The sequence below is a fragment of the Miniopterus schreibersii genome, assembly GCF_964146895.1.
Source record: "Miniopterus schreibersii genome assembly, chromosome: 3".
Classification (NCBI taxonomy): domain Eukaryota; kingdom Metazoa; phylum Chordata; class Mammalia; order Chiroptera; family Miniopteridae; genus Miniopterus; species Miniopterus schreibersii.
In genome coordinates this window covers 61,981,170-62,224,962 of record NC_138103.1, presented here as the reverse complement: position 1 = coordinate 62,224,962, position 243,793 = coordinate 61,981,170, and the positions used below count along the sequence as shown (strand labels likewise).

At 38.9% G+C, this 243,793-nt stretch overlaps 3 protein-coding genes across 10 annotated transcripts; 2 read left to right on the top strand and 1 right to left on the bottom strand.

Annotated features, from left to right (window-relative positions):
* The first annotated feature begins 304 nt into the window (after nt 1–304).
* ATG10 (autophagy related 10) lies at nt 305–190,276 on the top strand. 8 transcript variants are annotated; one of them, XM_081132579.1, is made up of 9 exons: nt 12,080–12,138; nt 22,711–22,751; nt 27,792–28,037; nt 48,575–48,682; nt 120,832–120,970; nt 133,743–133,840; nt 184,976–185,073; nt 185,742–185,863; nt 186,184–187,582. In XM_081132579.1, the coding sequence occupies exons 4-8, from the start codon at nt 48,593–48,595 to the stop codon at nt 185,845–185,847; spliced, it is 531 nt and encodes a 176-aa protein (XP_080988705.1). In that variant the 5' UTR covers nt 12,080–12,138; nt 22,711–22,751; nt 27,792–28,037; nt 48,575–48,592; the 3' UTR covers nt 185,848–185,863; nt 186,184–187,582. The 8 variants fall into 8 exon arrangements, with proteins under 8 accessions (XP_080988700.1, XP_080988702.1, XP_080988701.1 ...); XM_081132574.1 differs by lacking the exons at nt 22,711–22,751; nt 27,792–28,037 and adding an exon at nt 305–410 and having other exon boundaries at nt 12,019–12,138; nt 186,184–190,276; XM_081132576.1 differs by lacking the exons at nt 22,711–22,751; nt 27,792–28,037 and adding an exon at nt 10,038–10,086 and having other exon boundaries at nt 12,019–12,138; nt 186,184–187,580.
* A 6,600-nt stretch (nt 190,277–196,876) lies between these two features.
* RPS23 (ribosomal protein S23) lies at nt 196,877–198,838 on the bottom strand. The gene is made up of 4 exons (XM_081132829.1): nt 198,599–198,838; nt 197,999–198,158; nt 197,192–197,312; nt 196,877–197,071 (listed from the first exon to the last, which is right to left on the bottom strand). The coding sequence occupies exons 1-4, from the start codon at nt 198,600–198,602 to the stop codon at nt 196,925–196,927; spliced, it is 432 nt and encodes a 143-aa protein (XP_080988955.1). The 5' UTR covers nt 198,603–198,838; the 3' UTR covers nt 196,877–196,924.
* A 12,751-nt stretch (nt 198,839–211,589) lies between these two features.
* On the top strand, nt 211,590–226,324 carry LOC308554918 (uncharacterized protein; the record flags this gene model as incomplete). Its single annotated transcript, XM_081132598.1, has 10 exons — nt 211,590–211,622; nt 212,339–212,366; nt 212,703–212,761; nt 214,111–214,346; nt 214,554–214,783; nt 215,844–215,919; nt 217,957–218,022; nt 219,475–219,525; nt 222,167–222,407; nt 225,919–226,324. 10 exons carry the CDS (start codon nt 211,590–211,592, stop codon nt 226,219–226,221), a joined length of 1,323 nt encoding a protein of 440 aa, XP_080988724.1. The 3' UTR covers nt 226,222–226,324.
* Nucleotides 226,325–243,793: the final 17,469 nt, after the last annotated feature.

Here is a 243,793-nt window from a genome sequence, read left to right as displayed (position 1 = left end):
CGGCCGCGGGCGGCGGGAGGTCACACCGTAGGCCCCGCCCCGCGCTGGGGCCCCTGGCGTCCCCCCCGAGCGAGGCGGCCCTCGGTGCGCCGGCGGCGCAGCGCGCATGCTCCAGCTCGGTCGCCCGGGGCGGCGGCGGCGGAGGCGGCGGAGGCGGAGGAGGGGAGGAGGGGAGGAGGGGAGGAGGGGAGGGCCGAGCACCTCCCCCGGTCAGCCTCCCTCCGCGTGGGCTCAGCTCCGCCGCCGCCACCCCCGTGGCTCCCGGGGCCCGTCCCTCTCCTCCCCGAGGCCGCCGGCGGCGCGGCAGCTCGCGCGGCCGCGCGGTCTCGCCCGCTCCCCGCCCCTCCCCCAGCCCCGTGGCCCCGCCCTCGCTGGGCTGGGCGGCGGGGTCAGGGGCCGAGCGGAGCGGGGTGAGTAGTCCCATGGCCTTTGCGGGCCGCCTCCTCCCGGCCCTGCTCCCCGCCGGCCCTCGCTCCCCTCCCGCGACGGGGGACCGGGCGGGTGCAGGCGGGCGGCGGGCAGCCGGGTCCCGGGCTAGAGGCCGGGAGGGGGGCGTCCGCGGGTAACGGGCAGGCCTGGCCCCGCAGCCGCGCCGGAGCCGCAGCTCGGGGCGACCAGCCGCGGGGGTGGGGCGGTGGGGGGCACCCCCTCCCCGGGGCAGCGTCGGGCTGGGCCGCGCGCTCCCCTTCGCGCCGGCAGGTTCGGCCCGCGGCTGAAGCCCGCGCGGGCGGCGGGTCCGCGGGTAACCCTGGGCGGTGGGCGCCGGATTCCTGCCTGCTGCGCCGGCGGGTCCCGCTCAAGTGAAGGGGCTTCAGACTGTCAGGAGCAGTGACCGGGTGTTTATGACCAACGTATCTGAAGTCACGACTGGGCGGGCGGGTAACTGATGTACAGAAACATTTATTATGGTAAACATTAAAACGTCTCCGCAAAGGCAAAAGGATAGCTGCCTGTCTCTTCAAAGTCACAACGGAGCCTTGTCTCACAGACCCCTGAGGATCTGAGGACGGAGGAGTTACTTAGGGCGATGTACTTTTGCTTGACATGACTGCTGACTAGACCCCAGGCTGTGCAGTAACTTTTTTTTTTTTCTAATTGAAATGCAGATTATTTATGGGAGGAAAAAAAAAATACTCCTGAAGGTTGTGGTTTCATTGCCCTATTTCCAAGATTTTTAAATAATTTTTATCATTCAGCTTGTTCCTTCATTTTCAGTTCAATAAATCTTTACCACAGGTTCACTTTGTTTTTATGAATCGTGTTTCTAATTTTTTTAAAAAAATACAACTTGACAATGGCTTCCACTCCTTAGTGGCAAAAGCGGGTTTGCACTTCCCAGGACGGGTCGCGCTCTACATCATGGGGCCCTTGTTGCTTCTCCAGGGTCAAATGTGGACAAGAGGAAACATTTACAAGATGAAAACTTGACCCCCCCGCCAAAAGAAGTTGAGTGTTGAGAAGTTCACATTAAAATCTTGCAATTACAAGGTTTAAGAATTGTTATTGATATTTTAATGGAGGGAACTAGCGGAAACAGTTCCCACTAGTTATGAGTGGAATTCATTTGGATATAGAATGTTACAAAATTGTTTCCCCTCCTCCTTTTCTCTCCTTCTTTCTTTCCTTTCCCCTTTATTTAGGATACAGTTAACTGAGATTTTGCTACATGATGAGGCAATCAAGTTGGGCATAATGTTTTGTGACATTATAAATCGATAGCAGTTCCTAATGTTTATGCATTTTGGAGAAAGATAGGCAACCCCTTAGGAAAATCACGTAGGGTCAAGTTTATATAAGTAGATTATTTAAGACTGGGCTTGATTTGATTAGTAATATCTTTGAAGTCTAGAGATCTGTTCTAGGACTCTAGAGGTAGTGTTTGAATCATAAAGGTAGGGAACCATAACAACAAAATGCCAGGGAGATTATTTGGTGATTATCCCTTGAAAACACGCCTTCAGGTGGCAGGCAGACTGAGTATAAAATGATTGGAAAGTAGGGGAATGGAGAATAAACCCTACCTAAAAGCATCCAGATTAGGGAAAGGTTGCTAAACAACTGTGCAGAATCAGAGTCTCCACTAATGTACCTGACGTCCCAGGCCTTGAAGTGCTTGATCTCCTAGGTGTACAGGACCCAGCAAGAGAACTTACTAATGCAGAGTTACCACTGCCATGTAATAGCTTTCAGAGAAAACTATCACTTCCTCTGAGCTCAAGAACCTACAATGGTTTCCTATTGCCCGCTGCTTAAAATCTCTTTAGAGTTTTAAGGTTATTTATACCCCCCCTTTTCTTGTATTCCTCAATCTATACTCCACAGTTACACTCTTTTCCTGTGTACTGTGTTTCATTACAACCTGTTCCTAGGTTCACTGCCCATCCCCACCCCCACTAACCCTCCTCCTCCCTTTATGTGTTGTAGCTCTGCCTTTCAGTATCTTATAATTCAAGGATTATCTGAACTGTAACTCCTCTAGGGCCCAGGCTCTGGTTCCAGGCCGCCTTAGGTCACATTGCCACATTTAACAGCTGTGTTACCTTGGACAAATTACTTAAACTCTCTGTCCCAATTTCCTCATCTGTAAAATTGAGAAAATAATAGTAACTACCTCAGGGTTGCAGTGAGGTTTTAACAAGTTAATACAGTTTTTGATGTATCGTAAGAGCTCAGTACATGCTATTATAATTATTATTTTAATCCATACTAATTATTTAAACTAGTTATACAATTTATCACTAGTTTTTATTGTCTTTTAATCTCTAATGTTCTTTCCAGTTTGAGTGTTTTCTTACAAATTTGATTACAAATTGATGTTGGAGACCATATATTATATTCTTTAAAAAAAGTCTCTTAAAGTTCTCCCAGGATGATTCTGGGGATTCAGTATAATATTTTTTCTATCTTACTATCTAGTTTACTTTTCTTTTGGTTTTCCATTTTACTTCTGTTGCTTGTATTTTAAAATTTGTACCCTATTTGATTCTAAAAGTATTTGAGGTAGCTTATGATCTATCTGTAATACAATAACATACAAAATAAAGATAAATCAGGGTCATGAAAATAAGCTTAAATAGAAAGACTAGAGTGTGTTATACTGAAATACATACTATGAAAAGTTGTGCAATTGTTCAAAATGGACCACAACTAGGTTCTGAGCTTCTTGATGGTCAGAGGAAAGAATCCAAAATACTACTTCCTCGGTTAAAACACAGCTTCCTTGGAAGTAAATATTTAGTGAGTGAAATGTAGGTTGTGATAGCAGATTTCAAAGATAGGCTAAGAAACCCTAGGGTTAAATTTTCTGGACTTTGTTAAGCCCCAATGTTTTACAAAGGGGACTTAATTGGCATTTCTATGGGACCATCTTATACATTGTAAGATGCTTATTGTACCTCATTCCTGAACACCAACAGGCAATGGCAATAAAAACTACAGCCCTTTGTGTTTGAGATAACCCAGTGTGATCTCATTTATTTCCAGACATGCCCTTTGAAACTGGTCCCCCCTGATGCTGGGGACCATTGAACCTTACCTGCTCATGCTTTACCAGCCTATGCTCCATCTACTGCCACTTTTTTTTTGTTTGTTTTTTTCAAACTTAGTACACTCTTTTCAGGCCTTGTCTTCCAGGAGCTCTTCCATCTTTTGAGCATGCCTTTGTTTGTCTCCACTTTGTAGGCCCTTACTCAAATTTCAAAATTCAGTTCTTTAGGAATGGAACTCAAATCTTCCAGACTCCATGTTTTGGAGCCTTCTCTGATTTTACCAGGAAAACTTTCATACTCCTTCCTGTAAGGACACACATGGGGGAGGGGGGACTTTTGTCCCTTGTCCAATCTGACCGGTTTGCCAGGTGGGCTCCTCCCATTTTATGGTCACCGTCTTAGTTACTACTGTGCATGCCTCGTAGTAGAGGCATCTGCCTTTGAGCCATCTTGACTTCTGCTGGGCATGCGCCAAGCAGAGACCTTTCCTTTTTATTGTTTTTATTCCTCTCCCACGAATGACCCATCATGACCCTTTCTGCCCACTTTGAGGATTAGGTCCCGTTGCAGCATTGCCCCCGGGGAGCCTATGAATGCTGCAGCTTCCTGGTGAAGCAGGCTCGGGTCGCATTCATTTCTCCAGCCGATTAGGCTTCCTAATGTCTGATCCCCTTTGCTCCCTTCCTTTATCAATGTCCAGCTCCTGCGCTAGCACTCACCCTCCCGTCTGTTGCCTCTACTGCAGAATTTGTCTCTACTGTTATTACATGCTCGAGTTCCCTTTCAGGTTTTCCTTCTCCAGCTTCCTTTCTAATCTCAGCTCTTGTTCCCCACCCTCACCTCTTGCTTCTGGAATATGGGTTTTTCGTTTTTCTTTTCAATTGGGAACATAAAGTAGGTAATTTCTAAGTTTTTCTCCTGATTCCCAGGGTAAGCCCACTTCAGAAGCAAACTTTCCCTCTTCCTCTTTAGCACAGTGCTCGTCTTTCTTACGGTGCAGGAGCTTCTTGTAGGCCCAGTGCTGTTATTGATGTTTTTGGTTTTCTTATCTTGACAGAAGGGGGAGGTGTATAGGGATGGTGTTGACTTGGTCAGAGTGTGCAAGCTCCCTGTATCCCCCTCACTACACCCAGAGGCCTCGGTGTTGGATTGGAGAGCAGGTTGGGGAACAACCCAATATGTGAAGGATAGATCTTTTCTGTACTCAAGAGAGGTCCTTGCTTTCCTCTTGCTTTATCTTTTGCTCTTGTGTTTATAATGAGGGGAATATTTTGGTGTGATTTGAAATAATTTATAGTTTTTTGAGATTTTGGGGGAAGGGGTAGAGGTGAAACCATTCTGAGGCTCATCCTGTGCCCACAGCTCCGTATAAATGACTTTATATCACAGTATGCAATGCCCCACTTGGCTTCACTTTTCACTTCTGGCCATAAACATTATATTATTTGGAGACAACTGCCTTGAAAGAGAATTATCAATGGGTATTGGAAACCAGTAGGGGGAGGGGGCAGCTCAGGTTCTTTTTTTGAAGGAAATATAGAATGGGGGACAGTGAGATGTCCTCTTACCCTCTTCCTAACTGGAGCTCTGGCTGCAGAGGTCATAGCAAACTCAGTGACCAATAACGATCCTTTAATTCCAGTCTAGATACAATGTTGTATCTCATTTAAACTTTGACTTGGGATATGTGTTTCAGTGGGAAGGCAAGAAGGGAACACTGAGCCTGTTCAGCTGCTGTCATGACTGAACAGACATCCTCTCTTTTGCTGCTATCCTATTTATTAGATTACCTGGGCCATGCTTGCTGTGCCCTACTTAGGCCTTTCACTAGCCCCATCAAAAAGATCTATTTTTTGTCTCAGTTTTCTAGCACTATTCCTCCTCCTAAGTATTTCTGGTGTAATTATAAATGCTTATTTGGGGCCTTCAAAATCAGGTAATCCTTCTGGTCTGGGCCGAGGATTCCACATTTAAATTTGTAACCTGGGTGCTTCTTTGCTCTCTAAAATTTGAGGACCATTGCCCAAGGACCCCACTAGGTAAGTGATTAACTAATTAAATGAATTCAAGCCAAATTCTCATAAAGGTAATGGGTTGAGTTTACCTTCCAGGTAGTAATTGTGTGCTTTATTAGGAAAGAGTCTAAATCTAAACTTATAATAATGTAAAATTGTTGCAGGGAGGGACAAGTATAGATGAAGTGGCTTACTTATATTAGTTAAAAATGATCTTTAATGTTTAAAAGTATGCATAGTATGTTCTGTGATAATCACATTTTTACAAATGATCCTAAATTCTGGGAAAATTTAGTTATATTTCTTGAAGTGTTTTAGTCTCATTATGACTCTGATACACATTGATTTATAGATTCATCAAAAGAAATGTCTCTGACCAAAAAAAAAAAAGTATCAGTTCTCCACACATTAGATTAAAAAATCACATAAAAAATGTGGAGCATGGTAGTGAAAAAAATTGTTTTTAATTAAAAAGGATCATTTGAACAATGATTATACACTGTGTTAGAATTCACTGGGGCTGCTTTTCTGAAAAAGTATATTTAATAGCAGCAGAATAAGCTTCTTCACACTGTCTTGTCTTAGGGCTAACGAGTAGTTTAGAAAGACTGTTTTCAGTTGGTGGGGAAAAAAATTATTCTACCTTTCCAATTTGTAGCCTCTGCTGAAGTAGTTAAAGAAAGGTTTTGATTGAGCTTAAAAAAAAAATCAAGGAGTTGTTCAGCAAGACTGAGACTCAAGCAAAATAGATGTGTTAACAACTCATACTTTATGACAGGAAACAGCTCTGACTCATTTCTAACTTTTACTTATAAGAAGAAATGAGAGGCTCGTTGTTTAGGATGAGATGAGAATTAGAATTTGCCTTTTTACTGAGAGTTCACCCTTGCCCTGTTGTCACCTCTAGTCTAAATTTAAGATAGCTTAAGTGTGAAAACGTGGACAGTTCACATCTAAGGTTTTTCATTTGCAAATTAAGGATGATTTTTGACATCATTGCTTAATAAGCTGAAGTTGTGGTTATTTCCATTTTGACCATAATTTCAGCCATCTCATAATTGGAAGTTTTAAGATTCTAATTTCTGCCTCTACTAGTCTATGAACTTGGTAGGGGACCAGAGAATACTCAACTTGAAAAGTACATATAAAAATGTTGATTGTATTTTATTTTTATTTATATATTATTTATTTATTTTTTATAATGTTTTTTTTTTAATTGATTTTTTGAGGAAGGGAGAGAGAGAGAGACATCGATGTGAAAGAGAAACATCCATCAGTTGCCTCCTGCATGCACTCTGGGGATCGAACCGACAACCCTTTAGTGCATGGGGCAACACTCAACCAACTGAGCCACACTGACCAGGGGGCCAGGGCTTTACTTTTATTTTTAATGAGGTGAAATATTCTTACTTGTACAAAGAGACAATAATTATTCAATAATATTTCATTATGGCACATTACAATGGTTTGAATTGAGATGGATGTCATTTTAATATAGTATAGTTCCTAATTTTGTAATCAAGCCATAAGTGTTTGTATTATTGTATGTAACATCCTTCAGCAAAGTCTAGTCCTTAGATAATTTTAAAAGTATTCAACCAAATATTAATTAGTGCTTTGATGTTTACTCATCTTGCTAGTGGCACAGTGCTGTTAATTAAATAAACTATGGCTATTGAGTGAAATTTTATGTTTCAACTAACATTTTGAATAGTTCAGTAAACCTCAAGTAACTGGAGGGCTTAGGGAATGGACTGTTTTTACTTAGTTCAATTTTGTTATTAAGTGATGGTTTGTTTGAAATTTATAAAATATTCCAAGATATATTAGTATTCTTTATGAATTAAATTCAGTTTTTCTTTGATTGAATATCTTTCAATATATGTCAGGGTCATCATATAGTTGGAAAAGCTATTTCTCTGACTGTACAATTTCATTTTTTCTATTCCAGTTCTGTAACCTTTCACTCAGTGATTGAATGTATTCTGTTATCATCTGTGTAATATTGATTTGCAATCAATATTTTCAGCCCGGATTTTTTTTTCTTTTTTCTGAGTTCCAGATCCATGTCAAAATGCCTGTTAGATATCATCACTTGAGTATTCCACAGACATTTATTTATTTAGGTGAAATCTTTTCTTTAAAATTTTATTTTTCAATTACAGTTGACATTCGATATTATTTTATTTTAGTTTCAGGTGTACCGCATGGTGGTTAGACAATTATATAATTTCCAAAGTGATCCCTCTGATAATTGAAGTACTGACCTGTCACCATACATAGTTTTTACAATATTATTGACTATATTGCTTATGCTGACCTTTACATCCCATGACTATTTCGTAACTACCAATTTGTACTTCTTGATCCCTTCAGCTTTTTTATCTATCCCCCAACACCCCTCCCCTCTGGCAACCATCAGTTTGTTTACTGTATCTAGGAGTTTGTTTCTATTTTGTTTGTTCACTTATTTTGTTCTTTAGATTCCACAAATAAGTGAAATCATATAGTATTTGTCTTTCTCTTCTGCTTATTTCACTTAGCATACCCTCTAGGTCCTTCAATGTTGTTGCAAATGGTAAGATTTTATTCTTTTTTTTTTACAGCCAAGCAATATTCCATTGTATAAACGTACCGATACTTTTTTATCCACTCATCTATTGCTAGCCACTTGGGTTGCTTTCATATCTTGGCTATTGTAAATAATGCTGCAATTAACTTAGGGGTGCATATATTCTTTCAAATTAGTGTTTTGGGTTTCTTTGGGTATATACCCAGAAGTGGAATATCTGGGTCATAAGGTAGTTTCATTTTTTATTTTTGAGGAACTTCCATACTGTTTTCCATAGTGGCTGCACCAATCTGCATTCCCATCAACAGTGCACAAGAGTTCCCTTTTCTCCACACCCTCTACAGCACTTATTGTTTGCTGATTTATTGGTGATAGCCATTCTGACAGGTGTGAGGTAATACCTCATTGTGGTTTTAATTTGCGTTTTTCTGATGATTAGTGATGTTGAGTATCTTTTCATATGTCCATCGGCCATCTGTATGTCCTCTTTGGAAAAGTGTCTTTTCAGGTCCTCTGCCCACTTTTTAGTTTTTTGTTTTTTTTTTTTGGTGTTGAGTAGTATGAGTTCTCTATAAGTTTTGGATATTAACCCCTTATCAGATGTATCATTGGTGAATATTTTCTCCCATTCTGTAGGTTGTCTTCTTGTTTTGTTGATGGTTTCCTTTGCTGTGCAAAACCTTTTTAGCTTGATGTAGTCCATGTGTTTATTTTTTCTCCTGTGACCCCTGCGCAAGGAGATATTCATCCTCAAATGGCTTTCCTTCCATTGCAAGGGGCAAGGTGTCCATTGTATTGTTCAAATCCATCTCCTGTGCTGTTGACCACATCTCCTCCCAAACCCTTTGATATTGCTTCATCAGTCACTTTCTGTCTTCTCTATTTTCACCTTTTTACCCCTCTCTTTACTCAGCTTAAACATATATATATAGATTTTTTTTCCTTGGGAAAAACAAAATTCTCTTTCAAGCCTGTGCACTGCTTCTGTCACCAATTTGTATGTATTTTTCAACCAAGCACTTTGAAAAAGTAGTCTACAAAGCTTTCACTCTGTCCTTTTAGTTTTCTCCTTAGCCCACCACAACCTGTCTTCTCTCTACTGCTGCTGAAACTGCCCATTGCCTGCTTCATTGCCAGGTTCTGTGGATACTTCAGTCCCTTTATTAATGGGCTTCTCTTCTGTTTTGACATTGCTGATTATTTGTTAGCTATTCTCTATTTCCTTGAGACCTTCATCCCTGGGTTCTATGGCACTGCCCTTGCCAGGATCTCCTCCTAATGCCTGACTATTCTCTAGCTCTTTTGTTGGTTCCTTTTCTATAGGTTCCTGAAATGCTGGTGTTCTGAAGGTTTCTTTCTCAACCCACTGCTCTTCTCACTATGCATTAAGGTTCCTAACTTTTTGGACCTTAAACAACCTGTTGAAAATTATAGAATCTTTCTTTGCCAAAATATAGTTAGAGCACATACATACAAAATTTAATGTAAACTTTCATGATCTTCCAAAAGCCATGTTAAGAATCTGCTATATTCATTCAAGCCCGGTGATAGTTATCCTTATGGCTTCATTTGCCTCTTTTGTACAGATGACTTCCAAATCTCTTAAATTGATCTTGGCCTCTCACCATAACTTAAGATGCATATTCTTCCTGCATTCTTTCATTACCTTGGTTCAGATCCTTATAACCTTTCACCGAGACCACTGCAACAGCTTCTAACTCTTCTCCCTGCCTTCAGGCTTGTGTCCCTTAGATCATCCTCCACAAAGTCTCCAATGATTTATTACTCTGACCTTTTCAGCTCTAAGGTCTGATTCTCTATTTCCTATGGAAATAGTCCAGACTCTTGCATGACACACATCCTCCCATACCATCCTTCCTTTGTGAGGGATCCTTGTACCTACTATAATCTGTGCATGTCTTCGTTACTGTATAGACTTTAAATAGAAGTTCTCTTTTTCAGTGCTATCAGAATTGAAAGTTGAGCAGTTAATTGAAGAAATTGATTAAAGGTAAAGTTATCAAAAAATAATACATGCAAAAAATGTTATGGATAAGCAAGAAATTAGATATAAAGGAAAATGCTAAGGAGCATTTAAGTTATCTTCTGCTTAAGGTTTATATTCTACAGAAGAGTAGAATTTACAAACTTCTGTAAAAATTCATTTATGCCAATGTTAGATTTTTCTTTATTCTGATGAATCTTTTACTAAATTAAAAAAAGAATAGTACTTTTATGTTAAAAATACATGCATACTTAAAACATTTTATTTCAACTTAAAGCATATAAAGACATTCATTTGCATTTTTTTTCATATATGTCCAAGGCATTTCTTTCCGTATGGGTACTTGATTGGAATTCATTGTTCATTCTTGATTAAACTGAACCCAGAATGCATCCTCTAGCTTTTTGTTTGAAATGAAAGTTTACATTTAAGTGAAAGAACTTAAGCCACTTGTGCAGCAATCTGAGTGCAGCTTTGTATGAGTGCAGTCATAGCTTTGTATGATCCTTGCCCCACCACCAATTTTCAGTTGCATTGTCCATATCTAGTTCAATAGTAGTTTGCTTTTCTAACGGAGACTTATTTTATAAAGTCTTTCCAAGGCATAAAATCTTAGAAGTAATAGTTGTCTGTGTTTTTAAATTACATTTTATTGGTTTGGTTAGTGTAGCATTTCATTAAAGTATACTTATAATACAAGAATGTGGTTTATGAACACACCCTCACTGAGGGGAGTAGAGGTTGCTTTATGATCAGAATGCTGTAGATATTAGTCATTTTATAGAGGGAATGGATATTTGCTTATTAACATGGCAAAGTTGGTTGAATGGAGGTTAGTTAAGAGAGTTTCTACTGTAATTATTTTTATTGCTTATCTCCCTTTATTACAATATGAGTTCATATAAGGCAAGGACTATATATATTTTTCATTTTTGTATATCTAACTTTTACCTATGCACAGTGAATATTATATTATATTATTATAATATATTATATTTATTATATTATTATATTAGTAAATATTATATTTGTTGGATGAACAAATTCTTATATAGGTCATATAAATGTGAATACTCAGAAAGAACACTGGACTAGGACTCAGCTAGTATAGACAGATCATTGGCCCTGGAGCCCAACTGAGGTTTGAATCCTTTCTCATTTATATTCTTGAGCAGATTACATTGTCTTTTTCATTTGCCGAATGGGGAAACAATAAGTTTTGGACTGCATGGGGATTAAGTGGGAATATGCAGTGTCTAGCATAGTACTTGACAAAGTAAGCAGTCAACAAGTACCAGTTGTCCTGACAATGCCTGTCACTAATGAGAATGAGGGAATTCTCTTGTTCTATCTTTCCTCATCGAGACACTTGAACGACATAATCTGTGAATTTTCCTCCAGTTCTAAAATACTCTTTCTAGAAACAATGTTTTATTTTTTGTACAGGTTTATATAACAAATACATGGGTAGTCCTTGATTTGTCGCATTTATGGAGCACAGTAAAGTAGGTAACTCATTTCTTCATCATAACATTACACCTTGAAAAACAAATATTTTCAGATTTTAGACATTTGTTAGTTGAATTCTCTAATAAAGTGTGAAGAACAGCTTAGCTTTACTAATCACTGTCATACTATCTACATAAAGTTAAAGTAGGAGGTAGAAAAGGAAGTTCGGAGGAGGTTGGAAGCATTAGCTTAGAAAAAGTGAGATAAAATAAACTTTGAAACTAAATTTATGGATATGTGCCTCCTGATTAAAAAATGGAGATAGGATGAGAAAGATGGAAACAAAACGTGTGTTTTTGGAATAGCTCTGAGATTGTTTTCCATTTTATATTCCAAATTTTGCTTTGTTTAAAGAAATAAGTGAATTAGCAGAATTCCTTTCAATATTCATTCTATAGCTGATACTAATGCTTAGTTTTTATATTGCAGTTATTATTTGGTATGGAAGAAGATGAGTTTTTTGAAGAAAAAACATTCCAGCATTATTGTGCAGAATTCATCAAACATTCACAGCAGATAGGTGATGGTTGGGAATGGAGAACTTCAAAGGTAAGAACAGATCATTTTATTTTCTATTTTGATGGAGTTGTCTTTCTTTTATTTTTTCCCCCCAAGTAAACCCTTAGTAATTAAAACTAATGTATGAAAGCTAGCTTGATTTAGTAAAAGGCTTAAATTGAAGAATGTTTTAAAACAGATGTCCCTTTCATTACTTCAACTATAGGTACTCATTATAATTAGGCTAATGAAGTATTATCTAGAAAAGTCTTTAGGTGACTTGCTTTAATTTAATAGATAAGAATGCTTAGCATATTAATTATCTGAATATAAACAGATGCTTCTGTGAAGCTTCTAACCATTTGTTTACACTACTCATTTTCTTAGGAAGCTATCTTTGTCCAGAGAGTGAAAAGATAACCCTGAAACGAAACCACAAACAATCACAAATTCTGAAATATTGGGGACTGTGTTAATTAGGATTTTTTTGTTTTGTTTTGTTAGTTTTTTCCTTTTCCTTTATTGACAAAATTGGGAATTTTTTCATAGTGTAAACACATTTTGAAACATTCTTTCTTTTTGTTCTATTCAATAATAATGAAAAATGGCTCATTTATTCTCACACATGTATTTAGTAAGGTTCTCTGCCAAAAACTTTTAAAGAGTTCCTTGAAGTCCCTTTCATAGAGAGTGAGTTTTCTCTACTTGCCATTGTATTTGATTCCTGAAAAAGTGATGAATCTTGATTCTCTGCTGATTGGCTCTGTTTCCTGTCTGCACTTTGAGACTCATGAACAGCTCTGAGCTGATTCCTGGGATTGAGAACTAGGCCAGGGAAATGCATGTCTTGATCGGGTCTAGAGTGTCGCTGGGGAGAGAAGCTATCATTTCTTCTTGGGTCATATGTCAGCTAGGCTTTGACGGGGTGGCTCATGGATGGTTCAGAGGTGTGGTAGAGTCCAGCTCCACTATCTCAGTTAGGGACGGACTGGACGGTCTATACACCCCTAGGGCATCTCCTGCTCCAGGATAATGACTTTACTGGCAGTTTTTACTGATTTTTTTTCTTATTTTATAATTTTGTTTTCTATTGTGTTTGCATTTTTATTTATATTATTTCTTCTATGATTATTATTAATATATGAAAGAACTGCTAATTTTTGTATATTAATTTGGTAACTATTCAATCACTGATTTTTCCTTGTAGTTTTCATAATATTTCAGTGATTTCCCTATAATCTTCTAGGTAGAGTGAGGTCATCTACAAATACAGAGGTTTCTGTTGCCGTATTTGTAATATTTCTATTATTTTATGAATTGATTAGAAAAAATGTTATGTAATAGCGATAAATGTTCTGTTTGCCTTCATCCTGATCTTAATATTAATACTTCTGATATATAATAATTAAACACAATCATTGGTAGTTTATTCATTGAACGGGTGAAAATTTATGACCCTTTTTGACCTGTAATAAATTTGTGTGGCTACTCCTTGGGAACTTACCCTTTTTGATTTTTAAAAAAAGAAACTTTTCTTTTATCTTAACCTGGAGGCTGAATGATATAGATTCCTGTTACCATTTCTGTGACCTAGCAGAATGAGGGAGAAGGTTAGGGAGGGAGCTGGAACTAGACTGCATTTGTGTTTGTGTATGTGTTGGGGGTGGAGGTGAGGCACTGGGGAAGATCTCCAGGAGGGAAATTTTATCTGCCAGAAGTTTCTTCACTAAATTTGTTGAAACTAGTTCCCCATGAACCAGTTTCCAGGATTTGTTTATATTCTTGTTCTGGCCTCTGCTTCAGGGAAGGGTATGGCTAAGTCTAACTTTTTGTTTGCTGATACTGTCTGCAGAGTTAGGAGTTTCCTACCCTTTGGGGTGAGAATTGCACCTTTAATTAAGGATAGTTCTTTTTAATATGGGGGTAAGCCCATAGATAGTACCAAAACAAAACAAAACAAAACAAAACAGAACACTATTGAGAGAAAAACTATAGCCTTAGGGCAAGGCCTGTAAACTCAAAACTCTGCAGAGACCAGGTGTGGTAATGTAAATGGATAAAGCTGCCAGGGACACGACAGTGTAGACACTGAGTCCTGTGGTCTGTGGCTGACCGGAGTGCTTGGCCTGTTGCAAGGTTGGAAACCTGGGCCCAAGGGTTACCAGATCTTCCAAGAAAAGAAAAAAGGATTTGGGGGGAGAACTCTCTAAAATTTTAAACGTTGGCAAGTAATTAAAAAAGACATTTTTAAAACACAGAGAGGACCAAACCCAGCATGCCAGTAATGCATAATAATGGGGGCTGTGTGTGGTCAGTTGATGATGTCTGGAATTGTGTCTACTTGGTGTGACTGTAGTTTCTCACCCAGCCCTGCCTCAGTACCCACTGTTGATCTGAGTTAGAAAAGGGGGCTTCAGGCAAACAGATTCCTTCCTTCTAAATTTGGGATATTAGTATTTTTGCTAAGTAATTCCAGGAGTCCTGACCACTTTTATGAAGGAAATTGTACACCAGTCACTTGGTTGTTTCCCTCAAACCTTCCATCTCTATTAATATGTCAGTCTTTTTGTGGGACTGTTTGGAGACAAACTTAAACTGCTGTTTTACTTTTTAGGCTCTAGAAACTTATTTTTATTAAAAAAATATTGTATTGAAATACGATTAGAAAACAGTAAACTGCACACATTTAAAGTGTATAATTGGTAAGTTTTGACATATGTATAGACCTGTGAACCTTCAACACAATCAAGAAAGTGAGTATATCCATCACCCCCAAAAGGTTCCTTATACAATTTTGTAATACATCCCTTTGCCCCTTCCTGCCCCTGAAAGTTGTTTTTAAAAAGATTCTTGTTTATCTGAATATGTAGAGGCTCCTTTAAAGAGTACACATATTGTCACTCATACTTTCAGATTTGCTTATAAATCACTTTGGCACCATTCATTTTATTTTTTAATATTGAAAGAATTGCAACAATATTTAGAGAATTGGTATAATTCAACTTTATAGATAAGATGAAACATCATTTTTTTCCTGCAAAATTGATAAGAAACGCAGTGTGAATTAATGAAGCATGTAATAATTTTTTAAAAAAATATATATTTATTGATTTCAGAGAGAAGAAGGGAGAGGGGGAGAGGGAGAGAGATATAGAAACATCAATGATGAGAGAGTCATCATTGATCGGTTGCCTCCTGCACGCCCCCAACTGGGGATGGAGCCCGCAACCCGGGCATGTGCCCTGACCGGGAATCTAACTGCAATCTCCTGGATCCTAGGTCGATGCTCAACCACTGAGCCACACCCAGCCAGACATAATTTAAAAATTTTTAAAAGAAAGCAGTTTCTGAAAGTAGTCAAAACAGTTCTAATTTCTATATATAAAGGTATGCAGAACAGGAAAATTTTTCTAAATCATTATTTTTCACTGGGGCTGGATGCTGTTGGCGTCTGGCAGGATAATTCTTCTTTTTTCTCTACCCCCAACATTTCCAAACCCTTCAGGTAGGTGGTACACTCTCATTGAGAGCTATTGTTTAACATGATGGTCTGTCTGAAATTAATGATTGTGGTTACGAGCATGGACTTCAGAGTGAGGTAGATCTGGATTCAAATCCCTGCTCTACCATTTACTAGCTGAATATTGGACAAATTACTTAATATGTCAAAACTTCATTTTTTTATCTGTAAGATAAGCATAACAGAAATATCCACCTAATAAGGTTATTATGCAGATTAAAGGAGATTTGCATTGAAAGAGTTTAGCACAGTTTATGGCATGCAGAAGCCATATATGGTTGTAACTTTGAGCTGGTCATTTGAAGTACTCAGGGTCTTTTATAGAATAGTGCTGTTGATGAAAAGGTAGTTAGGATTTAGAAATCTCAAGTAAAGTCTGTTCAGTACTACATATACTATACTGGTCTGTATGGTATTATTCTCTAGGGTAAGTAGGGGGAGCAGAAGATGGCGAATAACAGTGAATGCGACTGTTTGAAACACATTAAATATCTTAAAAGTCCATGAGTTTATAATGTTGAGAGAGAGAAAGAGAGAGAGCATAGAAGATGGGAGAGCAGAACAGTCTCCAAACCTCATTGAACATCATTGGGAATATCTAGGACATCAACTCCTTGTTCTGAAAATTGTTGGTGAGAAAGGAAGAAATAAGCATTTTTCCTGTCTTTCCTATATGAACTATATTTCATGGTAACCAAATAGCCTAATTTGAATTAGGATTTTATCAAGTAGAGAGCTAAACAGAGAATTGGGAGTGAATTTCTGTTAGATGATAACATCTTGAATTACACAATCTCATTCTGTTGAGAGATTTCATTTATTTTGGAAGCATCATATTATTAAAGAGCATTAAATAACACACGCACATGCATGCACGCACGCACACAGGTCCTTCAGGAAGGGTGGGCATCTTACTTGCTCAGGATGTTTGAGCATAGTCTCTGACCAATCACTGACCACAAAGCTGTGCATAAATGAAGAATCAGAAGAAAACCAAACCAACCCCAAAGCTATGCATAGATGTAATGCTGAGAGAAAGAAGCCAGACTGAAAAGAGTACAACTTTTTTAGCCTTGAGCTGTGTATGCATAGCTGAGGAGCCTGAACTGTATTCTGAAATAATGGAGAACCACTGAAGGATTTTAACCAGGGTTCAATGGATTGGAATTGCATTTTATAAGATCACTTTGGCAGGGTGAAAGGCAGGTTGGCAGAAGGCAAGATGTGAGACAGAAAGCAGAAATAATGGCCTGAACCAAGACAGTGGCAATGGGAAAAGAGGGCAGAGGACGCAGAGGTAAGCCAATTTGAGGGATTTTTAAAGGTGAAATAAACTGATAGAATGATCCATTAGGTCTAAGTATTGAAGAGACAGGAGTAAAAAGCCTTCAGGTTTATGGCCTGAGCCAGGAGGATGGTGGAGTCATCTACTACAATAAAGAATTCAACTAATAGGTTGAAAGATGATGAGCTCAGTTTTGGTCATGTGGAGTTGGAGGTCAACAGAAATCTAATCTGTGAGATTGCTTATGTAATTAAATGTTGTGTAAAATCTGTTGTTTAGAAAAAGATACGGAGTATATGGAAATATGGGACTGTAGCAGTCCGAAGACCTGGGTTCTTGCTCCAGTCCTAGCTCAAAGTTGGAGAAGTCAATTGTTATCTTGTTGCCTAAGTTTATTCATTTGCTCTAGTTATCTTGAACAGAATGAAGAAAATACAACTGCCCTGTATATACTTATATGAATGTCATGAGCATGAAAAGATGCTGTAAAACAGGAATACATGTGATTGCTGCTAGAGCACACAATTTGTTCTAGAAATTGTAACTACTACAATATGACCAAAACAAAGCCATAAATATTGAAAAAGAAAACATATTTTCATTATGTCAGATGACATGGAAAGCACCAAAGAATTATTTTAAAAAGTACTAGAAGTACTAAGACAACTAATTTAAATAATGAGTTACAAAATATACCAACATGCCCAGCTAGTGTGGCACAGTGGTTGAGCACTGACCCATGAACCAGGAGATCGTGGTTCAGTTCTCAGTCAGGGCACATGCCTGGGTTGTGGGCTCTGTCCCCAGTAGGGAGTGTGCAGGAGGCAGCCAATCAATGACTCTATCACATCATTGATGTTTCTATCTTTCCCTCTCTCTGAAATCAATGCAAATATATTTTTTTAAAAAACCCCAAAACAAAAAACAAAATAAAATTTTTAAGTGAATGTCTGTTGTGTTCCTAAAAGAGAAGACAATGTTGTAGATACGTAATTTCCTCCAAATCTATAAATTTAAAAGAACAACCATTGAAATCCCAATTGGGAAATATAGCAACACTTGTTTATCTAATTAAAAGTACCTAAACATGAAAGCCTGCATATTAGGGAAATTCAGCAAAACAACCACAATTGTATTTGGTTAGTGTGATTTGGGTGATTTTTTTTGTTTTTACTAACATTCACAGTCATAATAATGTCTGTAGTTAGAGGTCTTCTCTTAGGCTTTGGAAATAAGCATTTTCTAAATTCAAGCATGAAATTAACCCATAATAGATCAGAACAGATAGGCACATTACCCTAGAGAGAGAGAATGGCTTCCCAGTCTACAAGATTTGACTGTAATCCCATGGCAACCAAAGAGAGACTGGTCAGTTATTAAAAGTTAAAAAAAAAAAGAGTGAAGGAAACATTGGCAGTGTCCATTACACTATTCAAAGAGTGAGTTTCTTACCCTGCAAATTTTAAACAACTTGGCCTCAATGGTAAGACTACCCCTGCTGCAGAACAAGATGTATGATGCCACTCTTAGATTATGCCATTAAATATTTCATTCATACAACTACTCATGAGAATTTGTACTCATTCTGTGCTCACACTATTGTGATTTGCCCACCTACAAAACAAAAATGAATCATCATGATGACAGGAGCATTCCAGTTCATTTGACAATTCTATTTACAGTTATTATAAATTAATAATTGGATTATGATATATCTCTCTCTATATATAGATATCTGTAGGTATATATCTATATAGATATATCCTTTGACATTGCTTGATGTGGATCTTTCTTTGAGAGACAGCTCAATTCCAATCTCTCTGAACCTGAGGGTCAGATCCTGGGCTTGATAAACTCACCCGTGGAAAGAACTTCCTATATGGCTTTTTGAAATACAGCCTGCCAACCTGTCCAGTGAATCCAAACATTACTGTTAGGCAGGAATGTGCTTTTAATTGGTAAAAGTATAAATTACTATCATTATTTAAATTTTACTATATAAATTTATAAAGTATTATACTTTTCCTTTCTCTGATACTCTTGATAATTTTTGAAAATGGCATTAAAATATTTAATTCACAAGTGAAACAACCTGTTCTTCTTGCAATGATTACTTAAGATTTGCATATGCTTAAGTGACAAATCATATCATAACACAATAAATTATGAATGAAAAATCCAGTGTAACTGACTGATTCAGTGTTTATTATAAAAACACAGCATGCTGCTCTAAGTGCATTTTTCTCCTAATCTCCAAAGATAAACTAAAAAAAAAAAAATCTACTTTAGTCTAATCAAGAAACTATATGAATACAATATATTTAATCTTTATCTGGTGGCATTGGGGCCAGAAATGATATCTCATTAACTCATAGTAGATGGCTTAAACACAGAGAATTACAAAAAAACTAATAGCAGCGACTTGCTCACAACCTCTCTAAAAAGGACTATTAATACAGGGATATGTAAAATTTTTTTTAAAATAAGCTAAAGGAAAAAGAATAAAAGTTAAGAAAAAATTAAATATTTCAAACCAACAAATATATTTGTTACTCACATAAAGCACCATTATACTTAAGAAACCTGTGGGAAATGTCTATTTCTTTTAGTAAACCTTAAAATTGTCACTAATAAGCATATTATGTACATGGAAATAAAAAAATTTAAGTAGAAATTTAATATTTTGCTTTTGAAATAAAAATCATTACTTCCAATAACTCAGTGTATAATCACTGCCAAAGTGAATGGGCAAAGTAATGTAACTGTATTTAACATATTAATTCCATTATTTACTCTCAATTCCATTATGTACATTCTAAGTTCAGACAGGCTTCTAGTCTGCCCTGCCTTCTTCCTGCCATGTCCTCTGTGTGTGTGTTCAGCCCCCCATCAGCCCAGGACATGAAGACAGTATGTTTTCCCCAAAGCATGTGGGTAGAAGGCAGCCAGGGTTATTTGCAGGGTTCTAGCCTCTCTGTGGGCTCTCATTTCCAGGATTTCCCTATTACCTTTCTGGTTTTATTGCTGGTCTGCTGCTCAGCCCAACAGAGATGGCTTCCTCAAACTTGCTACTGGCAGTGCTGCTGGACAGCATTTTTTCACCTTGGGCTCCAGATCAATTGAGCCTCTCTGGTCATGAAGTTGTCCCAGCCTGTAGTCCAGGGAGAGCCCCCACCCTGACCACTGGAGAGGGATGGCAATGGCCCCAGTCAGGAGAGCCACAGACTCCTACTGTTCTTACCCGAATTTCAGCAATGTTTCATGAATAAGTGCTTCTTAATATGCTATTTGACTTTGGTAGATTGCCAGATCCCTGAAGTGGTTGTTTTTTGGAGAGGAAGATTTGAAGTCCTCCATATTGAGGCCACATGGTGATTTTAATTTGCATTTTCCTGAAAACTAGTTCATTTTTATACCTTTTAATATGTTTATTAGTTAGTCGGAAGCTTTATTTGTGATTTGTATGGTTAAGTCTTTTGCCCATAATCACTACATAATTTTAAGATTAAATTTAAGTATCACGCCCTTCAGATAGGCAACACTGACCCCAAATTTGGTTTAGGTGCTCCTCTGTATGTCTGTAAAATTGACTGCACAAGTCTATATAGTGACTGTCGGTATACTTGCCTGATTCTCCACAGCAGTCTGAAAGCTTCTTGGCTGCAGGAATTTTTGTTTCTATATCCTTACTTCTACCTTGGTGCTTAACATAGTAAGCCCTCTATATGCATTTGCTTAATTGAATTAAAAAAATATAAACTTCAAGGAGTTCTGCCAGGTTTTTTATTTGTGTAAATACATTTTATTGTATTTCATTTCATTGTATAATAGATTGTTTGAAATAGGAGGGTCATTGACTAGTGTTTAAAAACCCATTTGTTTTAGAAGAATTTTCATTAAATAGTAAAATTCCTTCTTAGTGGAATGAGCCATTGGGTCCAATATTATTGTGTAATGCCATCAGTAACCTCTATGTTCATTGCTGGTAACTCTTTAATCTTTTAGTAGTAATTGACAGGATTGATCCTTCTTTTCTCCTTGCTATACTTCCTTCATTTGGTCCCCTTATTCTCTTGGTTGATCTCCTGTATTACTCTTCACTCCTTTTCAGTCTCTTTTGCTGTTTTATTTTTTCCTCCACAACCTCATGTATTAGTGCCCAGGCTGTCTTATGTCTTATTCCCTTCTCTAACTGTGCTCAGGACTGTGGTGTCATTTAAATTCCATCAAATGCCTCCCAATTGTATATCCCCTGCCCAGACTTCTCTCTTGAATTCCAGATTCATAAGGTTTTATTTTTTCCTCCACAACCTCATGTATTAGTGCCCAGGCTGTCTTATGTCTTATTCCCTTCTCTAACTGTGCTCAGGACTGTGGTGTCATTTAAATTCCATCAAATTACTCCCAATTGTATATCCCCTGCCCAGACTTCTCTCTTGAATTCCAGATTCATAAGGTCAAGTTCTTGTTTGACATTTCTACTTTGATGTCCCCACTTAGATCCTAAAGTCAACAAATCCAAAGTTAAACTCCTAACCTCCCCTTTCCCAAAGTTGCTCACCCAACTCCATCCAAATTAACCTTCTCCTCTTAATAGATGGCAGTTCCATTTTCCAGTTGTTCTAGTACTGGAGTTATTCCTCCACCTTATAATATCCAGAATCATACCATTTCTCATCACTCCCTTGCTACCACTCTGGTACACACCACCATCAACTCTTACTTCAGCTTCAGTTTCCCTCTCTTTCATTCACAACTGACCAGGCACACTGACTTCTTGCTGTTCTTCAGATATACCAGACAGACACTCTTGCCTGAGGGCTTCTGAAGTGGCTGGCCTCTCTGCGGTCTAGAATACTCTTCTTGATATAACTAACTCCCTTTGTCCTCCACACATCCCTCATGTGTCTGCTCATTTGTCACCTTATTGAGGTCTTCTTGATCACCCTATTCAATAGTTCAAACAACCTGGTCCCTCTGCCTCCTAGACTCATTCCTGACACTTCTGATTCCCCTAATCCAGCTCTACATTTTATGTTTCTCATACTACTATTCACCTCTAAGATGCTCTGCAATTTACTTATTATGTTTATTTCTTAATTTTTTTTTCCTGCTCAATCTATAAGGACAATATATATATATTTTAATCCTCACTCAAGGATGTAGTCTCATTGATTTTTAGAAAGAGAGGAAGGGAGACAGCAGGGGCGGGGGGAGGGAGAGAGAGAGAAAGAGAAACATTGATGGGTCACCTCCCGTACACGCCTTGACCTCAGATTGAACTGGAAACCTAGGTATGTACTCTGACTGGGAATTGAACCAGCAACCTTTTGGTGTATTGGATGATGCTCCAATTAACTGAGCTACCCGGTCAGGGCTTGTTTTGTTTGTTGATATGCCCAAAGCAACTAGAATATCACTGGGTATAAAGTAGGCACACAAATATTTGAATGATTAAATATGAATGATTAAATATATGATTTTTCAGAAAAAAAATTCACAATTTATCTGGAAAATTTTATTAGGCAAAAAGTTTTATTTGAAAAAATATGAGAAAAAAATTTAAAAGTCAGTGTTCCTCTTCTATTCCTTAATTGATGAGCTAGGATTTGTGAAAACACCATAAAATTTACACAAAAAGTTAATAAACATCATTCAAATAACCTCTTCAGGGTAGTCTTTTTAATAAAATGGGTATTTCTGTAAAAATGGAATTTTTCTATAATGATATGCAGTATAGTAGAATTTAATGCATACTTTAGATTTTAAAATAACCATGTAACAGTGTGTTGAGTGGTACCTTTTTATCTTGTTCCAGAATTGCAGCTAAGGCCCCAAACTGGAGACAAAAAACTCTAAGTAATGAACTTTTCTATATTTGGATTGCTGTGAATAATCTAGTAGCCACTGGGGCCAGAGCCTGCCTGTGGAGACTGTTCTGAGGAATCATTCCTGAAGGACTGGGATTCTTCACCCCACCCCAATATGAGAATGAGACTCAGAAGTGCAGAGTTAGTAATGAGAAACGATTCCCTCCCCTCCCAGAGCCCCCCTTTCTTCTCCAAAGAAGGGGTTGTAAAGAGTATGGGGGGAGCGGTGCCTACACGTCAGCAGGGAGGTCATTTTCTTGCCTAGTTGAGCATTTGCTTAGCCATGGACTTGCTGCTCTGCCCTTTTCTGTGGGAGCGGGGATAAACAAAGTTGAGAGTGATAGTGGGGAGCAGAGGACACTGTTTAATTTATTTAATACTCTCTCTTCAGAGATTAGCTAGGCTGGACCTATTTTTCCATTGTCCTGTTCAAGAAGGCTGTCAGCCAGGTGGTAAAGGGACCTCAGGAGGTAAAGGGACCTCAGTAGAGGGTAGGTGGTGACTGTGTAGACCAGGTAAATAATCCAGGGGGTGGTCTAACTGCAGGATCCTCTGAAGAGCCCATAAGATAAGTCCATGAGGGAGCTAGCAGCTGCATGCCTGTCAGATGCAGGGACATTGACACCCAATCAATGTCAGCCAGAGAAGCAACAGCCAACGAGAAGACTGTGGCTGCATCCTGTTAAGCAAGGGGATGACCCTCCTTCCTAAGCCATAGGCTCCTGGAAGAAGTAGTAAGGGACAAGGGAGTTTCCCTGAGCAAGACCATGCTTCATTTCTCCATTCCAAGCTGCAGAGAATATGGGTTGAACTACAGGGAAAAACAAGCTTCAAATTGATTTTGAAACTGAAATCTTAAAACTAACAAAAATTAATAAGATTGAGCCTTACTTATTTGGAGGCTAGAGTTCTAATAACTGGCAGCATCTAAAAAGTTATAGACTGCAATCAACTTGTTTAAGGATCAGTTAGGTATTGCAATATAATAAACCTTTACAAAACTTCGTGGCTTAAAACAACAACCATTTATTAATTCTCAGAAGCCTCCAAATTGGCCAGACTCATTCTCCTGATCTGTGACAGCCTCCGTTGATGTCTCCAGGTTGATGTCTTACTTAAGCATCTACAATCAGCTGAGGGTTGTCTGGGAGCTGGCTGGACGAAGATGGCCTCAGCTGGGATGATTTGGCTTGGTTCCGTGTTCCAGCAGGCTAGCCCGAGCATGTTCTCGAGGTGGTAAGGGTCCAAAGGAAGAGAGTAGAAACACTCAAGCACTTCTTTGGATCTCTACTTGAGTTTTCTTAGTTTTCTTAGCTCAGAGTCAGTTGTGGGAAGGCACTACCGAAGGGCAAGAATATAGGGAAGTGTGAAAAATTGGGGTCATTAATGCAATCAGCATGCCACACTTACCATGTGGGAAAGAAAATTCCACACAGGAGAGTTAAGTGCATTTATTGGAAGAAATGAAAGCATTTCATATTTATACAATGAGGATTAGAGACCCCCTGAACCAGCAGAGTACTATAGATTTGGACTACATAGGCTTTTTTTTTTTTTTAAATATATTTTTATTTATTTCAGAGAGAGGAAGGGAGAGGGGGAGAAAGAGAGAGAAACATTAATGATGAGAGAGAGTCATTGATCAGCTGCCTCCTGCTCGCCCCCTACTGGGGATCGAGCCCTCAACCAGGGCATGTGCTCTGACCAGGAATCGAACCGTGATCTCCTGGATCCTAGGTCGACGCTCAACCGCTGAGCCATGCCGGCCGTGCTACGTAGGCTTTTAAGAGAGAGACTATTTCTTTTACATGTTTTTTCCAATGTATGAATTTAACAGACGTCATTTTTTAATGATCTTATTTTAATTTTGAGGTCACACTGAATTTGAAAATATATCATCTACATAATAAAGTAAATAGGTAATATCTAAATTTGATGTATCAGGAGAAAGCTGTGTACATAAAATATATGGAATTTGGAGATGAATGCCAGGAGATATAATAAGGAAAGTTGCAAGTGGTTGCCTGTGGGTACACTGACCAGAGTCTGGAAAAGGGTAAGAAAAGGGCTACATATATATACATATATATATGTATATATATACACACACACACACACACACACATATATATGTGTATTTTAGTGCCATTTGACTTTTTAAATTACGTTCTATATTACTGTGATTAAAATGAGTAATAATTTTTTAAAAAAGAGAGACTCCAAATCAAAGGACCAGCACTGCTGTTATTTACATATAATATTTAATTTAGCTTATACAGCGTCCCTGTGAATTAGCTATTATTTTTCCTACTTTAGATGAGGCATTTAGGCTTAGAGAAAGTAAGTGACTTGTCCAGGATTAGTCTTTATGTAAGAGGCAGGGTCAAGATTGAAATCAAGGTGCATCTGCTTCCAAAAACTACCATCTTAACTCCTAGCCTGTAGTTTAATATTGAGTTCATCCATTTAGTTAGAAGCTGACATTTAATCTGCTCTACTCCAGAGACCCACACTATTATGTAGCCAACACAATGGAACTGGTACATATGTATTTCCCCCCCAATAACAAACTAGTTGCTTCCTATGAACATCTAGTCTTGAGATGGAAAAATAGCAATTGAGCAGATTCTTCCAGTGGGATTATGATGAATATCCAGCATGTCTAAAATTGCTCTAAGGAAAAAAGTGTTTAATTTAATACTTTGCATAGTATATTAGGTGCTTAGATTTCAGATACTGGATTGTAATAGCACATATATTTAGACTTTTCTAAAAATGTATACTTGTAGTGGAAGGAAAACATTTATAATTAGACATCTAATTAAGAAGAACTGATCTGTTTTCATGAATTTCCCAAGTTATCAATATCCTGCTGTATTATCTTACTATATTAGGTGTTAAATTTGATACAAACTTCATATACTAATTGCCTTTAACAGCTGCTGTAGATATTTATTGCAAAATGCCATTGGAAAGACAGATTTAATATATTAGTTTTGTACACAAGGTGATTTAAAGATTAGAATATGTTAAATAAACTGTGTCAGAAATTATAAATAAACTAAAATGAGTAAAATTATCCTTAAATTGCTAGACAAGTCTTCACATTTAATGTTACATTAATGAGTTTTGTACAGAGACTGTTTAGAATGAAATCCTTTTTCATCAGATGTTGCACATATGCTTTCACTGTTTGTTTTTCTTCAAAGTAAAACTTAATGAAACAGCTAATAAAACCCAATTTTACTCCTGATTCTTGAAAGAAACAAGCCCTTGAAGTGCTCCCACTGTTTATTCTTTTGCACTGGTTTTTGCTACTTTTCAGCATGTAAATTTTCCAGTAATGGAAAACAGTCAAAGCCATAAACCTTTTCTTCCAAGTCCTATAAACCCAGTGTTTATTTCGTATTTGTAAAGCAATTGCACAAGGGAGACTTGCTTTGCACCCTTACAGAGAAGTTTGTTCTCAGATCTTCGTGTTCACCTCCTGCTGGCTTCAGGAGGGTGTAGTTTGTGTGCATTTAAATGGATCTTTATTATGTAAACAGTTAAGAACCAGAATAGGGGTTTTAACTACCCTAAAAAAATGAGAGGTTTCAAAGTGAAGGGCATATATGAGACTCCTGGATCCTGTTACTCTCATAAACCTGAAGGTGTATTAGATTGGTGAATAGCTTATGAAAAAGGATTGGCTTCTATGAATTGGAAATCTGAGGATGGCAGATGTGTATGTACCCCACGTGACTTTTTCGCTAAGCAGAGCATAAGTCATTCTGTATCCTCTTGCTTTTTTATGGACAGGATTGACTCTGACTACAGGGTGGAGGTGAGTGTTTGTGTTGAGATGAGAGAGGCAATATTACTCCAAGTGTGGTCTGGTCCTAGATTGGAACCAGTGCAAGGAAATAAGTACAGAAATTGAAAATGAATGCTAAGAAACTTGTAAGTAATTGGACAGAGCAATTTTATATCTGTCAAATATAATTTAAAAAATTGATACTGATAATTGGGGAGGCTATGCATGTTGGGGGAAGGTAGTATATTGGAAATCTCTGTACTTCCCTTTCAGCTTTACTGTGAACCTAAAACTGCTCTAAAAAAATATGTTTCTTTAATTTTTTTAAGTTGGGGCTTGTATTTTGTATGTTTTGAATTTTTTATTTCATTTTTTTCTAGTAATTCATTTTTAGTTTTTTTTCTCCCCCCCAAAGTATGTGTATAACAGATTGGAAATAAAAATCCTGATCTTTTACCACAGATGGTTTGAAAAGCATTTGGTCTAGGATGAGATTTTCAAATGTTGATTTATGTCCCTTTACCCCAATACATAATATTAGATATTAAAATTTGAACAAAGAGAAAATGTATTTATAATTCCAGTACCTTAACAAAACAGTTCAATGACATTGAATGGTTAATGAACTAAAGATTTGGACAGTAGAACCTGAAGTGGAGATATTCTGTGTTTCCCATCAAAGGCAGGCCCATATGCTCTAGTGACCACTAAATGGGATTTTCTCATAAGAAAATCAGAAAGCCTGACCAAAATTTGTGTCCAAATGGAGGTGGTCTATTGCCAAGTTGAGATTTTAAAAAATTAAGGCAGGGTTTTAGGTAGAGGAAAGGAAGGAAGAGAGAAAGCTGAGCTATGTACTTTGGGGCAATTGGGAAGGGTTAGGAATTTTGGATTACCGTGGGACATTATGTGGGCCTTGACAACAAAGTGGAGGTAGAAATGGGAGCGCATCAATGACAAGTTTCATTTACTTCTCAGTTTTGCCTAGAGTATCTTAGTGCTACTAAAAATTACTACAAGGCTTGCCTCTTTGGTATGCATTTTATTCATTGCTGATACTTGGACCAGCAATCAGAATATAAAGTTGAGATTTATGTGTTATGTAACCTTGAAAAATAAAAATGTTCATGAGTCATGGAAATAGAGGTTTAGAGTTAGAAGGTCATATAATTCACCTTGTTCAGATACTGCTGCTCTCTTAAACCTGCTTATGATGCATTAGTTTTTTTGTAGCTAGGCTATGAGTTCTGCTCATGAGGGTGGAGTGTACTGAAAGGGAGATTCTGTGCATAGCATTCAAGAAGCAGAGGTCCCACGCCCTGGTTGAGCAAGGATGAGACTTACCCAGGGGATTGTCTGAGAACATCCTAAGCCTGGAAGAGAGAAGCTGATCAGGGAGAAAGCTGGAAGTTGAATACTAGATCAGAGCTTCCTAATTGCTATCCCACATCACGTTGCTGTGCCATGAGCAGGCTATAGGTGAGATCAAGATACTAATGGTTATAGTTCATTAACAGTGTTCTAGACAGCCATTCAGGAATATATAGTAGTGGACATGATATTTTAGCACTATTTGAATGGCTCCCTGTATAAACTCCTTAAATTTACTATTTATTTTAGTAGCACCTGTGGCCAGAAAGTTCCCTGTAGTAGCCATATCACTTAGCATCTACCCTGTGTGTCTGATTATACACTTGTGATATCTTGTCATCAGTAAGTTTTTTTTTAATTTTTAAAATTGTGATATATATATATATAACATAAAATGTCCCACTTTAACTATTTAAATTAAATACTTAAAAAAATGGTAAAAAATACATGACGAAAGTTACCATATTTACGCATTTGTAAGTGGTTCAGTTCAGCGGTACAGTTCAGTAGTATTAACGCATTGACATTATTATGCCACCGTCTTTCTCTAGAACGTGTTCATCCTAGTAAGCTGAAACTCTAACCATAAGACAACTTCCTTGCTCACCTCCCTGAAGCCCCGGGCGACCACCCTTCCACTTTCTGTGCTGAGGACTTGGTCTCTCTAGGTGCCTCACCTAGGTAGAGTCGTGCAATGTCTGTCCTTTTCTGACTAGTGTAGTTCGCTTAGCAGAATGTCTTCAAGGTTTATCATCTTGCAGCACATGACAGAATTTCCTACCTTTCTAAGGGTGAATAATATTTCATTGTATATATCTGATATATTTTACTTACCTATTCATTTTTTTGATGGATATTTGGGTTGCTGCGAGCTTTTAAATATTTGTTTTTTAATGCTTGTAAAATATTTGTATTTTAATTTCAATTTTGTTTGCTATTTTCATTATCATCATTTTACCATTTTCCTGACTTAGAACTTATATGTGATTATTTCTATTACTTTTGTTACCATTTTCTGATATTGTGTTGTGAAATAAAACATTGATTTTGTTACTTCTTGATTTATTTACTTTAGTCTTTGCTTTTGTGTTAACAGTTAGCCCAAGTCATATTATTGACAGAACTTTGTAGTGAATTATTGTTTATGAAAGTTAAAAAATATGTATTTTTAGAAATCAAGTCATAATTGAATATAAGTTAATGAAGTTGACTCATTAAAAGGCTTTCTAGCTTCAGAAAATAAATTTGTCAAAGTATTTTTAATCATACTCCAGTGTATATATTATATATATTTTGTGGCTATTTCAAAGTTTTAATTTTTGGAATAAACAAAAAATCAATGATTAATTGTTTGAATTTTCATGAAACTTGTTTTAAAATATTTCAGTGACCACAGAAGATTCCCTACTCCTGTAAATAGATTTTATGTAGTTTTAAAAGTCTATATGCTCCACATTATTTATATTTAAAAATATTTAAATTTTACAGATATTGTGCTTACTTTTTGATCTTATAATGGATAACTTTCCATTAGAGCTGGAAAGCCATCAGTTTTACAGACAAACACAGTATCAAAAAAATTGAAGTTACTAGTGGGGTAATGAAATGAGAACCATCTCAAACTTGGATGTGTGTCCTCAGTAACGTTTTTCTCTCTCAGCCTAAAATAACGTTACTGGCAGGAAAAGTTATCAGATGAAGACAAGGTACCAAGCAAACTGCACTGGCACCTTACCACAAAAACTCATTCTGTGCAGGAACATTTTTAAGTTTTGCAAAAGCAACAGAAAAACCCCCCCAAAGCTCTTTTTGAGATTGGTTCCAACAATAAGCTTTTCAATTTATTTAGATTAAGCTAAATGGACCAGTTACAAGGTCCATTGTAAAAAGTGAAAAAGTGAAGCCAAACTGCCTCATACAATGATGGGAGCCCTTATTTTACCAGCCGCTTTAGGAATTGAGGCCAGTAAAGCAGAAAAGATGGAAAAGGTGGCACTCCCAAATATTCCTTCTCAATGTATTGATGATATGTCAGATGACAGAGAGACAACATTAATCCAGATTATTGTTATATCAAACAGGTTATTTATTTCAGATTGATGAGTCTACTCTGGTTAGAAACTGCCCAATTCCAGCACACAGTTAGTATTCCTAAAGATAAGTTCTGGGAAGAATACCAGTTATCTGTAAAGAAGTACTAAAACAAATTTCTAAGGATGAAATATTGAAGGTGGTACATTCATACTTTGAAAGAAATAGGTGCCATGGAAACATGCTTGAATTTGAATGCTGATGGAGTGACTGCAGTGACAAGGATGTGTGATGGCTGCACATCAAGGGTTGTTGTGAAAACACTGAGATTCAAATAATACACTGTTTTTTTTCACTGAGAAACTCTGCTGTGTAAAACTTTGCCTGTATATGAGTTACACATAGTTTGACGTATCTAGATGGAGAATCTAATATAACCGAAGCTGTTTCACTCACATCTGTTTTTCAGTTTCATGCATAGAAATGGGATTGGAATACAACTTTCCACTGTTTCAGACTGAAGAACCGTAGAAGTCTAAAGAGAGTTTTGTCAAAAGTTTATGATCTAGGAGGAGAATTAGAAATTTTTTGCTAAGCACTTCTTACCTTGAAGATTTGTGAAAAGGTTATTATTGGCTTGAAAACATGGCATAATTAGCTGAATGAATGAACCTAATAGAAAATTACCAGGACCTTGTCATAATGTATTCACATACGCTGATAAAATTTATAGATTCAAGGCAAAAATTGGGCCTTGGAAATGTGGGGTTGACAAAGATTCACTTGAGGTTTTCAGTCTGTGTCACCGTTTGAATAGCAAAGAATGATTATTAAGACAAGTAGAGCAACACCTTTTATATTTAAGGAAAGCTGCATCATTGGTTTGAAATGTATGATTTCAGTTGTGTTCACAATTTATTCATACTCATAAGAAATTTTCACATTGCGTTGGTCGATGAAAGTAAAGGAATATCTATTTGATTTACTGAATGACGGGACTTTTGAAGTATAATTTAGATTTGAATTATCTGTATTCCGATTAGTGATGAGAAAGGAGTTTCTATCATTTGGAGGAAAGTGATAAATACTCTTCTGTATATAGACAGAAAGATTAGCTTGGGGCTTGGGATAGGAATGAGGATTGACTGAAATGATTATATAATACTAAGAAAATGTATTTAAGATTTTTTTTCACAAAGTTTCATATAAACACCACCAAATCCCCTCCACTTTATTATACTCTTCAAATATGGGTTGTTATGTGTGGCATGATGTGAAAAGGGTTAGGAAGCAGAGGACTGACAATTTGGAAGGCTGAGGCAGGAATGTTAACTGTGACAGGTCCCAAATTCAATGACGAAGAGATTTCAGAGAGTGGAATAAATGCAAGGACAGGGAGAGGGTCAAGTTTCAGGAAAGAAGTTTACCAGCTGGGCATGTGCAGTGGGGCAGAGTCTGCTGTGTGCTGTGTCTTACTGATGTGGGGGAAAGGACCGCAGCAGTGGGATGGGTAGGTGGCAGGACCTGGAGTAAGCCAAATAGCTGTTCAGGTGGCCTCTGAATTAGATAGAGGAATAAAGTCCTGGGAGGAAGAATAGGTTATCCTAGCCTTCTCTAACTCACTCATGGGGATTGATCAAAGTAAGTTAACTCTTGAAAAAGAAACCTGTTTTTTGGGAAAAACACTCATTAACAATTAGAGTCAGGGCTCTCTTCTAAGTGTTTCGTACCTATTAACTCAGTTTATCTTCACACTGTTGGTAATTGTTGTCATTATTATTCCCACTTTACAGATGAGGTAACTTAGGCCAGACATTATTATGGCAGAGCTGGGATATGAACTCAGGCAATCTGTGTACTCGACTCCATGCCATACTGCTTTTTAGGTCCCTGGTAACACTGACCACCCATCTCCTTCTAAACTCCCACCCCTGGTAGACTGTTCCTATGGCCTGGGCCTTCTCCTTTGGAGGGTATGGCCTACAGTGGATGCTACATGCAGTAAAATCTCCTTCTGGACTATGACTCAGATGTGACTCGGCCCCACTTCAATTGCTTGCTTGGGGGAAAGCTGAAGAATATAGCCTGATCTTAAAATGTTATAAGAACATTTACTCTGTAGCAGCAAATCATTTATGTAGCTGTGCTTTAGAATATTGTGACCACTAACCTCATGTGGCTTATTCAAATTTAAATGTAAATTAAGTAAAATAAAATAAAATAAAATAAAAATTGTGTTCCCTAGTTGCACTAGCCACATTGCAGGTGGCTGCTGCCTATTGTTTTGGACAGCACAGGGAAAATTTCCATCATCGCAGCTGGTTTTGTTGTCCGGTAGCATTCTCACTGGCCTTCTCCAAGTCCGCGACATCAGAAGTGAGCGCGTATTTCCTATTGACTTCTAGCTCCTCATGTTGCCTTACTTTGGTGGTTGGCCCCATTGATTCTGTCTTTCCTTGTATTGTAAATGACAGCAATACCAGAAAAGAATAGATTTTTGTGGTCATTAGTTGCTTTCTTAAACAGTTCTGCATACTGTTGACCTTGCTCTCCTTACCTTATCTTGCAAGTATAACAATTGCAAACTGAGTTCTAAGAAATTCCTATGTGACAGCCTGTCACACTTTGGTTCCCATTGAACTTGAAGGCATCTCTAGGTCTTGTGGCTTAAGAGTGTGCGTTACTATTAAGCAAGAATGCCAGTATTTGTGTAGTTGGATTTTTAAGCCTAATTTTAGGATTTTATCTTTATTCATGCTGAGTGTCATCTCATTTTTGCCTGTTGTGACTGAGTTGGTTTTTTAAAAATTAAATCTTGATTTGATCACCTGATAAACCACTATTATTATCATACCCAACTTTGATAGGCATACCTTTGTAAGTTGGCTAAAAAGAAGTCCTGTCAAACTGACCTCTTCTTTCCTTTTGAGAAGGCCACCAGATGGGCAGGATGGTATAGAAGCAGTGAATTCGATCTCAACCAAATAATTTAGAGTGTTTTCAGGGGCAGGTGATTAGGTTAGCAAGGACTCCAGAAATCCTATCAAACTTGAAAAACCTGAGAATATTTAATCTGGAGAAAAAAAGACTATTTTAGGTATTCAAAGGACTGTGCTGAGTGAGCAGTGCTGATCAGAAGGAGAATTTACTGTTATCAGAGGAACTTATCAAGGTCACTTATGAGAATATACAGTGTTGTTAGTATCCCAGGGGACATACATATAGGTTCCCAAGACCTTGAAGCAGCACCATGTAAGAAGGGGTAATTGCAGGATATTTCCATTCTTATGACCACATAGTGAAGTGTGCCAAAAAACACAGTGGGAATTAAACGAAGTAGGGTTAAGTTTTCATTAAAGGCTATGCCTTGCATTCACCACTCCTGGTTGCCCTGGCAACCGGGCTCCCTCGAATACTAATGACATTATAATGAGAAAAAAACACATGCAAATACAGTAAATAGTAATTAGAGGCAGAGCCATACATGGAGTGGTGAGCTCTACCTTGGGAAGGTCTGGGGAGGAACTGGTGAAGGATTTGTACTGAAGACAAAGAAAGAAAGAGTTGATGAAAGAAAGACTTGGGGTTATGCATAAAAGGGTTGAGTGTGCCTAGAGTACACTCTAGCATTTCTCTCCTGCAAATACCTGTTGTTTCTTCAAGCAGAATTTAGTCAAAGTCAGAAGTCATGTAGTTGTACAACCACATTGCCTTAAACATTCTACCTGTTGGCATCACTGCATGGAAAAAATCTTCGCTGTATTTGCCTTAGGTTTGGAGCAGTGTAGCAGCCTGCTCCTTGGAATGCCCTCTCTGCCCACACTGGGCAGGGCTGGGCCTGCTCAGACAAGGTGGTAGGGCCAGGATGTGTAGCCAAAAGTCAGTCTTGGTGAAGAGAGAGACTTAATTCTGTGTTGCTTCAGATGAGAAAGGTAGGAACAATGAGGGACTATATTTGGTTAATATAAGGTGTAACTGACTAGTAATACATGCTGTCTATGTTACTGGAAATGGGTAAGGAGACGCTGGGTGACTGCTTCTCTCAGGTGTGATAGATAGGATTTTTGATTTGCCTGAATGGTTAGACTCAAAGTCTGTGAATCTGTGTTCAATTTCATTCTTTTCCCTTTATTTCATTTTATTTAGGCTCTTCTCTTTTCTATTTTTATTGCCACGTGTCTATGAAATTTCTTGGAAATGGCTAGAAAACGTTATATTGCTTGCTTTACATTATCCCAATTCTTGATTTATTTTCTTGGTGTCAGTTAAACCATAGATCATTGATTAGAAATGTCCAGAAATAGCCATTGAAATTCATAAACTTACTATTTTTCCTTCCTCAATTAAAAAGTTTAAAAATTTCACAAGAAATGCACGTATACTTTTATAAAATTTGCATTAGTATATTAGTAAAAATCCAAGTATTATAGATGAGTATATGGTAAAATGTTTAAGTCCCTTTTAGCTGCCTCTCACCCCCTCCGCCAACTCCCAGTCCCAACTTCTCCAAAAAACCAGTGTCAACAGTTTGGGGAGTAAATGTCAAAATTTCTTGTTATGCACTTATATGTGCGATTATTATGTATTATATATAATCTACACTATTAAGACATTATTAATATCTAACACTAAGTGATTGCTGTGTGCTGGAAACTGACCTTTTCTGTATTTTAATTCATTTAATCCATAGAACCACCCTTTGAGGGCTATTATAGAAGGGGAAAGGAAGGCCAAGAGAAGTTAAGAAACCTGTCCAAGGTTACAAGCCAAATTTGTATCCCAGGAAATCTGATTTGGAGCTTATACTTTCATCACGAGATCCTGCCTGCTCTGTGGGTAACACATACATACGTGTTACTTTTTCCATATATTGGAATCAGTCATTCTATATGATTATTCTTCAGGTTTTTAAAAACATAGTCAGAGGTCTTTCCGTATCAACAACTTACCTCTCCCAGGTTTTTTTTGTTGCACTTTATTCCCTTTTCAGATGCACCATAATTTAATCATTCCCTTATTTATGGGCATTTAATTTGCTATTACAAGTGCTTTAATAAGTATCCATGCAATACAATTTTTTTGCGTACTTATACATTTCTGCAGAATAGGTAGTTCAAAATAGAACTGCTGAATGAGCGAGCATGCTCACCTTACATTTTGACAGATAGTGCAAAGTTGGCACGTTATCACTCCCTTCGTGAAATATTCTTTGCTTGGTACTGGGGACACTGACCTCTTGGTTTCCTTCTGCCTTGTGATTGCTCCTTCTTGGCTTCCTCTGCTGGTTCCTCCTCATCTCCCAACAGCTCAACGCTAGAGTGCCCCAGGCCTCAATCTTTGGACTACTTTTTTGCTAATTAGACTCACTCCCTAGGAGATCTTATCCAGCTCCTTGGCTGTAAATACTATATATTCACCAGTGACTCTTGAATTTATATTTTTAGCACCTATCATGTGCCCAACTGCAGGCTTTTATATCCAGGAACCTAATTGGCATTCCATTTGAATGTCTATGAGGCATATTTAACTCATTTTTACTTAATCTTCCCCCGCCTGCCACTTCTACATCTCAGTGAATATCGGCTTTTAGCGTCTCAGGACAAGAACCTGGAGCTCCCCTAGACTCCTCTCTTTCTCTTGCATGCCATGCTTAATCCATTAGTAAATCCCATTAACTCTGTCTTCAAAATATATTCATAACCAACCGCTTCTTACCCCCTCCACTGCACACTCTAGCCCAAGCTGCCATCATTTCTTGGCTGGCTTATTGCTGTAGCTTCCTAATTAATGCTCACTTAGCATCTGGTCTCTCAGCAGCAGCTGGAGTGATCTTTTAAAAATGTGGATCCAGTCATATAACTGTAGCTCACAACCCTCCAATAACTTCAGTTTTAGAGTAAAATCCAAAGCTTTGACCATAACTTCCAGGCCTAAATGGTTCCTGTCCCCTTCTCTAATCTTATCTTAATATCCTTCTTCAGCTCCTTCAACTCAGCTCCAGCCATGCTGACACCCCTGCTGTTTCCACCATGGGCCTTGGCACTTCCCTTGCCACCATCTAGTGTGGTCTTCCCCTAGATGGCTTTTTGCTTTGTTCCCTTACTCCCTGCAGACCTTTACTCACCTTATCAGAGAGGTCCTACCTGCCCATCCTGTGTAAAATGGCATCTTCCTAACCCTATCACTTTCAACCCCTCTTACCTGAATTTATTTTTATCGCACTTAAAACCACCTGCACTACACATTTAGTTATTTGTTGTCTTCTCTGCCCTGCCCCTGGTTCTCCAGAATGTAAACTCCACCAGGGCAGGAACTTTTGTTTTGTTCACTGCTGTATCTCTAGGGCCTAGTATGACACATTGCACGAAGTAGATGCTAATAATATTTATTGAATGAATGAATGAATGAAATCATGGACAAACTTTCTCTCCAGACTGTAGCAATTTATACTCCTATCAAAAAGTATATGAGTATGCCCATTTTCTCATACTCTCTATAAAAGTGGATATTACTGATATTTAACATTTTTTCATTCTACAAGATGAAAAAGGATATATTGTTTTGATTTGCATTTTCCTCATCACACTGATGTTGAGCAGGGTTTCATATGCTTGTTGGTCACAGGTATTTCTTCTAGGAATTTCCTGTTTGTGCCCTTTGTCTGTTTTACTGTAGGGTTGTTTATCTTTGTGGTATTGATCTGTAGGAATATCTTATATATTATGACTATCAATCCTTCATTTCCTATATATATTGCAAATATTTTTTCCCAGACTGTCACTTTTCTTTTAACTTTGTTAATAGTATCATTTGTCATATAGGAGTTTTTAATTTTTAATAAATCTGCCAGTCTTTTGCTTTATGGCTTTTAGATTGGTTTTGCTCAGGAAATCCTTCCTAACTTCAAATTGTGAAAATATTCTTTTATTTTTCTCTAGACCTTTATTATTTTGTTTTTTATATTTTAGGGATTTGATCCACCTGGCATTTATTTTGGAGATTGTATGATGTGGTAATGTAGTTTCTTTTATTTCATCCTGAGCCAGTTGACTCTGTATTTATTATTGACTCATCTAGTCTTCTATTAATGATCCAAAATTCTGATCTATTTTTCTTTTCTGTTACAGTAACATGGATTTTAATTATTACTAGTGTTCTTTAGTAGATTTTGATATCTGATATCTTACCATTCATTAATCTTTTTTTAAAAAACTATCTCTGTGCATTTTCTTTTTAAGATAAATTTGAGAATCACTTTACAAGTTATATAAAAAAACTTGGGATTTTTTTCATGTTCTACAGAAAAGTTGTAGACTTTTTTTGACATAATGATATTTTCCTGAATATTTGACAATTTTTGTTTATACCAGGAATAATGTATTTTACCTTTATGATTTTAATTGATTATTGCTACATTTATAAAGTTATTGATTTTTATCTCTTGATCTTTTTTTCTGGCCACTCTCTGGAGGCTTATTTATTACTTTTCTGTTGATTCTTAGATTAAGCAAACAATGAAATTATCTGCCGTTTTATCTTTTCTTTTATAACAAATTTCTCCAGGCAGAGAGCTGGGACACTTATAGAACTTTCCTTGTCTGTTTCTCTTCTCTTGGAGATCACTGTCCTTCACTGCCTATGTACAATATCTGAAAACCCCAATTTCATATATTTTCGTTTGGTTTTCTAGCTGTTTAACATGGGAGGGTAAATCTAGTCTCTGTTATTTTTTCATGGCTAGAAGACCAAAGAAACACTTAGGAGAATCCAAAAATTCTTGGAGGGTACCAGTGTGTCCCTCCATTATATGAAATGAAATTTAATAAATACAGATTTTAGGCTAAGACATCATTAGATATATGATCATCGATTCAGGCCGTCTGTCTCTAATCCTAAGGTTGGGCACACAGCAGTGGGAGAATCTGATTACCTCACGGAAATGAAGGACGAGGGGTATTAAAGGAAGAGCCCCTAAGATTTGCAGCAGAAGCGTGGGTGAGGCGGTGGGCTTCGGCCTCCTGATGCGGAGGCACCAGGCTTCCTTCTCCTGAGACCTGCTATTGTCAGGCTGTGGGAAGCAGGGGTTCTGGCGGGAGATACAGGAGAGGGCATTCATTAGAAGAGCTTTAAACATGCACAGGCTTGGGACGGAGATGACTGCGAGGGCAGCGATTGTGACTCACGCTGGGAAATGTGTCAGGAAACTTTTGTTACATTAATAACAAAGGCTGAGTGCGTAACACCCTCCCATCTCCTCCCTCCTCTCTGCCGGCAGGGCAAGCTTGCCCGGTGTCTGTTTTGAACCAAGTAGTGGATATTGGATACTTTCTTTGGCAAGCAGAATGACTCCAGTCGAGTCTTCAGTCTCACATCATCTGGACCCCGTGGGTGCAAGCAGGACTGTGCTACCGTGGAGCCTTCTCTAAAAGCTGTAGTGCCTCCAGTCCCATTTTTGGTCAAAGTCCTTGTGGTTTCCAGCAAGGACTTCGAGCATGAGAATACGGCCTAGTGGAATATGGAGCAGCTTCTGGAGCACCGCATGAGCTCTCCTCCCTCAGCTATTCTGGGCAGACTGATTTTGGACTTCTTGGCTCCAGATGCAGAGCTGTGAGAGCAAATGTCCGTCCTTTTGAGCCACCCATTCTGGGGTCCCGTGTGGCCCTCCTTTCTCACTCACCTTCCCTCTTCCTGCCCTCTTAGCAGAGCCCCTCTGAGTAGAGCTGCTGAAGCTCAGGCACCCTTTACTTCCCCCAGAGTGGGAAAGGTAACAAATTACTTGTACTGCTTTGCAGGAATAGTGCTTTGATTTCAAAGTGACAGCTTGCTACCCTGATAATTTTCTACTCTCAGACTATCCAATTTCTTTCAATTTACTTTATTAAGTACAATTTACTTTCATACTCTTAAGTGTCTTGAATAATTCTCTTATAATAGATAATATTATAAAAAGAAATTATTTATGAAAGGAATAAGACTTGGAGTAACTTTCAATCCAGAAGTCAAGATGGGGAAGGTCAGAACTTGAGTCATCTATATGTTTCTTTTCTTATTTTCTCTACGATATTAGAAAAGCAATGGTAAACCTTTGAGGACACTTCAACTAGAGCAAACAAAATATGTTAAAATCTCTACAAACTTAACTTGGAAGTAGAAACAAAATCAGGAAGAAGTTATTTTGCTACAGCCGGCTCCCCATATCCCCGCCAATCAGTAATAGCACCCATTGGCCATTCCTTGGGCACAAATAAGCAGGAATGCTCTGGGAAGCAAAACCAAATTGTTCAATATAATAAAAAGTATGAGGTCACACACAGAGGTCCCACTTCTTTGAACTGAAAATTGGAAACTCAAAACGGGCAAGTTGGAAAACCTGGAAACCAAACATTATTAAAAAGTGAAAGAGGGAAAAGAGAATGAAGTCCCACAAATGCTTAATAAGAAAACATTATAGAGCTATCTGTGCAAAGTGTTAACAAGGAAAATGGAACCAATGTGACCTAAATTACTTTTGATGCTTTGGCTGCGAGAAGGGGAGGGGATTAAGCATCATTTAAACCGCAGCCATTTTTAAAAAACTTTCCTTAAACAAGCAGGCAGGGTAAGTGCATGTTCTACGTACGCATGTGCGCGTCCCCCAGATAAAGTCTCCCCTGACTAGGGGCTGATTCTCTTCTGCTCCTTACTCCTCAGGGCCACTGGCTTGGCTGTGCTCTGACCTGCGTTCAGGGAGGGGAGGGGTGTCCTACTGCTCATCCAGGAAGCAGGGAGGGCTGGAGATGGTCCTGCCAGGGAGAGGGAACAGGCTCATTTGAAGAAAACTGGACTTCTTATACGAAGGAGCGCAGTGCTGGGATTCTCAGCGTTTCTTCATTGAATGGAATTGGAAATTGAGGTGCCCTCCATCGCATAAAACAATGTCCACCTGAAGGACAAAGTGAAGATCTGCTACAATTAGGTAATGACCTAGGAAAGAAGTATTGGCCTTGTTTTGGTTTACCAACTACATGGTTAGTTTATAATTTTTTTTTTAATATATCTTTTTTGATTTCGGAGAGAGGAAGGGAGAGGGAGAGAGAGAGAGAGAGAAACATCAATGATGAGAGTCATTGATCGGCTGCCTCCTGCACGCCCCCAACTGGGATTCGAGCCTGCAACCTGGGCATGTGCCCTGACCGGGAATCGAACCTCGATCTCCTGGATCCTAGGTGGATGCTCAACCGCTGAGCCACGCCCAGCTGGGCTAGATGGTTAGTTTATAAAAGAGAAAATAAAAACAAAAATTCACATTGTATGAAGAATATTTTATGGTTCTTAGAATCATATTGATTGCAGAAAGTGAAGGAAAACTTTAATGAACTTTCCTTAGTCTCCCTAGCACAATATTACTTTTTCTTTCATGGGTTGTACCTTTATTTTATTTAATTTTTACAATAAAAAAATACAGGATCATTGTAAAAATTCTAATAATACATAGATATAAAAATACAGATGAAAATATTTTCTTCCCTCTCCTCTGACTCAATTCTGTAGTTTATTTTTTGGGTGCACATATAAATATATGTATGTACATTTATATATATATATATACATAAATGAAATAATTGTTCTGTAACTTATGGTTTCCACCTAACATTGCATCATGGATATCTTTCTTTGGAAGCATATACAGAACTATATTATTTCTAATAGCTGCATAGTATTCCATTGTATGGATGATTTAAATTTGTTTAATGGAACCCTTATTGATGAAGAATAGCTCCTGAGTTACTCTCATAGTTATTTCTGTAACTTTAAACAGTGTACATCTACTTCCTGACCTTTCATCTTTGAACAATCACTGTTGATTTTTGCTGTGGTAGATGAGGAACTTAGTGTATGTATACTATCTCTCACATTCCTTCCTGTTCCTCCCTCTGATTTTTAAATTAATTATATTATTTATTTTACATTACCAAGATTTATCATATATTTAGATTCTGTTCAGTAACTATAATTAGTCCTCTGTGCTTTGTTTATAGGTTGATTAGAAATCTGAACCTAATAAAAGTATATAATGTGTATGTTAATGTAAACAAGAGTCACTATTGAACTAAGGACTGTGATAGAAGGCAGAATGACCTTCTGATACACTGCTGCTGAGGAGAGGACATTTCAAGTCAAAATCCTACAGATTCTCTTTTATTTCATACCATAGACATGCTAAGAAACCTCTCTTAAACTGGACAGAGTCAGAAAATCTCCAAACAAAGACCAGTGGTCACAATGTTTTTTTGTGTGTGGTTTAATTCCCAGCAAGTGAGCAAATGTGTTCAGTAGACATTCACATGTTAGGTCACAGAGATAAAAGCAATAATCGGTACTACGAAAAAAAAAAAAAAAGATAGAAAGCAATACTACAAAACCAAGGAAAATTAGATGTATTCACTAAAGGTGAAATATGTTATATTCTTACTTTTACTTTTGGGTTTTTGATTTCTTAAGTTTTGGGTCTCTTGAATTTTTGCCTAAGTGAGTTACCCATGAACTACTTTGACTGGATCTGGTGACTCTTGATATTGACTCAGAGGCATCCAAGTCAGCCTTGGCCAGGATCCGCACATCACGGAGGAGGTATAACAGCATCAGAAATTGAAACCAGACTTAGCGAGACTGGGCAGGTGTTGGGGGTGGGCGTGAGGAGGATACATAGCACCATGTCCAGAAGTTCTGTTCTTCAGGATCTCCAAATACCTAACACTTACTTTCCTGCACTATCTGACTTTGGCATTTGACAGCGGTTGCTCTGGCTGGTGTGGCTCAGGGGTTGAGCATCCTCGCATGCACTGAGGGCACATGCCTGGGTTGTGGGTTTGATTGCTGGGCAGGGTGTGTGCTGGGGGCTCTGTTTCTCTCTCCCCCTCTCCCTTCCTCTCTCTCTAAAAATTTTGAAAAAAAAATTACTAAAAACACATTTTTTAAAAAATGGACAGCTATTAGTTTATGTCTGACCTACTCAGTGTAAGCTTTTCTTTTCAGCAGCAGTGTTTACTTTTTTTTTTTTTTTGGTCCCCAAGATTAATCAGCTTTGGGCAGCTACTGGTAGTTTTGGTGTGATTGTTCACCAAGGGAAAGGGACAACTGCTTGAGGTCTTCAGCCCAGGTTTGGCCTGTTCCTCAAGGTTCCATTAACCCTGAAGGTTCTGCTGGTCAGTGCCAGCAGTGACCTAGAAACTTCCACATGTCTTAATTCCTCCCAGTGGCCTTGCCCAGCCCATCCTGCAGCTGGTCATTCTGGGCAGTTAACTTGAGTTTAAGTCCCACATGTAATTCTTTATTCCAAAGTAGAGCTGAGGCTCTTAGATAACCACCCAATTATTTTAGATAATAGTGTTTTTCTAGAGAAGATTGTTGAAAGCTTATTAAAACCCAACAACAGAAGCCCTATAGTTATTTGGGTTGTTGGATTCCAACAGGCATAACATAGCTCCCTGGGTGGCATAGCCCTTGACAGCTTGTAAGAAAGCAGACTCAAACATGTTTTGTTAGGAAATCCTTAGATCTCCATCCAATATGCAGTCAGCACAAACTAGAAAACTTGGTTATCTCTCTAGGGTTCTATAAAGCCTTCAGGACATTTTCTCCCTAGAAGTTTAAGATTGGAATGTAGTGCAGCAATGTGATGGCCTGGAGGCATATGTTCAGAGAGCAATGAATGAAGTATTTGTTTAACATGAAAGTTATTTATTTATAGGCACAAAAGGGTTTGTACAGTAAAAATGTAAGTTTCCTTCCTAACCCTCCCTTCCTCTTCACCCAAACTCCGAGGTCACTGCCAATACCAGTGTCTTGAATGTCCTTTTAGTGCACGTACAAGCAAATACATTTATAGTTAAACAAATGGTAGTATATTGTACATATATATGGACTGCTCTGCACATCTTTAACTTAATGACCTATCTTGATTTTATCCCATATCAATGGCTATAGAACTTGCTCATTTTTATGCCTGTGTAGCATTCCATTATTTAGATATACCATAATTTATTTAACTAATTCTCACTCTTAGGCATTTAGGCTATTTCCAATATTGTGTTATGAAAATAATACTTTAATGCTTATCATTGCATTAATTATTTTTCCTAATGTTCAGCTGTATCTGTAAGATAAATTCCTGTAAGTACTATTTCCGGGTGGAAGATATGTGCATTTTTAATTTGGATAATTATCGCCAACTTGCTCTTCAGGGAGGTTATACTAATTTAGACTACCCTGCCCCTGGCACTGTATGAGAGTACCTGCCTGTTTAATGCACATCTTTGTCTACATAGTGTATTTCATGCTTTTTGATCTTTGCCAATCTGATAGGTAAAAAAACTGGTATCATATAATTTTAATTTGCATTTTTTACGGGTAACATCGAACCTACTTTTATGTGATTAACGTCCATGTGTACTTCCTCTTTAGTGAACTATCTGTTTATATTACTTGCTCATTTTCTTATTGGGCCATTGGCCTTTTCCTTTGATTTGTTGAAACTATTCATATATTGAGGAAATTAAAACTATGTATTGACAAAATTAGTCATTTTCTATAATAAGAGCTGCAAGTAATTTTTTCACACTTTGATGTTTGTGTTTTGACTATATGATCTTAAGAATTTTTTCTTAAAGTAGAATTTATCCATATTTTATTACGACTTTGAGGTTTTTATTTACTTTTAAAATATCTTTTTAATATTATATATATATATATATATATACACACACACATATATATATATTTATATTCTCCAATGTATTCATCCAGCACATTTATGGTATTGTTTTTCTCATTTAAATCTTTATTCCTGAGTGAAGGGCATTCTATGTAGACAACGTGAAGAGTTTTGACTGTGAGAAAGTGTTCCCTTTTTTGTTAGTGGTGTCTGGATTATAGCATTTCCTATTAGTTTCTCTTCTAATAGGAGCTATTAGAAGCAACCTGCTCTGTGGTAGAGGGCAGCAAGGAGTCCTGATGGTTGAAATGTAGTTGAACATGGGACAGTGACAGTTTTAAGTTATAAGATTTTGGCAGTTACAGAGGATTGGGTCAAGGCTGGGCAAGTGCCAGAAAGTAGGGTTTGAGGTGGGGTGAGGACCACTTAAAAAGCAATTCAGTACATCACAGCTCCAAGATGAGCATCCACAGACCCGAATTTAGCTCATGGGAGCTCCTAGTGAACCTCGGTGTTCCGACAGGTTGGAAATTATGGTCTTTTCTCCTAAAGCAGCTGCAGAGTACTGATCAGCCATTCTCAGACTTCAGAAGGGGAACTCTGGTGAATTAGTGCAGTGGTTTTCTACCCTGGCTGCTGCATTAGCGTCTACTCAGAAGATTCTTACTTCACTGGTCTGAGGTGAGGCTTTAGCAACAGCATTTTGAAAACTCCCCAGGTGCTCCTGAAGTGCAGCTAGGGTTGAGAACCACTGTTTAATGCTGTCAGTTTGCAGTCCCTTTGAGTCAGGGATTGCCGTGCAAGCTGCCTTCATGCTTCCAAATGTGCACATGAATCACCTAGGATCCTATTAAATACAGATTCCAATTCAGGAGGTCTGAGGTGGGGCTCCCACCCAGGTGACCCTGAGGCTGCTGCTTGTCACCAGACCACACTTAAGTGGTTTGAGCATGTTACTCAATGTGCAAAGTACTGGCTTACACCAGGCAGAGAGTCTACAGTAAGCATTTTTCTGCTCTCTGGCAGAATTTGCTTAGTGTAGTCAAAAGAACACTGGGGTCAACAGGCCTGCTTTCCCCTTTCAGCTCTGCCCCTAATTAGCTGTAAGACAAGTCTCTTAAAAGTGCTTCAGTCTTTCACCCTCTAATCTCTGAAATAGGAGGGTTGAACTGGATAAACTGTAAGGTTCCTTTTGTTCCTGGCTCCTCCCATGCAAGTCCGGAGTATTTTCAGACTCCGTGGAGACCAGGTTTTTACGTGGAATGAGCCAGAACTCTATACTAAGGACCCTGACTTGGCTTACCGTCCTTTCTTCCCCCAGGCGTGGGGCCTGGGCCCTGAATTTAGGATTGACTGGAGGAAATAAAACTAACCAATGTTGAAAAAAATTAAATAAGATTTTACGTTAAAGTGTAAGCTATAGTAAGTACAAAAAGAATTCAGGGAAGCCAAAGTGGAGCGTTTACTGGAATAGTCAGGGGAGATATGAGTTTAAACTTTGCTTACCATCCTTGATGGACTGTAGTGCTGGTTCAGGGTGGAGGTTCTCATGTTGTCTTTAAAATAGCATTCTTCAACAGCAATGAACAAAACATATTCTTCTGCCTTAAAGAGATGCAGGGGAAAGACTTATTTTTGTGGAAGTAAGTGTTTGAAGAAAAACTAAAATGCTATAAACTTTTTTTTCTATATTTAATTTTTCAAGGCTAATCTTGACTTTTAAGAGATTGATACTGAAAAGAAAAATTGCTACGACCAAATATAGGCTGGATCAAAACCCCTTGCATACCTCCTGGTAGACGCTAATAAACAGTATCAGAATTTACCCAAAGTGAAATTAAAATTCCTTAAATTGTAAGTGATATTAAAATGACATATCTCTCTATCTTAACTCGTGGGAAAGGAGACCAAGTAATTTACTTAGATTTTATAACATAGGTACAAAGGAAGTTTTGACTTACCTCTTTTGATGTCAAAGGAGACATATTTTGCATTGTAATTTGAATTTCATTAAACTGTAGCTTCCCTTCAGAAAAGGTTGTATAGCCAGCACTCAGGTATAGGAAAATATGAAATAAAACAGCTGCCTTCATTTGATGAATTATATTCAGTATACACAATTTAGCTTTAACTGTTCTCTGAATATCTGAACAGGTTTTTTTCTGTATTGCTCAATTATTTTTAAATTGCAGACTGTCAGTACTTTTTCTCACAAACACATAGCGTTATGGTTTTATTGTATTTGGTAAATCTTCATATAATCAACTATTGATTATCTGTCATAACAAGAGTGATAATACAATAGAGTAGCAAATCTTCTAGTTTTAAACTAATAAACACAATAGATGTCATTTTATACAAAGAATATTTTGGTTGCAAGTGACAGAAAACCCAACCCAAATTGGGTGAAGCAAAGAAGGTAGTTTTGGGGGCCATGTAATTGAAAAATTGAAGGGTAGAGCTAGCTTCTGATATGGTTGGTTTAAACAGTATGATCAGGACCTGGTCTCTCTGCATCTCTTGGCCTTGCTTCCCTTTGTATTGGCTTATTCTCGGGCTCCAGTTAATTACATGGTGGCTGCCAACAGTCCCAGGCATTTATTTTTCTGATTCAAATCCAGTAGAAAAGGGAATAGTCTTGTCCTCCTCTCCTGCCCCCCACAGTCCTGAATCACATCTCATTGGTTTTGATTGGATCATTTGCCCTTCTGAGTCTCTGAGGCCAGCAGGACTGGTGTCCTGATTGGCCACCAGTGACCGTTCCTGGATCTGAGGACCATGTCGACACTGACAGAAGAGAAGGGAATGATTCCTTAGAAGAAAAGTGGCTACTGATCCAAAAGAAGGGGGAATGGATACTTGATGTAAAAAGCAACAACAGCAGAAGCTACATGTCTCCTTTGTCATTTAAGTCAATATTCAAAGTCATTTACATTGTGTAAACACAAAGATTTCAGTGGTAGAAGGCCATGTACTTTGTGGTTGGTTCATATAGAACTAGAATTTAAAATAATTTCATCTGTAAAATGCAGAACCTTAATGAAATAATAAAAGCTGATAGTATTGGATACCTGAATGCTTATCTTACAGGCAGGAAGGATATTCAAAATGTTTAAGAACCTTTACAGTTCCATCAACCAGTCAGAATGAGTTGAGTTCAGTAAGTCAGAGCTGGTGCTGATCACCACCAACCAGCAGGACACCTTTGGGGTTGCAGGCAGGATGTCAGCCCAATTAACTGGGAGGCATTGTAAAGGTCCTGCTATATTTCTCAAAAAATGTAGTTTCTTCTTAGTTTTCTTGGGCTGCCATAAAAAGACTATAAACAGGGTGGCTTAAAATACAGAAATTAATTTTTTCATAGTTCTGGAGGTTGGAAGTCAGAAATAAAGGCATCTGCAGGGTCATGCTCCTTCCAAAGGCTCTGGAGAAGAATCCTTTCCTGCCTCTTCTAGCTTCTGTTGGTTGATGGCAACCCTTGTTATTCTTTGGCTTGTAGATACACCATTCCAGTCTCTGCCTCTGTCTTCCTGTGGCCTTCTCCCCGGTGTGTCTGTGTCTCTACAGCACATTTCTCTGTTCTTATAAGGAAAGCAATCATATTGGATTTAGAGTCTAACCTATTCCAATATGACCTTATCTTAACTTGATTACATCTACATAGACCCTATTTCCAAATAAGGGTACATTCACAGGTTCTGGGGAGACATGAATTCTGAGGGGATGGTGTCTAATCCAGTACAATTACCTAAAATCAAATGCTCTTGTATAGTTGGCATGACGTAAATTTGAAAATATATTCAATGTTAAATTGCTCACAAACACTATACTTTTTTCTTATTTTATAGTTAAAAATAGGATTTTTGAATCGTAGTAAAAGTATTTAAATGAGTTATGAATTTTTTAGTTGAAATGCTATTTTATATTTTTTACTGCATCAGATTAAGTATCCAAATCTTTCTTAAATATAATTATTTTAAATCTATTAAAATGTGAATGTTAGTGTGGCAATTTGGTGAAGAATTAATAATTTTTACTGATATGCGAGTATGTTTGTACATGAGAAGGTATTACATTTTTACACATGACTTTACTGAATTCAAACAAGTTTTGCCTAAAAAAAATAGAACTGACAATAAATTAAATGAACAGCAAGTATAAAAAACAGGAGAGAAATGCAACTGGTGAAGGGCTTGGATATCATATCTTTCAAGGCACATTTGAAAATGGTGGTAATGATCTTCAACTCTTTGAAGAATGGCTCTGTGGAAAAGAGTAGATGCTAGTGGGAAGAACTAGGAGCAGTGAGTTAAGGTTAAAGGGAAACAATTCAATGCAATGTAAGACAACACCTTCCCAATGAACAATGTCCCACGTACCGAAATGGAGGTGACGGTGGTGTAAGGGCGTCGAGTTTATGTTCCTGCAAATGCTCAGGCAGGTGCTGCATAATTACCTCCCTGGGACATTTTAATGGAGATCTTGCCTTGATCCAGAAATTTAAATGGAAAGTCCCTAGTTTCAAGATCTGTTGCAAGTTCTCCTAAAATTTCTCTTTCTGTATATGTCATGAAAATCAATATTACTTATGGACAAGATATTTCTATAAGTTTATGTGCTTTTTACCAGCTGCCAATCTAAAGCTTTGCTCTGTGACTTCTGTGCTAAGAAGTGCTTAGGGGAAAAAATGGGGGTGGGGTGGGAATTTAATTTAAGAAAGGAGAGCATCAATATGTGAGAGAAGGGTGGGGAATTAAAACTTCTAATTATTGGAAGAGTTTATCCATATTATCTCATCTCATTTAATGTACTTAGTTTTTTATTTCTTGGTTTGGAACTTATGAGTAGCTGTAGTGCTTAGAATGATGAATTCTTAAAATAATTGTCACTTTCTTCTGCATTTTCTGGTGATGAAACACAGGACTCTTCTGATGGATACATGTGCAAAACGCATTTTCAAATTAAAAATGGGACAGTGGTGTCACATCCAGGAACATCTGCCCATGTACAGACATGTCTTCCCATGGAGGTGAGTGATTTAACACGTCATGCTCTCCTTTTTAGCCTTTGTGAAGTATGAATTTAAATTTTTAAATGTGTTAAATATATATTTTAAAAAACTAACTGCCATTTGATTCCTGGCCTGCTGTCAGGGGAGAAGTGAACATCATTTGTCAGAAGATATTTTCTTCTATAATATTTTTATTTTATTTTTTTAACTGAATTTATTGGGGTGACATTGGTTAATAAAATTATGTAGGTTTTGAGGTATACAGTTCTATAACACATCATCTGTATATTGATTGTGTGTTCACCACCCCAAGTCAAGTCTCCTTCCCTCACCATTTATCCCCCTTTACCCTCTCCTACCTCCCCCACCCCCCTTCCTCCTGGCAGCCATCATACTGTCGTCTGTGTTTATGAGATTTATTTTGTTGTTGCTTGATCCCTTCACATTTTTTCACCAAGCCCCCCAACTCCCCTTCCCTCTAACAGTGTCAGTCTGTTCTCTGTATTTATGTGTTTGTTTCTATTTTATGTTAGTTTATTTTGTTCATTAGATTCCACGTATAAGTCAAGTCATACAGTACTTATCTTTCTCTGACTGTCTTATTTCACTGAGTGTAATAGCCTCCAAGTCCATTCATGCTGTCACGAAAGGTAAGATTTCCTTCTTTTTTCCTTCTATAATATTGAAAGCAGGAATTGTAGTAAAGTTGCGATCCACTCTGAGGCTATACAGATTGTAGCGAGCCTTCACCCTTTTGGTCTCCACAGATGCCTTCCTTCCATTGCCTATTGATTTCTCTCCCATGAAATGCCCCAGGATAATACAAACCTGTCCTGCTGCTGTTTAACACCCGGCTGGAGACCTCTTTGCCGAGCTTACCTCTAACGCTTTTCCCCTATGCTCTTTAAAATATGCTAGATCTGGGTCTCTTTCTGTAGGGGACTTTAACCTTGACTTGAAAATCTTGCTAAATTAAATTTTAATATGGTGATAATGGCTTAGTGGTTTCCTGGGATATTTTCAATTTAATTTTTATAAAAATGTAAGTAGCCTTATTGTATTTGTTGGTATTAATAAAAATACTTTATATATTCATTGTAAAAATAACCAATAGAGAAATCTATAAAAGGGTAAAAAAACTCTCCCATACATCCTTCAACTGGAGGTAACAACTATTAATATTTTAATAAATACCCTTCTACATGTTTCTGTCATGTACACACATACATACTTGCGTTTTGCAATGACCATGTATATTATAGACTTCTTCCATGGCAGTAAATATAGAATTCCATAGTTCTCTTTTAATGGTTCCATTATATTCCATCCTATGGATGTACCATAATTAAGTGGAACCCATATTGAAATAAAATACTTGAATTCTAGAATAGAATTTTGGGGCTCTTACTGCTTCTACACAAAGGATGAAATCACTTAGAATTGCTTAGAATTCTGAGTGTCCTGGTAAAATGGGTGAGGAGGCTTTCTTTTTCATTTTGCAAAGGAAAAGTTTTTCTCAGCATCTATTAAATCAGATCCATTTGGCAATCTGGCACTAGCCCCTTCTGCCTGTGTTTGACACTGGCCTGGAAGTAGCTCTCGCCAGTATAATTTGGTTTGCAAGTAATTCTTGAGGGTATTGTGCATGGTAATAAATTAAGTGCCCCAGGGGGTGTTTGAATCTTGATTTCTGCTTCGTGGTCCGAATAACCAACATCACATCTGAAGCCAAGTATGTTAGGGAGCTTTTCAGTTCATTATATATTAACTTAAAAAATGTGCATGGAAATGATGATTTAAAAGACAAATTACCAGCTTTTGCCCAACAATTTGGCAGAGATTTGAAAAGCACTAAAAAGGGGTGTTGACAGTGTGAGTGAACTGACACGTTCTGGTTGATGTTTTAACTTCACAAAGTTTAAAGATGTGCACATACTATGAACAATCTATTCCAAATCTAGGAATTTAGCTTCATAAAATATAAATTTTCCAACATTTTTTATTTTCAACACTTCCCAACAAATTTCGAACATATGAGAAAATCGAAAGAATTTTGCAGTGAACATTCATGCACTCATCACCTAAACTCCACCGTTCACGTTTTGCTCTGCTTGCTATATTACATATCCATCCCTCTATTCATCTATCAATACACCTTTTTTTTGATGCAAAACTTTTACAACAAAGTAAATTGTAGGCAGATACTTATAAAATAATCAGAAGTGTACACAAAGACTTACCTGCAGGTATATTCATTTCCCCATTATTTATCATGAGGTGAATGGAAATAACTGAAATGTCCAGCAGTGATGGGTGAGATAATTATGGCGCATCTCTGTGATGGGATTCTTTATTCGGTAGGTCTGGAGTGAGAACTTTTAGCTTTAACAAGTTTCCAGGGGATGCTGATGCTGCTGGTCCAGGGACCACACTTTGAGAGGCGCTGCACTGCTCTATAATGGAATCCTCAATGAATTTTAAAAGTGTAAAGGGGTCCTGAGACCAAAATGTTTGAGAACTACTGATCCAGATCAACTAAATATTACATGTGAAGAACATTGATAACTAGAATATATAATAAATGAATACATAAATGATAACTTAAAAATAAATTATAAATAGAATTAATCCATACAGAGAAGCATGCCAAGGGCCATGGTGGGCTTGGAAACGTATTATTATGAGGAATAGCTGAGGGCTCTGGGGATGTTAAACTAGAACTGAAAACCTAGGAAGGTTGGCTGTCTTCAGATATATCTAGAAGGGTTTTCTTTGAAAGAGAGGAGACTTAATTTGTTTCCGAGGATAGAACTAGTTCATGCCTGGAAATGATTCTAGGTAAATCCCTGTAATGTTTAGAGTTGCCTACAGTGAACTAGGTCTACTTATAAAGCTTTGAGCCCCCTCCACTTCCATGGAGATTTTCAGCCACAGAATAGATAACCCTCTCTCCAGAACAGTAGTCACCAACTGAAATGCTCAGACGCTTAAAGCTCAAGGCAGTTGATGAGTGAGAGCAGCGGGTCAGTGGGAAGTGGTGGGAGCTGAGGAGAAGTTAGAGGGCATGACTCACCCAAGGGGGACTAAGCATGCAGCTCCGGTGGATTTTCAAGAAAAGGCAGTGATCTGGACTTTTGTGTGTTGGCTTAATTTAGAAAATAGACCTGTACAGGCCAAATAGACCATATTTATGGGCTTTAAATGGTCCTCGGGCCACCAGTTTATAACCTAGCTTCTAATATTATTGAAAGGGGTCCTGTATTGTATAGAAGACTGAGCTAGGGGATCTCAATTCTCTTAGAATTTAAAGCCTGATAGTGTATTTGTTCCATATCTGTATATCACATTTCCTATTTAAAGATATGCAAAGGAATGCTTCTGCTAATAGTTGTTTCAAAAATTTTTTTTACTTTGATCATGTATGATGTGGGAAATCAACTCACTTTTTTGTTCTAACTAGATCCAGTAGTCTTGATTATAGAAAGATAGTTGGACTCATGATTTTTATATCTGTGAGATTATCTACAATAGTATATGGATAATGATAATCATAGAATTAAAAATATCAGAGTGAAATATAATGGAATATATGAGAAATAACTTTTGAAAATCATAACCTATACCTTCTTTGAATTTTTAAAATATAATTTAAAATGATAGTTGAAAGAATGAATTAATATTTAGAAATCTGCTAATTATATTAGGGTGTCTTTTAGTGCTGGTTTTGGACAACAGGAGTTCTTCTAGGTTAATCATATTAGATAAGGCACTTATTGAGGGCAGTTAATATGATTTGCTTGTGACATTTCTGAGTTTGTGAAGTAAGAAGCAGGACTATGGCAAGTTTTGAGCAAGATCTTTTCTTTACCAGTAATCAAAAGAAATCTATAGCCTCAATTTAAAATCTTCTTAATATTAATGAATATTTTCAGTAGGAGCCAACATAGTTAACATTGGTCCTTGGGCTATCTTATTATATGGAACTCCTATTTCCTTAAATTGATGTTGGTGCTAACGTGTCACTTTATCAACTTATAATTTTTTTAAAATTTTGTTAGCAAAATTAAGATGTGATCATTTAATAGTAGTGAAAAACATGATTTAAAAATTGGTTTGCTTTAACAAATATGAACTTATTATCCTTATTAAAGTCTTATTTATATAAATAAAATAATATCTTGAGAATGGAAGTGGGAACACAACCTCTCTATGCCAATTAGACAATTTTTGATGAAAATTAGTCATTTAAAACTCATATGTGTCTATTATTGCAAAATAGCTGGAAACTTTAAAAATATTTTGTAAGATTCTAAATTAGTTAATTCACTGACTAATGAAGACTACAGTGACTAGAGTGGAGAAACAAGGCGTAAGTTCTTAAATCATGTTTAGCATTAAACTGCTCTTAATAAATGGAAACAGTGAGACGGATATTCAAAGTGGTATTCATTGTTAATAATCAGTAGTAGAAATTATTAATAAATGCTCAGAAGAGGGAAATACCTGGAAGTCTGTGGAACTCGTTTTCTGTCTGATGTTGCTCTGCTTTCTCTTTTCATCTCTAAAGTCTTCATTTATGAAATTCTGAACGACTTTCATAGAATAGTGATGGCTCAGATTTTGTCCTTTTGGCCAGTTCAGTTCTGATACCCATACATACTTATTTTAAGTTGATCGATGATTTCTTTATATTATTGAAATTTAGATTCTCCTGTCTGAAGTTGGATTCCTGAAATTCCAGTTCTTTTTTTGAACAGGTATCAAGGATGGGTCTCGAGTGTACTTTATTTATTTGTCATACTATCTTCAATACTTTAGAGCCTCGGGTTGCACCTTCAGGTTACTTTTTTTTTTTTAAACTATGAAAATGATAGTCATAAAAACAGCAATAGTATTGATACCATTGTAATAATCTACTGGGAAGAAAGGATTTTTGTCCTAGGGCCTTGTAGGCCACTAGCTGGGACTGTCCATGGCCCAGGGCAGGTAGCATATTACAGAGAGCCCTCAACAGAGAACAACCTGTCGTGAATTCCCTGAAGCGTAAAGCTGAGAAACAGTAATGGGAGATGATCTCAGTCGCTGAAAGAACATATTCAGAGAATGATGATCTTCTGAGGTAACCAGGTCTTCAAATACACTCATTTGCCCTAAGGATTTTATTAGTGGCTTCCAGGATGAGTTCTATTTTGTATGTCCAAAATAGACTCATATGTCAGAATAGTATGTTTTTTTAATAATGCACCAAATGACACGCCACAGTTCTCAGTTAGTGTTAATTTTTTTGTAAAGCAACTGCTGTTTTTAGACTGAAATATAGACGTGTTGATAAATGTAAATGATGAGTAATAAGCATGACTGCCTTTAGTATTTGAAAATGTAATTTTTAAAGCAATGTTAAAGTACAGGAAAGTCTGTTATATTTCATGTGTATAGATACAGACAGAAGCATGTGTAGTTGTCACTCAGTATTTATTTATTGATATGATGAATCTCATGCTGATAAATGAGAAAATAATTATTAATATAGCACACCCCAATTCCACTTTTGTGGTTTTCTTGAGGTATTATGGAAAGTTCAAAGACAAAGTAAAATTCAATTTTATTTAATTTAGAGTGTAAATATATACCATAGAGTGGTGTGGTGTTTGAGAGGGGAGAGTATAGGATATTTTAAGAACCATTCAGGTCTGATTAGGGTTTGCATTCCAATGCAGTTGTAAATTACTGCACTAGATACAGTATGATGCACACTGTGCTTCTTTATTGTATGAGAAGTATTTGGTTACTTAGTCTTAGAGCACATCAGAGGCCACATATAGAAATGTGGCACTAAAACTCTGAATTGTCCAGGAAAATCTTATGGGTATTAAAGCAGCTTAGTGTTCTGCTGTGAAGCCAAGAAGTCTTATATAGAGACAGGGGCATAGTCCACGTTCTCCTTAATCTTCTTTCTTCTCTAGGCCATTGGTACCTCAGTAATGCCACTTTGCAGTATTCAGGTAGTGTGTTAAGTTTATTGAGAACCTATAACCTAAATGGCCCCTTAAGCTTACTTCTACCTTTGAAATTGTCTGTGCTCTGTTCTCCTTGACAGAGCAAAGAGAGAATCTTTTTTTTTTTTTTTTTTTTGAGAGACAGAATTCAATCCAGATAGGCAACTGATTCTCTTTCTATTTATCAAGCTGGTAGAAAAGCCTTTGTAAAGGTGCCTGCCATAGCCATTATATTTTAATTCAGTCAGTTATATCAGGTTTCCTTTATGTGTAGTTCTGATATTGAGGTGTTTTTTTGTTTTTGTTTTTTAAATATGTTTTTATTGATTTCAGAGAGGAAGGGAGAGGGAGAGATAAAGAGAAACATCAATGATGAGAGAGTCATTGATCGGCTGCCTCCTGCACGCCCCCTACTGGGGATCGAGCCCACAACTTGGGCATATGCCCTGACCAGGAATCAAACTGTGACCTCCAGGTTCATGTGGCAATGCTCAACCACTGAGCCATGCCGGCTGGGCAAGGTGTTTTTTAGAATCAAAAGTAAGGTCATTTCTAGCAACAAATACCCGACTTGAGAGAACACTGAGCTGAATGCTTATGTCCAGTTGTAAGGTCTAACAGGAGCCAGTTGTTTCTGAGAAAGGACATTTAGTGCGCTCTTGAAATTGTTCTGATTATATATTCTTCCTATTTCTTTTAATGAATTTAAGATGCTTTCCATGATATAGCTTAAAAAAAACAATTAATGATTTATTCGGGATTTCAAACTCTATGCGGGTCTTTTTCTCATGAAGAAATTGCTGAGCCTGCTTGATTTTATAATCACATCAAATAAGTGAAAGTGAAACCACTGTTTAGTACTTCTTTCTCCCTTTGAGGTTTTTTTTTGTGTGTGTGTGTTTTTTTAAGTCAGTGAAAACTCCATGTGCTGGGAGGGATACATTGCTTGGAATATGTTGCAATGAGATTTGATCTAACAAAAGATGAGATAGAATCTAAAATACTTGTTTTCAAAATTATTTTATTGTATCTAAAATTCTTTTTCTTCCTTAGTTAAATTGAAAAGGTTAATTTAAAAAACATTTTCTGGAGTGAAAGAAATGTCCATTAGCATAATTTTCTATGTAGGTCTGAAAAACAATCTTTGTCATATATTCTGAAAAAAATTGAATGTTAAAATGGAAATGCAGAATCGTGGTAGACTACAATCTTCAGATATTCAAAAGATTGTTGATTTTTTGTTGTTACTATTGCTTGAATGAAATTAGCTTCTTGTCAGGGTTTTTTAAGCTGTCAGATAAAAACTATCATATAGAATATTATTTTACTACAAAACCATTGCCCAGAACTAGGGACAGTCATACATATAGATTGCTGTTTATATAATAGGGTCAATATAGCCCCCCATGTTTCCTCCTGTTATACCTGAAATACTCATTAATAAATAGCCTTTATTTAAAATGCAGATGGGCTGTTTTACAGGGAGAGGACAAGACATTTCAAACTGGAATAGTGGTTCAGACCCAACCACTGGACTCCAAGCACTGGCCTAATCACATCACTTCCATCACCACTGTGTTCTTAGCATGTATCTCAGTGCCTGGCATGTAAATGCCAGAAACTGATGTATCCTGTGTCTTGGTTTTCTGATTGGAACTACCTAGAATTTCCCCTTTCCCCAATATAACAACTAAAAGTCAGCAATGTTAGAATGAATATTTTGTCATCAGTTTGTCTGTTTATTAAATGGTGCTCATTAAATGAAGTGGCCAGGACTATTTGTTAAAGTTTATTTCTCATTTATGTGCCTAAGGGTGAATAATAATTTTATCTTCAAGTAAATGGAAATAACCAAGTATTAGACTGTGTTGAAGATTTTCAAAGTGAAAAGCTAAGGAGAAACTCTAAGAGGGAGGCATCGACGTGTTTTTAACAGTGTTGTTTTTGATTGTATAAATCAAAATAATGGGAACTTCAATAGTGTTCTTCCATATGGTGCTTGCAAATTTTCTGTTTTAGAAGTGTTTTTGATCTTAGCAGACTGTCAGTCTTAAGTATTTGTGAGAGAAGATTTAATGTATAGGCACTGAGAGAAGTTACGTCTAGTTCTAGCTGACCTCAAAGGAGCCTTGGGATAGAGATTATATGTTTGTCTCAGCTATAGTTTAGAATGGATTGAAAAGAGAATAAAGGCTGCCAAGCTGGCAGCATTACTAACATAAAGAACATCTGGATGGGTGCCTGAAAACATGCCTTCTTTGCCCAGTCTGTCAGAGGGTACAGCAGCCTGGTCGATTAAACTGGCTCTGCTTGCTCGACCCTACCTTATTTTGAAGGGAAAGAAAAGTAGTTGTAATCTGCAAGTGACAAGACAGTTTGGATGAGATCGTTAAAATGATTACTGACTAAAGTGAAGTGATATTATTACTAAAGTCCCCCTTTCTAATAATTATTTGTGAAATAGTCTAACTTTGGTCTCCTTTTAGGTTTGTTAGATGTGAAACAAAAGGGAAAAAATACGATGACCTCAACTCTAAAATCTTCCCCTCTGACTATAACCTCCTTATTTTCAATTATATTTACACCTCTCTCTGAACGTGCTTTGTACACTCTTTTTGTCTCAAGACCCTCAGTGACACCAGTGCCTTTTGCCTTCTTGCTTAACCTTGACTCCAGCTTACTCAGTGAACGCCTGTAACACGGAGGTTCCATGGCTGGCTCTTGGCCCTATTCGTTCGTGCCAACCTATGTTGACACTTCTCAGTCCTAGTCTACAATTCTCTCTCCTTCCCTTCACTACCTGATTTCTTGAATAAGTAATCTTCACTCTTTTGTCACTCACTGCATCTCTTAACTTTTGCTAAAATGAAGCTATGAAAATTGCTTCCTCCTGAGTTACTAGTTACCTTACAACCACCACACTTAGGGGCTTCTTCCTCCTTGGCCGCATTGCGACATTTGACAATGTTGACTAAGCCCTTCCTTCTTGAAATTTCTTTTTCTTCTCTGTAATACTAGTGATAATGAATTATTTTTATTCTCCCTTTCTAATAGGTTATTTTCACTGCTATTCTGTGAGAGTAGTTCCAATATCTTCCCTGAATCAGAATCCTTGGGGAATGTTGGAGGTCAACCCACGCAAACCAAGGTGAATCCAGAGGCAGGAGTGGGGCTGAAAATGAGAAACCAAGTCAACAATAGTCATGACTATCGAGCTGGTCAGAGGATATTGGGCAAGGACCTCAAATAATGTTGAAGTGCCCCTAGCTTTCCAGTTTGGCAGCTGGTACTCTAAGTCAGATTGACTTAAAAACACATGGTTGGAATCTGGCAACAAGAAACTGGAGGGCTGGGGAAGGATTCCATCTATACTTTTGACTGCCTTATGAACCAATCACTCAATTTCTACAGTTACTTTCAGTACTTAGGAGAGGCTCTAGCACATTCTGGGCATTCTTGAGTTGGGAAACCAACTTCTAAAAATGTTTCTCTACATCATACTCATTTGGTGACACAGGGTACTGGAATTAACCTGCTAGAAGGAGTCTAGTACCTTTCCTACCGTATATTACATTTTGGGTTCTTATGGAGGCTGTAGGGGATATATGATGGTGAGTGCAGAAGGTAGTGGGGAGAAGCCAAAGGACAGCTGCACTAAAGAAAGGAATTTTGAGTGGAATGTGTTGAGTTATGACTTTAGATTGCTCTGAGAAGTAGTTGGAGTTTTTAGAAGGGTTTGTCTAAATCTCTGCTGGGAGTACTAGGCTGGTTGTATTAGGGCGTCAGCCTGGTTGCTGGTATATTGCTAGGTTCCTGAATCTAGGATTTCTATTCAATTTAGTAGGGACTACTGAGAGTCAGAGAGACAGACTAAGTCAGAATCCATTAAGGAAAGCTGAGATTTAAGTACCAGGAATTCAAGTACAAAACACTAACCCAAAATATTAGAGGGAATGATGGTGTCATGGGTTTGAAGTTGGGCAGAGATAAAACTGCAGTGAAGTTAGGTAGAGAAAAAGGGAGGAGGCTCCTGAGTGATTTCTCTAACCAATTTGGAGTGTGCTGGATCTTCTTTGCCATTTATGGATGAATGGTTTTCAACTGTGTCAGACAGGTTGAAGGGATTAGGCAGAGCTGGGAGACAGTGTGAATATGTGGGTAGGAGAACCAGATGGGGTCTATAATTTCATGCTTTTTCCTAGCACTGGTCCTTGTCTGTGTATTACATTCTCTTGCTTGTTAGAGGGTATCTAATAAGTCTTTCTGGATAGTTTACATCTGTTGCAGATATTGGCCTGTAGCTTGGGTTAGGGTTAGTGTAATGACTCCCTTCATAAACTGCTGGTTCCTTGAATGTAGGATCCATAGTTTATGTATCTTTGTAGCACCTTCTCAGGAAATTATTTTGAATGAATGACATATCAAAAGAAGTATTATAAAGAAAAATTTAATTTTATTCTACAGAAAAGCTTTCTGTGAAGATATCCATTGTGTCGTTATTGCTCTATGATAGGCATTTTATGAAATAATGAAGAAAAAGATGAGAACATACTTGTCTGAAATCTGTTGTTTGTAGAAGCTCCAAGGTATATTAATGTGAGATTTCAATTGCCGTTTATCCCAAAGGACCAAAAGTGTCATATTTGACAGATCTTTTTCAAGAAAAGTTTACCAGTTTTCGCACTGGAACTTTTATGTATGAGATGATTGGTAGTTTAGTGTTCTTTTTAAAAATAATAAACAAATGAGTGTTTCAGGAAACCTGTGATAGACTGAATCAGGTGGAACTGATTTAATGTTATGGATAATTACATAATTAGTGCTGTAAAAAATAAACCGCACTCTCTACTTGATGGACTGGAGTGCTGAGAAGGAGGTGTGTAATTATACAATCAGCACCCTCCTCCTGTGCTGAGTCTAGATCATCCTTTTTCTGCCTTGTCTGAGAAGGGGCTTCCTGTCTTGTGCTTCCTGGTGTTAAGAGAACAGAGTTGGGTAGTTTCCAGTCCCTTGATAAATCTCTCCATGATCTAGTTCTGTGTGAGCATCCTCTGAAACCAATGGCTTTTAAATGTTTTTTGATATAAACCAACAATAAGAAATGCATTTTACATCAGGACCCAGTACACTCCGTATGCAATATCTGAAACCAAGGTTCGTGAAACAATTCTTATTCTTTCTGATCTATTCTACTCTACTAATCTAGTCTGCTCTATTTTCTTTTCTTTTAAATGCTGGTTGAGGCCCACCAGTTGATTTCAGAACCTACTAATGGTTCATTACTCAGATTTGGAAAATGTTACGTAGATCTTTGGTGATTGCTAACGTCAGTAGAAGGGATTCAGAGAGTAGCATAATGGGGCTGCTGTGGGCTTTGGGTAGCAGCTGGTGGGCCATGGTTGAAAGACCAAGGGCTTTGGCATTGGGCAAATTTGGTTCTATGTCTCTACTTTTCCTCATTTTAACTCTGTACTTGGAACATGTTACTGAACCTCTTTGAGCCTCAAATCCCTCATCTGTAAATTTGGGTCCCAAATACTTATGGGAGTCAGGAGGTGGGGAATTGGGGGGCTGTCAAGAAGGGGGGCTGATGTGTGATGTGTGAATTAAATGATATCATGGAACAAAACACCTGGTCAGTGCTGTGCAAGTAAACCATGTAATGCAGTAAGCACTTTATAAAGTTTATATTCCTTTCCCAATTCTTTTTTGTTTTTAAATATATCTTTATTGATTTCAGAGAGAGGAAGGGAGAGGGAGAGAGAGATAGAAACATCAATGATGAGAGAGTCATGGATCGGCTGCCTCCTGCACACTCCCGACTGGGGACCGAGTCTGCAACCTGGGCATGTGCCCTGACCGGGAATCAAACCCAGATGGCCTGGATCCTGGGTCAATGCTCAATCGCTGAGCCACACCTGGCTGGGCTTCCCAATTCTTTTTCCACGTTAAACACCTTAACAATAGAAAGGTATAACAACCCCTGCGTCACAGGGTGGTTATAAGGATCACATAGGACAATGGGAGCCAAGGATTTACAAATGTTAATTTTTATTAGTGCCCCCTGAAGGCAGCTTTACTGTTTTAGAATAAATCTTTGTGCAAGTGGGATGGGGTCCTATGACGGTTAAGTGACAACTCTAGAAAGCAAAACTGGTTCTGAAATTTTGTGCTATGACTGTTAGTAGCAAGGATTGTTTTGAGATATAGTGGAACTGCATGTTGATTGGAGAGCTGCTATCAAAACTGCTGAAAGATGATTTATAGTGCCTATTATAAATTACTCTATACAAGTTATTCCATATTGCATTATGTATAGAATTTAAAGAAACTTTAAAATTATTGAACAATGGCTTTTGCTTCATCAAGACCGGGGAAATGAACATCAGAAGACAACTAATTACCTACCGTATAATGTTTCTGCCGTTTTCTTTACCTTAACTGGAAAACAGTGTAATAATTTAATTGTGAGACTTAGAAAAACTTAACCTCCATCTCACAGCTTGAAATCTTGGGCAGAGGTGGGAGTAGAATTTTCATTGTACATTTTTATAAAACCACTTTCTTTTCTTTAAATGTTTTTACTACTTCTGAACTAGTCCATGACTTTGAAATGCTATTTCCTTTCTTGCTTGAAAGGACATTTTTTGGGTTTGATACTGTCTCTGTGCTTCTCTCCTCCATTCATCTTTTCTCTAGGATTCTATTGATACTGTGGTTATTTAGTGGTAACCTGGGCTTTGCTGGTCATGGGGAAGGGACATAAATCAGCAGGGCAAGTATGCAGCATTGACAGCTGGAGAGCATCTTCTTCACATCTCCTATTCTCCACGGTATCCAGTCTCTGTTGCTTTGAAATGTTTCAGTCTCACATTGGGCCTATGTTGGTTGATTGCACTTGATTTCTATGCCATTTCTATATTTCCAGTCCCTCACATACTGCTTAGGAAATCACCCAACACTTTATGCTGAATTCAAATCGCGCTTACATTCAGGGGAAAAGGCCTGGCTCCTTTAAGACAGCAGCACCTTCTTCCCTGCCAGAAATCATTGTAAAACTGAAGGGCTTCACCGAAAAGGGCTTCACTGTAAATTGAATATTGGTAGAGAAGGGAGGTTAATTGGCCTTAGTAACTTGGTTGCTAAGGAAGCATTTTCCTGATTGGGAGGAAACTCTCCTGGGTGCTCTGCAGCTTCTCGTGGACCTGAGATGCTTTGTTTTACCTCTTGCTTTCTGTTTCTGAGTTGGAGGAGAACAGAAAGCTATCATAGGAATGAAAAGCTGTGGGAAGCAGATGGTTGCTCTCTCTTAGCTACAGAAAGAGAGAGCTAAATTCTGACGAGCAACAAGCCAATGCCAGCAAGGATTCTTTGTTTAAGGCAGACAGTTGGAAAATACCATGAGGGCGAGATATAAAGAGCTTGCATAGGCGCACAGAGAGAGGTTATAGACGAGGGTTTTTCAGTGCTGGAAACATGTAGGTGAGAGAAAGTATATTTAGAGCGGACATTCAACGTCCTTGTTAACTGATGGGGTTAAATGTTTTAAAATTGACTGGGTTTGTTAAGAGAAGATATTTGGCTTGTATTTAGTTCTTTGCATTTTGAAGGTTTTGTACTGTATTGTATATTAAATTTAGTAGATTTAGAACTTGTTAATCTATAATTTTAATAAAGAATGTTTAATTATAAATATCTCTTTATGTTATTGTATAGTTCATTGCTTAGCAATAATAAAAGTAACTTTGGTATAAATAAATTACAAATTTTTCATTGAAATATTTTTGAATATTGACTATCCATATATGCTAAGCTCTCTGGTTATACTTTAAGTAATTTGTGAAGTATTATTTCTGCATACTAAATGATACTCCACTGACCTCAGGAGGTTGATGCCCATATTTTGCTTAATTTTTTTAACTCACTGCTTCATTCAGCAAATATTTTTGAGTATCTGTTGAGATCAGGCGCTGTGTGAAAGGTTACGAAAAGGAATAAAGCCCTCCCCGTCACTACAGGAAGTAGTGACATAATTCTCAGAAAGGTTTGGAAAATGAAAATTTTTTGATGGCATTTTATGGTGTGTTTTAAGTTTCCAAGGTTTTCTTCATAATTAGTATTGAATATTATTCTTTGTACTGAGTATTATTATTAAGTTTTTTGGTAACAATTTTAATTGTAAAATTCTTTTTTAAAATAATATTTTAGTTTTCGCTTACAGCTGACATACAATATTATATTAGTTTCAGGTGTACAACATAATGATTAGACATTTATATAACTTACAAAGTGATCACCCTGGCACCATACATAGTTATTACAATATTATTGACTATATTCCCTATGCTGTGCTTTGCATCCCCAAACTGGCAATTTGTATGTCTTAATTCCTTCACCTTTTTCACCCGTCCCCCCAAACCCTTTCCCATTTGGCAGCCGTCAGTTTTTTCTATGTATCTGTAAGTTTGTTTCTGTTTTTTTGTTTGTTCATTTATTTTGTTTTTCAGATTCCACATATAAGTGAAATCATATGGTATTTGTCTTTCTCTTTATGACTGTTTCACTTAGCATAATACCCTCTAGGTCCATCCGTGCTGTCACAAATGGCAAGATTTCACTCTTTTTATGGCTGAGTAACAGTCTATTGTATAAATATACCACAGCTCCTTCACTCGTTTGTCTATTGATGGACACTTAGGTTGCTTCCATATCTTTGCTGTTGTAAATAATGCTGTAGTGAACATAGCGATGCATGTGTCTTCTTGAATTCGTGTTTTGGGTTTCTTTGGATAAAAACCCAGAAGTGGAATCACTGGGTTCTTCTTTGTCTCTCATTATAGCCTGTCTTTTAGAGTCTATTTCATCTGGTACCAGTATTGCTACCCCAGCTTTTTATTTTCATTTTCATTTGCGTGAAATTTTCCCCCCCATCCCTTTCCTTTAGTCTGTGTGTGTGTAAAATTTTTAAAGAGTATTGTTTGGATCATTTTTATGGACAGATACTTAAAGAGACACCTGGAATTCCTTGGCTCCTCCTGTAATGTTGGAGTGTCAGAGGAGGAGGCACAGGTCTTCCTTGGGAACCTCTTTGGAACTTACCTTTGGTTTTCATGGCCATATAGTTCTTGTCTGTGAGTGTGGCTGGGTGATCTTAGAGAAGAAGCAAACTGTGATACTTTTGAGGGCCTCTGATTATAATAATATACTCAGAGAAGCTCGTTTAACATGGAGGCACTTAAGTCTAACCTGAGGGCTTAGTGAATAGTTGTGACCGTCAGGGATGAATCCTACACTGGAAGGCTGGGCAAGATTATCAAGTAAAAACATTGACAGAGTATAGACTAAATTGGACTTCCATAATAGTGTAGTAATAGAACAATATATTAAATATATGAAGAGTACTCAGTGGTCCTCTTCTTTTCAATGTGAAGGTGCAGGTACATTCTCATAGTTTAAAAAAATTGTTTGCTAAGTCTACATTTTTCAGATTTATTTGCTGCTTAATTCTAATCTTGCTACACAATCCATTGGTTAAGGCTTTTAATAGCCTTTGTAACTTGTAATGTCTTTCAAAGCTCTGACATTTAGTAAACGAAAGGTGTCGTCAGGGAGAAAGTAGAGCAACAAATATGAGGTTCATTGTTAAAAGGTAAACACTTACAGCTTTTGAGCAGAATGATGAATAAATGAGAAAAACTGGCATTTGTAATAATAATATTTAGTGACTCCTTAGATGTCACATTTATTTTAACTATTCTAAAGTATTTATTACTTTAGAATATGTGTATTGCCTTTTTATTTTTTTGTAGCTGCGAAAGAGACTGCACTGAGCTGAGATTTAAAAAAATCTTTTTAAAGAACTCAACTGCTTCTATTAAGATGAAGCTCAGCTAGTAAACTCATTAAGTAAGGACCCTAGGCAGTTCTCTAGAGCTGGGACTGAAAGCGCAGTATTGCAGACATCTTTGCATCACCATCATGAATGACCTTGAAGGAAGCCAGCACTTCATAAAGCAAAATCCTCTCTGTGGCACTTTGCTCTGATTTGATTGATGCTTTAGAAGAAGCTGTAAGATTTTCTTTTCTTTATAGTGTGGGGCATATCCTCCTCATACTTCATAGATTTTGCACTTGTCTGGAGCATTTTGTTGGCAGGTTCTTAAAGGTGCTGATCTTTCACTGACTGCAGTACAAGTAAGCAGTGAAATCTCTCTCCTTTGATCAATTATTATTAAGGAGTAAGGTCCTGGTGCATTGGGATCATGGTTTTTAAGAATGGAAAACTACTGACTCCCTAACTTGAGTGTATTACAATAATTTTTCTTCCATCATAATCTTTCCAAGTATCTCAGTGGGTTGAAGGACCTTTAATACTGAGGCTTTATGATTTATATTATTCAAAGGATATACATTCCTGTCTAGCCACTAGCCACTGTGCTTTCTTAGATTGATAGTTCCCTTCCTTTTTAGTTTTTTGCTTTAATGTGCAGTGAAAGTTTTCAGTATACATTTTTATATCCAAAGTAGAAGATACCAGACATCTTAGAATGACTGTTTTACCTCTTTGGAGTTACTTGGTCATTTCCTACATAAGTTGTAAGTAAGGATTATATAAAGAGGCAACCATTATGAAAAATATTTAATAGCTACATATTTTAATGAAGAGTTGAGTGGATTCTACAGAGAAAATGTTTTCTGTTACTATGTTACTCTTATTAGTAACTCAATTGTAATTTATAATATAAAATAATGGAATAAAATAAAGAGTGGCAATAGAATTAACAAAATAAAATCATGAAAAACAACAAAAATAGGCAATAGCATTAAGAATATGACTGCAATTAAAAAATGTATATTATGATCCTGTTCTGCATGTGCCTGAGTGACTATGTTTTAAGTATGCATTTTAGTTATATATCACCTTAAAAACCACTGCAAAATGTAGTGGCTTTAAACAACAATATGGGGTTAGAGTCACATGAAGCCTCAACTGGGCTGGATATCCAAGATGGCTTTTCACCCAAGTATTTGGCACTTTGGTTGGGGTGATTGGAGTAGTTGGGGCTGGCAGGGCATCTGTCTGTTTCTACATGTCTTTTCCACATGGTCATCTTGGGCTTCCACCAGCATGGCTGTTTCGGATAGTTGGACTGCTTAGCTGGTGACCTTCTCTCCTGGAGCACATAGTCCAAGAGACTCAGAAGGCAGCTGTAGTTCTTCTTGTAACACAGCCTTGGAAATCATGCAGCATCACTTCTTCCTATTCTCTTGGTCAAAAGTGAGCCTCAGGACCAGCCGAGATTCAAAGGCAGGAAACCACACAAGGGCATGTATATGCTCAGAGGCATAGTTTATTGTGGGGAGAGGAGAGGTGAAGAGAAGGAGCAGGGGTGTCTTTAAAAATTAGCTACCACAGTGTGTAATATTCATTCATAATGTGTAACCATCATTTCATTGTATATTTGATAAAATTTTTATCAGCATAGTCCCAAAATTAAAATTCACATTGATTTTATAAGTAATAGTATTTTATAGCCAAAATGTACTTTTACATGTAGATTCATAGAGTGTTAGTTGTAATGAGAAAATCAAAAAGTGTCTTAGTGCTTTCATTTCAATTTATGTTGAGTATGTAGTAGGGGTGGGGTCATTAGGGGAATGTCACTAGAGAAAATATATAGGGAACTGTAAGACTCTGCCTTACAAGACTCAGCATTCAAGCAAATGTTAGTCTTTGAGACAAGGTTTACATATCAAGAGTCAAATAGAAATCTACAGCAGTGACACAAAATTTCAAGGAAGAGAGAAATAAACATGGTTTGAAATTATTCAGTAAGTGTTCGTAATAGAACTGAGGCAAAGCTAAAGACTGGAGAGTGAATGAAATTTGGGGTGAGTGGAAGGCCCAAGGATGATGCAGCTTGAATATGTGGAATCTCTCGATATGTTGAAAAGTGCTAAGTGATCATGAAAATAGTTATGAATGGGGTTAGGGGATCTGTCTCCTGATGAATGGGACAGACCTTGTGAGGTGTGAATAGACTGTGGAGAGCTTTGTAGGTAGCGCCTGTTATTTTTCCCTGGTCAGCACTCATTTTCCACTTTTCTGCTCAGGTACTTGTATTATATTTACTGGGCTCGTACTGTGCTTCAGATTGTTCTGTATGCCAGAGATACAGTGGTGAATCTCACTGTTAGAGCCCTGCCCTCAGCAGTCTTCCCCTACGGGGGTTGTTTTGGTGAAACTGTTAATTAAAGTGCTCTGCCCTCCCCTGGCCTAGGGTGAGCCCATGACTAACCTGAGTGGCTCAGGGGTAGAAAATGACTGGAGTTAACTTGTCCCTTGGTGGTGCCCTGCAGAGTCTATCAGTTCCTTTCCTCCACATCCCCAGAGCTAACATGCTCCTGCCTTTCCCCAGGCATAGTTGTTAAGTTTTCCCTTAAGTTCTAGCAGCTATCACCCATCCTTTTAATAAATTCCTTTTTGCTTAACAGCACTAGCATTTTAGAGTTTTATTGCTTGCAGCCAGTGAACCTTAAGATAGTATGACATGCCTATGTCTCTTCCTAAGGGATTTGAACTATATCATGTAATCAGTAAGACATTCTTGGCAGTTTCTGAACACAGAGAGAGTTATTTTTAAGAAGATTTGGAGATATCTCAATAGGTTAGAACAGAGAATGATTGTAACTAGACTGACCAGTGAGAAGGCTGTTGAAATATCCTGGTATATAGGAATGAAGGGGTGAATTAGGGTGATTGGGGGAGTAAAGAGAAGTGATGGGGAATAATAGCAGGGCTGGGATTAGGGTGAGGCAATACAGGTGTACTCACCTAGAGTGAGTACTTTAAATTCTGGGTCTTAGGTACCTTTCTTATGCCATCCTAGTTCTGGTCCTGGGCATGATATTTGAAGACATTAAAAGGCATATGTATTAGAAAGGAAGGAATAAAATGGCCTGTATTTGTAGATGATATGGCATGATTTTTTTATGTAGAAAATTCTAAGAAATCTACTAAAAAATTCTTGAATTAATAAGTGAGTTTAGGTTACAGAATATAAGATAACATACAGAAATCAATTTTATTTCTTTATACTAGCAGTGAACACATGGACAGTGACATTAAAATAATCACAGTTGCTCAAAAGAAACTGAAAATATTTAGGTATCAGTCTAATAAAATGTTCATAGGACTTGTATGCTGAAAATTATAAAATCCTGATAAAAGAAATGAAAGAAAATCTGAATAAATGGAGAGACTTATTCCCTTAATTTGTTCATGGATTGGAAGATTCAACATAGCAATGATATCAGTTCTCTCTAAATTGATATATAGATTTATACAATTCCTGTAAAAATTCCAGCAAGATTTATTATAGATATATGCAATATTGTCCTAAGATTTATATGAAAGGGAAAAGCAACTAGAATAGCTAGAAGATTAAAAAAAAAAGAATAGAGTGGGAGGACTCAGTCTATCTATTTCAAGACTCACTGTGGTTGTAGTAACCAAGCCCATGTGGCATTGGTGGAGGATAGACACGTGGAGCAATTAAATAGAACAGAGAATCCAGAAATGGACCCACATCAATATGTCCAACTTATTTTTTTAATCCTCACCTGAGGATATGTTTATTGATTTGAGAGAGAGAGAGAGAGAGAGAGAAACATTGATCCATTGCCTCCTGTATGTGCCCCGACCAGGGACCAAACCCCAAAGCTAGGTATGTGCCCCAACTTGGAATCAAACCCTCAACCTTTTGGCATATGGGACAACACTCCAACCAGCTGAGCCACCTGGCTGGGGCTGTCCAACTTATTTTTGACAAAAGTGCAAAACAATTCAAATTGAAGAAAGCCATTTCAATAAATGGTGCTGAGCAATTGGACATCCATAGGCAAAAAATGAACCCTAACCTAAGTCTCACACCTCATATAAAAATTAAAGCAAAATGGATCGTGGACTTGAAGGTAAAATATAAAACCATAAGACTTTTACGAAGAAAATAAAAGAGAATCTTTGAGATATAAGACTAGGTAAAGAATGCTTCAACTTGAGACCAAAAGAATGAGGCATAAAAGTAAAAATTGATAGCTTGGGCTTCCTCAAACTTAAAAACTTTTGCTTTGTGGAAGATTTAGTTAAGAGGATGAAAGGAAAGACATTGAGTAGGAGAAAGTATTTACAAACCACGTATCTGACAAAGGACTACTATTGAGAATATATAAAAAAGTCCAGTAAAAATAGGCAAAAGACATGAAGAGTCACCAATGAGGATCTACAGATGGCAATCACATGAAGAGATGTTTAATATTATTAGCCTTTAGAAAAATGCAAATTAAAATCACAGCAAGATACCACTACACACCTGACAAAATGGCTAAAATAATAATAATTAAAAAAAACAATTTTAACACCAAATGCTGGCAAGGAATTATAGAAATGGAGTCACTCACATGTTCCTGATTAGAATGTAAAATGGTATAACCACTCTGGAAAAAAGTTGGCAGTTTTTACAAAAACTAAACATACAATGACCGTATGACTCAGAAATTACACTCAGGCATTTTTCGCAGAGAAATGAAAACTTATGTTCGTACAAAAACCTATATACAAAATTTTACAGAAGTTTTATTTATAATAAACCCAAACTGGAAACAAACCAGATATCCTTCAGTGAATGAATGGCTAAACAAATGGTGATACATCCATGCTATGGAATACTATTCAACAATAAAAAATAAACAAAGCAATGATATATACAACAAGCTGGATGAATCACTAAGAGCTGTGCTGAGGGAATAAAGCCAATCCCAAAAGGTTACATAATGTGTGATTTCATTTGTATAACATTCCTAAAGTGATAAAATTATAGATTGGAAAAGAGATTACTTGTTCTCAGAGTTAAGGAGAGGGAGGAGATGTCTTTGTAAAGGATCTTTGTGATGATGGAAATGCTCTATATCTTGACTGTATCAATGTCAATATCCTTGTTTTAGTTTTACACTATAGTTTTGCAAGATGTAACCATTGGGGAAAATTGGGTAAAGGATATACTTTCTGTAGTTCTTACATTTAATTAAAAAATGATTTTAGATTTCAAAGCCAGTAAGTAGGAGAATGAAAGTATTTTTAAATATAATTAGGAAAATCCCACTTTTTCAATGCAGGTGATTTAAACAATCTATTAGAAAAATCCAATGAAAGAACAAATTAACACAAATGTAATGTTCGATAAGCTCTTAAACATCTAGAGGCAAAACATTGATTGAAATGAATCTCTAATTGATGTGATTTCAGACAACATGACCAACCAAATCAAGTGGAGCAGTTCTGTCAATGTAGGACATTTTTTGGAGAGGGAGTAATGTGTGGGTAGGCTTTTCAAGAGTTTCCATTTAAAAGTCAGTTTTGTTTTGTTTTGTTTTTGTTTTTGCTATTTCTGCCTTTTTAAGCTTTAATTCAATGGCTTCCATGACACTCATAAGAGAAAATTTGACAGTGGAGTAGAGCTAAAAGGAGGCAACTCAAGACTGATCATTTGTGTTTACTTTTACTTGAAGTTAGGAATTGGATTTTTCCTTTAAAATTGTTAGCATGTTTTGTTGGAAGGAACGTATGATTTAATCTTGTTATTATAATAATTTCCATAAATGTCTTCTTACTCCCTGATTTCACTCTATGGGACTGAGAAACTCCCAGAAGACCTGCATGTTGACAGTGTTCTACCTGGAATTTAATGAGATCTATTTTTCCCATATTTTTGTATTGTGGAAAAATGGACTTGAATTTTATCTCATATTTGTTAGTTTGCAGTGAGGACTTCTCAGCTTCTCAATTTTCAGCTGGATTAGTGCTGACTTAAGGTCATTTGGTTAATACATAGTCAGGGAGCTGTAGAAACCACATTATAAGACCAGGGTTAATTAGTACCAGTAAAATCATATTACAGTGAATATAATACTAAAAAGCTTTCTGAATAAGACTGTTTCCATGACAAAATGTTGGAAAACACATGTTTCTAATTTTCTTCTTGAAATGTAAAAAATAATTTATAATAAAATATGCAAATACATACATTAAAATGGTTTAATAGCTTCTGTATTTGAAGGTGGGTTTGAACCCTTTTCTTTTGGATTCGTCCCATTAAAGTGTCCTCCAAATTTTGTATATAGTAAAAGTAGCATTCAGAGCAATGGGGGAAAGGGTGGTTATGTATTAAATATTATTTGGATAACGAGATAACTATTTGGAAAAACAAGATTTGATACCATTTTCATATTATATGCCAAAACAAATGGAACTACTAAATGTACAAACTCAAGTGTAAAAGCACTAGAAGAAAGATTTGTATTTTTAAAATATGAAGTCGCAGGGCTTTGTATACAAGACACTAACAACCAAAAAAAGTATGTTACTGATATGTGTTGGCATGTAAAACACTGTCTCAAAACTTAGTGGCTTCAAACAACAGTGATTTATTATTTCTTAAGAGTTTGCACATTGGTTAAGCAGTTCTTCCTCGGGTCTCATCTGGACTCATTTATGAGACTGCTTTTATCTGGCGAGTTGGCCAGAACTGAAGGGGCTAAGAGCCTGTGACCTTTCCCTCCCGGCTGGGTCTTAGTCAGTTGTTTATTCCCAGTTTCTTTAGTTTACATGGTGGCTGGGTCCCCAGAGAGTGAAGGCAGAACCTAAGAAGCTCTTGGAGGCCTAGGTTCCAGAACTCACACTCACTTCTGCCACATTTTATTGATAAAAATAAGTTGCAAGTTCAACCAGATATAAGGGGTAAATAGAGTCTACTTCTCAAGCAGCAATATCACATTGCAAAGGGATGCAGGCATAGTGAGACATAGTGGGAAGCATTACAATAATGATCTTTCTCAGTATCTCTTGCTCTCTTGCTGTCTAGATACTCTGCCTGAAAACAGGAACCAAGTAGATTTGGATCAAGTTTTAGACAAATCCTTTACTCACTGAACCTTTGCTACGCACTATCTGAAACTTAAGATCTAAATAGACTTGGATTACGTAGTAACCTCCATCGCTGAACTTGCCAACCACATTTGCACTGTTCTAAGTCAGAAATGAAATAGGTTTATCACTGGTTTAAGCAATTTGATTCTGATGTGCCTTCATGTAGTTTTCTACATGTTTCTTGTTCTTGGGGTTTATTGAGCTTCTTGTATATGTGGGTTTATAGATTTCTAAATATTTATTTGTCCCTCCTCCCCCATTTCTCTCTTTTGGCGACTCCAATTATACTTATATTAGGATGCTTGAAGCAGTCCCACAGCTCATCGTTGTCTCTGTTCATTTCTTTAGACTTTCTTCTCTATATCCCATTTTGGATAGTTTGCTTGCTATGTCTTCAAGTTTACCAGTTTTTGTTTCTGCAATGTCTAATCTTTCTCAGACATTGTAATTTTCATCTTTAGAAGTTTGGTTTGGGTCTTTTTTTAAATATTTTCAGTGTCTCTAGTTAACATATTCAACCTTTCCTCTAGCTTAGGGATTGACAAATGATAGCCTGTGAGCCAAATCTGGCCCACCAGATTTGTTTTATAAATAAGTTGTATTGTAACACAGCCAGGCCCATTTGTTACCACATTATTTATGGATGCTTTTTATGTTACAATGGCTGGGCTGAGTTGAGCACAGTAGTTGTTACAGAGATTGTATGACCTGGAAAACCTAAATTATTTACTATCTGGCCCTTTACAGAAAAAAACAAAAAACACTGACCCCAGGATTCTTGAGCATATGGAATATCTTTATAATAACTGTTTTACTATGTTTACCTACTCATTCTATCATTGGTGTCATTTCTGGGTCAGTTTCCATTGATGGATTTTTCACTGCATTGTGACTTGTATTTTTCTGCTTTTTTGTACACCTTAAAAAAAAAGTTTTATTAGCTGCCAGACATTGGTAAATTTTACCTTGTTGGGTGTTGGATATTTTTGTATTCCTCTAAATATTTTGAACTTTTTTGGAGGATTCTGAGCTAGGTTATCTGGAAACATTTTTATTCTTTCCAAGTCTTACTGATAAACTTTGTTAGGTGGAACCAGAGCAGCCTTTTGTGTAGGGCTAATTTTGCCCCATTAATGAGGTAAATATCCTCTGAGAACTTTATCAAATGCCCCATGAATTATGACTGATAGGAATCCAAACTATTATGTAAGCCCTATTCAAGTCACCTACTGTCTCCTCAAATTCTTTTGGATGGTTCTTTTTCTTGACCTGAGTGTTTTTCTCATACATATGAGCTAATCCATACACAGCTGAAAATGTGAGGGGCTTCTTTTTCCGTGCGGCTCTCTCCTTTCTAATTCTTTGCTCTGCAAACTCTTTACTATCTTGCCTCCCTGGATTCCCAGTTCCATCTCCTCAACTCCAGAAGCCTAAGGACTGGGCCTATGTTATGCTTCTCTGCACTGTGGCCTGAAAACCCACTCTAGGCAATAAGCTGAGACAATCTTAGGGCTTACTTTGTTTCTTTCCCATATCTCAGGGATCACTATCTTCTGTTGCCTTGATGTTCAGTGTCTTGAAAAATCATTTTTCACATATTTTGTCCAGTTTTTTAGTTGTTGCCCGTGGTAAGATAAATCTCTTCATGGTTACTTCCTCTTTACTGGACTTAGAGTTCTTCAGAAACCTAATAACTTTAGATGGTAAGTGATATTTGTATTTTACTATATTAAAAGTAAATAAAAATACTGTAAACAAAGTTGGAAGACAAATGACAAACTAGGAAAAGTATTTGTAATTATTTGTGCCCTACTATGGATTAGTAGCTTTAATATACAAGTAGGTCTTGTAAATCAATAAGAAAAAGATAAACAATCCCAAGAGAAAATTGGAAAAAGGTAATTTTGTTTATTTATGTGTGTTTTTCTTTTGTTAGTGGGCAGTGGGCAAAAGAGGAAATGAAAATGACCAACAAATACATGGAAAGATTTTCTGTCTCTGTGCTAATCAGAAAGATATTAATTGAAATGACTAAGAGATACCATTTTTTACCTATCATATTGTCAAGGAAGAAAACAAATGATGATATGCTTGTGGCAGAACTGGTACTAATACATTTAGGTGAGAATGTAAATTCTCACAGTCTTTCTGGGGGTGCAATATGGTAGTATGTCTGAAAATTTTAAAAAGTTACCTGTTTCAGCAATTCCAAATCTAGAAATTTATCCTAGCAAATAATTCCATGAGTTTGTAAAAAAAAAATTTACTGTAGAATTATTAATAAAAACTGGAAATACTTGAATGTCAATTTTTAGTCAAATAGTTAATCTTTGTATATATAATTACTTATTATTTTTAAATTATACAATAATTATCTTTCCAATTTTTTTGCAGTTATTTCCTCAATCATTAAATATGTGTGTGTGTGTATTTAAGATACCACTATTCTGTTGTAAACAATGAGGTGGATATATTTTTATTGACACCAAAAGATGTCTTCAATGCATTAAGTGAAAAGGCAAGTTATAAATGAATAAATATTGATGATACCATGGGAAATATACACATATACAAACACACACTATTTCTCTGGGAGGTAGAATTACGGGTGATTTTTATTTTTCAAAATAATGAGCATGTATAACTTTTTCAATCAGAAACAAAAACTAGAAAGGAAACCCTCACAGGGAAGCCTTAGATGATTCCAAGAAACTAGCTTGTAAGATGGAGATGAAACCTGTGATTTGTCAGCGGAGAGGTCTGGGTGGTAGAAAAAGCAGGACCCCGGTTTGAATCCTGACTCTTTCCATTATGTGCGGGATGATCTTGGGCAGTTTATTGAACATCTTTGCTTTTAATAGTTTTTAAAGTCATTATTTTTAAATTGCATTATATCATACAATTGTTATTTGTCATAGGTAATATAAATACTGAACAAAGAGTAGTTTATTCTTTAAAATTATTTTTCTAAAAAAGTAAAATAAGGGGCAAGAATCATTTTTATCAGACATAAAATCTGCTTGGATGATGGGTTGAGTTTATGACCATCACGGTGCAGTTAGCAAATACGAATTATCTCTGTGTGAGAGCTGCCGGCTTCATTTCAGTTCAGCTCGGTTTTGTGGAAAGTGTGAGGAGAATCACAGAGTGTTCTGCTTCATTTTATCTTAGCCAGGAGCACCGTCTGTCCTCATAGCCAGCATTTCCTCCTGTCCTGCCTTCGCTCCCGGTGTCCCAGCGGCTCCTCTGGCTGGGGAGGGGTGGCCTCAGGCAGGAGGCCAAAGGCTCCGGTCACTCGCTGGTGACTGGGTGCCCTTCCTCCTGAGCCTCTCAGCCTCCTCTCAGTTTCTCGCCTTCATTCCTAGAGGTAGGCTGGCTCTGAAGAACAGGAGAAACCTTGTGTTTCTTAAAACACGATGTATTCCTTTAGTAGGAAAGTTAATAGACATTACTGATCTTGAACTTCTCAAATACAAACATTTCTTTACCCTTGTGCGCCCTTAGGACAGCCCAGCTCTTGAGACTTTTCAGAGGCAAACAGTTTGTCAGGTTCTTCCCTTTGCCCTAAATATAGTTTCTTGCCACTAATATTGTAGAATAGGAACCAGGGTTTATTACCAAAGATATTACTAATCGCAAGTGAAAACAATGGTATATCAGCTATCATGGGGGTATCATTTTATAGTCAAATGAAGACTCATATAGCATCACTTCTACAATCTGTCTGGGTTCAGAATATTTTTATGCACTGCTGTGAGAAAAGCAGGTGCACTCACACATCTATTTCTAAGTTTTTTCTATTTTGTCTCATGATTTGGGTTTAACATTTTTGCAGATGTTAATTTCAGCCATTTATTAATTTTTTTTGCTATTAGTAGAGCAGCTTAGAAGTTAGCTCTTATGTCTGACTTCATATTTATTTTAGAACAACGTAAAGCTTGCAACCTGTTTTATCTTTCAGATATGTTTCCTGTGGAATGACTTAAATCCAAAGTTAGCTCAAAATGGAACCTCCCCTTCTTGGAATATTTCTGTTTCTATACCTCAGTCTTTTCCAGCCTGTCGTATCAACACTGCTTTGCAATTTCATTTGCTGCCCTCTGACTCTTTGGCTTTACCTTCCATTATTGTGTTTCCTTGATGAGTGCCTGGCCCAGGCTCCAAGGCCAAGTTGAGGGGAGGTGTCCACAGGTTGTGGGCTACCTAGACCAGCAGCATTACTGAAGTCTTGAGAGCTTGTAATGGGTCCTTTCTATCTAAAATATTATGAAGTTTGTTTGCTGATGTTAGCATCCTAGTGAAAAGTGTGAGCTGGCCTGGTAACTTAACAGTTCATCCCTAAAGTGAAAGTTTCTATGAACACATATGTAGGCTTATGTCCTTAGAAATTCCATATACTTTCATATTATCCTCTGCCACATCCCACTGGCCCATTCTTTTTTTCTGTAAAATCATCTAATCAAATAATATCTTCTGAAAAGGGACATTTGTAATATTTTAAACAAAAATAAACAAACAAACAAAAATACCTTCTGTCTTTTAATTACTATCTTTCACATTCATATTATTATATATATATTTTTCTTAAACTGCCTACAAAGAAATACTTACAAAGGGATACCTATGAATTACCCACAAAGAAATATCTTCTGAGTTACTTCAAGGTTAAGGTAAATTAGCTCCACTTACTTAGGAGTTGTGTATGCTTTTTGAAGAAATAATACATTCTGTTTTTAAATTTAGCAAAAGTAATTCCCTTGCAAAATTATATCTGCCATATATCCCCTGCTAGTTATACCTCAAATATCTTAAACTTATGTGTCTTGTAAAGCAGAATTTTGATATTTTTTTGTTAAAGAAGGAATTTTCTTTCTTGAGGAAGAATATTATGTAAATACCAAGTGTTATTATTGTTGTTATGGATACTGACCTTCATCCTCACAAATATTAGTATTAAAATTTAGAAACACCTTCTCGTTGCCAACCCCAAGCATTCCTGAATAAAGATCAAAGGTCATAGAACTATGATGATTCAGTAGTAAAATATCAAAGTATCCAGAAAGTCTTTTTTCACAATGGCTTAAATTATGTGAAAAGGTTTATCAGAAGGTCTCGGGCGATCTTAAATTACAGCATAATAATTGCCCAAAGAAGTCTCGAGAGAAATTACAACAGATTCATGCTGCAAACATTTCAACCTCAGCAACAAGATAGCCATGTTTAAAGACTAAACCCAAATGAGAAACATGAATCATTTTCTTCATTTAATTTTAAAATACATATATAGTCATTTCCCACTATTTTAGCTTCATTTTAATAACTGAAGATTATAGAGTGCAAAACAATTGGCAGATTTCCACTCTAAGAAATTATTATTTTTTTACTACTATCCCTATTGCTCACAAAGCCAACACAATCTTGTAAAATTGGGGTGTTGTTTACCATTTCCTGTTCACAGTGGTGTGGACCGAGGGGAGAATTGGTATTTGGAGCTAGAGTTCTGGAAGGGAGAGAATGGGCATCTTAAGAACAATAACAGTGACAAAAAGCTATAAAGACACCATAAGGAAAAGGGTGAGTTGTTGCTCTGAGGAAGTCTCATTTCCCACTGTGACATTTAGTCTGGATTTTGCGATGGTCTGGACTGTCCTATTCAACATGGTCAAGAAAGTTATCTTTCAGCCCAGGCTTTTAAAAGCTAAGTCCAGGTAAAGGTATTGAATACTTTTATTTTAGATTAATTAATTAATTTTGAGACATAGAATGAAACATGCAAGTCTTTCTTTAAGTTTATATTTTAATATCTAATGAAATAGAATATATGGTAATAGTGAACTTATTATTTTTTACTGAGCTCAGCTTGTTCTTTTTAATTATTTGCTAATGTTAGTTTTAACTAACACTGCAAATAAAGGGGGATCGTTGTTTCTAGACTTTCATACTTGATTTGACTCAAAGACAAAGCTGTTAGCTAATAGGACCAACGAAACACTTTCAGGTCATTTAGAATCGAATTAGATTTATTGAAACAGCCCTAGTCAGCTGCGAGAACAATGGGTTCATAAGTACTGAATAGATAGTTCTCATCTCAGTGGTCCCCAGCAAGCCAGCCTGACCAAATTGCATAGACCTTTGTCCAGCTCACCACAACACATAGACTTGTTGACAGCATTGAAGTGAAATAGAAAAATGAACCTTATAAGAGCAATAAAACAGCATTACATCTTGAATTTAATTTAATTTAGATTTAAGTAGGGACTTGAACTGACATGAACCATGAACCAAAAACTAGACAAAGCCTGACTAATTTGCAGATCTTTTTTCCCCTCACCACAGAGGGAAAGAAAAAGCTATCAGAGTGGTTCAAACTGTAACCTTACCTAGATTTTTATTTTCTCAGATTACTTGTTGGGGGGGAAAAAAAGACACCTAGAAAAATCTAAATATTTGTCAGCCAAACCTGAATATGTTATTTAACTGGAAAAAAACCTTTTTAAGTCCCCCAAAGAAAGAATGGATGCAGTTTCTCCTTTATTTCATGGTAGTTTAATAAATTTCAAAACTACATTGATTGATAAAAAAGAGAGAGAAACATTGATGCAAGAGAGACACATCAATTGGTTGCCTCCCACACGGAGATCGAGCCTGCAACCGAGGTACATACCCTTAGGCAGAATCAAACCCAGGACCCTTCAGTCCGCAGGCCAATGCTCTAACCACTGAGAAACTGGCTAGGGCGATACAAATTTAACAATTACTTGTAAAGCAATGATTGTTTATATATTTCAGTTAATATGTAACTTATTTAAGTATTTTAATGTAATTATTAATTGATAAAGTAATTTACTTTATCTTTTAATCATAAATTATAAATATATTTTAAATATTATTTCTGTATATTCTTTTTATCAATGGAATGATATTTATAGATATAAAGAACACTTAGCTTGCAGTGACTGAACCTACATCAAATTAACAGTGACAATGTAGTCAATATTCAAATGTTTTGCATTGTGTATGTTAGACTGTGCCTCTTGTTCAGAAAATAGTGACATAGCTCTTCTAAAGTTAATAACTGTAATCACAAACAAGGTAATCCCATCAACACAAATCAGTCTTACTCTGCATAAATTAATTTAGCACAGTATTGCATTCAATAAATTATCATTAATCATTAATACGTTTTCACATGTGCATATTTAAGTTCTTTAACGCTTGCTATCTTGGTTTTTCTGTAGGGCTAAGGTATAAGACACTCATTTCAAATCTGAAAAGCAGCATCATCAGTCTTTTGAAGCCCAGTGCAATCAATATCTATGCAAATAAGGTGGTTATGGAATTTACACTGCTTTGTCAATCAATCACTAGTTGAGTCCTCACCCTACACTCAATGTATTAATGGACTTTTTTCTTCTTAAAGAGATAAGGACTTCCTTTTATCTAAGTGTTTACTATATTAATGAGTGCTATTGCTTTGCCCCCCCCCCACCTTTTCTCTGCACACTTACCCGCCTGCACGAAGCGTTGGCCATGCTGCCAGGCTCTCTCCAGTGGTAGTATTTAGGGATGGGGGCTTCCTTAGCGCCGCCTGTGGGCCTCCTATGGCCCTGCCCTTGGCCCTGAGTTCAAGAAAGAAGGAGCAGCCCTTTGGGACTCAGAGCTGGTTGGAACAGAAGATAGACACTAAGAAGGATTTTGAATTAGGTTCAATACCAATATTGGGCTTCAATGTTTATTTCCATTGTATGGAGTAATAAACTAAGAAGAACTGTAATGAGAACTATGAAGCTCTATACTTAGATTAAGGAGAAAAAACAAATGACAATGTATATAAGGTAGGGAAAGCCTGGTTTAAGAGCACTTTCAGTGGAAAATGAAACAAAGTAAACTGGATTTTTTTGACTGCCTGTAATCACAGTACGAATCTTAGTCTTGAGGACTGATGAAGAAGCTAATGCATAAAGCTGTTGGGAATGAAAGCAAAAGTAAGTTACTAATACCTCTGTGGTCAGATCACATCTGGTGGGTCACATGAATTCCATTCTGAAACCTTTAAGAGGGACTCTGAAAAGCTTGACTCTGAATAGAAGAGGCCAACTTGGATGATGAAGCTGAAAACATTAAGTTTAGAGTAGAGAGGATGTAGGTAGAATGTGATGTTGCTCTTCAAATATGGAAAATGGACCTGCAGACTCGGTATGTGAGGTAGGAATGAAGTTCCTTGCTAAGCTATGGGTAACAATAGTATGCACATAGGGTTATTCTCTTGTGAAAATTAAGTCTGGGGGTGGGTAGTCCAGGGCTAGAGAAGCAGCTCCTCGAAGTCATTGAGGACTCCAACTCTGATATCTTCAATGAATGATTATTTCCATGTTCCAGATCACCTCCTGCTAAGCTGTTAGAGCTCCTGCAATCACACTCCTATTCCAGACAGCAGGAAGAAGGGTTGGTATGGTGTGAGGGAAGGGCACACCTTTGCCCTTTTAAGAAACCTTCCCAGAATTTCCACAAACATTTCCATTTGCATTTTTTTTTGGCCACAGCTTAGTCCTGGCTTCTGTGGAGGCAGAATAGAACCAGTAAGTAGAAGTTTAAAAAAAGGCAAATTTTACTAAATATAGAGAAGAATTTCCTGATAGCTTTATCTACCCTAAATTAAATTGGCTATTTTAGAGGTACTGATGTCATTGTCATTGAACATTCAGAAACAACTAGGAAATTGCCTAAAGGGAAGTTTTAGGGGGAAACCTGATGTGTACAGTTTCTTTCACTACTATGTGCCGACTTCCAATGTATGTGTGCATAGGCCATGCTAAGTTTTAGTTTGATTAACTTTTCTTATAAGAGACTTTAATAAAATTAGACACCTACTTGCTACCTATCAATAATGACAAATGTTCCTTAAAGTGAATACTTGGTGCACAAGTCTTGTTCTTATGTCATTCAGAAGCCAGCATATTCTTTTGATGGAAGAAGCCTGTGAAATAGGATTCTGTGGAAGCATAATGATTTCACACACTTGGTAATATTTCTGATACATGAAATTCTAGCCTTATGACTTTCATTATTGATTAATTTGCCACAGGAAGTATTGATCAATTGGTTGACCCATATTCTACTCAATGTAATTATAAGATGTATATTTTAATATTTGTGGCACATGAAATGCATAGCTTAAGTCTTATTTCATGGTAGATTTTTAATTTTACTTTGGTATTTGAATTATGTGTTTCTCCAGAAAATATTAAGATGTTGATGTGGTGTGCTGTTTTGGATTTGTATTCACAATTCTATAACTAAGAGATCTAACTATTAAAGTTATGAGTTTTGTAATTTTAGACTGTAGCACCCTGCCTGCACCATTAGTCTGTAGGAAGTAGACTGAAAACACTCCCGTACTTCTGGCCTGTTTCATTCTTGCTAACACAGATAATAAGAAGTTAGACACAATAGTCATTGCATGTCTACTGTATTAGAAACAGGAGAAAACCCATTGCTTGTCAAATTAGAAAAATATCATATAAAAAAAGAAACTTTGTTCTCAAGTTTCCAAATAGGAAAACCAAATATCAGTAAGAATACATACAATGGTAAGTCCTGTTAGATTGCACTCTTTTAAAGACCTAATGAATTTTACAATATGTAAAAATATGTCGCACACAACTTGACCAAAACATTTTCAAGACATAGTTTTGACGATATATCTTTGTTTTAGTTACTCACAGAGAACAATTGTGGGAAGCATGTTTGCTTCAACCTGGAGTTCTTATGATGCAAGTCATAAAAGAACTGTGTTGGTGGGGGTGCGTCTTGGGGAGACCATTCTTTCCCCAGTATATACCAGTGCCCTGACCTGACGCGTCTCAGACCGTGGCAGCCCAGCTCGGCTCGGCTTTGTGGAAGCAACTGTTGGCTCCCAGCTGTTTGTTCTCCTTTTCCTTGGCACGTAGGCCTTATTTCACACCCAATTTGAATACTTTTAGTTTGAGGAATTCTAGCTTGATCCTCATAAAATCCTTAACTAATGTGATATGCACTGTGTTGAACTAAATTGAGCTATGCTTTCTAAAGATTACAGTTTATTTTGCAGGGTCAGGATTAAATAAAAGTGGAGGGATTGATTACCTTGGCCTCTTTTCTTCTTTCTTGCCAACTCCTCCCCAAGAAAGGATGGACCGAACCCCTTTCACCACTTGCTGTATCTTTAACTTTGTGCGAATAACTCATCTAGGCCTCAGGTTCTTTTTCTTCAGACAACAATAATAATACCTATTATGTAAGAATTATGGCAATTAAGTTAAATTCAGTAAATATCTTCTGAGCTTGTTCTGTATTTTTGATCTAGTAAAATGTAAAAAATTATTTTTAAAGCTTTTATCACAGTAGCTGGTATGTAGAGATCAATGGCTGTGATTCCCTTTACATTCTAAAAGGAGCCCCTGATACATCAGGGACCCCATTGAGCCCATCCTCCCAGCCATTATTCGTGGGCCCCTCCGCTTAGCTGCTCCATGTTGTGCTTATGGGGTGGGACTCGCTCTTACATAAACCCGCCTGTCTCTCTCTCTTCTTTTTTACCACATGTCTGTGGGTTAATAGGTCCACTCCTCAGCTTCCCTCCCTTGTCCTGCCCTCTTGTCTCCCTCCTTCTCCAGGTGTGAGTATGCCTGGGGTGAAGGTCAGTGGTTGTCTCATGGCTTCTGCCTACAGTTTTTTTTTAAAATCTCAGTGAGTGTTCACAAATCCATCACACTCATGTACCCAATGCTGAGGCGAAAGAGAGCATCACCAGCACCCCAGGACCTCCCTTGACACTTTCAGCCACCACCTGCTCCTCAGTGGTTAGCACTAATCTGACTTATAACACTTAGATTCATTTTGCCTCTTTTTTCTTGATCTATATAAATATATCACACTCTATATATCTTTTGTGTCTGCTTAAATTTTGTTTGTAAAATTCATCTAAGTTGCATGTAGTTTCTTCATTCTACTTGTTGTATACAGTATGGTCGTGTGAATATGCCACATTTGTTTATGCATTTTTCAATAGATGGGAATTTGGGTTCTTTCCATTTTTGGCTATTACAAAGACTGCTGCTGCTGCCCAGCTGGTGTTGCTCAGTGGTTGAGCGTCGACCCATGAACCAGGAGGTCATGGTTTGATTCCTGGGCAGGGCATGTGCCTGGGTTTCGGACTCGATCCCCAATAGGGGATCGCTGATTCTCTCGCATCATTGATGTTTCTGTCTCCCTCTCCCTCTGTCTTCTTCTCTCTGAAATAAATAAAAACATATTTTAAAAAACAGACTGCTGCTATGAATATTATTATATATCTCTTTTGGTGAGTATCTGGACATGTTTCTGTTGGGTTATACCTGGGAGTGGAATTGATGGGCCATAGGGTATGTATATGTTTATCTGTAGTAGATTTTGCCAATCTTCCTAGCTCATTGTAATAATTATACTCCCACATGCCTAATAGTTTTGAAAAAGCCTGTTCTCTGTCCACACAAGGTGAAGTAGATTATTTCTATATTGAAATTTTCTCATCTCCTCTCTTCAAAATTATGTTTTCTATCAGTTTTGGATCAAACTTTGTGCAATTAATAAAGAATCAAATACAAGTAACCTTTTTTTGTATAATATTTAAGAAACTGAATTAACATGATTTTGTAGCCAAACTGAGGAGTAATGTTAACTAACCAGATTCATTACTAGTTTTGGCTGCCATATTGGAATTAGCTAAAGGCAAGAAATAGAATCCAGTTAACAATTTAAAACTATTAGTTCATTTCTTAAACACTATTATTTTATTAAATTTTTAAGCAAGTGTCTAAGAAAATATACCTTTAGAGATCTGCTGGTCTAAAGGGGAGACAGAACTTAAACTAAGCTTTATTATTGAAGTTTTATGTGAGATTATACTGAATCATCAACATGAAGTCTTTTGTTATTACTATTTTCTAGGAGAAAAACATCTTGAACATAAAGTTATATTTATTTAAATGTATTTTTGTTTCAGAATGTCTAGTGCTTATTGATGTTAGGTGTTTTGAAATAAATGTGATATAAATGAGTGGATTTGTTCAGATTATACTGTGCCATAGTCTACAAAGGACTGAGTGATTATGGTGAATACCTAATGTCAGTGCTCGATGTCACGCACTTGCATAAAATGATGCCAACGCAGCTGGAGTCTGATACACGGCCTTCCTTAATAGTTTGTCTATGGAAAATGTCCAGTAATTTAATTCAACAATGACATTTTCTCCACAGAAATGTTCAGAAGTTGTTCAGTAGTTCACTGCACTGGTTTTGGCTATAATAGGGTAAATGGATTACTATAAGGAATGCAAGAAGCATAAGTTTTATTGACTACTACTGTTTCCATTTTGCAACAAACCCCATCATAAATTTCCTGTGTTCATTTGTCATTGGGTATATATTATGTTAAATGAAAATGAATCACATCTTCTGAATATTCTTCCTCCACACTTTAAAATGTCGGTTTTAGATATTGTCTAACTACCAGCTAATTTACGGCTCTGAAACCTTGTATTATTTCAGAACAGAGCATTCAGTAATTTAAAGTGAAATGAATTGCTATATGATGAAGAATTGCTGTTAAATCTTTTGGGATGTAAGGATTTCTTTGCTATAGTCATATATGTAATTGTACATTTCAATGAGAATGCCCTCTGAACATTAGAGGACATATTCATGAGCTGAAATTCCAAAAACAAATCTAATGATTTGACAGCCCTGCTCAAAAGACAGCAGCTCAGCATTTTAGAGGTTGCCATGTACTGGATTACAGAGTCAGGGTGAGCCTGGGACTAGCTCTCTGTGCTCTGACCTGCCTCCATCCCTGTGCCTGGCTGTCATTGTCCTATGGTCCTAATAGGGAGGCACTGCTCACCAACCAGTCTCTCATCTCAGTCTCTGTGTGTGTGTATGTGGTTGTGGTGGTGGTAATAGTCACCAATCCTAGCACAAGAATGCCAGTAGTGTCTGGCCAGGTGCGGCTCAGGGGTTGAGGATTGACCCAGGATCCAGGAATCATAGGTTCAATTCCCTGTCAGGGCACATGCCCGGGTTTCGGGCTCGGTCCCCGGTCAGGGGCGTGCAGGAGGCAGCCGATCCATGACTCCCTCATCATTGATGTTTCTGTCTCTCTCTCCCTCTCCCTTCCTTTCTCTGGAGTCAATAAAGATATATTAAAAAAAGAAAAAAAAAGAATGCCAGTAGTAAGTAGCACACTGCAGTGGCTAAACCCGTGTTCTTGTTCACATGGAGATTTCATAAAGAAAAATAAATTCCCAGCCCTGCAGAATAGATTAAAAATACTATTTTGACATTCTCATAGCTGATTTTAACCAAATTCTTAGTGCCTAAATGTTAAGAACGGAATAAATATTTTCATAAATTCTATGAAAGTAACTATAAGCAGGTCCAAATATATTGACTGTTTTTCTTATTTGGCTTCTTCCAACTAGACTACTACTTTTAATATTACTGCACTTCATTTTTATGGATAATCACGAATGCGCATGAAACCTTAATTTCCAGCACAGAAGGATAATTGCTCAGTGATCATTTACTTTCTTTAAAACATAACTGAATATAAACTAAGAGAGAAACTGAAAAAATCTATTTTTAAACATGGCATTGAAATGTGTATGAAATCAAGTGGCATGTGGAAAACACCCTCACCTTGATGTGTTTTTCCTTCTGCCTTACACCGGGAATTTAAAGTGGACCTCGGATCCAATTCACCTGTTTAGTCACGGAGTCATAGGTAACACCTTACTGACCACTAGTAGTCCGAACCCTGACTTGAGAGGTTGAGAAACAGAGCCGACCGCGTTAAGTGATTTGCTCAGTAACAGGTACTCCAGCACCCGCTTAATTACATGAATCCACGACTCTTTCCATTTGTCTGTGCTTTACTATTGTTCTTTGTTTCAGCGACAAGGGCGAGAGCTCATTTAACATGTTTTAGATTAAAGAGATTTTATAGTACCGTTAAAAGCATAGAGAACATGAATTTATGAGAAAGGACACATCCTTTAACAGGGATGTCTTTGCTGCTCTTGAGTTCATCTCTTTATGGTATCAGTTCTAAACCATTAAAAAAATTAATTGCCATGAGCCATATCATAGCTCTCGTGCACATATATACAAAAACAACTCAACTGTAGTGTGTGAATAAACATTCCCTGACCCCATCCTGATTTTCTTACCATTTTTTCTGCAAGGAAGCAGAGGACCATTTAAAGTAAGAGAAGTGGAGGAAAACAGAAGTGATAAAGGGCAATTTGAGCAGTAAGTTCACGGCGGTATCCGTGGGACCCTTCTCCAACTTCATGCGATAGCGCTCAGTATAGAAAAGGTCCTTTCAGCAAGTGTGTAGGAAAATATGTTCCAAAGGATCTGCATAACATTAGTGTAACCAAGTGTTCCTCTCCTCGGCTTCCTGTTTTGGAATTAAATGCCTTCAGGGTACTCAGAATAACTCTGTTTAGAAACACAAGAATTTAACCTCTTATGTTCCTAATCGTTTTTTAAAAGTTATAGATTAATTAGAAAGCAGAAAGATCTCCTACTTTGCTTCTCAATATTTAGCTAATATTTAAAATTGTTTATACATAAACAATTATGCAGGTGGTTTAGTTAGAAAACAAAGGTGTAAATAGAAGTTGTGACAGGAATTGTTTATCACCAAATCATAGGATCAGTTTTGTCTCTTTATAAGCAATTTTCATAGACCAACCTTTTTTGCAAATAGGATTATTTCCAAATGAACTCAATGAAAAATTTCTGCTCTGGTTATTTGCAGGGGGTACATACAGGGAGCAGATAAGCTGATTCTGTTTGCTTCTTTGTGGTGGTTTTGTTTAACATTCTTAAGTTGCTGTTACGAAGCCATCAGAGGAAGCACTAAACAATATTTTTGTTTAGCTTAAAGCTTAATATTGTATTTTAGAAATGTCTCCATTTTCATTTTAAAAGATATCTACAACTAATCATTTATTGATTATACATTTTCACTATATGCTTCTAATTCTTCTTTGAAATTAAAAGCCTTAACGGGGCCTTATTTATGCAATTCGGTTTTGCATACGTCCATTAAATGCCTAATGTATTTAAGACCCAGTAAGTGATGGAGAGTTGAAGGTACATACAGCCCCTGTCCTTCAGGAATTTATAATCCAGTAGAAGAGAGAATTTGCTAGGTAGAATATGGACTACTTATCTTGATGAAGAATCAATGGAGCTGTTATTGAGAAGGTGATATTTGAATTGGACTTTGAAGGAGAGGTTTCCTGAAATGGAAATTCTAGACTGGAGGGAACAGCATAAAAGCAAGGTGTGAGAAAAGGAAATTATAGAGTTGTGGCTTGATGGAACATGGGTGAGAGAGGAGAGGTACTGGGAAGTGAGGTTAGAAAGCTAAAGTGGAGTCAGAGCATGGAGCACCTTGAAATCCATGCTAAAGAGCTTGATTTTATTCTTTTGGCAAAGGATAGCAAATTGCAAACCATTAAGATGGTCTCAATGATGTTGTAATAAAAATAATCATTCAGAGAAAAAAGTTGCCTAGAGAACTCAGAGATTAAAATTAGGCATTTTTGTACCAGGTGAGGTGAGATGTAACAGCCTGGATAATGATGATGATGATACCTTTTATTTGTATTTGCATGTATACATATCATACATATTCGTGTGTGTGCATGTGTATATAAAGACATCTGTAATATGTGTCTGTATATGTAACAGGTGCCCCAAAGATGTATACACACACTTTGAATAATTATAAAGGCAGTGTTTATTAAAATACATTTCATTTTCAAAGGTGAGTTATCAGCCGTTAAAGTGTGTACACATTTTTTTGGAACACCCTGTATATATTTTCACACACATAACAGTATATACAATACTATTCTGAAATCATATATATATCCTTAAGAGTTATTTTGTGACCTCAGATTTGTACTAAAAATATAGTAGGTAAAGTGTATAAGGTCTCAAGCAGATTCGGAGCAAAGCTGGTGCTAGGTCTTTGAGCCCAGCCCTTCCCGTTGCACTGTGCTGCTTTTGCCTTAGATGCTGTCAGCGTAGGTGGGAAAGGTGGGACGGACTGGGATATAATGGAGGTTACAGGTGTGGACACGAGGGAGAGGAGGGAGCCAAAGACAGCTCCCTCGAACCAGGAGGCCGGGTGTCCTACCATTGCCCCACCGGAGAGGGGGGGGACATGCAGGTTGGCCAGTGGGACGCCAGACAGGTGGGGGGAGGGGAGGGAGGAGAGAATTCAACTTTGGAATGTCAAATTGAGATGCCGGTTGGCATCCTTGTGCAGCACATGCTTCCAATTTTAGGTTTGGAGCTTAGAAGAGAAGCCGGGCTTAGAGTTTGGGAGTGGATGACATAATTCAGGGAAATTCGACTGAGAGGAGGAGTGAAGTGAGAACCCAGCCTTGGGGGATGCCCGCATGTAGGAGGCCGAGGAAAGGAAGAGGCGCGGGAAGGAGCCTGCGCCGATGCGGGCAGAGACAGATGCGAGCCGCCAGGGAGTGGGGGCCCCTCCATCACTCAGCGGCCTTTGCGTCGCTGCTGTTGCGGGGCACTGAAGCCTCTGTCCAGGGTAAAGCAGGTGCCTTAGCAGCAACTGTTGCAGGGACAGCTTAGGATGGGCCCTGAGGGGAGGCTATTGCGTTTGCTTACTCAGGAGATCAGACTTTCTACATAGGCACAGAACTTAGTTGTGTACTGAGATACAAATTAGACTTCACCTCACAGTTCTGTTTCTGAGAAGTTCAAAGGTCCCAGAGGACCACCCTGTGGCCCACAATCTATGAACTATAACTTTCATATCCAGGTGAGTTGTTTGTGAGTCAGACTCACTTGTACAGTTTCCAAAAGGTGTACAATGCCCTGGCAACCTTGATTATTTATCATTTTATGACTTCTTTTTATTTGATGTTTTATGACAGAAAAAAATCACTGTTGTCTTTGTGTGATGGTACAAGTTCATTATGAAAAGTTCATGTACAAAGAAGAAATGTAACAGTCACCCCTGCAGGAGCCATAGGTAACCGGCAATACGCTTCCTTCCCTTTCCCCTTCCTCCTCCCTCCCTGCTCTCTTCCCTTCCCACTCGTCTGTTGATCACACTCTGCCTGTTACTCTAAACCAAAGGGATTCCATTTAATTTTGCTTGAAGTTATAAAGGGGAAAAGAAACTAAAGGCGCCTAAAAGGACTGTGTAACTTCTAAGTAAGTACTTCTTTCCTAGGAGAGTGGTATATATTTTAGAAGATTCATCGGAAGTTAAGAAGAGATTATGAAAATCATATTGAGGTTAGAGTTATGGTTTTTAGCCACATTTCTCTTTCTACCATCTACACTGATCTGCTCTGAAAAATGTACATGTATACTCTAGCTTCCTGTCCCTCCCTACTTTCATTTGTTACAACATTATTTTTACTTATTTGAGCTTTATAACATTTACATTCTGTTTTTTAATTAAGGTCTATAATGGTTTCATTCTAGTTCTATATTTAACTGGAATGTAATTAACTGGAATTCAGAACTCACCATGATTTTTTTTTTACCTTGACTTTTCCATCCTTGAATTTTAATTTTGACTTATATTTTAGTCGGCTAGTTTGCATTATGAAGTAGGATTCTTCAGGAAGGTCTCACGGGGGGCTGTTTTATGTCGAGAGTGGCTTTTGTGCTGTTTATCCTGTGCAGACATCCTGTGGGCAGGCTGCTCTTGGGACCTGGCCACTTTCCTTCTCAACTCTGCAGAACTGGCCGTTGTCCGCTGGTGTTGAAAGTTGCTGTGCAGGAATCTGAGGCTGGCTTAATTGTTCTGAGCTTTATGCGTATTTTTCTTTTCTTCTGTTCCCTTTTTAAGTTTTGGGGGGTTTGGGTATTCTTTATTCAACTTTAATGTTATAAGCATGTGGAAAATGAATTAAATTGAAACTTTATTTCACAGTATGCCCCAGAATAAAATCCCAGATGGACTGAATAATTAAGTTTTTAAAGTGAACTCATACAACTAGTAGATGAAAACACTGGTAACCCTCTAATCTTTCTAAGAATGGCCTCAGGATAGAAACTGTGAAGAAATGAGCTATGGTTTTTTCTGCATCAAAATTTTTTAAAAACCTGGAAAACTAAAACCAACAACAAAATATGAATAATGTTAAAGGAAAAATTGAAACAGGTAAAATATTCACAACAAATGATAGATGATAGCTTTTTGTTGTGTATGTATTTTACTCATGATAAAACCAACACTACAAAAGGAAAGTGGGCAAAAAGGGCACAAGAGAAGAGAAATTTTTATCATTTAATATAGGCATAAAGGTGAACTGTTGAGAAATCAGAAAGAAATTTTCTTGTTTTGAACATAGGGTTTCTCATGGTTACATATATGGGATTAAATAAACTTGAACATCCTTTCAAGCTGTGAAATTCCATGGCTATGGGATGTGCATGTCTTACCCTGGCTATTGGAATATTTTCTCCTTGATACATCCAAGGAAGGTGTCCTTATGCATCTTTCTGCCTCCCCTAGTGCATAGCTCAAACTTTGTATGTGTTGGTCCTGAAAGAAACATTTATTGAGTAAAAATTGTAATGAACTTTTTAAAAAGTAATGTTTTTTAACTGTTATGAAATATATTTGAAGAGGCTTAGAATATTTTGTGTAGACACTGTAATGAAGACAAATTTATATTAGATTTTAAAATTTATGGTGATTAGTCTTATACTTAGAATTTTTACTTTATTACTTGAATAGAAAGATTTAAAGTTTTTAAGGATAATTATATACCTAAATCTCATTTTTCAAAATTTGCTATTTGTCAGTTTTACTAAATGATTATATACTAAATTGTATTCTTAGACCCAGATTCCTATGAGCTGCAAATAATTTTGTGTACTATGTACATGGTTTATTGGACATCAATACCATAATTATTTAAAAAAAATTTTTTTAAATCATTTTAATGTGAAATGACAAAATTGTAGCATGAAAATTCACATGACATATATGGTTAGAAGTTAGTGACAGTTGACTTTTTGTTAAGTTGATTTAAATAGATAAACTGAAGCTTCTCTTAAATGAAGGGGCATATTCAAAATGAAGGAATGATTTTATAGGCTATTTAACAGCAAACTTTCTTCAGAGAACCATATTGTATAAGTGGTTAGTGATATTAAAGTTAGTATCAGCCTTGGGATACCAAATGTATTTATTTTTAACTTTTATGCAGATATAGTTATTAAAATGTATATTTCAAGTGCATTTGAGTGTCTTTCAAAGTGTTTTTGAATGATTTCCATTTGAGAAGGAGCTAGGTTTGTTAGTTATTAATTCAAATGTAGTAATATAGCTTATTTTATTGATCTTTCTACGATTTTTAAAATTAGGAGTGAGAAAAGTCGCAGACGTCGTTTGTTGACATATTGCAATCCATATGCGTGCTTCTCTGATAGGGAAGGTATAGCATACCCCATCCCTCCAGAACATTTAGCACCAGATTTATGATTTTTCTAATTTGGTTTGTAGCTTGCCAGAGAGCATGTGAGTACATATTTGATCAGAAGCATATTTTGCCTTGAATCAGATGAAGAATACTTAATGAGTCAGTGCCAAGAAGCAGTGTAGAGAAGATGCAGACTAGCAGCCTTAAAAGGCTCTAAAATGCCTTAATGTGAAATATAATAGAGATAAAGTAATGTTACAGAAAAAGTCAAGTTCAGTTTTTCATGCCCATCCCCTTAATAAAATTATCCATTATTACTATTGGAAATAATATTTTATATTTATGTGATGCATTTTGCATTTTCCATGGGGTGAAGCTTATTTTGAGTGCATTGTACTCCTTTCTTGGGGCCTGAGACAGACACGACTTGTACCTTAGAGGTGCCCACAGCTCTGCTCTCTCTAGCAAGCCTTCCTCTAGGAGTGAGTGCTAGAGGTACAAGCTACAGTTCTTTCTTTCTTTTTTGCATGTTTGATAGGGGAAAAAAATGATTTCTTTGTTTAGACTTGTATTTCTTGGTTTATCAGTGAAGGTAGAAAACCGTCCTGTTTAATTAGTCATTTGTATTTCTTCCTTTATAAGTTGCTCATTCCTGCTTTTGGTCCACTTTTTTTTTTATAAAGGTGCTCACTTCTTACTCGTCTGTGAGATTCTTTGTTTGTTAAGGCTGTTAGTGCTTTGTTCTGCATGTTAAAAATATTTTGCCTAATTTTTTGTATTTTAACTTTGCAGTGTTTTCTGGCATACATAATTTAAAAAATAATTATAGTCAAATCTAGTAATCTTTTAGTCTATGGTTTCTTTCTTTGTTAAGATTTGAAAGACCTTCCCCAACCCTACATTATATAAAATTTTCTTTCTTTTGAGACTGTGATGTAGGAGGGAATGATCAGCGAAACCTTTTCTATTGCTTAGCTTAAATAAGTGATAAGGAATTACCTTTGTTGGACTGTGATTTTTATTTATAATGACTCTTTTATAAATATCATATGTATATATGTAATTGGCTGTTTTACCTTAGGTGGGGGAAGGCTCTCCCCAGGTGACCTGCCCTCCAATGTTCTGCCCTCGTTGCTATTGCTTCTCCACTGTGGAAGACGTCGAGAAAAGGGAGTGGGGGGTGAGATGTGTTTCCAATGACACTCTCTTCTGCACCCTGGAGAACACGTTTACACACGGAAATTACACCATGCACAATTATTTGGTTTCTAGGCTAGCCCACAATAGCAATAATCGTTTTTTTCCTTCTGTTCATTGTATAACATTCCAGCCATCTTTTGAGTTAATTGGGGTTTTAAAGGTAGCTAGGAAACCTGAACAAAGTGCCCTTAAGTTCAAAACAGGTTACAAATAAGCTTTGGAAGTGTAGCTCAGTTGTAGATTGTGGCCTTCTGGTCAGTTTTCTTGAGGAACCACATTTAAGGACCCAGGACCAGGAATGGTCTAGTTGGTCTCAGATGACTCTAATGAGCCCTCATTGATTCTGCATGTTAGGCTTATAGCGAGACTTCTCTAAGCTCTATGAAGTGAGAGGCAATCTGGTGCATAGGCGTGTCTTTCTAGGATCTAGAGCAGCATTACCAGTAGGACTTCCTGCAATGATGTAAAATGTGTACCATGTGTAATGGAGAAGTAGGCTATATCTTTGATGTCTACTATGGTAATCACTAGCCACAGGTGGCTATTGAACACTTGAAATGTGGCTCCTATGACTGAAAAACTGAGTTTTTAATATTATTTAGTTTTAATTAATTTAAATTTCAGTTTAAGTAACCACATAAGGCTAGTGGCTATAATATTGAAAGCCATAGGTCTAGAGGTTTGTGATAAGTGGAATAAATTCCTCAATTTCACACCAGACTTGAGAATTAAGAAGTCAAGTTCATGTCCATTAGAGGCTTTCTCCCTTATTATCTGGTTAAAAATGTCATAGAATGTGTAGCTCTTAGTTGGATCCTGTTTAGGAGAAATGAAACTATGAACATTTTAAAAGACAATTTTGAGACAATCTGGGAAATTTGAACATGGATTGTACATTATGCAATTTTATAGAATTAGTGTTATTAGGTATGATAATAAAATGGGTTTGTATTATTAAAATGCAACAGTGAAGTTTTCAGATGAAATAATATGATAGATACCTAGGGTTTGCTTTAGGGGAAAAAATATTGGCAGAGGAGTGGATGAGATAGCATTGGCCAATGCTCACAGTTCTGGAGCTGGCTGAAGGGCATATGGGCTTTACTACTGGTTTTCTACTTTTGTATGTGATGAAAAGTTTTCATAATAAACAGTTTTGAATTGAGAGAGCTCCTTGTACATCAGATAGTTCAGCCTTTAGCCCAAGTTCATTTACTCAGCCATTAAATGGCAGAGTTAGGATTCAAATCTGTCATTCATCTCTAAGCTTTATTAATTTTTTCTGTGGCATCACATTGTATCATATTTTAGATCCATGGTTTTCCATCCTACCTACATGACCCTTGACATGTCACCGTGCACATTTCCCTCTTGTATGGGTAGGGCCAAATTTGGTAGCAGAGCCGGCTCCACAGGTCAGCAGAGGCAAGCTTTCATGGCAAGCTGGATGAGGTTGGGATGTGACAGGATCCAAAGCTTAGGGCTGAATACAAGTGGTAACTTGGGAGGGAAACCAGAGGAGCAGTAGCAGTAGCAGAGTCAAGAGGAGAGGAAGAAACCAGGTAAAATTTCCAAGAGATATAGAATGCATGTAAGATGGGACTGGGTAAAAAGTTGGAGAACATGGTTACTGCAGAAAGTAAGGGTGCTGACTGTTAATTTTTGTTGGGAAGCACTTGCATGTTTCAAGGGCAGCTTAGCTGCCCTGGCGTGTAGCCAGATTGACATTCCTCAGTGTGAAATGCATGTACCACTATACCTGATAGTCTCTATTTATTTAATATAAAATAATTGTTACAATATAGAATTTGTATCTAGACTGGGCTGTTGAGGTCATCTAATTCAACTCATTTATTTCTAAGTGTTATCAAATTCATACTGCATTTCCAAAGAGTAGTTGGTATTGAATTATGTGCCATGAGGGTTACAAAATTTCAGTAAAGTATGCTCTCAAGAAGAAATGAGTATATAATAGTAATGATTATTCAAGTAATGCAGCTATTTGGTTAAATTGATTATTGGTTAAAATAGAAGAATAATTTTATTTACTTATAAAATAAAATTTATTTTCTGAAACACAATTTTTGAGTTATATTTGCACTTACGATTCTGATCTCAGGGCTGTTGTTAAGCAAGGATTTCTCCCATCAATGAATCAACAGCTATGTCGTGTACACTTTATGTGTATATTGCAAGTGTTCATGTTTTGTACTTCATGACAGGAATGGGAGGGGGTTCGTTTCAGCAAATAAACTGTTGATACTGAAAAATAAACTAGTGAGTGGGATGTCTGTTATACCTTTGCATCACTAGGGCATAACTATTTAAAAGTAAAGTAAAACAAAACATTTTTAAACAGCATAATGCTGGCATTGTGGTAATTTTCGAATTTTATTTATTTGCACCCTTCTTGGGCTATTTGAATATTTCTTCTTGAGTCCCACTTCTGAATGTTTTAGTTAAAGCTAAGAAAAAGTATTAAGTTTCTCCTGTACCTAAACTATTCTATAGTTAATAGCAATAAGCTCCCAAAGTCAATTTCTAATAGCAGATACTTGTATTTATTAGGTCTAACCAGTAAGTTAGGACTACTATACTTATTTGTTCATTCACTTGTAGTTTCCTTATATTTATTCATTAATTTAAGGAACTCTCTGTGTGTTACTTTGGAAGACAAAAGGGGTGACTGAGTCACAGCCCCACTTCTCAGGCCACTCATGTTCCAGCTGAGTAAACAGACATGTAAGTAATTGTGACTGAGTGTGCCCACGGTTGTGTGGCAGCAGATGCAAAGGACTGTGGGAACATTATGAAAAACAAGGATTAGCTAGGAGATGGAATGAGGCTGGGGTACAGGTAGTTTTCACGGAGAAGAACCTTGAAGAATAAATTTGGGTTGATTATATTTATAATTATATTAATATTGGCAACTCTGAGAACCAGATTTTAAGAAAATCTATAGATGCTATCTGTCCTTGGCTTTGAAGTTACTTCTGGTTCCATTTTCCTACTGTCTGCTTCATATGTGTATATATATGTATATATGTATATATATGCAACTTCTTTATTCCCTGGGTCCTGGTTGACATCTCATCCGTTTTAGATGATTGACCTGACTTTGAGCTATTTACTCAAGTTCGGCCTGGCACTCTCAAAGTGCACTGCTTCTGGTAACTGCTCTTCACCTTGACCTTTTGCAGCTTTAAGCAGGAGGAGCTTCAGTCCCATGATCTGGCCAGGCCTCCAGAATACAACTTCAGCCAGGACTGCAGTGTCTTCCAGCCAAGTTTATGTTTCCAAGATCGAGTGTTAGAAAAGGAAGGTCTGAGAGAATGCATGTGTGGCATGGCTGGAGCCCAGGGTGCAGGGGCCTGGGAGGGATGTAATAAATTTGGAAAGGCAAGTGACAGCTAGGCTGTGAGAAACGTTAGTACCATGGACTTGAGGCTTTATTCTTCACGCCAAAGGGACCCATAAGTGGTTTTCCGGAGGGTTGTGACACTGTCACATCTGTACCTTAGAAATATAATAGTGTTGTGACCAGACCATAAAGAAGAGAGATTGCAGTCAGAGAGACCAGTGAAAGAAAAGAGATAATGAAGCCATGCATTGAGCAAGACAGTAATGATGGAGAAGAAATAAATCAGAAAGATTTCAGAAATGGAACTAATAAGATTTTGGAGCTAATTGGACATGGAATGGGAGGGAAGGAAAAATATTGAAGGTATTTTTAAGTTTTCTGGTTTCGGTGATTAGATGGGTTATTTTTTCCTTTGTCACTACACTTGTAATTAATGTAAAAAATGAATCACACTTGTACCTATTTATTTAATGCCTGTCTTCTTTGTTGGATTGAACTCCATGAGGGTAGGGACTTTGTCTTTCTTACTTATATCTATATTCCCTAGCATTGGGCACGGCGTCTGACTATACTGATATCCTTGATTAACAATTGTTGACCAACTGACTAGTTTCATTCATTTAGTAAATTTTTGTTGGCTACTTGGCACTGTTCTAGATGACTTTTTAAAAAATATATATATCTTTATTGATTTCAGAAAGAGGAAAGGAGAGAGAGAGAGAGATAGAAACATCAGTGATGAGAGTCATTAATCGGCTGCCTCCTGCACGCCCCCAACTGGGGATTGAGCCTGCAACCCGGGCATGTGTCCTGACCGGGAATCGAACCCTGATCGCCTGGATCCTAGGTCGACGCACAACCACTGAGCCACGCCCAGCTGGGCTAGATGACTTTTAATACCTTTAACTAAAACATGAAATACGTTAGGGTAAGCAGGTTCAGTGAAAAGATAATGGATTATATTTTGGACACATTGAGATGAGATGCCACGGAACATCCAGTTGGAAAAATGAATCTATCTCACCTTTAAAGGAGTGAGCTTGGTAGAAGATTCAGATATGGGATGTAAGTGAAACCCAAAGACATGAAATATTTGAGTTTAATAGAAAGAGGGTAAGTAAAGTGAGACATGGTAATGACTCAAGACAGAATTCTGGGGAATACATGCATTTAAGGAGTAAATAGGGAAAAGAAGAGTTAACTATGGCAACTGAGAAGGATGTCCAGAATTTTAGGAGGAAATTGTGGCATAGTGTTGTCATCAAGAGAAATGAAGAGAGAGTTTCAAGGAGGGTTATGTCTTGGGAGATAGTATTTGTGAAGTTTGAATCCCTGGAAGAGTCCTAAGAAGGTCTGGGATTCCTGAAGTATTCTACCCTTTGTTTGCCTCACAATTTACGTCTGAACTCTTTAATCAATGGTCAAATTACTTAAAACTGTGGAGATTTTCTACTACCTTATGCCTATGCAATCCAAATAAAATTCCTTAAGTGCTAGTATTGTTCACTTAATAAAGCCTTAAGTTTATTGCCTGACTATAAACTTAGGAGGAAGAGACCAAAATTTGGAAAGAAGTGTCTACTTTTGATGAAGTGTGTGTCCTAAACTAATTTTCTCTTCAAATTTTCACAGTCTATTGATTTTTTCCACTTGAATAAATTTACTTTTCAATTGTGATAACACTTTTAAAGCAATTAAAAGACAAATGAATTTGTAGCCATTATAAATGATTGTTAATGCATAAGGGTGTTATTATGGTGTTTGTGCATATTCTAGTATGTGTGGTAGAATGAGGAGGCTGTAACTCTTTGATTTGTAAGTCTTTTTGAGTTACTATGAATTTTTTCAAACCACAATGAAGATCACAATCTTGTTTTTATTCTCCTATATTTCTTTGGAAAAACAAATTATTTTAGTAATGGACTAGGTTCCTTAACATTCAACCAGTCAGAGAGAACTAAAAGGGAAAAAAAGGAAACATCCTTTGGAAAGACAAATACTTGAAGAATTATTTAGCCACAGGAATCCACTACTTATTGTATATATGTGTATGCAACCGTGAAGATCTGCTTTGTAGCTCTGAATTTATAAATTGGATGACTTGCTACTCACTGAGTATGAGAGATTTCCTTGTAAATAGACCTCATCAATATTGTACTGTGCTCCCACTAGATGATCAAAAAATTTGGGTTGAAAGATGGATTGTTGACAAGATTTAGAAATTACCTGTTGTTTCAAAATAACTGATTCCTTGCAATTATATACAAAATCTAGAGCCTAGAAGGGTTTCTTGAACTGATACACTTGATTTGAACACAATCATTACTAATTAAGCTAATTAAGAAAATTGCTTTTGAGGGTTCAACTTGGATGTGTCCTTTACTTAAAATATCTGTGGACTGTGCAAAAAATGTGCTTTCTGCACAACACTCTTTTAGTCTCAGTCATAATTCTAGTTTGGAAGTGGGCATAAAAATGAAGAGGTCATGCTAAATTATTATTTAAAAGTGTCAGTCACAGAATGCCCAGAAAAGGCCGAACAGATGAAAAAAAAAAAAAGCTAAGTGAAGCAAAATGTCCAGAGAGCCTGACAAATGTAGCTAACTTCAGACAAAAAAAGGAAAATAATGATGAATATATAAAATTTATATATGAGTCGAGAATTTCCTTCCTTTCTTTAGAGTAGTCTCTTCTGTCTTAGATCATTCTCATATATATATTTTATAATCCAAAGTTCTAATTAAGGGGTGCAGTTACACACACACATACTTATATGTGGAATCTAAAGAACAAAATAAACTGGTGAACAAAATAGATCCAGTGACACAGAAACATGGAACAGATTGAGGAATCTTAGAGCGAAGCAGGGGTGGGTGAGGAGAGATTAACCAAAGAATTTATATGCATATTTGCATAACCCGTGGACACAGAAGTATGGAGAAGTCCTGGGGTGGGGAGTGGGTGAGGGGTAGAAGGGGTCAATGGGGAAAGAGGGGGACATTTGTAATACTTCAAACAATAAAGATAAGATAAATAAATAGCATGGGAGATCCCAGTTGCACTCAGGATAGGCTCATGTTATATTTTCATATCCTCTCTGCCTTCTTGCCCTGCCACTTTAGCATTTTACCCCTGTATGCTTTTGAAATTTCTCTCTTAAAAGACACCAGTGCTAACTGATACATCAGTTCAAATTGCCTTTTCAGACTATCCTTCACTTTCCTGTAACATCCAAGGCTGTTGACCACGATCTGCTGGAAGCTTTTCCTTCTGTGACTTCCATGTCGTTTTCAGCTCTTTATTTTTCTTCCCTATCTCTGAAGTTCTCATTGCTAGCTCCCCTTCTCCTAGCTCTGAAATACGGTGTTCCTCAGGATTTTCTCTTGGCCTTATCTTTTTTTCTATTAGAGATTTCATCTACTACAGTTGTTCCAGTTAGTTTTTTATGTTGATGGCTCAAATATGAAATATCTCCAAGCTTTAAAGTTATACACATAGATAGAATTCTGGTTCTTTTTACTAATTGTGATCTTAGGCAAGTTTTGTAGCCAAGATCTTTAGGGCCTTGTTTGGATAAAGGGTCAAACTTATCTCATAAGGTTGCTTTTGACATTGACCTGCATAGATTATGGAATACATATAGCACATAGTTAATGCGCAAATAGTGCTATTATTAAAGCCATGTCTATAGCCCCCTTCTCTCTTTAGACTTTTGCCCTACAAATTTAGTACCTGTAAGATCCAGATGTCTTTTTCTAAATTTTTAAAAAAATTTATCTTTATTGTTGAAAGTATTACAAGTGTCCTATTTTTTCCCCTCAACTGACCCCCTCCAACTCGCTCCCCCACCCCCCCAGGCCTTCACCCTGTTATTGTCTGTGTCCATAGGTTATGCATATATGCATATAACTTTTTTGGTTAATCTCTTCCCACCCTCCACCCCCTTCCCTCTGAAATATGATCATCTGTTGCATCCCTCAATGTCTCTGGGTCTATTTCGTTCATCAGATTCTTTTGTTCATTAGCTTCTCCTTAGAGAAGACCCTTCAACATTTCATGTAGTACTGGTCTGATGGTGATAAACTCCTTTAGCTTTTCCTTGTCTGAGAAGCTCTTTATCTGACCTACAGTTCTAAATGATTGCTTTGCTGGGTAGAGCAATCTTCATTGTAGGTTCTTGTTTTTCATCACTTTGAATATTTCTTGCCAGTCCCTTCTGTCCTGCAAGGTTTCTGTTGAGAAATCAGCTGACAATCCTATGGGTGCTCCCTTGTAGGTAACTAGCTGTTTTTAAGATTCTCTCTTTGTCTTTAACCTTTAGCATTTTAATTATGATGTGTCTTGCTGTGGGCCTCTTTGGGTTCCTCTTGTTTGGGATCCTCTGTGCTTCCTGGACTTGTAAGTCTATTTCTTTCCCCAGGTAGGGAAATTTTTCTGTAATTATTTTTTCAAATAGGTTTTCAATTTCTTGGTCTCTTTCTTCCCCGTCTGGCACCCAAATAATACGAATGTTGGGCCTCTTGAAGTTGTCCCAGAGGCTCCTTATACTATCTTCATATTTTTGGATTCTTTTTTCTTTTTGCTCTTCTGGTTGGGTGTTTTTTGTTTCCTCATATTTCAAATTGCTGATTTGATTTTCAGCGTCCTCTACCGTGAACTCCCTGTAAATTATTCTTCATTTTAGTTCGTGTAGCCTTCATTTGTGACTGGTACTTTATTAAGTCATCGATGGTCTCACTTGTTTTCTTAATAGTCTTACTAAGATCCTTGATGATCCTTATAACCATAATTCTGAACTCTGTATCTAGTAGCCTGCTTGGTTCTATTTTGTTTAGTTCCTGTTCTGGAGATTTCTTTTGTTCTTCCCTTTGTGACAAGTTTCTTTGCCTCCACATTTTGGCTGCTTCCAGGTGTTTGTCTCTATGTATTGGGTAGAGCTGCTATGTCTCCTGGAATTTGTAGAGTGGCTTTGTGTAGTAGGTGTCCTGTAGGGTCCAGTGGCTCATCCTCCCCAGTCACCTGAGCTGGGCCTTCTAGGTGCTCCCCTGTGTTGGCTGTGTGCTCTGACCTGTTGTAGTTGAGCCTTGGTTGCTGTTGGTGTCACTGGGAGGAATTGACTCCCAGGCCAATCGACTGTGAGGACCAGCTGCAACTACAGACACAGAGCTGCTGTGCTGGAGACACCCCTATGGAGCAGGATTTACTTCAGTGGAGCTTTGGTGTTCACCAAGTGTGGCCCTTGAGTGTGTCACTCGTGCATGTGGTAGGGTTGTAATCCAGCATGGTCGAGTCTGACCACCAGGGGCACTGTCTCTGGGGCCTCCAGGGAGGTGCAAAGTCAGCCTGTGCCAGTGCCTTGCCCAGGGCCACCCAGCATGAGCTCCACAGCAAACCGTAGTTGGCTGCTACTTGTGCTGGGCTTGGAGGTGTCCAGGAGAGGCCAAGCTATGAGCCAACGCAGGCTGCCGCTAGTGCCAGGCCTGGAGGCCCTTATCAAGCCGTGTGGGGCCCGCTGCTGCTTGTTTGAGAGATTTTAGGAAAGTCCTAAGCATGAGGCTCCAGAGGCCACTTGCACAGAAAAGCCCCTGGCAATGGCCTGGATGAGCTGCAGGTGGGGAGGGGCGGGGCCTCCGGGAATCACGGGGCGGGGCCAAAGGTGTGAGTCTGGTGCTGGAGATTCAAACATGGCGCCTGCCTGCCCCTGTGTGCGGGGAGGACTCGCCACAGGAGCCATGGCCTCCGCCAGCCCTTCTGCCTGGGAGGAAGCCGCCCTCCGCCTCTCGCCCGGATTCCAGGCAGGTCAGTTCCTCCCCGAGTGTCCCGGGTCCTTTCAGGCTGCTCCCGGCGCTGGGCTCAGAGGGAGCGTCCGAGTGAGTCCGTGCCGGGCCCTTTAGAGGAGCTGCTGGGGCTCCCGCAGCCTCCACGACCCTCAGGGACAGTCCCCGCTGGTTTCACAGCCTGAGGTTGTGGGGACGTCTCTTTCTGGCCCTGGAGCCCTGGGCTGGGGGCCTGCTGTGGGGCTGGGACCCCTCACTCCGAGAAACCCCCACCGCCGAGATTCCCTCCTGAGTTTAAACTGCAGCACTGGGTGTGGGCCTGTGGCCGCGTCTCCCCAAATCAGCCCCGACCCACCCCTCCTGCCCGTCTGGATGCTTCTTCAGCTCCCTGGTTGTGGGGCTTCTGTTCAGCCAGATCTCAGGAGGCTCTGAGTGCCGGTGGTTCTGTGTTTTAGTTGTAATTTTGATGCCGTTGCGGGAGGCAGCGGGGACTGCGGTTACATATGCTGTCATCCTGTTCTGCCTCCCCGCTGATCCAGATGTCTTAAATCAGAATCTCTAAAATAGCACCTGCAACTAATGTCCCTTTTACTGTTCATGACACCGTCATCTTCTCAGTTGTCTGACAAATGGGGGCTTGTTCATGGCCCCTTATATTCAACAGTAGTTTGCGTAGACAATATAATACTCTCTAGGAATATGTCTCTCATTTGGTCCTTCTTTCCCTATACTGTTCCAAACCATTTTTAAAAAATCTCTTATGACCTCTCGAGGATCATTCTATTTAAATAGGTTTCTAATTTATCTCACCATGTCTTTTCTAATTTCCTGTTTATCCTTCAGTTCATTTCCAGATTATTATTGAGGCAAAGCTCTAATCATATTGTTCTACAACACTACTACTACTACTAATCATTATAATACTCTAACGTTATTATTTTACATGCTAAGCAATGTCCTAAATGTTTTACATGGATTATTTCACTTAGTCCTACCAACAGCTTCATAAACCATCTCTTGAACAAATGAGGAAACTGAACCTTAGAGAGCTGGGTTAGCTTGTGGATGTCACTCAGCTAATGGTACAATCAAGTTCCACACCCAGCCAGAGTGACTCCAAAGTCTGCCCTTCAATTTGTTAAGACTTCCTGACAGCTGCTTTCTTATGATACCCGGCACCTGTCAAATATAGGTTAATTCTATACTTCAGTCTACAATCTGACATCAGACTAATAGTTCTGTTCCATGTAAAATCTCTTATACAACATTATGTTCCAGGCAAACAGGGTGACTTGCTAAACTGGCCATGCACTTCAGTATCTTGCACCTTAGATCCCACCATCATTTCTGCCCAGAATAGCCTATGCCTCATTTCTAACAGTTGGAATAATTCTTTATTAGGTTAAATTACACTTTTTAAACTGAGACTTTCTGCATCCTTTCAGGGTACAGTTAGGATTGAAATCTTTATAATCCATGAGCATTGTATACTTCTCATACAGCCATTATCACAGTTTGCTGTGGGTTATAGTCACTTGTGGATATGACTTATATGACTTGGCTCTCTTACCTAATTGCATAATTCTTGCATGACCAATCATGGGTTTATTTTTTGTTTTTAAAAATCTAACCAGTACACTGTCTTAGGTATATGAGCTTGAGGGACTGATATGGAGATTATGTGAGTGTTAATTTGATGAAATCACCTTTTTAGAATGAGACCTTTATTGATATTCATACTTTAAAGTCTTTACATTTGAGTTGGGTTTTGATTTTCCTAGTGGAGTTTTTGAAGGTGTAGAGTTCTGATATTTTAAATGGGAATTTTAAGTCTATTCAACATGATGTACCATGGTAAAGAGAGGACACGAAAGATCCTGGTGAATAAAAATACTCATATAGCTTAAAAGCTTTACTAGGAACTATAGCCGCCACTCCATAATAATCCCACTCCACAGAGACTTGAACGTACACATAGAATAATTGCAAAATTTTATTTTTAAGATTTGGTCAAACATTAGACTGATATGGTTGATTAATGAAGCTGTTCTAGGGCAGAGGAACTGAGTAAGGAGGAAGCCTCGTGTTCTAGTGTTGAAGGGAGACTTCTCTTGCACAAGGATGGGTTGGGCAGAGATTCAAAAGTAAGATAGAGCTAATGAATGTGATGGTGGTTACAGAGCAGAGGTAGGTTATTCCTACTGGGCGTGTGTTGTGATCCCCATTTGATTATTGATTACTGTCTATTAGCAGATTCCTCATGCAGTTGTTATATGTTTCATCCATATACATAGTCTCTGTCTTCTCTTTATCTTTTTATATTAAAGTTTGGGGGACTAGATTTGGCAACAGTCTAATTGGAGAATAGCTGTATAAAATCTGCATTGTTATTATGTTCAGTCTTAACCTAGCCCTCACTTTTTGTTGATGCTTTAGCTTTTTATTGTAGTATGCCTCATCTCTCTCTTCTTTTCCTTTATCCCCCTTCCTCTTCTTCCTCTTTTCCCCTTCATTATCTTTCCTCTTTTTCCCAGATTTCTTAATCTGGTAATTGCTTAGGAATTTACTCAGGGCCTTTTTTTTTTTTTCAGGGAGGTCAATATGCTTCTATCTATATTATTTTGTTTATGCTCAGGACAAATCTAACAGAAAGGTAGAAGGCACCAAAAAACTACATTCTCACAATCCTTGAGCCACACACTGTGTTTTGGAATTCAGAATTTGGGGAATTGTAGATGAGTAATGTAATTTTATAAAAGTAAGTTCTGTATTATGTTACATTCCGAGTGGTGTCTGGGCAGCATTCTGTGCTGAAAGATGTAAATATATTTTTAGTGAAACAATACTGATAAAAAGTAGAATAAATAAAGACTAAAAAGTCTCACGTATGAATTGCCACTAAATGGTTTTTTCAAACATGAGAAAATATATTTTCAAAAAATTTCAGAGCTTCCTGGATTTCAGAATTGTGACTAAGGGGTTGGGCACTGTTGTTAGGCTTTGCCCAGATCAGCAGCAGTGGTCTCTAGCCCCGCTCATTCCCCGAGACACTTCTTGTTCCTGTGCGCTCTAGCGTCTAATGCATGTGCCTGTGACTCTCTGAAGGATCCCTTATGGCAAGAGCACGCTCTGCTTCAGCGTGAGGTAGCCCTGGAATTCTAGGAGTTAGCTTCCTGAGGAAGCAGTCCTCAGCCAGTCACAGGTGGGAGTTGGTGAAAACACATTTCCACTTCCTCACTGCTCAGGTGGGATCACTCTGAAGTGTATCCATACAGCGTCTGGGATGTTCTCAGTGGGAAGCAGCCCCGGTTGCCCAAGGTGGTTGCTAATCTGTTCACTAATGCACCCTGTACTGCTTTCTTTCCCACCCTACTTTACTTCCCCTCTTCCTTTTGGGTGCTCCTGAAATCACTTACCACCTAGATTACTTGCATCCAAGTCCTCCTCTGAAGGTCTCTGGGAGTAACCCACCCTAAGACGTGGACCTCCAAATAAAGCCTGGATCTTGGTTTAAAGAACATTATTATTGCAGACTTTCATGTGGTTGTAACCACCGTTTTTTGTGTTTTTAAATTTCTTAGGGGATTTTAGTAGAATAAGAGGAGCATGCTCCCAATTCATAACTTCTACTGTTCTTGTTGATACACATTACTGGCTTTCCTGCTGCTGTTGCCGTTTCCTGTTCCCACTTCCCATACTGTGAGCCCACTGTCAGTGTGAAAATCTTGGCTAAGATTTTTTAAATCTTAGTATTTTAAGTATTTACTCCCAGTCTCAGAGAAAATGCTTATTTTCATGGCTTTAGGCCCAAAGAAGTTGATCTCCAATGGCTAATTCTCTGGCTGAGCCGTGGGGAGGTGGCAGGGTGATTTGGTCTGCAGAGGCCTTTCTTGCACCCTCAGATTTCATCATATTGGGTGTAGGGCTGAGTCTGAGCCTTTGTTTATTGCTGTAAATGATTTTGTGTTCACTTTCTTGCAAGTGAATTGCTTGAGTTAAAATTTGACGTTCTTGACACAACTTTAAATCCATTCTTTAAAAAAAGTGAAATTCATTTATAGAGGAACTGGAATCATTAATTACGTTGCAGCTCCTTATCTTTTTTATGGTACACGCGTTGCTGTGGGTATAGTGCTCTAAAACATCTGCTCAGCAGTCCGTTATGGCAGCACAAGAATGCTTTTACATGAATGCCATAAAGTAGCAGATGCTTCTTAACAACGACTCCCCAATTCATTTAGGAAACAAGTCAGTGCTGGATTTGGTTTTTCCTTCAAGTGTAGCAACTGTGCAGGCAAATAGTTTCAAAGAGGTTAGAACTGACAAATCAAGTCATTCTATATAATTTTTTAGGATGCTGCAAGTTAGTCTAAAAGCCTTATCTAATAGCACTTTAATAAAATTAGCATTTTTCTTCTATGCAAATAATTCTTTACCATTGTAAGTAACCAGGAAAATACATTAATTCTGTATTACCAGCATAAGCTTCTTTTATTTCCTTTGGAAACTTCTGTTGAATGTTGATCTATCATTAGCATTACAAATAGAAAAAGTAGTTGAAAGCCCAGGCTTAGTGGCAGGGAGACATGGTGATCCAGCAATTGGAAGTCAAATGTAGTTCCTTCCAGGAGCAATTTCTGTCACCTCAGCGACAAATTGGGAGGCTCTAGTGATGTCCACATGCCCCTTTGCCCTGGCCTTGGCAAGGTAGGCCTTCTCCTCAGTACACACAGCAGGTAGTCATCCATAGGGTGTATTCTGAAGGTGTGAAGGGTCCCAGAGAAGCCACTGCTGCTGTTCCCTACCCCCCCCCCCCCTTTGTCATGTTATGGCCTCTGTTAGAGAAATTGCATGGTTTGTGATTCATTGAGATTTCCCTGTTCAGGAAAGCTTCCCTTCAACGGCAAAGACTGCTGGCCAGATTTACACGTCCAGTCTGTAACATTACTACTGGTAGGTGTATGAGGGCCGTTTCTTCTGAGGATCAGATCAGAAGGGTTGAATTTGGGAGCTTTGTGTGAAGTAGGAAAGCAAGGCCATGAAAAGCCAGATGTAGGGGATGCCGAAGGTCAGTTTTGCCTTTTTCATAATGTTGTGTAACAATGCTCTGTGCAGCATAGTCTTTAAAGCGGACACATGCATGCACCCAGAGGGGCTTGCGTATCAATCCACCAAGATGTGGGAAATAACATTAGAACAGCTGGACTTATATTTATTTTTCAGTGAAGATTTACTAATACTTAAGCATGGACTCAGTCTGGGTCTTCACGCAGTTCATTTGTCTGTGTGCTCAAAGAGTCCAGAAGCAAAGAGTGGGAGCCAGACAGTAGGGAAGAGCTGACAGTGGTACCTTCACTCCTGCGGTTGCTCATTACACTGCAGTTACTGTGCCCTGCGTTTCCCCGGATGCTATCGTCCAGTTCGAGTTAACACACCTACTTGTCAGACTAGGAGCTTTAAAGATGCCTGCCAAAAAACTCTAATGAACAAAAATGTGGCAGTAGGCAAAAACAACAGTATAAGCAAATCTCTTTCCAAAAAATGGCTCTCCAGATTTGAAATTAAGATTACATGAGATAGAATTTATATTTACTATTTTAATAATGACCTTCAACCTGTGTGTATGTTGTGCCTGACCACAGTGTGAAGCTGTGTTGGTTAACAACTCACTGAAAAGCATCCGGAGCATGAAGACAAATCTCTTACACTTGAAAAAGGGGATTGAAATGTGCATGTCATGGTGTACTGAGCACAGCCAATGGGAAACCTCTTCCCTGGGGATCTGTGGATCTTTCTTAGCTATTGCAACCATTCAAACTACCTATCAAAAAATGGAAAAGGAACTGAAACCAGACCTTTGAAATGCTGTATCATAATTAAGATTTAAAACAAAACAAAAAAGTACAGCATATTTCATCAAATTGCTCTCATCAAAATATCACTGGCAAAAAAGTGTCTTCACCATTAATAAATAAAATAATTACATTTTTCTGTAACATTTTATTTGCTTGTGGATTTACACATTCGGAATTGAGGGCTCTTTGTCCATGTGCAAATTAAAATGGGATTCTTTATCAAGAGAAAGGAAATCACCTCTTGGTTTTGAATTAAGGCTGCTGCCCATAAGAGCTGGAGAGGGTGGCAGGCAGACCAGGCAGGCAGGATCTGGGCATAGGTGTCCTGCTGTCTGGTCATCCAGGACTATGGTCAGGCCTGGATGCTCAGCAGCACTGGTTCTGAGGCCCGGAGCTCAGTGGAAGGCAGGCAACCATGTGCTCATTTGCATGCTATTTACACATGTGACCATTTTTAGGTGTTAACTTTTTCAAGAGATATCTTAAAATCAACACTTTTGCAGCTTTATTCAGCCACAACCATTAGACCAGAAAGCTGAGTGCAAAATGGGAAAGACACCCGAAGAGGGATGAAGCAAGGGGCCAGCTAAGGTCCCTTGGTGGTCAGAGCAAAAAGCAGGCTGGGAAGGCTACTTCTGTCAGTACTCAGGTCGTCAGCTATCTAAAATAAGTACTTGGAAAATATTTTTCCTTCCTCTTTGTTTTAGCCTTTAATGTTTTTAATTTTAATGTGTTTTAAAATAGACATACTATACAAAAATACATGTTCATAATTAATGAAAAGGTAAATATACACATTTTAAGATGAGTGCTTAAATTTTTTGACTCCTGGAGTTATAATCAACAGAGATTAGAGACCTCTGGTTTATAGGGTGGAAACAGGAACAGACCGTTTCTACTCATTCCATTTATTTCATTTAAAAAATGCTGGTTGAATGCCTGCTATATGCCAGATACTGTTTAGGATGCTTGGGAGACCTGAGTGAATATGAGAGGCGTAAGCCCTGCCCTCCAGGCACTCACATGCTAAGGGATGTGTGTGTGCCACATAGCAGAAGAAGCCATTCCCTGGCCCCAGACCAGATAAAGCCCCAAGATGCATCCTTACATTCTCACAGTATTTGCAGTTATCTGATTATAAACTATAATCAGATAATTGTTTATGCAGTGATTTGTTTTCTCCACCCTCCCTCTAGTTATAAGCTGTGTGAGAGCAAAAACTGTCTGCTTTGTTCACCAGCATCTCCGCAGTGACGGCAGTGTGCCCAGTGCATAGTAGACACTCAGTAATCATGAGTGAATGGGTGTGTGTGTGCTCTGTCCATGCACACGGCACACATGTATGCACACATGAGAGTGAGCAAAGCTGAGAAAGAAATTTGAGGGCATTCTCAAACAGAAACTTATCGCTGAGAGCAAGAGGACATGCAGTGGCCAGATCTAAGTGTACAAGGAGACTTTTCAGTGGGCTGCAAGCAGAGTTTGTTAGGAAGAAGTTTGGGGGGTTAGATGTGATAAGGGTGACAGGTTCTAGGTGATAATACAGTCTGGTGAACTTGGACAAAAAAAGAGTTCCTGAAAATATATCTGGGTGGATGGTATGATCGTTGAACTAAAAATAAACCTTGGGAAAGGTGATTAGGACATTAATACCCTTTTAATGTCCAACCAGTACAACTGGTTGATACTTGAAAGAGCTGAAACAAAAAAAGGTTAGAATCTCACCAAATTTATAGATGTGGCAAAATTATATATACCCTGGGGACTATGTGCATTTCTTCTAGGAGTGCTTACTGTGATGATGGTTTTACCGTTATCTGTGTGGTGATTTAACATATCTCCTCCCTTTAGGGCATAATGCCTGTTCTTCCCTCTGTTTCCAGAGCCTATTACAGTGTCTGGAATAAGGGTGGGAAAATAGGCTTGCTGCCTATTTTTATATACAAGCTAAGAATGGTTTTTAAACTTTTATGTGGTTGAAAAAGAATCAAAAGAATAATGTTTCATGACATTAACATTATATGAAATTTAAATTTTGGTGTCCATAAATAACGTTTTACTGGAACAAAGCCACACTCATTAATTTACATATTGTCTAAGCTGCTTTCATGCTACAATGGCAAAGTTAAGTGGTTTTGACAGACATATAACGGTGCACAAAGCTTAAAATATTTATTGTCTGGCCTTTTAAGAAAATGTTTGCCGACCCCTGGCCTAGAACATAGAAGATACCCTGTAACATTTAATGAATTAATGAATAAGTCAATCAATATACCTATTATGTGACAGCTTTACACTTTATCTTGTTTAATACACTTTAAACAAGGGAAGTATGGGAGGAAAGTACCATCATTTAACAAGTAAGGAAACTGAGGCTCAGAGGGATTAAGTGATCTGACCTCAGTGAGTGGCAGAACCAGGAGGTTAACGCAGGTTTATCTAAGCCCAAATTCCATGCCCTTTGCCACGTTTGACTGTACTGTGCATCTCTAATATCCAGATGTTTTTATCTGAGATTTGGAGTGTATACTTACATCCAGTAGAAAGACGAGGACTTTCATCGTGCTCTTATTGCTGCTAAAATAGTATTATTTAAAAACCGCACCCTGTCTTTGTCCTGGCACAGGTGCAGTGCCTGCCTGGCATGCAGTAGGTACTTGTGGAAGTCTTTAAAGGATTCTCCTGGTTAAAAAAAAAAGCCAACAAGCAAAACAATAAAGCCCCATTGACATCCACACAACCCAGAGACAGTTTTGAGGAAGGGGAAGGAGCTGACGGCTTGCTCCATCCTTTGGAACAGCTCTCCCTTCATTTCCTGGGCACATGGCAAGGGAGCTCCTACTGCAGGATCCACCGCCTTCTGCATTACTACGGTGCTTGCCTTTCAGTCTGTTTATCAAGACCTTATCATTTTTACTTTCTGGCAGTGAAATTTACTCGTTTGTGGATGTGAGCGTAGAAGTTTATTCATATGCTAAAGGAATTGGCAGTTTATTCATCAAGACATTTAAAAATCTCGCTTGTTTAAATTAGGGTAGTGCTATCTCTTACTTTAGGAAATGACTGCAGCCGAACTTCAGCCTATTGGATTCAATTACCATCATTCTATTAAGGCTCAGAATTTATCACCCCTTCAGGAAATCTGACGTGACATCCGAAGATGGAAAAAACCAGAAAAGGGGGAAAGTTCACCAAACGGAGATGCAGGTCCTTGAATAAGTTTCTACTTACTACTGATAAAAATACAGTAAAATGATGTTAAAGGAGGCCTGGCGATGGACTTGCAGGGGTGGGCAAACTCAGGTCGAGGGGCCATAGCTTGTTTTTGTAAATGAGGTTTCCCCAGAGTACAGCCACTTCCATTTGTTTATGTGTCGCCAGCAGCTGCTTTCATGCTCCAGTGGCAGAGGCCTTCTGGCCCACGGAGCCTAGTAACACATTTACTGTCTGGTCCTTTAAGAAAGCGCCTGCAGACCTCTGGAACTAGGGATATGAGAAAAACCAGAAGAACTAGGATCGTTTAATGTGGAAAAGAGAAATCTGAAGACAATGAATTGGTTCATACTTTTGAGAGGATATTATAGAAAAGATAACTCATGTGTCTTAATTCTCTGTGAAGATAAACGCAGTAGAAACCAGATTTACCCTGTAGCACAAGGAAGTTTTCTAGGTTTAAAAACTTAAAGTGGCATATAAGGTAACTTACACATTGGCGGTTATTCCCATGGTGCACATTTTACCCCTTTTGGCACCCCAAATTTCACTTTTAAAGATTCCTATGATTAGGGTTATTGCTACGGGTCTGCCGCTGAATGTCATCATTGATAAAGGAGTAACATACTAAAGCATTAATGGCCATTGATACTTGAGCAAGAATTAATTAATTTAAAGGAAAAGGAGAACATGAAGGATTATTTTTGGAGAGGAGAAGGAAGGGAAGGGCCAGCAAGCAGCCTTCTGGCCCTGGGAGAGGGATGATGGGCTGATGTCTTAGGTTAGTGGAGGTGTGTTGGGCTCCCAGCAGGCAGGACAAATGCGACAGCAATGCCCCTGAAGATGTGGATGAGCAGCCAGTGAGGGCAGATGGGGTGGCATAATTTTTACTTGGCGATTGGGCTTTCCTGGTGCTGTAATCCCATAGACTGTGCTATCTTAACTAAAGAATCCCGAAAGCGACCCTCCACATGTGTGAGGCAAGGCTTCCTGGAGTGGCCTGCTGACCACCTGCATTAGCATCACCTGGAGGGATGTCAACAAGGTGGGCTCTTAAGTCCCATCCCACAATTACTGAGTTCAAAAGCAGAAGTTTGAGGATGGAGCCCCCCCCAAATCTGAATGTCTTGGCAGAGTGAAGGAGCCCTGGGCTTGGAGTCTGGGGGCTTAGATTTATGCCCGGACAGTTTCTTACTTGCTGGGTGACCTTGGGCCTTCCTCCTGGAGCAGGGAAGCAAATGATATAATGTACATGCAGGTGCTTAGAAAAACTGTAAATATTTGTAACTGATGCTGGTCTTTCTCATGTAACATGCAAGGGTAGCTCTGAATAGAAATACGTTTGCTGATTCTGAAGCTCAGAATACCAGGTACAAGTCTTCCCTCTTCATTTAGTTAGTCATGATTTCCATAAGGAATTTCTGATTTTCAAATCCCTTATCCTGCTGATTCTGCTTTTAGCTGCTCAGGAATCTTAAAAAGTAGATAAGGAGAACCTAACTTTTCTTTTAAAAAGTCCTTCTGAGCCCTTCTGATTTTTTTCCAGAACATAATGCTTTTTATCTGTTGTTCTGACTTATGGACTAATTGTCATTGGCATGTGATAGGTGCTATTAAGCATTATTACTATTCCCTGCTGCCAGGGAACCCGTCTCTCTGGCATGGAATCTAAGACACAGCCTGTTCCGCAGTCAGCCTTGTACTCAGCCTATTTGCTAGCTGCCCAGCTCTGAGCTTGAGCTGTCCTACTGTCTCCTGCACAGTCCTGAGGAAGCAGGGCCTGAGAAGTACAACAGAGCCAGACACAAACATCCAGAAAACTGCCAGATGTGTTCTGGCAGGGTTTCTGTGTCCCCTCCCTCCTGCCTTGCCCTTGAGCCTGCCAGGCAGCCGAGAAGGATTTAATCCCACGGAGACAGATTCTTTCTCTCAGGGGGAACCACATTGGCCATGCTGATGCTAATTCACTCCCTTCTGATGGATCTGGGAGAGCAAAGAATGGCGCCTCTTTTTTTTTTCCTTTAAAAAAAAAAATCAGGAGTAGTAGTGATAATGTTACTGGGAAAGGGGAGCCTTCCTGAGATGCTATTCTTGGGATCATCTTGTTGACCACCCCTTGTTTCACAGTCACCCCAGATGCTGTCAGACACATGGTGCCTGTGTTGAACCCTCTCTTATGTTCTAGATACTACATTTACGGTTGCTGAAAGAATGCCATCACTTGCAAAGGCTCTTGTGACAGTCACTTACTCAAAAGCCACAGAAATCATGAAAAAGGAGTCCTTCTAGGAGTAAAGAAGGTGAAAAGACGACCTCAATGTGAAATGATGAGCTCATGAAACAAAAAGGGCCTGCTTACTGAAGGTCTCGCATAGGATATTTTTCTAATTCACCTTATATGTTTTAATAATTAAAATTCTTTCTTAAGGGATTGATTTTCCAGTGGTTTATCAAAAGGCTTCGACAGTCTTTATCACTTCTGAATATATGAAGGAAAATGGCTCAGGAAAATCTACGGACGTTTGTTACTCAGCCCATTTGTCCATTGTGATTAGATGGCTTGTGGCCACTCAGAACCAGCACTGCCCCTTTGCCACTTGGGCTTCTTGGCTGTGATTCTGACCCATTAATGTTAGGTTTGAATGAAGACCTGACTGGTAGAAGATAAATAAATAGACTCTCTTTTCCTTGAGTGGTGTTATGAATTAAGCCCCTTACTTATGTTTCCTCAGTAATAGGAATAGAGATTTTTAGTGATAGAAGAAAAGTTTTTCTTCCTTCAATTACTTTTCCCTGCAGGCTAAATGGAGATAGGGATCTCATTTCCTAAGCCCAATATACCATTGGGTTTGCTTTCAATAAAATATCTATGAAATGTCTCCAGCATGATCCCTGTTTAATGGGATTTAGTTGTAAAGCTTAATTCGTATCAGATTTTCTAAATGAGAGATCACTGTCAACTTATTGTTAATTGAATTAAATAAAATCAAGGTTTCTATAATTAATGTGAACCACTTAATCTTTTCGCTCCTCCAATGAGTGTAATTTTCTAAACACAGGTATCTTCTCATTTAACAAAATAGCAACATTTTGAGGAAAATAAATGTATACATGACTTCTTTTTCTAATAACCCTTAATATCAAATTAAATAGACCTAAATCCTTTGAAAACATAATAAAAGAATAAAAAGAATAAAATATTATAAAACTCACCTGAAATGTTAATATTATATTGTCCATAACATAAGTCCAAATTAGTTATAGTAATGGTTAAGAAGTGGCATACTATAGTACACAGGGAAATGGTTCCAGCGTCAATAGACATGGGTTATAGGCCTGCCTGTGCCTCCACCTACCTCGGTGACATTGGAGAAAGCACCAGCCTTCCTGGGCCTCGTGTAGGTCTGCAAGGTGAGTAGTGTTGGAGTGATTCACTGTTAAGAGTTCTGTGATTCTGTATACTGTTACATGGTATCAGAAACTTTTAATTTTTTTGGAGAATTTAAAATATTCACAAAAATAGACAGTGGTATAATAATGGTAACACACCCATGGACTCATCAAGCAACCTCAACAGTCATCACCCCATGGCCAGTCATGCCTCTCCCACATCTCTGTCCTTTGACCCCTCTCCTGTGTTACTGTAAAGCAAATCCTAGACCTTAGACTGTTTATCAATATAATCCCTCTGCCATCTGTTTTGTTAGCAACTGAAGTCTTAGAAATTTTATTTTGTTTCTAAAAACCTCAAATTGCTTCACTATTTCTTTCCTTTTCCTTTTTAATTGGAAATTTTGAGATAACGCTAGATTCATGTGCCATAATAAGAAATAACCTGAAAGAACCCATGTACCCTTTACCCAGTTTCCCCAGTGGCAACACCTACAAAACTATAATATACTATCACAGTCAGGACATTGGCATTCATACAATCCACTGATCTGATTCACGTTTCCCCAGTTTACTCATACTCATTTGTGTGTGTGTGTGTGTGTGTGTGTATAATTTTATCACATGTGTAGGTTCACATGTCACCACCACAGTCAATATAGAGAACTGTTCCATCACCACAGGATTCCTCATGTTGCCCTTGTGTAACCACACCCACTTCCCTCCACACACCTCACACCCCAACATTAATCTTCTCTGTTCTTCATTTGGAAAATTTTATCATATAAAAAATGTGACATAACTGGAACACACAGTCTCTAACCTTTTTGTTTTGTTTTGTTTCAAGGAGATTTCATTTATTCAATTACAGTTGGCATACAGTATTTTATTAGTTTCAGGTGTGCAACATAGTGATTAGATATATATACACCTTACGAAGTGATCACCCCGATCAGTCTAGTACCTATCTGACACCATACATGCCTAACATACCTATCACAATGTTATTGACTGTATTCCCTACACTGCACTTTACATCCCATGACAATTTTAACAACTGGCAATTTGTACTTTTTAATCCCTTTCACATTTTTTTATTCATCCCCAACCCTCCTCCTATTTGGCTACCATCAGTTTGTTCTTTGTATCTATGAGTTTGTTTCAGTTTAATTTGTAGGTTTGTTTCGTTTTTTAGATTCCACACATAAGTGAAATCATATGGTATTTGTCTTTCTCTGTCTGACTTATTTTACTTAGCATAATACCCTCTAGATCTATCCATGTTGTTGCAAATGGCATATTTCATTCTTTTTTTGTGGCTGGATAATATTCCGTTGTATATATGTACCACTTCTCTGTATATCTGTCTGTCAGTGGACCCTTAGGTTGCTTCCATATCTTAGCTATTGCAAATAATACTGCAGTGAACATAGGGGTGCATATATCTTTTCGAATTAGTGTTTTGGATTCCAGAAGTGGAATTGCTGGGTCATATGGTATTTCTATTTTTAGGTTTTTGAGGAACCTCCACATAGTTTTCCATAGTGGCTGCACCAATTTGCAATCCCACCTACATTGCATGAGGGTTCCCTTTTCTCTACATCCTTGCCAACACTTGTTGGGTGTGTATTTATTGATGATAGTTATTCCAACAGATGTGAGGAGATATCTCATTGTGGTTTTAATCTGCATCTCTCTGATGATTAGTGATGTTGAGTATCTTTTCATATGTCTATTGGCCATCTGTATTTCCTTTTTGGAGAAATGTCTGTTCAGGTCCTCTGCCCATTTTTTAATTGGATTGTTTGTGTTTTGGGTGTTAAGTTGTATGAGTTTCTTATATATTTTGGGTATTAACCCCTTACCTGATGAATCATTGGCAAATATCTTTTCCCATTCAGAAGGTTGTCTTTTCATTTTGTTCCTTTGCTGTGCAAAACCTTTTTAGTTTGATGTAGTCCCATTTGTTTATTTTTTCTTTTGTTTCCCTTGCCTGGGGAGACATAACCCCCCAAAATATTTCTAAGAGCAATGTCAAAAATTTTACTGCCTATGTTTTCTTCTAGAAGTTTTATAGTTTCAGGTCTTACAATTAATTTAAGTCTTTAGTCCATTTTGAGTTTATTTTTGTATGTAATATAAAAAATTGTCTAGTTTCATTTTTTACATGCATCTGTTCAGTTTTCTCAATACCATTTATTGAAGAGACTGTATATTCTTTGTAGATTCTTTTCTTCTTTGTCAAAGATTAGTTGACATATAGGCATGGGTTTATTTTTGGTTTCTCTATTCTGTTCTATTGATCTATGTGTCTGTTTTTTGCAAGTACCATGCTGTTTTGATTACCATAGCCTTGTAGTATAGTTTGATATCAGGTAGCATGATACTTTCATGTTCTTTTTTCTCAAGATTTCTTTGGCTATTTGGGGCCTTTGTGATTCCATATAAATTTTAGGATTATTTTGTTCTAGTTCTGTGAAAAATGCCATTGGTATTTTTAAAATATATATATATATCTTTATTGATTTCAGAGAGAGGAAGGGAGAGGAAGAGACAGAGATAGAAACATCAAGATGAGAGAGTTGTCATTGATCAGCTGCCTCCTGCACACCCCCAACTGGGGATAGAGCATGCAGCCTGGGCATGTGCCCTGACTAGGAATCAAACCACGATCTCCTGGATCCTAGGTCGATGCTCAACCGCTGAGCCATGCCCAGCCAGGTTGCCATTGGTGTTTTGATAGGGCTTGCATTGAATTTGTAGATTGCTTTGGGTAGTATGAACATTTCAATGATGTTAATTCTTTCTATCCATGAGGATGGTATAGCCTCCCATTTATTTGTATCTTCTTCAGTTTCTTTCTTTAATGTGTTACAGTTGAGTAAAGGTCTTTTACCTCCTTGGTTAAACTTGCCTCTAGGTATTTTATTGTTTCGGATTGGATTTTATCACTTGCATAATTCCTGGTAGATTCACCTAGGTGGTTGCGGGTGTCAGGTTTGCTCTTTGCATTGCTGAGTGGTGTGGAATGATATACCACAGTTTATTTAACCATGACCTCTTGAAACTGGTTTCAGTTTTCGGCTGTTCTGAATAAAACTGCTGTGAACATACGTATATAGGTTTTTTCATTTTTCTGGGATAAATACCCAAGGGTATAATTGGTGGGTTGTGTGATAAGGACATGTTTAGTTTTATAAGGAACTGGCATGTGTTTTTATATCCCAAGTGGGGAAGTATGATCTAGTTTCTCTGCATCCTCACCAACATTTGAAGGGGCCATTATTTATTTTAGTCATTCTGATAGATATGTAGTGCTAGCTCATTATAGTTTTAATTTCCATTTCCCTGATGTCTCATGATGTTGAACATCTTTTTCCTGTGCTTATTTGTCATTTGTATATCATCTTTGGTGATCTTTTGCATTTTTACTCTATCCTTTGCTTTTTTTCAGACTTAGGCTGGAGGTGGGTTGCTCATAAACTATCTGTGGAATTTGTTATAGTATACTTAGGTGGGAGGAAACAGATCTGCTACTGAAATAGAAAATATTGCTTACTGTGGTTCTCAGCTCTGTGTTAGAGTCACTGGGAATACAAATACGAATAATATAAGAATCTTAGTCTTGAAGTTCTAAAACTACCTGATACTTTTGGAAAGGGAAGTGTGGAAAATACATGGAAGTCTGTGATTTCCAAATTACATGACTTCAAGGGATGATATTTGCATGGGCATCATAAAGGTGAACACAAATGATGGAAAGGGCTTAGCAGACACAGGCCTAGAACTCAATTCACTTAATATAAGTTAAGTGAATGTCTTTGCACATAAATGCAAAAATGTCTTTGCACATAATTGCTTTTCCACAGTAAGGGACACAACGGCGCCCCCAGTAGAGGAGTAGCACTGCAGCTTTCAAATCCCAGGCAAGCACTCAGCCTCCAGTGAGAACCATGACTGGAGCAAGACTGCTAACAGGCTCCCCAAGAAGCGACTTCTGTCACTTCTTTCTCGGTCCTTGGGCCTCCTAACTCTTCCAGAGAATCTAGATCTATGGCTAATTGATCACCGGTTGCAAGCACCTGGTCAACCCCAGCACATGCCTGGGTGCGTAATTTGAGTTTGGGCGAAGGCCGTTCTCTCCAGGGATTTTTTCCTCCCCAGCAGCGCTGAGTCTCAGGCAGTCTGCTTCTGTGGTTTTCTGCAGAAATTAAGGGCCCCATTCATATTTACTTAAGAATTGGTCAGTGGTGGTCCAAAAAGAGAAATGGCTCAAGAGAAAAGAATAGGGAATAAATATACACACAGAGATCCAATTTATGGTAAAGGTGGCGTTAAAAATCAGTGGGAAAGATGGGCTATTGGAAATCATCTGGGAAGAATTCCTACCTCACACCATACACAGAAACAAAACTCAGATGGTTTAACAATCTAAACGTAAATTAAAAACCATGGGCATGTGTGTGAGAATAGAAGAATTTAACATCTCTGTAATTTTTAAGGATGAGGTGGGACATAGCCAGAGGCCTTTTAATGAAGATAGGTACAGATTTAACTACATAAAAGTAAACAACAAAAAAAATCTTTATGGTAAAATGTACAAGAAACGGAGTTAAAAGAAAACTGAGTGGAAATGTTTTAAACATACACACACATATACATGTCACATATTGCACACTTCTGTTTTTCTGTGGTGATAGATATATAGATAGATAGATATCCAATAATAAATTATTATTTCTAATATACAAATAATTTATATAATTCAATACAAAAAATACAAACTAAATATAAAAAAACAAGCAAAGGATAAGAACAGAAGAATACAAATTACCAATAAGTGTACTGATAGTTCTTTATGTTCACTAGTAATCAAGAAACTAGAAATTAAAGCAATGACATTTAAAAACTCATCAGACAGGCGAAAATTTAAAACAAATAACATTCAGTATTTATGGGCTATGGGAAAGAACATTCTCGTACATTTTTGCCGGGGATACATTTTGCTGAGGACAGATTGGCACTATCAGAATTTAAAGTGCACACACCTTTTGCACAGTAATGCCTCCTTCAGGAATCTGCACCATAGAAAACAGAGGTGCAGTAGAGGATACATGTGCTAAGATATTCATCGCAGCATTAGTTGTAGTAGCAGAAAATGATAATCAACCTAAAATATCTAGCAATGTAGAAATGTTAAAAACAAAACTGTGGCATAGTCATGCAGCGGAATACAGTGCTAGAGCACTGATGTGGTGGCACATGGTGGGATGTCCATGAGTGAAAAATTGAATCGAGAACAGCTGTACATGCAGCATGATTTAACTGGCAGTAGGTGGGGGTGGGTGATGTGTGTATGTGTGTGTATGTACTTGTAGACCAAAAAATAAAAGTAAACATTGTCTTGAAAAATACACAGTGACCTGCTTAAAATGGCTACAAGTCTAAGGCATATAAGTGCTGGGTGCTTTCATTTTATGTGCTTATGCAGTGCTTGCAATTAATTTTTTTATCACGAAGATATAATGTTTTATAATGTTGAGAAAGAAAAGAAATTATAAATGCTAACCAACCCAATCATTGACCAAAAGTAAAGAATTTGGTTAAAAGAATTGCTTTAAAAAAAGGTGTAGATACCTTTGCAAATTTAAATAAGCAAACAGAAAAACCTCTTTTTTGCCGCTGTATTAATTTTCTGTATCTGGAATACTTATTTCAGTGATCTCTCTCTGGTTATTTAACTCATTGTGTTTAACTGATGGTGTTTATGGGAGTTTAGTGAAAGACTATTTTGTAACTATCTCCAGCTGTGATTTATCTCCCCCAGTGAACTGATGGCGAGTGGGGAATTAGAAAAACAGATACAGATCTGGAGAGCAGTGTGTGGCTTTACCTATCTCCACAGGAATCCTTATTTCATATTGATAAAGCTTGAAATCTCTCCTGTAGCTCTTTCTGCTCATTGTTGTTGTTACTGTTTCAATGAGAGGTACCAATGAGCCAAACCAACCTGCTGCTTTCCTTCTACTAAATTAATTTCAAAGGAAATTCTTTAATCCAAATAAATAAATGAATGTGGGTGGAATGAGATTCTGACTCAACATGTCCATTTAATTGCTTCTAAACATTAAGATACATTCTTAAGAAACCTTCACACATCGTTAAAAAAATCAACCGGTAAAGAATGATTGGGTGAGACATGAACTGGCTATAACCATCTTTGCTCACAAAACCCTATTTAAGTTGACATTAATATTTGCCTTCTACTCTATTATTATAAATCAAGGTTTATTGTAGAAATATACCAAAGACAGTGCAATAATAAAACAAATTCAGCTCAGGTTTTGAAGCGTACCTAACAAACTCAACCTCTTGCAAAATAACTTTCTTATTCAAAATGGAACTGGGAATTGTTCAGCACACAATGAATCATCTTCTGGCAAGTACAATAGAATCTTTAGGGACATTTCACAGCCTCTTGTTCAATTGTTAGGATGTTTTTAGCTTTCACAGGTAGGGAAGAGGTAGCTTGTATAGCCATCATCTTGTTGCTAAAATTGAACAGTAAAGATTTTTCAGAGTTGCTGTTGTAATAGATCTTTTTGCTTTTTTTCCCCCTTCCTATTTCTTTACCCAGAGCTGCTCTGTCTCTCAAAAGCAATCTGGAATTACTTAATGCTAATGTTTTCTGGTTTTACTATTTACCCAGGACTCAAATTATACACATTAATGTGGGAAACTCCCTTTTCCTTACCTCATGGTTCTATATTGATTGAGCTGTTACTCTGCAGGGAGAAAACCGCATCTCTCTCTCTCCGTGTTAGTGTGCTGCTTTTTTTTTTTATTGACATACATTTTGTTTTTGCTTTTGCTTTTTTTCCAGGAGGCTTTGGAGTTACCCCTGGATGATTCTGCAGTGACTGAGACCGCAGCAGCAACCGGCGTGATTAAATATGAGTATCATGTCTTGTATTCCTGTAGCTACCAAGTGCCTGTGCTTTACTTTAGGGCGAGCTTTTTAGGTAAGACCATGTTGGAAGCTCTGTGTAAATTCATAACATTTACATATTAAGGCAGAAAGCAGATTTGGGAAATTATTCTTGAGAGAAAAAAATAGAGCTAAAAATAAGAAAACTGTGGGTGAGGTAAGGTTCTACCAGTAAACTTGCTCATGCTTTAGGAAGACTATCAGGACTTCAGAGTGAGTGATATCATCCCAGCCATAAGTCTGATCTTCAGATTCTTGGCCTCCTGCCCAACGTTGACTAAGCCCCCTGGCCCTTTTTTCTTTACTTTAAACAATAAGGAGCAACTTAAAGCTACAATGTTTATTTCTGTCTAACTTTACCGTAAAAATTCTTTCAATTTCAAGTGATCTCATTAACATAAAGCCCCCATGCTTTTTTCCCCAAATGCTAATAATTGCTTCAAGAATCATCTATCAATTAGTTTAAGCAATATTTAAATATAGACTAATATTTCTTTTGGCCACCTATACATCTCCAGTGCCTTCGCTTCCTGCAGTGCTGTTTGTACTCAACTCATTCCCTTGCCAAGAAGGTGGAACACCCTGTCTCCTCCGAGGCCTTAGCTAATAAAGCTTATTTGATCAGCAACCACAGAGTCCTCACCCTGCAGAGCAGCCACGACTTTCCTCTTCACGTCCTCCAGCTAAATGGGGTCAACATTTCCAGGCCCAGGCGGCCCTGGGCTCAGGGACAGGAGGAGTCACCCCCCCCTCCACACTCTATTTCTCCTTTTCTCTGGCCTTATCAGCAGCATTTTGCATTTTGAACAGACTTCTAACTTTTTCTGGATAGCTAAGACATCTGAATTTAGCCAGTGATATTTTATTTTTAATTAAAAAGTAGCTTAAGCTGCTTTGAGTGTGTATTTGGTAGATTTAATCACTTGCTGCCTTATATTGTTTAATGGTCTCTAATTTTGCGGTGTTGGCGGTTTAACAAAGCACTCAGGATTTAAAACACAAGAACAAATTCTCATAGGCTCCCTGGTGAGAAGATTTTAATCTGAGGTGCAGTTCCTAAGAACTGACAATTTGGGGTAAATTTTCGACATGGGACATGGGGAATTGAGGACACTGAGAGTTCACTAATTCAGGAACTCTTGCTGCGGATTTATCCATATGATTGTGACAGGCCTTTAAAATGCTCTTTTTTGTAATTCTATTTGGTTTGGAGCCCAGAGGTTAAAGGAGGTTTCTTTTTATACTAAAAAGTAGAAGGACATACGTTTATTTACCTGGGTGGAGGTGGGGGGGTGGGAATGTCCTTCTTGGTTTAGGTTTGCGGTGGTTCTCACCTAGTAGCTTTCAGATGCAAAGACACATCAAGGCTGCAGGTAGAGGAAATAGGACACTACTTTTTCAATACTGTACTTTCATATAATTAGTATTCACCATAAGCAGTTAATCACCAGAGAAGAGCTCCCAGAGACAAAACAAGTTGTTTAGCTTGTCAGCATTAGGGAATTGGAGGTGTTGAAACATGACTGCTTCTCGCTGGAAGTGGGTCTTGCCGAGGCTGCTGGATGAGCTCATACGTGTGCTTTGCTCTTATGTGCCAACAGCTCCCCTTACAGTACAGCTCGGTAATTGTTCCTGCAAGTCCAATTATATTTTAATGAAATTTGTATACTGCCTAAGATCTTTTCTTCATGCTGCTTTTCTATTTCTTAAAAAAAACACACCTAGCATTCTTGGATTCTATTTATATACTTTTAAGATTCCCTTCATTATGCTTAATGAAGGAAAACCAAACAAGTCATTGATTTTGTGTGGAAGCATCCCTTGTTCTCCCCTCCCCACCGTGTGTATAGAATGAGTATTAGAAATGTTTTAATTCCAGAATCCATTTAATGCTTGTTCGGACACATTAAAATATCAAATTTAATCTTTGTAGAGCAAACTGAATGTTTTCTTGTGGAGAAACATGAAAAATGGTTCTTTCCTTTATCATATTCTAATAATTTATTTGCTCTTTTCCACCTAACTTAACTTAATGGGTGTTCTAAAAATACAGCCCTTTACTCTGGAGTCATAATTTTTTATTTATTCCCCTCAATCCATTCCCTCTTCCTGTGCTATCTGATTTCTCTGGCTTTTCATCTGTTTGTTAAACAAATCTCTGTCAGTATGGTGAATAGATCCCTAACATCTCCCCTTATTCCAGGTCCAGATTTTTCTTTGTCTCATTCTAAAAGAGTTCGACCTAGAAAGGAGGATGACTATAAAATTTCTCGCCCAGGGGTCTTTTTTTTGTTGCTTCAAAAATAGTTCAGTTAGCCTTGTTTTTGACAGATATTTAGAATTTCTTTTGCATTTGATTTCTGGTAAAAATTAGTTTCTCTGGCATGCTCTGAATTTTCTTCCAATGCCTCTTTTTTTAAGGAAAAGCAAATAGTAAGTATTCCCATTTAAATTAACAGTACCTTTAAAAAAAAAAATCAACTGGCTTAAATTCTAGAAGAAATCTTTATTCTGTTTCTTGAATTGCAAACCCATTGGACTATAATTATCTCTTATTTCTTTATATTGTTGTGTCCACCAGGCCAACTATTGCCTAAGACTCAGCTAACATGCCACTTGCTCTTGTCACTCCATGTCATATTGTATCATATATCATATCACATGTACCGTATCACGTTGCATCATATCAGATATCATGCCACTCACTGCACCGTAACAGAATTGTTTCCTTGTTCCCTATAAAATGGTAAGCGAGAAGTTAGGGCTTTAAGTTAAAAAGAGAGAAGGAAATTAATATTGAGTACTTACCACCTCCAGAGTGATAAGCTTTGTTTGTGGCTGTATGCATGTATTATTTGTCTTACTCATTTTGATACTCCCAGTATTAACTGTGGCACAGCATCAGCAGGTATTTACTGAAGAAATGAATGAAGAATTTCTAATCATTTCTAAACACAGCCCCCAAATGGAAACATCGGGGTGGTGCCCTTTTTGAACAGCTCTGATGGGTTGGGTTATGTGGAAGGAATTAATGCTGTTGTCGCTGGGACACTCAGGACCCAAACCATCTATATATCTTTATTCTTTGGTCTGATATTTCTCAGAAACTGTAGGATTAGTTGACTAAGGAGAATGGAAAGCCCTGAAGACTCAAAGGTGGACACCCAAACCCACAGAGCAGCTGCCCTACTTATACCGACACATGTTTTTATTTGACCTTTTAAGGAGACAGCCATGTTGAGACAGATTCTGTGTTTGGGTGCCTCTCATTTCTACTACTTGAGCCTCCAGGAGCTCAGTTTCCTAGGGGGCGACATGGATTTACAGAAGATATACGTCCTTTCCTTTGCTCCTTTGTCCCCTAACTACTCTTGCCATCGTGGGTTTGGGAGAGGTGGTGGGACATGGTTAATGGCATTTGCTACCCAGCAGTGGGTGAGAGGCATTTGCAATTCTGTCAAGCAATAATAAATAGCCTGTGTTTGATTAGTGCTTTGTAGTATATCAAGTCCATTCTCACAAAGTGTTGATGTCGGTGCCCAATGGTTTTTTTCTTTCCTAGTTTTGAAGTGCACCGTGTTAAAGAATTATTTGTATCATGCCAAAGGCTTGTGTTTACTCCCCATCATTCTATCATTAAGTCCCATCTCCCCTTTTGGGGTTGTGGCTTTGGTCAAAAGCTGATGGAAACAGAAGCATGGTAAAGACCTTAGGCATATACATGATGGCTTTGGCTTCACCATAGTTCTAAGCTTATATATTTTCCCCTTTCACTCATATCACTAGAGATTTCTATATTTCAGCTTGAATTCTGATTTATTTCTTCTCTGTTCTTCTTCTTTTCCTTTGTTCTCCATCTCTATTGAAAAATAGACCAAGTGGTTCTTCTCATTTTCAAAATATTTAATTCTTTGGCTGACATATGAGTTCTTCTTGGGAACCGTTTTGACATATTTCTTTAATTAGTCAGATGGGCTGCCTTTGAATAGGGAAGGAAACTTTTCTTCCATTCAGCAACTGAATGTCTGTTCTTTCTGTAGATCCATTCTATTATTGGCCCAGGGAGTAAGGGTATAGAATTAAAAATGTAACCCAGATATTTTATGCGGAAGATTTGTCCACTTGTTATGTGCCTGAAGGATGCTCATGGAGAAATAGGGCAAAAGAAATAGCCAAAGAATAATTCCTTCTCAAAGGCAGCATGAACCAAACCAAGATAAAGGCCAGCACAAAGGACCACTAATGGAAAGCTTGGGTTAGAGCAGTGTATGAATGAATCATCGAGGAGGAGGGAGAGGCTGTCCCTGCTCTGGAACAAGAGGAGGCCTTTGGAGTGCAAGGGCGAGAATGACAGGAACACAGGAATGATGGGGGTTGGAGGAAGCTAGAGAATGAAACTAAAGTATCCATAGCTCTGTCCAACAGCCTGCAAGGGGAGGTAGCAGGGTTGGCTTTTCAGAAGAGGCTGGGGGAGAAGCTGGAGAGGGGAGAGGAGCAAGTGCCCAGCTGTAGGCAGAGAGAACACAGCGTATTTGGGGGACCCAGGAAACAGTTTGGACTAGGGTTTCCTTAAGATTAACTGTGGGGAAAAATGGTTGAAAAGATATTTGAGTTCAAATTATGGAAGAGATCATGGATAGGAAGGGATTGGAGGGAAAGAGATTGAGCAGAAGTGAATGGGACCAGAGGAGGGATTTCCTAGAGCAGAAATTATGACTAAGACAAAGGAATAAGTGATGATGAGGAGAAATGATGAAGACTGAAATTTTAGTAAAAGGAATCTGGCTCTTTATTGTTGTTAGCATTATTAACATTTTTTTAATAATAACCTCTTAGAGAAAATGAGCTGGAAAGAACATACTTTCAGGGGGAAATTATTATTGCCAGTGGAGAGAGAGTTAAAGCAGCTTGTTGAACAAGGGGAAAAAGTAGATTAGAGAGGCACTTAAAGACCGAGGCAAAAATGATTCTAGTTAATTATTACAATGAGCAGAAAATAGAGAATGGTTTGACAGATAATTTAATTTAGAGTCTTATTTGATTGTAGAGGTTTTTAAAGAAAGTTCATATATGCCACTTGTATTGATGTAAACAGTCAGTAAATTTAGACGGTCATCATAATGAAATGGAACGTGAATTTTGGGAGATTAAAAAGAGATTCTAGGGATTGAAGTGAAATTTGAAGTTATTATGATAAATAGTGAAAAATTATTTAATCAATACAAATATATTCAAACTGAAAAGTCCAAATAATAGAGGAAATTTAATGAAAATTGTTTGTTGAACCATGTAAATGTTTGAAACATTATGGGGAATTAGGGTAGAAGTAGGATGCTGGATTAGAACACAGGAATGGAAAAAGAATCTCATTGAAAAACCAAGCCCTGATTTAAAAGTGTGTTAAAGAAAAGGCATTAGAGAAATGTGAAACAAAACTGCAGAGACCCATGTTAGCATAAAACACCACATGCACAAAAAGCAACAGATTTTACATGGATCCAGAGGCCAGAAAGAGGACATTAAAGGTACATGGCTTATTCTCTTACTTGCAAGAGACTGTACTTTAGCTTTCCTGGACATACGAATGTCCGTTTCATGGTCCAAAAGGAAGAAACATTTCTTTGCTTACTTTTGGCAAAATCAGCCCTGTTTGAAACATCCGTTAAAACGTACATGAATGCCTACTGTGTGCATAATACAAAAACTCAGCCTATTTTTAAAATATGCTGAAAAAAATCACTGCACAACTTGAAAAACTAGTTTATTGCTTTTCTCCTCCTTTAGAGTCATGGACCTCTTCAAGTCCCTGTGCTAGGCGCTATGCTGAGAAGCTGGAGACTGCATTCCCCATGGGAAGGAGACCACGCTGGGTGGTGGAATAGGGATAGTCAGGGGGCTGCTACAGGCATAACAGGCCCATGTTCTGGGAGGAAGGAGGTTTGAACAGAGCCAGAAATCCAAAGTTCTGAGTGCTGGGGTGTCGGACCAACAGGCTGGATTCCAAACCTCAGAGTACTTTGCATGGGATTGAACGTAGACTGTCTTCTGCTCTAGAACCAGCAGGCCCAATGTGGATATGCATCTGGTGGTGTGGTGCCCAGAGTTCTGAGGAGTCCTGGTATCTCAGAATTGGTGGCTTGGGTATCTTGTGGACCTAATGTTGCTTCCCTTGGGACATTTTCTGATTTCTCAAGAAGGTCTTATATGTAATTCTGCCAGGTTCAGTGTTTGATTTAATTTAAATGAGAGGTTAGAGCTTCATGCATTAGTTTAAGTTTCTTAGCACAGTGTTTGCACAGTTTAAGGTGACTCAAAATTATTCCTCTGTACTGTTTGCTGGGCATAAAAATAGATTGTAACATTCATAAACTTTGTCATGGAATTAAAAGACATTACATTTATTTTCTACTCAAAATTACTAAACAGATATTAACATAGGAAAAATTGGGGCTGATAATTTGGAAAATAGATAATTAATAAGCAAGAGTTTTAAACCATTTATTTGGGCTATATTAGTTAGGTATACTTGGTTGCAAATAATTGAACCTGACCATGATAAACGGAAAAGGGCTTACTGGAAGGGTAGATCATAGAGTCACCCAAAGGCGTTAGGATGACAAGATTAGGGAATACCTATGTTGGGCTTTAGTGGTGCAAAATGGGTCTCTGTCTTCCACTTATTTTGGAATTTCTCTCCTAAATTGAAAGTATATTTGGATACTGAAAAATCAAATATCTATAATATCTTCGTGTACTTAATAATATGGATTGATATATAAGTGTGAGGTTTCTAAAATGTAATCATGAAACGTTTAACCAATGAATTTCTTATCATGATTGTTCAGTCTTTATTCTTGGTAATATTTGTGCTAATTGTTCTAGATTAATATTTAATATTCACCTATCCAACCACTGGAAAATGTTTATGCACAGGGCATGAAGATGTTTCTGGAATGCAGAGAAAGAAAAGGAAATAAGAGATGGATGATGCCCTCAGGAGCTTACAGTTGAATAAGGGAAATAAGCCAGGTCTGAAATTCACTTAACAAGAAAAATATGTTAAGGGCCACAAGAGAGTTAAAAACTGCCACTGGGCAGAGTAGATTAGTGTTTGCCAGGGGCTGGAGATGGGGAAAATGGGGAAACATTGGTCAAAGGGTACAAATTTTCAGCTATAAGATTTGTAAGTTCTGGGGATCTGATGTAGAGCATGGTGACTATTGTTAACAATACTGTATTGCATACTTGATAGTTATTAAGAGAATAGATTTTTTAAAAGTTCTCACCACACACAAACCAAAAAAAGGTTAACTCGGACATAATGGATGTATTAACTACCTTACTGAGGTAATCATTTCCCAGTACATATGTATATCAAATCATCATATTGTATACCTTAAACCTAGGCAATGTTATATGTTCATTATATCTCAGTAAAGCTGGGTAAAAAAATTGGCAGCAGGGCTCTAAGTGCAGAGATGACCTTGAGCTGCAGTAATCAAGAGAGGCCATGGCTGCTGGACTTGGGATTTGTCCATGCAGTGATGAGGGAAAGGACAGGCCAGCCTAGAAAGAAAACCAGGAGAGGCAAAATTCTAGAGTCTCTTGGGTTAGGCAGTGTTGCTGAAGGCTACTAGGGACAAAAACACCAATAACAACAGCAACAATACAACTAAGTGTGTATCCCTTTATAGTTTACAAAGAGCTCCTGGGCACAGAGACATACATTATAGAGGTGCAAGTGCAGGGTCTGGAGCTGGAAGGCATGGTTCTGACTCCTAGCTCTGCTACTTACTAATGTATGACCTTGGGGAAAAGAGATGATAATAATAAGACCAACTGCATAGGGTTTTGAAGCTTGTGCTCTAGTATATGAAATGGGGCTTGACACATAGTCCCTTTCAACAATGCTAGCTGAGTTATCTGTCTTTATCCTCACATAACATTGTAAGGTAGGAGCTGTTACCCCATGCACAGGCTTAAAAACTGAGTGCTCAGAGGAGCTAAATGATTCATTTGAGGTACATGGAAAACTAAGGAGTTGAGGCTCAAATTCTGTGGCCCATTTCGTTTTTACTGCATGAAGCTATCGTTCAAATAACAACTAAAATATAAGCAACATGAGTCAATTGATGTCATGTACAAGTAAAAAGAATCTGTATTTGAGGAATTTTCATTCAGATGTCCTGCGATTAAGAGAGATGCAAAATACTAAAAAATATATGTAGGGATAAATAAAAATGGCAGCATTAGCCAGTACAGTAGCTGATATGAATGCACATGAACAATTAACACTCATTTCATATTACAATGTAATTTTCTCACTGAAGCAAAAATGAATTTTCCCCTTTGGTGGAGCATCATCTCTGCCTTACTGTGGCGTATGACATGAATTTTTATATCCTTCAAGCTCTCCCGAAGACAATATATTGAATACTGGCATATTTCATTGTGAAAAATCCACTCTTTCTGTCTTATTTCTATGACCACATTCAGAACATTATTCTTAAACTTATTCTAAATAATTTATGCTTTCTCTAATCTTCGTTTGAGGAGTTATGAACTTGAGTGAAGCCATGCACAGTAGGATAAAGGTGACTTCCGCGTGCCTGCACTGAAGTTAGGCAGTGCTAGTAAAATATCTCATGCTGTTATTTGGTTCATGAAAACTAATAACCTTGAGAAATTTAATTTAGAAAGCTGCACATTTTGAGTAATATATAGATTACTTGACATGTAGGTTATTATTCAATCGAGAGATTTTGTATGAAAATGTTAAATTAAATGCTAGTGGCAGTTGCTAAAGATTGTACCTTTTAATTATTCTATTTTCATCCAGTGTCTCCTCTTCTTTGTCATTGACATTTTAGGTCGCTGACAGACTATTCCTTTAGCTCAAATGCATATTATCAATCCAGGTGATAGAGACACATAGTAGGCACTCAGTAAGTGCTTGCTGTTAAATAAGTGACCTTAATTTACCGTGCTCACTTTGTGGGTTGTTGCTGAAATGGTTTCGGCTTCTACTTCACTTTTTCAAGAATGCAAGGGATTTTACTGAGCTTCTCAGCCTCAGTGTGATTAATGAGATTTCTAAGCATGTTCAAATTGGTGCTATCGAATATCTAGGGCCTGAAACGAGAGAGTTGTTGATTGAGTATGCTTATGTCTCCTCTGACTGAGGCCAGGCAGAAAAAATAGACCCTCTTAACAGGGCTTAAAGTTTCTGATTGAAGACACTTTGAACTGAACATGAAGGCACATGATGTGTTACATGAGCTTCAGCAAGTGCTTGTTTACCCCCACATTTTAACTTAAGCTAGATGTTTGTATAGAGGATAGAGAGATAGATACAAAATTACAAAGTTCTTCAAGTATCTGCCGTATTTAAGCTCTATTTTGTGATGTGGTTCTTTATATATTTGACTATCTCAGGGCAATGATTTCATTGGGATTTCTGAAGGCCCCATTTAGTTTTTGGAATAATTAGCCACAATCGTATTTGAATATATTTTAGGCGTCAGTAGTATATGGCACGGATGAGGATACTGCTGATTAAGTAAAAAAATATTTGTTTGTGTATAAAAGAACACAAAACTAACTTTTGTATGTCTTTGATCATGAAGGTGTGAGCTATGACTAAGCAAACCAATGATGAAGGCTCAGGAAAGGAGCCCACATCATACTTTATTACATCATTTTTGTCATATCTGTGTGTGAGAGACAAAGCTCTATTACCCAGATCTTCTACAGTGTCCATGGTCAGCAGAAACTGGAGAGACTTACACTTGTGTCAAGGTAGCTTGCACAAGCACTCGTTTAACTGTCATTAATACATGTGTTCTTAAATGGTTTGTAAACGCAGTAGGGAACCAAGTCACATCCATTCACAAAAGGCACTGCTCTCTCTATAGCAGGTGGTAGGTAGCACTCTTATTAACATGCATACAGGAGTGTCATGCATTTTTTATGTTTTGAAATTATTTTTAACTTCTTGTGATTGTCCGTTATTCTAAGTTGACCAGAGCATTTTGTAATTCCTGTATTCGAAGGTGTTAAAAAGTTTTTTCTTCTAAATTTGGTGTTGTTTGAAAATTTATGGCATATAACCTCAATTCTGGCACCAAATCTGATGGAAATATTCTGTAGCATTTGTTCTGGGTCTGTCCACATTGTTGCTGTGCTGCTGATCATTGCATTTTGTATGAATGTTTCTCGCAGAGTATGCAGGTTTTTGACAGTGGTCATATCCAAACCATTTACTCCAGCCTTAGGTTGTTGATTGAAATATTTTCAGGAATAAAATTAAAATTGTTACTGATTAGCAAATATTAAACCAGGATTCTTCTCTACGTCTCCACAGCCTTCCTCTGCCTTAGAGGAAATAAAGTTAAGGAAGGCATTCTTTCATTGATCACTTATTCAGTGAATATTTATGAAGCATTTGCAATGTGTGAGTGAGGCTGGGAACCGCGCAGCAGGACTGCATTAGTGGAAGGTAGATGCAGTCTCCACCCTCAGAGGCAGCTGGGAGTAGCAGGCAGAGCACTGAATTGTGAGTCCTGCCCCTTGAATTCCAGCTCTAGTGCAGCCATGAACGAGCTGCGTAATTTTGGTAGGTGTATATTTCCCAAGACCTTGGTTGCTTCATTTATAAAACTGGTAATTGTTCAGCTCTAACATTTTATTATCTTATAGCCTGAGTTCTTCTAACTTTGACACTTGAAAATTATTTTAAAAGCATGTCATCTTTTTATAATTCGATATCTCATTTGCTATTTGACACTGAAGTACTTAAGACCCTGTTCTCCTCTTCCAACATAAACGCACACGCGCACGCATGCACGCGTGTGCATGTGCGTATTTTGAGGATGTGTAGTGCGTGTCTTAAGGGCAGAGTTTGTCCCTGCTCTGTAAATGTGTTCAGAAAACAATGTGACACAGATACTGAAGGCAGCTTGTTTTTAACTTGTAGCTAAACATGACATTCAAATGTTAATTGGATGAATAAATCTCGTTCATTTTACAGACATGGAAATGTCAATGGAATAAAACTATTTATCACAAGATAATGGTCTCCTGCCGCCAGATAAATGCCAAGATGAAGATACTTATTGAAAATGTATCAAAATATTCTATTGCTATTTATTGAAAATAAAGGTTGAGGGAAAGTTCAGCTTTTCAGGTCAAACATGAGAAATGCTCTGCCTGTGGTATTAGTGTATTACTATATCAAACCCAATGTGCACACTGTAGAGACATGGGGAAATTCTAAGAAATAATGGTCTCTAAAGGACTCTTTCAGCTTCGCAGAGCGAGAGTTACTGTAATAGTGCAGTGGGGGCTGGGAGGAGACACCTAATATTTATTTAGCTCTTATTAAGTGTCTGACATAGTTCTACATGTGTTCGCTGATATAAGCATCATGAGAACAAGATTTGAAAAGAATTACTGTCCTCATCAGCAGTCACACAGAAAAGAAGCGTGACCATCAGGATTCAAACTCAGCCCGGACTCCAAATCTTTCTCCTACCCCCACACCTCTAATTATATACAAGTCTGAATACAATGCCTTTTAGTTTGGGGGGGGGGGGGGTGGAGTAGATTATTTCCCCAAGTTTTGTTGCATTTGCTAACCCAATATTTCTTTGTATCTAATGATTTCTTATACTAATGAGTTTTCTTTAAATGATATTGTCCACTTGCCTAAGGAAAACAGCTCAAGACCTGTAAGTCTTGAGGACTTGATAGCTCTGAATGGGCCACGTAGCACTAAATTCTAGCAGGTAGGCCACCTTCTTTCTAGCAGTGTGTAGTTAGAAGTCCTTGGGTTCGTTCCCTGCTTTCTTTTCCAAACTTAGACATCTGTTTTTCCATTTTACTTATCTTCTGACATAGTGGTCTTTGTAAAATACACTATTTGAGTGGTTAAGAATACAGGTGAATAATTGAAGTTGTTTAAACAAAGAAAAGGGGGATTATTGTTCACTAAAGCTTTTACTAATCTCTTCTTGCCAGTCCCTTCTGGGGTCCCTTCACCCCTAACAGCCCTTTCTTCACCTGCCACAAACACTGGCTGCTTATGGCTCCCTCCTCTGGACTATCGGAGAACTGCAGTTTTCTGCTGGCAGTGACCACTTGCTTTCTACCCAGGATTTTAGTTACTGATATGCTATTGATATACTTGTCATAGTTTCCCTAGTAGTGAGGCAGGCTCCTTACTAGGAGAAACTGCGTGTTTTCCTTCTCTCTGTACCATATGGTATCCAACAGAATGATCTGAACACTACAGACACTTGGTCAATGAGAGACTGAAAGAAGCCTGTGTGTGGTCTCTGATTTTTAAGGACTATAGGAAGTACTAAGACTTCAGAGGTATCGAGGGCATAGAGGGGATAAATGGTAATGGAAAAAAATTAAATTTAATTAAAAAAAAAGACTTTAGAGGTACCCATAGTATACCCTTCTGAATACGGGAATCTGTCTACCTGGTCCTTTGCTTGTATCTATTAGTTCTCTCTGAAACACATTTGGATTTTATGATTTTGTAAAATTCATAGAGGCATTGGATGAGCAGATAATTTAACTGCTAGATGATTACAAAGGAGAAAGACTTGAATGTTTAAATTTCCCTCAGGAAGAAAATCGTAATTCATATAGCACTCTTTTGATATATAGGTAGTATGTGTACGAGTGAGGTTTTTTTAAAAAAGTCATAATATTCTTCTGATAGTTTTAGATGGACACCAAGCACCACTGTGTCACTCGGATTACTAACTGCCAGTCTTTCCCATGCACTTTTGCAGATGGAAGACCTTTATCTCTGAAGGATATATGGGAAGGAGTCCATGAGTGCTACAAGACGCGGCTGCAACAGGGACCCTGGGACACCATCACCCAACAGGTTAGAGGATTTTCATTTTATGATACGTGATCCTTTCCCTCTGCTCATTTTTTCATCTAGTTCTCTCTTCCCTATTATTTTCCCTATTTCACTCTTCTGCATACTTACAAATTTTAATTCAGTTTCCTTAAAAAAAGCAACCTTCCTAGACCCAGGCTTGATTTAGGCTCCCTGTTATCAACTCTCATAACAACCTGTAACTTTTTTTCTTAGTGCTTATCACATTTTAAATGATATATTTGGGTATTTTTTAAAAAATGTTTGTCTTTCACACTATATGGTGCACTGTCATGAGGACAGGCATGTTTATTTTACTCCTCATTGTCCACCCAGCACCAGCAGAGTTCTTAAAATAGAGTAGGTGCTCAATAAAAATGTATTACGTAAATGAGAATAGAAACTAGGTTGGCATATACACTAAAAAATAGATGATTTAGCCGGTGTCACCTCTGTTGTTTCAAAGTTTTATTTGTAGGAGTATTTGCAAAAAAATTAACTTTTGATTAATAATAGCTTCCTGATAGTGATCTAAAAAAGCAGAGAAAATAGATCTGCAAAAGTAAATATATAAAGTAGATTTGCAAAAGTAGAGAAAATAGATCTGTCAATCATATATGTCATTATACCCGCCTTGCTAAAATCAGCAGTTAATTATTTTAGAAATTTAAAAATACTCATCACCTTGCAACCAATCATGATCTACTTAAATATAATTTTTACTTATATCAAAATCTTATTTTTCCAAGGCTCTGTTAGGCTTAATCAAAGCTTCCTTTAAAAATGACTTTATCAACCATTAGCATTTTTATGCCCTCTTATGTGTTTGATCAAAATAATGACAGTTTACCTTCCAATCAACGTAAGAATCCTTAGCATTTTATAAGTAGTTCTTTGACAATGATTACAAATGACCATTTTCTAGGTCTTAATTGAGGGCATAACTAGATTTAAGTATATGTGTCTTTCACACTGCCCCTCAGATTAATTTTTCCCTTTCTCTTCCACTCTGACCCTCCTACATCAAGCCCTGTGCCTCACCTGAAATCATTAGTGAAGCCCCCACCCCGGGTCTGCTGCTGCTTCCCTGCCTGCCCCTGACCACGGCTGCTTTTCATCCTGCTCCTGCGCAGGCCTGCGGCAGCTCCCCAAGGGCCTCCGGCATGTGGGCTGAGGGGCAGCCGCTCCGTGGCACTAACTGCCCTTGTAAGCTCACCTTATTCTCCCCTCCACGCGGGCTCAGCTTCTGCCAAGCATGGCCGTTCATTTCCCTGAATGTGTCTTGTGCAGTGTGTTCTTGGAATTCTGTGCAGGTTCAGTACCGTCCCTGTTGCCTTTGTTCTGTCTTTACAGTCCCTCCTCTTGTTCCCTCCATTGTTCCTTTCCCTGAAACCCCCTCAGCTCCCAAGAAAGGCTCCCTCTGAAATCCTAGTTATGTGGAACAGGCATGGGGCGGTTACTAGGATAAAGGGTAATGAGATATGTAAGCAAATCAACCGTAAAGATTTTTGGCAAGAGCATTTTATTTTATGCAAAATATTTTAGATTGACCTTTAAGTACGTCAAGGTGAGTGCTAAGAGTTTCAACTCCCAGTGTCTGGTCATTGACCACAAGCCTCCCAGACATGTATGCCGTCACACCAGAATCCAGAGGACCCCGAAAATGTTTGTTGTGAGAGTGAAGGAAGATGGCAAAAGCAGAGGACAAGAGCATCCAAAAATATAGGTGTTTAACTTTACTACCCTTTTTTCTCAGCTCTTTCTCAGTTATGTTTTCCATTATGTTCCTGAGCCCAATTCTTATCGTTTTTCTTTTTCGGTCTCTAGCAGCTCTAACCTCCTCACTGCAAGGCCTTATCGCACAATCCCTGGGCGTCTATGTCATTTTGGATTTTAATTCCACACGTCTCTGTTCTGATTCGTGCCATAGGAATAGGACTTTGAACTCAACCCTGTTTTCTTAGTTTCCTAATGTTAGGTTATGAATAGATTTCGTTCCCTTATTTCATTCCATTAATAGAACTTCTAAGCTGTAAACCAACCAAGTGAACCAACCTGTACCTTACTTGCTCTTAATGGGATTGATTAATACCTTTCCATTTTTAGGCGTGTGAGTGCCAAATAGATAATCTCTTAGTGGAACATTTTTTTCTCCCTATCGTAGCATAGTAGTACCGATCGAATCCAGTCGCAATACGCATTACTCTTCCTAACACCAAGTGTGGGCCCACTTAATAGGAGGGATATTTGACATTACCAAACTACAACACAGCTATAACACTTAGATGTTCCTTTGGAGTTTGTCTTATTGGGATTGACTTGCGGACAGCTGTCCCACTTTTGATAACAAACTTTATTTAAGCTTTAGAATTGCTCATCACAGTGCATGTCAGGCACTTAAAGACCTAGCAAGAGAAACTCATCTGTTGCCATTGTACTGCTGGGCATTTGAAAGTCATCACGAATATTTCCTTTGGAGGTCTTGGTTTTCAGCCCCAGATTAGCTAATGGTTTGGTGTTTATGTGCTTAAAGATCTTGAGATCTTTGAGAGGATGGGTCTCCGTTTTTTGTAAGGCCCTGTATGGAGGAAGAATAGTGGGATAAAGGGGAGGGTATGAGACAGCCCTAGGGGAGAACGAGCTGATGGAATACAGGGTGGGGCAGAAGTAGGTTTATAGTTGTGAGTACAAGAAACACAGAGTTTATCCTTGCATTGTTATTTATTAATTACTGTATGACTTTCCACAGGAACAACTGTGAACCTCCTTTTGCCCCACCCTGTGTTGATGGCACCAAACAGTAGATACTGTTTCGCAGAATTATACTAAAGAACCATTAGCTTGCACACTGAACATGGTAATAACATCCTGTCCTCTAGAGTGGCTTAGAAACAAAAGCAGCCTTTGCATAATATAAAATGCATTTCAGTTCATTTTCAGGCTTGATTGTGCTTTTATAGTTTGTTGCTCTTCATCTTTAGTAATCACACTTCTGTTCTCTCAGCATTTGTCTTGATGATAAGGACCTGCTCATGTCAGACACAAACCCTCTCTTTTGAAGACAAGCCACTCGTGAATCTCATACATTTGATTATGGTGATTACTTACCTGCTTTTGTCCAACATTACAGACTACCTATTATCTCAATCCTGCAGCCTAATAAAGACTCCCCCCCCCCCCTTTTTTTTTTAAGAACTTCTGACAGAGAGTTAACAGATGCCCAGGTTGGATCTGCCTAAATTGGTGGACTGAACATAACAGTAATGATCACCGGAAGGTGTGGGCTCTGTGTTTCAGGTAAAGAGCCCCTGTGATCTTGGCACAGTCTAAAGTCATTAGATTAAAAGGCATACTTTCAATTTTACTTGAAGATGTGTCTGTTTATGTAGGTGGGTGTGTAGCGGTCAGAGAAGTAATTTTTTCTTACCGTTCTCTTTTTATAAACACATACAAAGATAGAGATGACAGTATAATGTACTTACAAACCCATGGCTGATTTTTTTTTTTTTTTTTTTTGTATTTCACCCAATGTGGAATTATTTTGGAAGCAAATCCTAGACATCATATTATCTCACCTATAAGTATTTAAGGAGATATATTTTAAAGGTAAGGGCCCTACACAAGTGTTTATAGCAGCTTTATTCATCATAGCCCATGGAAACAGCCCAGATGTCCTTGAGAGGGTGGATGGCCAAACAAACTGTCATATGTCCTTACTACGGAAAATTACTCCGCAGTGCAAAGGAACCAACTACTGATACACTCGGTAACCTAGATGAATCTCCAGATAATTATACTGAGTGTAAAAAGCCAGTCCCGAAGGTTGCATAGCGTGTGATTCCATTTATCTAACATTTTTGAAATGACAGAACTGTATAGATTGGAGAACAGATTTGTGGTTGCCAGGGTGGAAGGGAAGTGGGTATGGCTGGAAAAGGCAACGTGCGGGGAGTGTTCTGTATCTGACCGTATCAGTGTCATTATCATGGCTGTGATATTGGACTATAGTTGTACAAGATGTTACCACTGAACTGGGTGGAGGGTATAAGGGATCTCCTTGTATTATTTCTTACAACTGCATATGAATCTACTGTTACCTGCACACAGAAAGTTTCATTTTAAAAAAGAGCTAAAGACTCTTAAAAATATAACCACAATTCTCTTATCACAACTAAAATTTTAATTTTTAAAATATCTTTAAATAACAATTGATGTTTAAATTTTCCCAATTGTTATATTTCTTTTTACACTTTCTTTGATGAGGATCCAAATGAGCTTTACACAGTAAAATGATTAACATCTCTTAAGACATTTTGAATCTAAGATTCTCATTTTTCTCTCTCTCTTTTTTTTCTTCTTACAGTTTTTTTTTGTTGTTGTTTTTGAGAAACATGGTTGTTTGTCCTAGGGTATTTGTAGTCTGGGTGTTGTTGTTTTTCTAATTGTATCTCTGTGTTGTCGTTTAGCGTTACTCCCTGTATTTTCTATAAACTGTAGTTAGATCTTGAGGCTTCCCCAGATTCAGATTTGGCTTTTTGGGCAAGAAAACTTCCTGGGTTCTGGGTACTTCCTTCAGGAGGCACATAAAGTCCAGTTATTGTTCGCAGCCATTGATGATTGTTACTTAAATTCATTAACTCATTAGGGGTTGCAAGATGGTGATGTCCTAGCTCTAACCACTCATTCTTCATTAGCTGGACTACTTCTGTAATGACAGTGTCTCTCACCAGCTTAGTTACCTGACGCATGTTTCATGCAGAAAAAACAGGACGATGCTTGACCCCCTCTCTTTAGCTTCCCAGGTTATGAGTTGGTTCTCTAGCATTTGTCCAAGGTGACCAAGAACTGTTTTTTATGTATCTTTATGAGCTCATGGATATAGATGTTTTATGCATTTCAGTTCATTATAGTGATTATCTTTATCGATGCTGATTTGCCTTGTCTTTGGCCAGTGAGAGTTTTTTTAACTTGGCTCCTGAGCTTTTTTGATACCACCCAGGTAGCTTTGGGCTTCTTGCTTTTTGATGTGATGGTTTGTTGCACACACTTGCCCAGACTTGGGGGGTCAGCCATTTCCCAAGGAGCCCTGCTCCCTTTCAGCGCCTTTATCTAGGCGCTGGAGCCAGACAGAGCGGGTTAGACTCAGACCCCCCTTACTGGCTGCGTGACCTTGGGCAGATTGTGAAGACTCTTATTTTTTCATTGAAGATAGTGGTAGTGTGTGCAGAGCGTTGGTGGGAAGACTAAGAAAAGAGGATTGTATATAAAACTCAACCTGTGTCCTGTCTCCTTTCAAATGTATTCTTTCTAATGTCTGAACTGTGTACTTTAAATTTGGAAACCAAGACTTTTGAGAAACGTTGTTTTCTCATTCCACATGCCCAGGGAAAGTTGGCCAAATGCAAGTAAACGAATGGCATCCAGTGGATAAAAGTGGAAAGAAACTCACTGATTGTTGTTTCTCATATGATCCTATGTAAGTACTGAAAGAGAACCGGGTGAAATATTTGTGGGGACTAGACTAGTAGGCGCCCATGCAGTACACGTTTTACATATACCAAGTGCTACTGATCTCCTTTTGTAGACTTTAGCATGTCTAAAACATGCAAAGTGTGATAATTAATCACTTTCAGTGAGTCTTCGTTATATTTCCATGATAAATCTCTCAGGGGGGAAAAACTGAAACACCGCAAAAAACAGAACTCTTTAGGTACCTTTCGGCGAGTAGATTGCTTTTGACTCTTAGCGATGCAGGAAGTCACTGGTTAAGGATTCTGAAGAATGAGGCTTGATGTGTTGCCTGGTGATTTATAATGACGGCTGATAACCTGATGATTTAATTGTGCCTCCTCTAGTAATAATCTTCAGTGCTCAAGTGAAGTCCCAGTGATTGGCTTTCTTCTGAACTCAGTGTCCCTGGAGTCTTTCGGCATCTCTTTCACACAGCATCCGATAACTGACTTTTAACTGTTCCTATTTTAAATAATACAAATCAATTAAACACACAGCTGTTTAACAAAACTTTTCGGTGTTGGTGTAGGTCTCGGTGGGTATTTCCTGATGGCTCATAATGACATCAATTTAGTGCACCTGGTAGGATCCGTGTGAACTGGAAGTGGCTTAATTCCTAAATGACAGGAAAATTAAGAAGCCTTTCTGGGCTGTGGCGGCTGCTTCCGAATCAGTGCCCGTTCCATTGCGGGCTCTTTCCGGGGGGAGTTTTATTTAAAGGGGATCGCGGGCCCCATGCTCTTGTCTCTGTGACTTGCTGCGAATTTGTTGATGCTGAGTTTCTGGATATTCGTTCTGAACCTTAATAAGCCTCTTCCTGGGTAGGTTTAGGGATGTAAACGTGTGTCACATGTATAAATACGTACTGTGTATACCCAGTAACTGTGTATCATCTTACATACTTTTGTAGAAACCTTTTCATGTTTTAATAGTACTCGGCGATTCCACCACACTTTCTGTCTTAAGAGAGTGAAATGTGCTTTCATTGCTGTCTCTCACTTTCTTTGGTATCTTAGAGTAATAAGGGGAGTGTTATTTTTCTCTGTTTCTAGTAGTAATTATTTTTAGATTGTCAGTCTGCACATACATTTTGACTTTTAATATTCATTAAACGCTGGTGCTGTGGGGGCCTTACATCATCAAAGCACTTCACGTTCCATTTTCATTTTTACAAAATCCATTCAGAAACATCTACTGTTACTCACACTCATTGTGCTTCTCTTGTTCCACATTTTTATAAATTTTGTTGTTTCTCAGACTTTCCTTGCATTGAGAAATGTATGAAACTTCTTTTTCATTATCTCTAGGTAATTTTTCTCAAAAAAATTTTTTGGCTTTGTACCTTGCAATGTTTTTGGAAAGTCTTAACTTCATACTAAATGCTATCTAGGCTTTGTTATAATATTGCTTTTTTATCCAGCTTTTGCTTTCTAAAGTTTTCTGACCACTAACCACTAATTAAGTGTTCACATTAATCTAAATAAAAGGGAGGTTGATTTATTATTTAAGACCCTTGCCTTATTAAATTAATTTATAAGATGTTTTGTTTTATTCCATTTTAATGAGAATTCAAGATACATAGTTAAACAAGAAATGTATTTCTTATAACTAACCAGATTATGCTGGTGTATTTGGGTTTTACTTCTCTAAATTGAAGTTGATTTCAGGAGTCAATAAAAATGAGATTGGTTAATATTCTGTTATAAGTACATCTGATTGAGCAGAATATTGCTTAGCTTTTTACTATCAAAGTTATACACATGCTTTGAATTTATACAAAGCCTCTTTAAAGATTTTCCCAACATTTCATTGATCCTTGGCATTTCTATTTCTAAAAAAAGGAACAGCTTATAAATTTAAAAATAAAATACCATTTAAAATACTTAATAATTAATTTTTATATTACTCATCTTAGCACATTCCATTTTGATAATTACCTACCATCAATTTTTAATTTTTAATAAACATCTTAGTTCCAAAACTTCAAGTTTGAGGAATATTTATATTCTCACTTCCAGTTTTTGGTGGGTGGGCAGTAAAGCAGCAGCTAAAGGCAGGTAGAACAGCCTAGGGGAGCGGGAAGGTGGTGGAAGGCAGACTTTCAGACTCACCCAGATAGGTTTTGAGTCCCTTGTATGGGTAAAAGCTTCTGAAGGAAGATGGTATTTTATCCTGTTTTGGGACAAAAGTTGCTACATAGACATATTCTACAGTGCACTTATTGCACCATTTTTTTTTAATTACATTTCCTACCCCCTTCAGCTTCTATTTTCACCTATTTTCCTAATTCATTTTTATGTCAGCTGCTAAATTCCCCTTATTACATTTGCAGTCTATATTTTATAGTTTAAAATTTGGCAAATAAATAGAGATAATACCAAAGTATGTAAAATATTTGTGCAAGTAATTAGAATTATTTTACTGTATGCTGATCTTATTTTTTTAGTATATTAACTTATTTCTACTTCCCTCTGTCCAATCAAAATTTCAAAAATATTTCAAGTGGTATACACTATATACATGCACTATAATATGATACGTGTATTATAACCATCAAAGCAAGTAAATAACTAAATGATGGAGGAGGAAAGGAGGTCGTAACAGTAAACCTAGGCCAAGGCCCTGGCCAGTGTGGGCCAGTGGTTAGAGCGCCAGCCCACACACCAAAGGGTGGTGGGTTCGATTTCCCGTCAAGGGATGCATCTGGGTTGCAGGTTCAATCCCGGGCCCTGGTCAGGCGCATGCAGGAGGCAACCAATCAATGTGTCTCTCTTTCTCTCTCCCCCTCCCCCCTCCCTTCCACTCTCTCTAAAAGTCAATAAAACAAACAAAAACCTAGGCCAAGGAGGTTCCTGAGCTTTCTAGAACAAGTAAGAGAAAGGGAAAACTAATTAAATTCATTGCTTTCATTCTGTTATGGAAGGAGGCAAACAAGTTATCAGGAGAGAAAAACATTTTTCTTATATTGCATTTTAGAAAGATAATTTTACAAATATGAAAAAATTACCTCCTTTTAGAGACCACTTAAATTAACTTTAGGAGATGGAGAGGGAGGGATGTTCAATTGTCCTTGTGTGAGAGAGTGATAGTAATGTACTGTGTGTGTAGGTTTATACTGAAAAGGGCTTAATTAGCAAATTACTGATCAAATGGAGCCTGCAGATGTCTTTTGAGTGCTTGGAAATTTTTTTGACTTTGAATGCTTTTACACTAGGTAAGTGCTCTGTAGTTAATCGTGGTCACTTCCCCTCCCTATTGCCTCATACCCTTTCTATTTCATTTAGTTATTTTGCCTGCCTGTCTTCTAAAGGCACTCGAGTTTGCCTATTCCTATATTGATACAAGATGAAAAGAAAGAGCTTAGAGATTCTCTGTGATTCTGAATGTGTGAATCTCAGTACATGTCTTGGACTATCCTCAAATAAAAGTGCTGTCTGGGCTTAAAAAATTTTAATAACTTCTTTTTTGTGATTAAAAAATGTAATACATAATGATAATTTTTAATAAAATACAGAATGGCATTAAAAAAGCTACTCCTAATCTCAAACATTACAAGTTACCACTGTTAACATTTCAGTGCATAGCTTTCTATAATTATTATATGTATTTATATAACTACATCTATATATACAGTACATATATTCACATATATGTATGTTATATGTAAATATACACAAAAATGAGAACCTACTATGCACCTGGTTTTTAAGATTTACATCTCAGACAACTTTTCGTGCCAATATATAAATACATCTAAATTTTCTTTTTAATGACTGCATAGAATTGAGGCCTTGCCATTATTGTTTTAACCAATTTTATATTGTGAACATTGAGTTCTTTTCCAATTGTTTGTATTAGAAACAGTTCCTAGGTGAACAGTCTTGTACATATAATTTATGCAGTTTTCAGATTATTTCTTTGGAATAAATTCTTAGAAGTAGAATTGGTGAGTCAATGAGTATTCACTTTCAAAGGTTTGTTAGATATACCCATGTCAGTCTCAGAGAAGGTGTACGCCTACCAGCAGTATTGGAGAACCCGTTTGAACCCTAAGTGCTCGCTGACACTGGTCATAATTGTTCATCTTAATGTGTTACAATATGATGTCAACCAGGCTTCTAATTGGAGCCATTTATCAAACAATTTAACATGGAAATTACTGATGAATAGCTGAAACGTAAGTTGTCCTTGCTGTTGATTAGCACATACATTTTAGACATTGGGGAAGTTGATGTATAGGCAGAATTAAGGGTCTGATTTCCAGTCTTGCCAATACTGAACATTTCTGCTGTCCAGAGGCGGCTGCTGGAGTACCTGCCAGCAGGGCCGAGGCTTTTGTTTGTAAGCTTCATTACATTTGTGCAAATGATTGAACAGAATCCATGGATGCTCGTAAGTCCTGCTTCTTTAAGCATGGAAGGTAGGATCTTGGGTTGCAAGATTTTTGTGAGCTGGAGTTATCAGTCATCCACCTCACCCAGATAATAAGACTTGTGTGGAATATTTGATTGAGTGAAAGCGTATCAGAGTGGGCCTGCCAAGATGAGGTAACTATAAATACACTCCCCTCCAAATAATTAAAGACTTGGCATTTTGAACACTTTCAAAATATTATCCCTTTCAGCCCTGAAGAATGTATTTGAGAACTGACAAATTGGGTTTGGGCATAGTTGTGCTTGTGCTGTTCCCCCGGCAGTGGCTGGCCGCTAGATTAATGTATACTTTAAGTAGAACCAGGCCATCATCATAAAGATGAGTGCTTGTCTTTCTGTTTGCTGTCACAGGAAATCAAGTTCTTACTTCTAAAAGCTCTATGAAATTGGAAATAAATTGAAAAGTGTGGGGCTTGACTGTAACTCTATTATATAACCTTTTAAGATTAGAACTTATCTTGTCTAAAGATTATTCCAGTAACAAAAGGGAACATTTTCCAAGTACCAGTTATTCTTCTAAGTACTTTATATACATTGTTTCACTTAATCTTCTGAACACCTTTATTAGGTTGATACTACTCTCCACATTTTAGAGATGGGGACACTGAGGAACAAAGAAATTACGTAACAAGCTGAAGGTCAAACATCTACTAAGTTACAGAGCAGAATTGGAACTTCGATAGCTGCACTTGAGAGCTCATATCCTTAAGCACTGTGTTAGCTTCTTCCATAATGTTAATCTTGTTCTCAAGATGGTGTCATATGAATGATACTGTATTAAACTGGGCCTGATCCCTTTGGGGTCGTGGACCCCTTTGAGAACCTGCTGAAAACTTTGGAACCTTTTCCTAGCATCCTCAGCCTAGCCTTCTGTTTTATTTATTTAATGCAAATCTGGTTTCTTCTGTTCACCTATATGCGGTCTAATATTACTTAGTCAGAATGTCTGAGAATGAAATCTAGAATTGGGCAGGTGAATTAAATGAAAACCTCAAGAGAAATGCACTGCATTACTAGCTGAATCCCCGGAATCAAACTTCCCCGGACCCAGTCCTTCCCTGCCTCCCAAATTCCTCACATTTTCTATATGTTTTCTGTAGATTTGGCCTTTATACTCAATCCCCAAAAGCAGAGATTTTACAACCTGAATCCATGGTCTAAGAGGTTATTGCTCTCATTTTGCAACATTCTAAGGACAGGTAGCTATTGTATTTTAACTGAAAAACAAACAAACAAAAACAACCCAAAAAACTTCCTAGAAGGGAATAGTTCTAGAATAGTTTCTAGGGATTTGGAGACTTGCTTGAAACTTTCATTGCAATTGGTGACTTTTCAGATTGACTTTTCTGAAGACCTAACATTCTAATTTTGTCAGTGGAAGTATTACTTAATGGTTAATATAATCATTTACCTTTAACTTCCGTTAAGGAGCAAGATATACCCTAAATATTTGCAGGTACATGTGCACATTCAGCTCTTACAATGATACATATGTAACTAATTTTCCTCCAGTTTTTGTTGAAAATGTTTCAGTTAAGAGCAAGGTGGGCTCCTGTGATCATTTATCTTTGCCACAGGGATTCCTCTATTCTAAATGCTATATTGATTTCTTTTTAGAAAGAGGTCTGGAAAATTTTTTGAAGTTTTGAGTGGGAGTAATGGATGATTTCTATTATTAAAAGAACATGAGGTAAGAAATCTTTAAGTCAAACAAAAAGTTTCACCAGTATTAATTAAATAAACATTTTTCTGGATAAATATTAAAACATGAAGATTGCATTTATTTCATGGTAGAATTTGACTGCTTGTGAGGGATTGTGTCAAACTTTTCTTTTTCATTAATAAATTCTGAAATATGAGCCATTAAGATTTATTAAAAAGAGCACAAACTTTATAGCAAGAAAGGGATAGATTGAATCCTGACCTGTGCTTTATGAGTGATATGTCATAGGGCAAGTTACCTAAAAATCATTTTGCCTGATAATACTATAGCTATGCCAGCTTTCTTTTGGACATATTTATCTGATAAATCCTTCTCTGCCCCTTTATTATTCACCTCTCTCTCTGCTTTTTCCCAATAAATAGAATATTATCTTTAAAAATTTATATAGTAAAATTCACCTTTGTTTTTGGTTCTGTGAGTTCTGTGAGTTTTGACAGATTCATAGAATGGGTAACTCTCCCCACAAGTAAGATACAGACCAGTCCCTCACTCCTGGCCCATTTTTCTTGGTGGGGCCTCCTGTCAACCCTTTTCCCACTTCAAACCTTGTTCTTTGTACCTATGTTTTGCCTTTTCCAGAATGTCATATGTGGGTTTATGCAGTATAGGGTTTTGATTCTGGTTTCTTTCACTTAGCACAGTGCATTTGGGGTTCCTTCTTGTTCCCGTATGTATCCAGTTTGTAACTTTTGTTGCTGAGTAGTATAGTATTCCATCGTGGGATAGTGCAACTGAAGGACCTTTGGGCTGTTTCTACTATTTGTTCATTAAGAATAACACTACCATAAACATTTATTAACATGTTTTTTTGTTGACATAAGTTTCATTTTGCTTGGGTAAATACTTAGGAGCAAGACTACTAGTCCATATGGTAAGTATGTATAAGAAAACACCACCTGTTTTCCAAAGTGTCTGGACCATTTTGCATTCCCACCAGCAACTTCTGAGACTTCCAGTTGCTGAGTATCTTCATCGATACTTGCTGTTGTCAGTTTAAAATTTTTTTTTATCCATTAATCCAGTAATTTTATTTTGCATTTACTTAATGACTAATGGTGTTGACTATCCTTTCATGTGCTTGTTTGCCATTCTATATTTTCTTTGATGAAGTGTCTTTTAAAATGTTTGCCTATTTTTTAATTGGATGCTTTATATTCTTATTGTCGGGACTTGAGAGGGTTTCTTTGTTTGTTTTTACATATTCTACATATAGGTCCTTTACCAGATATGTGATATAGAGATACTTTCTCCTAGTATATGACTTCTCCTTTAATAGTGTTTTTCACAGAGCAAAAGTTTTTAAAATATATGAATTCCAGCTTATAATTTTTTTATACTGTACTTTCGGTATTGCATGTATCTTTGCTTATACCAAGGTTACAAAAATTTTTCATAGACATTTTTTTAATTGAATTTATTAGGGTGACACTGGTTAATAACATTATATAGGTTTCAGGTGTACAACTCCATAATACATCATCTGTATATTGTATTGTGTGTTCACCACCCCAAGTCAAGTGTTTCTCCATTGCTATTTGGCCCCACTATACCTTATTCTCTGTCCTGTCCACCCCCATTTACCACTGGTAATCACCATACTGCTGTGTGTGTGTGAGTTTTTGGGTGCTTTTTTTTGGGGGGGGGGACTTTTTTTGCTTAACATGGTGAGTTACATTGATTAATATTTTGTTATTGAACCAGACTTGCATTCCAGGGATAAATTTTACTTCATCATGATATATTATCTTTTTGAAAATATATTTTGGTTCCAATTTGCTAATGTTTTGCTGAGGATTTTTGCATTAATTTTTTAGAGATATTAATCTAATTTGTGAGGCTTTTTTCCTTGATGTTCTTCTGGAGACATGAATAGTCTTTGACCATTTTATATATTCCCACAAGTTCCATTTATTTCTTTAAATCTTTTTTTTTTCTCTCTCTCTCTAGATCGGCAATTTCTCTTGATTTATATTCAGGTTTTCTAATTTCTTGTCATCTTCATTCTGCTAGAGAGCACATCCAGTGAGTTTTTAATTTCAGATGGTGTATTTTTCAAAGTTTCCATTTGGTTCTTTTTTATATTTTTCTGTGGAGAACCTCTATGGTTTTCATTCATTTCAAGAGAGCTTTGCTTAATCTCATGCAGCATGTTTACCATAGCCTCTCTAGTGTCGAAGAGTTCCAGTGTCTGGGGCATTCTGAGATGATTTTCCTGATTCTTTGTTTATTAAGTAATTTGGAATTATAACCTGGTCATTGGACTATTAGGTTGTGAGATTCCAGATCCTATTAAAATCCTGAAGAGGATGTTGATTTTGTTTGTTTATTTATTTATTTATTTATTTATTTATTATTTTTTTAAATATATCTTTATTGATTTCAGAGAGAGGAAAGGAGAGGGAGAGAGAGAGATAGAAACATCAATGATGAGAGAGTCACTGATCGAGCCCACAACCTGGGCATGTGCCCTGACGGGGAATCGAACCCGGATCGCCTGGGTCCCAGGTCGACGCTCAACCGCTGAGCCACGCCCGGCTGGGCTGTTTATTTATTTTAACAGGCCATCAACCATTTAGGTTCAGACTGCAAGTTCTGGCTCATCTTCTGTGAGTGGTGTTTCCAATGTCATTTTAGTTTTTCAAGCATTTGCTATGCTCCTTTGCATACCCTACTCAGGGGTTACTCTGGGATGTGGGTAATAGTTTAAATTGTAGTTCAGTTCTCAAAGCCTTCACTCGGCTGGTTTGGACCTGTCCTGGACAAGCACAGTTTGGGGATGAGCGGGACTTTTACATGCATTATATACAGAATTAGGGGACCTGTTTCTCCAGCTCTCTACATGCCAGGATTTCTCCCACACTCTCTGAATCCCAGAGGCTCCTCTTCCTGGTCTTCTGACTAGAAAGCCTCGGGTCACCGTTGGGGTAGGACTGTGAGAGAAGAAAGGGGGGGACAAAAAATCAAGGGATCTCCCCCTCTCTCTTCTACTTGCAGGGACCCCTTTCCCTGATTATCTGGCCGGAGAGGGGCTTCTCCAGTGCTTTTTCCGTCTGCACTCCTTGCACAGCTCCTCAGTGGGCTGCCCTTCGGTCAAAGCTCGGAGGTGAAAGAGGAAAATCCAGGGAACTTACTCCCGTAAAAGTTGTTTTTTTAAAGTTTTGGCTACTCTCTCCAATCTGCTACTTTTGTTAACTTTTCAGAGTCCTAGGGTAATTGCTTTTTAAATTCTGCTGCTTTTTAAAATTTTTTATTTTTAGTTTTAATCAATGGGAGAGAAAGGCTGTAGCGAGCCTACCCCATCTTGGCTGGCACAAGAAGTCTAGTGTCCTTATGTTTCAGTGCTATAGATATACATATATATATATATATATTTTTTTTTTTTTCTCATATTGCTGTACTTTTAAAAATCCAGTCTATAATTTTTGTTTTTAAACCAGAGAGTTTAATCTGCTTACTTTTCTTTTGATGACTGATAGATGTCAGTTTCCTCCTACATCTTACTTGCGCTTCTGTTCCTCTTACCCTTTGGTGGCCCCCCCATGTTCCTCTACATCTTAGGGAAGGATCACTCCTTTTTTTTAAATCTGTAAAATGGAGATAGAGGGATCTAACTAGAGTGTTACTTTAAAAATTAAGATAAAGCATTTGACATATCTAGCAAAATTCCCGGTACAGTCGGTTTAATTTAATTACATTCATTGAGCACCTATTATGTATCAATAACAGAACAGATATAAATTATTACTCTTATGGAGCTTACATTTATAGTGGGGGAAACACAAGTAAATTTCAGGGCCTGATAGGTGAGAACCGCCACGGAAAAATAAAGCAGGGAAGGGAGGGGGGAAGGAGGACCGCGGCTGGGTAGAAGTGGCAGTTGTAACCTGACAAGCTGGTTCTCTTCTGTACAAGAAATGGTGCTGCATGTTTCATTTGCATAGACTTTTATATGTTATTTTGTAAGGCATGTTAATAGGTCATATTTTATATTTATTCTCATTCCTTGATATGACAAACGTGGACAGGACCTGTGCTGGACTCTGGGACACAGTGGAGAGCAGAAACGGATGCGGCATCCCCGTGAAGGCTTCAGGGCTGCTTCAGCATTATTTCCATCTTCGATGAAGTCGGCGTTGCCAATTTATTTCTCTCTTCCAAAAATAATTCTTTAATTGTACAGTGTACCAGTGACTATAGTCATTGGCAGGTTAGCAAGATAGACATGATACCCGTTCCCAAGAATCCTATAATTTAACGGGAAGACAAAAATTTAAACAGTCCGATCTTCCTCTGGCGTTAGGACGAGACGACTGGAAGGGAGTAGGGGTGGTGGCAGGGACCAGCCAAGAGCAGGAAGAAGTCATGCAAGCAGCGTATGGTGATGGCCTGGATGGGGGTGGGGGGTGCAGAAATACAGGATGACACTAGAGGTAAAGAGAAACTGTATTTTAGGAGGCAGAATTGACAGTGTTGTGGAAATTGGGTGATGAACGATGCCATCCACAGGGGAGAGGTGGGATGGTTCAGTTTTCAAGATCCTGTTTAGAGAGCATGCAAGACACCCAAGTGTCATGTCTCTGAACTTGGTACATGTCAGGGATAGGAATGTGGACTTGGAAGTTATCAGCAATAAATAGTCATTGAAGCCATGGGAATAGATGAGATTACCCAGCAATATGTAAAATGCAGAGAAAATGACCTAATAGAGAATTCTAGAGTACACATCATTTAAGAGATGAGCAGAAGACTGCCTGTGAAAGGCACTAGGAAAGGGAGGCCAGGAGTGCAGGAGGAAACTCCAGGAGCCCCCTGGGGCCTTGGGAGGAGTGCCCTGTGAGCACGTCCAGTGTGCAGGAAGCTATGTCAGAAGAGCCTGAAAAGCCTTTGGGTTTGGCAACAACAAGTCATTGTGCACTAGTGATGAGTAAATGGATTGTTGTGGTTGATGCTTGAGTGGGGACATGAGGAAGCAGACGGAATTAATATTCCTTAGCTGGGACAGGAAGATAGGCTGATTCTTGGAGAGGAAAGTGGAGGGGAAGGATGGTTTTACTTTTCATTGTAATTGACTTGGTGTGTTTTTTAAGATGGAAATGGCTTGAGTATTTTGAAACTGGTAGGAAAAAGCCAATAGAGAGAAGGTACAGGAGGAGAACTGAGAGAGCGAAGTCCCAGAAAAGGCGGGGCTGATGGAGCGACAAGAGATGGATCTTTCTTTTTAACAACAGAAGTTATAGAGAACAAGATATGGTTATGGATTCAGATGTATTTTTAGTTTGGCAAGAAAAGGATATTTTATGGTTTCTATATTTTCTGTGAAGTTGGAAGCAAATTCATCTGCTGACAGAGAGGGATTTCAGAGCTTTACAAAGAATGGAGAACTGACTTTCTTCCGTGGGGGATGGAAGAGCAGACTAGAGAAAGAGGTCAGGACAGGAGGAGGCGCGCAGGGCCCCGCGAGCTGCCAGCTATATGATCTCCTCAAGCAGCGCTGGGCACCCTGGGTCCGCCGGAATCGGAGTTTTGCCAGGCGTTAACATGGAGAGGCAGCGAGCAAGGAAGTTGAGGATATTGGTAAGAAAGTGATTGAAGTGACAAAGAACAGAAGGTCATTTTAATAACAGGAGAGAGGGGGTGAGCTCATAGAAAATGTGGACTAGAAGGTTCCATGAGATCAGAGAACTGAAATCTTGGGAATCCTCCAGATCTGAAGAGATATTTTGGTCTGAGAATGACTTCAGAAGGAGAGTGACCTTCGGTGTTGATCAGTTCCTCGTAGCGGAAGGTGGAAGTCAAGAGGAGAGGCCAGAGTGACATGGGTCATCCACATGGATATAAAGTCACCTTAGATTATAGTGGGACTTGAGGCAGAAGGAAACACTGTTAATCAAACGCTAGAATCTTAGAGAGGCTCGATCAATATAACAGCATGAAGAGGTGGTAGAAGGTATTAGAACCCCATGGTATGTACATCAAAGGAACTGATTTTTAAAAACATTTTATTATTGAAGTATAACCTACATACAAAAAAGTACACAAATAAGATGTATGCAAATCATTAATTATCAGGTAGTGATTATACCTGTGTAGTCACCATTCAGTCAAGAAATACATTTCTAAAATCTCAGAAGCTCCCATCTCAGACTTGCTCCCAATCACTTTCTCTCCCTTCTCCATAAATGAAACTGCTGTTTGACTTCTCAAACTTCATATTAGTTTTGCCTGTTTTTGAACTTTATGTAAATTCTGGTGCTTACACACAATGTTTGTGAGATTCATCCATGTTGTTGCATATAGCAGGAGTTTAATTTTTATTGCTGTATAGTACAGTATTTCATTGTATGAGTTCACCACGATTTACTTATCTTTCTACTGTTGATGGACATATGGGCCCTCCTCCCACCCCAAGTTTTAACTATGATCATTCTATGCATATATGTATTTCTTTCTCTTGGGTGTGTACCAAATGTGTATTTCTTTCTCGAGTGTATACCAAGAATAGAATTGCTGGGTTGTGTATATGTTCAACTTTTAGTAGGTTAATACCAAACAGTTTTCTGAAACTCTTGTATCAACATACATTCTTATCGGCAGTATAGGAATTTCAATTGCTCTCTATTCTGACTACTGTTTGATATTTTCAGCCTTTTAAAATTTAACCATTCTGGTAGAAGTGTTTTTGGTGTTTCATCATGGTTTAAATTTGATTTCCCTGATGATTAATGGGGTTGTTAGATTCTTTTATGAAGCACCTGTTCAGTTCTAGTATCTCTTACTCTATTGGGTTGCCTATATTTTTCTTATTGACTTGTAGGAATTTAACATATTTGGGTATGCATTCATTGGTGGATAAATGTATAGCAAATAGCTTCTCCTACCTGTAGCCTCACTTTTGATTTTCTAACCGATATCTTTTGATAACTAGACGGTTTTAGTTCTAATGTAAGCTAATTCACGAATCTTCTTCTCTATGGTTTGTGTTTTTTGTAGCCTGTATGAGATAGTTTTCCACCCCAAGGTCATGAAGATTATCTATGTCCAGCGCTGTACAATAGAACTTTTTGCAAAGATGCAAATATACTGTATTATTGAATGTAATAGTCACTGGACACATGTGGCTGTCGAGCCTGGAAATGTGGCTTGTGTGATTGTGGCACTTTATTTTAAATTTTATTTAATTTTAATAAATTTAAATAGCCATATTTGAATGTTAATTGGGCAGCTTTGTTATCTAGGTGCTTTATTATTTTACCTTTCAAGTTATTTCTGTGAGCCACTGGGAACTCGTTTTTGTTTATGGTATGAGGTATGTGTTAAATTTCATTTTTTATCATATTGGGACAGCATCATTTATCAAAAAGATTGCCCTTTCCACACTGCTCTGTCACCTTTGTTACATATGAAGTTTCCACATATGCAGAGGTCTGTGTCTGGATTCTCTGTCCCATTTAGTTTTCTATCTTTATGTCAATACCACAGTATCTTTATTAGGTTATAGTAAGTCTTGATATCCAGTAGAGATAGTTGCCTAATTTCATTCTTTTTTTTCTTAGGTATTCTTGACTCTTTTAATTTTCGTTTTATAAGCAGCTTTTTGATTTCCACAGAATCATGCTGGGACTTTAGTATTAAATTGGGTCTAGAGATCAATTTGGGAGAGAGTGGGAATTTTTGCAATATTGACTCTTTCGATCTATGAATAGGGTATATATCCTTTCATTAGTTTAAATTTTTTTCTTTCATATTGTTTTATAGTGTTCTACTTATAGATCTGGCGTATAATTTGCTGAACGTTTTTAGCTTCTTGCTTTGGTAGGTCATCCAGTACATTGTTGTGTAGAAGTGATGATACTGGCGTCTCATTTCCAGTTTCAGGCGGGAAACTTGGAATATATAAGCATCAGGTTTGTGTTAGGTTTTATCGCAGGCTTTCTTTATCTGACTAAGGGAGTTTTCTCCTATTCCTTCTTTACTCAGTGTTTTTGAGGTGTTGTTTTTTAAATCATGCTTTATCTGCATCTTTGAGATCAAATGATTTTTCTCTTTTACTCTTTTAATATGGTAAATTACGTTGATTGATTTTCAAATGTTAAGTCAGCCTTATATTCCTGGGACAAAGTCCAACTTAGTTCTAATACACTGTTCCTTTAATATATTTCTTGATTGAGTTTGCTAATACTTTGCTCAGGACTTTATCATCTATATTCATAAGAGAAAACTGGCCTGTAATTTTTCTTTCTTACATAATCCTTGTCAGTTTAGATCAAACATATGTTACCTTCATAAAATGGGTTGAGAAAGGATCTTCTGTTCTGTGGAGAAGCTTCTGTTATGATGGTGCTATTCTTTAAATGTTTGGGAGAATTAATTCGTGAGGCTACCTGGGCTCGGAGTTTCCTTCATGGGAAGGTTGTTAATAACAGATTTGGTTTCTCCACGAGATATGTATGGTACTCTCCAGCTGTCTATCTCTCTGACTGTGGCTTCACTGAAGGTAGTTTCTTTTTTCTCTGGCTGCTTTCGGGATTAACGTCTTGTTTTTTCCACCATTACGTGTCTATGTGTTTAAGTCTTCGTATGTGTTCTCCTTGAGATTCATGGTTCCCTTTAAATCTAGGGCTTGATGTTTTTCATTGGTTTTTGAAACTTCTTGGTCATTTTATTTTTAAATATATTGCTTGTGCCCCAGGCCCTCTGTCTTCTCTTGGTGGCTCCAGTTATAGGCATTGGCCGCTCATGGTGCTCTTCTCTCTTTAAGCTCCTCGCCACCCTCCACTTTTGTTTCTCTCTACTTCATTCTGGATTTTTTTTTTCTTGTGACCTTTCTTTCAGTTTCATCTATGCAAATCTGTCCGAAAGTCTTTCATTGAGCTCTAAATTTGAGTTACAGTATTTTTGGGTCTGGCATTTTAATTTAGTTCATTTAAAAATTTCCAGTTTTCTACCAAAATGCTTAAGTTTGTGTTGAAAACATTAACAGAAATCTGAAGCCCCTGTCTGCTAACTCCTTAATCTGAATCACCTGGGTTTTTTCTATTGCGTGGTTTTCTCTCAGGTTTTGGTCAAGTCTTTTCATCTATATATTCATAAATAAAATATTTATATATGTACATATATTCATAAATATATATATATATATTTAGCTTATTTTTTAAGGAACCAGATGTTGTGCATATAAAATTTACAGAGATAATTTAAGACTCTGAAATGTTTCTTTTTTCCAGAAAGGATTTATTTCGGCTTCAGGCAGGCAGCTAGCTTTGGGCACTAACAATTTCCGATCACCTTGATCCAGCTAAGGATTGAGATGTTTCGAAGCTGGCCATCAGTTGCTATTCTGTGAGGGCTGATCTGTTTCTAAGACCCTTACTTTTGAAGTGCAGTCCTTCCAAATCCTGTCCAAACCCTCATATGTTTACCAGGGCCCCTCTTCCTCGGTGGACCCTGAACCTTCCGAGTCAAAGTCACAAAACAAAGGCAGCTCCGGGTCCCAGGCTCACTTTGCCGGGCTTCATTGTTCTGCGTCTTTGTCCTGCAGCACCATGTTTTTGGTATTCTCATGCTTTCAAACAGATTATTAGATCCTTTCCAGCTAGATGTGGAACTCATTTGGGGGGGTGCTTCTGAAGAAGGCTGGGGCGAGGGCCGGGGGTTGCTGTTTATTATTGGTGGTGGGGAGGGATCACACCTGCCTCACCTGTAGGCACTGAGCTTCTGTTTGAGAGGCTGCAAGAAAACCAGGTCCTTAGGGGCTGTCGGGTTTCAGTCAACAAGAGTGAAAGGATCCCTGCTGAGAAGAGGCTGAGAAGGTCAGAGAATTTGGAGGAGGGGAGGCTTCCTATAAAAGGTGGCTGTTTTTTCTTGAGGATGGGTTGGTTGAACTACATGACATCTAAGTTTCCACGTAATTTGAAATTCTAGAATTCTATTAAATGAGCTGGGCTTCCATTTAGGTTAATTTAGAAGTTTAATTAGAACTTAAAATTTCTCCTATAGAGATAAGGAGGCTTATCATCCTACAGAAAACTCCCGGCTTTTCATTTCGGCACAGCAGCTTGCGGTTGGAAAACCCTGAGCAGCCCCTTCCAGAGCGTGCAGTGGGATTCTAAGCCTCGCATCCAGGGCGCCGGTGGCAATATTGTCCGCCAGGAATTTGCTATTCTGGGGATCAGTGTATAGTGTACGTTTATGGAAACTGCCTCGTTACCTTGCATCTTACACTGTATGAGTTTATTGCTTCTCACACGGGAGCCACAGGCTCTGGCTTTGTCCCTGTGCGCGATGGAGGCGCCCCTGCCCCTCAGCCCCTCCTGGGTCGCACGCTCGTCTCCCTTCCTTTGCTCCCGGCCCCGCTTCCCTGTTTCCCGCCGCCCCCTCCGTGCCGCGCGCCTCGCTGCGCTCCCTGGAATTCCTCTTCTCCGGGGCAAAGAGCTTCCAAGGGTTCTCGACCGGTCCACTGAATATTCCTTTCAGCTCTGTCCTCCCAAGAGGACCCCGCTCCTGCAGCCGTTGCCCTCCTGCCGTCTCAGACTGCTACTTTAGGCCACCAGCCCTTCATCTTTGTGACACCTCAGCTCCTCCTAGGCCAGGGCCGACCCACGGCCGCCTCGGATTGCTCTGCGGGCCTACCTGCCAGGACCGGGTGCTCCTGCTCGGCAGGCCCCCACCTTCGCTGAGCCTCCAGTGTCCCCTCCGCTGTTTACTGTACCGCCCCGACGCCTCGCTGTTCTGCCTCTCTCCGAGCCCAGCGCGGGTTCCGCGGCCCAGGGCGGTGATCATTCTCTTCCAAACCCTTTAGTACCTTGTGTCTTTCTCATGTTCTACCCACATCCAAGTGACCGAACAGCTCTGGAGGAAAAAAATCACACAACCACATTGTCAGATTGCTGTCCACAGCTCTCAAAAGGGCATGTCGAACTGTCAGGCCATTCTATGCAACTCTTCCAGTAAATTCCCTTTCCCGCCCTTCAAGGGACTCTTCACACTTGTTCCTCTTATGGCTGCGGCTCCCAGAGCCACCTCATCTTCTCGGCACCAGTGCTCAAGCCTTCTGACATCTCTACGCGCAGGGTAATCATCTCCTGGGCCCAGAGCGCAAGGACCATGTGTATCATTCACACAGCATCCCCAGCACCTAGCCAAGTGCCAGGCACATAGGAAGCTCTTGTTCAATATTTACTAAATAGTATGAATGATGACATTGTATATTTTAGAGCTTGTCTTTGTTATTTATTGCTGTATAACAAATTACCCCAAAATTTAGTGGCTTAAAACTTTTATTGTATTCCATTTTCTGTGTGACCAGGAAAATAGGTGTGACTTACCTGGGTCCTCTGCTCCTGGGCCTCTCACTGGCGGCAGTCACCTCATGGCTTGACTGGAAACGATCCACTTTCTGGCTCACTCACATGGTGGTTGGCGGGAGCCAGTTCCTCACAGGCTTTCGGACTGAGGCCTATAAAACAGAGCATCTCACAGCATGGCAGCTGGCTCTGTCAGTGAGGAAATGAGAAGGCAAGAGCGTGGAGTCATAGCCTTTCATAGCCCAATCGTGGAAGTGCTGTCCCGTCACTGTGGCCACCTTCCATACGTTAGAAGGAAGTCACTAGGTCCATCCAAATGCAGGGAATGAATACCAGGAGGTGAGGATTATTGAGGCATTTTAGAAAGCTGCCCAACAGATCTTGAATTATTTTAAATGATATTCTCAGGAAAAGAATATTAACTTTATATATCTTTTAAAAAGCATTTGAATTAAATGTGCCATATCTGTTAAGAAACATCAGTTCATTTTTTTTCTGAAATAAAAAACAAAGGTTAACACTGATAAATACAGCACCTGCATTGACCATATTTTTAAAATATTTCCAGATTGTTAAATTGTAAGAAATAATGACCTTCTGGGAATTCAAAGACCCAAATACAAGGGAGTCTACTGCAGCAGGCTTAATCAATGTTTAGTGATAATGAAATGTAAAATTGAAAAGCCAAGGATAGAAATCAAATTGCCTTTCTGCAGAAAGATCCTCAACAATTGAAAAACTGCTCTATAAAACTAAAGAACAGCTTGATGATTTAGAAAATAGAAACTGCAGAAATATTCTTTAGATCCAAGATATGTCCCCACTGCTTATTAGCTTGTCTTTTTGAGAGCAAAGAGGAAGGGCAACAAAAAGAGATTCAAATTAGTGAATTTTGCTCTGGCCCTGAGCCACACTGGCTTAGAACTATTAACTCTAAGTATATCCTGAGCTAAAAATAAATCTTTGCCCTTTCATTTTCAAGCAACTTTCTTTCTTCATCTCCAAACCAGAACACAGACACATACCATTAATTTATATCCAGGCTTATTTGATGGACTTGTCAATGAATGGATTTTGATGTTTTCATATGGAAAAATTATTCATTATATCCTGAGTAACAGTATTGTTTTAAAACAACATAATCAAGTTAGTCACCTCAGCAATGGCGTGACTTCAAGAATGCTAATCGGATAGGTATAGAATGGGAGATCAGTGACAGACTGGCAACACTTCAGCAAAAGACACTTCCAGATACTTAACCTATGACCAGGAAATGTCTTAGCTTAGCAATAGATTATTTTAATATGCCTAGCCAATAAAGCTCAGGCGATTAGTAGTTTTAATTAGATTTATTTGCGTTTATAACTACAAGAATGAAGATGGTAGGAGCAACTGTATTCTCTTTCTTAAATTTTATTTTATTGTTGACAGTATTACAGCTGTCCCCCAGTTTTCTTCTCTTCACCTCCCTCCTCCCAGCCCCTGCCGCACCCCAGGCCTTCACCACACTATTCTCTCTGTCCATTGGTTATACATATATGTCTATGAGTTCTTTGGCTAATCTCTTTCCATCTCCCCCCACTCCCCTCTGAGATATGTCAGCCTGTTCCATGCCTCCATGTCTCTGGACCTATTGTGTTTGTCAGTATATTCTCTTTTTACTTAAAGCCCATTTTATAGAAGCAAAATGCGTAACCCTTCTGTAAAAATGCTTAGAACTGTGGTGAAACTGGAAAGGTCATGGGCTTTGCAGCTAGACAGACTTCAGTCTCTGCCTAGTCCCTTAATAGCTGTGTGACCTTGTGCAAGTTACCTAACTTCCCTGGAAACTCAGCGTCCTTCTGTATAAAATGGGAGACGTGATGGTGTTGATGATGGTGACGGTGATAATGAAGATCACAAGTAGCATTCGTTGAGCACTGGCTGTGCACCAGGCAGTAGGTTACATTCTGTGCCTTAGTTCATGTATTCCTCTTTATAACTCCGTGAGCTGTAAACACAACTCTTACCCCATATATGTCCGTGTCCTATCACAGACACAAACACACACACAGGAATTCTTTCAGTCTGTCTACTGCATGGTGATGTCACCGTTTCTGACTTTACCTACCTCTGCCCTAGAACCAAATCACAGATTTTGGCTAGACTCTGCTTCTCTTCTATCGAAAGAGGTACGTTCCTTGTGGAAGCTTATATATCCATAGATTATTAGGGGGTTTTTTTGCTTTCTGTATCATACGGCTCTTTTCTGCTATAGGTTCCAAATGCTTTTTTCTCTATTCTTAATACTTTTCATTATACTGACTCCTTTGGGATGAATAGCCTTGAATTCATGTGCCTTATTTTCATCTTTGAGTTATTGTGTGTGTGTGTGTGTGTGTGTGTGTGTGTGTGTGTGCAGAATGATCCCTGCTATTGTAGCTTGCTTTTATTAAACAAGTTCAGTTGTTTTTAGTACAACAGCCAGGATGGAATGGTAGAGATAGACCCATCCTCACTGGAACATGTCAGCTTCCTTCATCTCCTATTTACTATCCAACTCAGGGGCTATTTTTACATGAATCTAGGGTCTGTGCTTTTTCTAATATGTAGTTAACAATCTGAATGACACGTTCTTTATAGTACCACAATAATTCCGTCCATTACATCACTTAATTTATGGGAGTGCTAACACCAAAATCGATAAACATTATTTCTGAAATGTCAAGAGCGTTAATGGTGTGATTAAAAAAGAAAAAGATTCTAAAATCTCTCTGCACAGAGTCCTTTGATATACTGTTAAGGCGCACCTACCCAAAGCTGTGATATAGAAGGCTTAAATCATTAAGACTCCGTCAACTTAAAAAATGTGTGTCGGGAGCTATTTTTAGCCACATGAATCTTTTGTGCCATATTGTGGAATTCTGTTAGCAGGGAGAGGGAGAGACTACATGTCTCAGAGTAGATTGTCTCAGGTTGTTTTGAGACATATCAACAGTTGCTAAGGAACTGTCTCTAGTGCTTCTGGGAAATTTTATAATATTTCACTTAGAAATTGGGAGAAATTTTTACAGAGCAAAGTTTCTTAGACAAGGGAAGCATATGAAGGGTGATATAGTTTCAAACTGGAAAAGGGATTTTCAAGTGTCCTAGAAGATTGAGTTTCAATGGGGCTTCTTAGGACCATTTTATCGCCTCTTACAGAATCCTGGGAGCTTTCATTTACATCTGATTTTAGAACAAGTAGCATTTTAAAATCTGGTCACATTTCAGTTTATTTTCCATGATTGATGCTTTAAAATGGAGATTAGTACTTCTTTTCACACAGCGAATTAATTAGCATGCTAGGATGTTGGTTTCACTGACTCCCTTCTCATTTAGTGAAAAGGCTGTATTAATAGTAAACATTTAATAGGCACTGGCTGTTTAGTAGGTTCTACAGAGACATCATCTTGGCCTGTAGTGGTTGTGTACTCAGTAGTCCTCTCTAATTAGTGGTGGCCTTATAGATAGTGAAGAGACTTTCACCAGCTAGTTTCGCTGAAGCTTATGTTGCTGGGGGAGTCAGGTTCGCAGCCTAACTGACACCAACTCAGTGCACCATACCAGTGAGGATGGTTGGGCTAATCACTTGCACTTCCACATCCTGTTAACTGAAGTTCTGGCCACAGAGAGAAGGCTTGTCCCACGTAAGAACATAACTTTCAGACAAGCTGATATTAACTCTGCCGACTGATCTGCATGCTTTATTACTTCTGGGCTTTTTATTAGAATCTGGGGAGAGAGTAGCAATTACTCATTTTCTCTCTCTCATTCTCAAGTGTTAAATGAGCACCTATTATGAGCAAGGAGCTTGGTTAGTGATGGGGGTAGGACTCAGTTAACACACAGTCGTTGCCCTCAAAGAATTTATATTCTAGTGAGGAAACTCTACAAACAAGCAAATGCAAAACAGCAAGATAAGAGCCACCTTGAGAGTGGGAAAGGAGCTAGGAAAGTACAGTTTTTCTGCCTGGGCAGATGAGCAAAGAGGCCTCGCAGATGGAGTAATCCTCTAGCTTAATAGGAGTTTGCTGGTAATAACATGGGGGAGGGGCTAAGACAGAGCCAGCAGTGTGTGCAGGGTCCCAAAGGCATGACCAGGTAACAGTCTCCAATCAGACTTTAATGCTGGTGCCCAGAGCACAGGAGAGCCTCAGAGACAGAGCAGGACAGGGGGACAGAGGCCATGTCTGGAAGGCTTATTCTTTCAATTTAAAAATAGTGATTCTCCACTTCTTTTGAAACAGCAGACTTTTTTTTTGGTTGCAAGACTATTGCAATGGAGAAGAAGGAATAATATTAGGAGGGAAATAATACTGGAGAGAAATATTAGGAGGGGAAATACATAAGGCTTGTTGAAGGCACTGGGAGTGGGGTGCAAGTTGAGGAAAAACAATCCAACCCTGTCCCAACACACATAACTTGGTCCTCTCGTCTTCTCCATCTCTCTGTGGCCCCCTCTATGCACCATACTGTTTGATGACTCTAGGCCTTTGCTCCTGTGGTTCTCTTTGGAACACGTTTCCCATCTGGCCTAGTGGTCCTTCCTGAGCTAACATAGCTAGTCCTTGTGATGTCGCTGCATTTCTCTATTTAGGAAACCAGCTGAAAACTGTTCAAGGATATATCTCTCCTGCTTAAGTGCAACCTCCTCCATGATAGGGGCTATATTTGGTTTTGTTTTATGTAACACATATAAGCAGTTTGTAACCTGTACATAAGTAAGGGCTAATAATGTTCTTTGACATGAACGGATTTGATAGTTTTTGAAAAAACTACATAGGTGCATTATTTTTGCCTTCAGGTTGCACATTAGGTACCAAGTGCAGTAATAATTTAGAAAATACCTAGATATCATATAATCGCAAGTACAGGGCAACCCAGGCAACATGTCTTGGTTTTGTCACTTTTCTCGGTGTCTGTTCACGCTGAGACTTTTCCAGCATCTGGAGAAGCCAGTAGCCAGGGTAGCATCAGGCCACTTGACAGGACTCAGAATCCACGGTGTAGAAATGGTTCAAGGACCTGATGCTGGCAATGTAAGATGTGGCATGCAAATAAAAAATAATGACAGCAGCGAAGGAATGCTAAGGACCCAGTGAACGATTCAGCCTATTATGCGCTAGAGGAATATAGAGGAGATACAGAAGGCCAACAGACCCGAGTGCGTAGTTAGCGGGCTCAGCACTTATTCCAGGTCAGAAGCCCTGACTTTGCACTCCAGTCGGAACATTCACCAAAGAAACATTTCGCTTGTCTTTCACTGAGTGTGCTAACAGAGAAGCTTGTGTCAGAGTTGCATTGAAGGTCACGCTTGAAATAGACCAAAATGTGGAATTGACTGGTGTTTCCTATGTTGGGGAAGCAGAAGCTATCGGGGGAAATGTCTGTGGTGGTTTGACTAGTATGCTGTCTCCAGTGTTATTGAAAAAGCAGCAGGATTCTTGGTGATTTTATGCTTGTTTTAGCTGGAACCATCTAGTCAGATAAATTGTTGGTCATCACAAAGTCTATAATACAAACAATGGCGTGGAGCATGTTTCATGGATATGTGAAGGAAACCTCAGAGTGATTAATACTAGACACCCACCCCTAGGTCATCCTATTGAATATCATATATTTGGAGTTGTGGTAAATATCTGACATCATTTTTCCTTGGGTATGGCAAGGCAGGGTAGAGTTATTGATACCTCGACTTCCCAATTTAAGAATGGAACTAAATAGAGTTCTCATCACAAGGAAAAAAACCCACATTTTTTTCTTTTTCTAACTAAATGAGATGGAAACTATGTAAGTCAAATAAATCACTGTGCTATACAATTTAAACTTACACAGTGCTGTATACATCCATAAAACTGAAAAGAAAAATGGAATTAAATAAATGAGAAGTAGTATAGCACAGTGGTTAAGAAAATTTGATTTAGTGTCAAACTGCTTGGATTCAAATGCCGGCTTTTTCAAACTAGTTGTGAAACCTGGAGCAAGGCACTGAGCCTCTCTGTGCCTCAAGTTTCCTTGTGTGTAAAATGGTGATAAGAGTAGTACGTATTTCATGGATTAAATAAAATAATCCATATAAAATATTTAGAATAGGTTCTAGTACAGAGTAATACCACACAATAAGTATTGCTATTACTGTTATTAATGACCTTATCTCAAGTTGATGATAAACATGGTCTTTATTATTTGTTCACCAAATTCAAAATTAATACTACTAGGTGGCTAATGTAGAACATAAGCTCAAATAACAAATAACATTAAACTTTTATAGAGATAAATTCATATTTTTTTCCCATCCAACAGTCATCATTTGGTAGACCATCTGGTAATGACTGTTGCTTTGTGGAGATCTGCCACTGGGGTAAACAGCCACCCACGCGGTGATTGCCCCAGGCTCCGGAAGGTAGAGATGGTCTTCAGGATTGCAGAGGCACGTGGACTGTGCGCTGCAGAGGCATGAGTGGACCTACACTTGCCAGGATAACAATCAGGACACATTGTTCTTTCAGGTTCCAAAAAAACAAGTCTCGTGCTTAAGAAGTTTAGTCACACCATCTCTGATCCAGTCCTAAGAATAACATTGTAATTTGTATGCCATATACTTGGTTTTAACAAGGCATTTTATTGGATTCTGTTAAGCACATTGGTAGGTTAGAAAATCCTGCAAAGATAGGCTGCTGCGTAGGGAAGTTCATAAGCAACATTTGTTTACTCTGCAAGGAAATGCTGGTGAGAGTTATAGATGCAGACAAAGATAGCAAGTGCATTTACAGTGACTAATAGCACCAAACAGGCTGCATTCAGTATACCAGTGTCATCTGCTATCTGGTTGTTTGTTTGTTTATTCGTTTGTTTTAAGATGCCCTTTGCTGTCTTCAAAGATTGCAATTCAGGTACTAACAAGAGGGTTAGGTCAGATAAGAATGCATCCACCGTATGTAGATGGCAAAAGCAAATTATTATTTAGAATATAAACAACCTTATTACATATTGTCCTCATGCCAGTGACTGCACACAGGTGGCTCCCAGTCAGAATGATGAATAGCAGTGGTCGGGCTGGTTTGCTAAGTTGTGCATCACTTTGGTCACATTATCAATCCTCAAGCAGAGAAAGGGTCTTTGAAATTTCTGTGGATCACCCCTGAAAGTTAGAGATAAGTTTCATCATCTCAGTGGCATCATCCGTTACAATAAATCAGCAATAAGCAGCAAATAGAGATTTAGTGGTGGTGTGTGCAAAAGGCACCATGACAGACAGCATTCTTCTGGGAACCAATCTATAGCATGGTCTCCTTTTCCAAAGATGGGGTGATAATGCACAGATTACAAAATAGAATTAATCCATAATAATAAGTTACATAATAAGACAAAGCTAAGGAAGTGCTATAGGCACTTTGTGAGAAAGTGCCAGGTCACTGATAGAGATAAGAAAAGAGTTTGTTTATTGTGAGCTAGAGAGAGAGAGACAGGGAGAGACAGGGAGAGACAGAGAGAGAGAAGGAAAGAAAAGGGCTTGAGATTGTCTTTGAATCCTTGGAAGGTGGGGAGAGATGTGAAGGTTTATTCCAGGTAGGGCCCAGCACAGAGATGAGGAAACAAGGTCTACTAGCAATAGGGCAGACCCGATTAACAAGAGTGTAAAATGCATGAAGAGCCAGGTTTCTAAAACTAGGGATGTGCAGTGGAAGGTTAGGGTGCGACAAGCCAGGGGAAAGTATGGATAAAACAGACACAGGATACCAATCAAATATGAGCAAAGGAGAGCATTTGTTACTTTGTCTGCTGCTTTGTATTTAGGGCTTGGAATAGTCTCTGGCATGTGGTCAGTGAAGCCTCCACTCTTGCTTGTGACTGAGGGTACTCTGATAGAAAACAATGCTAGAGAAATTGTTTGCTGCAAGCTTGCAGAGAAACTGAGTAGAAGGCCATGCAGTTCAAATTTGACTCTCTATATATTTAGAGTTTTTTTACCTAAGGGTCACAAATCGCCAGGTTTCAGCATATATGTGAACTCATCGAATCATAGGCAGAAACTTGTGTGCATTATGCACTATTTGAAGGGCCATAGCTATTATTGGATATTGAAAGGGTGCCGTGCCCCTAAAAGATTAAGCTTCACTTAATAAGCAGTGGGCAATAAGGAATGCTTTTGAGCAAGAGAGTGATATAAAGTTGGTAACTGGGATGACCAATGAGGTATCTGTGCAGGGTGAGGGAGAGAGGGGAGATTCTGGAGCAAAGGAAACCAGGCAGCGGGCTGTGCAGGCTGGAAGGAAAGAGATGGTGCGATAGCCCATGTATGGGACCAGTTGTCTTCAGGGAGACAGAGGAAAAGGGCAGTGTTTAAAGGAAAGCTATACTTTGAGGGATACTGACAAAATGTTTGTGAGGAAGATGGGGAAGTGGGAGGCAGTGAAGTTAGAATCAGTTTCCAAAGAAATCAATCAACATTGGTTTACTCAAGCCTCTCGGGTCTTCACTTTGTTGTAAGGCTCTCATGTAAGGACTCTATTCCTGTCACATTGAGAACTCAGACCTTCCCTGCAAGGCCTGATTGGAAGGATTGGGGTGCCCCCCATGCATTAAAAATAAGGACATCTGAATTATAAGCTACAAACTAACACGAATGCCGAAATTCAAATAGTTTCTTTCACAATTATCTGGATTCAAATCTCTGATTAAATTCATGGAAGCTGAAATATCTTCAAATATTTCAGGTGCCTCCGTTTTCGCAGGTGTTTAGATGACCAGTTGGGTAATTAAGCCCTTTCACTGTCATAATGTCACATACTACCAAGTCAAGAGATTTCAAATCTTGTGGATATTTTAGAAATAGAGTCCCTCATTGTCTCAGTGCAAATTAGTTTGGGTTGATCATATTTAATGAGAGAATATTAGAATCCTAAAAAATAACATTTCATGTGACTGTTCAGTAAAATATATATATATTTACCTTATCTGTAGGTACTACAAACATTTGGGGACCATCACATTACGGGAATGTTTCCATTAGCCCTTGATCACCTGAGTCAGTAGGGAAAATGAACCATCCGGGCTCTAAGCTAACCCCACCCACCTGATGCAGTTTATCACATCTGGAAGGCAGAGGTGAAGAGGTAACTGGAAAGGATACTCTGGCTTTCCAAGCAGATTTCAAGTCATTCCAGCCCCCACAAGTGGTCTCAGAAACAGAATGGCCTTGGCCCCATTGCCTGATGGTGAATGTGCTGTGCCAAAGCCCCCAGTCAGGCTCTGCTGCTGCAGCCAAAGCCGAACCCCTTTCCAGACAGCCTGGTGCCTGCCTTGCCGGTGTTCACACAGCAGGTAAATTAAGAAGCATCTAGAGCCCTAGCAGGTGTTTGGATGGCTCTCTGGCGGTCTCTGGTGGTGAATATTATATATGCTTCTAGAGGGGACAGCCTAATACTAGACTCCATTTGAGCAAATGCAAAAACAAACATTTGAACGTTTATGCTAAAATTCTCTGGTGTGATACTAACTTCTACCTATACCTCAGAAGGGCCACTGTATCATTCTTATATATGATATAGAGGAACATCTTAGAGTGAGTTACTCTTATAGTATTTAAGCATATCCCTCCTTTCTCCTTTCTCTCTCTCTTCACACACACACACACACACACACACACACACACACACACACCCCAAAGATTCACACTGATCAAATGGTTCTTCTAACAGGCAGTTCCTAAGATGTGTCTGTGTGCATGCGTATGGGTGTATATAATTGTGTCATTAACTTTGATTTCCAGATCTAAACATTAAACCTCTTAATTATCACAGTTACAAATGTCCATTTTAGCACTTTGCTGTCTTGTATCAGTAACTGAATTGGACATACTGAGTCGTTATATCAAAGAGAGCTGGGATGTATGCCTCAACACATACATTTCCACACTGCATGCTACTAGGTGCACTAGGGTTCTCTTCACGTCTTTTCTTTTTAATTTTTGGTGGAGCGTGTATAATCAGTGACATAAACATCATCCATTACTCAGTTCAGCCTTCCCTGAAGTATTAGTATTCTAAACAATCCTATTACCAAAGCATTATTTTGACACTTTATTAAAAGTCCTACAGCTCTAGCATTGCTATCCACAAACACAGTTTTATGCAATTAGGATTATAATGGAAGCTTTATTACAATGATATATAACTTGTATCATCCTAATAAAAGTTCCTGTACATAGGGATGCTTTAATAATGTTGTTTCTGTAACAGTGATTCCTTAGTAATGGAACTTCTCTCGTGGCAACTTCATTATTAGGAAATGATTTCAGTAATAGAAATGCAAATAAAGGTTTTGAGAGGAGCATTTTATGCATGGCTCTATTACTGACCTGCAAGCTTCTCATGCACTACGTCTAATCATTATAAACCTACCATGAAGATTACAGTTATGCTTCTTACTATCCTGTTACAGTTTAGCACTGTGTCCTTCTAAATTATTGAAATTAACTGCCTTTTAAAAATAAAATTCAAGGGTTAAAATAATTTAAATTTTAATTAAATTTTATTTCTAAAGCATTAAAAATGTTTCACAAAGCTTTTCTAATTTTTATTGTATCAGAGATTGAGTGGACTGACAGCATTCAAACTGGAATATATGTATGTACTATTGGGTGAATAAGAAGACTGCCCAAAGGAAATGTGGGTATGCAGACTTTTAAAGGAATTAGTTCCCAGATCTTACTTCCATATGTACCCTCTCAGAAAATCTATCTGCCTGAAAAGGGATTTGTGGTTGAGATGTTTCTTTCCTGTCTCCCATTTTTGCCTTTCTCCCACTGTACAAAACAAATTCCCATTCCGTCTCACACCCATTCCTTCCCTTACCATCGTATATTGCTCATCCAGGGCATCAAACAAAGGAGCAATTGGCAGCCCCTTTATTTACCCCACCCCCACCCCAATCCATATTTTTAAGAGTCAGGAAGTATAGGATAGTGGTTGAGGGCCTGGACTCTGGAGCCAGAGCGTCAAGTGTGTGCATCTGCAACCTTGAGGAGTCAGCTCAGCTTTCTCAACCTCAGTTTCTGCAACTGTAAGATGGGGATAATCATAATTGTAGGGTATTGTGAAGATTAAGTGGATTCATACATATATATGAAAAAAGCATGACCTATGGTAATACTAAATGATGCTATTGACTCATGATTTCCAATTTTATAATATATTTATTGTTTTGATCAACCAAGTACTCCTAATAATTATAATGACAACTCAAACATCTTAGTTAACACTTAGAGCAAAAATGTTCACAGGAAATTTGGAAAGTAAATTCCTCTCTCTGTATATTTTTTATTTACAAGAATATGATCAATAAAAAGCTTTTAAGCATAAAATATACATTAGGATGAAGTTCTTTGAGAGAAGTGGAAACATAATAGTATTATTTTAAATTGTAGGTATATGTAAAATAATATGTATATTTAAAATTGTCAATATTTACTATACACTGGAAAATTGCACCCTTTGCAGCTATTTAAGAAAAAATGTTAGAGGTCAACTTATGTACCTAGGGGTACATAGATATACATATTTTTTAAATGTAGGTATGTGCAAGCAAAAATATTCAAAGATATTGGAATAAAATGTTGATTTAAAGGAGTAAAGATGTAAGTGAAATTATAAAATTACCTTTGTAATTTGTTTTCTGAGTACTAAGTATTAAGAATCATATCTTCTTTATCAAGCTATAAAACTATGCAAAATTCTAGAACTGTTAAGCTCTGTTATCAGAAAGTCAGTTTGACTCTATGTGGACTAACTTGGCTCTTGGTTTCACAGAGGAGGCTGGTGTGTAGACAACAATATATCCCCACATTGATTAGCAAAGCCTGGGAGAGAGTCCTTGCCTTTCAGTGGGGAGCTGGATTTGTCCTTTGATCTGTTTGTGGAAGGGGCCCTCTTGGAGTGGATCCTGCCCTGAGCTGGAAACGCGGAGGCTCTACTGCTGGGTGGGTGTCCTGAGGTTTGCTTCATGCTGGAAGGGCAGCTGTTACCTCTACTGGAGGGGCACTGGCTAGGACAAGAGAGAATGAATGGGCCTCTTAGGAGGAACATGCTAGAAATGGACTGTTTTCTACATAAAAAAGTAAGAAGCATTGAAGAAAATGTACATGCCCTTGGGTGTGTTTTACTCCCGATTCTATTTGTATCAGTTTGACATGCACAGTTTTAGTTTTCATTCTTAATTCATGCCATGCCTCAAGATGAAAGTTTGGATGCCATTTCCATACTGGGCAGGTTTCATGTCAGCATATCCATAGTTGTAACCATAATGAATATACAATTTTATGTGCTGGTTTTTACACTTAACATTATTTTCCAGATCTTTGCCAAGGAAATTAGAGCTTTTCAGAGGAGTGATATGATAATACTGTAGCCATATTTATACCAGCTGGCACAGAATCTGAGGAGAGCATGAGCTTTAGTTAATGTGATTTGTTATGGCCCATTTTCATGGCCCTTTGGGACCTAAGTACCAGCTTGTTGGAGACTTGGGTGGGATAACACCGGCCAGCTCTGAGAGATTGGAACCTTGGCACATCATTTCCTAAAAGTTGTTGACCCTGCCCCAGCCAATCTGGAAAAGCAGCATCCAGGGACATAATGTGCTTACAGGCATTCAAGAGAGTCACCCAGCCCCACCCGGAGCCCTAACCCTGCTCCATATGTTCTCCTGCCTCAAGTCAGGAACCCGAAAGGGTTGCATCCTGTGGCCAAGTCAGAAGTGGCATAAAGCCTGAGCTGGTTGTTTAGAGTCTTCATGGAGTCTGTGTGATGTTTTTGTGAAATATTTCATGGAAGGGTCTAAATCTAACATGAAGGCAGTGCTGCTGGAAACAGTGAGGGGCTAGTCAAGCAACTTTTATTGGTGGTGATATAAATTAGTTTCATTGTTTTAGAGGAAAACACGGTAGTATAGATCAATAGCCATATAAATAACCCTAAATAGCCCTACTGTTTTTACTCATTCCCGAAATTTTATTCTAAGGAAATAATCCACAATCCATGTCGTATATGTATATTCACACAAACAATTTACAATATGATCTAAATGTTTAACGGTGGGATAATGGTAAAAACCTATTATATTAACCAGACGGAATATTATGTAGCTAAAAAGAAAGTTATAAGGCTTATGCAAAATATAAGACAGTATATGCGAAATAATGCTAAGACATAGGAGGAAAAATTAAATTATATAGTCACTGTGTACATAACTATGAAAGATTAAAAAGTAGGTAGATATCAAAAAAATTGGGAAGAAATCAGCCTTTAAGGGGAAGGGAAAGCAAGAGCTCAAGGATGACCTAGTCTGAAGCAATCAGGAAATTGATTGTATTTGCCGGCCTGAAGGGCCATGGGGAGCAAGTGATGCTGAGCCCAGAGCCCACCCTTTAAATCAGGGTTCACCCCCCGGGTTCACATGGAGACACTGTACTTCCTGCTACCAGTTTTCTTTTTTGGTTTTAGACTCTTCTGGGGGTCCTAGACCTTACTGTCTAGAAAATACTGGACTGGATCCAAACTGTAAAAATCATTTCTTTAAATTCCTACAGAAGTTTCTATGGGGAAATGAAAAAAAAAAATTTGATTTGTTGAGGAAATGGGATTCGAGTGTACAGTTTTTAACCTGAAATATTAGGTTGCTTACATTTTTAATAAAATATCTTTAAAATAAGAAACTGCTATTTTTGCCCATGTATATCAGTTTGTTCCTCTCTCTAATACTTGTTTGTAAAATACCAGGATACAATTAATGTCAAAAAAACTATGATACATTTTTACATAGAAGAGTACAATTTCTTAATACTACAGTCTGTTAGTAGCATTTTTTTGTTACCTAGTTTCAAATTATTAGTAGTCTAAAGAGTGGGAGAAATATCTCATAGTAGCTAAATGTTTATCAGTCAGATCTTTACCTAACATTTTTATCATTAGACTAATAATAACCGATTTTATAATAGGTTTATCACATCCTTAGGAAGATCATCCAAAGACAAAAACTAAAGAAGTCACTGGGAAATTTGCTTCTGGGAATAAAGGGAATCTTTTTATTATCAAAGTTTGGTAGGAAGCAAGAAGGAAATACATTATTGTTAGCTGTAAACTGGGGTGCTTTTATTAGAAATTTACATTGATTATATATCTAAAGAGGAGCATTATGGTATTTTTAAAAATCATCTTGAAGATTCATCTGTATGTTTTTCAGTTGATTTAAAATTCTAGTTGGCACCGTTCTAAAAAGTAATTATACTAAGAGACTGCTATTTTATTTTGTGTTGCTCATAAAATATCTTCCTGTGTGATAGTTGTCAGGCATTAATATCTGGCTATCAATAAATTAGGCTGTTCTGTGTGTTTGTTCTTGAAAATCCTTGCATTTTCCTGATTGCTGACTCACCACTCTGTCATACCCCCAACACACCTCGCTCTAAAGTGGTGTCACTGTTTTAGTGAGTATCCCAGAAATAGACTACTGAGACAGAATTGTCACCATTACGTAATGCAGTGGTAGGAAAAAAATAATTAATGCTTGGAAAGCACAAGCTCCCAATTGTTTTCCTTTAGGGCCAAAATAGAATAAATGTAATGCCTGCGAGTTGTTTCATGCTGAACGCTGTGTTTGGTCTTAGCGGCTTGGCACCCAGAGGGTTCCTTATTCCTGACTCCGAGGGTCATGACCTTGGCCTAGCTCCCCCTCTGAGCTCCCCTGTGGGAGGGGCGGGATGAAGTTCTCTCCGGCCCTCCTAACACTCGGGTTTGACGGGAGAGAAAGAAGCCCAGAGTGTCCTCTACGGACAGCACCACCCATCGGGTATTTTCTAAAAACGTGTTCCCACCGGAGTGGAACATTTTAATAAAAACACTGACATGGAACATAACAACGCTTTTAAGCAGAGACTTGGAGTCCTTTTTCTTCGTTTAAATCTGTTTTATTTTTCTTTCTGTGACGCTATATAAAATCTCATCAATATACAAAACCATTCTGAGTCTCAGATTTCCTCATTTTCTCTGGATGAGAGCTTTGATTAGCTTTTTACAAGTTCTTCATTAGTAATTGGCTTGCTGTTTGGTTTTGTTTTTGGCTGTTGTCTCTAATAAGTTTATGTTCTATCAAAGAATTCTTTGAGGATGGTCTGAAATGTGCTACTCTGTGCTCTGTTACAGAATTATTACAATTCAATGTTCTTTATAAAATGCAACCAACAAGTGCTATTAAGGATTAAAGGTTTGTTCCTTCTTTTCGATGCTGGTGGCTGGGGCGGTTGCTCAGTCTCACCATGACGCCTGACCTAGTTGTGCAGCCGGTCCCGTTTCATTAATAGACATTTACATAAGCCCCATCCCCCCCAGCAGCTTTGTAATGGTCTTGTTGGTTATCTCCTTTCCCTGGGAAGGATCTGCAGTGCTATTTCCATTTTGCATATCAAAATACAGAAAGATTATATTATATATAACATTGATAACCAGATAAGTTTGGGAACTCAAAGTTCTGGCATATCAATGGTGTTGCTTAAAGCAACAACCCATATAGGCTCTATGAATATACTCAGTCCCTGCTCTCTACTCCTCCAGGGGTTAGAGTTGGGGTTGTCAGCCGCCCAGGGAGGGAGCCCTTTGTAGATTTATGGGGGTATGGGGGAATTTTGTTTCTGGACGCCCTCTGGATCCATGAAAGGAAAGTTTTGTCAGCAGAGGAGATGGTGTCTGAGAACTATGGCTGTGATGTCTGTAATTTTTAATAAAAATTCTAGGAAGCCTGGTGGCTTCTGTGTGGCGTATGAATTTAAAGGACTGTCCTGTGCTGTTGTTTTTTTAAAATTTGAATCCACCTTCCCCCAAACTATTAGAATTTTATTTTTCATTAACTGGCCACAAAGTGTCAACAGGTGCAGCTAGAGCAAAGCATAGCGTCATTTGGCCCCCTGCCCACCCAGAAGAGGAGAACTTGCTGACCTTTCTGGGTACTTGGGCGAGACTTTTACGTCTTTCCCACATTTTTTTTTTTTTCTTAAATATTTTCTCACAGTCTTTGTATCCTCACTCACTTATTAGGAATAGAAATCTGTGCTGGGGTATTTCTTCTTCCCACCTCTTTTCCCTGTCTTTTTTTCAAAGTAAAGAGGGCCTGGCCAGCATGGCTCAGCGGTTGGGCATCAACCTACGGTCCAGGAGATCGCGGTTTGATTCTGGGTCGGGGCACATTCCCGGGTTGTGGGCTCGATCCCCAGCAGGGGGCGTGCAGGAGGCAGCTGATCAATGACTCTCTCATCATTGATGTTTCTCTCTCTCCCTCTCCCTTCCTCTCTCTGAAATAAAGACATATTTTTTAAAAAAAAAAAGAAAACAAAACTAGAGAGGACTGCTTGTACTTCAAACCTTGCTTCTATGTCTTGGATAGGTGTTGATTACGTCCAGGGAATACTTGGATCTTACAGGGATTGCCCTAATCATTTAACACCACCACCTACCACACAAACAAAAATAAACATTGTTTTCTTCTCCAATTTTACCAGACTTCTCAGTCTTACCTTAAAGATGGAATTCTGTGTGTCTCTCACCTATTAAACTTGGAGCAGCATCTTTCTGTCTTAAATTCTGGTGCCACACACTTCTCTTCCCCTGCCCAAGTCCTGCCCATGAGAGCAGTTTTTGCTTCTGTCTTGAGTATGCTTATATCGCCAATGCTTAGAACAGTGCCTGACACCTAGAGCTTGCCCCATAAATATCTGTTGAATAAATGGATGGATGGATGGATGGATGGATGGATGGATGGATGGTTGCATGAGTAAAAAGCACACGAAGTAATAAATGAGTGAGCTATGTAGAAAGGCATGAGTATATTATGTATTTAGTAGCATTGGACTTGCTTCTTAGTGGGACACTGTGGTGTGGCAGAGAGTCCGCTAACTCAGAATTAAAATATGCATCTTGTTGCATCAATTTTTTAATGATAATATAGGATATTCTTTTTATGTGAAAACCAATAGATTTTAGAATTGTTATATAGTTGACATAAATTTTGATGTGGAGAGTTACTCCTAACCATGCTTTCAAGCCCTCTCCTTTGCTCTTAGATACAATTTAGAAGAAATATTTGCAAAAACAGATATTGAAGTTTTTATCTTATCTGAGGACTCCTGTAAATGTACAGGAGGCACTGTCCCTTGTTCTGTGGTAGAGAAAGAATGTTTCTGTCCCTTTCATGTCCCCACAGTAGCACAGGGGGCTACTGGTGATTTCTGCACAAATATCCCCCTTTATGGAACAGGCCGCATGTGCCAATTACAGTTTACTTTGGCACAGTAGGATGTCTTTGTCTATGCAGTAATTCCACAAATATTTATTGAGTGCCTACTAAATGAAAGGCACTGTCCTGGATGCTGAGACTAAAATAGTAATCAAAATACTTCCTCTGCCCTCAAGGGATTACAGTATGGAAGACCCCTGTAAACAGTCAGTTAACCTACACAGGACAGTGTGGAATTAAGCAGTAGGTTTAAGCTTGGGGTGCACTGGGAGCACAGGGGGAGGACACCTGATGCAGGGTTGGGGTAAAAGAAAACTGAGAGCTAGTGTCCACCTCACAACATACATAGTTATTACAATATTATTGACTGTATTCCCTATGCTGTACTTTACATCCCATGACTCTTTTGTAACTGCCAGTTTGATACTAGACTTATCAGGGGGGTCATTTTATAAGTTATGTAAATGTCTAACCACTATTCTGCACACCTGAAATTAATATTGAATGTCAACTGTAATTGAAAAATAAAAATAAAAAAGGAAACTGAGATCTGTAGGAGAGAAATGGGTATTTGTTGGTGAAGGAGGTGGGAGGAGTTTCCAGGCATCGAGAGTTACATGTACAAAGACCTGCAGATAAGAGAAAGCAGTGTGTTTAGAGAACAGCAAATAGCTTAACCATAAACTGTACATAAGTATAGGTAAATATCTAGTATTCTAATTCTGAATAGGATATTTTAAACATCAAAGTGATAAAATAACTTAAAAAAGAGAAAAAGTATAGATTTAATTATCTAATATTATATTCCACATCTAAATCACCATGACCAAATTTAAAGACAGATGAAAATCTGGAAATGAAGAACCTTTTGAATATTTCAGCAACTTTCATGAGAGCAGGGGTTACCTGTTTATGTTCCACTATATTACTAACATTTGACCCAGTGCATGGCTCACAGTGATGGTTGAATGAATGAAAAGAGCCAGTATCTTCAGAGGTACTGAAGAGCTCAGATAAATGAAGAAGAAAACATGAACAGACATTTCACTTTGGAGTCATCCTTGGCTCCCCTTCCCTCCCCTACGCACCATATCAGATCCCTTAGCAGATCTGGTTGGTTCTGCTTCATAAGAAATCCCAAACCTGACCATCTCCCCCTACACACTGCCACCGTCCCAGCTTGTCTGGGCTACCGCAGTGCCTCCTCGCTGCTCCTCCTGCTTCCCCATTTTACAATAGCAAGAGTCATGTTTTCAAATGTAGATCGGAAGACGTCACTTCGTAGTTCAGACTCTTCCTAAGTCTCTCAGTCACACTTTCCCCCTTCATTCCATCAGACCTCACTGGTCCTTTCGCTGTTCTGTAAACACTCCAAGCACGATCCCTCATTAGGGTCATAGGGTCTCAGCACTTGTCATTCCCAGACTGGAAATACTCATTTCCCAGAGAGTTATTACGTGGCTTGCTCTTCAGCTTGGCCAGCTAGCTCTCTGCTCAGATGTTACCTCTGCAAAGAAGCCTTCCCTCACCAACTTACCTAAAATAGAGCTTGCCATCATCCTGCATATATTTAAAATTTGTTCTCTCTTCCCCACTTGACCCTCTCAGCCTTACTCTTGTGTAGAACACACTTTAAAAGAAGGCACAACTTCTAGACTAAACACAAGTCTACTCTCCTGTGAGTATGGAGTGGAATTCCTCTCTCCCCTCCCCTTCCTGGGCACCAGACAGAAGCACATGTAAACTTCCGTGGAGCGATGTGCTTTAAATCCTAGGTCTCAAAGAGTTACTGTATTTATAGTCCTACTAGTAGGACACAGTAAAAAAGTACAGAATTCATAGCAAGTTGTTAAGCGTGAAGGCCAGTAGAAATACCAAACTGAAGTATCAGATCCTTAAATTCATATATTGAAATGTTTTGGTGCAAAACTATAAAATAAGTGTTGAATACATTTTTTAAATGGAAGAAAATACTGAAAGAATGATATAGGAAGAAGAGACTATAAAAAAGATCAGTCAAATTTAAGAAATAATCCAATAGAAGTTTTAGAAAGGGAAATATGTGATTAGAAAGCCTACACTAAAAAGCAGAGAAGTTAAAGAAAGCATTGTTATATTAGAAGTTGAATGTGAAGAATTTATACATATTGTAGCAAAAATTGAGACAAAGATCTCAGTAAAACAGGTTAAAAGATATAAGGGGGAGAAGAGCACACACACCAACAGGAGTGCCAGGAGAAGGGACGGAAGGACACTGATATTTAGACCCAGGAAGCTCAGTGAATCCCAAGTAGGATAAAAGAAGTTCACACCCAGACACATTATAGTGAAACACTGAAGAGAAAGAGATCTTAAAAGAAATGGCAATTAGACTGATAGACACCGAAAAATGGAAGACGGGAGAAAATTGGGTAATACAATCAAAGTGCTGAGAGAACATAATTGTAGCCTACACCACTTGTTTTTCAAAAACGAGGGCACAATAGAGCATTCACACTATGGGACCATTTACTGCCTGTAGATCTTCACCGAAGAGATTTTCTGAAGGACATCTTTCAACAATAAAGAAAATTATCCGAGAGTAAATGTCTAATATATAGGGGAAAATGGTAAGCAGAAAGCATAGTGAAGTGTGAGCAGATCTCAGCAAACGTGGAGTTACAAAACACTGATAGTGTCTAATTTATGGGCTTAAAAAACAAAAGCTACAACTGAAATACTGAACAGCAATAGTACCAAAGTCAGGAAGGGGTGATCAGCGTTACCCTAAGGTACTTGTTTAGAAAAAAGGCAAAGACATGGAATAACTGTGGATTTTATTGAGTAAAACATTTACTTAAAAATTTGGGGATAATTACTAAAAGTTTAGAAATATAACATGTAGTTTTCAAACTAATTAAACGAGAAAAAGTGATCCGAAAAACATTTTTTGAGCCTACAACTCAATCAATCCAAACAAAAGCAACTGAGGAGGGAAAAAGGAAACCAGAAGAAGAAACATTAAGAGTAGACTGAGTAAAACATCTAAAATAAGATGGAAGAGAGGAGGCCAAGTCACAAAGCCTGTACACGAACTAAACACTCCATTTAAGAGACAGATTGGAAAGGTGGATTTCTTCTTAAAAATCCATCTATGTTCTGCTCACACGGAATACCAGACTAAGGGCAAATAATGTTTTTAAACGCATAAGGTAAATAGAAAGCTGGCGTAGCTACATTAATATCAGATAAAAGCCCTTTATTGGCAGAAAGTCTGACCAGAGAGGGGCGATGACTTCGCGTTACAGCTTCGCTCTCCGGGAAGATGATAGTCCTGTGCACTTAGATAGCACAGCTCCCGGGTATAAAGCAAAAATGCACGAACTGCAAGCAGAAAGGGACAAGCCAGCTGTGGGAGGGAGTGTCTGAACTCCTGGACGCTGGTGAATGGGGCAGATAGGACGCAGACCGTGCGGCCCACACGGTTACCTCACGGGACCCGGGCACGGCCGCACTGTCGCCAGCAGCTGGAGAGTGCGCATTTGTACGCGTGTTCTCATGAGCACCCGTGGGATACTTAGAAATTAAGAACGAAATAAATCCAAACAAAATATACGGAGGGGACTAATAAAAATAAGTACAAAGACCAGCAAAACACAAGGCGAAGGCACTTAGGGAAGACAGCAGAGGGCACGTGGCGGGCAGTGGCACCCACGGGCACCTGGTGAGCGCCCTGGAGGGGACAAGAGGCAGCAGGTCTCTGCAGACTCCGCGGGAAGTCAGGGAGGACGTGCCAAGTCGCCACCCTGCCTTTATTCTTCGGTGTGTGTGTTTTTTCCTGTATCTGCTGAACTCTTTGTATGAATTGCTCTTACAATTTATGAAAATACATTACTTTTAAATAAAAATAAATAGATTGTTGAAGAGGTGGACTAGAGAGGCTCAGAGGCAGGGAATATCCTTGACACCAACTCTGCTCGGGGGGTGAGGGGTGCAGGGTCAGAGTGGACTCTGGAGGGGCTTGGCCCTCCCGACATGGATAACTTTAAGCGTAATCCCTTTCAACCTATTCTCCAAAGTGGCAGTAACAAAGCCTGCGTCAAAGAATTTTTCAGATAGGTGACCCCGTACACAGCACTTAGTGCAGTGACTCACTGTAGATGCTCAATGCCATGCTCCTTTCCCTGCTGGGGGGCAGGATGGGGGAGACCCCTCCCCTTTCTCAGGACCGTGCCCAGAGCACAAGGCAAACTCCATCAGTCTGGAATATGAAGCTGGGTGAAAGCTTAGTACATGAAATTATATTTGTGCCCTCCTGGAGAGCCGAGAATATTAAGAAACGAACCAAGTAACTCATATTTAATAGATGTAAGAAAGAAGGTGCAGTATTATCATTTCCTGTGATGGTCGTATCTAATAGTTCTGAAACCAATTCCCAATATTCATGTCAGACTTATTTTACGAGACATTTAACCATTACTAAATTAAATTTCGTAAGAGAATGTGCCTATACGACTTCTCTGGAGTCATGGAGATAGAAATCTGACCCATCATTTCTATTTCCGTGGAAAACCATTTAGCAGAACTTTGTTCCAGTAGGAGTGTTTATTGAGTTGTAAGCCTCACGCAGCTCATTGGCTGCGTGTATTTCCACACTGACATTTTTCTCGGCGCAGATTTGCATCAGTTCATTAGTACTGGCAGCAGATGGTAGCACTTTCACACAAATTTACCTTCTGAATTGATCTAAGAAATGTCACTAAAAAGATCCTGACAGTTTTGATGTTCTTCCATTTCTGAAAATGGTATGTTAAACAAATAAGGTGTGGGGTTTTAGATTTTTTTGAACTCAGCACATAATTCCTAAACCAGCTAAAGACAGCTTTCATCTCTGATTCTGGCTGTCTGAGGGAGAAAGTAGAAAATACAGATAATCTTGCCTGATAGCATAAGCCTTAACAAATCTCCATGGCAGAAGAATGGCTTTTGGAGAATATTATCCAGATTGATTGTCTACACTGATCACATGCTTCAAATTATGTTAAAATTCTCTATCTTACTTTGAATACAAATTGTTTGGCTTGTGGGATCAGCTGATTGAAAGTGACTGAAAAAATAGTATTGGCTCAGGTTGCAAAGCTAATTCTGTCACTGCTGCAGCATTAAGATATCCATATGATTAAGCACATTTTAAAATTACACATCCTTTGCTTTTAGTTAGGGTTAAATCATTATCAAATTACAAGACAAGAAGACTTAATATTTGATAAATGGGTGAATGAGGGAATATATGAATTCTAATCACAGCAAGAAAACTTTATATTTTTCTACATTGTGTAACCATTATGTTCTTAATAACTCAAAGCCGAGATTCAGCATTCTTATACATTAGGAAACAGGATTTATATTGAGTATTTTTAAAATAATTTTCATTCTGTATTTGAAGACTGACTAGTTAGTGATTTGGCTAATTTGCCACAACTAAGGAAAGCTGATACACTTGAGAAAGCATTGAGCGTTGACTGTATGCAGTTTAACCATGTCATTAATTATGGATGCTTTGACACATTGCTAAAAGACAGGTCACGATTAACAACATACTTAAAGGATTTATTTAACGACAAGGAGCAGCTTTGGGGTTCCAATTCTCTTAAAAACGTCACCCCTGTTAACATTCTAACAATAGGAACACAAGTTAATACCGACTTAAATTAGCTAAAGTATAGCAACTTTGTTCAATATATTTCCATTACTCCTTCCTTTGTGCTATTTTTGTCCTGTACAGGCTGTTCCCAAAAAAATGTATACACACTTTAACAGCTGATAGCTCAATTTTGAAAGTGAAATGTATTTTAATAAACACTGCCTTTATAATTATTCAAAGTGTGTGAATACATTTTTTGGGATACCCTGTATATATCATATATGTTATAAACCCAACACTACAGTATTGTAATTTTTGTTTATATAATCTCATGTCTATTAAAATAACTGAGAAGAAAAAATACTTAACTTTTCTGTATTTACCAATTATTATGCTTTTCATTTTTTCTTGTGGATTTGAGTTACCCTCTGGTATTACTGCCTGAAGGACTTCCTTTAGTATATCTTACAAGGGAGCTCCACTAGCAAGGAATTCTCAGTCTGTTTCCCTGGGCATGTGTGTATATTACCTTCGTGTTTTGAGAGAGAGTTTTTCTGGATAAAGAATCGTGGTGGACAGCTCTGGGTTTCGTGGCGTTTTTTACACTAGTACTTCGAATTAGTCCTGCTGTGCCCTCTGAACTGATGAGAAGCCGGCCTTACTGCGTTGTTGTTTCTTTTTGTGGGATGAGTCCTCTCCTTGGTGCTTTTAAGATTTTTCTCCTGTCTTTGGCTTCCAACCTTTGGACTATAATGTAGCTCTGCTTTTACTTAGGGTTTGTTGTGCTGCTTTTATCTGTAGATTAAATTTTTTTTAAATCAAAGTTTAGAAGTTTTCAGCTAGCATTTTTCAAATATTTTGCCTGCCCCTCTCTCTCCTCTTCTCTGACTCCTATCACGTGTATGCTGATATGCTTGGTATTGTCCAGCAGATCTCTGGGACTCTGTTAATTTTTTTTCTTTCCTTCAGATTGAATAATTTATATTAATATATCTTCAAATCCACTAATTCTTTTTACTGCCATCTTATATCTATCTACTATTGAACCCATCCAATGAATTTTTAATTTCTGTGTTGTACTTTTCAACTCTGGAATTTCCATTTGGTTCTTTTTGTAGTTTCTGTTCGTTGATTGAGATTATATTTTTGCAGAGTCATTGTCATCATTTTTATCTTTTAAGTCTTTAAACAGTTTTCTTTAGTTTTTCATACATATTTATAATAGCTGTTTTGAATTCTTTGCAAATCCAGTATCTGGGCCCACTCAGGATTAATTTTTGAAAAATGTATTGGTTTTGGGAGTACAGGTTAGTGGTTAGACAATCATGTACTTTACATAGTGTTCCCCTCAATATTTGTAGCACCCCAATTGGCACTCCACATAGTTTTCACAATATTATTGACTGTATTTCCTACACTTTACTTACACCCTTGTGACTATTTTGTACCTACCAATTGTATTAGTCGCTTGTTTTCCTTAGTATGCTTCACATCTTTCTGTTCCTTTGCATGTCTACAATTTCTTTGAAAGCTAGACATTTTCGATAATATATTGTAGCAGTTCTGGATTCCAATATTTTCCCCTTTTAGTTTGTCTTTTAGTTTTTGTTGCTGTTGTTTTTGTTTGTTTTAGTAACTTACCTAGGTTATATCTGTAGAAGTTGCCTCTCTGTAAGTGTGGCCATTGATGTCTTTGCTATTTTGTTTTCCATTCGTATTTTCATGTTTTATCCTGGCTTCCTTGGGGTCACCCAGCTCTGTCTACATAGCTTGCTGGGTAGCCAGTGATTGGACGGAGACTGTGCTCAGGTACCTGAAGCCAATAAGCCTTCCAACCTTTGCCGATGGATGTGTACAGGAGTTGGGAGCAAGCTCAGAATTCAGTTAATGTCCAAGTTCACATCAGCTTTTACTTTCCACCAGGCCTTCTCGTATCTCCCCTGCACATGCGTGTAGTTCCTGTCAGCCAGGGACGCCTGGAGAGCTTGCCTAGCTCTTCTATAACTGTCTCCTCTCCAGAATCTCCCCATTACATTTCCGGCTGGTCTGCTGCTTGCCTCAACTGGGATTGCAACATCTGGCTAGCAGAGCTGTGGCTTTTTCTCTTCACTTAGTACTGTTTTTGCTATTTATACTGCCAGCGCTCCTCTGCCGTAGTTTCTGCTGGCTGTGGGGAATCAGGCCAGCCCCTCCAGCAGCACAGCCACTGGTTCCCCGGCCACCTCCACTCTGGGAAAACCGACCTGTCGATGGAGCCAGTGAAGGCAGAAGGGGATACGGAGGTATTTCTGGGCCAGAAGGCTGCAGACTCTCTGTGTCTAACTTGAAGTGCTAGCAGCTTTTTATGAATTAATCACTTTTCACATTTTTTATTTGCCTTTGGTTGATTTTCGCAGCCTGGAACATTTTTTTTTGGCAGTTTTTTTTTCAGTTTTATACTTGTCTTTCAGAGGAAGCTTTGCTGACCTCTACATTCTGCTGCAGTTGGAAGTCTACTCCTATTGCTATCTACTTATAAAACTATTCTTAAAAGATTATACAAATAAACCTTTTTATAATTCCTATTTTAAGTGGATAAACATATCATAGCTTGGCTTTTTAAAACCAAAAGCATCCTTCTAAAACAATATAATTTAAAATCCAATTTAAACTTTTGCTTTTTAAAGGCAGTTATTCATGTTAACATATTCTGTCTAATTACACAGATACAAGTTCTCAGGAAAGTAAAGGGTAAAAAAAAAATCTGTTCTTTTTTCCCAGGTGACCAAATATACATTAAAGAAATGTCTAAGCTGTTCTACAAGCCCTTCTAAGGCATGAAAGTCTCTGTTATTTAAAAGGGTGTTTCACATGAGCAGTACTGTCACGGTATCTTGTTAGAACATAATCTTAAATGCAAGTGAGACTGTTCTTATGTTGTTTGAGGAAAAACGAGTATTAAAATGTTCCAGATTGTTGAAGTGTTTTTGAAGTGCCTGAGCTTTTATTTTAATTTAAATTCATTTAAATTATTTTTCATTAATTCCTTCTTGAATATCACTATATTGATAGTTCTAGTTGCTATAAATGTAACCTAGACTTTTTTGTTTTTACTAAGACTTCTCTTGCCTTTGGTTATAACCAGTTGTCAAATGTTCCTGAACATTTAGACATTAGTCAGTAATATTTTTACCGTCCTGCATAACTCTACAGGAGCTTCCTGTTTTGAGCTATTGAAATTGGACTCTATTATAGGGTTTCATAGACCTTATTCTGGATGTCTGGGTGCTGTTATCCTTGTCTGTTTAGATACCAATGAGTGAAATAATGGCCAACTAAGTGCTTATTATAGGTCAGAACACTTTTCTGGCATTTTCTCACTGAAGGGAAATGACCTATGAAGTAGATGCTATTAGTCCCAGTTATCAGACGAGGGACTAGAGACATGAAATGGTTAAGGGGTTTGCCCAAAAGTTCACAGCTACTAAGTAGTGGAGCAGAACTTGACTCCAAACAGTAATAACTGCAGAGCCCATGTCTGCTCTTATCCACTTGCTATATGGACTGAGCAAAAGACGACTTGTAGTCATGAAGTTCAAGTCTTTACTCAGCAGCATCAGCTGGGCAGGGCTGCAGTGTGACACTGGTGACACCTGCTTAGGAATGGTGTCCTGCACGGTACGTGTGCATGGTCTCTCGGATGAATGTCATACGCTGGTCTGGTTCTTCTTTTGAGGCCTTGTAAAAGTCAGGCCATGGGCCTGGAAGGAAGAGGCAAGGTCTTCACTCTGTGACGAAGCCATTCCTCATGACAGTCACCAAGTCCTCAAGAAAATGGAAGCGTGACATGTGAAGGTTCTTGGAGGACACTCTTGGGTGGTGGTTGTGAGGGCTTCCATCTGCCAGCCACAGTCTCCTCCTGGAGTCCCACGTGGACCTGGGATCCCCAATACTGTAACACCTGGATCTTCAAGAGCCCTGTTGCTTTGTGTGTTTATTACCCTTTCAGTATTCCCAGGCATTTAGTAGCCTTGTGAACAGTCCCTCTACCTCAGCCATGGGCTTGGACTTGAGTATTTAAAGCTGGAGGAGCTTCCCCATGAGCAGGAAGTGGCCATGATAATCTTCAGGGGTCGCCAAGGGGACAGTGAGTCTTGAAGAGGAGTGGAGGCTGTGTGGTTGAGCTGCCTCCCTGTTAGAGCCGCTTCCATCCAAGTACTGAATGGAGCCTCTTTCATAAGGTCCTTAATCTCATTCCCGAGTGCTCTACCCTCCTGACCTAATCACTTCCCAGAGGACCCAACTCCTAATGCCATTGCACTGGGCACCAGGATTTCAACATACGAATTTTGGGGGCATAAACATTCATAGCATAGCAGTAATTGAATTTGCAGTCTCTGGCATAATGTTTAATCCACAGTGTAAATGCTTAAAAATGTATTATCAATAACTGTTCTCCTGTTGGTAGAATTTGTGCATAGATCATTCACTACACTGTAACCTTCTAGGGCTCCTCGTTGCTTGCCAAATGATGCCCACATCCCTAGCCTGACAGCAGTCTCACCTATATCTTACATATAGTCATTCTCTTATAAAGGCAGTGGAGTTCCACTGTATGGACTTTTAATTTATAGAAATAGCCCCATAAGCTTGTGAGAGACAAAAGGAAACAGATGAACTCAGAGAGACAGACAGAAGTAGATCAACTTAAATAGTGCCAGCCATTCTCCTCCTCACACCCATTCTACCCACTGAACAGGTGCCCACTGGCACTGAATGCAGTTAAGCCTGAAACAATTAACATGTTTATAAAATTTATGTTAAAAAAAGTGTGAATGATTTAGGTCCTCTTACCACTAACAAAGAGATGAATGGAATAGACTGTTGAGAAGGTCAGGCTAACTGGGCTTCACAGATGTCCTTGAAGGAAAGCTGAAGAAGGGCTGCAGACCAGAGGGACCACTAGCTGGCAGAGCGTTGGGGGAAGTGACCCAGGCGACCCACGTTCGTATTGTGTGAGCGAAGCCCTGCGCCCCCCTGTGACTGACGGTGCTCCCTCGTCAGTGCGCAGCTCCGTCTCACCCCAACTTCTTCTCATGCTTCACGATGAACTGTACTTCAAAACTAAAATCTGCCTGTGTCTTAATTTAATAACTTGGAATTTAAAACAACTCTTTATTCTAAAGGAGAAAACCAGATTACGTATTTTAACTTTTTCGGAGTAACCCACACCGGCCATCGTGGGCCCTCTTATTCTTCCAGGAGCACCCCATACTTGGGCAACCCTTTTTTGTGCTGCATCCCTGCAAGACGAATGAATTCATGACTCCCGTGTTAAAGAATTCTCGAAAAATCAATAGGTAAGAAACACCATCAAGATACATTGGCTTTAACTCTTATTTTAAAAGTGTAAATCTTTTCATGTGACTCTGGAAGCTAAGCTAAAAAAGAAATATTCTTTGTAATAATAATAATGGCCAACATTTATTGATTTTTACTGCGTGCTAGGCGCTGTTCTATTCTAGATATATTAATGCATTGGATTTTTATAACGCCCCTCTGAGCCCAGTTCTATTATTTTACGCAGTTTACAGAGGAGGAAGCTGAAGCACGGAAGGGTTAAATGATTTGGCCAAGGTCACAAAGCTAGTTAAGTGGCAGAACTGGGATTTGAAAATTGAAAAACCAGGCGTCTTGCCTTAGAGCCATGCTCTTCATCACTGCACCCCACTACCTGAGCAGACGCTATAAATTTTCAGTGTAAAATGGGAATCATCAAGGGGAGTGTGGAGTCCCAGTGCCTTCGGCCACCTTGGTGAGGGATCCTCACAGGTTGTTGTTGTTTTTTCTGAGCTCAAGCCCTTGTCAAGCAGTGGGGTTGGCATTTGGAGTTGCTGGAATTTCAAGTGGTGGGTGCACATCTTTGGAGAAAGCCTTGTGTCTTTGATTGCGGGTAACTGATTTTCTATCACTCGCCCAAACGGCAATGGAAACATCAGACTTGCCTGTACTTTCCCTTGTTTCCCAGGAATGTCAACTACATCACGTCTTGGCTGAGCATCGTAGGGCCAGTTGTTGGGCTGAATCTACCTCTGAGTTATGCCAGAGCCACCTCGCCCTCTGGGGATGAATGAAATGTCGATTGACAAGGTAAAAGGAAAGCCTGGACCGAGTGTCTCGCTGTTACAAAGATCCCAGTGCCCCTTTTGCACGTAGACACGTTGTCTCTGCTGGCCCTGCCATGCTTGAAGTTTGCTTTCGTGTTTAATAGGCTGACCACTGACTTGTTACTTAAAAATTTCCAAGCAGCCAGCCCCCAAACATTGAGGAAGCATTTGCTGTCCTATCAGCAACACTCCCATAGCAAAGGACTGGGCGGTTTTATTTTGGAATTGACATTCTTGAAATGAGTCCTTACTGCTCAGTTAACCTTTTATTCTCTTGGTTTCTGTTTTGTTCTTGTTCTGCAGATTTTTCTGTTGAGCTGAAGAGCTTAGAAATCGCAGCATGAGGAACGCTGGAGGTTTATGTGCTGACCCTGGTTTTAGTGGGACCACTGCCCTGAGTTTTCCGCTCACCAAGATTTTGACATGGATTTTTTTTCCTCCTTGGAAGCAAATGCCTGCAGCAACTGTTATACGATATATTTAAAAGAAGCACCTCAAAGACACAAATCAATATAAATAGCAAAAATGAGCCTAACTCGAACATAGAAATGCTGACATCATTACGGCTTTTTCAAGTCATTCTTCCATGTCTCTGAGACTGTTTCCTTCAGTTTTCCTGTGAGAATAACAAGCTGCCTCAGTAGGGTTGCTGTGGGGACCACATGAGGCCATCGATAGATGGGAAATGTTGTAAAGTGTTATACAAATATGCCTTAACGCTCTCCTTTCTGGCGTTTGGTTGTTAGTCACCCAGTCTGTCAATAAATTTACGAGCCAGTAAGGTATTCGGATGAACATCATCTGGAAGGATTTTTGGTTGGGGGTTGCTTGTTGTAAGAGAAAGATGTAATTGGCTCTTTAGAGCACCTAGTTTAGTGTCTGCTGGTGAGGGATGCACTTTAGGATCCCCCAAGCTTGTTTTACAAGTACGAATACTGGCCTCCACCTTCTGAAACAGCCTCTCTGGGCGATTCTGCTGCACAGGGGCTCTGGTCTGGATGTGGGGCGTTTATCTGTGCTGTTTGGGCTTCCCAATAGGCCTTTTCTGACTCTGTGTTTAGCTCCGGCTATTAGGACTGACTTCCTAGCTCGTGTCTGGGTGTTGCCCGGAGACTTCTGGATGGTGGGGGACAGTGAGGAAGGCCAGGAGGCATCTGCTCACAAGGAGGCCCCTGGGGTGAGCAGTCGGAGCCCAGGCTGAATAGAAGAGCACTGTGACAGTCCTTCCAGTCTGTGGGTTAAGGGCTGAACTCTCAGAGGGAGTGGAAATAGAGAAAGGGTTAATTCGAACTGCTAGAAAAGCTAAAAGTAAATTTTAAAATGCTGAGCTGCACATATTCATGCTGGGGTGAGAGCATGCTTGCTGGGCATTTTGGCATTTACCACTTAACATCTTTTCAACTTCTGCAAGGAACACCCCCCGCCCCCCAACCCCAGTGTAAACACAGATTTCTCAGCAGGCTATTTCTCAAGCCAGGTCATTCCTGGGGTAAAAAATATGTATAAAATAATGTGTCATCTGGATTCTGTACTTGTCTGGAAATATTAGTTATCTTTTGCTAAAAGATTCTGAGATGATAGTAGTCTATCAGTTTGGGGTTAGTGTGTAAGTTTTTTCTGTAATTGATGGAGATGTGAAAATTCATGACTGGCAGAAAAACGTTCTGAAGCTCTCCTGTGGGTGGCAGAGACCTCCCTCCCCGGATCCTTCTCAGGCGGCCCTGTTGTTTTTTTTCAGATTGTTTTACACTTAAAAAAACTTTTACTTTTTGTCCTCAGTTTACTCATTTGAGGATGTTTAGCTATGTGACTGTGAGGCCCACTCCAGTTCTTAGGTCTGTGAAACAGCGAAAAAGCTAGAGATCCACACTGTGAGTCTGGTTAGCTGCTAGCTGTATGTCTTAGGCCAATTTTCTTAATCTCCTTTAGTCTTTTACCATTTCTATCAAAAAAGCCTACAGCATCTATCCCACTCACCCAACAAGGGCAGAGATCAAAATGGTAAGCCAATCTAGATGCGCTCTATAATCAACATGATGCCCCGTGGAGTGACGGGCCACTGGCCCCTGCCCCTGTGGGGACATGAGGTGTGCTCCTCATGTCCCCTCCTTCCCGCCTCATTTCATGCCTGACTCCTCCCCAGTGCAAATGGCTCCTGATCAGGCAGGTCCCCTCTGCCTCAGTTATCTGACCCTTGCTCCTGCTGGTTCCCACCTGGAAGTGCTTCTTTCCCTATCCCTCTACCCAATTCCCAACCTAGTCTCTACAGTTCACTCTTTCACAAAACGTCACCGACCCCCACAGCCCCCACTGGGTGAGCTCTCCCTCCTTCACTCACTGTACCTAATTGTATTAGCATTTGTCTCCCTTTCACACTGATTGCCTTCCTTTCTTAATTACTGGTGGTAACTGAAGGTGATGACCTGCTTTTGGAAATGTTCTAGAGTGGCAGATACAGAAGAGCTGCTGTTCGCCCCTCGTAAGTGGTCCAGAGGAGACTGGGTCTGGGGACTCGAGCGGGTGGGCCAGTTAGTTGAGCCACCAGTGGGAGGGCCAGAGTCTGCGTGATCGTCAAGTACGAGCCCACAAGCTGGAGGTTAAAATACAGGCTAACCACCCCTCCAATGAAAACATATTAAAACTGGGTTTTCACATCCATTTCTCCCAAGATCGGTATAGTTTTTATTTTTACTTTCAATATATTAGGAAATGGAGATCTTCAAGGTTAAAACCAGCTCTTTGTGTAATTCAGGGAGCTGATAGTCCCATGAGTTGGGTTTTTTTAGAATTAAAATTTGAGAATAAAATACTCAGGTATTCGCTTCAGCAGATACTTACTGAGTCCCTCTGAAGTACTGAGCCCTAGGCCAGGTGCCAGGGACAGCAAACAGGCAGTACCCTGGCTCATAAGAATGCCCCGTCCGGTGGAGAGACGGACTGAGGAAGATTCGGGGCAGTAACATGTGGGCTGCGGCAGAGCTGCGGCAAGCAGGCGTGAGGGAACGTTCGAGAAGAGGGCTACGAGTGGAGCCACATCAGAAATGGAGGGGAGCCCTTGGAAGTGCGTGTGGGGACGTGGGGAAGAGAGAGGCTGGCGAGCAGGGCCGGGGCCAGGTCTGGAGGAGCCTTTATTGCCACGCTGACCATTTATACCTGACCCGAAAACCACAAAGAGCCGCTGAGGGAATATTCAAGTAAAGGAGTGAAAGCGGTCACATTTGCATTTTGGAAAGAACCTGTATTTTTTAAATGACTACTGCACATAACTAATCACACACACAGAGTCTGTTTTTTCACCAGCAGGTACTCGCCATTGGCTCTAGAAGGTACAGGAGTGCAGCAAGGGCTGGGAGTGTGCCAAGGACGCGCTTCAGCTCTGCCGGAGCCTCCGAAGGCCGGGTCCTAAAGGCCTAAGTCCTGGCTTGCTGTTTTACCTGGAGCGAGTCACTGCACTCCCCGAGTCTCTGGTTCTTAATGGAAGGAAGTGCATTAGGTAGAGTAAAAATCAATGTATTGGTTTATGACAAGTATTTTCTTTTTTTTAAATGAAATAGAGTACATCTGGGAAAAACACTCCCTGTGTTTCTCCGTAACTCTCACACATTACCATACTCACAACACTCCTGACACGAGATGTGGGGGTCTCTCACACATCAAGCAACCTGTAACACCAGCTAGTGTCCTGCAACGCAGTTCAGTCTGTCGGTTCTCATACTCTCTACCTGGAGGTCAGTCCCACAAGACTGCCCCCACTTAAGACTCCAGTCTCAAGTCCCAGGTTGTCACCTGTATTTTTAAACAACCACCTTAAGTTGGGGTTCCCATGACCCCCTCCTTGGGTTCAGTAATTTGCTAGAATGGCTCACAGTACTCGGAAACACTTATGTTTACCAGTTTATTACTGGTAATAGAGACTATGACAAATAGGAAGATGAAGTTATATATAGGGCAGAGTGCAGAGAGTCCCACACGCAGGAGCCTCTGTCCCCATGGAGTTGGGGTGCGGCACTGTCCTGGCAGCTCTCGGAGCCTTGCTCTGGGGACGTTATGGAGGCTTCCTGCATAAGCATCATTGCTCATTTACTCCACTGCTATTCCCTGTCCCCTTCCCGAATGGTAGGGAATGGGGCAGAAAGTTCTGAGCTTCTAATCAGAGCTTGGTCTTCCTGGTGACTAGCCCCCCATCCTGAAACTATTCAGGAGCCCACCTAGAATTGCCTCATTAGAACAAATGACGCTCCTATCACCCAGGAAATTCCAAGGGATTTAGGAGCTAGAAATTCCAAGGGTGTCAGGAACTAGAGTCGAAGACCAAACGGTAGAACAGAAGATGCTCCTAGTGTTCTTATCACCCAGGAAATTACAAAGGTTTTAGGAGCTCTTTGCTAGGAACTGGGGGCAGAGACCAATAAATATATTTTCTATTATTTCATAAATACATAGGAAAAAGTGCATTGCACATTGTATATGAGTATTATTATTTTGTGAAGCTTTGGTTTCAACTACATTTTATATATATATGTGTGTGTGTGTGTATATGTATGTGTATATATATATGTACGTATGTATGTATATGTATATGTGTGTGTGCTAGGTTGTGATGAAATTGTATTTCTAACTCCAGAGAACGGCCAGAGATTTGAACGCTAATAGATATATAAGCTCCCTTCCAATTCTAAGACCCTCTGGTTTCCTCCTTGTATTGTTACCAGTAGGTTGCTGAAGGTCATTCTAGGAGGGCATATGAAGTACTGACCTGTTATTGTGCACATGACATTAGGCTACTTTAACATGTACATAGGTCCCTGCAGCTACCCCGCTGGGTTTTTGTAGGGCTTGCCTATAAAGGTGCTTTCACATTTTTATTCTTGAAATTGGTAGTGTTCTTTCAAGCCTGATGTAAAGCCCTTGCTTTTACTCAACTTTTGTGCTGTCAACAGTGACACCTAGTGGTGTGTAGCCCTGTTACAGGTATCCTGAATTCTAGAGCATTAGAGCTGAAATGTGATTTGAGATCACCAAGTCCCATTTTATATTTTTAAAAAACTGGAATATTATTTTTTCAAAAACCTGAAACTCACATGTATTCATTTATTCCTTCCTTCATTAACTTTACATGAGAATAAATAAAGCCTGTGACTTCTTGGTGATTTCTTGGATTATTTTGAAGCTTTTCAAATGCCCAGAAATCACTGTTAATTATAACCATGAGGGAGAAATTTAACAAAGCATGCCCTGATAGGTTAATGGGAAATCATAGTCCAGTATATCTACAGCCTTTGGTGCATTGATATTTACACACTTATGCCAGATCTTCAGGGTTTAGCATGGTGCCTGGCACTTGGTAGTGCTCAGTAAATCGCTGTGGAGTATTTGTATATGTGGGTGATCACTGAGCCCAGGGGAAGGCTGCCATGGCCTCCTTTCTGCCAGCGCCAGGGACTGCTTTCCTCTTTGGGAGCCACCACCTACTCCTTCCTTTGAGAAGCTTTCTTTCTCCTGGCACCAGCAGCAGAATAGGATGTGGTCTCCTCAGCCCCCTCCTCAATAGGTTCAGAGAGAATGCCCAGGCTTTTCCTGATTATTAACAGAAAACTGGTGAAATAAAATGTGGTTCTGCAGAGCAGTTAAGGGGAATGAATTCAATCCCATGTATCAAAATAGGCAGTTCTCATAAATAGGTTGTTAAAACAGAAAGACGAAAAACCTAGATGCTAACTATACACTCAACACTAAAAATACACCATACCATACATTTTGTATAGTGCATATAAAATATATGTAAAAACAAAAATGGCCTGGAAGGACACTGCCAAACTTGTAAGAGAGGTTAGTTACCCGGAAGTGGGGGGTGCGACTTGGACTGAATGAAAGTGGTGAAAGACGACTTTGGCTCTTTTTGTAATGCCCCCCTATCTGTCCATAGACTCTGCAACTAAAAGTTCATTTTTGAAAATGATTTTAGTCCTCATAGATAATTTGGAAACCACAGAAACACTTGAAGGAGAAATTTGAAAATTGTGTATGTATCACCCAGGGAAAGCAGCAGTTAAAATGTTGATATATTTCCTGGTACTAGTTTAAACATATTTAATTAGGATCATTCTGGTTTTACATCCTGATTTTTCCCACTTAACAGTATATTTGGAATATTTTCCCATGCTATTTAGTATTCTTTGGGGAAAAACAACTTAAAATGACTAATATTTCTTCTATATCAAAATGTACCAAATAACTCTACTGTCATTGGGGTTTCAGGTTATTTCTAATTCTTTCCTGTTCATTTAGCATCCACTCATTGAGCACTTACTTTCTGAGTTGTCAGGACCTGTGCTAGTGACGCAGTCGTCAGTAAGGCAGACACAGCCCCTCCCCAGTCCCTCATAGAGCTTTCAGAATGTAATGCAGTGAGAAATGTGTGCAGAAACAGTTGCTACTTTTGTTTCTTTTAATAAGTTATACTGTTATTAAGGGAGTGAGCAGATCAAAAGATATGGAATGTCTTAAGACTTTTGATGTCCCTAAATTGTGCACCAATAAGGCTGTACCAATTTACATTCCCAGCAGCAGCCTGTTTTACCATTTCCTAAAACTTTTGGAAATAATTTTTTTGCCTTGCTTTTATTACTGAATCAACTCTTTCCTCTTCCTTTCTCGCTAGAATATGCATGCATTCCCAGCTCCGTGCCTTCCTGATGTTATACGTTCTCCAGCTTCTTCACTGTCCACCGGACTGCCCACAGCTCCACTTTGCTCCAGTCGGAGCTGACTGTCCATGTATTGGTTCTGGTACAACAAGAAGCATGGAGTTAATTAGGATGTGTATGTAATTTAAAAGAATTATTATGGAAAATTTCACACATAAGAGTACAATGAATCCTCACATACTTAAAATCATAATCAGCAATTACAATTATTGCCATGTTTGCTTCATTTAACCCTTTTTCACTTTACATTTACTTGTTCAAACATTTTAAAATTGCAGCCATCATGTCCATTGTTCTTACATATGCATTCTGAGTAGTTTTTATTTGCTGTATCCTGCCCTTTTACTCCTTTCTTAGCTGTTTAAGTCTCAGAGTTTCTGTCCTCTGCACTTCCTCCTGAGGGTGGGGCTTTCCCCTCTCCTGACTCTGCCTGGGCCTGGGCTGGCGACACTGAGGACTGTCCTCTGACAGGGCCCACTGGCCCAGAGACAGGCCAGTCCTGCCACCACAGTAGACTGTAAAGTGTGTGCTTTGCAGGTGCTGCAGGCTGGGTCATCCAGCCACACAGCCTCACCACACTGGGGACATTTCATAAATGATGTCACACTGCGGACAACTTCTCGAGACTTAGCCGTGGTTAAAATGGAAAATTATGTTACTTATGACTAAAGCTACTCACTGGTATTCAGATTTAAACAGTAAGTGTTTTCTTGAAAAGAAGTCCCTTTGAAAATCTAACAAATGTATAGAACTCATTTTCAGAAAAATGTGTGTATATATGGGTGTGTGCATACATACACGTATCTAATACACACACACACACAGTCCCTGACTTACGATGGTTTAACTCATGGTGTTTCGACTTTATGATGGTGCGAAAGTGATACTCATTTAGTAGAAACCATACTTCAAATTTAGAATTTTGATCCCGTCCCAGGCTGGTGATGTGCAGTACAGCCCTGACCCTCTGACGCCGGGCAGCCGCGGCTCCGTCAGCCGTGCCATGGGGTGCCAGCTGCCCTGCGGCGTGGCTGGTGGTTCGGAGCGGCTTACTGGTGCACCGAAAGGCCCGGTTCCATTCCTGGTCTGGGCACGTACCCAAGTTGCGGGTTCAGTCCCGGTAAGGGCACGTATGGGAGGCAACCGACTGATGTTTCTCTCTCCCCCTTCCTCTCTCAAATCAGTGAAGCAAATCCTCTGTGGGGATTAAAATAAAGAGGTGAATGCCGGCGGTGCGGCGTTGGCTGAGCGTGGCCGGGCCACTGAAGCTCGGCGATTCCATCCCGGGCAGGGCGTGCCTGGGGCCGCAGGCTCCGTGCCCAGCAGGAGGCACGCAGGGGGCAGCCCACTGGGTGATGTTTCTCTCTCCCTCTCCTCTCTAAAAATCAACTTTAAAAACTTTTTTTTTTTTTTAAGAGGGTAAACAACTGATTCTCGACAGTGTGCTGTTACCTGCATTTTTCTTTTGGATATTGTGTCTTGTGTCTTTGTGTTCTATAATGTCAACCACACACCCATCTGTTTCTCCTGCTTCTAGTGAAGAGAGGAAGGCAATTACAGAAGCTCCTTGACTTATGATGAGGTTTCTTCCCAATAACCTACGAGTTCTGAGCACATTTAAGGTGGGCTAGGCTAAGCTGTGATCTTTGGTAAGGTTAGGTGTATTAAATGCATTTTCAAATTATGGTATTTTCAACTTTTCAGGACATAACTCCATCCTAAGTCAAGGAGTGTGTGTGTGTGTGTGCACGCACGCGTATTAGAAAATTCTGCAGTTTCAGGAGGTTCCTAAACCCTCCAAAATCTATGGTACAAATCCTAGATCAAGAATCAAGAATCCTGATCAATAAGTCCCATCCACAATGTCTTCCTTCTGTTACACATGAACAAAACTATTGCAGACTGGAATTACCAGAGAAATACTTGGAACCTACTGGGAACCTGGGGAGGGAGGAAGTGGTCTAACTTCCTGCAAACACACACGAGAGCACCCGAAGCTGTCAAACTATATAGAAAAAAATCTTATCTGAATAAGAAAAATCACAAAGCTGTTGGGGGGAAAAGATGTGACAAAACTTTTTCATATCACTGTTTCTAAAGCAAGTGTTAATGGACAAAACATGTTTCAACAAGTAACCTCTCTCAACTGTTCTCAGCTGTTGCTGAAGTGAGAAATTACGTGGCTTACTTTACCGTTAGTTGGTTGCTAAAAGAAACAGAATATATTCATTAGCATTTAAACTACTGACTATAAAAAATCGTGTTGGATATGAGATTTGCAAATATTCCTACCAGTCTGTAGTCTTTTCACCTTCTTACCAAGATCTTTCCTCAGAGCATGAGTTTTAAATTTTTTTGAAATCCAACTTTTTTTTTTTTGGTAGAATGTGCTTTTGGAGTAATGTCTAAGAACTCAGCACCTAACCGTTAAGTCATGTTTTCTCCTACAAGTTCTACATCTTTACATTTTACATTCAGATATCTGGTACATTTTGAGTTACTGTGTATAAGCTGAGATTCTGAGGTCCTTTTTTGCAAATGGAAGTCCACACTGTCTACTAGAAAGACTCCCTTCCTCACACAGGTCACAAGGTGGTGGGCGAGATGGGTTGGGAGGACACCACCAGGCAGAAGTAATCAAGATCCGTTTCAAGTACTTTGGGACTGCGGTGCCTGGGGTGGAGCTGTGGGCCAGTCAGTCAGTCACGTAGCCATAGGACATACATCCTGGGCGCACTAGGTGACAAGTACGAGCCAGCACTGTAGGGTGTTTTACTTCCTTCTAGGCATGTTTCTTTACAGGTTTGACTGAGGTCTCAATACTGCAGCGAATTCCAAGTGGCAGATGTTGCCACCCTCCTCGGGGCCAGGAACACTCCTCCCTCCAGCCACACCTGTGAGCTTACAGCATTGCTCATTGACCCCAACATGTCGCCCTCTCCAGCCTTTTCTGGTCCAAGCAGGGTAAGGCCCAGGGTCTCCAGGGATGGGTCAGGTATGCCAATCCAAAAGCATCTGGTCAGCCTTTCAAAACAAATAGTGTGCACTGAAATACACACACTAACAAGTGCTAGGATGGAAACCAAGTACAGCCAGTCTAATTACCATTATTTACAAGTATCAGATTAACATGGTGGTCATAAACTTACACAACGCTGCCAAATGTCAGTTAAAAAAAAGCCAGCCCCTCCATTCCTGTGGAAACACACATTGACAAGGATAAACAAGTCAAAAGTCTGAAGTGAGCAGCAGGTGACATTGCCAAGGACCTCCTGAAGCTGGATGAGGAATGCAGGTTTGAGCCAAGGAGGTGAGGCACAGGGTCTCCTGTAAGAACTCATCTTGATCTTATGGTAAACTGGGAAGCCAAACATTTTCTAAAAACCCTAAACCCAATACTAGGTTTTAGAGAGCAAATTAAGTATTTACTAATGCTACCAACAATAGTTTCTCAAACCAGGCTTAATAAGCCTCATTTCAGACATGAGATTTTACTTTTTTCCCCATAAATTTTTTTAAAAAAATGTCTTTATTGCTTTCAGGGAGAGGTAAGGGAAACCTGCATGCCCCCTCCTGGGGATGGAGCCCAAAACCCCAGCAAGTGTCCTGACCGGGAATCAAACCGTGATCTCCTGGATCATAGGTTGATGCCCAACTGCTGAGCCACGCCAGCTGGGCTTCCTATGAAAATTTTGAAACTTGTGGATAGTGAACCTCCACGTACCCAACACCCAGCTTCAACAATGATCAAAACACAACCCACCTTGACCACTGCTACCTAATCGCTTCTCTTACAGTTCCTTGGAGTCAAAAGTCAAAATCTATCAGTTCCTGACAAGCTCAGGACACACAACACTTCATCTTTGTGTACCTGGTCTTCCCTTGAACAAGCCTTTAGACAATGCCTTAATTTGGCTGGTATCCACATCCATTAAATCATCCAATGCCTAAATTTTGCTGTCACAATCACAGAAACTACATTAGATACTTGAGAAACACCACAGCAGGGAGCAACTTGAGGATAGTATTTATCATACTGGGTCCTAGGAAGATGCATCCAAGGGTTCCTAAGGTGATTCCTACCAGTTTAGTGAATATTTTTAAAGCCCTCTCTATAATACTGCACATTTATTTATTCCAGATTTACTGTTATTTATTTGATGGATGGGGGAAAACTTCGTTATGAATCCCATTTACTCTAGAGGATCCTAAATTAACTATTTTCCCAAACTCCTAAAATAGGTAAGTCACACAATAGTCTGTGGTAAGGAAAAGAAGACACACACACATTTAGGCAAATGAAAAATTTATTACTATTGAGTTTTCACCATCAAAACTTATGATCTTGGTCTTTCCTTCTTGCCTTTGTACAAGGCCAAAAGAGAGACATTGGCTACTTTGACAACCTTAAAGCGAACTCCAGGAATGTCACCAACGGCATGACCTTTGCGACCAAACCCAGCAACCAGCACTTCATCATTTTCCTGGAATAAAATCGACAGTTTATTCTGGTGTCAGTAGCAATCGCTAAAAATACTCATCGTATAAAATAACTGGGGGGGCGCACCCCAAGAACAGAAGCTACAACACACTGAATCGCTTACCTCAATAAAATTCAAACAACCATCGTTGGGTACAAAGGCTGTGATTTTTTTGCCATTCTTGATCAGCTGGACCCTGACACACTTCCTGATGGCAGAATTTGGCTGTTTGGCTTCAACCCCTCTGGAACATAAACAGCACAAAAGTGAGTTGGTTTTCTAAAAAGGGATACATTTTAGTTCATTAAGCATAAAACTTACTAGAAGTTGTACTGTTTCTACCTTTTCTATTTATTCCTAAATTGCTAAACTCCTGTGATTTCAACCAAGTTTTTCCTGTCTTAGTGTCATTAGCACAATGGGAGAAACTTCTGGCCCCTTTACAGTTGTAAAATATGAAACAAGAGCTAGAAATTCTGGCTTTAAATCCTGACTGCAACTCAATTTGATTGGACCATATGAAACTACCATTTTGTAAAGTGGGAAGGAGTTGAGTCCTGTAAATTCATGTGGCTCAACTTCAGCTGTACACCTCAAGCAAGACACTTCTCTCGACGTTTTCTGCACCAGAAAGTTGTGAATGGTTGCAAAAGTTCATGGCTGTCAATTGCTTAGAACAGTTTCCACATATACTAAGATTTGTCCCTTATTTCATTATTACTCTCTCCCCTCCAATCCCAACCCAATTCCGTCCAAGATAATGTTAAGAGATTGAAAACCTTGGTGACCTAACCTCCGAACCCTCGTGTTATCAACTCTCAATATACTGCAGCTACGCAAACACCTAGAATTTACGCCACTACTTTTAAATGTACTTGTTTGAATTAACATAGTAAAATAAACTTGAAAGCAGACTGAACGTTCACTTACACTTTTTCCAGCACAATTCCCTTTGCATGGGAAGCGCCTCCGAAAGGGTTGGCCTTCAGGGCTGTGCCCAGGTGAGCTTTCTTGTACTGTTTATCATGCCACTTCTGATCTCGCCGGTGGCTCCGGAGCTTCCTGGCAGTACGCAGACCGCGACACTTGCCTGAAAACCAAACGCGCCTTAGCTCCCCCGCTACAGCGTCCAGTTCTATTTCACACTTTCTAGGACACTCCCCTCCCCTGCCACAGCCCGTACAGAAGCTCTTGCATCACATCTTGGCACACGGTCTACACCTCAGTTTCCTTTGAACCAAGGTGGGCACAAGCGCTCCAACGGGTCCACCTTCCCAAAGGAATCAGGCCCCACGCCCGAGCTCAGCGGCAGCGCCGGCCACCCAGCTGCCATCAGCTCCGCGGCCTGGGCCGCACGGGTCCCCCTTCGGCTTCTGGCCATGTGCCTGCGGGAGCCGCGCTTCCCCACTCCTCTCTCCCTCATCAGGCCCCCCGGGGCGTCCTCCTCTCCGCTCAGATCCTCTCCGTCCGCTCCGCCCGAGCCCCCCAACTTAGGTTTGCGATCGCCTCAACCCTGCGGGGACTACTCACCCATCCTGCTGGCGCCAAGGGCCTGAGCGAAAGAGAGACTTAGTACCGGAAGGGACCACAAGCCACCGCGAGCAAGCCCCGCCCATCCAAGGACCCATGCGGCTGTCCGTGCAGCGCCTGGCCCGAGGCCGGCGCCTGTCAGTTGAACGAGACAAATTTGAGCCACTTCCCAGAATCTACGCCTTATTTCATCAGTGTGAAGTTCAGGGATATCTAACTTACATCGTTGTGTATTTCTTTTTATGTGAATTCCGGAGGCAGGTGGCACATGGACTACTAATCCCAGAACGCTTTGCCCGAGACCCGCTCCGGCGCTGCGCAGGCGCGGTCGGCAAACCCACTGGGGCGGGGCTCGGTGGCGCGAGGTCGGAGGTCGGAGGAAGGAGCGCGTGCTCTGGGCTCGCGTGGCGGCCGTGGGCCTTAGGCTTATGGGTTGGAAAAGCGGGGCTCTGCGCCTTCACCCCTGCTCGCAAGCAGCGTGGTAAATTGAAGACCCTTTAGGGAGCCAGTGTGATGTAGTAATTAAAAACCCGAGCTTTGCCTGTAGACCGGGCCATCAGCCCCTAAGCTACCACTGACTGGTTTTGCGACCTTGGGCAATGCATTTAACTGACTTTATACACCTCGGTTTGTTTTGTAGAATACAGGAGTTTTCTGGGACTTTGGTTCATTTCACAACTGTTTTTGAAATGGTCTTCTCTATGCCAGGCACACTGTTCTAGGCACTGGGGATACAACACCTAACAAGGGAGTGAAGTTTATATTCTATGTGTGAAATGGCAGAAATGTGTATAAATATGTTTTCAGCAAAAGATAACGTTACACAGTAGTAAGGGCTCTAGAGAAAATGCAGCTGGTTAGGTGGTGCTAACTTGGGGATGAGGTTGGCTACTCTGAATAGGCGTGGTGAGGAAAGCTGCTCTGTGGACATTACATTTGAGCTGAGGTCGAAAGAGGGAGTCATTCAGGCAAGTGTATGCCATAGGTCCTTCCAGGAAGAGGAGCTGTCTGTCCATTCGTAGACTGAGTGGGAGCCTTTTAGGACCAGAGATGGGGAGCATGGTGAATGAGCAGTGCCCTGCTCGATGAGGCCTGACAGGTGCACAGGTCAGGCCAACCCGGAGACCACCCTGAGGTGCACAGGTCAGGCCAACCCGGAGACCACCCTGAGGTGCACAGGGTCAGGCCAACCCGGAGACCACCCTGAGGTGCACAGGGTCAGGCCAACCCGGAGACCACCCTGAGGTGCACAGGGTCAGGCCAACCCGGAGACCACCCTGAGGTGCACAGGGTCAGGCCAACCTGGAGACCACCCTGAGGTGCACAGGGTCAGGCCAACACGGAGACCGCCCTGAAGGCTGTGTGCTCTTATGTGATTGAAGGCCATTGGGAAGTTTTGAGCAGAGGAGTAACAAGATAGGATTTATATTTTTATAGGAGCGCCCTGGCTGTTCTGAGAAGAAAAAAAACTTTAAGAGGTGAATCTGTGATGCCAGTTGTTGCAATAGTCCAGTTGAAAGGTGGATGATAACCTTAGTGGTCGCATTAGTTATACTGGTTTGATGGTAGAGCCAACAGGATTTGCTAAGGACGGGATGTGAGAGAAGAGTTAATTAGGATTTTCAATCTGAGCAACTGCGTGACTTGTGTTATTTACTGAGTGGGAGATACAGGGAGAGGAGCAGATTTAGAAGGGGAAATTAAGACTTCTGTTACAAGTGTGTTACGTTTGAGGCGTCTGTTAGACATTCAGGTAGGGATGGGAAGTGGGCAGTTGGATATATGCATATGGAGTTCAAGGGAGTCATCAGTGAATAGACAGCAATGAAAGCCAGGGCTCTGAGTGAGATCACTTAGGGGATGATTGTAGGTAGAGCAGAGAGAGGGAGTCCTGATGCCTGGGTGCACCAGAACTTAGTGATACAGGAGAGAAGCAGGTGAAGCGAAATACTGAGAAGGCGTGGCGGATGCTGTACTTTAACCAAAGCCAAGTGAAGGAGGTGGAAGTGAAAGGAGGGTAAGATGACGACTGAGAGTTATCTTTTGGATTTGGCAATGTGGAGGTTACTGGAGACTTTGTCAAGTGGGGATCTCAGGGAGTGGTGAAGATGTAAGTCCTATGGGATTGGAGTCAATACAGTATGAAAGAGAAGGAAATGTAGACAGCTATAGACAGTTTTGCAAGGAATTTTTCTATAATATGTAGAGGCAAGGGGCTATATCTGGAGAGAGATGCAGAGTCAGGATGGGTTGGTTTAAGATGGCAGATTTTATGACATTTTTGTATGCTGATGGGATTGATCTAGTAGATAAGAAGAAATGGATAACTCATTAGAGAAAGAGGATAATTGCACAGCAAGTCCTTGAGCAGACTAGAGGGGAGCCCAAGTGGAGAAATTGACTTCAGGAATAGCAACAATTTATAGTAATACAGAAGGCAAAGTAGAGTGGTATAACTGCTGGTAAGTTGGAAGATTTGTTAATGGAAAGATGTGGAACTTTTCTTTTGAGCAAAGTCATCAATGAAGAGAAGGCAGGGAAAAGAAGTTTGAGGTGAGAGGGTAGGATGTGAAATCATCTAGGATAACAATGCCAGCATTCAATAGGACTTTGTGTCACTACTTTAGGTGCCTTACTTTTTTATTAACTCATTTACTGCTCACAACACTGAGAAGTACACATTTCTAGTACCCCTACTTTGCTGAGGGATAGTGACTTAGTCCATTTGGGCTGCTATAACAAATGACCATAGACTGGGTGGCTTATAAACAACAGAAATTTATTTCTCACAGTTCTGGAGGCTGGGGGACATCCGAGATTAAGGTGCTGGTAGATTCAGTGCCTGTTGAGAGCCCTCCTGGGTTCATAGATGATTCTCATTTTGATATAACCTCAAATGGCAGAAGGGCCAAGGCAGCCCTCTGGTGTCTCTTATTTATTCATTTTGTTTTGTTTTGTTTGTGTTTTTTGAATTTTATTGAGATATAATTGTCACATTGGAGCCTCTTTATAAGGGCACTAGTCCCATTTATGAGGGCTCATGACTCAGTCACCCCCCAATGGCCTTGCCTACTAATACCATCATATGGCCCTTGCCAGCGTGGCTCATCTGGCTGGAGTGTGGTCCTGTACACCAAAAAGCTGTGGGTTTGATTCCCAGTCAGTTCACACCAGCGTACGTAGCAATCGGTGTTTCTCTTCCCCTCTCTCTCAAAAAAGTCAATGAGCATGTCCTCTGGGGAGGAGTAAAACCAAACAGACATCATATTAGAGATTAGGTTTTGACGTATATTTTGCCTCCTAATCTGGAAGTGTGGGAAGATAGATTGACAAAAGAACGTAGGGTTGTTGAACAGTTCTGAGGGCCCATTTGAAATGAGCTGTGTAGTCACCTCAATCAGCATGGTTTTGTGTCTTCTTCAGGTTCATTCACTGTAGTGACTGAGTAGATAGTTGAGTTTTAACGGGGTTTGGGGAGGTACCTAGTCAGATGAATGTGAGGAAGCGCAAGGGAGTTGAGAGTGATTGCAAGGAAAGGCTTACAATTAAAGCTGGGAATAGCCAGAACTCTCTGAAGGCCTGGCCCTAAGAGACACGGGAAGTTTCTGTGAAGCTGAGATAGTGAAGTATCAATAAGGAAGTAGATAAGTTGACCAATGAATAGGTTAGACTCGAATATAAAATATTAAATGGCAGAATTAGAGGTCAGATCAATGTGTTAAGGGAGGACTGTCAAACAGATGGAGCTGCGCAAAAAGTGGTTGTCCAAATTAAATTGGATCACCATCTCGGGCTAAATACGATAATCAACTCCAGATGGATTGAGGGCTTAAATGCCAACAACAAAAATTTTAAATTCTTAATAGAAAATAAAGATTAATATCTTCTTGAACATGAGAAAGAAAATATTTCTAACCAAGAATAAAAGACTGATAAATTTGACCATATTAAAAACTCCTATTCAATAAAAACACCTGAAAGAGACAAGTTACAAACTGGGTTGATATTCACAGGAAATATTCATGAAACATTAGGATGATTTGTTCCTTGAAAGTTTAGTAAACCATCTGTGCCTGGTGTTTCCTTTTGGGGAATATAATTAACCTTAGCCTAAATCTGTTTTAATAGTAACAGAACTATTCATAGAACTGTGATTTTGTTCTTGAGTCAGATCTGGTTAAGTCATTTATCTAAGAGTTTGTGTATTTCATCTAAGTTTTCAAAATTGTTTAATACAGCTATTATGACATTCTCTTATGCATGAATGTATGTATGTTTATATATATTTGTGTGTTTAGTGTTGGAAGGTTTTTAACTATGAATTCAATTTCTTTAGTAAATGTAGTACTGTACAAGTTATTAATTTCTTCTTGAGTGAACTTTGGTAATGTGTGCCTTTCAAGGAATTTGTCTGTTTACTCTAACTTGTTAAGTTTATGGGCATAAAGTTGCTTGTAATATTTCTTTATAATCTTCTTAATATTGTAGATTTATAGGGATGTCTGATATTGGTAAATTATGTCTTCTCTCTCTTTTTTTCTTGGTCAGCTAGAAGTTTATTCATCTTTATTGATCTGTTCAAAGAACCCCTTTTGGTCTCACTGATTTTCTCTATTGTTTTTCTGTTTCAATTTCATTGATTTCTGGTCCTGTCTTTATTATTTACTTCCTTCTTGCCTTGGATTTATAGTTGTTATTTTTTTCTACTTTTTTAAAGTGTAAGCTTAGGTCATTGATTTGATCCCATTTTTCTTTTCTAATATAGTTAATGGTATAAATATTCCTCTAAGCACTGCGTCTGCTGTATCCCATGAGTTTTGGTTTGTTACATTTTAGCTTTAATTCAGTTCAAAACATCTACTAATTTCACTTTTGATTTTCATTTTGACCCATGGATTTTTTAGAATTGGTATTTAATTTCTAAATATTTGGGGATTTTCCAAATATCTATGTTGTTCATTTCTAGTTTAATTCCATTTAGTCTAGATACAGGGAGGGAGAGAGAGACAGGAAGCGGGGGAGAGAGAAAGAGAAACATCTATCGGTTGCTTCTCATAAGCACCCCAACTGGGGATTGAACCTGCAACCTAGTTATGTGCCCCTACCGGGAATGGAACCCACCACCTTTTGGTGTCCAGGATGACACTCTAGCCAACTGAGCCACACAGGTCAGGGCAAGACTAAAGTATTCTTATTATAACTTGCATGTCCATGGGTTACTCAGGTGTATGAAAACTGGTACACACGTTGTCACAAAAGAATACTGTTTGGTAGTGCCCAAAATGTTGGAGGAGGGAATACAAGAAGGAGAACAAGTTTCCCTCTTTCCTTGTGTTTTCTTCCAAGTTGAAGGAGTTTAATTAGTGTAACTCCTTATTTATCTGCCAGTTAACTCATTCCAAGCCAGGTGAGGAGGGTGACATCTGTGGTAAATTTAGGAAAAATAATCTAGGCATGTTCATTCCACTCTTCCTTTTTTCCTTGTGGGGACCCAGCTTGCCCACTGAGCACACATTTCCGTTTGTTCTGGGGCAGGCTTCTCTTCCCTGTTGAGAGTCCAGTGCTGCCAGGATAGTCTGCCACGTCTGTCTTCTGGGAAAAGGGGTTCAGTTACAATCCATTTGTTCCTGCACTGAACTTTGCCCTCCATTCTGGCCTTTCACAGTAATAAAGATGGTATTTGGATCTCCACTTGTCTTACTCCTAGTTTTGTTTCTATTGGTTTAGCACTCACGTGAGGCATTAGGGTATTATTTGATTTCTCTCAGAACCTACCCCCCTCAACTAAGAAGAAAGATTGGTCCTTTGAAGTTAGATCGGTTGATGGGGAGGCTTAGGTCAAGGTTGATGCCAATTCTTTGCACTGTATAAGGGGAAAGTTAGCTTTTTACCAAGAAGAGCCAAAGGTTTTAACAATGTTGACAATTGATATTGGAGCATTTAGAATAGTTAGAAATGATTCCTAGTTGCTTTAGCTATAAAAATTGAGGCATTAGTTGTGATGGAAATTTTACAAGTTAAAATAACAGCTTTAAGTGAGTAAGAAGGAGCAGTAAGGGTTAGACCGATGGTTACATGCTCTGTATAACTACTACTGAAAAACGTTGAGTGCTCCATTTTACCTGATTAAATTATTAAACATAATTTTTCCTCTATCCAAAATGAATGAGATCTCTTATCCTCTCATTTTAGCTACTTTTTGGTACACTGATTATTTCTCCTCATATCTATTCAATGGTGGAACTAAAGAAATATGTATGTAGTGCCATATAATCTTACTAATATTCAGGCCTGGTCTTTAAATCTTGTTATTATAATTAAACTTCTGTGTAGGGTCTAGGGGGAACTGACAGTGCTGTTCTCTGCTGCCGTTTGTGAAGCTTGTGGAAGGGAGTTATCATTTTTATATGCATATTAACTTATTTTCCAGGTCTTCTCTAACTTGGCTGAAAACCAAACAATGAACATAGGCTTCTATTTCAGCAGGGACCTTTGAGTTATAGGAAATGAAAGGTAATTTTTCTCACCGGGGAAAGCAAGATACTTTTATTCACTCCATGGACTATTAAGTTTTAGAATCTCACTCTCTGGAGAGGTGTAAGAATCTGGTGGACACATTATCCATGTTCCAAGAAGTCAAAAGGGAATCTAAAGTAAGAAACATTAACATTTAAATCAAAAACACAAGTATTTCATTTACTAACTTGGTTCTAATTAACTCAGAAGTTGATGTGATGAAAATTGGTAGAAATCATGGCAGCAGTTAGGCTTTGAACTTGATAAAGAGTCTGCATTAGTCTGGATTCTCTAGAGGAAAAGACCAATAGGAGATATTTATTTATTTATATATCTATTCATCCATCCATCTTTCCATCTACCCATCCATCATTCATTCATTATAGGAATTGGTTCATGCAGTTACGGAGGCTGAGAAGTCCCAAGATCTGTAGTCATCAAGCTGGAGAGTGAGGAGAGCCAATGGTGTAGCTGTAGTCCTGTTTTGAGTCTGAAAACAGGAGAAGACTGATGTCCCTACTCCAGGACAGGTAGAGATAGTGACACCTCCCTTACTCCATCTTTTCTATTCAAACTTTCAGGGATTGGATGAGGCCCCCCCACTCGCATTATGAAGGGCAATCTGCTTTACCTAGTCTACTGATGCAAATATTAATCTTATTGAGAAACATCCAGAGACACTCCCAGAATAATGTTTAACCAAATATCTGGACAACTCATGGCCCAGTCAAGTTAATACATAAAATTAACCATCACAGAGTCATACCCCCTCAACAAGGAGCAAGAAGTACATATACTATGGTATTTTGCTGATGAACTGATGTCACTTGGGTATGTCCATCTGCATTTTCAAGCTACTGAATTTGATGGAATACTTGAATTAGCTGATTATTTTAGTTACAGTTGCCTAAATATTTAGGCCCTGGGAGTCACAACCATGTGGCATGAAGTGGGAATTAATTATGTGACATTATTCTGTACCTTTTATTGAGCACCAACTTGGACCAGCAGCATCTTAGCCTCTAGGTTTGTTTCAGTAAATCAGACATAGTCCCTGCCCTCATGGAGCAGGCCTTCTGGTGAGGAAATGCACTGTAAATAAGCAACAAGAAAATAAAGGTCTCAGTACAAGTAGTGACTGCAGGGAAAGTTAGCAGAGATCCCCTCAGAGGGAGCAAGATGTGCAGAGTCACTGAGGTGCAAAAAATCTTGGCATGTGGAGGGCGTTGAGAAGCTGAGTGCCAGCCAATGTCCTGGAGCACGGTGGGGAGAAAGGCTGGCATAAAATGAGGTGACAGAGACCAGCAAAGACCATGTCCTGCAGGGCTTTGTAGGAGGTGGATCAATTTGGACTTTGAATTAGTGTGCAAAGACCATTATAAATGATTGGAATGTTTGACCAATATGATTTTCTGTCTGAGAGCATTTGGATGAATAGAGACCGTGGTCTGGCAAATGCTAGATGCTCTTTATGGCAGATATTCCCCCCATGAGAACACAACTTCATATGGTCATATATGATAATGGGAAGATAAATTTTGATATTCAAAATTTCAGGTAGCATTTCATTTAGTAATGTATGGTAAGTCAGAAAATGAAGCAAACTCAAGGTATTTTCAATTGAAAAGAAGGCAATATGCATGTACAACTTCCTTTTCCCTCATGGAGACTGTTACGGGGATATTTTGCATGTGCCTGTGCATTTTCTGCATTTCTTATGAGCGAGTCACCAACTACTTGTTCTGTGATATCTTTAGAATGTTTGTCTAGTGAACAGCCTTGAAAGGTAGAAATGGTGTCTTCCTTTGCAACAAACAGCAGGTTTGCTTATAGCTTTGGAAACTCAGGGTTTCTCTCCTGAAATGAAACCCACTGCTCTGCCATCCAAACAGGCAGGTACAATGCCAGGCAGGTGATACCCTAGTGCTTTACAGCCTGCAAGCTATCATATTAGCATTTTTGTCATTGCTCTTCTTCTCCAAAGTCACAAGATGAGCTATTCTCAGACAATCACATCTTAACTGTGACTTCTATTTAAAATACATGTGTGAAACCTAGTAGCTACTAAATATTTGCCTTAAATATTTTTAACCAAGTGGAAGAAAACTGCAACAACAGAAGGAATGCAATATCAAAATTTTAGGATCATCAAGTCATAAAATATATTAAAATGGTACTTGATTTAAAATAAAAAAAATTATATATGAGTACATAAAAATATAACTGAAGCATATTTCCATGACAAGTTGTTATATGATGAGACCTAAAGGACTAGCACTAAGGTTTCTAAGTGTTCACAGAACCATCGTTATCAGCGTCCAGGATCAGCTTGGGCTTGGGCTCCCACCTCCTCCTGACTAGGATTTGGGCAGCAATGTGATCAAACACTGCTTCTGCTACAATGGGGTCCATGAACTGCTCTGGCAGCTGGAGATGTTCTGTATTTGCACTGACCAATACAGTGGCCACTAGCCACATGTTACTGAGCACTTGAAATTTTGGTTAGTCGGAACTGAGATGTGTATAAGTGTAAATTATACACCAGATTTCAGACTTAGGACAGAAAAGGAAGATAAAATGTCTCATTAATAATTTTTAAAATTAATTATGTTTGAAATCGTATTTAAGAGGTATCAGGTTAAATAAAATACAGGCTGGAATAAAAGTAGGTTTGCAGTTGTTTGTATGGAAAATATTACAATAATTAATACATAATAATATAAGAATAAACTCTGTGTTTTACATACTCACAACTGTAAACCTACTTTTGACCCACCTTGTGTATTATTAAAACCAGTTTCACCTGTTTATGAAGCTGGTTAGAAACAAAGAGGCTCATTCCCCCCTCTCCCCCCCTCCGGACTGCTAAATGAGAATTTACATTTTAATAAAATCTCCTGTGATTTGTATGCACATTAAAACTTGACTATTGGAGAGTCCCTAAGACTAGGATTGCCTGATTTCGCAAATAAAAATACAAGATGTCCAGTTAAATTGAATTTTTAGATAAATAACAAATGATTACTTAGTATAGCATATCCCAAATATTGCATGGGATATACTTATTATTAAAATTATTTGTTGTTTATCTGAAATTCAAATTTAACTGGGTGTTCTGTATTTTATCTAGGTTTTAAGTCTTTAATCCATTTTGATCTGATTTTTGTGTATGGTACAAGATAAGGATCTAATATCCTCGTTTGGCATGTGAATACATTGTAGGCGGGAAATGTATTTATACATTTTACATTGACTGGTAGTAGAGCGCGTGATAAAAACTACCAGCAAACAATGTGTGAATATCCAGTTTTCCCAGCATAATTTGTTGAAGAGACTATCCTTTCCCCATTGTGTGTTCTTGGCACCCTTATTTCTAGACTTTCTATTCTGTTCTATTAGCCTACATATCTGTCTTTATGCCAGTAGTGTACTGTTTTAATTACTCCAGCTTTGTAGTGTATTTTGAAATCAGGAAGTGTGATGCCATCAACTTTGTTCTTTTTCCAAATAGATTTGGCTATTCAGGGCCTCATTTAATCTTCACAACAATTCTTTGAGTTAAGTACTTATTTTTTTAAAATATGTTTTTATTATTGATTTTAGAGAGAGAAGAAGGCAGAGGGGGAGAGAAACATCATGGACGTGAGAGGGTAACATCCATCTGCTGCCTCCTGCACGCCCCCTACTGGGGATCAAGCCTGTAACCTGGGCATGTGCCCTGACGGGAGTCTAATGGGTGACCTCGAGGCTAATGGGACGACACTCAACCAACTGAGCCACACCAGCCAGGACTGAGTTAAGTACTTTTGTCCCCACTCTGCAGATGGGGAAGCTGGGCTCAGGAGGAAAAGGAACTTGCCTAATATCAGATAGCTAGTCAGGGCTGGAGCTGGAAATGCCCTCAAGTGCTGTCTGCCTCCAAAGCCAGTGTTCTTTACTATTACATTTCATGCTTCTCAGCGAGTGGAGAGTCATGAAGGCAAAAGGAAAGTGTGAACTTGGACACATAAGTAAAAGTAGGTAAGATTCAGGATTTTCACTCTTTTACTGACCTGAAAATGCATGTAATAATGTATAGTTCTTGGATTTTTGAGAATTTAATAGCTTCCTGCAAAATAGTATGAGATTCTTATGAAGAGTTAAAGAGTAAAAACAATGCCAATTTCTAAAAAGAGCTTAAATGGCAGATTTTTTTCTAAAAAATCTGCTCCCCAATAATCTTTCATTGAGATGAGTAACCAATGACCTAAATAGACCCATTGGTTTCACTCTGTACTCCACATCAAGCAGTGGCGGACCCTCCTTTTACCCTCCCCCTACATAATACATCCTGGGAACACTGCCTTTTTACTGGTGGAATATGTTGTCAGTCACGTGGCATGAAAAGTACTGCCTCTGCTCTGTTTCCATTTATGAATTACCAGAGGTGCTTGGTTTGAAGAAACAGATTCATTTCTTGATGGGAAGAAAAACCTTGTTTAGTTTTTCACTTATTTTTTTTGGCATGGGGTTTTCATTAACTTTGGACCAGATGTTTGCTAGGAAGACTGTAAGGTGAGTAACTGTGTATCTTTTAGTGCATGCGTCTGTGAGCTTCAGTGTCAGTGTGAAATGTAGTGGTTCTATATATTTTTTATATTGTTGCATAGCTACATTTGTTTACAATTACAAATGGATATACTAGGTGAGATAATTCAGCAGCTACTAAAATCGTTGAACTAGCGATTATAAAGAGATAAAGACATAATCTTTAGTATAAGAGGGGAGAGTAATTTGTTCAAAATACCCAAGAGACATTTGCATTATGTACCAAAGTATATATCTATGAAAAAACTACTCAAATCAGTGTTCAGGTTTCTTTTATACTTACAAGTAAATGTTATTTTCACAGTTTTTCCTGCCATTATTATGTGAGAAGAGAATAAGGAAAATATTTAAAACCTCAGAAATGTATAGCCTGTCCCTCAAAGAAAAGGTGTTAAATAATTTTAACTGGTAGGAGACGGTAATTGTGTGGAATACATGCTATTTAAAATTAACAAGCAAAATTTGTATTTCTGTTTTCTCTGTCCTTTTGGCTTCTTTCCATACCATTTAAGGGAACACAGAGATTTTTTATAAGGAATAATATTCAGAACCTGAATAGCAATTAACTTATGACATATCTCCTAATTACTTATTATGTGCCATTTCAACAAATGCATCAGGGAATTTAGTCTGAGCACAAAGGATAGCAGCAAGCAGGGTGATCTGCCAAAACTTGTGTTAAAGAATTCTTAAGTCACCAGCTGATAAAAACTATAAGCACAGAAATTTTTTGTTTTCCCTCTTTATTTCCAAATGAATTAGTACTTACTTTAGGTTCACTTTGTAATAATAAGTGACCTCACTCCTTAGGTGATTAAAGCTTAGCAATGTTTCCTCCCATGGTTTATACAGAAATGAATAATAAAATGTACACCAAGAACTATAAAAATCCCACTTCTGTTTTTGAAGCAAGGTTAATGGGTTTAAATAATCTTAGCTTCAGAAGGAACCCTAGAAATCACATAAATCAATGATCATTTGAGTCTAGTAATATGGCATGTTATTTCATTATGATGAAAACAACAGTTGCTGTTTTGTGAATGTGCTTTCAAATTATGGATCTGAAATTTAAAATATTTTCAACTCTACTGTTCTTAAGTCTCTAGGAAGATGAGTGTATTATAAGTTTGTATTATGTATATAATATCATAATAACATATGAGTGTATTATATGTTTCCTAAGCATAGATTGAGTAGGGGTTGTCATTTTTTGTTTACACATTTCTTCCTCAAATTTGGGTCTATACTTGAATAAAAAGGAAATCTTTTCCCTCTCACAGAGCATCCTGTGGATCTCTCATTTCCACTTCCCTTTCAGAGCTTGTTTATTCATTAATTTGTTAGTTCATTACTCATGGACATAACACATATGTTTTTAATACTTGGTACTTTTAAGTAGCTGGGAACTTTGCTAGGTGCTGGGTCTACAATGGTGAAGAAAACAGATGTAGCCTCTGCCTTCATGGAGCTTTAAATTTAGTGGAGGAGGTGCTCGTTAATGAATATCATTACAAAGAAACTGTGAAACATGCTGTGGAAGCGAAGTATAGGAGGTTATAAGGACTTATAGTAGGGGGATCGGAACTAGTCTGAGGAGTTAGGGACACTGTTCTTGAAAGAGTGATATTTAATCTGTGATCTGGGGGGCGCAGGGGAATAAGCAGGAGACGGAAGGAAGAGGGTGGAGAACATTTCAGGGGGAGGGAACAGGGGCTCTGAGACTTTTAGGAGAGAAGAGGGAGCCTGAAGCCCTCGGGACTGAACTAAGAATGCCAGTGTAGCTGGGGCTGACCGGGAGAGGAGAAAGGAGGTGAGCGCAGCAGCAGGCTTTGCTCTTTCAGGGCCTCACAGGCCATGGTGGGAATGTGGCGTCATCCTCAGTAGAACCATGAAAGGGCTGCTCGCCTTCACCCTCATGAAGGTTCGCTTGGGAGACTTGCGCTGGAATACCTGGTAAATAAAAAATATGGCACCAGCCACTGCAAGCCTAGAACTCTAGATTACTTTTCAGATATTATAGAGATCCTTCTTACTGGAAAAGGGTCTGAGTAATTTTGAATTCCATGTGGCATTATACCATACAAATGCATCCAATGTGACACAATTGCAGATTTAAACACTGACATGATATTTAATGTTAAAGAATTATTAATGTTTTCTAGATATAATTGGGCTGCTACATTAGAAAGTTCTTCTCTTTCAGAAACATATACCTACATGATATGATTTATGATATTTTCTTCAAAATAATACCAAGGAGAGGAAGGGGGTGAACTTATAGGTGAAACAAGATTGGTTATGACTTGATAATTACTAAAGCTGGATGCTGGGGACCAGTACTTGGGGATGTGTGTCATATTTTTCTGTTTATATTTGGTTGTGTTTGCAGTATTTCATGATAATATGCGTATATCTTATAACTCAGCAATTTTACTTCTGGGAATATATTTCTTTTTTTAAAAATATATCTTTATTGATTTCACAGAGAAGAAGAGAGAGGGAAAGAGAGATAGGAACATCAATGTTGGGAGAGTCATCATTGAACAGCGGCCTCCTGCATGCCCCGATTGGGGATAGAGCCCGCAACCCGGGCATGTGCCCTGACTGGGAATCGAACTGAGATCTCCTGGATTATAGGTCGATGCTCAACTGTTGAGCCATGCAGGTTGGACTAAAATCTAAAGTGTAGATATTTGTTCAGCATCTTTTAATTCCTATTTTTTTGTTTCGGGTCTCTAACACCTTCAAATAAAGAAGTGGTTATAAAGAGTGGTAAGACATAGCATTGCTCCTATGATTCCTTGGGGGGTTGAGGAAGAGTTTCATCTGTGGTGACCTTCCCTGAACACTGGTGCTTGCATCAGGAGTCTCTCATGTCACAATCTCTTAAACTTGTGTGTTCTAAATTTTGAACTAAAAGTGCTTAGCATATTATTGTCATTGAATTTCATGAATCAACCAATGACATTTAGCCTTTGCACTCCTTTCATTTATTTGACAGATCAACAGAATAATGGAATTAAGAAACCTATCCAGAATTTCACAATACCAATCACACAGGTATGGCTATGTTAGGAAACTAGATTATATCTTTAAAAATTCTAAACATTTCAATCAAGTCAGAGCCACTGTGAAAATCTAAATAATTCTATTAATAAATAAAATTCTTGCTGGAACTTTGGCTGGGGGAAATGTATTATGTTATCTTATAGTTGAGAAAAACTAAAGTTTCACTTCTCTTATATTTTTATTACAATATTTAGTTTTACTTTTGTTGCTTTCTAGACAGGATTACTATAAAACCCTTTTTTAGTTACAGGAAGCTTGGATTGCTGCTGCCTGTTAAATTTCTCTTTTATTTGAACTTACACTGGAATAATTAGTATGGAATAGTTATCTAGATAAGTGGATCTTCTTTCAGATATACAGTATCCCTGTCTTTGTGACCTCCAGAGTCAGGTACTAAAGTGCTTTGTCTTAGGCTTCCTGGAAATCAGCAAAGCTTTCCTAAGAATTAGAATGATGGTAGAATACTAGTTTGTCTGTTTATCTATATTAAGTGATCTGGAGCTGGCACTGTCCAAGACAGTAGCCACTAGCCACGTATAGCATTTAAATTCAAATTCAAATGAAATAATGCTAAGTAAAATTAAAAGTGAAGCTCCTTAGTTACACTGGCCACATTTCCAGTATTGAAGACTGCTCTGTTAGATGTAATGGTCTGGACAATTATGCTTGATTTCTAAAAAGCTCTTGTTTCCTTTAACATATTAATTTCTTTATTTAAAGTCCTACATTATTTGGGTTCTTACAGTTTTATTTTCTGATGATATTACTGCTATTAGTATTGTGGCATGGTGAATTTTAAAAAAAATTAATAGACTTTTAAAAAAGTAGTTTTAGGATTACAGGAAAAATTGAACAAAAATACAGAAGGTTCCCATATACCCCTTCAATTCCTCTTCACTCCAATTTTACCTATATTTAACATCTTTCACTAGTGTGGTACACTTGTCAAAATTGATGAGGCAATATTGATAAATTATTATTCATTGAAGTCCATAGTTTACATTAAGATTCACTCTTTGTGTTGTATATTCTATGCATTTTAACAAATATATAATGATATCTATTCATCATTACAACATTATACAGATAGTTTCAAGGCCCTAAAAATCTGCATCCTTGCTTTCTGCCCCAGTACAGTGACTTTTTAAAGTCTATATTGATAATGTCATTTTAGGCTTGTTATGATCTGGTCCATTCATCTCCTTTGCCCCACAATAGTATGGACTCTGGAGCTAGAGGTCAGAGTTTCAGTAGGTTGTGAATTAGCCTTTTTGCTTCCAGAAAGCATTTTGTACTGTGGAAATAAATTTACCTCTTATTTTGTTTATTTGATTAATTAGGCCCTGAACCAAAATCTGAGCAGACAAGGGCATTTAGAAAAAGAACCTTGGAATACCTTCAGCCATGATAGCCCGGTTAATGTCTCCATGGATGGAATTCCCTGCATTCTCTTTTGGGCCAAAAGAATAACAATTAAGTTTAAGAACCAGACCTGGCTGGATCTTACAGAGGAAGCTTTTGGCCAGAAGGCAACAGTGGATGCTAACAACTCAAATTGCAGTGAAGAAAGTGCCAAGTAAGTTGACCATTTCACTAGATGAAGCCCTTAGGGTGATTGTCACCTATTAACTGGGTGGTCCAGTTTTCTGTCATTTCAGAAAAAAGAAGTAGGTTCCTTTGTACATGACCTGACACACATCTGTGAGGAAATGTTTAATCTCTGCAATGGAAGACCAAGTCCAAAATTAATTTAAAAAAATTTGTTCTTTTTTTTTCTTCTCAGCAATTTTCTTCTGAACCCTTTAGCTGATTGTTACAATACCTTGTGGGAAATCAGAGCTCTGAAAAATGAAGGTTCTCAAGCTCATTCTGAAAAAGAGAAAAGGATTCCAGGAGTGGTATCCACTCCAAATGTGAAGTGTCAGAACTACTTTGGTCTCATCAGGGAGGAAATTTCAAATCACAGAGCAGAGTCACGTATTCTAGTGGGTGAAATGGAGAAGGCTGACTCTGGTTAGTGCAGATACTTGATTCTAGGGAGTGTCCTGAAGTTGTGGAACATTGTCTGTTTGAAGATATACTAGGGTACCTTTGAATGGCCAAATGTCAGAGAATTCTTAGGACATTTCAAAATGATTAGAATAATTACGTTTGATTTGAGATAAGCAGATTAAACACATACCCCTTTCGAAGAGGAAATCAATTGCCAATGCCTTTCTCTGCTTTTCAGTCACCCAAGCAAAATTTTTTGCTTGTATTTGTTTTGGTCCAGGGGGCGGAAGTCTGGCATGTCCCTCTTATTTCCTATAAACCTCCTTGCTTTCAGTATTTACTGGTATAATGGAGGCTTTTGGAAGATCCTTTTCTGGCCTAGTTTAGATGGGCAGAATGCTTGTGTAAACCATAACATTGTGTGTGTGTGTGTGTGTGTGTGTGTGTGTGTGCGCTTTTTATATTTATATACTTTGGCTGCAAACACTTTTTTATTCCTGAACTACTCATTCAAAAATTCTTGATGTTGGATAAAATGGCTTATTTTAATATAAACTTACAAGTTATATTACAAGTCTTAGGAAGTATCTTGTTGTTCAGAATAACTCTCTTATTAGGGAACTAGGGAATTCTAAGCCTAAGCATCCGGAGTCCTCCCAGATCTGTTTATTCTGTGACAGCCTGACTACTGGAGACTCCAGCACTGCTGAGAGTTTAGCACTTTTTCCTCAGGGGCTAATCAGTTCCCTACAGTGCTCTTTATTTGCAGTTGGCTGCTTGGAGAGAGGCTCATTGCCTGGGGATCATCTTGCCTGTCCATGGCTGACTAACCCTTCTTGATTCCATTTATCCTGACCTGAGGATATCTGTGGGGAAGAGCCGGGCACCACAGCTTTTTGCTTTAGAAACTGTAATATCACTGGGATCCCACAGACGGAAAACTTAGCTTCTAAGCCCAGTTCTGCAAGTGAGCTCTGTGACTTCACAAACTGGAGTCATTGTATGATCATTGTCTGTGAGATGGAGATGATGGCATTTATTAATTGTAACTAACATCCGCTGAGCACTTACTATGGGCTAGGTATCGGGCAAGGACTTCACAGGGTGATGTTTGATATTCCTCACAATACTATTGTGAATAAGTCCCCAACTCACAGGTACTATTATTTCACATGTTCCATGTGAGAAAATCAAGGTGCTTAAAGGATAGAAAACTTGCTAAGATTATACAGCTTATATGGTCATAGTGCTGGGGTCTAAAACACCTTTAACAATGACGTTTTACCTCCTCTCTCTCGGCCCTACCTCATAGGTTGTGAAAATCAAATAAGGAAATGTATGCATGAGAACTTTGAACACTTGTCAAGTGCTATGTTAGAAGACATTCCTAACATGCTGATAACTAGAGTAAATAGTGTCTAGTTGCCTGGTTGAAAGGCCTAGAGAAGTTTTGGTTTTCACAATGCACACATTAATGATTGGGCGGGGGGAACCTGGCTTTTTTCTTCTTGGTCATTGCCCTAGAATTGTACTCAGGACAGTTACTTAGTGTGCAGCATCTACTTCCTGGAGCCCTGCTCAGGCGAGTGTGCAGGCATTCTGGAGAGCCCACCCAAGGGGATGAGAGGGAGGCTCCCCAGGATGTAAGGTAGTCAAGGACTAGCTGCTGAGACTTTGTACTTGGTTCCTAAGAATGGCACAGGCAAGTGAGATGCCTTTGCTGTGCTGGTTAGAATCTCATGTTCTCAAGAACCAGAAAGGGAGTTGCTAAAAGAAGAAGCCTAAGCAAAGACATAATCATGTAAGGTCAAAAGCACAGATTAAAAAAAGATGACCATGTTTTAGCGCTTGGAATCACAATGTTCAGGGAAAGGCAAATTGTTGGCAGATAGATTTCCTGTGGAAGTCTCGTTAAATAGTCAAAGCCCTACAAATAGAGCACAATCCCAGCATCTGTCAGTATTTTGAATTTAGGCAATTATAGTCTGAAGAATTCAGAATCCATTCTATACATGGGAGGGTAGGGAGTTTGGAAGAGTTACTGAGTGACTCGCTAGGCTGTATTTCTTCTTCGTGTTTACAGTTTATGGTGTAGTGCCTGGCACTTAAAGGATGCTCACTGAATGGTTGTTGAATTTGCTTTGTTGAAATCAGACCTCACGTTCTTTACTCTGCAGCGGAGCATGTTAGCAACTTTCACTGAAACCAGGACTGCTGGAGAAAGCTCTGGTGTGTCCGAAGTGTGGAGGCCGTTGAGCTGCTCCATCAGGAGAGGGGTCAGAGATCACGGTGGTTTCAGCATGGCTTTGCTTTAAGGGTTAGTTTGTTAGCTGTAGAGCTAGTTTATGTGTAAGTAAGCTATTCTCATTCCTTGGAAGAACTAGAGAAATTTCTGTTATAATAAGTGACCAGTCAGTTTATAAAGTACTATTCAAGAAATGCATTTTAGTTCTTTAAAATATTTTTAGTAATTTGTAACAGACTATCAAAATATTGCTGAAAACTTGCTTTACTGAGTGAGTTAGCTTGTAAAGTATTTGTAAATGAGTCTATCTAATGTGGCTAAGCTTAGAAAATAAAAATATTTCTGTTAGTAATTTAACTTATAAAGTTTATTTTTAAATACTCCTCCCTTTTTTTCTTTTTTCCATAAATAGTATTAAAATAACTTCAGCTCAATCACTGACATTTCTATTTCTTGATAAGTAGAAGCACATTAATGAGATTATATATGTAAGGTGTTTTTAAAGCCTCTAATTAGACATTTTATTGCTTTATTGGGGCTTTATAATGTATATTGAGATAACTTCTATACATTATAATGTCACATAGCATTGTCATCCTTTGTGCATTTAAAATTTTTTATATTTTTTTACTTTCAATTTATTTAGCTTTTTATCATTCCTATTTTCAACCTATTGAAATGTCAATGAAATACACTAAACAGTACTTATAAAGAGTGTACGATTTAGCAGTTTTGACATATGTGTATACCTATGAAACCATCACCACAGTCAAGGTAGCAAACATTTCCATCACCCTTAAAAGTTTTCTTGTGCTCCTCTGTAAGCCCTCACTCCTGCCATTCCCACCTCCCCAGGGAACCACTGATCTGTTTTCTGCCATTACAGATTAGTTTCGCTTTCTAGATTTGATATAAATATAACTGTATAGTGTACATCTTTTCCCTCTAGCATGGTGATGTTGATAGCCTCTGCTGTTGCACGTATGAAGGGTATGCGCCTTTCTGTTGCTGAGTGGTAAGTGCACGATTGTTTACAGACACCACAACTTTTTTATCCATCTACCTCTGATGGAAATTAGTTTTCCCTGCAGTTTTTAGATTACTTTCCAAATAAAGTTGCTGTAAACAGTCATGTACGTCTTTGTAGGAACACATATTTTCATTTCTCTTAGGTAACTTCCTAGGAGTGAATGGCTGGAGCACATAGTAGGTATATGTTTAGTTTTTTAAGAAACTGCCACACTGTTTTTTAAAGTGGTTGAAATGTAAATGAAATACACTAAAGGCACTTATAAAGACGTACAGTTAGGTCAGTTCTGATGTATGTGTGTGCATTTACTTCCCCTGTCATCGTGCGGGAGTTCCAGCTGCGTCACACCTTCACCGGCACCTGCTATGGTCAGTGTGGACTGCAGAGAAAATATTTTTGTTTCTGCGTGGTTAGTAATTTCTGGACACCTTTTACTGAGACTTGGGTTAAAAGATAAGCCTCGGGGTTAGTATGAGATTTTCCTCCTTAGAGGAATGTGTTTAGTGTCAAGTAATAATGAGCTCAGGACGGTGGAGACTCCAGGGCATCTTTTCATGTACTTATTGGTCATTTGTATATCTTCCTTTGTGAAGTGCCTGTCTTTTGACCATTTTTAAGTTAGGTTTTGTTAACGTAACAAATGTTCAAACCTGTAGAGAATTTTGATAAGAGTTTATTTGAGCCAAACTGACGACGTATGCTGGGTAACAAATCTCAAATGGTCTGGAGAAGGACAGTTTTGAGGCTTCTTTTATGTATTTGAAATTAGGAGGGAAATAAGAAAGGTTCCATGGAGGTGAGGGAAATCAAAGTGGGGATTGGATGACAGGATATTTAATAAGACTGTGTGCTCTCTTGAGGGTGGTTACACTTATTTCAAAGGTGTGTTAATTTAGATGCACAGAAACAATGGACAGGGCTTGCTTAAGGCAAAGATAAACCTTTTACTAACAAGTCATATGCCCGGGGTGTGACTGCCCACCATGATGTGCCCATTTAGGAATTTATGATCAGGTTACCCTGTAAGGTTACTCTCCATAGAACCCCTGTTTTTCGTGCACAAGTTGTCTTCATATTATTGAGTTGTTACTACTATTTATTGTATTCCGGATACAAATTCTTTATGTGTATGTGGTATGAATGTTTTTTCCCATTCTCTGGCTTGCCTTTTGTGTTTTCTTAATGGTGTCTTTTGAAGAGCAAAGTTTTTGAATTTAATAAAGTACAATTTATCGATTTTTTATGGTTCAGACTTTTGTGTTTTTTCAAGAAACCGTTGCCTACCCAAGATTGCAAAAATGTTCTGTTTCTTCTGTAAGTTTTTTAGTTTTAGTTGTTATATTTAGGTCTATGATTCATTTTGAGGTGATTTTTGAGTATATTGTGAAGCAAGGGGTATTTCTATTTTGATGGACTGTGCTGTTTCTGTTCTCTTAGGTTGTCTCTGAAATTTGATGATGCTGAAAATTCCAAAGGTCATGCTATAAGGTAGGTACGGACACCACTCTGGAGTTCCATAGGGTCAGCACTTCAGATTAACTCCGTATAATTTATTCATTCAGCATGTAAGTACCAAAGGCCTGCTCTGTGCTAAGCAGTGACATGTGAAATATCACAGCTACCTAATTACACGGAGAAGCCAGTGGTGTTGTGTGATGGGATCTTATAGTAATGCTTTCTTTAGCTTTTACTAAGGCAGCTGTAGTTTCCTCAGTTTGGGACCTAGAGGACACATGAGCATGTGAATGTGAGAATGTGAGACCCTTTTCATTTGAGCAAAGAATAAAATATATTTAAAGCTCCAAGGCCTGAGGATCCGGTTTGAAGTTATTTTCTATATGACTCCTTACTATGAATCACACATCATTTAATGATAATGAAAAAGTGTCCGTTAGCTGAATCCCCCAGCAGACAGTTGACACAGGCCTACATTTTTCTGTGTTGATGTATGGAAGGGTGCATCTGCCAAAAGTGATTTATCCAAGCAGTTGAGGACTGCCCTGAGGAAGGGGAGAGGGCAGCAGTTTTAAGGCATTACATTTTTTTCTTATAAAAGTATAATGTTTCCCTTCCTATAAGACCAGCTTTTTAGTGGAGGTAGCAGCTGTGTCTAACATTACTTGCAAAACCAGCAGAATGTGTTAGGGGCAGTCTTCCCTAAGCTGTGCTCTATGAACTACTGCTCTGTAAAGAAATGAGATTCCCCAGAAGAGGCATTATGTGGTCAAACGTGTTTGAGAAAGACCATACACCATGTGCTCCTCTTGGAGATTCACAGTGTAAATTTGTATATTAAGGTTTCTGTGAAGACAAACTCCTTAGGAAGAATGTTGTACTTGGCAGCTTTGATTAACCTAATGTTTACCACGTTTAACCTTGGAAAGCTCTCCTCAGACACTGGCCTGCGTATAATGAACACCGATGTTGCACTGCCCATAACTGAGAAAATCCACGCCATCACCTTTCCAAGAAACTTTATAAGAAAAACAGAATCTCACGTGACCAAACACATAAACATATCTGTTTGATATAGAAATGAATATTTTTTATTCAAATCACACTTTTCTCCCAAAAGGAAAATAGCTTCATGATTATTTTTTTCTGATGATAAAGATATATGGCAGACATTGTCAGTACCCCATCTATGTTCCCTTGGGCATTTCCATTTGAGAGCATTATAGTCCATCAGTTCAACTTTCAGTTGCCAGTCTGTCTTTGTCTGAAAGTTTTCTCTGTCCAGTCAGACTTACTGCCTCTCATCCCCCCCAGAAGCCCTCAACCAGTGACTGACAGGTGTGGAAATATCCCAGTCCCTCACCCTCTGGTGATAACTCAGGGGCATGCATTCTACTGTGGCTCCCAGGATTCCCCATGGGCAGTAAGGCCCAGCTGACCACAGTGGAAACTCACTTAATATAGTGTGTGCTTTTGGCTGCCTTCCATTCTTTTGTTATTTCTCTTTTCTCCATTCTACATATTTTGAATGACTAAATTGCCAAATTAATTTGGGATCACCTTCCAAAAATACTTCTTGCATTTATATTTTCTTAGGGCCTGCTTCTGTAGGAGCCCAAGCTAAGACACGGTAATATATGTCCATTGATAACAGAAAACTCAAAATATTGAGCTATAGAAAGGAGAAGATGGAAATCACCCATAATTCAACCACAATTTGTAACCACCATTAACATTTTGATCTCTGTCTTTCCAGAATATTTTTCTATGTAGTCACATAATTTTTTTTTTTTTAGTGAGAAAAATGATCATGGCATATGTACATTATAATGTGTTTATGACTGGAGAATATTCAATTCTAAAATGGCTAAGAATTAGGGCTCTGGTCTTTTTAAAAAATCTGTCTTTTTATAAAAAATATATATTGATTTCAGAGCTCTCTCTGAAAGGGAGAGGGAGAGAGATGGAAACATCAATGATGAGATGCTTGATGAGATGAGGTGAATCATTGATCGACTGCCTCCTGTACTCCGCCTACTGAGGATTGAGCCCACAACCCCTGACATGTGCCCTGACCAGGAATTGAACCGCTGAGCCACTCTGGCCAGGCAGGGCTCTGGTGTTCAGATTGGGTTCAAAGCCCAGCTCCAATACTTACTCTCTGAGTGAACTTGCACAAGTTATATATTTAACCCCTCTGTGTCTTAGATTCCTCATCTGTGAAATGAGGTAATAATATTATCTATCTTTAGTATTGTAGTGAAGATTAAATAAAATGTACATAAACATAGAAGATTGCTCAACACATAGTAAGAACCATTACTATTATTTATGACCATTATTTCTTTAGCTAATTCTGTACTGATGTCGACTGAAGTTTTTCTCAATATTTTTTGCAATAATCAAGTGTTGATTCCAAAACAGAAAAAAGCCAGGCTTTTTGTGTTTCTCCTTTTGTAGGAATTAAGTATTGCTCACTTTTGGGGGCTGCCCTGTCTCTTGCTTTCATTCCCAGCCAGCAGGAAGCTGTTGTTCAGAACTAAAGTGAGACTCTCTCTGAGCCAGTTCTACTATCTGACAAAAGAGGGCGCGATTGTACTGTTGTTAGGTGATGTCCTATGTCAGCAAATGTAAAAGTGCTTTGGGGGTAATACTGTTTTATAATCATTTTCAGATTCACCTTTACCAATTACAACGAGTTTTCCATGCAGAACTGGTTTAGTTTGCACCGGGTTGAGATTATTTTTAATAATTCAATCCAAGCCACTTTTAATGCAGCCGGCATATGTGCTCCATCAAGTTATTCCTGCCACTGCCAGCGCGTCAGCAGCCCACAGCAGTGTGATGCCCTCTTGTTGCCCAGCGACATGGAGGATGTGTCAGGCCTGTGGGAGGTCACTTTTGTGGATCTCCAGGTAATAAACTAAAACATGTGCTCATGTGTATTTGGTGCCAAAGAAGCTCAGTGTTTGTTTGAAAACACCTGAAACAGAAACATGGGTGGTTAGGGGAAAGAGGAGCGGATGCCTTTAAAGTAGTATCTCTTGTCTTTATACTCTAAGGTATGAAACGGGGTAGGCCAAAGCGTTTCCTCTCCCGCGCACCCCACCCCTCTGGATTTTACATCCAGGTTTACCGCCGCTAGCAGACTGTCAGGGAGGAACGCGGACAGTCTGAGCAGCCACTGCCGCTTCCTGGAGTGAGAGGCCTTCTAGGGAGAGGAACTATCGGGCAGTTATTTTATTTCCTTCGGGGAGTGGAGCAGTGATCCTATCAGGGCAGATAAGACGTGCATCTGTAGCGTGAGTGACAGCTTTGGCAGTTAGCGTAGGAATGGAGCTGTCAGCCAGGGAGTCAAAAATATCTCAAAGATCCTCTTGAAAGTATTTGGGGAAAGGCATGGGGGCATAAGAGGTTCCTTTTCACCGCCAGAATCTCAGGCTTCGAGACATCTGTCAAGTTCTTCTGTCCTGTTCACCTGTGAAACAAGCTTTAACTCGTTCTTGCAACTCACTGAAATAGCAGGAAGGCTTGTCCCTTTTATGGGCATTTTCCAATCTTCCCCATATATAAGTGGAAATTCACATATATATTTAACCCTTGCTCCCAGCTTGGAGAGGTGTGGTGATGAGAGGCAGTTTGGCGTAGGCAAGGCGTTTGCATTTCGGAACCCGACAGCCCTGGTTTCCAATTACTTCTCAGCCAACTGGGCAAGTTACTTCACCGTCTCAGTTTCCAACCTATCTTAATGGATATAAAGAATTCATGGCCTAATATATGCAGCGACACCAGGACTGTGTCAGGCGTGGATTAACAATAACTGCTACTTATGAATCCCCTGTGTGTCAGCCCTGTTGCAGTTGTTTTTCCTATGAGGTGACAGGAGCACTGATGATTACATAATTTTTCAAAGTGATACAACTGGTAAATGGTAGAGGCAGAATTTGAATTCTGACTGTCTGGCTTCAAAGACATTTTAATATCTACATTAAACATATATATTTAATATATTTTTTAAAATATATGATTTTATCTTAATATGTATATGTATGCCCCTTAAAAAGAAGCAGGCAGAAAGGGCGATGAGGTGGTAATAATGAAAATGAGGAGTAACTCACATACAATCTCACCTAATTAGAACAGAGGATGTGACTGATTCATGCCTCAACCTTGTTCCAGAAATGATTTAAGGTGACTTATAGATATACTACAAGAAAAGTAACTTTGCAAAATGGGCAAAGACATGAGACTTAATAAAAACAAAGGAAGAAAAGATCAGTTAGATCTGGTGAGGTTGGTACACAAAACCGCAAGACCATCTGTCCGCCCTGGCTGGAGGTGGCTCAGTAATTTGGCTCTGAAGAAAGAAACACCCAGTTATATGTTCATGAGGTCCAAAAAACTACTGAAAATGTATGTGTGAGCAGTACAGCCATCCCTGGTGTTGTGCAACAGGTGCCAACGTTTGGGCAGCAGCCTTACAGTGAACCCAGTGTTGGATGTTGTTAAAACACAATGTAAGCATATGGAGGAATGCAGGCTCAGTCCAGGGAGAGGTGATGGTGGTGATGGTGGTCGGGGAGTGTGTACAGAAGGCTGCATCCCACAAATGCAGCTTTGCTGATCTGGCTTATTCTAGGAATAAAGCGTAGATGCCTTGGGTAGGCCAGCTGGGGACTGTGGCAAAGTGTAGTCAGCATCACAAGGAGCATATTTTATTCAACTACAGATAATTTTTGCTTTGTGGGAATGCAGCCTGAGTGTTGCTAGGTCTTTGGCTTCCAAGAAATCTGGATTCTTATGGGAAATTTTCAGGATGTTCAGAACTCTGAGCCAAACAAAACTCACCTGTGGGCTAGATACAGAGTATGTGTGATCTCTAGTCTAGAAACTGGATGGACAGCATATCTTTCAGGCATTTCCATAGATACTGTTTGATTCAACCAAGTCTTGTTAAGGATTACATGGCAGTCAGTGTGAGGACGCTCTGTGTGGCTGGAGTTGCAGCACCAAATGGGGCCATCTTTTGTAATTGAGGAGCTTAACTCCTCAGGCACTAATCTGAAGACTGGGCCACTTTACCTCTTAGTAGAGGGGACAGGTCAAGGATCCCAGAAGCCAGGCCAAGACTCCTTCAGAAGCTGTTTTGGATTCGATCTAGAGCACAATCTGGCGAGCAAGGCCCCAAGGTCTGTGGCATGATGAGTGGTTACAGTCATTTTAGTATGGAAAATGCTACTGTGCCCACTTACGTCATAAAAATGAATTCTCAGTAAAGCACTCATGGATAATTCAATTTCCTGATGTACTTCTTTAAAATTAACTAGGTGACTGAGTGAAGCAACACAGTATAGGGTTGTATTCTAAAAGCCAGCTACACGTGGGGCTGCCTTCCACGAAAGATTGCTCCCTCCAGAGTAGTTGATCTGCAGCCTTGTTTCTTTCATTGTGACAGTATTTGGATGTCAGGGCCAGTTGTTGATTTGAGCCTGTCCTGGTTCCAACTAATTAAACCACTTCATTGCACATATGGGAAAGCTTTCCTTTCTATTCTCTGGGTAGGATGCAAGGAGGGGCTGCTATTCAGCCCTTCCAAAAACAGTACCAAGTCTGTAGGGCACAACAGATAAAGGGAGAGGTGATGATGGGAGGGAGAAGACAGAACACGCCAGAAGTTATGGGGTAGTAAACTGGGAAGTGTCTCTGAAGCCAGACTGCCTAGGTTTGAATTATAACCTTATTACACTTAATGCTGTGTGACTCTGGGCAAGTTACTTAACTTTTCTGTGCCTCAGTTTCCTCATCCATAAAATAGGATGGAATAGTAACTTACTCACAGCCTCATACAAGTATTAAATGAGTTAAGGCAGCATCTGATACATAAAAAACCTTCAATAAGTGTTAGCTTTTATTATTTTCTATGTCTTATGTCACTGGGAATCATGTTATCTCCCTTATAAGAGTTTTCCTGTCTAATTTCTGTCAACAGAATCAAAAGCAGAACTAAGACTTAAATTCTTTGTGAAGTTTATACTAAAACATAAAACTTTTAGTCTGTTTGAATTTTAGAGACACTGCAGCAGTTATGGTTTTAAATGAATGAGAACATTCCTAAGAATCTGACTGAAAGAAGTTTTCCTGTAGATCCTTAGGATAAAGGTTATATTTTAGAGCCTTGAATTTCATGAGCCTCTTAATTGTGACAATCATACATCCTAGAGGAGTTCCTGGGTCAGTCTTGATTTAAAATTAAGTTTCACTTTCCCATAAGCACACCCACATTTGTTAGATCACATGTTTAAATTATTTAGCAAATTTGGGCACAGTATCTAAATTTGTCTCATTAGGGTCCAGAACCCCCTGCTCCACTGGGAAGTAGATCTTAGGAGAGACAAGTCACTTTAGCTCCTCTCTTTCTCCTGACAGAGCCAAGGCTTTACCATCAAGGGGGGACAATTTGCCAAGGCCCGAGACTGTACCTCTTCCTTCTCGCCAGCCATTCTGATTGGCCGGGCCCTGCCCCTGATCCTGCTGCTGGTCCTGGCCTACACCCTGCACATGCTCATCTACCTGCGGTGCCTGGCCCGGCACTATGATTTCATCACCTCTCTAGCCCACTTCCCCCAGTTGAAGGCTCGAGATGCAGCAGAAGAGAAGGAGCTGCTGAGCAGCCAGGGAGTTGAATGCTATGAACTGAGAACCCAACAGATCTGCAAAATGAATGTTTAGCAGCCCAGGATCTGCTCCCTCACAAAGTCCACAGCGGGCTCTGGAAGGAGTTGTTCCTATTCTGTGCTGTTTGACTTCTGATGCAAGGTTTTCACCAGATGGCTTGATTAAAAAAAAAGAAAATACATGTAAAGAATATGTTTTGAGGTATCCACTTACCTACTTAGGTAGACTTGGGGCAATGAAAAAGGGATTCTCAGGAATACCACAAAGATAAATATGATGATTCATTGCCCCAAAGCTCCCATGAAAGCAAAAGGACATTTGAAATTAGGGAAATGAGAAAGAAAGGAAACCACACCAGCGCAATGTAAAGAAGGGAAGACACACTTGTTCTTTCTTGCCTGTGCCAGTTTGGATGTGGTAAGTGTAGAAATAATAAATCCAAGGTTATCTGGAAGATCTGAATTTAAAATGCTTTGTAACATAGTTCGCATTTTTCAGAAATTGTGTGTCATAATTTGGTTTTAAAAACTAGTCTTTTTTTCTCTTTCACAGAACTATTTAAGGGACTCCTGTCAGTATGCTAGACCACTTTTTTCAAGGGTTTTCTTGTCACCTGTTTTGCTATTCAGAGGCAGCCAGTTCAATCTGTGAAGTAGGGGTAATCGTCTTGGGAGCATTTTGCCTTCCCACTTGGTTGCGGTGTGATGGTTCGCCTCACTTGTCTGATTTAGACCCCCACTAGCTCCCCTCGGTGCCACATGAAGTTAACAACTGAGCTGAGTAAGAACAATGTGCTTGCTGCGCAAACACAGCTTCAAGGCAAGTCCCCTAAACCCCCTTCTAATGAGAGAGTGTCCCCTAAACTCTTCTTTAATAGAAAATCTGGAGCCACCACTAATCTTTCTCCCATTTGCTTCCACATGGGTCTCCCAATAATCTTTTTCAGTTCTTAGCAGATACTGGAGATCGGCTCTCTCTGAATCTTCACCAAAGCTGCCTTCTGTGTTAAAGAGATCTTAAGTATAAAAAGTACATTGCATTTCCCTAACAAGGTTTCTGCACATGACCTTGGTTCAACTAAGATACACCCACACAAAACAGAATGTAGATAGGAACAATGTGGCATAGGGGTTCATGCACAGAGACATTGGACCTTCTGGGCAGCTGTGTGGATGGGTCTATAATCTAGTCCCATACTAGAAGCCAAGCAGCAAATGATCATGGCTGTGGGATTTCTGATAGAGCAGTCTCATGTGGGACATTTCTTCTGGATGCATTCTTGGCTGTGAATGTAGATCTGGTTCCAGCCCTCTCAGAATTCTGTGAGCTCCTAAAACTATAGTGAATTTCTTTCTGTTTTAATGCCTGTAGTTGATGCTATAGTCTACAACTAAGAGTCTTGATTTATGCCTTATTAGTACCAAAGATGATTGCAGGGAATAGACCTTCAAGAAAATGGGAATCAATGACACATCCGATAAAGGGTAATTTCCAAAATGTATAAGGGACTCATACAACCTAACAAAAGGAAGACAGACAACCCAGTTAAAAAATGGGCAAAGGACCTAAATAAATACTTCTCCAAAGAGGACATACAGATGGCCAAGAGACATATGAAAAAATTCTCAAAGTCACTAATCATCAGAGAGATGCAAATTAAACCACAATGAGGTGTCACCTCATACCTGTCAGAATGGCTCCATCAACAAATCAACAAACTACAGTGCTGGCGAGGATGTGGAGAAAGGGGACCCTAGTACACTGCTGGTGGGAATGTAGACTGGTGCAGCCACTATGGAAAGCAGTATGGAGGTTCCTCAAAAAATTAAAAAATGGAACTGCCATTTGACCCAGTGATCCCACTCCTAGGAATATATCCTAAGGAACCCGAAACACCAATCACCAAGAACTTATGCACCCTTATATTCATAGCAGCGCAGTTTACAATAGCTAAGATCTGGAAACAGCCCAAGTGCCCATTGGTAGATGAGTGGATAAAAAAGCTGTGGCACATTTACACCATGGAATACTATGGTTGAGACCCTGAAGGGTAGACTGGCTCTTTCTATCTAGACTGGAAGGCTTGCAGAAAGGAAATAATAGCTCAAGATTTTAAATTTGCAGCTCAAGGCATGGTGAAAAGTCTGGAGAGTTTCTGTGACTGATCTACAAGGATCTCTTATCTCCTGTCAAGGGACTGGCACAGTTGAAAATCAGACCCAGGTCTGATCCTGCAGACTGGTAAACTATTGCAGGTGGAATTCACAGCCTTGTTTCTGTGACTGATCTACAAGGATCTCTTATCTCCTGTCAAGGGACTTGCACAGTTGAAAATCAGATCCAAGTCTGATCCTGCAGACTGGTAAACTGCATTGCAGGTGGAATTCACAGCCTTGACAGGTTTCTTATATGAACACGAGAGCATTGATTACAAAAGAGAGGACCCTTGAGATAGGAATGGTAACTTTGGGGAGAATTTAGATGACTTTAAGGACGCTGGACCCCCAAGCTGCACTGTTTTTCTTGCTAGCAGAAGTAACATCTGAGAGATGGTGAATCTATTCCTGCCCTGCTTGAAAACTGTAAGGGCCTCACCAGAGAGAGTTACTTGGTAGTGGGTGCCGGTTTTCTTCAATGCCTCTAGGCAAGTAGAGTCACATCCTAGCATATCCTAGCATATCCTAGCATAAAGTCAAATCTGAGAGAGTAAAATTGCAAGGGTTTGCTAATTCATGCAACAGAAGACGGGAGAATCTATGTGGGAATGGATTCTGGAGGGGCTAACTCAGCCACTTTAAAAATAACTCTTCATCTATTGATATTCCCACCTCCCTCCCTCCTCTCTCCCTTTCATCCATTCATCCATCCATCATCCATTCATCTATCTACTCATCCATCCCGTTATATATGTAAGATGAATGTGGTTTTACAATGTTAAAAAATTTAAAAGATGTTTAAAAAGTCTATAAAGAATGAGACAAAAGTAGGTTTTCAGTTGTTTGTATGGAAAATAAAACATTAATTAATAATACAACAAATAAACTGTGTTTTGTGTACTCACAACTGTAAACCTACTTTTGCCCCACCCTGTATATTAAGGTCCTGAATGATGCATACTAACTCTTCAATTTAAAATTATAACAAAAGTTTAGAAACACTAAGAAAAGAAAAATTTTCTTTGCAAAATGCTTGACTATAGAATGCATATTATTACAAGTTTTTGGTTAAGAAGCTAAACTTTATTTCCACCTATACTCATTGATAAAGTGTTTCCCAAAATGTTCATTTTTTTAATCCAGCAATGGCATCCATCATTCTGAGCAAAACTCATCTCTAGCCTTGAGTTTGTCGTCACATTTATGTGAGGCATTAGATTTAGAAGCCTATTCTGAAGTCTTAAATTCTCCTTAAACAAGGCATATTCTTGTTCCTCCCTGAATGAATTATTCCAGTGAAATCTGAACCTCTGTCTGTGCTATCACTTTTTCTGCTCTTTAGGAGGGTCCAGGCCCAGGAGGATATGCTTGTGGAGATTTGGATAAATGTTCTAACCTTAGTGAGTCTTCCTCTCCTTTCCTGAGCTCCCACTCCCACCCTCTACTCCATCCCTCTTCCTCTTAGGGGTGCGCTTATTTGGAGTCTGAGCCTGATTTCCCAGGACAGCCCTCAGTTTTACAGTGAAAGTTTCCTGAAACTGAATTCACTTCATGTTTATACGCCTTATGGTCAGCACTTGGGCCTTGCCAACCTTCTACATTTGTTTGCAGTTTGCATTTATTTCATCCTGCAGCTGCAAAGGGTTTTATGTTTGTTTTGAGGGAAATCAACTCTGAACTGATCTTGAGTGCAGACAGACACATATTTTGAAACACCTACTGTTTAGAAAACCCTCTTTAGGATAATGAATATAAAATTACAAATATAAATTAGGCACAAAGGTGATTATGTATTTAGAAAGAGAAAACAAATTATAACTAAAAATATTAAAAGTTGAATACATTTGAAAGAGCTTATTTTTACAACTTTTACAAAAACATACAATCATCAGAACCCAAGGCTAGGGACCCTTTCAGGGCTACAGGAGAGACCTATATAAAGTGCATGTGTGTGTGTGCGCACGCGTGTGTATGTGTATGTGTATGTCTATGTGTGTACATGGAATTTTACAGAGATCAGACCTCATATACAACTGTGGACACTGGTTAAATATTCCCCACGAGCCTATTGTCTTCCTGTCTGATGCTAAGACTTGAAGTCTGCAGAGGAGGCAACTGGAAAGGGAAGATGGATGTAAAGTGGGGGAGAGCAAAGACAAGCTAGAATTCATGAAGAGGAGCTGGGACCATGAGAATGAACTGGGACCTGTGTCCGTGTCCACTGTGTTCAACCTTGTCTCTTTGTCACAGATCTAAACAGATGGCCCAGGAATTGAAGATGTTGAAGGAAGATCCAGGAGAAGGTGGAGCCTGGGTGCTGCCCTGTGCCAAGAAGGTGAGTCAGCAGATGATGATGTACTTGAGCTACCAATGCACCTGCCCCTGCCTTTGGAAGGTTAAAAGCAGTATGGCTGCTGCTTTACTTCCCCCTTGTAAATCTCATGCAAGTAGGTTTCCCAAACATGGTCCACCTTAACCAGAAACACACAGGGAAGTGAAGCTGGAAGCACAGGTCAGCCTAGCTATCTGACCCATTACAAAGCCACCAGAGCCTACTCATTGTCAACTTGGCACCCATATACATCTCTGAAAACTATACCTATTTTAAAAATAAATATACTAACAAAGGCATACTTCTGCCTAATTACAGTGTATATAACTGAAAATATGCTAGCCCCTTCTCCAAAAGGGAATACTAGTTTGTATTTTTGGTTATAATCATTCTTCTTATAGGTTATCCAACCTCCTATTTTGATATTCTGTAACTTAAATACTATAACACAAGGTTAACAACTGCTACATATCTTATGTTAGATGGCAGGGGAATGGGAGAGAGCAAGAAAATACAGATTTTATATATGTAATGTTCATATCAAAGGAAGGAAGAAATACTCATAACTACCATTCTCCTCATTTCTTCACTTAGCCATGTGTTCTAACTGGTATTTATAATTGCTTTCTTCTGCTAGTTAGAGTTCCTTGGCTGTGGGTAACCTAAACATTTATTCCTGAAGCTTCTGGGCCATTACCATCTTGCCTGAATTGACTTGTTGCAGTTTTTGTTGACTTTAATCACAGAACAGGAGAGTACTAACAGGCACCCCAGGGTCTTCTCTGCCCTCATTGTGCAGTGGCAATCCCATCACCAGGACCACTGGAGTAAATCCAGAGTTTTCACACTATTGGCATTTGAACTAGATAATTCTTTGCTGTAGGAGGGACTGTCCTATGCACTGTAAGATGTTTAGCAGCATCCTTGACCTCTACCCAAAAGGTGCTAGTAGTGTTCTCCTCCTGCAGTTGTGACAACCAAAGATGTTTCCAGATATTGCAAATGTCCCCTGGATAAAATTACCCCCCGTTGGAAACCACTAGAGTAACCCCTTTCTTTGCCAGTTGGTTCACAGGCATAGGGACCCTAAAGTGGCTATGTGGCAGCTTCAACTTCCAGTTCAATACAATCATTGTTTTCTCTCACAGTGAAAGCATTCCTCTCTTGGGAACTAAGACCTTCAGGCCAACTGAGCCTAAAGTTACAGGAATGGAAAGCAAAAACTTTGTTATCCAAGGAATGTTAGATGAGATTGCACACAAAAGGGATACTTTTTTTTTCTACTTTGATTTTCTGTTTTCATTACAGTTTCATTGAGATATAATTGACATATAACATTTTGTAAGTTTAAGGTGTACAACATGTTGATCTGATACACTTATATACTGCAAAATAACCACCACCACAGCGTTAGCTAATACTTCCATCATGTGGCACAACTAGCATTTCTTTTTTTGTGGTGAGAACATATAAGATGTAATCAGTTAGCAATTTACAAGTATATAACACAGTATTATTAGCTATAATAAACACATTAGATCACCAAAACTTACTCATCTTATAACTGGACATTTATAGTTAAAAGAGATAACTTTTAAATCGCCATGGTCAAAATGTACCATCTCATATCCTGACAGTGTTTGCAATGCTGCTCTTGGATGGAGTCTTCTCTTAGATGATTAAAACCAGCTGCCTCCGTTTTCCAGCTTTTAGGCTCTAGTCTTGCAACCTTCTCAAGTCCATTGTTCAGCCTTGTGAGCCCATGCCCTGAATTTGGTCCTTTGGTTCTCAGTATCCTATGACTCTGTATATGACAGGAGGAAGCCAGTAGGGAAATGGAAAAACAGCTCTTTTCCCAGGGTCTTACAGCAGAGATGGACTAAGCCACTATTTTACATCTCTTTTGTTAATAGACTTTACCCTGGGGCTGAGAGGCCACCTATGGTAGATTGTTTACAAAATGGGCACTATTATTCCTCACTTTCTCTACTTCTGGTGATGTATCTTCAAAGTTGTTCCCCTTAAGAGGTGAAGTACCCCAGCATTTGAATCTGGGCTGGCCTGATGATTTGCTTTCGCCAATAAAATGCAGAAGTGATCTGGACAGATACAGAGCCTAAGCATCCACCTGTTCTCCTGGAACACCTCTCAGCTGCCAAGTAAACAATTATGGGGGCAGAGCCTGCTAGAGGGAGAGACCACCTGGAGGAGAGGGAAGCCATCTGGGCTGAGGTCATTCTCGGTTCCCCAGCCCCCTGCTGACCCAGCAGCTGTCCACAGGCATCTAAGTGAGCCTAGCTGAGACCCAAAGAACTGCCGACTAAGGTAAGTGTAATTGCCCACATGCAGAATTATGCGCTAAAAAGTGGTTCTTTTCAGGTACCGTGTCTTGGAGTGGGTTGTTATGCAGCCAAAACTTACTGATATGCCATCAAGGTTAGAAGCATTTCCGAATTAGAAGCTACGTCTACTTCTGAGTTATCACAGCTGCCACTTAAGAGGAAAGAAAGAGCAGAGGATACACCATATATGAAGGAGAAGAGATATAAAAGGAGGGAGATATAGTCAGGTAGCTCTTACTCTCAGCCAGTTCCGGCCATAATCCAATTTCTTGCATTAAATAGACTGTTACAATTTAGCAGAAGTCTTTGTTTCCAAACCCAGAAACTTCCCACGCTGGGGGAACTCATGGACCCCAGGCCCAGTCACTCCTCGTGAGTGACTGGGCCAGGAACGGAAGGCAGCCTAGAAGCGAAGGAGGTGCTTTCTCTGCCTTGTTCTTTCCGTCTCTCGCTCGTCGGTAGGAGATCCCTTCAGCGTGCTGGCTTCACTGCTTCTCTCTTCAGGCCTCCGCTTGCAGGTAGCTTCGTCACACCCGTTCCAAAATAGCAGCCTCAGCCCCAAGCTTTCATGGCCTTCTAGCGTATCCTGCATACATTCACATTCTCAGTCAGAGAGCATCCAACTGAGCCACTGTTTTCCAGTTAGATGTGCTTGGGCGGTGATAGTCAGGGTCAATAAAAATGTCCTTTTCTTGACATTGGGCAGGAAGCTCTTGTAGGAACCAAAGGATTGAATGGCTCTTTTAAATAATGCCACCTGCTGGCAGGAGCCACCACCCAGAGCTTTTGGAACTCCTTTCCTACCAAGTCACCAATAGATTTTTGCCTGTGCTTTCCAGTGGAGCCTCAATTTCCATATCCCCCCATTGGAGCAATATGGATGAGAATGATCAGTAATTTCTTTTCTTCATCAGGCTGGGGCAGGGATTGGAAAGTCTTTTTTAGCCCAGTGCCCTGCCTCATGTCTTTATAGCGCTCCTGTTGTCCCAAGACTCAAGAGCTCCAGCCTCTTCTTCGTATAAACCTAGTTTCCAGTGTCCATGACATTCTAGTCAGCATCTGAGTCTGTCTTCCTTTTTAAAAATATGTGTTTTGTTTTATCTTACAAAAGTCAAAATTTAGAAGGCTGCTGGTTGATACACTCCCTAGTGGTAATTTATAGTTATATGGACTTTATGGACTAGAATATTTTAAAAAACAAATCAGAGTACTGATATATGGTTACCAGGTCTATACAGGGTAGGTTTATAGTTGTTCATATAGAAAACAACACAGTAATTAATAAATAATAATACAAGAATAAACTCTGTTTCATGTACTCACAACTGTAAGCCTACTTTTACCACACCCTATATGTGGCCACATAAGGCCATTGTAAGCTCCCATATCCATCATCATTATTTAATGTTAGATTGAAACCTAGGAAATTGCCATTTTTGTAGGTCAAAACCAATTGAATAGTGGCAATTTCCTGTGGCTCAGTGCACTATATTAAAGCATACTGACCTTGAGAACTATAGGAAGGATATACTCTTACAATAAAGGACTGGCCTGTACAACGAATTCATTTAACTTTATGAAAAATGCACTATACGTTCCTTAATTTACTTATTTCATTATGGACCATGAAAACTTAATCATGATCTAGCACTATTTTTTGATGTGCCCCCCTTTTTTTAAACATAAGTCTAGTGAAACATATCTGTGTGATCCTCTCTGGATCACTCTCTTTCCTCAGAAATCTTTTTTCCTAGCCTCTGAGGTGGGGCTCTGGCCTTCCCTTGGTTCACAGTCATGCTCAAAGAGCAGTCATGTTCTCTGAGACCCTTTCAGGCTATTGTTGGGTGAATTCTTCATTTGCACCAAAGTTAGATGTTTAGGAGGCATGTTTGCAGCACCCAATTCATTGTCACATTCCCTTTCATAAAGAACATGGTCACACTTACTACAAATTCTGAGTTTTGTAAGGTTACTAAGGAGTAACCTTAGTAACCCTCCGTGGTTCCTCAGTGAAATACGCAAACCAGTTTTTCTCTCAGTCATCAGTTAAAGATGCTTCACTTTGCATTGTGTTTTTTTGCACAACTTTTCTATCATCTCAGACAACTGCCTCTATTTCCTACCCAAGGGATCGTCATCTCTCTTACAAGCAAAATCCAGACAGATTGTTTAACAAACTGGATCTGGTTATTAAAAACATCTTTTTAGCTCTTGGCACAACTAGCAAAACCACTCCTGATGAAAAGAGTGTCTCTCTCCCATATGGTTTTCAAAAGAAGTTCAATTTTCTGAATTTACTGTACATGTGAAAACAATAAACAATTTGCATTTATTTCTTTTTGTAGTAATTCAAACTCTAACCTGAGGGTTTTTAAAGAATAGATTTAGTAATTTCAACTTGTACCACTTTCTGAAATATTATTGATTCTCAGTGAAGTAACTAAGCCTTAGCCAAATGTTTCAGTTTATCTCTCTTTTTTTGTGAATCTGTAAATGCGTCAGAAAAACGTTTACTGTAATGTTAGAATGTGCATGTATTGGCATTAAAAGTGTGGTTTTGTCCCTATGGGGAATCAAATAGAAGCAAAATTACAGTTAATTCCTGGTATCTGTGGTAATGGGGAACAGATTGAGTTTGTACCAATAATATTTGAAAAATTTATTTTAGAAATTAGGCTGAGCCTTGTCCTTCACTAAACTTTTTGCCAGAGATCCACAAGTAGTCCAGCTGTTCTCTCTTCTTTTCCTGGCCCAGCCACACTCAGGGGTAGAGAAATGGCCAGAAGGAAAGAGGGTAGAATCAAAAGACTTATTCACAAATCTCATGGTCATTAGATTTTTCTCAGGATGTTGATTCCAGCTCTTTTGTGGGAAAAGGAAATCACTCTGTAGTAGGAAAGAATGACAGTCTTCCAACTCCTTTAGTAAGTAAGGCATCTTGTCTTTCCTTAAGAGATAATCATCACCTACCGAAACTCATGTTACCTCTTTTGCTAGTTCAGTTTTCAGTTAGTAACTGAAAAGTAGAAGATTTCGGAGAATTGACGCTTTTTTAAAGATATTCTCTCAAAAAGGGAATATTTGAAATATAACTAAATGGGGAAAATGCCACTGCAGAGCCACCTGGGTCACTCACTGACCCTTTGGGAGAAGGAGAAGAGATGCTATATAAGCTCTTTATGGTCTCATGGCTCACACAAGGGTTTTCAATAGACTGGAGGGGCAGAAACTCCTTTATTCTGGATTCATAGTATTTCTTGAATGTGAAGAACTCACACATTTGCCAGGACAATAGTGTATTGCACTCATGGTGTCCAGATGTGATGCTCCAATGATGTAAGCCACTAATTTGTTCTGGAACTATTATTGTTATCTGTTGACAAAGACTTAGATGATGACGTCTAGTTTTAAAAAATCCTGGAAAAATTTGTAGCTGTTTGTCATTCATAGCAGTAATCCTGACACAATGCTGCAAAAGCTTTGTGTATATAGTGTATATATAAACATATACAAGATATATCTTTTATATATTTATATATATTATATATCTTTATTATGGTAGGGATAGGGAAATCTTAATTAACTACATTAGAGAATCTCAAAGTACTAAATGAAGTGATGGTTTTAAATATCATAATTAGTCCCAGATGGTTCCTTTATAGTCAGGATAGTTCACCCAGCCACATTTCTTTGTTTGAATGTCAAAATAGAACCGAGCTAGACTCCTGCTTTGTATCCTCACACTTACAGCTTCTTTGGGGCCTTGCTGTGTGTAGGTCTTTGTGAAATGCCTGTCCATTGAGACCAAAAGAATGTGTCCTCCATGATATACTCTTTACAAGGTAGCAGACGCTCTCAGAACCAACCTCCACAACCGTAGAACCAAGGGTTTCTCTTCCTGGTTTGTGCATTTGGTTTTGGTAATGGAAAACATTTTCTCTTTCTTTGGTTCATCTCTTCAGGACGCTAAATGCCCTGGGGGACCAGGCCTCATAGATCTCAGGGTGTCATCCCCATTTGCTGTAGGAAACCAGACTTGTCCCTATGGAGGGAGCTCTAATTTCCACACAGACTAGCCAAGCAGATCGAGAAGTGTCTTTAAACAAATTTTGTCTGTCATTGAAAAACCAAGGAAAATCAAACAAAAGAAAACACACAACTGATTCCCAAAAAGGTTGTTGTCTTTAGTCCTTTCCAAGAGACATCAGCTGTTCCTTGATATCTCTAATAGAAAACTTGTCAGAATAAGTAAATTTGTTTCCAGTTCTGACCTAGTTACAGGTTTTACTGATTAAATTTCTTGATTGGTCCAGTCATCAGTAAGGAAAATGTAGACACACCCAGTCTTTTCCTATAAACAATTCCCCCAAATATGCATTTATCTGTTTTTGAGATCCAAGGTTCCTTTTAAAAATCTTTAAATGGATTAACACGCACAATCTGTTTCTTCCTCACTCAGAGGAAACTACGCTAATGATACACTGCTTTTCCATTAGCTGCTACTTGATCCGATCAGGCTGAAGCAGGCCTTATCTCCCGTTATGGGGGTGGTGGGCTGCTCAAAGTCCACCTGACAGCAAAGAGTAGAGTAAGACGCTTTGTACCCTACTCAGGTTCATTTGTATTTAGAGTAAAAAAATGTTTATTATTTGGGTGAATAAATGCTATTTCCTCCCTCTTGGTCAACATATTCATTTTATATGCTCTTTTATTTTTAATAGTAATATGATAAAATGTAACCCATTTTGTAATAAATGCAATGGATAGTGGACCGGTGAGTCACACTAAGTTTTCCCGTGAAATAAAGATTACTTATTGCCAGTAACTACCAGTTAGGAGAAAACTAGAACTATTTCCCAGATTATGTGAAACAAAACCAGGCCTCAATTTTGCAAGAGATCTCTAATGGAATAAGCAAAATGTATGTCCCCTTTTGAAATATCTGGGGAACTGCAGAAAGTCTCTACTTTTCTCTTTAGTGAGTATAGAACCCAAACCTGCAATTTTGAAATAAAGATATGTATTTTACTTGCTGAGATAAAAACACTTGATTTTTGTTTTTAATCACCTCATAATTTGTATTTTTTTCCATAGGACATCTTGCTTGTCCATCACCGAAACAAATGATCAAATCCGCAAACATCGACGACCCAGCAAAATCTCTGTCAGCTGGGCATTCTCTTATTAATGTCGAGGTGATAGTGACTATGCAGCCTGAGTATTATAATACCGTCTAAATATAGTGCATTTGTCAAGTTATAGTGCATATTTTATTAATATTCATGTGTTTTATTACCGTATCACACATACTTTTGATTTCAGGCTCTGTGCCTATAAGCCCATGGAGATTCACATGGCCCTGTTATTATATTTAATAACTTCTTATTGAAGCTGATTTCCCACCCACAGGAATTTTTTTTGAGCTTAGGGGCACTAAAAAGTTGCTATTAAAAGTATGAGAAAAGGGGCGAGTAATTTAAATTTAAATTCTATAGTATTTAAGACTACAAATGCCGTAAGACAAAACAAATATGAAGTGCCTATTATTAATATGTAGCATTTGCCATCCTTAAAATACATAGTTGGAATAAGTGATCTCTAACTTATCTATTCATTCACTTACTCATCTATTTGGTCATTGATTCAACAAATAGGTATTGAGCATCTACTATGTGTCAGATACTGTGGTAGATGCTGAAAATTCAGATATAGGCCTTGCTTAGAGTCTGGTGTTAAACGAAGTAACATTTATTGAACATCTAATCTCTAGTTCCCTTCAGAATTATGACATTCCCCAAATCTGAGGACCATTCAGGTACGTTATGGGATCTGTGATCCCGGTGGAAGCAAGCGTGAGGAAAGTAGCAGCCTTTCTTTTATTTTCTTGCTCACGCACTTGAACCTGGAGAGCTGAGGACTGGGAAAGGGGACGCAGTGGGAGAGTCGGTAGCTGCCCTGGGAAATGCGTGGCAGGAATGGGCTTATTTTTTCAGAGGGAGAGGATAGCTGTATGTGTGTGAGGGGAAAAGCGAAGTTCGAGCTTCTTTCTTTTGGTGATTGAAGGAAATTCAGCACCAGCCTGGGAAATAAAAATTCCAGAAAAACACCTCTGAGGGTCTTGTTTTGAGGCCTTTCTATTTCTTCCCTTGCCTTAAAAACGTAGTTCCTCTGAGATCTTTATTGTTTGCAATGGCGCATAAAAAAAGATGCCTTGAGGCCAAAGAAGTAAAAGACGTCGCTTTTCTGAAGTGTATTCATGTACTAACCGCTCTCTCATCTCTGGAATGTCTTGGGCTTTACACTAATGGAGTGGAGAGTAAGGTTGCTCATAGTTCTGCTTCTAAATGAACAAGGGATCTTGACACGCTGATCTGGACCTTTCCTGGTAAAAACAGATTTATTAGGGCAGGAAAGAGAGTAACAGGAGATTATCTGACTAGATTTTATCTTTTTCTTTTTTTTTAAATATATCTCTATTGATTTCAGAGAGAGGAGAGGAGAGGGAGAGAGAGAGATAGAAACATCAATGATGAGAGAGTCATTGATCAGCCGCAGTCTGCAAACCGGGCATGTGCCCTGACCGGGAATCGAACCCTGATCGCCTGGATCCTAGGTCGATGCTTAACCACTGAGCCAAGCCCGGCCAGGCTGACTAGATTTTAGCGCAGCATTCTTTCTAGGATTTGGTGACATGACTTATGATGGAGTGAGTTAGGCATGAGCTGGACTGTGGGTTTTCTGACCCGCAGGTAGAATCGGCGAGAATTAAGGGCTGAGACTATAGATGGCTATTGGCCGCACCTGGGGAGATGTCTCAGGCACTGAAGGGGCTTGTGACATGTGGCTTGTTGAACGTCTTTGGAGATATCTTTCTGAAAGAGGTCAATAACGGGCAACTGACTCCCAACCAAGAGGCACATTAGGAGAGCCTTCCGATGCCAGCAAGCACGGGGGACAGCAGTCTGAGCTTGGAGGTGACTTTTGGAAAGTGTAGCTCATCTGAAGAAGAGGGCGGACAGGCTACAACTGGATGAGCTGGACACACTGCTGTTGCTCATGTGGATGCTGAGAAAGGGCAGAGAGACATTCCGGAAATGAGTAATTCAGATGGGGGAAGTGAGAAATGTTTGAAAGAAACAAGTAGAAGGATCACATGTGAAAATGTGGCCATAAGGAACTCCTTATTTACCTCAATATATTACATATGTATATGTCTTTTTCTAAGAGGAATTATACTTTAAATCAGGTAAGTATGCTGAAAAGGAGGAAGGGTAATAACTTTTAAGACTCTGAAAAAAGTTCCTTAAAGAGGAGGGTTCTTCTAGATGTAGCATTCCCAGGGACCAAAGAATCGAGCATGTGGTCCTGAATATAGAGCTTTGCCACCACCTATCTCAGGAGCAGTGTCCCCTGACACTCCATTTGCACACTGAGTGACTTCATCTTTTGGGGGTAGGTCAAGACCTTGTATTCTGATCACCTCATCCTCTCAGATCTGAAGCTGGGAAGGACCACAGTGAGGCTGCCAAGAGTAAAGAAATAACTGTGATGGCTTCTTTACAAATTGGTTTGACTGCATGTTTATATGCAACTTAAGCACTGAACAGTAAAATGTAAAAGTGTTCAACTCCTTTGGAATAACTTTACAGGTATTCAATAAATATTTGAAATAAATCAGTTAGGAAGTAGTGTTTATTACATGTCTAATAGATTCCTAGAACTTGGGTAGAATTGTAGGGAATGTTAAAAAAAGCTTCAGGGAGCTTATAATTACATTAATGTGTTTAAAAATGGATGTACTAAATTTTTAAAATTTTAATTTAACAAATGTTTATGTAGAGAATACTATATAATGCCAAGGATTTTTCTACATGCTTTATAGATATTAATCCTATATTTATCTAGATTGAATGATCCAGTGATTGAAAGTGCACTTATGAAGGACTTTATAGATGAGTTTTCTTGAACAGAGGGGTTGCAAGATGCTGGTTATGTACTGTGAACATACGAAAGCCTAAAAATGGACTGTGATATACTACTTTTCATGTACAGAGCTCACTGTATGTAAATTTGTCAACTAGGCAAAATTTGCCTACATGTTATTCTGCCTTCAGATACCAACTGAGCCCTAAGGTTGCTTTCTGCTTCCTGAAGTCTCTCGCTCTAGTTTCTTGGTGGAGATTATCTCCCTGTGCCTTCCAAGACACTGGAGTAGGCCATACACTGATGCCAGTGCTGGGTACCAGGAATTATAGTAAGCTTTTTAGGGAGATATTTGGGATTCATTTTAGGAAGGTGTCCAATGATTCTCTTCATGACTAAAGTTTCTGTCTTTGAATTTAACCAATTGGCATAATGATTAGCGATATGCTGAGTAAGAGGTACCCCCTACCTTTCATGAGCAAACTCAGACCCAGGGGTGAATTATGTGGAGAAATTGGGTTGCAAGAACTCTACTTAGCTGCACGATGGTTTAAAACATTCAAATTGAAGTTACGACTTCCACGGTCCCTTCCTCACCAGAACAGACATCCTCTAGTGGAGGCGCCAACCCGATGGCATCCAAATTCAGTAGCATTCCTAGAATAGCTAAACACCAAGGCTAAATAGTTTCCAAGTAAATCCAGCTAAGAATAGTATCTTATTTCCAGAGCTCTGACACAAGAAACTCAACACCCTGTTGGAGTCAGATAAGCTGAACTTTTTTTCTGAGAGCTTTGTCCAAGTGAGATTGTCTTGTTAGACTCAGGTTGAGACAGAGTCTAACAAGACTTCCTGTGTCATCCGTGACATGGCATTGAGTGATGAGCCATGCCCTGTGGGCATGCCTACATGCTGAATTGACTACCTGTCAATGCCTTGGGCACCAAAGAGGCTTCTATTAACTCCATTCAGCAACCAAATGAAAATTTCACTCTTACTCTCTTGCAGTTCTTAGACATTAATTGGTGCTCTCCCAAATCTCTTCCACTTGTTCTGTTGCAATTTGTTGGAAAGCTGAAGCTCCATCTCTAAGCCAGCCAGACAGGCTTCCTTCTTGAGGGTTCAGTATCTAAGGGCTTATTATCAGTCCCCAGATTTGTCACCTTGCAATTGATGTGGTACTTGATCTTCCTCAGGACTTTGGGAGAACAAGAATTATCACCCCATTTTTGTTAATGAGACATAGAGGTTCATATGGGTTCATATTTAGCGAATGGCGGAAGTGGAGCCAGATCTCAGGTCTTTGGACTTCCTTGTGTGATATTCCCCTTATTTCAGCCCCCTCTGCTTACATGCCTAAGGGCCCAAGGTCTGGTGCCCCACTGCTCCTGTTTATGTATCTGCTTGAGTTTGACAAGGAAAAAAGTCTTTGATGCTAGGAATGCTTCTGTATCCAGAACACAATATTTGAGGCAAATGACCTAATTGTCCCAGTACCAAAAAGGATCATTTCTATGATATTTCTCATATGATTCTCTGTAACCCGTAGGAGTATCACAGTATTTTTTTTTTTTTTTTTTTTGTCTGAAGCACAAACTGAATTGTTTCGGCATGGCTGCATTTGTTTGACATAGATGGTTTGCGTTTAGACTGTCTTGTGCTTTTTCCTCTGGCCTAAATGGTTCCTTCCAAGTTAGAATGCTTTTTCTTCTTTGGCATCCATTAAAAATCATCAGCAACGTGGCCACCCTCCAGACACACTTCTGTACTGCCAACCGCAGGACTTGGCGTCTAAAAATAAGATTTGAAAATGAGATTTAAGTTAATGCCCAGAAAGAAATCTTTCCATGTGTCTTTACTAAAATTCAGTAAAACCTATTCTAGGGAAAAGTGTGAAATACATGAAACCCTATTGCTACTTCCTAGAAAAGTTTTGGCTGAGTGATTAGTGAGAGCTCGACGTTTTTTATCCTGACTCTCTCCTATTAGCCACTTTCATTCTTTGACTTAAGGTCATGTAAGTTCAAGAGAGGTTCTCATTCTCTCCAAAGCCCACCGTTGAGCAGGCTGAGCAGGCTCCTCACTGATGAGCCTCAAGCTCTTGAAGTTTATATTTGAATTTGGCCATCATTTCTGCTTCCATTATGGAACTGATTAAACTAACCAAATGATGAAGCATGAAATAAAATCGTCTGGGAATAGTGTGGGCAGTTTAAAATTTGCTTGAAATGTAGTGTGGAAACTGTAAAATTTTAAAAAATCAAAATTAGTCTCCATCCTCTCTTCCATCTAAAACTCCTTTCCAGTTCATTCCATAAAATGATTATATCTGAAAATAAATTATTCTTATTTGACTTTTATATGTCTTTACTCAGCTTTCCACTATGTTTTTCATCTTACTTCTGATTTTCAAGTACCCAGCCTAATGATAAAGCCCTATATGGAGGCCAGTCACTCCTAAGCCCTCAAAGGCTCAAAATCTGGTGCATTAACATTCCTTTTTCCTTCCCTCCCTCCCAACAATCTATCACAGGAATTTTCAGGGTAGGCTGTTCGAAATTAGTAATAATTACAATTACTGTGGCTCCTCAGCTTTCGAGCGTCTCCGTTGCCGAGCATTCCGGGTTAGGGCGCCGGACACCGGAAGGAAGTGCTTGGTTTGAACCCGCCTCGGAAGTGGAGCGCCCGGCTTCCGCTGAGGCAGGACCCTGCGGCCCAGCTGGCGGCTGGGACCCCTCGGTTTCCGAACGTTTCAGAGCTCGAGCGGCCTTCCAGAGCGGATCACATTCGGAAAGCCAGGTACCACTGTACCTTTAACAGGAGATGTAGAAATTAGCCATGCTCCATGCAAAGATGAGCCAGTAGACCCATTT

Excerpts from the sequence above, each read along its gene's own strand:
- RPS23 (XM_081132829.1), bottom strand. Across the intron at positions 197,313-197,998 it reads GGAATTGTGCTGGAAAAAGT|AGGGGTTGAAGCCAAACAGC; the intron begins GTAAGTGAACGT and ends TTTATGTTCCAG. Across the intron at positions 197,072-197,191 it reads GTTGTTTGAATTTTATTGAG|GAAAATGATGAAGTGCTGGT; the intron begins GTAAGCGATTCA and ends ATTTTATTCCAG.
- ATG10 (XM_081132574.1), top strand. The coding sequence starts at position 12,031 with ATGGAAGAAGATGAGTTTTTTGAAGAAAAAACATTCCAGCATTATTGT. Across the intron at positions 48,683-120,831 it reads AGACATGTCTTCCCATGGAG|GAGGCTTTGGAGTTACCCCT; the intron begins GTGAGTGATTTA and ends CTTTTTTTCCAG. Across the intron at positions 120,971-133,742 it reads CTTTAGGGCGAGCTTTTTAG|ATGGAAGACCTTTATCTCTG; the intron begins GTAAGACCATGT and ends GCACTTTTGCAG.